General features: G+C 43.1%; 2 protein-coding genes and 1 long non-coding RNA gene across 3 annotated transcripts; 1 reads left to right on the forward strand and 2 right to left on the reverse strand.

Moving 5' to 3' along the window:
- The first annotated feature begins 3,182 nt into the window (after positions 1-3,182).
- On the forward strand, positions 3,183-76,994 carry PGBD5 (piggyBac transposable element derived 5). The gene is made up of 7 exons (XM_055714493.1): positions 3,183-3,860; positions 33,134-33,561; positions 42,493-42,627; positions 54,320-54,500; positions 61,328-61,525; positions 67,373-67,478; positions 68,953-76,994. The coding sequence occupies exons 1-7, from the start codon at positions 3,194-3,196 to the stop codon at positions 69,146-69,148; spliced, it is 1,911 nt and encodes a 636-aa protein (XP_055570468.1). The 5' UTR covers positions 3,183-3,193; the 3' UTR covers positions 69,149-76,994.
- On the reverse strand, positions 76,612-80,725 carry LOC114015198 (uncharacterized). Its single transcript, XR_003558986.2, has 3 exons — positions 79,043-80,725; positions 77,698-77,801; positions 76,612-77,546 (listed from the first exon to the last, which is right to left on the reverse strand). It is a non-coding gene; the product is annotated as an uncharacterized LOC114015198 (long non-coding RNA).
- A 9,938-nt stretch (positions 80,726-90,663) lies between these two features.
- GALNT2 (polypeptide N-acetylgalactosaminyltransferase 2) lies at positions 90,664-189,265 on the reverse strand. The gene is made up of 16 exons (XM_055714029.1): positions 189,068-189,265; positions 136,664-136,754; positions 130,739-130,892; positions 125,516-125,614; positions 124,883-124,950; positions 123,909-123,974; positions 121,357-121,478; positions 114,490-114,577; positions 110,643-110,730; positions 109,979-110,082; positions 104,952-105,078; positions 100,868-100,960; positions 100,590-100,673; positions 98,702-98,828; positions 94,822-94,941; positions 90,664-93,578 (listed from the first exon to the last, which is right to left on the reverse strand). The coding sequence occupies exons 1-16, from the start codon at positions 189,179-189,181 to the stop codon at positions 93,423-93,425; spliced, it is 1,701 nt and encodes a 566-aa protein (XP_055570004.1). The 5' UTR covers positions 189,182-189,265; the 3' UTR covers positions 90,664-93,422.
- Positions 189,266-276,849: the final 87,584 nt, after the last annotated feature.

A 276,849-nucleotide genomic window follows, 5' to 3' on the forward strand; every position in this document is an offset into this window, starting at 1 on the left:
TATTGTAATATAATAAACTGCATTTATTCTTATATTTGATTTGGAATTCATTTTTGTTTGGCATCCAGTCAATCAGCAAAACAAGAAGGCACCATTGCTATTGCAATAAAACCAGAAAACTTCAAGGAAAAATAACCCCAAACATTTTATCTGTAGGCAAATTAAAAGTGGATCCACAGATTGCCATGGATACAAAAGTCTGTTTACTCTAGTAGTGTTTTCTAGCAGCTAAACACAAGTATAAGTGATTAAGGAGAAAAACCATCTATGTTTACCTTCTTCCATTAGGTTTATATAATTAGTTCTTTAAGCTGCAAACCACCACTGGTGACCTTTTTCTCAACTGTTCATAAAACCCCAGTGGGCTGATGAGACCATTTTTAGAACCACTTGTTCTGTCTCTGCCTCTCCACAATCATTTGGGATCAAATGACTGCTAGCATGTCATACAGGGCAATTTTCACAACCCAGAACCCTCATTTTGGGTTACAGTAATCCAACCGGTAGTTTGTATGGCTGGTCTGAGAGGAACACATGAACAGCTACATCTTAGACCATAAGGCAAGCCAAAACTGTTGGCACACAGCCCTGTGTGGGACCCTCTATGGTCTTGTCTCAGAAAAGTGATCTTATCTTCCCATGCACGCATGAGAGACTAAAGCAGCCTCTCTGCTTGTGGGACAGGCAGAAGAGCAACTTGTCTTTGATTAGACTAGGCTGAAAGAGGTGAAATTCCATCAACAAAAGGTGTATGGCAGGAGACTCCATCTATAAAATGTCACATTGGATTGGTAACTGCAAGCGTCAGTCCTGCCTCTCTCTCAGTGTAGTGGTGTCTTCCCAGAGCTCTTGTGTCCAACATTCTCTTCCAAAAAGGAAAGCTGAAGCTCTGACATCTGGCATGCCATTAGGAAGGAAGGTCCTGGCAGTGTGCCTTGGCCAGCTGTGATGGGAGCCTGTTTCTGGAGCGAAGCACGCAAGTGTGGGGAGAAAATGTTCTTGATGCAACCAGCAGTAGAGAGGGCTGTATGGGTTTCTTCAGACTCTGAGCTGTTCCCATTTTTACCAGGCACCCATTCTGATAAACCTTTTTCTGTCCTGGACTTCAGAGAAGTCCTTCCTGCTGTGGGTTTTATTGAAAATTAGCAAATTTAAAGACATCTGAGTGTCCATGGACACTTTCATAGAACCTGGATGCTGAGGTGAATTCTGTATCACCTGGACAGACACCTCCATTCATCCACAAATCAAGTTTATTTCAATGTTTCTAGTACAAAGAACCTGTCAACATCTTTAAAGTTTTGGGGTTTTTTTTCAGTCTTAAAAATCATTGTGTGAGAAAGTTGTCACAGAGCATGGCTATTTTTTGTTTCATGGGAACAGCATATAAAACAGACAACATTTGAGAAGAATAATCTGTGGGTTTCTACATGCCAATCCAGCAAACAGGACTCACGAAGTTCAAGCTGGTTGCTCATCGTTACCAGCAAGAAAAATTCTGCAACTCCAGTTATGTCTTCCTGTCAGAATATTCTGAAGACACAGGGTGGCATGGATGTGATTAAAGGGATAGCTTGGCATACAGAGCTATGATTTCTGGTGACCAGTGAGGTGAAATGAACTTAGTGTGATGCCCAAGTTACAGGCTACGTTGGCAGAGCTTGCAGTAAAAAATAAAATAAATTTGTACATAAACAGTAATTTTTTAATATAATCAATAAGACACTTAAAAGATTTTTCAAAGTAGAAATACAGCCTAGATCTCACCCCTCAAATTATGCTGAGCTTTTCTGTTTGCTTAAGGATGCACAGGAGATGGATCCTTTTCTCTGGAGCTGGCTGTATGCACTACACAGAACTTGAAAGTTTTAAGGAAGCCATTGCAATTTGAAAATATCTGAATAGAACATAAGATTGGTCTTTTAAATACCTACACGGTCTAGCCTTTATCATATTCCAAGCTGTGGAGTCTTTGAGAATCATCAGAAGGACGTTAATCTTGATTTTTCAAAGACAGAAACATTCAGTATTATAAGATTTGTAAAATCTGTAGCACTAACAAATCTTCAGATCGACCTACACTGAAAGTTTGCATCAAAAAATGCAAATAATATGCCCCCACACCATTGCAATCGAAATTACCGTTTACTTTGAAAGCAGCGCTGTGAAAGGGTAGGCTCGATAGCTGGTATCACTGTCAGCAAGGAGGGAGGCAGGGACTGTCTCCCTAATGAGTGTTTGTACAGTAACCAGCACAGCGGGATGCCAATAGCAATATTAATAAACCTTGATCAGAGATTTCAAACATTCCTGTAACATCAGACAGACCATTCTGACGGCAGCACAATCAGGGGCTTCCGCTGCTCTATGAAATCCTTAGATTACTCCCGGGACACTTCTGAATCACGTTTAACTAACCCAGTCAGGGCACCGCTATTTTCACTTCCCTCATTTTCCTTGTGCCACCATATTGCTTTTAAACCAGCGGCGATTTTGCAGGAACAGTTACTTCACACCACCCTCACCCGAGAAACCCACACACGGCAGGAACTCAGCCCCACAAGCTGCAGGGAGCTCAGCACCGGGTCCAGCGGTGGGACTGAGCCCCACAAGCTGCAGGGCGCTCAGCACCGGGTCCAGCGACGGGCAGGGGCACCACGTCACCCCAGGCCCACGCAAAGCCTCCTTGAAACCCGAGCCTTTGCTTCGGGGGCCGCCCCAGCGCTGGAGCTCGGTGTCCCGCTTTGGGGCAGCGACACCCGGGCTCGCACTGCCGTGCCCCTGCTCACGCTCCCCCACCAGCCGCACGCCACCACGGGCTGCGGTGGCCCTGGCCGCGCCGTCGAGGCGCTGATCCACCCGGCCCCTGCCCCGGCGCTTCTCCTCCCTGGGGAGGCTCGGGGCGGGGGGGCTGCAGCGGGAGCCTGTCCCCCCGTGCTCGGGCGCTGCCGGCGGGCTCGCAAGCACCGAGGTCAGCGCTCCAGCCGCTGCCGCGCTCCAGCGCCGCGGGCGGGGGACCGGGACCCCCCTTCCAGCAGCGGCGCGCAGCGCGCCCCCGCCGCAGCCGGCCGCTGTGGTTTTAAATGGGCGGGGCGGCGGCGGGCGGCGGCGGGCGGCGGGGCGGGCGGTGGGCGGCCCGCGCTGCCCATATAACCCCACCTCCCGGGCGCGGGCCGCCGCCGTAATTGGCTGGATGTGGTACTTGGAGATGTTGAGCTGGCTCCTTCCCCCCATGTCCCTGCACACACACAGGGGCGGGTGGTGCGGGCGGGAGCGGGAGGCAGGGTTCAGCCCCGGCGCTGGCGGGGGTCCCCCCGCTGCCTGCCTGCCCGCCGCCGTGCCCGAGCCGCTCCTGCTGCTGGGCTGCTGCCTGCGGCCGCAGGACCCGGCCGAGCCGGCCCGAGGGGAGCGCGGGCGGCTGCTGGCGGCGGCCGAGATGATGGCGGAGGGCGGCGGCGGGCCGGCGCGGAGGAAGGCGCTGTCGCTGCTGGAGGCGGCCCGCTCCCGCTACGAGAGCCTGCAGATCTCCGACGACGTCTTCGGGGAGTCGGGCCAGGACAGCAGCGGGAACCCCTTCTACAGCACCTCGGCCGACTCCCGCTCCGCCGCCTCTTCCCAGGACGAGGAGGACGACGAGGAGGACGAGGGGCCGGGCCCGCGGGGCAGGGCGGCCCGGCGCCGCGCCCCCAGGGCGGCGGCCACCCCGGCGGAGCGGCGGCGGCAGCGGCAGGGCAGCGGCGGCGGCAGCGCCGTCCCGGGCGGCCCCGGCCCTATGGAGGAGGAGGAGGAGGAAGCGGAGAAGGGGGGCTGGACCCGGTCGCTGCGAGACGTCCCACCCCCTCACTTCAAGGATGGCAGCGGTACGCGGCGGGCGGGCTGCCGGGGCAGGGGCGGCGGGGCCGGCCGGCCCCCGGGAGCGGGGGTGCCCGGAGCGCGGCGCCGAGGCCTGGGTCGCGGCGTGGCCGTGCCCAGCGGCGCCAGGGTGGGCAGCCGCTGCGGGCCCGGCTTCGGGCTGGGCTGGCGCCCGGCCCCTGGCCTCGGGGCGGGAGGCACCACCCGCCCGGCGCCCTCCCGGGGCGGCCCTGCTGTCGGGCCGCCGGTGCCCAGGGCCGGGCGCGCCGGGGCGGTGAGCGGAGGGCGAGGGGAGGCCGCGCCTGCTTAGTCACAGGCGTCCCCTCCCCGGCGCCGCAGCCGTGCCCCGAGCGCCCGCGGCTACGGGCATCCCTGCGGGAAGCGGGCAGGCGCGCCCCGGAGCGGGGGGTGCTGCTCGGGCCCCCTCTCTGGCTGAGCTCAGGTGTGGTGGGGGGCTCCTCTTCCCTGCTCACAGGTGGGGAAACCCGCCGGACCTGGGCCGTGCGGGTGACCTGCCTGCACTGTGCTGGAGAGCCCTGGGATTCCCTCTGGCTGCAAGGCTTGCAGTGCAGCTGTCCCGAACCTTAACCCTTCTTGCGCGGCTTTTGGCCAGGGTGAATGCCAAGAGCGGTGAGATGCTGTGATGTGACGTACAGCAGCACTGAGACATCCGTGGACTGGCTTGTGTAGCCAGGTGCACCTCTGGTTTGCCTAGGGAGCCATTACACCGTATCTGTCTGCAGGCCTCCGCAACCAAGTTGACTGTACAGCAGGCAAGGCTTTGCAAAAAAAATTAAAAAAAAATAATTAATAGTTATGAAGAGCTGGGATGTGAAATAAAACACTTGCATCGCAGAACAGGGTGTGATGACTGCTGTCATCCTCAACTGAGCTGACAGCTTGCCTGTCATAAGGTTGCTTGTCTTCACTGTTTTGTTCTGGTTTTTGTTAGTGTTTAATTACTTCGTTTTGCTGTTAAAATGTAAATGTAGAAGAGTGCTGCTACACTTGGTGTAGTGTGCTGAAATCTGTACAGTGGGACAGGCAGAAACCTATCTAAGGAAGCAGCTTGGGATTGAGGGAATAAAGGTGGAGCTAGCACTGGAGCCCAGAGAAAGTTCTGTCATGCCTTTGACAGATGTGCAAATAGAACTTGCATCTATCTCTAGAAATAGCTAGACGCTGTAAAATGTTTAAATATCAAGCTGATGTGCCTCTTTAAAGGACTCTTAAGTTTTATTCATGATTCTTATTCATAAGCATATCTAAGATCAGTTTCTGGATCATAGGCTTCATGATGTGATGCTATTTCGGCATCAATTATCACTTAATTTCTCTGCTGACTTATTTCTTCGTGTCATTACTTTATAGTAATATCCATTTTAATGTCGACAGAGCTGGGATTAGTGTTTTAATTCTGGTTTGGAAAAGAATTAAGTTGATGACCTATTAATTCAGGGAATTCATATTTCTTTTGAAATAAAGGAGTCTCTTTAATGGTTGTCAGTCATAGATGCAGGTGTCTCATGAGGAAGGTATATGGGTATTCTTGTGAATATTTCCCCCTAGTAATAGATGGGGAAGAGGCTGCTGCTGCCCTTTCGTTCTGTTGATCATGATAATAGATGCTGCATGCTGTTCATAGCATGCTGATTTGGCTTGGCGGAGGTTCAGTTGGTATCATGATTTGATATGTGTGAAACGTGTACCCTCTGTGATATTTTTATTTTCATGACTCAAATTCCAAGCTATGGAAACTACTGCACTGTATATAACTAAGCTCTTATAATTCTAGTTTGTAGAATCAACTGGTTTTAGACCATGCATATACTGTACAAGTATACTTGTACAGGCACCATTGTCACTTCATTGGATGCTGTTCTGACCCAAGAGTTTGATCCATACCTGCTAAGTACCTTCACTGAGGTGAAGACAGCTGTCCCTTGCAGTGACAGCACATGTCTCAGTCACTAATGGAGCACAAGCAAGAGATGCAGGGTCAGACACAGAGCACTAACAAAACTGTATTCTCTGTTCCAGTGTCTTGGATGTAGGGATCCTTTCTTCCTAGGTTCTGAGCTTAACATGAAGAGGTTTTCATGAGACTGAGATGAAACTTATCTCTGGTTAGCATCAAAACTTCAGAGTTCAGCCTTTTGCTCAAAATCTCAAGAGAAGAATCCTAGTGGCAAGTACTTGACATCATCTGATGCCAGAAGACAAATGTCCTTGTGGACTGAGTCTCATGAGACGTCAATGCTAGAAATACATTCTTGAGTCAGACTGGGATCAAACCTAGTGTCAGGCGGTTTGGTCTGGGAGACTGCCCCTTTATGAAAAGGAAGGTGAGGAGGAGGAAAAGGTTTAGGTCAGTTAATGAGCTAAAGCTCCCAAAAAGGGAATGAAGAGCCACTTAAACTCTTGTGGTCTTTTTAACTACAAGTAGAAAATACTATGTCTTCCTTTTTTATTTTTTTTTTAGTAGATTACTTAATACTGCCTTTCCCTCCCCAGCCTCAATATTCAACTGATGTCTTCAAGTACTGTATCCATCCCTAACTGAAGCTAACTGATACTTCATCTCAAAAAAACACACTGGAGGCCCAGATATGCTGGGAGCTGCTGGCAGTGTTGGATGGTTCAGTATGTCCTCAATCTGCAGTCAGTCACTGTGTGTGTTTGTGGTGACACCTGCCTTGCATGTACGGCAGGTTCTGACAAACTGGGAAAGATCTGGATTGAATTCTGTGTCAGGAGAGAAGTGACAGGATGGCATCACTATGCAACACTGCTGTTTGTGTCACTGCTTTTTATTTTCTGCCCCATCTTCAGGGATCTCCAGTTACTGTTGTTCTTATTCCGTTTAATAAAAATAGTGGGTGCTTAGATTCCCTGGGGGAAAAAAACCCAGGTTAATAGCTTTAGCTAACTTCCTTTGTGAAAATCCAAAATAGGTGTTAACTTTAACACAGAGGTTAGAACATACGGCTTGCTGGCACTTCGTGTTATTTCCAGTTAAGCTACCCTGCAAAATCATTCTCTTTAGTTGCTGAGAAAAATCCCACCCACATTGTGATGCCCTGATTTTTAAGCTGCTAACTAATGGTGCTGTGTAGTTCTGATTAAAACAGGTTGAGGAAACGAGTGACTGTTGCAAATATCAAAGCAGTAACGCGAGTTCTGAGGTACTGGGATATAAGTAGTGGATGGGAGGTTTTGAAGGCAGTTGCTGAAATGCCTTCCCTTCACAAACCGTGCCTGGCTACAGCAGGTCCATGGGTAGGTCAACATGCATGTTTAAAAGGATGATGGCATCCATGATCAAATGTTGGATCCAGGCATGTTTTGGCATCTCTCTTCTCATGCTCCCCAAACCTCACTGTGAAGGTGAAGCACAACTCATTTGTTGGGAAGTGAACTTACAAATAGATAGGCTTTCTAGGAAAGGGGGTCTGACCTCTGCCCAAACAGTACTTTAATTCTGAAAGGAGGGACAGCTGGGGCTCCTCTGGCTTCCCTTCCTCTGAGGGCAGGACAGAGCTAGCTTTGGAAGTGCAGAAAGAATAGGAGAACACACTGCTGCTAGGGTAGGGAAAGCATAACTGAAATGGAGAGAGAGAGTGAGCAACTATTATTAATTCAGTGACAAGATAGTTACGAGTCATAACTCAATGTAAAGCCTTCATTTCTGGTGGCTCCTGCCTCAGACTTAATTGGTATGCTTTTCTTCCATCAAGAGTGGGGTGGCTCTTTCCCTCGTTAGGTCAGCAATTTGGCCAGGAAATGTTCTGTAACAGAAGCCCTGTTGGTTCTGGTCTTTCTTCATGGAGGATCTTAGAAGGTGCAAATACCCTGGTATCGCTGCAGCTTGATGTTCCTGAACTGGGGTAGCTGGTGTTCCCTTCCTAGAGTTCAGTGCTTCCTGTGCCCATACAGTTTAGTGACCAGAAAATTGGATCTTGGATGTAAGATCACTTCTTATTGTTAGGGATAATGTTTTAGGGTGGCAGCAATAGCAGGGAAGCCTGAACAAAAGTAATGCTGAAGTTCTCAAAGTTACAGACAGTCGGTGCTACTGTTGTCTCTATTTTCTGTGCCCTCCAAACCCTGTTCTTCAGCCTAGACACAAGGACAAGATGTTGAGTGTTCTTTGCTTGAAAGAGCATAGCAGCTCTTAAAGTTGCATTTAGAGAGTGTAACTAGCTTTTTATGGATTTCCAGAGTATTTCTCTGAAACACTAAATGTGCTGTAAGTTACCATCTTTGAAGGTAGAACAGCATGCTCTCAGGGAGAAGTTGCATGACCATGTCTAGCAATCAGGCTCTCCTTGTCACCTTGAAAAGGTTTAAATGAATATTTAAATAGGGTTTTTTGGGTGGTTTTCTTTTTAATGAGAATGTTCTTTTCCAGAAAGATGAGGTTATGGGAAACAGTCATTTCTTCTGTCATGACTGCCACATGAGAGATGGTCTGCACAAGGCAGGGTATGTTATGAGAGATGAAATGAGCCTGCATGTTCCAGCTAAAGTCAAGGAAGCAAGGCACAGCTTTTTACATTCCAGGTTGTGACCACCCTCACAGTAAAAAAGGTTTTTCTTATATTTCATCAGAAGTGTCTGTTTGCATGTCATCTGATAAGACTTCACTCTTGACTGGATTTTTTTCAGTAGTATTGTTTTGTTTGTGAATGTTAAATAAGGAAAATGAGTTAATTCCTTCAAATTCGTATGTAGTGAATCATACAATACAATATATATTGATAAAACATGGAGTTGTTCATTTGACCAGTGTTCTAAATAGTTTTAGCAGAGCTAAACAATGCAGTTAAATAGTCAAAGGAGAGGAAAGTGATAAAGATAAGGGGAGAAAGGCTTTTAGCTGTTATTTGAATGGCTGTAATTGTAACTGGGCAGAAAGTTTTGGAAAGTCTTTGCAGGTTGTAGGGGGAGATCCAATGCACATACTGTTCCCAAGAGTGTGGACAGGCAGGTGTGAAGGCAGCATCCCAGCAGCAAGGACCCTGAGGAAGAGCTCTTGGGTTGGCCTGGGCCATGAGAGAGGGCCATAAACATGCCACCATCTAACAGCAGTGGTGATCTTGGTTCAGGTCCTGAACAGAATCTGAAGGCATTAATCATATTACATTGAGATAAGTACTTAAAGATTCCAGAGGTGGAAGAAAAGCTATGAAAGCTACTGAATTGCTTATGGCAGATTCTGCTTCAGAAATATGTTGGCCGAGTTCACTGACTCTGATCAGTGCCACTGATGTGAGTTGTTCTTTCTTAGTTACGTCATCAAAGAACTTAGCTGCTTTTGACTTGCATAACCATGGAAAATACTGGAGGGTGGGGGAGGGAATGCGTATCTATATAATCTGTTCTTGCATTCCAAGCAGACATTACTTACAATGACAGTATCGCTACACTTCTAAGATAGATAAATACATCACAAATGTGTACACTACTACTTTGCAGAGCCTTTATAGGATGACTTTAAGGTTCGAAGCTTTGCTAAATAAGTGAATTATGCAAAGGCTTAATATCTCATACATATTACGAAATCTAAATGTGCTTTTCAGGTGGTCTTACTGGGTTTAGAGCACACTGTCCTGCTTCCGTCATCACTGCAGTGGCTCAAGTGCATCACATGACAACCTTATTGTTTCTAACATGTAGTGCAACTTGGCTATCTTCTTTCTTCGGTTGCCCATACCTCTGCTATTAAACATGTGTTTGGGGAATAACCTAGTGTTAATAAGCCTCATGGAAAAAGCTGTTCTTTGCTTTTATACAGAGAACCAGTTTTGGTCAGTACTGGGGACACGGAAGTCTGTAAGCACTGCAGATCAAGGTCTTCTCCATAGACGCTATCTAACCTTTTCAGAGAAAAAGCATACTTGCTCCTAGGTCTGTTGCTCCATAAAATTAGTCTTTTCCTCTTGCTTTGATGGGTTATTTAAAAGAAGTAGATTAGCTCCTACAGCTACTCATGTCCTTTTTGTCAACATCACAGAAAGAGTACAGCAGTTTCTATGTCTGCACACCTTTAAGTCAACCTGGAGAGGAAATTAATCTCTCAGCTGAGTCTAATGAGGATGCTAATAGTGGAGTTGACTTGCTGATTCTCTATAGACTTCTAGGTCACAGGAAACTGTCCTGGATGCCATAGACTTAAATTGGAAATTTCTCTTAGGTGTGCTTGTTCATGCAGGTGTTTTGTTTTCCTCCCATGCTCAAGCTTCCCAAATTTTGGAGTAGATGGATTTAGCAGTTTGGAAGTGCAAGGTGCTTCCCAAAGGGAAGGTAGTCATGGATACAGCTAGACATTTTATCTAGAGATCAGTGGAATATAATCCCTAAAATACCTTATTCTTCTGAATACTGCCAGAATTTGGCCATGTTATTAGAAAACAGGACAGATGGATTCAAAAGGAATGCATGGCTAAGACAAATGCATGAGAATACTAGCATTTGACATTACATTTCCTTATGGCAAGGCATCCTTCCTAGGAGCTTATCCAAGCTCCCACTTCATATTCCTTAAAGAACAGGGTGTTAATTGGTCCCTGGTTCCGTCTGAAAATGAATGGACATGTAACTGAATAGGTCTTCTAAAAATGAAACCAGAGCTCCTTGATTGAGGAAGTGCAGGGAAGTAGGCTAGGAAGGCTCCTTAGCTTATTTTGACTTTTTATAAATTACTGCTAGATTATCTCGTGATTTTCTGTAATGACAACTGGTATTAATGGCACATAATAGAAAACATGCTTTCGATTCTGCTTTCTTGGACAGCATGAGGGATTTATATGGCCTGTATTGACAAACTATAATTGCCATTAAGAAGGACAAAGAACAAAACCAAGCAGCTTCTATTCAGCAAGCAACACAAAGCTGTAGCTGCTTAGTTGAAAACTGGGCAAACTGAAGTGTAGTTGATGAGGCACACTGTAAGGATGCAAAAATATGTCAGAGGGATACAGAGGAGAGACAGAAGCAAAGAATATCGTGTATGTCTGTATGGATGGGGGGAATTAGCTGTGCATTGGACAGGAAGATTACCTAACTGAGATAAAAGCAAGTCCATCAGTAGGCACAAATGGAAGTGTTATTTCTAGTGAAGAAAAAGCAGCAGAAAGATTTAAAGCAGCTGCTGCTATAACTAAATCATTTCTGATTACGTATGGCAGAGAGGTGGGTGTGTATGAAAGATGAAACTGGAGCAAAAAATGAGAGTATCTTTCTTTTTTTAAGCTACTTATGAAATTCACTGTTGTGGAAAGTCTGACTATCCAGTGTGTATAGTCATCTCTCCTTTTTTGAAAGGTAGATACTGGCTAACTTCCCAGTGGGTAGCACTTGTAGGTGTGCAGTCTGGGGTCAGCATGTAGCTGTGGGCATGTGGCTGTTCCCATTGATGTCATGGTGCTGTCTGCTGCTGGATGTACCCTGCTAATACATGGCTTGGGCAGTGGTCATCTTGTCAGTTCATGCCCAGAAAAACTACTTTGAAGAGGTTATATGTGTTAAAACTCATCCATGTATGCACTTAATGCTTATGGCTTTTGGGAGGGGGATCTAGTTTTACTTTGCTCCAGTAGAGGGAAAACAGTTCAACTGGACTGCAAGGCAAGAGGTGGCCAGCCTTCCCCAGAGGGCAGTGGGGGAGTTCATAAACCTTCACGTGCTGCGGTGGCCTAGCAAAAACCAAGGACCTTTGGTTTGGGATGAGAGATTCCCAGGATGATCTTGAAAAATGTTAAGATGCTCTTATATTTGCCATGCTGTATATATTGCATTATGGATATTAATACATATGTGCATATACATTCTTATCTGGCCTTTCAAAGGGCTTCTTGCTTGCTGGACTGTGTTCCTGAATGGGATCACTACATGAGAAGACCTCCTAAACCCGAAGACTTTTCCTTATCTCTTAGCCATCATAGTTATTCCACACTTAGAAACTTGTCCTCTTATGTAGTTATTGGTTGGTTTGAGATGAAATAAAATACAGTGTCTGAAGGTTTATACCTGTGAGATCTGCATTAATTTCTTCTTGTCTTTGGCTTTGAGATTAAAAGAACTTAAGCACTAAGACCTGGAGTGCATCTGAGTGATCTGTAGCTATTTGTATGGTGCTAACACTGCTGCAGCCGGTCTCAGCCCCTTCTTTTAACGGTAGGGAAAGGAGGCAGCTTTGAGCATGTCACGAATCTCCCCCATTGAGAAATGAAGAATGATGGATTTTGGAGTAAATGACATCCTGCTTTTTCCACTTGACAGGGTTGTGCTTGGTAAATAAGGAATGACCTTCTCAAAAAAGACCTTTCTTCATCTGCTTCTGTACTACTGGGTAATGACTCACACTTAAACTGACATCAGAGATGGTCTAAAGCAGCTTGTCAAACCTGTGCCCTGTGGGGTCCGGGGCTCCCTGTGGGCTGGGTGTCATGGGGACTCCCCGTGGGGGTCTGTCAGAGCCAGGCTTGGCAGCCAGGGCCTGTCCAACCACCAGAGCCAGGACAGTTGTGGCCGAGGGTGGTGAGGCAACCCTGGTCACCGCACACCTCCTGAGGGACAGGCTGAGGCCAGGTCAGGATGCGGCCCGCAGCTGGGCAGGGCCTGGCAGTCAGCTAGCCAGCCATGGTGGTGCCCCTGGGGCACTGGCAGCAGGTCCTTGACACAAACTCTCTGGCAAAGGCCATGACTTTCTGTAATGTCTTTTCCACAAAAAAAAAAAAGGTGTTGAGAAGGAATTTGGCAGTGCTCAATGGGGCTGCTTTTCGGGCCCACTTCCCAGTGGCTCTTGTCTCTCTTTACCCTGTCCCTACAGCCTGGGCTGTTGGTAGCCAGCCCTCTCGTCAGCCATGGAGAGCCTGACTGCCTCCGGGAGTGACTGGGAGAGGGTGCTGTCATCTTGATACCTTTCTTTCTCTAGTACCTAAAGGAGGCCTGCAAGAAGGCTGGAGAGGTGCTTTTTGCAATGGTGTGTAGCGATGGGACAAAGGGTAATGTCTTTAAACTGTAAGAGGGTAGATTAAGATTGGGCATTAGGAAGAAGTTCTTCACTGTGAGGGTGGTGAGGCGCTGGAACAGGCTGCCCAGAGCAGCTGTGGATGATGCCCCATCCCTGGAAGTGTCCAAAGCCAGGTTGGACAGGGCTTTGAGCAACCTGCTGGAGTTGCCATGGGAGGGTAGTTGGAAGTAGATGGTCTTTAAGGTACCTTCCAACCCGAACCATTCTATGATCCTATTTCATAGGTGCCCTGCAAGTTCTTTTCGGTTCAAATTACTTTGGCTGTTTATTTCGTGTGTATGAAACAAGGTACCAGCTTGTGGTGGTTTTGGTCCCTGGAGTGGTTATGCATAGTAAGGAGCTATCTGAGCCTTGCGGCAGCCAGCCATGGTCCAGGTGTTGCCTGTCAGGCTTATCTCATTGCTTTCTATTCTGAATTGGAAACAAATTCTTGAGGCAGGAACCATCCCTGCATTACTAGCTCTGAGTTTCACGTGCTTTGCATTACACTACTTTTGCAACAAACAATGCAGAGGTTAAAATATATAGGGGGGAGAAGCAGCCAGATGCAGAAACATCTGACTGAATAAATGCCATCTAGTCCCTGTCAGGTATTATCACTAAAATCATCATTATGGCAAATGTCTATTTCTGGTCTCTGTTTGAATTCAATAAAACCTGGCCCAGTATCTCCAAAAACATGTTGCATAAAGATCTGGCAAAAGCTTAAATGTTCTGATGGAAGAATTTTACTTTTTTTTAATTTAATGAGAATTTGAAACCGCCTTCCTAAATGGAGGTGGACTTACTGAATTTGTTTAAGTTTTAGATAACATCAAGTTCAGAGTGACTTTATGTACACTGGAGGACAGCTGAGAATTTGCAAGGTTCTTGACAGCCTGAAATAGCCCAAGGCAGAAAAACAGCATGGTGCAAGAGAAATGCTTAGTGTGAAGGCAGCAGTGACTAACAGCAGAAGTGGAAAATGGAGGGGAAAGGGAAGAACTTGTTTAGGTGGAAAGGGAACTGGAGGTTGAAGCTGAACACCAGACAAATGTGACTCAGTACCGTGTTCTTCTGAAAAGGCAAATATCCTCTGCAGATATTTAAACAGAGTGTACTAGACTTGCAATGAGACTGGCTCACCATTTAGGAGAGAGACTCTGGGTCACCAATCCAGGTGAGAAGCAAATAGTCAAATGTGAAGAGAAAGACTGAGAAACAGAAAACCTACTAGTTGGACCACCTTTCAGTACTCTGTTTTTAAGCTAAGTGGCCATATGAATGTGTGGGCTATTACAGGCAAGTGTATTGTCTGCCGTACCTGCTCTGAAAACTGAATATAAGAAATAGCAGGTATACATTGATGGCTAATTAAATCAAACAGAAAAAAAAAAGAAACTCAGTGCAGTGCTACAGAAGACATGAGGTATGTTACTGGAAACCTAAGAACAAGTGGCACTAACCTATTGTAATGGACTGACACGCAGTATGCATGCTGAATGGGGGGGGATAGAGGCCTGGACTAAAGGACTTCCTGAGGTCCCTTCCAGCACTTTTCTCCTCTGTTTTAGATTGGTTAAGATAAACGCTAGGGAAGCTGCTTAGTGGCAAGTTGTGTATTGGAGCGTTATGCAAAAGACTGGCTACTTGCATCTCCTGGGTTGGTTTTGGGAGCAGGGAGAAAGCTGTGTTAGCTTGTGGGGAAGAGCTGTGTGCTTGTAGAAGGCCTCTTAATCCATTAAGGTGAAGCTCCCTGCTTCCCTTTGCCCCATTAAAGTGGCCTAGGCACACCTGACAGTCACTTAGGGTATCCTTCTCACCCTCACTTCTATGATAATGAGTTGTGTGTCCATGAATCTTGTATCTCTACTGAAACAACTCATTCTGAGGCTTCTTCTGTATGTTAAAAATCTTATGCCAGGGATGCCTGATACAATGCTGCCCAAATACTTGTGAGATTAGCAATGCCACACTTTGGAGGCACTTAGTTACTGCATCATCCAGTGGTGCCTAGGGTCATACTTGCCTTTGTCCATGATTCTTTTTGAGGTATGAAGAGCCTCCTTGCAGCTGAATCTCAACACAAATATCTGTAGACCATGAGGATAGATACATGGAGGAAGACCAGTGCAGGTCTGGAATAGGCCCAGCTAAGTCATAGTCCAGGCTATCTCCACTAAAGATAACTAAACCCCATCCTAATGCTACCTAGAAAACCACTGGCTTAGAGGTCTGTTGTGTGTCACTGTTCTGCAGAATAAAGAGACTGTCTCTGATTTGAGCAGATAATTGGAGGAAAAAAACTTCTGTTATTGATCTGTAAGATTTATTTTGGCCAACAAATCCAGCTACTATCTAGTAGGATGATCAGTCCAGCATTGCCCAGTGTCTTGATAATACACTCAGTTCTAGTCAAAAATGAAACAATCTCTTCCCTAAAGTCTCCTACTTTCATCCAGACAACTCCTCTCTCAGTCAAGGATCTGGCTAAAGAGGAGACATTAGTACTCTTACTCATCCCTGTTGCTACCAATTAACAAGTACCTAGCTAGAAAAATAACAGATAAATTCAGTGAGCCTGCAAGTAGTATCTTAGAAGCTTACCCAGTAAAAATGATTCTAAGGTCACCTGTCTGTGATACAAATGCTCTACATTTGTCTTGATGTCCTTGGTTAGTCCTTTCTCCAAAATCTGTTCAGTCTTTGAGGAGTGCTGAGATCAGAGTAACAAGTTTAAAGTTGCCAAGCCTGTTATTTCTCTTTGAAAGTCTTTGTTTTCTCAGCTTAACATGTTACCTTGAACTTGGATTCACATAGATTCTTGTTATGGGACTCCTAGTATACGAGGATTAGAAATGGAAATATAAACCGCAAGATTTGAAGTTTTTGTTGTCTTTGCCACAGGTATTGCAGCTTCTGGTGTTCTGCCCTCAGACTCATGAAACTTATTCCCGTATGAATCCCACTAGTGGCCTTGAAAATGAAGGCAAAATCCTTGCCCTGGCAGCTGAAGCGTGCCTAGGTCATGAGTCTGTGTCCTGAAAATTTCACTTGCCTCGCTTCCTTCTCCTTCCCCTTCATCCCCGTTGTATTTGCTTAAAGAGCATTTTGGGTGTTTCTGGACAAGGCGCAGCTGTTTCTGGTTAAGAGGAGTGGGAGTATAGCCAGAAGTACCCAATCCTACAGTCCCACTAGACTGGGGTATATACAAACCGTGCTGAGCTCTATTAAGTGCAAATTATAATCCAAGCACCTACTTTCTTTTTGGGACAGATGGTGGGTGTAAAATATTCAGCTATGGGTATTTTTGAATTGATACTGTCAAAGTGGGTACTGAATATGAAATTGTTCTGGGAATTTGAAATGGACTTGACACTGTTCATGTGTTGTTGAGATTGTACCAGTTCTTTTCTTTTTGGCTGTTGGCTATCACTCTCTGAATCAATGAAAAGATACTAAGTGAGCATTAGTTTCTTTGTAAAAGCACCCATTTGTATGCTGAAGCAGAAACATTTGATGGGCAGATACTGCAGTTGAGTGAGTGAAATGTTAAAATACAAACTGTGTCTTTTCAGGTCTTTTGCGGAAAGGTTGACTCAAAAAGGGGTCTGAATATTGACCTGGAGCGGCTTGACATTGAGCAGCACACTACCAATTGTTCTAATGTCAGCTTTCTTCCTTAAGATAAAAGGGAGATGGGATTCTTTCTTTTTAAGTTGAAATGGGCAGCTAAAGGGAGAATGCTTCAGCAGAATACTTTCATCAGGAAAGGAGCAAGAAACAAGTATAACAAAAGCTGTTCAAAACTACTTTGAAGCTTTCCATTTCTGCTGAATCCTTTTAATCTGTACTATAACCTTTTCCTAACCTGCTCTTCTCTGCTTCAGCATTTAGTTTCTCTAATTGTATTTTGCTTCCTAGAATTCTTTGCTGTTATAAAAATGAATGTTTCTCTAATGTCTTAATATAGATCCTACCGATACTTCACATTTTAACGTCATGTTCTCAGTCATTATGAAACTTCCTTTTTTGATTCTTCTGGGCTCTGCTGGACACCATGTATCCACTGTCCTGTTAAAATTGCAGGTAGTCTCGGGCAGGGGTTCATTGTTCAAATGTTGCTGCTTAGTAAGCCAGGCTTTTTACAATTTTGCTCTGCCCCGTGTGCTCAGGTTTGTTCCTGTGGGAGGAGAAGGTAAAGGTCTTACAGGTATTGAGTTCTCACCTACCTTATGCAAAAATAGCTGGTGGGGGTGACAGCTTTTTGAATTGCCCTTGCTGAAACATGGTTTGCTTGAGTTCAGTCCTTTTTAGACAGCACACTTGTAGTGAGAAGAGCCTGCAGGCTCTAACAGCACCTCCTGCAATGAAAAAGCTAGTTGATTTTGAAAGGCAGGATCACATGAAGCCATAATCTGCCTGTTGTTGCATTCGTGGTGTCACATAAAGATGACAGCTGGTACTTCCAACATACCAAAATGATGGCCAGATGCCCCTGACCATGCTGCTCACCCACACCCGCTACGGTTGATGTTCCAGATCTGCTTGTGTGGGAGATGCAATATGTGAACACCTGTCACACCCGCCACAACATCAAACTTGGCATTAAAAAGGTGGAAGGAATGCAGTGTGCAGCTCAACAAAATTTGTTTCAGATCTAATAGGAGTGGTGCGTATCTATGGGTTTGGTTGCCCATGGTTAATCAACCTTCTGTTTGGATGAAGGTTGCACTTCAGGGGTATCAGCTGCGCCTGCATAGAGTTTTGAGGTTTTTACTTAATTTTTACCATTTTATGGGACTGAGGTGTGAATGCATCTGTGGTCCTGTTGCCTAGTAGAAGAGAGCAGTGGAAGTTTAGAGGCTAATGGACTGAGTAATCGGCCCAATTATTTGTGGCAAGCATTTAAGGAATATTGTCCCTTCTCCTCCCCGACCTTTATTGATGGAGGTAGGGATTTGGTCTCCTATGTCTGGTTCTTCCCTCAATTGCAGAGTGTACCCTGGAGCCCCATATTCCCCAGACATTGGTTCTAGAGGCAGAAATCTGGCCAAAATCGGGTGATGGTCTCTATTAAAGAAAACAAAATGTTACATTTGTTTAGGCAGTTTTGGTCTGGCTGTTGCTTTTCTTTGAGAATAGCTGAACTCTGTTCTTCATACAGGTGGAGCTTGAATGCTTCCTAAAGCAAGGAGACACATACACAGATTTCAAGTATTGCTTTCTGTGACTGTTGCTGTAGACAGCCACTGTAAATTGCCTTGTCTGTAATTTAGAATGTGGAAAAGGAAATAAGCAAGATTTTAAACTTTTTAAATGTTTCTTTTTTATTTATTTAACTTTACTTCTAAAAAGTAAGAAAAGTTAGGGTTTTTTTCTAAGCAGAGTATTTAAGCACCTCTTTTGCTGTGTCTATACTTTTCCCTACTCATTCTTTTCCAGTTATTCCTGTATTTTTTACAGCCTGCATCACTTGACCACAAAGTCATTTGTTTGGAGCAGCCCTGGACTATAAGAAACATGCGTAATGTCGCTTCAGAAGCACTCATTTCAGCGTAGTGTTGCACTGGTACCTAAGAATAATTTGATCACTGTAGCTTAAGATTAAGCATCTGTCTCATGCTTTCTGTTGGACTGGAGCCTAAGATACCCTAAGAAGAGATTACTGTTGTCAGCTAACTCCTAGACTGTAGCCTCAAAAATTTCTTAAGAGATCCCTTTTGATGTTTATTGAAAGCACAACCTGTTTGCTTTGACTATACAAGTAACTTAAATACCTGACATTGTTAAATACCTAAAATTCAATGGCAAGTTCTGGACTGGATTGCTTCCTAAAACATTTTATATACTTACATCTGTTGGAAGTTTGGTATCAGGTCTGATTATAAGTGGTAGAAACTAACATTAAGACCTGTGATGAAAAGGAAAAACCTATGTTCCCCGAAGAACCCACTGGTTTCAATTTGCTTGCCAAGTTTTGAGAAGAGCAACCAGATCTATGGAGCAGTGGTCATAAGGCCCTGGAGGGAGGACAGCAGGGCTGCAGGATAGACTGTAGAGCATTTTTATAGTAAAAAGACATTTTCATCCTTTCCTGCCCCTATGCATATTGCAGTCCCAGTCTTTCTTATAGAATTAATGATTTGCATGGCTGACTGCACAATGAGTGTGCACTCTGGAAACTTCCACTAGAGAACACAAGGCTGTTAAACCACCTTTTGATTTGTGAGTGATGCAAATTAAAATTCAAAGGTGAATGTCGAGGCATGTTAATATAGTACATTATCCTTTGAATCTAGAGAAGCATATAAGCACATAATTAAACAAATGCATATGTGGTACTACTTTAATGCTACAGTATAGCAATATGCTAAAAGCAGAGTGACATGAAAACTGTTATACCAATGCCAAAATACCTCTGATTGATACCACCACTCCTCTGTTCTTACAAGAACAGTTTTCTAAGGGAGCAAAGAAATGACAGCTTTTCAAAGCAAACTGTTTATACTGGTATAAAACCTGTACAGATAGATCAGCTGAATCTTACAGGATTTGAGTGTGTACTCGGCTCTCTGCTAAAGTGAGGGTGAACTGTCTGTTGAGCTGCTTTAGTCCTGAATGCAATTACTGAAAAACTTTAGGGCAGCCTTCTCCAAACATTTTTGGTCATGCACACCTAACAATAGTTGTTTGAGCAGCTACCCCTATCTGTGTATATTTATTTATAAATTATATACATGCACTACTGTATTAATATGCTACATACATTATAAAGCATACACAAAAATAGAAATTAAACCAGGATGACATAAAGATGAAATAAACACTATTTAAGTTTTTTATATTTGTTAACAATCAAATATTTTCTTCCAGCACTGCAATGGTTTGTCTTGTACATTCCCCTGGCAGCCCGTGTTGGAAACCACTGTGCTAAGGCCTGTGAAAGTATCTTGCTATGCAGCTCCTATATGGGCAAGCAGGCAGTGCCGGGCAAGCAGGAACTGTGGTCATTTGTATCCAGCTCTGCTAGACTGCATCAGTCCAGGCCCAGAGATAGAATTTCTGTAAAGTGCCTTGGCTTTTTCTGCCAGGAGTACTACCAGACCCTGATCAAATATTTAGCTATGATGAAAAGCAGTATGTTCACCTGCTTTCTCAGTCTTCTCTTTCCTCCCCAAATAAATAACATTCTAGCTTGCCTGGCAGGCTTGAGGTTTTGATCACACAAGGTTATAAAAACTCCAGGCCCAGCCTTGCTAATGATCTGAAGGTTGCTTTTTTTTCCTCCCACTAAAACATCGATGGAGGTTATAGCGCTTAGGACCTAGTAGAATCTGGCCCTAAGGGAGGAATCTTATCAATTCTTGATGTGGAAGGGAAAATGCTACCTATTCAGGTCCATTCACAGTTAGTGAGGAGGAAAGGAGCTGCATCAGAGATGATGGAAGAAGCTGATGGTGTTGAATGAGACTCAGTAGGTCTCTTTTCTTAATTTTATTTTATGAGGCAGTCAACATAAATAAAGAATGAATGGAGAGAAATGTTGCTTAAATAAGACCTTTGTGAACATAGCAACAAGCAGCTGAGGAAGTGGAAGGGCAATGCAAGAGAGCAAATCCGTCTACAATATAAAACCAGCTTTAGAAGTTAAGTCTGGAAGGCTTAGGAAGCAGGAGGCTCCCTGTGGAGATATATCTTCTTCTGTATTTGCCTTGCTGTTTCCACACACAGAGCCAAGAGAGGTGGGGGGAGGCTTACCAATCAGAACTTGAGGTTCTCGGATAATCCTTTTCCTGGGGGATTCTGTATTCAAAAAGCACTTAAAAAACAAGTTGGAAAATGAAAGAAGGTTTGGAAACAGATGAGCATTCTTGACGCCAGAGCTGCGGTACTTTATCCTGACTGGAGCAGTAGCATAGGTTGATCTTTCCTGGAGAGCAAGTTGACACTGGGCTTTCTGATAAATGAACACTGACTGATGCAGTGGCTCAGTGAGGGCACGAAGAGAGAGATGTCTCAGCTTCCTAGAAGACACAGTGGTAAAGAGGCAGAGATGCTTTGATGTCAATAGCAATAAAAGGCAGAAGAGTTTTGTCATGTGAGAGTAGTGGCTTACTTAAATAACCCTCAAATGTTATTTAAGTGGAGGCTATGAGGCATCTAGAGAATTGAGTTTTTCTTGTGGAAAATATGGTGCTAGATAAACACTGATGTGCTCAACACAGATGTTGGGCACTTGCTTGCCAGCAGGGACTGGCCAAGGCAAGAAAGGGACTCGCAACAGCAGCTCTATGTGAGTTGTTTCACATCTGCTATGAAATTAGATTGATTTTGGTGGGCTGGCTGGGCTCTACAGAAGAATACATTTCTGCCTTTGCTCACTTGCAGAAATATGTATGTCACCTTTTTGGTGTTTTAAGCCCCCAAGAATCTGAATCCACACTTGAAGGTTTTTAACTCGTCTTCCTTTATGCTGAGAATGATTGACGAGGGTGTAGATGTGGCACGCTCATACCTGTGGATTGTAGGAAAAGAGGCAGAGAATACAATTTTCAACACTTTCAAGTAACATTACACTTGTCTTTGAAACAAAAGAGAAAAGTCTTCAGTAGCAGACCTCTTTCACCAGTAATTATGGTGTTTGGTCTGTGCTTACTGGCTAATTAGATATTCCTTGCCAGAAAGAGTTTAATGGAAAAATGGTGTATGAAAGTATGACTTCAGACATCAATACTGTGTTAATTCACATGGGCCAGTGCTTGGGAGCAAGGGAGAGAAGTGGAACAGGAACCAGAGAGGGTCGGGACATCTGAGCAGCCACAGACTGGTCAGGCCCAGATGCAGATCTTTATTCTATGGCTTATGACTGAATACCGTCCAGTTGGACGTGCCCCTAACCGGTGCTGACCCAGCTGACCACCTTTAACACCTGACAGCAAATCCTTGTCTCAAAGCAGGTAACCTTAGAAACAGCAGTTTTAGACTTGAAGAATTCATAAGCCTCGTCTCATCGCTGAAGTGAAATACCAAGAGAACGGGAAAGTTGGAGATATGGCAGCATCTCAGAAACGCAGGAGGAAGGGTGGGCAGAACAGCAGAGAAGTGGAGCCTGGGGAAGCTCAGGGTCAGATAACAGCAAGCAACCAGGGAAGGCTGAGAATGTGCGGAGTGGAGCAAAGGAAAACAGGACATAGGTCCCAGTGCCAGCCTGAGACATGGATAAGCTAGAAGCACAGATGGTGTGATTCACCTAAGAGAGCAGAGCATAGCAGTCATGGAGTAGAACATGCAGGGAGGCTGACTCCTGGTTCCTGAACTCAGGAAATATTTGCTCTTGCTCAATGGGCAGGCACTTTGGAAGGGAAGCACCACTTCAGTCCTTGAGCAGCCGTCAAAATTCACAGTCTTTATTTAAATGGGAACTTTTCCAGTTATTTGCCACTGAGTAAATATATTTATTCATCATATCATGAACTCATAAGCCAGCCTGATATGAAAACAGTAGCTTACATATTTCCCCTTTAAGAAAACTGATCTGTGAGTAGATAAGAGCATGCAGGACAGGGCATGGGGCCAGCCCATGTTTACAGCGCAAAAACATACTGAGAAGCATCCTTATTACTATTAGTTAAAACATTACCTTAAGCATGCTATTGACTCTGCTTATAGCCTCTAATCAGTCACAGGCTGATTATCCTGGCCAGATTTTTGCAGATCGTGGAGGATTTAGCTCTGGCATAGTAATCCGAAGATCTGTTATGAACCCTAATATGAAGACTGCAGCTTCTATAAGAGGAAGAATATAACTAGGAAACGTGAAGCTGCAGTCACTGAGGTCTTGAGCTATAAATGTCCTAATCTGTGGTTACAGAATGGGAAGCTATTATTTCTGTTGTGATAATGCCCAGAAGCCTCTGTTGGAATCCTTAATGTTGAAGTGCTTGGCGCTTTGCAAATGGGACACACTTTGCAGTGGTTACTAATGTGAATTTACCTTGCAGGTGCATCCTGTATAAATTATACCTGCAGATTCAAGGAACTGTTGTTTGGGCCTGGGTTTTATATAGCAGAAATATTTATTTGCTTTGCCTTCCATTCCATTACTTAATATGACCCAGATTTCATCAGCAACAACTTTTTTTTATATTTTATTTTTAGTGAGCACACTATGAAATTCTTTGAAAATCTCTGCTGAATGAAATCTGTGTTGAATCTCTGTTGCTGCTAGGTCCAAAATGAGAAGTACAAGGTACTTTCTCCTTTTTTAAGCTGAGGGTATGTTCTTACAGTGATTAAATCCCATGAGGTCTTTCAGCTTTTATTGGTTCATCTGTTAGCAACCCCCAAGAAGCATGAAGATGATGACCTCCAGGTGTAGCTGTGATCTGGTGTGATGGATGGCTACCAGTAAGCAGCGCCTGTCTAGTCACCTTAAATCTTTTACCTGCCAGATCTCAGACTACAGTATACTAAGACTGTGAGGAGGTGGACTTTGGCTCCAAAGTAACAAAGCGTCTCTCCCGAAAGGCCATGGGGGAAGACATATGATGGTGTTCTTTGCAAACTTAGTTCCCTGGCCCAGTCCCCGCTCTGCTTGCGCCCCGGCAGCGGTGCAGCATGGTGCAGTTGTGAGGGCAATTGGGCATGGAGCTGGGCAGAGGCTGCAGGGTCAGTGCTGTGTTGCTGAGGGATTCCTGAGGGGCTGCTATTGCTGAGGATGAGCGGTGCTGTGTTGCTGAGGATCCTGCTTATGCACTGTTTAGCTCCAAGTTGTGCTTCTGGCTCGCTCTGCAGATACAACTCCCCGAAAGCCTTCCCTGGGGGTACAGAGGTTTGGAAACACATCTGCATCACTCTGGAGTTAACCCAGGTGGTACAAGTAATAAATCCACCTTTTTGCACAGATGACTGCTTTTTTTTTTTTACACTTCATTGTTGAAGGAAGGCTGTGGTTTCTTAAAACTGAGTAGTTGTGGGTTTATAAGTTATTAGGAAGCCTAAGCTGTTGAAGTGCTGTGGAATGTGTCATGTATCCTGCATGTGGCAAGAGGATTAGGGATGTTGTTCGTGGTATATAGAAGTAATTTATTGAACTTTCCAGTCACTTGACTATTTTGAATTCAGATGTTCATACAGCCTGTGGCACTGGTCATTTCCAAGGGCAGGCAGAACAAGGATGGAAAAAGGCAGTCTAACAACAGGGGCAGGCATAAAAGAGGAAAAATCAAACTGTGCACAAAGTGATAGTGTGCTTGTGTAAAGGAGCCCAGGCCCTAGCAAGGATTGCAAATACATGACCCACACTTGCATCTCAGGTGTCCTAAGAAAATGTTTAGACTTTCATCTGCCTCTAAGCCTAATGCACCAACGAGGAATGTGTGGCTTGTAACTGCTTGTCCCAAGGTTTTTGAGGATTTTGGGGAGGAACATGGAGAATATAAAGTAGGGAAATTACAAGTTTAAAAGCAGCTGTGTAAATGCAGATGCATCATGAGCTTCTCTGATAGAGGTGGTGTAACTTTCAAACAAGGGTATCTGTGCCTGAAGTGTTGATATATTTTATTATTACAATCTCTAAAGTGATGAGAGCTCCTTTGCCTCCCAGTCTGGGGTGATCACAGCAGAGAAACTTTTGTCTTACTGGGCAGTTTGTGAAGCTCACCTGAAAGCATATGTGCATGCTTTCCTACAGAGAGCAGTAAAAGTCAAAGGGGGCTGATACAACCCAAAGGAAGGATATTTGGAAAAAGAGCCTGAATATCATCCCATGGAGCACCCGGTACCAACCTTCTTGGGCAGATTCTGTTTTTTGAGCTCTGCTAGCTGGCCTGCAGCAAGAGCACCCTGCTCATCACCCTCTCCCAAGTGGGTGCAGCAGTAGGTGCTTAGTTATGTTCACGGGAAGTAGCATCAAATGTTTCGGGGACTATGTGCTTATCCTAACAACTATTCTCTGCCTTCTTCAGGAAGAGGCGGTAGCTCTTGGGAAGCAATTGTAGAGACCAGTACTGTAGCAATGTTAGCTCATGTGGGATGGAGATGAATCATGAGGAGGTTCTGTACTGAAATGAATGTACTTGTATGAAAAGGTTGTCTCTAATGCTTTACTGAACTGTCTGGATTTCCAGTTGATGTATTCTTTCTTTTTTTTAATAATTTTTGAACAAAGCGGAAAACCATTTCCTCATGAGACTTGCTCAAAACAAAGAGGTTCATTTTTCAGTGGCATATGTGTGTTGCATGTAAATGCAGAAGTTGGTGTGAAGGCTTTCAGCATCTCATTAGTTGGGTCACTTGCTTATTGACTTTTATTTACAAAAGATAAATTAAATGTCATGATGATTTGCCTGGAAAACATACTAGGCTATTTTCCCTTCTTCAAATGCAGAATCCCTCCTTTTGGAGGCAGGTTCCTGTCATCAAATATTGCTATTGCTTGTACAGATGAATTTTTATTTTAAATTGCTGGAAAGGAGCAAGTTGCATGCAGGTCATGGTATTTGTGAACAGTGTGCACTAGAACAGACCAGGGACCCGGGAGAGAAAGATGTGATGGTGGATTGCATCTGCAAGAGTTGCCGGTGCAGCGGGGTGTCCTCCCATGGGTACATCCCAAAGCAGCCTTCTGGGATTTAGTTATCAGGGTCACCTTGCCTAGTAATGGAAGTTGTGCTGACATAAAACTGTCCATGCTGCTTCATAGGGTTATTTCATAAATGTGCACAGCTGTGCCTACAGCCAGATGTGTAACTGCTCTGTGATCTACAAAAAGCTGTATTACTGATGATATATGAAGTCAGAATGTTGATGGTTGTCTCTAACCTGCTAGATATGCTCAGTGTCAGCTGGGCTGCCAGGAACAGCCAATCTGCTCTGATGGTTGAGTGCAGTAAAATGTTAATAGAAAACTGCAGTGGCAAAAGAAAGTGCAGTTGACTATTGCTGTGGAAGCTGCTGCAGCAGGAATTCCTCCAAAGAGGGACAAGTGTATTCAGTCCCACAGCCAGATGAGTAATATGCAAAGGATTATGTAAACTGACACAATATGGTACTGTTCCAGCATTGACTCTGCTGTTTTAAGGTGTTTGGCTTTTTAAAATTATTTTAACCATAAGACCTTGCACCAGTGTTCGGGAGGTTCCTTTGGATTGGGAGGATCTCTTGGATGTTGATAACGGTGATCGGTAGGTTGTAAGATCTCACCACAGAAATGAAGTAAGTATATAATTAAAGGTGTAAACATTATCCGCAGTGGGCTTTTCATTCTTTCTACTTCACTTGTCGCAGCTTGAAGGCTTTGTAGCTTTAAACATGATGGTAAACACAAAGAATTACTCTCTTAATTAAATGGTTTTTTGACTGTGGCTTAAATCTACAAGCTGCACTTCAACAGAAGGCTGCCACAGCGTCGCTCCTGTGCTCATTCCCAGACCAGTGCTGTTGGTGGCAGAGCGTACATTTGGTCAGTGGGAAAGGCATAAGACCTGCCTGCTTGGTCCTCTGAAAATGGCCAGAAATTTAACTATTTTTCATACAGTGTCTTGTCACACATAGTAACCTGCTGAGTGACAGCAGCACGGGGCAGGACGCATGGGCAGGGCGCCTTGGTTATCACCCAGGGCCTCTCGTCACACTGGGTGGGAAGGCTGTCTGGTGTTGGGTGGGAATGGGTGCATTACTCGTCTCTGACCTATGCCAGGTTGATGTGCTAGACCTGACTCTCAAGGGTTTTGCTATAACGCTGAAGAAAATGAGATGAGAATCTGTATCCAATGCAGAGCAGTGAAAAAAGCTGAATTGCAGGAAGTTCCTTAGTTTACTAGATACTTTACTAAATTTTACCATTTAATATAAATTTTACTGTTTGGTTCACTAAATAAGTTCTTTATTTAACTTGTCATAACTCAGCGCTGTCTGGTGTGGAGGCCAGGGACTCTTGACCAGGCAGCAAGGAGTGGATGTGCACTGGGTTTTAGTCCTTTTTAATTTGTCCTTGGATTGCTTTTAGACCCAGCTCTTAATCTCTCTATGGATAGAAGTCAGACTGCAATGTGTGGATCACTTTATTGCTGACACTGTGAGAAAAACAATCCTTTTTAGTGCTGGGGAGGGAAGAGAAAGTACCCTTTCATGGAAAGTGAAACAATTTTTGTGACTACAGTTATGTGCAATCCTGGAGGCATTGTCAAAGGCATGCTTATAGAGGTTGGAAAAGTGCAGTCAAATCACACTTTGCTAAATAGCTCAGAATAAACTTAACGGAAACCAAATGTAGAGCAGAAATGTGTGCAACTGAGTGCCCAGGCAAGGGTGCAAAGTAAGTTTCTGGGGGAAGGGTCCTGTTAAATCCTACCCAGAAGCCTGGACTGCTGAGAGCGCCCTTGTGCTCTAAGAAAAGAACCATCTTTGGAAGAAGGACAATATCTAGTTTCTTCTTTCTCACTTAAGAAAGCCAATATAGTGTCTGTTCGGGAGTTGTTGGGGTTTTTTATTGCATCCTCGTAGGTTGCCTCTGAGCTCCCAGCAACTCCACGGTACAGATCATGTTTTGATCATTTATATATAGAATTCTTGTGTCGGGCAGTCCTAAGGGAAACCAGAATTCATCTGTCAGAATAACAAATGCTAACATCTACTTGCCCTCAAATATTGGTCAGAACCACAGCTGGTATAAATTAGGATGACTCCTTTAATTTAAAGTAGACTTGTCCCTGAAACTTTGGTTGCTTTTTTTAATGAAGGTGAGCGAAATACATGCAGCGTAATATCCTGCATTAAAGACCTGGATACTTGCTGCCCAGTTGCTACAGGAGAGCAGTATCTGAAATAAACTGGAATAAAACTCGGAAGAGAACTGTTACATGCACTTACTTCAAGCTGTCTTGACAGGCTGCTCATAAGGCTGTCAAACTGGCTATGGTTTGAGAGTGGTCTGATGGACATTTCTTCCAGACCATTAAGAATAGGGCCGATATGAAAACTGATTTTCTGGCAAGCCAGATAAGGTCCAGTGCTTCCAAAGCTTTACATGCGGGAACTTTATGTGAAATGGAAGTTCTGAAAAATCTCACTTGGGAAATATTAAAACATCGGTTTTTATTTTGTTGCTGTTTTGTCAGCTCTTAGTATTGGTCTCTACTCATTGAGAAAGATGAATTGTTTAAACTGTCTGTCATATTTTATCAGTTGACACTTTCCACGAAAACATCATGATTTTTTTGATGAATCTATGTTTTCTGACAGAAATCTTCTGTCAGCATTTTTTTTATGTTCTCTGAATAAGACCCCAAAATCATGTTGTGTACTTTTGGAAAGTGTATAATTGCTTACACTTAAGAAGAAGGAATTAATTGTCTTTTCAAACCCTAGTCTTTGAAAGCTGTGCCATATGTCAGAGGAGAAAATACTTGCAAATTGACCAAAAATAACAGGTTCTGCATAGACTTTTCTTAGGTATGTATCTGTGTATAATACACCTAAATGTGCTATCGTCATGCATGACTATAAATTGTTAGATTTTTGCTCAAAGAGGACAATGAAATGGCCTCTAAATTCTTAAACAGATGCTTCTATCACTCCTGTATCTGATTCAGGAGTATTTGGGTCTGCCCAGTTGCCAGTAAAGTTAAATTAATTTCAAAGTCAACCCTGGCTTAGCTTTGCACAAGGTTTGGTTCCAGCCCGTGCAATTTGGATTGGCATACATATGGTAATACCTGGGCCTATTAATGTAATGACATGTTTTATCATGAACCTCAGTTAAACTTTGAATGAGAGCACTAGGTCTTTTGCACAGCAGAGCAAAAGGAGAATTTTCTTCTTCTTACATCTTGCATTTTCTTCTTACACATCTGATTTATCCTGCCCATAATGACAATGCTTTTGACCTCATTAAGATTTGTATGTTATGTGCGAGCACTGATAGATTACAGTAGGCTTTTAAACTTTCCATCTTTTAGTCTGAGTCTGTGAAGGTTGGTAATTGGAACTGGAAAAATGGAAAAGGGTAAATTAACTTATAAAAATGTGCTCAGATTACTTAGTTCTGCAAACCAGTGAAGTAAGGAAAAAGCAGTTAATTCACTTGGAGTTCTTACTTTTTTCTGAATGTGCTGCTCAGTAAGGAAGACTAGAAACACTGGTGGGATCAAAGCAGGGGGAAGAATGACTGGTTGGGACCCAGCGACAGAGAATACCGGAGATTGCAGGAGGATGCACAGGGGCTGCCAGAGGGATGGTGACATAGAAGTTTCACATGACCTTTTTCTTAAATCTTTCTGTTTTTTCTGTAATGTTTGTATTTGCTGAGAAGTTGAGCGTGCAGCCTGCTCTCTAGCTAGGCGTTGGACCTAGTGAGGCTGCTGCAGTTTGCTCTGAGCTGAGTTGAGCCAAAACAGGCTCTGCAATGTGCGCAGTCTGAGGGCGAGGTGCCAGCCTCCTCTGCACAGTCATATATCCAGTATGGAAACACAAATGGCTTTCCCTGCTTATCTTCTTCATTTATTTTGAATCTATTCTTATAGAATCTATACCTATAGCTCTGGGGGAGATATTCCTTCTGAGTGCAAAACAGAAAATAGAACCAACCTGGTCAAAATAGGATCTAGTCGCAGTAATGACTTGCAAGGTGATTGCTGCTAATTGCACATGCAAATTTTTGCTGGTAGACAAGGCAAGAAGGAAGAAGAGTTTGCGTGTGCATGTTGTGTGATAACAGAGAAAGTTTATGTTCATTTCCATGTTCTGCAAAGTCACTTAAAGCAAGCCCCAAATGCTTGTGCTGGTGCATGTGCTGCCCAGCCAGAGGTTACTCCTTAGAGCCCTGTCCCTGCCACGGGTGTGCAGAGAACACTGGGTCTAGCTGCATGTTTGGGAACTCCTAGAGTGCTTTTGTTCTCTGACTCTAACTTATATTGGAAATCCTGATTGGTTCTTAAAGCAAAAAACCCTATGTAAATAAATACATTCTCCATGCACACGCTTCAGCGCAGAGGAGAGAGATAATTGTGTATTCATTTTGAGAACGGAAGACTAGGCAAATCCAGTATTTTATTTGACTGAGTAAAGCTTTGAAAGGTAAATGGTGCGTGTATGGAACACTGAACTCTTTTCATATCAGTATTTTCTGGGTAAGTGCTATTTAAGTCAATGTAAAAATCTTTAAAGAGCACAAATTCACTATTTAAGTCTTATGCAGTTGGCTTTATATACGGGATATATTTGTGTACTTGGAAAGTCATATTTAAATAATGTATTTTAGACCAGTAATTAACTATGCAAAACCCAATTCATGTTAAAAATTCAGTTTTCTACCTACAGAAATTCAGTATCATTCTTGTTTTATTGCATATCAGTGAATTATGAATCAGTTGTACTCACTGCCAATAAAGGCTGTTTTTTAAGAAAATGAGATTATACAGGGCTTTTCAGAATTATATTTAGTCAACAATTAGGTTGATGTTTGAGTCAGAAAGTGATTCAGTTCACTTTTTTTAGAGCTGTGTGGGTTCTGCATAGCCAATGGGATATAAATCTTGGAATATTTATTTCAGGAAGGAGAGCAAATAGGAGATTCTGTGCAGCTGGTGCAGGACTGCTGGGTAAAAAGGAATTGTCTTATCCAGTATACCTGGCAGTCTTCCATATTCGCTTTTCAAGTTAAACTTGTGCAGCTACTGAAAACTTATTTATACATCAAAGGTACCTTTTTGTGCTTCTTACTGCTCTTGACTTCCTAAAGATGGAGTCCAGCACATACCTATTGTCCATACCCACCTGTCTCAAGACGAATATTTTTCACTTCATAAGACTTAATGCGTTATGAATGCATCTTGTTTGCTGTAGGCAAGATTTAAAAAATTACCCCCACTCCCAGCATCTGCTTCTAAAGGCAAGAGTTTAAAAAATATCTCTATGCTGTACCTGGGAGGTTGCCTGGGCACTGGAGTTCAATAGCTACTTAAGACTTCGTGTATAACTAGGAATACACTCTGTGCAGTGTGTTTTTATAATGAAGCCATATCTACTGTAGAATGTAAAAACTTAAGATTAAGTTGTGGGGAAGAAGAAAGTGATGTACTCTAAGTCATTCGTACAGAATCATTTGTAGAGCGTTTTATGTCAGCTATAACAGTCTAGCGGGTGCTACTAGAATATAAATCTCCTGATCAAAAGAAGAGACTTCTTTGTTAAGAGGCTTTATTATTGCAATAGCAGCTAAGGTTAAGTAAGTATATCTCTTCTAGCCCCATAGTTTTCACTTGATAATGAAAATCTTTTATCGTTTAAGCTGCAATGTTCTGCTCTGTTCTTACCAGAACATGGTCTGTGTGGAGCTCTTTGCTCTGGTCTTGCTGTATAGAGGAATGTGCTTTCAACTGAACTGTTTCACTTCCAGTTTCTCAGTCTCACAAATTAAAATTGGAAAGTAATCTTCAAATATATGTTTATTTCCCCATGACACTTGGGAAAAGAAATACTCACTTTTGCTTGCTTTTTTTGGCATTCTTTGCAGTCTGAAGGTTCACTGGTTCAGTGTCTTGGTGCTGTTTTTACTGTCCTTCTAATTGCCCGAGTGCACCCAAACGTTAAGGCTGAAGTCCAGTCACAGTATTTGTGTAGTTCCTCATAGCACTGTTTCATGCAAAATTCCTGCAAGCTATAGTTGTTGCTGTAACTAAGGATGTGAGCTGAGATACAGGGGTACTGGAGAACGTCACCTGACCAGCATGGTAGTGGATCTTTGCAGAGCCAGATTGTAGAAGGGCAGATCTCGTGCTCAGATTCAGCTGTGAGAGCCGATGCTGAGACCCCCAGCAGCCACGTAGTGCAAGGAAGACTCATTCTTGTTAGGCAGAACTTCAAATGAGCAGCTGTGTGCTGCCTGCTTTTGTTCAGGAAGTTTCCAACAGTCCCAAGGCTGAAGGCTGTTAAACTAAGGTGCAGTATTTATTGGATCCAACTCTGAGTTTGGGGTTATAAGCATGACACTATTTTTGCCCAGGGATGTAGAACTACTCTTAAGCACTGCCCTGTCCACTGGCTTTGTCCATGCTGCTCCTCTCAGGTGTATTGATTTTCACGGCTTCTGTAGGAGAATAGAGAATGTCCCTGGCTCCATAGCCTTTACCTGGTGGCTAAAGCACTGCCATGGGGTGGGAGCATGAAAAGCACTACTTTTAAAATGGATCTTAATCAGCTTATGGAAGGGATCAGAGGAGAAAGGGCTGTATGCATCCCTGGTATTGCAGGCTTGATGTTCCTAATTCGGCTTAATGTAATCTGGTGTCTGACTGGATAACCTTGTTATACTGATACAGTGCTGCCAACCCTTAGAGCTTCCTTCCCCGCCCCCCCCCCCCCCCCTCCTTCCCCTCTGCTTCTTATGGAATAGTTGAAATGGGCAGAGAAGGTGCAGGAACAGTGAAAAGCTGGAGTAATGACAGCATGGGACTGTAAGGCTTATTACATTTTGGGAGGAAGACCACCAACGTATGCCTTGTAATGCTAAAAATATTTGCTGTGACATAGGACCGCAACACTAGCTACGTGGTGTCTTTGACTTGTTCTGGTAACCTGCTCTCTTGGGGATGTCACAGTGCAGGATAAGGCTCCAATGTGGCGGCAGAGGCACATAGCTCGGTAGTGTGTGGACATGATCTACATGGCTCTATGTGTGGAGCAGAGGCAGATTTGAAAGTCACAGGATTAATGACAATGAACTGGGCAGGAATTTGAGGTGCAAAAGGAAAGGTAGGATTGGGTTCTAGTGCCCAGGAGTCATGTCATCTGGGATGGGGACAGTGTGCAGTCTCTGGAGGGCTTGGACACCTTCCTGCTGGGCTGTTCTGAGGAAGGCACTGCTTTGACACGCGTATGGACAAATCAAAGATTATCCAGAAAAAGGCCAAAACAGCTGCTGAGGGTAAAAGTTACAGATAGTCTGTAGATGGAAAAAATAGATGCATGCTGCTTCACAGACCTGCATGCTACAACCTAATGACTGTGCAGACCAGAGGAAGAGACTGTTCAGAGTGTGTTGTATTCATATCATATAGGAGGAAGACAGAGAGTATAGGGGGGAAGTTTCCTGATGAGATCTGTCAGACAGCAGGTCTGTTTTCAAAGGAATTAACTGACGTGCCATCACTTTGGCCCTGTTTTCCTGCTATAGGAAAGTTAACCTTGCTTTAGATTGCTGGCGTTGGACATACCTTGTGATGATCAGGGATGAGCTTATCTTCCCTCTTGCTTTTGCCCTAGGTCCAACACGAAAAATGCCCCTGACTGCCAGTGCCATGGACTTTTTTCAGCTCTTTGTCCCTGACAATGTACTAAAGAATATGGTGGTCCAAACCAACATGTATGCCAAGAAGTACCAGGAGAGGTTCGGTAGTGATGATGCCTGGATTGACGTCACCCTGACGGAAATGAAGGCCTTCTTAGGCTACATGATATCAACCAGCATCCACCACTGTGAGTCCGTTCTCAGCATCTGGAGCAGCGGCTTCTACAGCAACAAGAGCATTGCACTTATCATGACACAATCACGGTTTGAGAAGATCCTGAAGTACTTCCACATTGTGGCCTTCCGCTCGAGCCAGACAACGCATGGCCTCTACAAAATCCAGCCTTTTCTGGACTCTCTGCAGAATGGCTTTGACTCTGCTTTTAAACCTTCACAAGCCCAGGTAAGAGTTAACCTGTTGGCAGGGAACATCTAACCTATGTGCTCCAGGTTGTCCCACTGTGACGGAAAGTGCAGAGCACAGCTACCTGAAGAAAGAGCTGGGGCTTCACAGTGTGAAGCCACGCTGCGATGCCTCCATGAAACATGAGAGAAAGCAGCACTGTCCTGTACAACTTCTCAGCAATGTCTGACTTGGAGCTCTGCAGTGCAGGTATCTGGCATGTTTCAATAGGAATGATGCTCTCTGAGCTGGGGCTGTCCGCTCTTGTGGTTGAAACAAGCCAGGAGACTTCTCAGTGAGGTTGGCACTGGTAGGTTTTGCTATCCTGATGATGAGAGGTTGCAGGCCGCTCCTGTGAGGGGGAGCGGAGAGAGCAGATCTGGTACAGCTGGGCTGGAGGGAAAACCTTTAGCTGCCTCTGCTACAGCAGTAGGAGCTTGCTGTATGGTCCAGCAGCACAGCTGCCTCCTCATGACTGAGCAAAGGGAAAATAGGCAGGGGGACAGGTGCCTTTGCTTGCTGTGCGGTTGTCAGCTGCCCTCAACAGCACCGCCTGTGCCTTGTGCCAGTCCTGGTTTTTAATGATGGGTGATGCGCCTATGGAAAAATATATTGATGTGTGGATTTGCAACCAAAGTGAACTTGAAATAGTTCTAGACTACCAGGAATAAAAGTAAACAGGATCCAATGAATTTTCATTTCCAGATACAATTATGGGTAGAGCAGAATGCCATTCTGTAGGGAAACTGCTCTGTAGACTGGGACAGACACTGGAAGCAACTAAATATAGAAACTTATGTAGCTGATGGTTGTCTGACTACAGCTGTACATGTGAACTTTTTTTTAAAGTGCAAAGAAATCTTTTCTTAATATTCATCATGCACTGTTTAAACTTTGTTCCAGTGTAAGTGATCTCCTTTTGGACCTGTTTCTATCAGAAATCGGGAAAGAAAAAAAAAAAAAGCATGAAATATGTTACTGCTTGAAATGACTTCTCAATCAACTCTGTGTTTTCAGAGTATAAAGATTTCACCTATACATTTGGAAAGGGTGTTGTGTCCATCGTCCTCTTTTTCTTCCTGTTTCCCCTCTGAAGTATCACATTTTTGCCCACTGCACAAAATTAGTGGAAGTCATAGATGCATCACATCCATTGAAGTGTGCCTACAATACATTGGGAGTGATTACAGGGTTTTTCTATTTTATAGACAACAAAAATCATACCTGTATAATTCAGGACAACACTGCTGTCTAACAAGCTGTTGCGGTAGAAGAGGGAGGAGTGTTCTCCCTAAGCCATGCCAGCAAGGTGCATTTCCATCAGGAGAAAAGAGGCAGTGAGAGACATGGTATTGTTGGGACCGAGCTCTCATTAAGATATGAAATCTAATCCTTATGACCACTGACTTAAATGGGCAGAAGATAAAGGCTTCAGAAATGTGATCACTGTGTCTAATGTAAAATGCTTATAATGGTGTGCTGTGGGACATGCTGTGAGTGCAAATGCATTAAAAGATAAAATTTGATTTGCATGTATATCCCTTCTCCCTGCCCCCCTCCCGAGCAAGGTTTGAGAACTGAACTGGCAAAATCACAGCATCCTGTCTGCAGTGGCAAAACATTTAAACTCCACAAGCAAAGTCTAGGCTTGTGCTGAGCTTGGTAAAGGACATGCTACTTGGAAAAAAAATACAGAGGGGAAGAAGCAGTGAAAGCCCAGTTCCATTCCTTCTCCCTCCTCTTCTCTGCTTCCTCGTCTGTGTTTGTCAGTGATTTCTATACAGCATGTTTCAGTGGTATTGAGTGGAACAAAAACCATTAAATACAGCTTCAGAAATAACTCCGTGAGAAAGAAAAAGGTTTTGAATCTGTTGTTTAAAATATGCTAGTGTAGTGCTGGTAGCCTACTGGGGGATGTTCCAGGCCTCCTCCTGAAAGGAGCCTTCTGCCTAATGTCCTCCTGGGTGCCATCAGGCAGGGCTGCACACTATGTGTCTCAAGAGACGTGAACCCCATCTGCTCAAAACAGCAGGAAAGACCTCTCCTTGGAAATTGCCTTGAGTGCAGATTAGCAGACTGCAATAATCATCAAACGCAGAATGTCAGGCCCAGTGAGAAATAATAGGAATAATTAAAAATAATGACCCAGTTGCACAGAAACAAGGGAAAAATCAAGGGGAAAGATCCATTCAGATGGGTTTGGGGACGTGCTGCCTCATGAAAATGTTTTGGGAAGAAAGGCCCAAGTTTCTGCTATCAGTGATATCTGGTGCTATTTCTGTGATCAGTGATAAGTTCAAAATGGATTTTTTTGCTTAAGGTACACCTCAAGGTGCATCTTAAACGTGAGATTTGTGGTATTGGGGTGGCTTGTGCCTGAGCAGCAATCTATGCTCAAGCTTTAGGCTAACATTTTGTAAGTGGCATCAAGCAGAGGAATGACTTGCTTGGGCTCCTTGCTGTTGAGTGCAGCAGCGCCGCTGGGGCTTGTAGGTAGACTTCTGACTGACTTTCTTCCTCTGGCAGGTGGACTTACAGAACATGGGTTAGAAAGATGACATATTTAACTCAACCCTATAGACAGAGCAGGCAGTCTGCATCCAGCAGGCAGTGCAACATCTGCTTTCACTGTTACTACTTCTATAGACTTGATCTTTTCTTTTTGGAGAGCTAGAGAATATTCTTCAAATGGAATTTCTGACAGAAGATATTTAGAGGTTTTTTTTCTCATGCGTAACTCCCCCCAAAAATGTGCATGCAACACATGACAACATGCAACACCACAGTTTCTATGAAAGGCAACAGAGGGAGAGAGAGAGAACTATGCCAATATACTGAAACGAAGAAAACAATCTGGTGAATTATAATTATTTTGCTAAATATACTGAGCAAACAAAAGGAAATAATTACTCTCCAGCTTATGAAGGTATTGAAAGCCCAGAACATTATAATTGTGATCAGCATTGCTAGCTTCTATTTCCGAAGTAAAAATAAAATGGTGTTCTGACCTTGATTGGGTAGGAATGACAGGAATATTCTCTGTGTTCTATCCCTCCCAAAGATCTTCTGCATAAATAACTGCTGCCTCTGCCTGAGCAACAAGAGGTGGAGTTTTGGGTCTGTTCCTGGACTCAGTGTTGTCTGTTTGCTGCTTAGCTTTGTAGCTGTGCTACTGTCTACAAGTGGAAGCCTGAAGACAGGGGGGATGCCCTGCCTGAGCTCAGAAGGTACACTGCAACAAATTCAAGGGTACTTACCTGCCAAGGATATAACGCTGAATTCCAGAAACCAGAGGAGCTCAGGAAAATAACATCACTGCTCAAATATCCTTCTGTGCCTGCTGTGTGTTTATATGCTTATCAGCAGGATGCGGCTAGACAGGATTGCTGTCTTTGGCTGCCCCTGACTAGCATGGCAGAGGTCAGGAGCACAACTCCAGGCACTCTCCTCTTCCATTTCCCTCCAAAGTACCTTCTCTTTGGCATCTTGGAACCAAACAGTTCTGTGTCTGCCCAGTGAAATGTCAGCTGGGAACAGTCAGATTAAGTCCATAGCTCAGGCAGGAGTGAACTCCCTGTCAAAAAAGAGAGACCTAACTCCAACCTCTTGCTTCAAGGGCGGGGTGCTAAAGTTTGGCCAGTTAATAGGAGGTTTGTGTTTGTTTTGATCTTGGTGGTATCACAGGGTGCAGCTAAGTGGTTTCAGAATAGTTCTTCCAAACCGACTCACAGCATCAGACAACAGCTTCTCTGACAGTACAGAGGGGCAAAACCAGGCTGATCAACTCATAGCTCTTTTGAGTCCTCATAATTAAATGTTGATTTGATATTGGGCATTTCCAAATTATAAGATGTTGCTCAAGTCACACCTCTATATCTCAGTTTTCCTGTTTTCAGAGTGATTCTGTGTGAGTAAGGGTGCTGATCCTAACCAGGACCGTTCTGTCTTAGGGCTTCTATGAGTGTAATGCAAAGACATAAGTATTCAGAGGATGTTGGCCAACTATAAGACACAGAGCAAGAGAAAGACAAGAGGAGCGGTAAGGATGTTGAATAGCAAGGTAAATTTCTGATGTCCTGTAGCTCTTGGCCAGTTGATCCTCTGGTGAAGCCAGATTTTAGGGAGAGTTTGACAGCGGAAAATGATGAACCTTTATGGCTACTTTTAAGTTACCTCATGGTAATGCAGCGCTGTAAGAGCTGACAGGATTTATTCTTTAACGAGTCAATTGAAGACTGAACAAATGGGCAGAGGAGCATGAAATCATGGTTCCATCGGAGGTGGGAGTTGACCTTTGAATGATGGCAGAGAGGATCAGTAAAACGTGGTTAGGCCAAATAGGACTTTGAAAGTGAAGGAATCTGTCTGATATATTGGAGAAGAGCAGCTATCAGAGAGAAATGATGTGGCCAGTGTGATGGACTAAGAGTTTTCCAGCAGCAATTGCATGATTGCCTTATGCTGAGGCCAAAAAGAAAACTGTTGCAGTATGACTGTGGGCTTGCATGAAAACTTGACTGGGTGGGTTGTTACTCTAAAATGAGTAACATTTTAGAGCTCTTTACTCAGAAAGCATGGAAAATGCAGACAGTGCCTGGCTCAGAAGTCCTTGCAAAGAGTTGGTGAAGACTGATGTTCAGATTTACTGGCCAGTGAGGAGGAGCAACAGGAGGAGACTGATGTCTGCAGTTACCAAAAAGGGAGAGAGTAAGATGTTATCTTAAGGGAAGGGAGATGCTCTCAGATGCAGCGTAACAAAATTGGAACCGACAACTAGATATTCAAGCAGAGATGTCAGACACTAGCAGAGAATTTAATTTAGACAGGAGGAGTTTTGGAGCAAAGAAGCAGAAGCACAAGCTACTGTTGCAGAAGCTATGGCTGAATCCGTCCATACAGCTGAAGTTAACCAAGCAACTCTGCAACTGGATGGTACCCAGCAAAAGCCAGAGACAAGGTGAGATGAGGCAGTTTCTGCAGGAGACAGCCTGTCTTGGGAATGACTATAGAGCTAAGAGAAAATGAGCTGTCTCAAGGACATGTTAGTTCACTGTCTAAGTCAACAGAGTCCAGGAAGTCCCAAGTACAAAAACATTAGTGGCTCTGGGCTTTTCCTACAAGCCTGTTTGGGCTGTGGTGAAAGCAGGATGGGTGGAACTGTGGAATGGAAAGAGCTTTGGAAAGAAGCTAAAATGGAGAAGAAAGAAGGGCACTTCTGAGAGTAGCTAGCTGTTTTGTTCAGTGAATGAAAGATGTTGTGAGATGGAGCAATTGCTGGAGTCCTGTTTTGCAGTCTTGCCTCTGCAACACTTGGAGTACAGGTACATATTGAGGGGGAAACAAAGTGAAAGCTTGGCAAGAAGATCTAGCAGGGATGAGGATGGCTATAAAGAAGGGGGGGGGGGGGCGGGAACCCCCACCAACTAATGGAATAGCTGTGAGTGAAGCAACTAGATAAGATGCTTCTTAGACCTGAAAAAAACCTGAGGATTTGAGAGAAGAAAATAAGGACAATTTCTATGAAGAAATCCAAGATGCCTTGCATCAAAGGAAGTCAGAATAGGAAGAAGGGAGGAATTGGGGAGTGAGTCAAAGATGGTGAAGAGGCGGCCAAGAATATGTGTAGGAGTCAATTAAGCCTGAAAGTAGAGTTTTCTCTAGGAAGATGAGAAGCAGGAAAGAATATTCTATGGGGGCAGGAAGCTCACTCCTGGAAAAGCGGGTATTGCAGCGACAGCAAGAATGGGGAATGGGGAAGGAGCGAATACCACTTTGCATGGGGATTTGGCAAAGAGATGGATTACAGGAAGAGCAAAGGGACTGACAATGGAGGAGGGTGAACAAACTAATAGGACTGGCCAGTGACAATGGGGCTAACTTTTGTCATAAGAAAGCCATGTCAGTGCCAGAAGCAACAGATTGCCCACTTTGAAAATCGGATGGGGATCAGCTGTTCTAGCAGCAGGCAGAGCCCGTACAGTGCCTTGCTTACAAAGTCCTTTACAGTTGTTGAAGCAGTGGTTGCATATGGAGAGGTGACAACACTTGTCTCCCCACCCTCTCTGAAGGAAGCAAGAAGAGCAAGCTCCAGGGTTTTAATTTCAGCCTCCCTGCCTGTCCACGTTCCCTCTTTGCAACAACAGCAGATCTTGCCCTACTCGTTTCCACTTTTGTTCCCACTTCCCAGCAGTGCAGCAGGGACTACAGTGGAGCCATAGTCGTCTTATGGAGAAATGGGAATGATTTAAACATTCTGGATCAGGGAGAGGGGAAGCTCTGGATCCTAGGGGAAGGCAGGGCTGAGCATGGACCAGGAGAAGAGGAAGATGATGAGAGGTTTTCAAAATTCAGATTTGCTTTCTAAATTTAAGGCTGACAGGCCTTGCTGTGTCTTAGAAGGCAGAAAGAGCACAAAGGATAAGCAGGACGTAGGAGAGCTGATGCTGTGCTGCAGAAGAGGGATCTAAGCTAATATCCAAGGGTAAAAAAGTGTCCTGAAGTGATGCTTAATACAACCTTTTCTTTCTGCTGCTCTCCATCCTACAATGCGGCAGTTGAACCACGCCACTCAGTGGGATCTGGCAGGTAAAGAAGGCCTTTCCAGAAGCTGAGGAATTCTTAATGGTGTATCCAACCCCATCCCAAGGGATGTGGTGCTCCCCTCTGCATGGAGGAGGCAGAAAGGCAAAAGCAAATGAGAGCACATTTAATATTTGCAAAAAGCTGTCAGAATTCCCCGAGATGGAAGTGTGAAATGCCCCAGGTGGCCTTAGGAAAGGAAGAGTGCTGTTTCATGTAGATCTTGAGAGAAGAGGAGGATTTGGCTCCAGCAGGGAAATGGGACAGCTGCAGCTTTAAGAACAAATAGCTTTGTGTACAGCTCTCCTTGCTCGCATCTGCATTTTGGTGTATAATTTGAACATTTCACAAGAGTGCTTTCAGATGGTCCTGTGAATGTTTTATGAGCCGTTAAGAAGTGGAGTGCCTATAAATGAAAGTGTGCAGCCGCCACTATGTGGGGAGGGCATGGGTGCCTATTTTGGGCTGACAGAGTGATGTTCAACAAACATCTTGTATTCAGGAGGCCAGCAGCTGCTCATCACTGGCGCTTAACTGCTTACCCACCACATGTCTCCTATGAGCATCGCTCCCAGGTTTAATGCAGTTTTGTTCTCCTTTCCACCACTGGCTGTATGCAGAAGTGCACAAAAGTAGCACGCATGCAGATGTGGAAAGGCTGGTCTGAGGGTGAGAGCCTCTGCATTGTGGATACCTGTGTCTAAGTCTGTCTCCTGGGGTGACAGTCATTTGAAAATAACAGCCTGCTTTAGGTCATAACCCATCTGACATATTTTACACATCTTCAAAAGGTTTTGTAGGCTGCTGGGACTGTTTTCCCCTTGTGTACTTAGGAGGGGAACCTGCAGTGACTTGCTCTGATTTAGATGCAGATGTCAGAATTTGGTCAGCATTCATCAGCTGAGACCTTTCAGCAGTTTCCAAGTATTTGTGCTCCCACAAGTGACTTGCTAGCCAACTCACACCCCATGTGATCAGGGATGTGTATATTGGGCACAGCTACCTATGAGCTTGTCATGGTTTGACCCTGGCTGGTAATTAAGCACCACACAACCGCTCCCTCACTCCTCCCTCACCCAGAAGCGTGGGGAGGAGAGTTAAAAAGGAATGTAAAACTCAGAAGTTGAGATAAGAACAACTTATTAGTTGAAATAGAATAAAAATGAAAGAACAATAGTCACAATGATGACCATAAGTAATAATGAAAAGAGGGAAGGGAAAGAATAACATCCAGAGGGAAAGGAAGAAAGGAAGACGAGGTGCACAGGGTAACTGCTCACCACCCACTGACTGATGCCCAGCTAGTCCCTGAGCGACAACCTGCCCACCCAGCCAACCCCCCAGGTGTATATACCAGGCATGAAATCCCATGGTATGGAATACCACTCTGGCTAGTTTGGGTCAGCTGCCCTGGATGTGTCCTGGCTTGTGCCCCTCCAGCCTTTTTGCTAGCAAGGCCTGAGGAACTGAAAAGTCTCACATAGCCAAAACACAGCACTGTACTCGCTCCTAAGAAGATAATTAACTCCATCCCAGCTGACACCAGAACAGAGCTGCAAGGTGGTAGTAGTGCTTTTCTATAGGTGGGTTCTGTAGTATAAAACCTAACAACTTTGCTGCAGAATCAGTGGAGACACGTGTAACAAAACAGCTGTAAGGAACAGGAAAACACTTACATCATCTGGATGAGGAATGCAGAAATTTCTTCACTTGCACAGATTTTCATTACTTGCTCCAGTCTGCCTTGTCTTTTTCTATTTCTGCCTCTGGTCATGTATCTTTCTGTTTCCTTTTGTCAAATTTTTCAGCTCCTGAGGCAGGAGAGTCTTCCCTGAAGCTGCTGCCACCACGAAAAATGCTTTCTGTCTCCTCACCACCTCCTGAAGTGGCAGCATTGTGCTGCCTTCTCTCCTTCTTTCCTGTCTGTTTTCCTTTGCTGTGACCAAGGAGTGTACCTTGCAGCATATCGTAGGGGATGTTTACATGGAAAGCATTCTGCCAAACAATGAAGGTGTTGATGACGCTTGGAGAAGCATGCTGCTAACAATCCCCACCACCCCCATCCCCACCTCATTTTGGAGGGATGTTGAACTGTAGCTGAGAGTGAGAAGTGAAAGCCGTGCCTTGCAACATTTGCAAACCACATGTAGATGGAATGTGCTTGGCCAGGCTTCTTTTTTTGTTGGATGATAGCATTGAACAAAAGTGGGTTTGCTCCTTTGTGTGAAGGGATGCACACAAGCACAATGCAAGGATTGTATTTCCTTGGAAGAAGTTAAAGCACCAGTTTTTTCAGCGATCATATACTCTTCTGTTTCTTACCTGCACCCCCTCTTTTCTGGCCAACTGCAGGTACTACATGAGCCCCTGATTGACGAGGATCCTGTTTTCATTGCCACATGCACAGAGAGGGAGCTGCGCAAGAGGAAAAAGAGGAAATTCAGTCTCTGGGTTCGGCAGTGCTCATCCACTGGTTTCATCTGCCAGGTGGGTTTTACTTCTTCAGATGTCTTGATTCAGTTCCAGCGGGCCCTTAAACGTATTGCAGGACCAAAGGTGACAGTTACTTCTCTTCATTGCCTTGCTGGGAGCTACAATCTGAATGTAGCAGGCCTCTGACTCCCACATACTAGATCTGATGGGCAGTGATGACGAGTTCCTGATGCTCTGTTTGCTGTATGATTTAATCAAGGGTGTCTGTCTCTGATACTGTCTATCTGGCTGCCAGCCCAAAGCTAATTAAATTGAAACGGAGTTAAAAGTCTGTCTGTTTGTACATGCTAAGTTTATCTGTATGTCTAGGTATTGTGACTTCTGTAATTTTTAACGAATCAGCTTCTCTCCCTTAAATATAACACTGCATCTGTGATAGCTAGCGTTGTCCAGTAGACTAAATCAATACGGTATCAAGATGTCCATTTTTCTGTGAGAAATGTATCAACGGGGTTTCCTATTACATCTCTTTTCACACCTCTACTTCTCTACCAAAGAAATAAAATCTGATGTGACTTCAAGGTGAGATATGAGCTTCAGTGGGAGATGTGTTAAAGGGTTTGTTTTTACTGCTGTAAAGCATTAGGGACGACTTTTCAAATTCTCTGATTCCCCAATTGCTGATGTATTTTGAGAGCTCTTGAAAAATCTGGCCATTTATTTTGATACCTAGAGGTGAGGGGGCAGATATTTTCTGGCATTCCTTTTTCCCAAGAGCTTCTGTGAAAATGTGGTGTCCTGCATGTTCCAGAGCAGTGGTTCAGAGGTGCAGGTAGGACGTGCACACTGCCTGCTCAGGCTGAATGTATATCAAAACCACAGGGCAGGAACTGCTGCAGTTGAACATTTGTTCACAGTAAAATTTGATCCGTGAATCACTACAGATGTTTGAGTAGCTATGCAAGAAAAGAGGCTTCACTGCAAACAGCGGTTTGCGTTTTCAGCAATGCTGTTCACTCCAAGAAGAAAATTAGGATCATATATCTTCCATCCAGGTTTTAAAGCAGTTATTTTGTCTGATACAAAATAGATTCACCTTGTGAAGCATCCTTGGAAGTTTCTGCTCTCAAGGCTTTTGGAAAGTCATTTGCTACACAGAGGCAGTGTCCTTAATCTCCAAGGTGAATTCCACCAGCCCCGCACACAGCTTATTACTGAAGTGTAATGGGTACAATGAGCACAAAGTCTGCTGATCTCTCGTGCCGTGCTCCCCCCCGCCAACTGCTGCCAAACTAATATGTCTTCAGACATGCCAGAGGTTTCAGATTCTGAGCTATAATTAGTTGCACCTCCTGTCCTGTCCATTGAGAGAGTAAATTAATGGAATGTCAAATTAAACAGAATAGATGCTCAGTACCACCCTAATCCTCCTGCTCCCTTAATGAAGATACTCATGCTTCACTTGCATCCAGATGACGTCCAGGATCATCTTACCAGATCTTACCAGCTGCCTTCTATTTTCATTCCATGACTTGGCTGCAATTATCATCATGCTAAAATGACTGGGTAAGAGGGACCTTAGGGAAGGGTGAAAAAGAATATACAGGAACATGAACATTTATACTAAAATGGAAAAACCTAGTCTGGGGATGATGGGGATCTTCAACTGTGGTATGCTTGAAATGCTACATTCAGTTATGTGTCACACTTAGGAGGAATCTTGCAGCATCTAAAACAATTAGTTGGTGGCTGTCTGGTTATTACTATAGAATATATTAGAGGGGCTTTTTTTCCTGTGTTTAACATATAGAGATAATTGATCTAAACAAGAAGGAAATCTTTTCCCCCTTCATATGCACACCTTCCCCTCCATCTCTGCCATCATTAAGGAAAAACGTACTGCCTGATAGTTAAGGGCTGACTGGTCTTTCACCTGTCTGCTGTCCGAAAAACCTTACAGCACCCACTCAGAAATATGTAGAAATTCTGTAATCCTGCCTGGATGAATTCCCTCACTCTTTCCACATGTTGACACTTAAGGTCACTTTATTCAGGATAAAATATGACTATAAACACTCCATAAACCAGGATAATTCAGTTTCAAAAGTCTGAATAACTTATGTCTATAAAAAGGTGAGGCAGCCCAGGCAGAAGAGGGAAGCGAGCAATGTGTCTCTGGTTCTCAGGAGTGGAAGGAACATCAAGAGGTCTGTGATGCTCCTGGCCAAAAGGAAGGTCCTCTAATGAATTATGAGCCTGGTATTAAAAAACATGCATTTGAGGACATCCCAGTTTTCCCAGTGATCTGCTTTTTCAGCAATGAAAAAGGGTTGGTTGGTTTGTTTTCCTAATGTAAAACTGGTATCAGTGTTTTGAAGCCACATGCTGAGCTGCTCTGTGAACAGTTCCTGGCTGGCAGCTCACAGGGCAGTTAACGTTAGGAGTTTTAGCTGTTTGACTCCCCAGATTTCTCTTGCTGCTTGTTCTCATAAACAAAATTGAATCCTGTTTTTTGGGTGTGAGTAAATACTTCTGTTTGATGTCTCATTGTCAGCTTTTTTAAGCAAATGGAGTTTGGTTAAAAATCCAACCCAATAAGCCATTCATGGAACAGAAATGGCACAAAACCTAAATGTTGCTTGTGGATGTAAGAAGGTACATAGGCTTGTTAGTACCTGATACAATGTCTATATATTAGACTACTTTTCTGTCTTCTGTAATTTAGATAATCTGACTCCGCCCTGACAGTTAAATCTGTGTTTTAAGATGGATGCACAATATCAGCTCATATGTCTGCCTCAGAATTTCTCAAGTAAAACACTTTGTTGCAGTGAATATCTTTTCATGGTCAGCTGGCCAAGTGGGAACATGCAGGAAGGACACGCATCATTCAAACAAAGTAAATACACATCTACAGCAGCTGGGATCACGAACAGAACCTTTCAGAGGGTTAGAAGGGCTCCAGGAGAGCTGACTTTTTGCCAAAGTAGGTGGCAAAACTGCCTTGATACTCTTGCCTTTTTCACCCATCCTTGATGCTGGACATCAAGGAGGCAGTAGCTGCTGCTGCAGGAGAGGGCTTGGGCTTTCTTGTTTCTTTCTGTCTAATTCAGTGAGAACAGCAAACTCAGCTTGCAGGACCTCAGGTGTCCTCTCTACTCCATCTTCACTAGACACTTTTCAAAGCAGTATTTTAATATCTTGATTGTGGTTAAAATAATCACAGTAGCTTAGAAGTGTTTCTTAGAATATTTGCTGAGTAAGTCAGCCCATTTAAATCAAAACTCTAGTTGTGTCTATTTATTTCTCTTTCTTTCTCAAAAAGCCTGGAACACTTGTAAAAGATGTTCATACATACGATTGGTATGACTCTTCATTTTAGATACAGCAGTAGAGCTCATGAAAAACTGCTGAGAGTTCCCAAATATCTGATCAAGGCTGGTTATTTTGTCCTGGTATGACACTCATGCTCTCTCTTTTCTTTTCTTGTGTGGCTCATAAGGAATGAACGTGGTCATGAGTAACTGTTACTAAGTGATGCATGTTCCTTGCATAGCTCCTCCTCCATAAGAAGGTTTTCTGGTCATTTTTCAGAAGAAGGAAGCCCAGGAAGCTGATGCCATGCACTAAACCCCAGGCAGGATGAGCTTATTCCCATAGTGCCTTGTCCTGGACCACAGGCCCATGGCACAAACATAACCCTAAAGACAGTCCCTGATCCAAAGAGCCATCAATCAACAAAATGGAAGGCAGTAGATGTAGATGGTAGAGGGTCCTGCAAAGGGACGGTCAGGCAGTATTAATCATTATGATAGGTGGTAATGGAATTAGCTCATCAGCCTAATTATTCGCTTAAAAACCCTGTGATATCATGGTGGAGAAGAGATGGTTTTTATGGATGTGTGTATCGTTTTGTATTCCTTGGGATTATATTTGTTCTCTGAGGCTATTCTAGACACTCTTCCCTTCCCACACACCCTCCCCGCCCCCAACTATGAGCTCTGCACTTGCTTTTATTCACTGGCAGAAAGTTCTTGCAATAAAGCACTTCATTTTCACTAATATCCCTGTGAAATGTGTTGCTCAGATTTATGAAGCTCTTCAGATCCTTGTGCTGGGACTGACTTTGAATTTCCACCTTCCACTGCTTACCCTGAAGAAGTGATGAGTCAGAACAGATTAAGGAAAAGGACTGTGTCTCTGCAGCTTGAGTCTTCCCACACTGAGTGGTCAATGACTTGCACTAGAGCAGCATTCAGAGTGCAACCTGGATCAGGGTGGCTGCTGCATGGGAGGGTAAGAAATGGCTCTCTCCCCGTAGAGCAACAGTCTCGGTGAAGGGAGGGATGTCTGAGTCGCTTCAGAGATCAGTGACAGAGCTCTCAGTTGCAGCAAAAACCCCCAAACAATTTATAAACAATACGCTTTCATAGTAAATGCTGTAGTTCATTCTTGATTTCAAATGTAAGTACACTCAGCTGCAACACTTCATAACCCTGTTGGTTTTGCAGAGTAAGAACTTACTTCCAGAATTTAGGGAAACTGAGATGGTGCCCCAAAGAATTTATAATCTCACAACACACCACATAAGTGCATTTGGTCACTGGGAAAGGGAGGGGTAAATAAGCCTGGAGTGAGTTTTGTTTTCAAGGTCAGAGTTGCAGGAGAGTTTGCCATCTGTGCATTTGTTTAATAAAGCTGCTTGGAAATGTTGGTGTTTCAGCCGGTTTTAAGTTCTGTTTAGAGATTAGTTTGAGCCCTTGGGTTTCTTTAACCAGTGCCCTGATAATTTCTCAGTTGCTGGAACAGTTGCATCTGGAATGCACAGATGTAGCGGCTGCTTTGAGGAGGTTCTCAAGGTCAGGCTTTGGCTGGGAGGGGATCCCAGGAAATCTGATCCCCTTCATTTCTCAGTCACTGGCAGCTGGAAAATCCTATCTGCTTTCTTCCTCTGGCTCCCACCAGGCTCTGGCTTCTTAATGCATGCAGTTCTGTACTGTCAGCATCTGAGAACCTCAGATCTCAATTAAAAGTCAATTATCCTCTTGCTCACTGGTATTAAGTGGGAAGGTAGTTTTGCAGATGTGCGATGGGCCAGCCGCATTCATTTCTATGGAGTTTACTGTCTTACCGTGTTTCTAGATGAATGGGGAAAGCAAACATGTAAATGTGGCCTAATGCAGAGATGTCTCCTAGAGTTTACATGCAGTCCTAGTGTCTATTTTTGGGTGGGAATTAAGGTTATTTTTTAGTTCTTGTCTGCAGTGTTCAGAGTTTCTGATGATAAAACTACCAGTGTAGTGGTGTCCTTTCTGCAGCTGTTCTCGCTCAGTGCAGCGCTGCCTGGGGAAGGAGGCTAAAAGCACCAGAGGCTCCTCTCTTCCTCACTTTATAGTTTTGCTATGGCAAGGGAATCTCTGCTCCAGCACCTCCTGCCCCTCTTTCTCCACTGACCTTGGTGTCTACACAGTTGTTGCTGTCACATATTCTCACTCCTCTCTTCTGCTGGCACAGAAGCTTTTTTTCCTCACTTCTTAATATGTTATCCCAGAGGCGCTGCCACTGTCACTGATTAGCTTGGCCTTGGCCAGCAGCGGTTCCATCTTGGTGGTGGTTGGCTCCATCGGACATGGGAGAAGCTTCTGACATCTTACAGAAGCCACCCCTGTATACTGCCCCCCCCCCCCCCCCCCCAAACCTTGCCATGCAATCCCACTACGCAGTTACACAGAGGGAGCCTGGCGAAGCAGCATTGAGAGGCAGCAGCACCAATGTATAGATTAGAGTTGCATTATGGGGGTTGTATCCTTTCTAAGAAAGGTATTGAAGAGCAAAATGAAAGAGCTTTGCAGAGGTTAGCAGTGGTTTCCAATCAGGCAGGAGAAGGGCAACGTGGAAAGAAGCAAATGTGGCCTTGTTTTGACTTCAGTGGTTAGATACCTGGCTTCTCAGGGCAAACACAGGCAGGAATCAGTATACTGAAAAAGTATGGGAAGAACTCAATAGGGAAGGCTAAACTACAAAGGTCTGTCTCCGTTTTCCAGCCCTACTTCCATTTGGTGCTGCAAAGAAGAGGGAACTGGCAGAAGGCTGACACGGTCAAAGCAAAGGGTTAGGCAAGCGATCTCTGGGGCAGAGCACTGTCTGGCTGTCAAGATACATTTAAGTAAGGCCAAAGGAAAGAAGGATGATAGCAGTAATTGGGAGCAGAGCCAGGAAGTTCTTAGGTATTTGGAAGAATAAGAAATTCTTTATCATGGAGGTGTTACAGGTAATGAATCTGTGGCTGGCCTGGAAGAAGCTACAGAGAGAGATCTGCATTTGGCAATCCACAGGTTGTTGGTCTGCCATAGAGTTAAGATGTCGTAGTGCCCTCAGTGATAAAAAAGTCACATGGGGGAGGGATATCATGGAAAGGAAAACAAAGAGCTTTATTTTAGGCCATATGGGCTTGCATTGTCAACTTTACCAGCATCTTTCGGCCAGTCTCACAAAGATCTTGTTAGAAACTTTGAAGAACATACGCAGGCAAAACAGGCATTTACCAGTGTTTAGCACAAAGATATTGGCTGCATCTGTATGTTAATGCAGATTGAAATCACTCAGAATAGGAGGCAGAAGAAAAAGAGAGGGGGACCAAGGAAAGAGCTTTGTAGAGAACCCCAAGAGCTAGCTGGCAACAGATTGGGAAAGCTGCATGTCCCTTGCATGCTATTTTGAAAGTAGCCTTTAAAGGACTAGGAGGAGAATGAAGAAAGGCTTAGACAAATGAAAAGATCTGGCCTTGGTAGGAGCACCATCAGTGATGCCAACAGCTGCTGAGGAAGAGCTAGACCTAAGAACTGGCTGGAAAGAGGGCATTAAAGAAGGGGGGAATATAAGCTGCAGCAGGTTTAGGGTGAGACTGGAGGTGGATCTCTCAACAGCATTGGTAATGACAGGAGCTAGAGATGAGGTTTAGGATGAGAAGGGAAGACAGAGTGAGGCAGGATCTAGCAAGTGGTGCTAGGATGAGCACTTGGGTATATGACTGTGAAGCCTATAGAAAAATTAAGTTATTTTTTCAATAGCTATTTAGGATCCAAAAAGTATGACAGTACCTTTCTTTGTTCTTTTGCTTTTATAACTGTGTCATCTAAAAACTTGGTTTCTGTTTTGTGGTTGTTTAGGGTCTGCCCTTTGTGAGATATTTTGCACAATGTAGCTCTCAAAATCTTCCTCCTGTTTATTACTACCTCCCCCTTTACTACTTTATTTTTTTCCTTCCAAATGTCATCTGTTTCATTTAAATTTGCACCCTGGGGTGCTTCAATTATGTATGAATGTGGAGTATTTGGGATGTGCTATTCACAGGCACTTTCAGTTTGCCATCTGAGCTTTGAATATGAGCAGAATCACCAATATTTTAGTTTCTAGGACACTCTTCAATGTGCAGTCAAGATGCAGGTTTTGTTCTGAAGAGCTCAGGTTTTTTACTCAGTTTCTAGGGAGACATTATGAACCTTCCATTTTCCATAGAATAATTTGCCACCATAGAGCAAGGAAAAAAAATTCTGTTGGCTTGTAGCATAGACATCTACTTGGAGACCTTCCTTCCTCTGGTAGCACTCTCTTCAGCAGTCTGCCTCTGTAGCCAAACATACTTGGTTTGAGTTTCTGAACAACGGGTGATTGACTTACCTCTCATCTGTCAACACGTGAAATCTCCCACTCAGAAATGTGATGTCTTTTCTGATTGCTTCTGTGCAGGCGAACAGTCCTTCCAGAACAGTTTTCACTCTTGTTGATTTGGAAGAGCTCAGCACAGTCTTCACCCATACCTTGTCGCTCAGGCATTCAGGTATTTTGATTGATACCTACTTCTGCCTTTGTGATGGGAGCAGGCAGAAGCGGTTGTAGGTGGAAGGAAAGATAAGCCAGAGGCTGTGAAGGTCTTTTCTTACTGTCAGACTTCTAAAGGGAAGGGACTGTTAGCAAGCTGCATGGAGACTGAAGGCAGAAGAGAGGAGGGTTTGAGGGATGAGTCAAACAGTGTGAGAAGAGAGAGCTGGTGTTGTGCACCAGGATTAAGGCATGTTGGATTGAAAGTATCTGGTGCAGTAGGGCTGCAGTAGATAGAGAGATGGTGGAACTGAATGTATTTCTGATAAGAAACAAATAATTGAGGGATGATTAGAGAAAGCTCCATTTCTGTCCCAGCACTGCAGGATAAAGAGCCTCAGCCCGTAGTTGCCTCCCAAGGCATGGTATCTGCTAAGATGGTGTCACATCTGTAGAAGTTATCCCATTTGGTTCTGTAGGTCGAATGGATCAGTAGCCACTAGAAAAAGATACACAGCAGATGTGATGTCTGCAGATATTCAAGAAGCATTGCTTTTTCTGTCACCTGCAGAAGCAGAGGATGTTGCTGTCAACATCTCCATCTGTTGTCCAGCAACAGTTGTCGAGCCTGTACTTCAGGTGACAGTTTACTGTTGGAGCACATGGAAGGGACACAAAGCTTTGAAGCTGTCACAGGGCAACCCAGCAGCTCTGGTGAATGGTTTAACAAGTGTTTTGGGTGGCTCTGCTTCTGACTATGCCTGTGAAGGTCTTGCAGCCAGTTTCTGACAGTTCTGTTCTTTTTCTACAGACTGCTAACTGTTAAATACCACTTCTAACGCATTACAGAATGGGAGGGAATGCTCTGGGCTTCAGTAGGGCAGGATCTTAATGATTTGAGGTAGAATGAAATAAGCTGGATGAGAGGATGTGGAGCAGGAAAATAAAGTCCATATGGGATCCTAGGCACCTGAAAGATATTTGAAGCTATGCCTTTGCCTGTTGTCTGTACCAGCCACTGTTTCACAGCAGCCTTTATGCCTTCTAACATTATGCTGCCATCACCCATCTTCCCAACAGAGCTGAGCATGCTAAAGCTTTGAATGTTGCTTTTCCAAAACAAGAAAAATTGCGCCAAGAACAAAGGCTGTGCTTGGATAGGCAAGGAAATGCCCCAGGAGAAAAAAGGGGGATAAATTTGACATTGGAGGAGGAGGAAAAGTTCAGCAGTGGGTATGGATGTTTGATTAAAGGGCGCTGCGGAGGTGAACAGAGCAAGGGGGGGTGAGAATCACAAGGTGGCCATTACAAAGACCCTCAAAATAGGGGAGGGTGCAAAGGAAGGCTGCCAGGTGCACAGGGAACTCTGCTAACAAAACCTATAGAATATGTAGCATCCCAGCGTGAAAATAGTGGTACCTCAGTGGACAGTTGCATGGTGGGCCTGCTCTTCAAAGTAACTGCTTGCAGACCCAAACCAACCCACAGTGAGGGATCAATTTGCACACCAGCAGTGACCCCAGACTGTCTCATCCCTTGGAAGGTTGGTACTCTACAAGGAACACGAAATGAGCATGGGGCAGGAGAGACTTGGTTGGCTAAGGCTTACCGCAATAGGGGAGGGAAGGTGTGGGACATTTGTATAGACGTAGAGATTCCTGCTCTGTTTTCATCTCAACTGTTAATCCAAGGTCAAAACTAATCTGTCTGCATCTTCTGTCTCCACTGCTTTGTCTGTAGATTTTAAGAGCTTGATGTGTGGTCTCTGTGCTGGCATACTAGTAACCTAATCTTAATTTTGATGCCAATAATCATAAAATGGCTTTACTGTAAATTTGGAACAGTCTGCCCTTTGTAGGCATTTCACTGTTAAGCTGTTCTCTGGAGCCCTGATTAATAACCTAAATGACTTATCTTAATTAGCTAGTCCTCAGCCTTAGCATTGGGGAAAGCACAAATCTGACAGCTTTTAGAAGTGAGTGGAGCATGATCAGGGAGTCTGCAAACATTCCTGCCTTTGTTCTCATTTAGAAACTGTTTCTACCAAAAGAGGGATTTATTTATTTTTTAAAAAAACTTAAATAATGGATATTGAAGACTGCCTTTTAATATATGCTGTGCTTCTTGTTGAAATTAGTGTGCATTTGTCCTTGCGCCAGCTTTGTGCTTTAGCACGTCAATTACTTCAAAATACAAATTAAGTCTCATTTCTCAGAGATTTTATACATAACACACTCCTCTGGGGGCTGTTCCACGGTGCATGAATTGCTAGGGAATATTACGTCAGTATGTCTAGAATACCAGTGCTGGGAGATACGCCATCTAAAATAGGGAGAAGCGGTTTAATCGAATTTTGTTCCTTTCTAAGATCATTGAGATATAAGCTACTGGGAGCACTACTGCAAGCGTGATCATTTTTGTTCTCTGAGCATTGTAATGAATTTTCCTTCATGAAGGAGTGTGGTGGTAAGAGAAACAGATGCATATACAGGAAAGCAATGCTGCGTGTTCTGGATGGTTGAAGTCTCAAGCAAGTTTAACAAAAGCTTGTTGTGGATACATCACTCCAATAAAGAAGGCAAAATTCCTTTTCCCTGCCCCTAAATACTGAGCAGTTTTCAGCTTTTTCCCTAATGGGTAAATTTTTCTGGAATTCCAACAAGATTTGAGTATTCCAGAACCAAAGTCACAAAGACAGGCCTGGGCAAATTTTTCAGAAAATTTGCATTTGTGTGTGCTTCTAAATCTTTGCAAGCTCCGTGGTGTTACAGTACTGTTTGAGTGACTGAGCACAGTGTCTGCTGCTTCTCATTTCTCTTTCCAGCAGGTTATTTCTGCTGACTTTTAGAACAAGATGAAGGTCAGATGCCTAGTTGGTTTTAAGAGGTGTTCAACTGTGGTGGAAGTTATGCTTGTAACATACTGTCAGTGAAATAAAATCGAAGGCTTGTGTACAAAAGGAAGGGTTATGTGTTTTGCCTTCTGCGTGACAATGCAGAAGACTCCTTTTCTAGAGGGATCACTTGTAGGAAGGAAGCAGTAGCTTTACTTCAGTGCTCTTTCAGTTGGTGGGACTGTGTTCTGTTAATTATAGTCACCTTACTAAGGGATAAAAGTTCCTGCACTCTTAACACAAACATGTATGTACACCTACAGATGATGGTGACAGCTCTCTTGAAATGCATAGCGATGTGGACTGCACTGTAGCAAGATAATACGCTAAAGCTACTGCAGCCTGCTACAAATGCGCCAGGCATTTCCCCGTTTGCAGCAGCATGTTCCTGGGTCGGTCTGTTTTGTTGGGTTGTCTCCAATTCATGATCTAAGTAAAGGATCTAAGAATTAGTGCTGTGCCTGGGGAGTTTGATGAGGATGTTCTGACTGGTTGGGTGTGTGTATTGCTGGCTCCTCTCATTTATGGGGGTGCACGCACACTTGCATTGCAGCCTAATGGTTGCTGCCAGCAGAAATAAATCAGAATGTTGCTGCAGTGAAGCTACTGGGCCGTTTCCTTCTGGTCGTCTTGTAGTAGCCTTTCTTGAAACTGAAGTTCCCATGCTCTCCTTTTGCTGGCAGCACTGAAGCCTATGCAGATTCAGTAGGACACGCAATCTCAGTTATGACTAGAGTCTTTTCCTGCCAAGCAAACAATCTTCAAACTGCACAACAGTGACAAGAACCTCAGGAAGCCCTTAAGCTGAGGCAAAGGACGCTGTATTTATCAGTAGCTGTGCCAGCTAACCTGAGGTGGTTTTAAAGCAACAGCCTCTTGAAAGGGACTTGAGATTAATTAGCAGTTTATAAAAGGTATCTGCTGCCTTGATTCTCAGCTTGTCTCCAGTTGAGCTGAGCAGGTATGTTAGCAATTGCATCTGCTCCCGCTGGATTCCTTATAACCTGACTTTCTTACCATTTCTCATTTAAGATTTATGTCCATCTCAAAGAAGGGAGTGGTGCTGACGGGCTGGATGCTTTGAAGAACAAACCGCAGCTTCACAGTATGGTGGCCAAAAGCCTTTGTCAGAACGCTTCTGGGAAGAACTACATCATCTTCACTGGCCCAAGCATTACCAGCCTGAATCTCTTTGAAGAATTTGAGAAGCAAGGTCTGTATTGGGTGACTCACTGGGTTTTAATGATGACCTAGGGGCCTTCTGTCACTGAATTTAAAAAAAAAACTCCCAAAAGGCTACACTGATATTTCAGTTCCTTGTATAGATAAGTTGGTCATCTCTAAGAAAAGTTCTTATTCATTAAAAGGTACTATACGGAGAGGACTTTCTAAGTTGCTCTTTAAATCTTCCTCTTTAAATCTTCTTAAAGTTCAAAATAAGGATGTAAAAGCATCATAAATAAGGTCATTTAAAGCCCTTGCTTGTGTTCTTTGCCTTAGAAATGTGAGGACTACTCTCCTATATGGCCTGGGGACTTACCAAGGGATTTCCTAGCTGCCTGTGGTTTTTCTGTTCCTGTTATGAAAGACCAGAAAGGGGATGATTCCTTAAAAGTGTGCCTTGGAAGTCCTTGCAGGTTTAATATCTGTTAAAGATGAGACTTCTCTAGATGACTTTTTATGACATTGCAAAAGCCCTAGCACAGTTTCAGGGGTTTTCGCTGGTATCAACGTGCCTTGGCAGGACAGTTCTTACTTTTGAAAGCATAATCAACTCTACATTAGCAAAAGCACTCCTGCCAGCAGAATGTCTGTCAGTATGGCTCTCCCAGCCAGTTTCTTGCTAGTGCAGAGGGTAATCCCAGGTCGTCCTCTCTCTCAAACTCCCCCTCACGTTGGGTGTGGAAAAGCCACGTGTTACGTTGCTTTCAGAAATGCTGGAGGCTTGTGACTCCCCGTAACTTACAGGCTCCTGCACTCCTGACAGCCAGTTTTAAGTCATCTCAATGTAACTCTTGGCTCATCCTTCAGTCAGCCTGGCCTTTCAGAGTCGGGGTGGTGCACAGAATGGATCCTTCCCATTAATAAGGCTGGAGGCTGCCACTGTGCGTCACGTATGGGGAGGCTATAGGGCCGTTTCCCTTTTCAGCACACCACCGATGACTGAGTTTTGCTTTTGGCATGTTTTCTGGCATTGCAGAAAATTAAACCCGCTTAGAGCTTTATATTGATGAAACTTGACCCAAAGCAGGGGGAAAACCTGGGAATTGAGACAATGTGTTGATTCTCATTTAAAATGAGAATGCCAGTGAGCTGTAGCTGGGTGCTTCAGACTGCGCTGGCACTGAGGGCTGTCTCTGTTGAGCTCCGTGCAGGACTTTGCTCCTGCATTATTCCAGGTAAGCTGGAAGCTCACAGAGCACAGTGCAATAGCAGCATATTCTCACAAAAGAGTCATGGTTTCCCAAACACTGCGAATAACCAAATGGGAAAGAAGTCAAGCATATTTATAGTGCACTGGAATTTTTCCTCTGAGCAGACTGGTCTTTAGTGAATTCACAGCTGATTATAAGCATTACATTTTTAAGACTTCCAAAGCAATGAGGAAAATGTGGGTTCAAAAAAAAATGTAGAGAACTCACATGTATTTGAGTTAAAAAAAAAAAAGTAGAGAACAGTACCTGAGGTGTGTTAGGTTTAAATGTGTCCACTGACAGACAAAAGCTTGACTGCTGAGTCATACCCTTTATGCTCTACTAGGGAAGGATAAAGACAATATGGCATGACACAGCTGGTCCGTAACCCTGGTGAAAAAAATGCATGGCTACTAAACCAGTTGAGTGTTTATTGCTTAAAGATAATTCAGATTGTTCACAGGGGTGAATTATTCATGGGCTTTACACTGAAGAGATCATTTAAATTAAGAGTTTCTAGCAGGTAGCAAATTCGCTAATGTCTTTTTAAAGCATGTAATTTTGACTTACTATCTGATCAAATATGCTAATGCTATACTGAGATTTCAGTTTGTTTCGTGATTTGTTATTTGGCTTCATGAGACATTTTATGATATTTGACAGCTGCTTCCAGAATTAAATTTCAGATCTGGTACATGCTGTCAGCTTCCTAGGGGTGAAGCTGTGGGGTGGGTGGGTGGGGTGGACACTAAGATAGCAGGTTTATTGGCTTTGCAAAATAGTGTGCCATCCTGTATAGAGAAGATCATGGGGAGAATGTGAAAATATTTCTGTTTAGTAAGGTCATGGCATTGTCTGCATTTGCCATGAGTTACTAGGGGCTAGCTTAAAGGTTTTTCAGGGGGATGTTGAACTGGAAGGACTGTGAGAGACTGGCAGAGGTAAGATTCTAGAGGTGTCAAGCAGTGGTGAAGTCAGTAGGAGCCCGGGAGGAGGTGGTGTTTACTGACTCTACTGCAAAGCAGCTAATGTATTGCCAGCACCTGCTGGGATCCTACTGCATCAGCAGTACATTTGGGGAGAGGCAGGCAGAGGAGCCTGAACTCAGCAGAGACATCTCTCCTAATGTATCACACAATCACCCTCAGCAATGACCTTAATGCTTTTTGTGGTATGTGGCTTAGCCAGCTAAATCCAAACAGGCCCACACCATGACCAAGAAGTGTCATGAGAGCCTGCTGAAAAGCATCTATACTTTGATGCTTATGACAGTTCAAGACCCGTTCTTAAACTGATGAATTTATTTTTCTTGTTCAAGACAACTGAGTTTCTGAGCTAGAGCAGGATCAGTGGTAGAAAGATCCCACTGAGAACTGAAAATAAAAAATTGGTACTGATCTTAACTGCTTTACATTGGTTGGGGGGGGGGGGGGCGGCTGGTGTGTGACTATCAACAGAGAAATGGGGAAGATTTCAATAAGCTGATGTTTAGAAACTAAACATTTTGGGAACCTAAACTGGCATTTAAGGGAACTAAAGAGATTTCTGGAAAATCTAGAAAGAGGCACCCAGTAAAAATGTATTATTTCCTTTCAAAATTCTTGATGAAAAGCACCTGGGGTCTTGGTAGCCCAGTGAGTTGGGCATGAGTCAGCACCATGCCCTGGCTGAGCAAAGGTGGTCAGCACTATCCCAGGTGGCGTTAACAGGAGTGTAGCCTGAGGGAGGTGATTGTTGCCTCCTACTCAGTGCAGTTTTGGGCAGCATGCCCCCCAGTACAAGAAGGGCATTGCTAAACGGGAGTAAGTTCATCAGAGGGCCACCAACCTGAACAGAGCTGGACCACATGCTTCGCTATGGTGAGGCAGCTGTGCTTGTTCAGCCTGAGAAGAGAAGGCTTCGGGGGGAGGACCCAACAGTAGCCTTATGCTACCCTAAGGAGGTTATTGAGAGAATGGAGCTGGCTTTTCATAGTGGTGCATCGTGGAAGGATGAAAAACAACAGACACAAGCTGAAACAAAAGAAGTAGTTCAGACTAGAGGTAAGGTTTTTCCTGAGGGCAGTGGAGCAGGATGCCCAGACAGGTTGTGCAGTCTCTGTCCTTGGAGGTTTTCAAGCCCAAACAAGATAAAGCCCTGAGCAGTGCTGTCTGATCTCAGTGCTGACCCTGCTCTGAGCAGGGGATGGATGGGACTAGAGACCTCCCAAGTTGCCTTCCAACCTGAATTATCCTTTAATCCATAGGACCCCGTGATCCTATGAAGATCCTTAACAGTCATTTGCTTTTCCTAACCCAAACCCACACATGCATCACTGCAAAACCGACAGTGTTTATTGAAAGCCTGCTGTGTAGCGCTTTCACTGTATCACAGTAGATATGTGACTAGTAATATAAAGGGATGCCGGCAAACATAATTCTAAGATCTATGAAGATACCAGGAGCTGAGAAAACTTCAGAAAATAACACAGGGCACTTTGATCTTCTGCAAAATCAAAACCCTGAATAGACCTCTTTTTTTATTTTTCAGGGGACATGCAAAGCATTTCTTTCTCTGGCCTCTGAATAAAGGTGGAAACCCTGCACTGAAATGCCCCAAATTCTCTGTTCTGCGAGCAGACAGCTGTCATTATTTGCTGTGACATTCATTCATAGTGCACATCCCTTTGTCCCCCTCTAAGCATTAGTGTTATCCGTTGCAGAGGACAGCATCTCCTAAAGCCCTTTGTCCCACAATTCCCTTAAACGTATGATCCCTGAAGGTCTCTTTTGCCCTTTGTGAACCAGCAGGAGCAGCTGGCTCTGCCCCACAGAGTGGCTGGGGTTGGCAAAGCTGCAGGAGTTGCCAGCCTGGGTGACCATGGCACTCCCACAAGCTTTGCAGGATCCTGCAGCTCCAGCACATGGACTAAAGCAAGCTCTCAGCTCCTTCCCACAACAGGCCCCCCAGCTGCTCTAGCTCTGATTTGACCCAGCATTGCGTGCAAGGATAAATGATTACAGAATGTGTATTTTTACCTGAACTAGCTTGAGCCTGGCTGCCTTTGCAAATGATACTAATGAAGGTTGTGGTGAAACAGGCTTCAGCACGAGCTCTCCAGGGCCTGGAGACCCTGGGAATAAATCTTGGGTGACTACATCACATTTCCTCCTCTTCGCTAAGCTAGCTTAGGTATATGCATTTATCTTGCAGTTACAGTTTAAGATGACCAGGGGAGGACGGCCTGTCTCCACTGACTCCCGTGTATGTGGCAAACACTTGTGATTCTGATTTAATTATACACAAAAACTTCATTGAGCCAGATGGGCATAATTTTTATTGCTTCTATTGCTATAGTAACTGGGCGGTTTTAAAAAACTCTACAGATTAAAGGTGTCATCCATGATGAGAGATGCTAGTAAATCTGCAGAAGTGCTGCACTTTTCTTAGGCTACGTCGCAGGAAGGTTACACAGCGTGTTCCTGAGAGAAGAAATGGTTCCCATTATTCTGTGTAAGGAATGAAACATCTGCTGGAAGCTTTCTGCAGGCTTACTGCCTGAGCTGAAGAAAAGGCTGCAATTAATTATTATGGGAACTCAGAGATGGCTGTTGCTATTTTGAAGCTCTAGCAGAATAATGTAGTTATTAGCTTGGTTTTACACCGTTGCAGTCTCCTGGAGAGAGTATCACCCTTCAGTGAGTCATAAACTTTTGGCAGCTAAGGAAATTCTTCTCAGGCTTGTTTGTTATCAGGGCAGAAAGATCTTAATATTGGCTAGAAGAAAGAAGAAAGCTTTCTAAAAGTTTCCTACGTTAATGTCAGTTTGCAGGTACATGACTTGTGTACCTCTTAGCAAGACAAGAAATTAAAAAAAAATAAATAAAGCCTTCCACTGGAGGTGCAGTTCCTCCTATATTGTTTGTAAGCCTGTTGCCACCAGGCTTTTCTTGTTGTCTTTTGTGGAAGGAACTTACAGATTTCCAGGGACTGATTTACTTGTTAGGAATAATCAATGGAGCGCAGGTTTCCACTTTTAGAATGAAGTTGCCCTGTTGCTGTGTTGGTTGACTTTCTTCTGACATGAGTGCCTTACATTTCTGATGGAAGAGCCTTCGCTCCTTGTAGACCTGCCCACAGCAACCGAACCAATTCATGAGTATTACCAATTATTATATTAGTGTTCCTATAGTATCTGGGAGCTGTCGAGGGAATGCTCAGCACGCTGGGCACTATATGAACCATGGACAAAGGCTGCACCTGCACTCAGGGGTTAGGTCATTCCAGACAGAGGCAGAAAGGCCACATAAATGGAAGCCCAGGAACAGAGGAAACGTGCTCAGGGGAAGCCAGGCGCTGTAGTTCTGACTTAGCATTTCCCCTGTAAGAGTAGCCAGTTATCCAACTTGCAAAATTCAGCACAATGAAAACTTTGATCAAGCAGACTTAGCTGACAGATGAGCTTTAAACTACTACAAGCCTCTGCTGCCATATGAAAGATGTGCGCAGACGTCACCTGCTTCCATGCCCGTTGTTTTTTTTCCACTGAGGTGGGTTAATAGAAAACCTAGGGACGCTGAGGAAATTTCCATCCAAGTTTTCCTTGGATTCAATTAATTTGATCAAGAAGATCTGCTTCTCTTGGAGTAATAGAAACAAACTGTTATTATTTCACAGCCTTATGACATATTCAAGCATTGTTATTAATGTTGTTTCCAAATCTTGTTTGTGGCTGCATTGAGATGTGTTTTGTGGTGTTCGATTTTAGTCACTGCTTCTTTCACATCTCAAAAGGCCAAGAGGCTGTGAGCAGCAGAATGTCACCTGTGGAGCGTCTGATGTCTGTGCAGGACAAGATCAGTGCTTACTCAGCTGGGGCACTCTTTGCTTTATCTCCTTACTCTAAATGCAGTTTTCATTGAACTTGTATTTCCATCTTCTCCATTCTTCTGGCACATGCATTTTTATAAATCAACCAGTGATTTCAGTGGTTCTTAATTGCTTAAGCAGCATTTCCTTAATAAGCCAGATGATGCATATGCAAAGAGTAGTCAGCTAAAAATGAAGAACTGGGCAGCACAGTGAAGTAGTAGATTAAGCCAGTTTGTCAGCTATGTATATTGTGATTAAAAGTGTGTTGGGAGTCAAGTAGGAGAATTTATTTCAGTTAACATCTAAGATGCTATGGCTTTCCCTATCTCCCTGCTCCCTCCACAATTTATTCTCTTACTTAAACATCAAAGACTATCTTGGATCGTAAATTCTGATTTTTTTTCCATAATGCATATCACCACTGGGGCTTTTTTCAGTCCAATTTTAAACGTGTTGTGAAGACTATTGCACAGATTATAGATGTTATTGTGGGGAAGATACCCTGAATTCTTCTCCTTGTCATTTCATCATGCCTGTGCAGGAGGCGTCAATACATTTCATCAGACTTTCTGCACTTGCCTCAGTTTCCAGAGACACGTACAACACAAATCTTTAGTATTACAGGAGAAAGCCAGTTGGCTAACAGATCTGTTGGACTAAAAAGTTCTAGGACACGCTTTTTCTCTAGTCAGGTCATTCAGACTTACTCCACTGCTCTTGCTTTTTGGGTTCATGCAATGGTTTGCTGATAAGAAGTGGTTTTGTTCACATGCAGAGATTTACTGCTGTGGGTTGCTGAGCACGAGGAAGAGTGACTGCACAGGCCTACCTCCGTCCATGCTGAACAACCCTGAAACTCCCCAGTCCAGAGGACAGTACAGAATAAGAATGAAGGGAAATATGTCCTTGATCTGCTGGTACAATAAAGGGCACTTTCGTTTTTTGACCAACGCCTATTCACCGGTTCAACAAGGTAAGCAATATTCCTACTGCTCTTCTCAAAACTTCACATGCTTTATGTGACAAGGCAAAGTGAGTCACTGAGTTTGATAATAAGCCTAGACGAAGAGCTTGATCATCATAACATCCCAGATAAACGGTAGCAGTCATGATTATTTCCCTTCTGCGTCTTGCTACAGCTATTCTTTTTCCCGAAAGGTTAAAAACCTACTGCTAATGTAGCCTCCTTTGCCTGAGCTGGTGGAGGCAGTATCCTTTTAGACATAAAGATTGTATCTTTGCTGATGGTCAGAGAAGGGAAGATGTTTGTTTCATAGCACTATACTAGCCCCATTTGCAAAGCATCTTGTAGGATTGCTACTACAGAAAAAATAATAAATGTCATAATGTACTTAGATCTCTGAGCATATCCTACAATTGATTTATTTTATCCAGTAAAAACTTAGTCATAAACAAATGTCTTTTTGCCAGAAGTAAATATGATTAAGACTTCCTGTTGTATGTTGAATTGATTTTAGCAGTTGATGAAAAGACACCAAACCAGATAACTTGGATAGTTCAAATAATTGCAAAGGGTTTCTTGATACTGAAATGTTGGGGGGGGTTTGTAAGTATACAGATGGTTTTAAGAAGGTTTGGAAACTTCTGTAAGATGCAATATGATACCAACTTTTGAAATCTGTCTTTGAGTGAAAATATTGTTTCAGTTTCTTTTCATTTTTATTATTCAGGTTTATGTATAACTGCCTAAGACAAATAAGAATAACATAAACCTTTAAATGTAAAGCCACCAAATCGAAGGCATCTTGTATACTCATGTTCTGAATCCTGAGTGACTCTCATGTGTGTACAGGCTACAGAAGCAAAGTTAAGGCCCTGAGCTACTGTATGGTATGCTGAGAAGTTGACTTAGTGTGTTGGTCAGTGCCTTGCCAGAGGACTCATTACCTTAGCAAAGCACGGCTGATGCCAAGGAATTCTGCTGGGCACCCCTGCAGAGGACTTGGTGACTCAAATGGACTGTTGTCTCAGCACAGATGCTGAAAATATGTACATGAAGGAAATAATACGGTTTGGGGACCCTGCTGAAGTGCAGTGTTGATCCTCACGAGGGGCTTTCACCATTAGGATTTGTGCTGTTTCTCTTGTGCGCTTTGCTGTCTGGAGATTATTCAGCTGCACTAACCTGACAAGAGTTATCACTGCGTGTCACCTGGTTTTCACAGGCTAGCACAGAGCATTTGGTTATAATTCATAAATATTACTAGAAAAATACCCTGTTTGTAAACATCAGTGTTAACCGCCTTATTAAAAGAGGGAGCAAAAGCAGACTCTACGCTGGCAGCATCCTTTAGAAGCAGCACATGGGAGTGCGAGCTGTTGTGCTTGTGACTGACCTTGGGTCTGTTTTGGCAAAGATGGGATTGTAGGTTGTGTGTGTGAGGTAGTTTAACATCCACTGGTTCGGACTTGCACGTGTGATGGGCAAGACCTACCCGGCACATTGCTCACCAAATGCTGGCTGGGACAGTTGACATAGTTCACAGTGAATCAGAGCAGAAAACAAAGGCTGGCTTTTTAAAGAGTGGTGCTGGGAGGAAGAGAGTCTCTAGTGCAGAGCTGGGAACAGATGGAGACTCGGTAGGAAGGCAGGAGACCAGATTGCCTGCCTCTAATTTGGCATCTCTCAAGTCAGTGCAGCAAAGCTAGTTTAAACCAACTTGGAGCCCGACCACCGAAGTCTCCTCTAAGGCGTGTAAATATAGAGGAGGAGGAAGAAGAGGAATCCATGCTCCTTGAGGCAAACCTGTAGCACAGACCTGCTGAGCACATGTGTTCGACGGGAGAGGAAGTAAGGACAAAAGGAAATAAAACCTACGCAGGGTAGTTGGACAGAGACTGATGCCAGTGGGATTGCCGGCCACATGGTGCGTGTTTGCGCTTGGTTGAGTGTAAATGTTGGCAGGGGTGGAGGAGGCCCTGAAGAGAACCTTAAAAACAGAAGGCAAGAGATGGTCAAAACAAAATTTAGGATGAAAAAAGAGGTGGGTGTAGCTAATAATGAGCTATTTATTGCAATTTAAAGGCAAGTCGAGAAGGTAAATCTTGCCTGTACTTGGAATGGAAATCCCAACCAAGCCAGAGGCACCAGGAGGGCAGTACACTTGTCAGAGCTGATCTATGAATACTATTCTTAGATGCAGCAGGTTATTTCTTATGGATGTTTTGAACCAATGTGTCATAATACATCATCTCAGATGTAAAGGATGAGTCCTCTTCCTTTAGTCTTGCAAAAATTATTCTGCTTACTCTTACTATCAAGTATGAAGCTTCTGCCTAGAACAAACTTCAGTGGGGTTTTTAATTTCTGTTAAGCTTTAACTTAAGTTTAATTTTTCCTTGTGCCTGTATTACAGAAAAACTGAGATGCCAAAAGAGATTGAGACCCCCAGAGACTAAAGTAACCTTTATTCTGAAGCAGATGAAGTATGTGCTGGCCCAGACCTCCCCGTCTGTGGGACAAGGCTGCATTTTTGTTTTTTCCACTCTAGATCTGGTGCCCAGTTTTTCCCAGCATCTCCGTTACTGTATTCTAGAAATAACTACAATGTTTTCTGTGTTTCATATGAAGCAGAATGGAGCAGGCAGCAACCTCACTTGCTGCACAGCAGGGTGACTAGAATGACATCTTTAGCAAAAGCTTGTTGAACCCAAGATGAATTAGCTTTTTTTCAAGAAGAGCTTTCACAGCTGCTCTTCACCAACCAGCTCTACTTAAAAGCTAAACAGATAATAGCTAAGGATAGAAAACAAAGCTCAGGACACATACACAAGGACTAAAGAGCTGCAAATGTCATGCTGACATCTCACAAGTGACTTGTGAGAAGTGGAAGATGGTGTGGTGGCATTGCAATTGCATGAAGCAGTTGTGTAAGACCCTGTGTGGCTCTTAGCTCAGGAGAAGCTGGAGTGAGGAATCTGGTGACTATCTAGTTTCCTGAAATTCCTGAATCCTGAGAAAAAGCTTGCAAGACCTCATTCAGGGACTTGTGTTCGAGTATGGTGAGAGTGAGGATGGGACCAGAGGACTCCAATGGGAAGACCTTGAACATTAGACCTTGTAGAATGCTGAGTGCCTGCAGTTCTCATTAAAACTGTAACCAATCTAAGTCCTGATAAAAGACCATATAGCACCCGGTACATGCAGTGCACCCTCTGTTACGTTATGCCATCTCAGTGTTTGCCAGGGTGGGTGCAAGTGGTAGTATTACTGAGCCTCTGTTTTTTATGAACATGGTTCTAGCTCCTAAAATCACAGGCTGACTGAGAATAAGTGCTTTGAGGAAGCAACATATGTACACCTTTGTCTTTCTGCTTGTTTCGTTTGGGGCAGTATTTTCCAGGCTTCGCTTGATGAGCTTACAGCTTAAAAACTTTAAATTAAAAATAAAAAAAAGATTAAAAAAAAAAAACCCCAAACCCGTAAGCTGATGCCTGTCTGCGGTAGCAGCCGGGAGCCCGGCAGCCTGCACCCCATCCAGCACGCTGGCAAAGGCAGGCTGCGGCTGCAGCGCAGGTGGTGTGTTCCCTGGAGGGATGGGAACACGGCGCTGCTGGGGGAGGACCAGGAGGGGAAATATCTCATCAGATGCGCGGGTGAGTCAGCTGGCTTGGGACCGCTTGCCACGGAGACCTGCAGCTAGGAGCAACCAAGCTCCGGCGGTTGTCTTCCCTGGAGAGGTGGCCTGTGGCTATGAAACGAACCGAGGAAAGGCTATAAAAGTAATGTGCCTATGAAGCTATTTATATTCTCAAAACAGAAACGTTACATGGAACATAATAAAAAAGTGAGAGGGTGTATATGGTACCCCTATAGCTGCCACGGCAATGCATTTGTTTAAGAATTGTGAATACGAAGCAAATTACAAAGGAAATATAAATCATCCAAACTAAGAGAGGGAGAGGAAAGCGAAGAGGCGAGCAAGAGGAGAAAGGAGAGGGGGTTTTGTAAAACACTGGCACCAGGAACATACTAACCTTTCCTGACCTGCCTAGATGGGATGGCAAGTGACTCTGCAGCACTGATGGCTCATGCTGGTGGTATATCCTCCCTTTTACCTCACACTGGCCAGATTTTTGTAGGACTCCATAAAAGGACCAAAAAAAGCAGCATAATAAATATGTGAATGTAACAAAGGATTTATTTATTAGATTGTGGGGTTTTGTCCTCTCTTTGGGGTAATTTTACGCCCAGCTTGGTGGGGCAGAGGTGAAAGGAGAGGGTGTTGAACAATTTAGAGGTGATATCATTTTGGATTCTTGAAAAATCAGACTTTAAAGACACCAAATAAATTGCTGCATGGCTCAGCTGTAACATGACATTTAGTATGTGTCATAAGTCTTGCTTCAAAATAGAGTGTGCCAGCTAGGACAGCACAGGGGGCTTGACAGAGATAATGGATGGAGTGAGACTTCCAGCTGAAGGAATGGAATGGTGAAGTCTGTAATGAAAACGTGAGGAGCATTTTAGGGATGATTGTAAAAGAGTTGATAGAAGGAAAGCAATGTGAGTTTGAAGGCTTGAGAAATGAGAAAACCCAGGATTGCACCTGTACTGAAACAATGCTGCGAAGGGATGCAACCAAGCCTGTGCTTCTCTAGACCTGGAGAAATAGTGTTGTGCCTGGGAAAGAGAAGGGGTGTCTGCCACAGACATGGAGCAGGAGGTGGTCTGTACCCTGGAAAGGTGACCTTCACACTCTGTGGGGACATAAAGTCTCCAAGTTAGGGAACATACTCCTGTACTGTAAGTTTATTTTACTCATTCTTCCCTCCTAGAAGGAGCTTCCCATAGACAGGGAAAACACTGAGGACAGGAGAAATAAATCAAAGAAGAGCTGGAGGAGTTTCTTGGAAGAGCGTTTGACTCATAAATACACCTTAGTGGTGGAGAAGGCCAGGTCAAAGATGCACCATGTGAGGGAACAGGGCCTGTTGGTGGAGTAACCTGCTCTAGGCACCACATCTTTGTCTAAGCGCAGCGGCTGGCAGGTAGCTGTAGGGGCCCAGGACTCGTCGCCTTGCCACAGGTCTGTGCAATGGGCAGGATAATCCTCCCTGTGATGAGCTGAATTGCCTAGTCAGCTGACCAGGCAGCGCAGGAAGCATTGCTCGCAGGCAGAGTAACGTGTGCTTAGCTCCACCGAGCAACCTAAGCGTATGCCTGAGCTCTGGCTCCCCACAGCAGCGTATCGGGCTGCTTCTCATTTCAGTTCCTGTGGTTGTGGCTCCTTCAACTCACCCATCAGCATCACCTCTTACGTGGACTGAGTTTAGCCCCTTGGCTCCTTCTTACTGTATTTTCTTTTGTCAGTTAGCACCCAGTGGAGTGGAGATAATGTTGTTCTTGGGCCCCAGGGCTGGAGATAAGCAAAGGATTTATCAAATGACTCATCTGGGTCCTTCAGAACTCAAAGCACAAAATAGCAAGTCACAGCTCTGGAGGTGACCACAACTAATTGTGACCCAACAGAAGAGGGACTAATACTGTCTGTAGGGGGCTGCTGTGGGACTATGGCAATGTGTGTTTTTCCCTGAGCATATGTTAAAAGTGTTTGTGTCTAACATCTTTTGATTTCCGACTGAAAACTGATCCCTTTTCTTCCCCTTTCACTCACTCGGTGTGCTTCCAATGGAAAAAAGAATTCAAATTAGCATCTCTGTTACAGATAACTTTCCAGTTTTAGGGCAGAAACTGTCAATAAGGTTTATTTGACAATAAACTGTATAAGAAACCATATCTTTTAATTGCTAGACCTGTGATACGGATTTAAAATGGTTATGTTTCTAATTGATGCAGGAGTTATAATCAAGAGAAAAAGCGGAGAAATTCCATGCCCGTTGGCAGTTGAAGCCTTTGCTGCTCACCTTAGCTATATCTGCAAATATGACGACAAATACAGCAAGTAAGAATATGTGCATGTGTGTGTTTTTATGTCTTTCACTCCTTTTCTGTTGCTGCAATGTTTGAGCTGCAGCTGGGGGTTCGATTCTGCTTTCATGGAATTAATCTCTGACAAAACTCCGGTCAGAAGCTGGCTCTGCCCAAGGGCAAGAGCTGCATTGCTAGTGTTGTTTTGGCTCTATCTACCCATCCACTAGTCAAAAAAAAATTGGAGACTTACATTCTTAGCATCTTGTAAATGACTTTTAAGAAGTGCTATGAGCCAGCAGGCTGATGATTTTTGCCACATCAAATTGAAAGCTAAATAGAGAATTCAATCAGGGTCTACCAGCCCTACAAGTGTCTCTGGCTACCTCAGCTCTCCACCGCTATCAGCAGATGGTGTTTAGGTGATTATCTGGTGATAATTTGTGTCACCTGGAGCCAGAAGAAAAGGATGTTCAGTTGTGGCTGTAAAGGTGATCTAGATGATCTGGGAAAGCAGAATGCAGATGTTTTGGCTTCTAGATTTGGGCTCCTCAGTGTTAGCTCTTAATGTAGCAGGGAGAAACAGAGATGAGTAAGAATAGCAGTGGTGAAGCTTGGCTGTGGGAATAGCGATGAGGTGCAGAAGATTTCAAGAGCTAAAAATTGAGGAGAGTGAAAAAGCAGCAGGGGTTTTCCAAACCAGTTCTGGGCAAGGCAGCAAGAATTCAGCAGAGGAGATAAGAGGAGAGGAGGTGGTTGCTGGAGACCGATGCTGTGATCGGATCTCTGGAAATCAATACAAAAAAGAGGTGTATTAGTAGATTTAAATGGTTAATGAAAAAATGAAGGTAGGAAAGTGGGAAATCTTATGACCAAAGAGTGAATATTCTGGCAGTCCTAGAATTAGTCAGAACCTAAATATAAGGATGTCAGTCTTTTCTAGTTCTGCCTTATGGAGAGGTGTTCCACATACCAGCACTGCATGCTCCGGCTCTACCCCCACATCCTCCCACCTACTGTTGACAGCAGCAGCAATCACTCTTTGCTAGCAATAGAGATAAACAAGAGGAGAAGCACCAGTAGTCTTCCCTACACTGTAATGTAATGTGCCTGAGGCTTTTTTTCTTCTTAGTATCAAATTAAAGGGATTCAGACCCACAGCTCCCATCACATGGGTGTTTGTCACGGTAAGGTCGAGGAGTCCGTATCTGTACTTTTGCTTACACGGAGTGGTGCAGAGGTGAGTGTTGCTGAGGTTTGGCTTCTGAGAGCGAGGAAGTCTGTTTGTTTAAAGACCACTAGATATTTCCAAAATTGTGCAACTTAACTGTAAATGACTGTCAAATACATTGTACAAAATTTCTTTAGATGATACTTGCACTAGGTGTTAAGTCCTGGGCCTGGTTCCCCTTTGGGACTGCAGAGTTGTGGGGGTTATTTCTTGCATCCCAGCTGCAAGTGTTTGGCTGAACGGTGTTTTTCCCTCCCCTTCTCTCTTGGCTTTTTAGGTATTTCATTTCCCACAAACCAAACAAGACCTGGCAACAAGTATTCTGGTTTGCCATCAGCATCGCTATAAACAATGCCTACATCCTCTACAAAATGTCGGAGGCCTACCATGTGTCAAGGTATAGCCGCGCACAGTTTGGTGAGAGACTTGTAAAGGAGCTTCTGGGCTTGGAAGACACCTCACCGTCCCATTGATGCATTGTTCTTGGTGGCACAGGCAGGGGGTGGAGGGTAAGCAGAAGAAGATACCACACCTGGAACGGCAAAGCAAGGAACTTGTGACACCACCAGTGCTGTCATCCAAAAATGCCAAGGGATGCCACTAGAGAGGTGGAAACTTTGTTCCTAGTAGCAGCTGGATGTAAACATGTCCCGCAGAAAGTGCCACTGGAAAAGCTGAAACAAAATTGCGTATGTGAATGCCCTGTGGGAATCTGTACACCAGAAACAGACTTATATTAGTCGTCATCTCCGTACTATTTGTTGAACAGGGTCATCTTGTAAAGTTCCTCTTGGGCTAAGAGCTTGTCATAAGCTGACACAGCTCAGCAGTCCTAGGCGGGTATTACAGAAAACTCTGTACCTTACTTGGAGTTACTCAATTCTGGGACAAGCAACGTGAGTCTGCACCATGGGCTGTGGCTGGGAGTGCCTGCCATCCTGTACGGCATCGCTGCTGTCCTCCCGGTGTGCTAAATGAAGCAGTTCAGATACACAAACACTGAAGCAAATGTATTGACAAACAAAACCTTCACAGGCACGCAGCCAGGGATCGAGGACCAGTTCAGACTTTTTCTTTCTGTCCTTTTTTTTTTTCTTTTTCTTTCTTTGTTTTTATTAATGTAAGGCAATTTGATTTCAGTTAGTACACAGCAAAATTAGGAGAAACCAAATATGCTAGTGAATTTAAAATGGAAATACATTACATTGATTTTCTTTTTTAACGAGGATGAAACATTTTATACACAAACAAACAGTGAGTAATACTGTGAGTATTAACAGTGAGTAAACCAGTAAGTATACTGCCTCACATCTTAACTGCCACGGTTGGTGTATAGGTGAGAAGTCAGAATATAACAATTCTAGTTTTTTCTTGATTTCAACTGTATCTTAAATGTTGCTTAAAAATCTAGTGTAATGGACTGTTAAGTTTTTAGGAACAACAGTATCTTTCTTTTCTTTTTGTAACTGTCAAGACTTTTTTGGCACACGGTTGGCAGGAAAAAAATAAGTCACTAATAGCAGTGTGTTTCCCATTATCACTGCAGGGTGTTCGGTAGGAATTCTTCTTGTTGGAATTCAGGGCTTGTCACAGTAGTTGTAGTTAAGCAGATTACATGTTTAGCAAAATAACATAGCGTTGTGTTTTACAAAAGGAAAGAAGTCCAGTTGCAACCAGACCTTAAACCTCACTAAAATAGAGCAAGCCCAAAGCGTTCTGTTCTGAGTAACACTGTAGAGGACAAGCATTGTCATGAATTGGTGTCCAAGGCTGAAATGCCACATTTTGGTGCTCGTGGAATCTGAAGGCTGCTGAAGCTTTGGAAAACAGTGCTGAGAGAGAGAGGAGTCTGATTGAAATGGGAAGAATTGATGCTGAGGTGAAATACTGCCCTGTCCTCTACACATTATTGATTTCAGCCCACAACTCAATCAGCAAAAAACTCTGTATTCTAAAGGTTAGCAGTGATGGACACAAAGAGAATTGCATTAACTTACAGGGCAGAAACATGTTGCTCAGAGGACCAGCTGGTTTTAGGTCCCCGAGCCTGAAAACTTTTACCAAAGAGTGACTTGGGTTGATTCAAGAGGGATGGAGTGAGTGGGTGAGTTACTTCTTTATCAGTGTAAACTTCACCAGGTTCTGGTGTATCTATCTGGCGAGAGACGGTAGAAGGGTAGGTAGCTAACATGAATTTGAGGACTCCCCAAGTTTCATCATTATGTGATGTGCAAACGCATAGCATGTAAATTGTAACAGAAGAAGGATCCAGCAGGGGTTAGTAAATTACTGACTAGCCCAAGGAGCATCCTCGCACTGACATCTTTCTATTTCCACCAAAGTCTTATTTTTTTGGAGTAGACTTAGAGGCAGATCTCACCTGGTTGCAGGGAGAGCAAGGGGTGGTGACCTCCATGGTGGTTCTGCTTGCAATACAGCCTGGCTGCTGTCCCACCCGTCCTGCTCTGCCTGCCAGCTGCACGATGTACAGCAGTGGGCTTCCCAAGCATCCCTTGTCACTTCTCAGTCCACAAGGTCTCCACCCAGGAAATGTGGGAGAAAGGACAAAGCCTTGTGCACCGAGGCCTCCTAGCCTCAAAAGGAAGGGAGGAGGTTTGTGCCACTCCAGTCCTTGGCAATGCAAAGCTGTGTAGGAGCCCAAAAATGAGGTCAAAACTTCTTGGCCCTGCAGAGAACTGAGACCACCCCTCTTCAGATGGAGTGTGTGTGGTAGCTGGTTCTTGTTAGTCTTGTAAGTATTCAAAGGGGAGAGGAGCTAGTGTGAGTCAGGAAAAACAAATGCTCAGCAATATAAGCCCACAGTGTCCTTTTATTTGAGAATTCCACAGGGGTACCTAAAGGCAAATGGTGTTCTCGTTGCTCCCTGTCTCAGGCAATGCCAGCCTCTATTGCAACAGGAAGAGCAGCTACAAGTTCATGATGTCCTGTAAATTTATGCGGCAGTCAAAATTGAGGCAGCAAGGAAACGTCTAGGCTGGAACTTTGCTGATGGGACAGCTCGAATGAACAGTAGCTCCTGGGAGCCCGGGTTCCTGGCAGTCCCCTGCAATGTCAGAGCACTGGCAAGGTGCGCAGGCCCTGAGCAGAGACGGGGAGGTTTGCAGGACTGCCTGGGACTCACCTGGCACGTCTGAGGAGCAAGCACAGCGCTCTCCAGCTCTGTCAGAGCACCCTGAGATAGATCTGGAGCCCTTGGCCAATTGTTACGTTACTCTACGTATGCTTAAAGGCTTAGATCTAGGCCATCCCATACAGAAAATGCCTTTTCTTTTTTCAGGTGACAGTCCAAGAACTTGGAATGTTTAATTTTCCACTGATATATGCTGTTAATGATATAGATTACTTGAGCTAAAATGATGAGGTCCTAGCTTTTTGCCTCAGGGACTGGGTCCTGAGTAGTTTTCCCTAGAATTGGTGTTGATGGGGGATTACGCAGTGGCTGACTATTACAGGGAAGATGCTTTAGTCTCCTACTTGTAGAGGAGAAAAATGAAGAGAAAATTATAGCTTTGCAATTAATTTCATTTTCTTAGCCTTAACCATCCCTCATCATTTTGAACTGGTGCCCTAAACATGCACAAACATTCCATAAATAAGCAAAAATATTTATATATATTTATATGTACGAAATGCCTGAATTTTGGCTCTTGAAGCCAACAAGCAAAAGCCACCAAAGCATAGTCTATATCCACAGATGACTATTCCACCTCACCTTCTCCATTTATTGGCTGGGAGGGGATAGGGTTGGGGAAAGTTAAGATTTCTCCTTGTTGGAAAAGCATCTTGCACTTTCTCTATGTTAGTACAAATGAGGCAAAGTAACTAAGGAAGAAACTGAATCGTTTTTAAAAAGGCAAAAGTTTTTTAACTGCAGCTCAGCTTCTGTAGCGTTTCCTTTACTGCAGACTGGCTTACTCAGATTTGGTTCCCCACCTGCTTGTAACATTAAAACTTCTCCCTAGTTAAAGGGGGGGGAAAAAAGAGGGGGTTAATCTCAAAGTAGTGCAAGGATGCTAGTTTTAGTGTGCATGTGTGTGTTAATTGTGCAATGGCTTGTGAAATGATAGCAAGTTTGGGTTGTTTGGGGTGGGGTGTAGCCTTGAGACAATCTGGTAAGAGATCCTAAAGCTTAGCAGTAGCTAAGATGCAGTGGAAGTGCTCATGTCACAGAGGACCGTCTCTAAATTTTTCCAGGGATAAAAAAAGTTTGAAGCTGAAGTAGACAAGGGAGCAGCAGGGCACCTTTCTTTTCTGCTGAATTGAGTTTTCATTCACATGTACTTCTGAAAACTGAAAATTACTTACTTATGGTATGCAAACATTTTTTCAAAGAACTGAGACCATCAGTAAGACATATTGACCACCTTCTATGCACAATACTTCTTTCAAGAAATACCTGCTATGCCACAATCCTTTCTTGGAAAACACTTCCCAGTGTGTAATGTAACACTGACTGCGAAGTGGTTTCCACTGCTGTTATCTCCGTTGAAAAACGCTTCAAGGGCTTGCAGAAACTCTGCCACTTTTTTACTTCAGCCCGTTTGTGCACTTGATACTAGTGCGCAATGTAAAGGAATCTCATCTCCCTTTTCCATTTCTGTTCTCTAGCCCCAGCCCTTCTGCATTTACAAGGTGGTCCGGGAATCCCCACTTAGAGCAGTCTCAGTGTCCCTAATAGGTACAACTTTATTTTTTCTCTAGGAACTGTCTGAAGAAAACAATTTAGCTGCTTCCAGACTTACATTAAGGACGACAACTCAAAACAGCATTCCCATTCTTTACCTCCAGCTACACTTCTGTGGCTTTATTTTTATGTCTGTCTTTATTGGCTGAAGAGGTTTGTTTCCTTCTAACATTCATTTAGTAGTGTGTCTTGAGCTGGTGAATAGTGAAAGAGGCCTCCAGCATCTCCATTCTCAGTCTTACATGTCTTAGTTCCCTAGTCCTGGAACTGATTTTAGTAATGAGCAGGGAATTACGCTGCAGTGATAATTCTGCGCATCTGTGCTACCTTCCACACAAGGATTGCAAAGTGCTATAACAACCTCAGCACTCATGAGACATCATTAGCTTCTCAAACACGAGCTTACCCTTCCCTGATCAGACACTGAGGCACAGCACAGGTAAGGGGGTGATGAAACTATAGTGGAGTTCACACTCCTGCTGAGTAAAGTCCATGTTCTGCATTTTCAGTGACTTGGTTCTTGTTCAAATGCTCTTTTCCAAATTAGAAACAAGAGCATGTGGAACATCACTCAACCCTAAAGTAAGGACCGTGGGGCTTTGTCAGCACAGAGTCCTTACACCATATAGGCCAGTATGAGTCAAAACCAAGTTGGCACTGAAGGTAAGAGAGAACTGAACAAAACATAGCAGCCCAGCCTGCCTTGAGGAGCTTAGAGGAGATAAATGAAGAATCTGAAGCCCTGCTATAGTCCCGTAATCAATGTGAAATGCAGACAAACAGTTACTAAGACTGACTTGAGAAAAGTCACTGAGGTTTAAATGGAATATGAAGTCTTCCATCCATCTCTGTTGTGGAGTTTGCCTTGGCGCTTTCTTGTTGCTATGACTGATGTAAGATCAGTTGTTTGTAAAAAAAGAGCTCATCTCAATCTGGTTGAGAAAACCATTCACGTGTCAAAGGACTGTTAGCAACATTTTACAAAGGCGAGGAACTCCTGAGCTCAAAACATGTATATATTTGGCCTGTCATTAACTAGGATATCTTGCACAGATAGATCACGTCATTGTCTGCCCAAATGCAAGCCTGTCACCAGTGCTGCTTGACATATATTCCTTCTTGTAACTGTTCTTCCCTAACCTACCTTTGTTTCCAGAAGCATTATGAACTGGAACTGGAAAAGCCCCTGCGTCATCATCTCACTGCTGGGGAGCAGTTGAGAATGTCTGTGCTTTGTATAAAAAGATTCTCTTCCTCTTTTTTTTGAGAGACAGCTCTGTGTCTTCAGAAATCTAGCCCTGGAGAAGTTTCCTGCCCTACGCTTTCCTTTGCTTCCCTTGTTCCATGCATTTAGCGCACATCCAAATCATCCCACGGGTTCTTGATCAGTCTTGGAAGAGGTGACAACACAGAGTTGGCCTTTCAGCTTACCTTTATCCTATGATTTTGCTGGTCCTTTCTGCTATTTTGCAGCTCTCCAATGAAACAGGGTATTGTTTCTGAAGCCCATACTGATTGCAATCACTGTGAAGGTGTTGCCTGTTTGCCGCAGTAGTGCTGTCCTGTCAGGTTCGGAGGGACCCAAACCAGGGATCAGCATCACCACGCTCACTGTTCTGCTCCCATTGGAATGGCTGTGACATTCCTCAGCTCGAGCTTGCTGTCAAAGAGGGGCCTTTGACATGGTCTGGGGAGTTCTTTGGTGTGTTTGGGGGATTATTTTTGTTTGTTTGTTTGTTTTTGAACTCTTCCACACTGATGGGTCTGGTGAACAGGTGTTAGGTATCACAAAAAGGCCTTAAGTGGTGAATCCCTTTTGTATCGCTCTTCTGAAGTAATAATTGCTTGCATTAGATGTCAAGGTGGTCCACATGATGTGTAGTGCAAAAATCTTACCCATGAAAACATCACTCTGCAAAAGTGCTCGTTTGATTTAACTGCAACATCCCTCGAATGCATGGGGGACCTGGATGGAGAACCTAGTGGGAAAGGACTGTAATGCCATGTTTTAGGCCCGATTGGGTAAACAAAGAGGGGAGAGACGAGGGCAATTTGGGATCCAGGCTCTTTGGGTCAAGCTAGTCTTGTATGTTTTGCTAGGGAAGGGAAAATGCCAGGCCCATACAGTTTGCTCCCAGCCCTGGCGACTCAATCTCTAAAATAAAGCAGCTGGCAAATGCTTTCACTCTTCAAGTATTCACAGTGAGATTTGGATTTCAAAGAGAGCATTTTGTCCCAGTTTCACTAGTTACCAAAAAAACCCCCACCATTTTTGCACCAAAAAGCAAGGCCAAATACACTAGGTTCATCTGTCCAGAACCCCAACCCACTTGGTGTCAAACTGACTTTGTGGTCTTGTTCTCCGGTTAATCTGTGTATGCAAAACATGAGTGCTGAACGACTCGCACCTCTCTATGAAACAGTTACTCATTTGATGGAAAAAAAATTGCAGGTCTCTTGGACTTACTTTTGCCACCGGGATTTTTGTAATAGTTATAAGCCAAATTTTTGCCTGGCATTTCAGTACTGAAATTAAAAATAACTTGACCCCCGCGGTCTGGGGTGAGATTAGAGATAGCAAAACTCACGTTTATGCCAGAGATTAATCTGATCCGTGTAGGTGAGGCTAATCGGCTCAGTCTGACACAAGGAGGAGTTTAAGGAGAACAGCAGGTTTGAGGAGGCAGAGGGGAGCTCAGAGGTTGGGCATGCAGAGGGAGAGGAGCCAGGTGCTCCCTTCCAACTTTCATCTTTCCAGCATGTGGACACCCCCATCCCCTGATGCCTTTGTATTAAAAAGGCTGACGTTTAATACAACCAGTCCACATAGCTGCTTTAGCAACATAACCCCTGCTTTAGCTGCATGGCTGGCCTCACTCCATGCCTTTCCTTATGCTCTACGCGTTCAGTAGTCGCCAACCTTGGAGTCAAAGCACTGCTGCCTGTCCGCACGGTGGGGGAGCGACAGTCAGGGGAAGCGCCACAGTAGAAACGGGAATTATGGGAATTCTCGAGAAGGAATCTCCCCCTCTACGTCTCATTTTCATTTCAGTATGTGCAACATGCATTCCATCAAATGCAGTGACGGTTCCAAACACGAAGATGGGCTTTAGCTGGCTCAGTACTTTCAAGACGACTCCATCGGGCTGTGCTCACAGCATCAGCGACTGCAGTTCTGTTGCAAAGTTCCATATTCTTTAGAATTAAAAAAAAATTTCCATTGAAAGTGTAAATTCCAGAGGTAAAGCATACACTGCAATTGCTTTTTTTTTTTTTTTTTTAACTTCTCAGAGCAATTTTGTAACAGCCAAGTCTTTCAAGAAACGCAGGTGTGTGACCCTCTTTGTGGCAAGAGATACACAACTGTGTTTCTGCATGGGACAGGGAACTACTTTTGTGACACCGGTTTTGTTCTACACAAAGGCACGCTTGCAATAAATTTTTACAAGTTTTGTACACCATGAGCTAAATTCTGAGTTCCAAAAAATGTGAAGTGTGGCAACAATAACAAAATGGATTTATAGTATCACTCTGATATCTTGTCATGTGATTTTATTTCTTCAACAAAGTTTGTTTACAATCAACAACTTTGAAATACAGTCAGATATATTACCGATTGCTTTTCTGTCTCGTTCTTTTCTGGAATAAGCGGGGAAGATGTTTGGTAGTCCCCTGGGTGTGTAGCTGAAAGGATATGGAGGAAATACTGCTAGAGAAATTACAGGTGCTCACTGTAATACCATTAGAGGCAAAAGCCTGACATCTTAATCTAGCCATTGAGCACAAAGGCATTTTCTTTAGGAAGAACTGAGTTTATAAAAAGCGTTTCAACATGGTCAACACAGTTATAGGAAGGGGGACTGCTCCCCTCCCTTGCCCTCCCAACACCCAAAGTGATGCTTCCCAGCCACCTCAGGGCAGTGTGGGGTGGACACAGGCAGCTGCAAAGGGTACCAGCCCTGTGTCCTTAATGCTCTGACCCTTCCTGGCAAGGTTCGTCTGTACCACCAGCGGTACCCACCAAACCCGTGCCCTGCGCGCCAAGTAAACAGCATTTGCAGGCAAAACCAGACATGCGTCATCTGTGGGCAACCGCTGTTTCGCAGCTCCGAGTCAACAACGACTACGACCTGGTTTAAACCTTGATCCACAAAGGGAGCAGAAACCTTGCAAAAGAACACGTAAGTGGGGTTACAGTGGGTCTTTGCCAACAACCACAATGAAGATGCTCCACACACCTTGCGGCCACAGGGCCACCTCCGAGGACCAGGCTGCAGAGCATCCTCCAGGTAGGTGCTCGTGTGGCTCAACACTGACCTCGTGCTGTGATCTGCCAAGTGGCTGCCGTGTCTAATGTGCTCAGGATCTTTCTTCACAGTAACTTGTGTTTTCCACAGGAAGAAATTGAGTTGGCATCTTAGCTGTCCAAAGAAAAAACATTCAGATTTTCAGGGAAAATCAAACATTAACAGAAGCAACCAGCGGTGAGCCCCTTGACCTATTTAATATCTCTATGGACCCAGTCTCTAAGGGGGTGACTTTTTCTTGGAGGGCAGGAGCCACTGGCATGTTTGACAAAGCCAAGCTCTCAAAAATCTTTTCAACATACAGGTGGCTGAATTGACAACCCTTAATGTGCTGGTCTGAAAGGCAGCCTGGACCTTTCACACAACTTGCTCCTCCAACAAACAGGTTCCTTTTCTCCCTTGCCTTGTATTTTTTGCACCACAATGGTCACTGCCGAGTAACTGGGGAGGAACCCACAGGTTTCTACTTTGAGACATCACGTGCAAGATGAAGGAATTAACTGCACCATGCGTGCCTGCAGCATGCAGTGGGGGCTGGAAACATGCAGGTGCATCATCAGCATGATGGATTGGCACAAACACAGCCCGACGGGTGGCAGGGCTCCCCGAGGTGCAAACAGCCATGCACAGCATGGCACCTGCACCCACAGGTGGTTCCGTACACCGCTCCATAGGCATGCAGCGGCAGGAGGGACCTAAGGAGACTGATGATGAGCCCTTGCAGTGAGACCAGCCACGCACCAGTCAGGATGCTCAGCTGTGTGATAAACCGAATGAGAATTTCTCTGAGTTCACTGTCACGGTCGGGGGGCCACCCCCAGCAGCACATCGCTTTGCTCTCTGCTCCCTGGACGTGCCACGAGCAGAGCTAATGCTGTGTGTAATCAGGCTGTATGATCAGAGTTGCGAGAAGCAATGTGATTCATCTTTAACACACTAATTGAATAAAACAAGGGATTTAATTTGTGAAATTATGAAATCCAGGATCTGATCAACACAGAGACATACACACACACGCATAACCTCAGCGCTGTCATTTAAAACAATGCCAGCCTTTCAGATCAGGCCAGGCCTGCAGTAACTCAATCTCCCATGAAATTATTCTCCAGAAAATTTGCAACTAATAATTCTAACAACGTAGTCTTTCTTAAGCAAGCCAAACTTAACGATCCGTTTTGCAGTGCTTTCTAATATCCTCTTCCACTTGCCCCTCCGTCCCCAGAGAGGAGCAGAGAGGAAAGTACCAGGTCAGAGATGCGGAGGAGGAGGAGGAGGAGGACACCCGCAGCCATCGCTAAGTCAAAGCACAGGCACTCTTAAAGCACCTTCATCCAAGACTCAAAAAAGTGCTTTACATGCAGTAACGAACGGCATCTCATTAGATCCCAGCAAAGCAAAGCCACCTCAACACTCTCCAGAAAGTCTCCCCACACTCCAGTTTCCTTAGATGACAGCACAGGTCAGATGCGCAGCCAGCCACTGTTCTGTCTGGGAACGAGAGTTTAGGAAAACAAAAGGCAGAAGCTGATGAGAACCGAGGAGCCAGAGACCTTCCCTCTTCTGCTGTTCCCACTTCCCCAGGCGAGGGCTTGGACCCGATTCCCCCCAGCAACACCTGCACCAGGGATACTAGCACAGGATTTGGGTACTTTATCAGCTTGATTTTTTTTTTGGTTTTTTTTTCAGAAGCTGTTTTCCATTACAGGTTTTGCCTGTGAACCTGCAGTCCTCCCCTCATCCAAGAAGCAAGAGCAGCAGCAAAGCAGGTTCTCAGGCTCACGGGGAATTCGCGATCCACAAACCTGGATGAGAATAACCTCCCCCAGCAGCCAGGCTCGCCCACCGCAGCGCAGCCCGGACCCCGCACTGGCCCGGGGGCAGCGGGTACCAACCACGACGTGACCATGACAAGATGCAACAAGCCAAAACATGCTCTTTCTTCTGTGACTCAGGGCTGGATTGCAATCTTAAAATAAGGGTTAGCTATCCCTTCTGCCAGATCCAGACACGCCAGGAACAAGGCGGGATTTAAGATCGCAGCACTGTCTCGTGCCCTTTGGGGAAAGAGCAAAGCAAACCACTTCAATCTCTCCTGGACAGACACAAAATTTAAAAACAAGCAGCCAGGTACAATGATGCCAAATAATAATCTACAAAAATGGAAGGTTGTGAGGGGAAGGGGGGGATGGGAGAGATTTCTTTAATTTGCTGTGAATAAGATTAGCATCTGCAGCCAGCCACACCAGAATGAATTGCAAATCACTCCCAGGAACCGGAAAAGTTCATTGCCTGTTAGTCTATCTGTATCCCAAAGCCTTTTAACATTTAAGCTAAAGACACATATATGAATTAATGTACATGTGTATCTCTTGAACATTTGAAAAATGAAAAAGCTGGTCTCCAAATATAAGCAACTCTATCTCCACCCAGCCACAGCAGAAAGTCCCCATACAACACTCACAAAGAAAAAAAATGTAATTCAGTACCTGTCAGCTTTCCTGCAGTTCGTGTATCCTGTCCTTCTTCTTGTCGTCTCTCCAATTCATCTTTTTTTCAGTCCTCCCCATTACTGTCCCCAATAACCCACGACCACCTGGTACAGAGCTGCTTCTGTTTGTGTTCAGATAATCACTCTTTTTTTTTTGTTCCCATCCCACGATTAATACAGAGCGAGTAGAGCACTCCTCTGTTCAGAAAAACTCTGCCACTGCGGAGTTCCACCGTTTCTATCTTTTCAGACACCAGACAACATCAAGTATTCACTAACGTGAGCACAGCTGATGGCCCGTGCAGCCTGCAGCCAGGCCGAGCAATGGGTGCTGTTACATCCTGCAGGTAAGGTTTGGGGAGATACCAGCACTCTTCATGTAAGAAAAAATTGTCACTGCAGCCAGGAGCTTGGGGTGTGTGACCCCAGACTAGAGGAGCTCTGATGTGTCTGAAAGGTACTTCAGTAAGACTCAGACCAGCTGCTGAGCATCTGTATTCCTTACAGGGGTCTTAGCCAATGCAATAAACAGACATTAGATGGTTTTAAACAAATCATCCATAGTCAACAGCACCCTTGCTGGGGATGACAGCAGCCAATTTCAAGGCTTGTGCGCTACAGTGATTTCAGAAGCTGCTTTTACATTGCATAAAATATATCTGCCTTCTGCCTGGCCTGGGGCGGGTGCACACACCCCAAGTGCAGGCACTCGAGTGGATTCCGTGGGTGCCAGTAACAGCTTTCTGTTGCTCACGCAATAAGCAAAAGAGGTTCCTGAGCTTTTGTCCCCACAGGCCACCACAAACAATTTGTTTCCTAGGATTTTTCTAGTAACATCACCAAATTTCAGCGGAAACATGTACAGAGGCAGGGTGGATCAGCAGACCGGTTGTAAATCACACCTCATGAGCAGCTTGCAAGGCACTGGGATGAACGTTTCTCCCATTACTTCCCAGAAGAGCAGCCTGCAGGCGTGATGGCCGGGCACCCTCTGAGCCAGGGGGACCAGGTACCTGACAAAACCGGGCTGCAAGGAGCTTCCCGCTGCAGCCTGACTCAGTGGCGCTGGAAATCCCGTCCCCATGCCGTGTAGGTGAGCACCCAACCTCACGCCTGTGCGTCAGGTTTAACCACCAGCTACACCAGTCCCTGCTCCCCCTCCACGTGCTCGCCCTACCTGCTGTCTCCCTGCTCGCCACCGGCTCTGCTTTCACAATCGCTTTGACGCTACCCAAAAGGGATAAAACTAGAACAGAAAGAGAGAAGGAAAGGTTTGCCTCTTACTGTTTCTTTCGGAGCAACGGAGAGTTATTTATAACACGGTTAGGTTCCTCGTTGCACGGCAGCAGCGCCCTTTCCCAGCGGACAGAGCCTCGCAGCAGCCTGCAGGATTTTTTTGCCTGAGGTAGCTTAACCCAGTTTCTCATGTGGTTAATGAAGATCAGCACTGGATGATGAGACTTGCTGTTGCTGCTCTTCTTCGGGACTCTACGCAAAGGCTGAAGCACCCGCTAACGCATGAGCAGCTCTCTCTTCTCAAGACAGATTTACTTTAAAATGGGTGGCTGCCAAGTTATCTTCCCCTGTCGAAAACACAGCGTAACACCTCAGCTGGAGCCTGGGGGATTTACAGTCCACTTCAAAAGTTGCTGTTCCCTCCTGCCAGCACCTCAGGGCTGTGTGACAGAGGTGCCCAGCACCCGGCACACCCCTCCCTAGGCAGGGGACCTAAATCCTGCATCGCCCATCGATGCTGCAGGGCAGTGAAGGGGGTTGTGTGCTGCCTCCCACCCCTCCCCCACTGTTAGATGCTCTGGGATGCTTTCACCCCTGGCAGGTGCCACAGGACAACCTGGGGGCATCCTCTCAGTCTGGACCAACACAACCGCCCCATAGTCCTCAGGGCTGAGAAGTGTCCCCCGCAGAGGGACAGCCTTCAGAGGTACCGGGGCCAGCATCACCCAGGCCAGCCCTTATCCACACGGGTGCAGGTCAGCACAGCACGGCACGCATCCAGCAGGAGCAACTCTGGCCGAACAGCACTTGGGCGTCCCAAAAAAGTGGCAAGAACAGCAGATTTGTAGGTCTCTGAGCTGTTCAGAGCGGTGGAGAGAAAACAGAGCAGGAGGATTTTAGGAAAGGTGATAAAGGGTCACTATCATGGGTTGTTCTGGACCTTTGGCACCTTCACACAGGCCTTTGAGTTTCAGCAGGTGCTCCCTGGGTGGACCCCGGCTTCCTGAGTAGAGCTATGGCCACCAAAGAGCTTCGTTGCAATTTTGCAGCAGCGGTTGGAAAAAGGCGCGGGATTTGTGCTTGGCATGACTGCCAAAAGTTAATTAAAACAACAGAAACAAACTCAAGAGAGGGCTCTGCATATGACAGGGTTCATCAGGCAAATCAGGTAGAGCTTGTGCTTATCACACGTACCAGACCAACTCCCCGCAGCGAGCTTTCTCTGCCTTCCCACCTCCCCAGGGCTAATTTAAGAGCTGTTCTTCGCAGCCCATAATAACAGTGAGGGGAAAAAAAAAATCAAATTCTCTTCTGCTAAAAGGAGGAAACTGGAACACGGGCACCAGCAGGAAAGTTGTGTTCCAGGGCAGCCAGCTGAAGAGAACAGAGCTGCCAGTGGGATGCAGGGGCTCAAGCCCTCCCCACAACAGATGCCGGGCTCAGCCGCTGGGAAAGGGAAGGCTGCGTCCCACAGGTAAAGAAGCAGGGGCTGCCATGTATAGGGGAACACAGAAACAGCCATACTGTACAGAGCAGCAGACAATCGTTCTCTCTGCGGATACTTTACGCTCAGACAGCCCCTTTTGTACACACACCCCCCCCCCCAGTTTTTTCCTGTGAGGGGCAAGAGTGGTAAGCCCCTTGCCCTGAAAGGCAGTCCCTGCTGAAACAGAAAACACCATCTCACTAACAGAGCTCTTCCCACACAACAACCCCACCTCAACAAAATGCTTAAAACATGTTTGTGGCTACTCTTGCTCCAGCCTTTGCAGGTGCAAGGAATGAGGCTGACGTGGCTGCCACCTCCAGCACAAATATTCAGGCACAGCCAGCATGGAGTGAGCAGGCTCGAATGTCACGTTCAGCTTTTCCTTTCAATGGTAAAGTGAATGTTTGGGGGTTGGGGTTTTTTTTGGTTGGTTGGTTTGGTGTTTGGGTTTTTTTGTTGTTTGGTTGGTTGGGTTGGGTTTGGGTTTTTTGTGTGGTTTGGGGTAGGGGGTGAGGTTTTTGTTTGTTCTTTTTTTCCTCAGTCTTTTCGGAAAGTCACTCCCAGATCCTTGCTTCAAGAGCATCGCTCACTCCTGCCAGGTTCCATTCTGCTCCACACGGGCTGGACGTGTCTTCAGCCTCATTGCCAGAAGTTGTTTTCATCCATATGAAATGGATCTCAAAAGTATCGTACTGGTGCTAAGAAAAACAGGGGGGCTGGTTCCCACCAATGGATCCCACAGCACGGGAGTTCCCAGCTGCAAAAGCCACTTGGCCTTTTTGTCATCATTTCTCAAGCAACGGAGCCCAGGGTGCCCCGTCTTGGACCAGGACCCCCATCGTGCCAACTGAGGATATTCAGAAGCTCACACAAGCCCTTCTCCAAGCACTGCTAATAAAGGTCCAAATTCAGATGCAGCACCAAGGACCTTGCATCCAGGCTAACTGAAAATCCTATGGCGCGTTTTCAGGAGTCTGTAAAAACTTCTTTTCTTCAGAAGCTTTCAAAGGCTGTCCTTGGGGACTGCGATAGAGAGACACCAGAATATCAGAGATGCCATCTTCTACCTAAGAGGCTATTGATAATGCTGATTCTTATGGGTTTATATCTGTAGCAGATTTGGATTTAAAGGAAATTCTTAAAAATGGCACGTAGACTTTGATCCCTGAAGGTGCTAGACTTCTGCTATTCACAATAAAGTAAAAAAAATAATTTCCCGATCTCTTCTCATTTTTTCATAAGTGAAAGTCTGAAATTTAAAACTTTGTGCAGCCGTTTGCCATTGTAATATCAAAATCAACCAAAAACCTTTTTGCATGTTATGCAAGAGGTTAAGGAGGCCACTTTGTAAGTAAGCTGTAGCAAAAAGAACAGGTAGTTTGAAATGACAGCTGGAGATGGGATTCTCCACCTAGCATATTAAATATCAGCTGCCTGGTCATTGCTCCTGGGTGTGCTCAGTCGGCAGCGCCGCCTCGCGCACTCCTGGCGATGCCGGGGTGCTCACCCAGCCTGCTGCTCTCCGAGATGCTCTGTGCATCGCACGCTTGTCCGGCCTCAGGTATCAGCTACCAGGGGCACTTCAGCTGGAAACTGTTAGCCAACATGGACCAAGGGACAAGATAACCCGGTAGCCAAGTGCCTAAGAGACGATCAAAGGAATGAGATTAACACCGAGTAATATTTCCTCCACCTGCCCTCCAAGCTCCCCTCAATCTCTGACTTAGAGACTTCCTACATTTCACATGTTTTCACATTTTACAGCCCTTTTTTTCACTAAAAGGGATTTCACATCCATGGAGTATTTTTTAACAGTGTTAAGTACTTTTGTCTTAAACTTGGTACCTGAAAACCTCCTTTTTTGCCTTCTCACTCGTTGTTTGTGAAGAACAACCAAGAGTTAACTCCCTATCCATATTCTCCTTACTGTTCATGATTTAACCTCTTCTTGTACCGTCACTGTGCCTTTCCAGCTCAAAGCAGATGGAGCAAGACAATTCCTACTCCTTGCTGATAAAGGACTTCAAATTACAGGGGAAGAAAGTGGGCCACAGCATGTGCTCCATGCTGCTCAGCTTGTAGTTGAGTTATGTCTGCTTCCCTTACTCCACTTTCCCTGTGTGTCTCAAGACTTTCCAGCATGCTGCGTGAACACTCTGATCTATTCCAGCATATAACCCTGTCCTGAGAAATCAGAACCACAGCAGGTCAGGGATCCCATGTGGACAACCAATTTTTGGGGTGTTCCCTGAGCAAATCAACAGACCGTCAAGCGTATCAGTTCAGATCAGCAGCCTGCACCGCCCGTGGACGTGTGGCAACGTTTTGTTTATTGTTTTCATAAAAAAACCCCAAATCCTGTCTTATAACCTGCAAGTGACATATCAAATAATCAAACCCATTGATTTATCTCGGTATGCTGGGTTTGCTGGATGCCAGGGAGGATGCACCACCCCTCGGAGCACTGCCTAAGAGCTGGCTGGCTGTATTACTGTCCTGGTTTAACCCCGGCCGGGGGCCCAGCCCCACGCAGCCACTCGCTCACTCCCCCTCACCCAGAGGGATGGGGAGAAGAATCAGAAAAGAATGTGAAACTCAAGGGGGAGATCAGAACAATTTAATAGGTAAAGCAAAACCCACACACGCAAGCAAAGCAAAGCAAGGGATTCATTCACCACTTCCCATGGGCAGGCTGGTGCTTGGCCATCCCCGGGGAAGCCGGGCTCCATCACGCATAACGCTTACTCATAAAGACGAACACCATAATGCCAAATGTCCCCCCTTTGTTCTTCTTCCCCCAGCTTATATACTCAGCATGACGTCCCATGGTATGGAATACCTCTTTGGCTAGCTTGGGTCACCTGTCCTGGCTGTGTCCCTTCCCCATTTCAAGTGCCCCTCCAGCCCTCTCCCTGGCAGGGCCCAGGAAACCCAGAAGTCCTTGATTTAGCATCAACATCACCCAGCAACAGCTAAAAACATCAGCATCCTGTCAACATTGTTCTCACATCAGAGCCAAAACACAGCACTGCACCAACTGCTAAGAAGAAAATTAACTCCATCCCAGCTGAAACCAGGACAAATACAAAGCCCAAAGTACGACGTGAACGGTAAGCGCCAGTGGGAATCTTACACCAGGAACAGCCCTAAGGGCCCCATCCATTGTTTCACTGGAGTTGGGAAGAGGACCTTCACCCCTCACCATCCCTCTGCCTGGAGAGCTGCTCACAGAGCGGCTGGAGCAAAGGGTGGTCTGAGAAAAAATCCTGCTTCTCAGCCAGGTTAAGAGGCACAGTCCGTAAGGGCAAAAGTTGAGACGACAGAATCTCTGTATCGGCAGCTCTGATATGAAGAAGCATGTTTTGAGGAACGAAACTTAACAGAGCCAACGGCTGGGAGTCGGAGCTGGACATTCAGCCTGGAACCACTTAATAAAACGAAAGCTTACATTGGAATAGCTGACACGAAGAGGATTAGATCAGCTGAAGATTTCCAAATTCTCAAACTCATACGTTTCCCGAGATGTTTAACTGCCTAAATTTTACTTTTAAAAACACTGTCCTAAACGCTTCTGCACATTGTATCCAGTCTGAACGCTCTCGTCAGAGGTCACATCCAGACAGAAAGCTGAGGGCTTGGCCCAGGCAGCGCTGGTGAAGATGTTGCAGCTTGTGCTGTGAGCACAGGACAGCCAGATCCTGTTTTACCTGAAACTATGAATTTACTGACTTCAACGTACATTCTAAGCTGCAGCTCTGCAGCTGCTTCTCCACTGTCCTCTCACTCGGTGCCTCTTTCTCTTCGATTTCACTTTTTTTTTGCCCCCCCCTTCCATCTTTTCTACCTAGACATCAAGATATGAGTAAGTGTGCCATCTTCTTTTGTAGCTCCTACCATGACAGAAGCCCTGACCCTCACCAGCGACCTGAAGATGCCACCCTCTCTCAAATAACTTGTTCAACAAGGAAAGTAAAAGCAAAGGCTTCGTATGTGCCTGGAACCAGCCGGCAGAGCCCAACATCAGCACCGTCTGCACCGCACCAAGCACAGCCTGCGCGCGAGCTGGAGCGCTTTCCTTCCCAAGGTTGTCTAAACCGAAGCGTTACGTCCCTTCCAAGTAGGAAGGTCCCCATCAAACATTAGCTTGATATTGAAACCAAGATCTTGATGCAGCTTCAAAATTTTTTCTGTCTCACTCCTCCTTCCTCCTCTTTTGCCACTACAGGTGTTGCTGGCTTGAGACTCAGATAGCAGGAAGGCTGTTTTGGTATAATAATAATTACTTTTATTTTTACTACAGGAAACTGGAAAAGCAGAACAGAACACCCCTCAGCTCAGGCTCTCTCATGAAAACAAGGTTTGATTTTACAGTCTAGTTAAGCCAAGCTTGAACGGCTTTTGGCTACCGAAAACAACTTTTTCCATATTTTTTTTTTTTTTTTTCTCCCAGCCTTCCTTACGCCCCACACTGGCTCACCCCCAGGCATTCCTAATGCTCCTTTCAACGGCTGCTAGCTCACAGATCAGCCCAGGGCAGTGACAACACTACCCAAAGTCTCACGCCGAGGAGCAGAGAACAGCAATACCTTACGCAAGCACTGGGTCCCACCGCTCCCCAGGCGGGGCAAGCTGCTTTTGTGTTTCGCTGATGCTGGAAGGGTAGGGAAGTTCCACATCTTCCCCCCTCGCTTGCCCCTGGTTATGACCCCTTCGTGCCAACTCCAGCTCTCTAGAGCCTTCTGGAGGCCAACTCAACTCTCCCAAGATAGACAGAAAAAACTAAGAAAAACCAAGTTAACCTTGTTTTATTCACTTACTTGTCCCATGGAAGGGCACCACGGCTAGCACACAGGAGGGGAGGCAGGACCAGCATCCCTCTCCCCCTCAGCAGCAACCGGCTGGCTCAGCTGAGCATGGAGCTGCTACCTGGGAATCCACCTCACGCTCACTTCAAAACCAACTTGCTGGACAGGAGGAAAGGTGGCACCAAAGCCAAGAGAAAAGTGTTCTGCAGAAGCGGCGCTCACCACGCAACCAGCAGACAACTAACTTGGTGGTAATTTTCTAACCCTCTTTTTACCACGATGGCCAGGTCACCAGAAGGCGAGGGTTATTTGACACAAGTATGGCAGAAAACGTATCTATTTGCTACTTCCAGACCCTTTTTAATTAAAAAAAAAAAAAAAACCACCCACCAAACCCCCCCCCCCCCCAAAAAAATCTTTGATTAAAAACATCTGCTGCGTAGAAATAGAGACTTGAAATCCAACAGGTCGCTCTTCCTGCACACAGAGCAACAACACGCTGCTGTGCTGCAAGAAATCAAGTCAAATCAAAAGGGTATTTTGCACCCATTCAGACAGCCTCTTGGAGGGCTGTACAGAGAGAACATCTGTGGACCGACGTTATTCCCAGTTTTTAAGCCTGATTACTAGCAAATCTTAATATAGCTACTGGATGTGAAGTTGTAAATAAAGTGTGTGGTCTAACAAAAGATGGAACCCTGACATTTGTGCTCATTCTGCAATCACAGCTTATTATACTAGACTATTTTTTCAGCGGTTTCTGTTAATTTGAAATCATTCTGTACAGGAACAAGCCTCTTGCTAGAGTGTTCTATAACAAGTTATTGCTATGAAATCATTCATTGTATGTCAGGTGGAAGGAGGACCCAGGTGCTGGATGCATGCCTGCAACTGAGGACCACACAAATTTTATAGACCATCTATGTTTAATATGCATCTAAGTAAGGCAAAGTAGACACTGGTATTTGTATACAAAAATATAACATTTTGAAATAATTAAGGTTGTGCAGTAACACCCCAGACAGAAACTGGACAATGCTCCATAGGACCCATGTTAAACAAGACCCCAGCCCTTACCTCAAGCGGATCACAGCCTTTTAATCTCTCCTAATATTCACCCTCCTTTCCAAACGCACGCAGGCATCTTCTTGAAAATTCAAGATTTAAAATATGTTTGTTAGTCCACAAAGAGGAAAGACTAACTATTCCCTTACAAAGAGGTTAAAATATATCTGGTTTTATGCAGTGACAGGCAAGCAGAGTAAAACCAGGCACAGAAACTGGCTAAAAAGCATGGCCTGAAAATTAATGACTCTGAATAAGAACATTTTTTTCCATATATATACACTTGGGTATAAGGCAATGGAAACAATGGAGTTCTGGTCAGAAGTAGCGCAAAATTTGCTGGATGGTTCATTCCAGCAGAACACACTTAGACTAAGAAGTTTACTGAGAACAGTTACGCGCAGAAGACGTAAGAGACTCTAGACAGAGACATAGGAGAGAATTCTACATTTAGCATTAGATTACATTAAAGGCCACTGCCAGAAGCCTGTTGCAATTGTCTTTTAGTATCTCCGAGCAGCTCACAGGTGTCAAAGGGCATTTAAGGCAGAGAATCCTCACCCGAGTTCTCAGACATAATCTGCAAATGCAAGGCTGTTTCTTTTGCTCATTGCAGTTTGACAGGGCCTTTTGATTTTCAGCAACCATAAATATTAAATTTAGATCTATTTCCTTCATTCAACTTAGACTTTTTTGAAAGGTGCCAACTAGTCGCTGATTTCTGGCACGGAGGGCAAGTAAGTCTGTACCCAAAAACTCTCCTTTCCTGCAGCCTGACAGGTAAAAACCTTCCTGTCAGTACAATTAAAAGAGTGGAATTGTTTAAACCTTTCCTATAAATGCCTCTGCAGGCTGTGCCAGCTGATCGAGTCCTTGGGGCTAACTAGCACAGCTGAGTTTCTCAGACCAGGACCAGAGATCCTAGCCCTGGATGCAACAAAGTTAAGAAAGAACGATGTGCCCAGAGAACTGACTTGAAGCTGGACAAAGCATCACAGATGAGATTATTTTTTTTTATTTATTTCATTCTCCAGCTTCCCATTTACCCTCCCAGAGCAAATCATACAGTCCCCTAACCCACGTGGCTTGCAGCCCAGCTCTGCCAAGGTGATGCTGTGATGGAGCACCATGCCCTGACTGCAGCCCCACGTTAACTCTGACAGCAGTAGGAGAACCTCACACTTCCACAGCTGTCCATCACCTACCAGAGGGTTTGTTCCCTCCCCAGCTGTGCTAGTGCAAGTTCATTTGCGAGCTCTGTAAACTACACTTGTGACACGTTTGTGTCCCCCCACTAAAAAGCCTTTCATTTAAAAAGTGTCCTTTTTTGTTTTAAACATGAAGTATCCAATCATTGATGAATCTGATCTACCTTCAGGTGCACCACAAATATCTTGAGTTACTACCCTACACAACAGAGAGCAAGCAGAAAGACCACAGGAGCAGATGAGGAGAGGTACCCCAACCCGCTGTGAGAGCTGCTGCTGCGGCCACCCTGCAGGCTGCAGGAGGTCCTGCCATGCCTGGCACGGAGACGTCCCTGGCAGCAAAGAGAGGGACCAGTGGAAGTCTTGAGAAGATAAGGCCAAATGGGGCAGGACGGCCAGTGCCTTAACAATATATTTTCAGGCGACTACAGTCACTCCTCAATGTGAAGCACCCTGAACTCCCTGCTCAAGGTAAAGCAGCTTCTGTGATAAGACAATTTCCTCAACGCTATCATATTGGTTTAAATACAAACACATTCTCTTTTCATAAATGCAAATATAAACCCACATATACACACTTTAAGAACAGGAATGACCAAGTGAACCAAAGCATTTGGAAACTACTTCAATCTACAAGCTCCAGGCAGACTTCCTGGGTTTACTCAGTTATATTAACCATCACACATTTATCTATAAAGCATTCTTCTTTATTTAAGTTAAACAATTTTTCAAGGATGGTTTCCATCTATAAAATGAACAAAGTACAAGCTCTGTACAGCAGACTTTTCAAACCAACTGAAAAAACAGTTTCCAAACTATGTTTTGAAAATCTGCAAAACAAACATTATCACCATTCTTGCTCTGAAGACAGTAAGAAGAGTTCTCAGGAGACTCCATCGCAATTTGCTTCAAGGGCTCTTAACTTACCTTTCAAATGGGCAAATTTCTTCAACATTAAAAACCCCTAAAATCACAGTAAGTAACTTTGGCACACTGTCATGTAAACATAACGAAAGGATACCACTTCTTGTCCGTTCTCTCAAAGAAAAGTGACATACAGCTCCTATATTAAAACCCCTATGCACAGCATCCATGGGGAATTAGTGAAAACATTCCTATTTTATGATAGCAGTTGAGATTAGATTTAAGAGGTGGAATACAGATTTTTTTACTAGCAATTCTGATTTAGATATAAGTGGCAGGTCAATATTCAGAGTTGCAACTGCTGATTTCAGTTAGTACTACCCTTGCTATGATTGTAGTTGCAAATGGAAACACCTCCACGGTAGAAGCTAAGTGGTTGGGGTTGCTGGTTTTTTTTCTTTTCAAGTCTGTTTTTCAAAACCTCAAACAATTTATTTGCTACTGAGCCCATGTTTCAGCATTTATTTTTCCAGAACATGAAGAAAACTACTGCTATGTTTATGAATCATGTTCTTCAAGTTCTCAGCTAGGTTAAAAGGCTACAGATAGGGAGAAACTAAAAGCTGAAAAACAGTTTATCCACCGTATAGCCTCTAAAACAGGCAAGTTCTGGAGAAAGTGGATTGTGAAGAAGCAAGAAGTATTATTCATTAAACAAAAAGATGATGGATGGAAGAAGCTGGATTTAACGTCCCCATCCAAAAAGGTACACAGGTACTTGCAAGTCAACTTCAGACACACAAGGTATTTATGGGCACAGACTAGCACAGTTAAAGCCACCTTGCCCAGGAAAGTACCACCCCTGCACCTCCTGTATAGGTGCAGCCAAAGAAAATGGGGGGTGGGGTCAGGAATAAGTTGGGAACTACTCTACTTCCAGGAACAAAGAAAGAGGGGAACTGTACCAGCATACTACAGTACAGCAGATGTTTTTTATCTCCTTATATCAACCATTATATTTCTCTGAGATCCATCACCTTACTAAAACCACTTCCTGGCACCACACGTCTTCATGAATTTTTGTCAGTGCTGACTTGCTTACTAGTACTTATTTACCTTTGCTTCTCAGTTTAAAAGCTCATTGAAGCATTTGCTTTTAATAAAAAAAAGGATATAGTCTATGCAAACATAAGAAAGGACAGGTCAAAGTTGGGGTTAACTTTGACATTATTTTAATATAAAAATGACATCAGCTGGACTGAAGCTGCAAAAAACGCACAGGTTCTATGGTTAAAAACACATAGGATCTGCTGGTATCCAGGCTGATTCCCAGAGCCAAGCCTGAATCCATTCAAAAAGCTCCATTTACAGAAACAAAACAGAAGAAAATTCCCCAGTAGTAGGTCTATAAATTAAGCAAGTGCAATTCAGAGATATTACATAGCTGCTCATCATTGCAAATTAAAATTCAGATCTTGTGCTGTCAACAGTGACGTTACTATTCTATCTTATTTCTACAACTCAAAAGGGGAGCTTGAGAGAAAGAAATTTCTCATTAGGGCCCAGAATAAAACTGTGCTGAACCCACATGGCTGCATGATAGATCTGCACTGTTTATATAATTTTTTTTTAACAAAGGAAGAAGTATTGTAAAGACAAAGTACTACAGAAATGATCAACACAAATATCAAGTACAAGTTTAACGTTATCCAGAGCACATGTAATGAATTTCCAAGTAGGAATAAACAATCCGAGCAATCATCTGTGCCGATGCATTGGCTTATTTTGCTATTTTCTTTCTCCTCCTGAGTTTCGTGATCTCCAGTGAGGGCGAAGTGTTAAGAAGTAGATCCAGTTTGCAAAGCAAAAGCATCCAGTGTTAGCACGGACATCACACTCAGCAGCACAAAATCTGCACCTTCATAAAGTTTCACTCTCATAGCATTCCAATCTGATTTCTGGTTATACGTATGTCAATCACTTTGTTGATAATTATAGGATGATGAAAACTGATATAAATCATTGGGAACTGACAATATATATACTTTTTTATATTTATATTTAGAGTCCATCATAGAAAAGTTCATATTCAAATTACCAAGTACACACAGGAGAAAAAAAACCCCTTCAAAATGACACTTCTGTTTCTGGAAACGACAAACCATGATTTCTATGCAAATGGAGTTTTAAAATGACCTTTTCCTAGTAATTTTCCCCACCCTCCCTCCCACACCCTGTTCCCCACAGGTGTTTCTTCAGATCCTTTTTTAAAATCATACATCAGTTGTTCCTAGAGTTAATTATCTGCTGTGCACGTACATAACTGAAGACAGAAAGGAATCATTGAAGTCTTCACACCAAGAAGGAATTCTGCTGCAGTCATATCCAGTGACATCTTTGCAGTGCTCCAAGTCCCCTGGATCCCTGGTGTCTGCTTCAGCACTCTCCTACTTTCAGATAAAGGTGGAATACTGAGGTATATAAGTTCCGTGGAAAGTTTTAAGAAATACATCAGTAATTCAATCAAAACTTTGCCCAACGTCTATGAATCAAAACAGCGTTTTGCTCGTAAGTCCTTCTCTACTGCTGCAGATTAAGTGTGAATTTCCACTGTTGTGACAAAGAAGGACTGCAGATCTCAACGGTGAGACCACCATTTTTGGCATTTCGGCTGTCTAGACAGAGGTTGCTGCCAACGTGCCTCAGTTTAGAATTGCTTTCAATTTGTTCCCATTTCTGGAAGAGAAAATACAGTTATTGAGTTATTGAGTGGAAAAAGCAGGAAAAAGATGAGTCCTACATCCTGTCCTTTGAAGTCTTCATAAGCTTCCCTGGCTCATGCTTGGGAAAGCTGTGAAAACTGCAACAACAGTATGTAGTTTAGATGAACCTTGGAAAAGGGTAAGTTATGGCAAGCCTTGCCAAAACAACTGTTCACTCAGCTAATACACTGCAATAGATGCAGAAAACACCAAATCATTTTCCTGTACTTTCACATGTCTCAAATATAGTCAACACCACATTCCCTGTGTGAAACCTTTGGCCTGAAGGGAAAAATAAAAATCAGAGCCACATAACACTGCGGCTCTGAACATAGAGAAGTAAGAAGCACAATCACCAAAGACAACTTTACAGAAATCTGTTAAGACACCCTTCAGTTTTACAGAAGAAAACCAATCTAGAGTAAACCCCAAATACAGGCTGTTAAAAAAAAAAAGTTTTCTGTTGCATTTCTAACATACTGTGCTTTTAAACCTTATTAAGAAAATCTTGCTTCCTTAGTTTTCTTTTCTGAAAAGTGGCAAGAATATTCTTCCTTTATCAAGTAATAGCATTTCAGTTTTCTGACTGCAAAAACTGAGATACAGAAGCAAAGCAGGCAGACAATCAGAACTGATGACTTAGCAGAAAGAGATGAATTGTTACACAACCAGATCAAAAAGATGGTATGACTCTGCAAATGCGATTTTCCTCAGGCATGGGAAATAGATGAAGTTACAATGCCGCATTAATAAAAATAAAGGAGTCTAGTGCTGTTATAAACAGCTCATAGCTGAAAAGAAGAAAGGAAAGCCAAACCACACTGAGACACAGACTACATACCCTTCAAACTTCACTGAACGATAGCTTTCAAAAATACACTGTAGAATATATATTCTATTTCAGAAAATGGACATGGCAGTTTGAAGACTGTTACCCATCAGTGCTGTTGGGTGAAACCTTTATATAAGGCCACCGTTGGGATAAAACCTCTACGTGTCCATAAAAAGATTGTCACTGGCCTACGAAAAGCACAGTACACAAGCTTATTCTGGCTGCTCTGCCAAGGTGTCAACTCATCCCAACTTCACACACACAGCAGTGAGACAGAGAGGAGTAGAATGGACAGAAGATATGATTACCAGTGCGTGTTCTTGCATTCTCATTCACAACCCTTGTTTTCTCCACTGTCTGCAGAGTGTCTTCACGACATACTAACCTGTCTGCTGTCATTTTCCCTACAGCCCTGAAGTTTTATTAGTGAACCAGGTGCTCTGTCCACAACAGTAAGGCACAAATCCATATGTTTCACTGACTTGTCCTTTGTTAAGGCCCATTCCTAGAAAAAGAAAGAAAGAAAAAAAAAAAGTGTACCAAATTGTCTATACTAACATTTACACATAAGGTGCTTGTGCTATCTCTGCATATATAGCACAGGTTAAAATCCTGTAAATAGCATGAGCGTTAAATAGTATGAGCATTAGAACGATGTATTGCTTCCCATAGAGCAGGAGAGGGAAAAAAGGTGGGTTTCAAGCACAGTAATTCCAGTTGCTTCACTGTCCCCAGGTCTGCTCAGGGCTGGCCTGGTGGTTTGCTCCCTCTCCTGGGTTTACAGCAGTACAACAGCCAAGCACACACCACGGATTTAAAATACTTGCCCAAATATTTGTCCAGCTATATTTGTATCCATATCTCTCTCTGCATAACACCCCCCCCCCCCCCATCATCTTTGTAGGGGAGATTTGTATATACATAATTATATATATATATGAAACCCCTACCAGCTTGGTCTGCAGCATCACCGGCCATCCTACCCACACACCAGAAGCATGTGTACCACACTGAGCAAACAGTTCTTAATCGGATAGAGACCACCAGAAGGCAATACACAAGAGGGCCACACCAAAGGGCAGAGGGAGAACGTCACTTCCTATCCAAGGCACGACGTACAACAGAATTTCTCTCAAATGCATTTAAATACACAACTCGGAGCAAAGAAAAGCTATTCTGTATGTACTGTTGCCCAGCTTGGTTGATCACAGCATCCTCCTGTGCAGGGCCTGCTGATCAGACTCTCTCCATGCCTTTCTCCCCAGTGTTTGGTCTCGGGGTTCCAGACTGGTCTTCACATGTCAAATTATCCTTTGAGGAAAGAAGCTGATCTATCAACAGAAGACATGCTAATTACCCAAATCATGCTCACTGCTACTTAAAAGTGGCACGATTAGCTTTTCTCCAGCAACTAAAGAGGATTCAGTGTTGTATAATACAAAACCCTAGATACACAGGGCCAAGCCTGGCTACATATAAATGTTATTTTGCAAGCAATCAGCATTTCAGCAAAGAATTAAATGACTAGTCCCATTCCATATTTTTTACTAATTTTCTGATACCATAACTGATTTTTTGGCTTGCGTAACCACTTTTAAACTCAGCAGATTTAACAACGATTAAATTCCTTTGAGAACAGATGCTCAGGAAACAATCAGAACCTCTAACCAATGTCACAAGTAACTGCCACTGTACAGGTAGCAAGCAGTTAGAAGGGTACCCCATTATGTAAGCACCAAAATAATGACAACTATGCAAAATAAAGCAAAGCTAGGAGAACTCTGTGTGTCCCTTTTTCTTCCAAACCCGGAAGCTAAAAACTTTTCCTTTTGTTCTCAACATGTTAATCTCGGATGACGGCAAAATTACTTGTCTTCTCAGTTCTGTTAAATTCATAAGATATCAACAAGAATCATTAACAGCCACTTTTAACTTAAGGAATTAAGCAAATTATTTTTCAGAGCTTATCAGGAATCACAAATGCCCCTGAAATAGATGGCTCCCTTATAAGATGTATACTGATTAATGACAGTTGAAAATACTATCAGGAAGTGGTAGAACTTATGTTTGAGAACCCTGCAAGAAAAGAAAATCAGAGCCTCAAAAATACTGTTTTATACATCTTCACTCTTCCATCAAAAGGCTGAAAGTGCCCCAGACACGACAGAAATCATGCAAGAAACTAACACATTTAAAAGCCAAAGATACTGCTCTGCAAAAGCTCCAAGCTCTGCTCCTGGAGACATCTACGTGATGGTCCTTCATGGTACAAAACACAGCGTAGAGAAGCCTTCCTCCAGCAATCAGGAGCTATGATTAGCTATAATGGAGATTAGATTCAGCAAATTCCACTACATCAGAAAAGAAAAATTGCAAGAAGCGTATGTGCTCAGGGCACAGGCTGGAAACAGGATAGCTCTAGGTAAAAATTTGAAAGTCAGGACATTTGGAAAAACCTGTGTCATAAATCACAAATATAAAATTAGTAGACCACCACTAACCTGAGAACTTCCCCTTGTGCCTAAGCGCATTCAGCTTTACATTTAGTTCTTTACCATAACCCTACATATTTGTACATAATTGTCAAACATCACAGTTTCTTCAGCCCTTTAGGAGGCGTGCATCTGCCTTTTTAATCACCAAATTCTACCAACCTGTTGGGGGAGGGCAATTCCCATTTTCACTTACATCTTGCATTTTAAGTTGTGTTGAGCATAAGCCAGAGCAGCCTCTTCAAATTACAGGAGGAGGTCTCCACAGTCTTTAATATCTGAGTGCTCTTAATCCCAGCCCTGCTCCCCAAACGCTCTCGACAAGAACAGGTACAACACCGCATAGTACAGATCTAAAGGCTGGTTTATTCCCTATCCTCTTCTCCCATGCTGTTCATTCCCTCCAATCCAGTACGAATTCTCTTTTAACATACAACCTGGTTTTGACCCATTCTGTCCCTTAACCTGTCTGAACGTCCTCTCACAGGGACGTGTTCAGAGCAAGTGTATATTGGTTTGTCAAGGTCAACTTCAGAGAAGAAACTGTACATAAAGGGGGGTCAGGTTCAGGGGAGGGGAGTCTGAAAGAAGAAAACAACTGTGTTTCTACAGAGAACACACAACATCACCAGAAACTCGAAGAGTTCTGCACCAATTCTGATACATTCATCCTTTCTCCTAAAAAAACCCCAAACCACTGTGGTGTTCTGAAAAGATGAGTGTACTTTCATAAAGGTAAAAGAAAAAGCTTCCCCAGATATATCCTCTTTAATGATGGGGAAGAGGCATATCTCAGATATATGATGGCAATGCGTTCAAATCAACACAACGTATCTTCCAGGAAATAACTTCTTTCAGGATTCATCTGATTTTAGGGGTTTCCCCTTTAATTTAAATCATTTAATTTAAATACTGATATTCACTCCATAGTAAATTACAAAAAAATTGTAATTGGTCAGCCTTCTATTTTAACAGATGTACTTGAAGTATTAATCTTACCTTTTACTTATGATCAGCTTGATTACAAAAAGAATTAACGACAAAAGCAGCACACAAAACAGTGAGCACAAATGTATTTCATGAACGGTAACCAAGTCACAACTGCATAAATAGTCTTTGAAATAATTAGTACTCTCATTTACAAATTTGACACATTTGCAATTAGTTTAAGAGTAGGATTAGAAAGGATTTGTTGAAACACTCCCTTTTACTGTGGGTGAACGAGATATGACATTTAGGCACCTCTGTTTTCTAGAAGAGCCAAATGGGGATCTAAGACAGATTTCTTTTTTATGCCCTGCTACAGCAAATTGGAAATGACTAATAGGGCACCACAGTAAAGCATTCTTCTATTTTGCTGACCTTAGGCCATATGCTTAACACAACCCAAATCTTCTCTTAAGCAAAAATCCCCCCTAAAAAAAGCAAACACCAATACGCTGAAAAAAGCTTTATATACAAGCATAAAACTCCTGGGAAAGAAATTATTGGCCTCTAGTGTAAAAGCAAGTATTTATAAAGGCAAAGGAAAGGGATAATCTGATGCACACTTAATGAATCTCTGGGCTCAGGTTCTAATCCTGAAAATGCAAAATTATATTTTAAGAAGTTATTTAGCTAATCTGTTATAACAAGTGATCTGCTGATTTGGGTTCATCTTCCTATCACCAGCACATAGTACCTGCTTGAGTTGAAAAGTTTCATTTTCTTTTTTTTTTTTTTTTTAAAGATCGCATATTGTGAGGGGAAAAAAAAAATGAATGGCATACAGACCTGGTTTCCCCCGGCGTTATGACATTCATAAACTCCAACAACACCATCTGCAAAATGGCCCAAAGTGTCAAGGCAATTGGTACCCTGCTGCAAAGCCCCAAAAGCTATATCTTGATGATCAGGTACCCTAAAATAAAACCAGAAATATCTGCTTAATTCAGTTTCTTTAATTATTTTTTCAACTCCTTGTCTTCACTCAGAATATTTTTAAGATGACAGGTTAAAGATGAGTGATTATTACTATCTGGAAATCTCAATCATCTTCTGAGGAGGGAAGGCAACTACCTGATCATGAACCGATCAAACATGAATAAAGTTGCAAGCTTAGGACAGAATACAAAGAGACTTAGACCAGAGAATGAGGATGAACATAGAAACTCAGCACAAAAAGCAAGCTGAAGATGACTTAACATCATCATGTAAGGTCACTCAAGCTATCAGTTAAGGTCATCAAGCCCTCTTTTTTTTTTTCCCCAGCCAAGCTAGTTTGTGGCAAAAATATGACATTCTATATTCTTCCCAGACTATTTTTACTGAAGTGTTAGAAAAGGGGTTAAGAATTAAAGAAGCAACCCAAACCAATCAATGTTTTGCTAATATCTGTTTTCTAATGGTTGCACATGAAGTGCACTCATTTAGGATGGAAATATCTAGGCAAAGCCATTCAACAAAGTTCAGTTGTGGAGTAGAGTCTGTGAGTTCATGTCAAGCAGTAAAGCAAGGGCGTATTTGCTCCTTTTAAGATTTCAGATGTACTATACTATGTAGTTTATATACTATATACATATATATGTGTGTGTGTATATACACTATATACAAATATACTATACTATGAGTATAGTTATTCAGGCCAGCAGAATGAGCACAAGAGATGACACAGAGTAAGACAACGTTACACTTAAGGAATGCTTATGGCAGCACATTTTCCAGGACAGCTCGCAAGACACTTTTCCTAACAAATTAAACAAAAGTAACTTACTTCCTCAGCATCATCCTGGTTTACGAGACACTTCAGTAAGCGTGGCTGTGTACATGGTTCACTAGGGCTGTAATGGCTGGTGCTTTTGCATTCCAAGCCTGTATGCCACTAGCAGTTACCTGACTCCACCGACATGAAGTGCCCCCAGGAAAAAACAACAAGTATTCTTATAAACCACACACAGCATCTTGCCGTTACACTACCAGCGTTAGGCTGACAGCAGACAAAATAGTTTATAGACTCAGATCTGACTGATGCACTTACTAATGGGTTACTGAACATGAAACATTTTATTCTTTCAAAAGTGCTCCTCCTCAAGGATTTTTCATGAGTTAGGATTAATTCATGTTACAGAAATTGTTAGCAGCGTGACCCCTCATTCCCCTCTTCTCATCTCGCCCCTGCTCTGCTGAGTTAATGGTTATGCAGTGACAGAGAACACGCGGCAGGAAGAGCAGAAAACAGCTAGAGTCTGCCAAGCATCCCCGGCCCTCTTGCCTGCTGACTCCCATTACTGAGAACGTCTCCTCGCTCAGCCGGGTCTGCGCTTAGGCAAAGGCAAAAGCTTTAAAGGGATGGCAACAGGATACAGAACAGTGCACTCCTGAGCAAACGGCTCCTGTAGGAGACTAACTTCAGGCACTGCTCTCTAACACACCTGTTAGTGCAACCGTAGTTGCAGTAAGTAGAAAAAGCACCTTACTAGGGAAAAACGGCTCTTTAGGAATGGAACTAAGAAAAATCAAAAGCAAAAAAGCCCACGTGAGGCATTACTTTCACAAATAAATTAAAAACCAACCACCCTCGACAACCAAGGAAGGAGAAACTGATGATTTCTGGGGAAAGGGGCGGGGGGAGCAGGGGGAAGAGAGAGCATTCCATACTATCTCTGATTCAGCCAAAACTTACCGTAACTCAGGATAAACATTTTCAAGATACCACTTGAAGGGTTTGCAGCTAAGTCTCTTTCTGAGTTCCGTTCGGCTTTGAATACTAGAGGGGGAAAAAAGGAGCAGTTTTCAAAGTCAGGCTGCTGTCTTTATGTACATTAAAGAATAGAGAACACTCAAGAACAGTAGAACTGTATCTTAAGGAGATAATACATGACAGCTAGCACTGCTTTCACCTCAGAAGGTGCTGTCTCCTGAAGAGTAAACGAACAGGGCACAGAAGTACTTGTGACTTACTTGCCATAAGGTACATTCCTGGCTGAAGGCACTGCTGCATAATAGAAATTTTTATACTCATCCATCCAGACTTCTGCTGCCCTGCGTGTATTTCTAGGGACAATCATATGAAACACATAGGTTATATTTTCTTCAGCTGTAATTAAATCATGTCATTTATCTTTGGGTTCATTTTAATTCTTCCTAGTACTACATATTCAGCTGCCTCAAGCCAGGCAGAAGATTCCCTATTAAAGACCCAAGTAATAGAAAAACCATTAGAGTGTAACATAACTGAAATCAATGCATTCAGAATTAAATTTATGTCTTTTCCACACTCATCACTGCTTCAGGTTTTCATGCAGAATATACATCTTGGAGTTCTTTCTGCAAACTTAATGGAAGAAGTTGGTAAGTGGTGGTTTGGTTTTTGGTTTTTTCCTTTTTATAAGAATAACTTGACAGAAAGCAAATTCAGTGAGTGTTCACCTGGATAAGCAAGCTAATTGAAAACTTAAACTCAACAACTGGCAATATTCAATAATTTCTAAAACCAGATGTGCTAACACGGGCAAGACATTTTCAGTCTTCATCCTATTCCTACCACCAGAGCACTCAAAGTTCCAAAAAGATATAATCTGTCATGACCAAGCAAGTCTGCTGTAGCCGAGGTAACAGAGGAGAACCAGTAATTAGAAAATATTTTTAATGCTTTAAAATTCAAGAGAGATTAATTACTGCAATAAATGTGAAAAACAGTAATCCAAGTTCTTTACTTCTAATCAAACACATCTCTAACTAAAATTCCTGTATTTATGTAACTAGTGTCTTTAAATCTCCTTTTGGGTTGCAAAGGGTAATGCCTTTTTCCATTCCCTGGCTTCCATATAAAACTCATTTACTTCCATTGTTCATAACTTTATACTTAGAAAATTAAGCATTATTTCACTTGCAACTGCCATGCTCTGAAGCTTATTTTACATTTGGCAGTAAGTTCATCTAAAGCAACTGGAGTAAACTCAGTCAGCCAATAACTTCTTTAATATGATTTTCCAATCCAAAAGACAAAAAATAGTCAGTGAGCTCTTCTTGCGGGTTGCTAAGAAGGAAGGACATGGGGAAGAAAAGAAAGGTCACACAAAAGACTTCAATCAATTTTTTGAGGACTGTTTTTTTCCTTGCAAAGCTTCCTTTAATTTTTTTTGTGAGCAAAATCCTATTCAATCCAGATTAGAGAGCTATTTCAGTTTACCTTCACTCGCAGTCTCTCAGGCCTGTGTGAGCATCACCCAGTCACTCAGCACCTGCCCCTGTTGCTTGCTCAGCAATCGGCTTGGCTGCCCACAGGCCAAACGGATTTTGGTGGTGGGAGAGGAATTGTTCAGTTTGCCAGGGTTTAACAACTCCAAAGACACATTCAAAGCCAGAACACATGCCTGCGTCACACGTCCCCATACCTGGGGACAAACAGCTCAGGCTTAGTGTGCCACGAATACAGGAACTGCGTAGATCCTGAGAAGTGCCTAAACTAGTGAGAGCCCAAAGGCGGCAGGGTACCAAGGAACACAGCACAGGGAGCACCCAGCACTGCTGGGTTAGGTTAATAAGTGGTAGGTTAATACAACCTAGCACCGAGCAATCAGAGGTAGCTTTGTATGGAGCAGACTGGGGTCTGCAAGGTTTATGAGCTCATCTGAAGTGGTGCAGAAGTGTCCACTGGCCTAAATCCTGCCAGACGCAAGCTGTATCTGCCCACACCACAAAGCCAGGATGTGGGCTTCCTCCTTGTGAAACAGGACTCCCAGCCTCTCGTCCAGAATCACCAGTTTTGGCCACCAAAAGGCAGCGCATACTGACTAGTCCACTAAAAATAGGATGCTTACTAAACGCATCCAGAATAAACTGACCACAGTCAAGGGACAGATGATGGTTTAAGCTAACAAGTCCCAACTGCAGGACCAACACAGACTCCATGCGCCGAGTTCCTTGGCACCATGGTCCTACACATACCTGATAATACCTGTATTACAAGGGTATCCCATTACCTTAGGTTTCTCATTCTCTCATCACTAAAATTGATTTTAAGGCATTCTGTTGCATTGGTTTGACACCCAAGAAAGCTGAAAGGAAACCTTCAAATATGGAGCAAACTGTCAACCCTGCTTTTAAGTGATATACAACTTTTCTACGTCAATTCAAAAATAATCCCAATAAAACAAGGAATTTTAACAGCATTTCAGAATTTGAAACAGCTGGACAGCTAAGGACACAGGTAATAGAACACCTGCAGAGAAATACAGATCTGAAAAGGGGTGTAAGCTTCCAAGACACTGATTTGCAAGCTTCAGCTGTCCTCACCATTCAGGTACATGTGGGAGCTCTTTTCAAACTCATTTGGAACACAACAACTGGAAAACACAATGAGACTTCAGAAAACCCCGTCATAGTAATTGTCAGGACATTCAAGTGATCAAATCACAATGATTTGACTCCATAACAAAATCTAAAAGCTTTAATCCCAGTATGAACGCAGAGTCTTCAACCCTTGCTAACATGATGCATTTCTGCTGTCTGCTGTATCCTTGCACGCATACAGCCACACCTTCTTCCTACTTTTCATGAGGTATCTTTAAATACCTCCTCATATCACAAGGAAAGCAGCATCTTGGCAACAGCCCAAAGATGGAAAAGCTACAGAGGAGCAGGAATACTGCACAATTTATGTGCTACTAACTATGCTCCTTGTTACGACACTGTCATTTTAAAACCTACTGTGAAACTTAAACATTTACATCCTAAGCCTATGTAACACAGTTTAATTGGTAGATATTTCTACCCTCTGGATGCACACTATAAATCCTGGAATAGAGATGTGATGTATTAAGCGAGGATAATTCATTGCTAGATTTTGTTTTCCCCTAGGTATATTATTCATTTTTCACTGCGGCATAAAATACAGATCTCAAAGAACAGGGGGCCAGAAAAATCCCTGCTATAACTACTGGAAGAAATAGGACAGTGACTTTATTGTAGCAGACTTTTAAATTCATTAGAATCATCTTGGTGGCATAACCAGCATGGAAGTGAAGAATTACACCCTAAGGAGGTTCCTCAGTTTAGGTGAAAAATGAGTCCAAATACACCAGCAGCTTAGAACGTTCTTATGAATTTAAATGTGTCCATGATTACTGTGTTTCTTCACATTAAACAGTTTGGGCTCCGTACCCCTTCAAGGATAAACAAAATTTTAATTTCTAGCTTTTAACCCACAGAATCTTCAGCTGAGACTTGTACTTCCTCAGTCCTCTGTGCATCAGTCCAATTCTCTAAACCAGAACCTACAGTGATTTTTCAGCTACAACTGAGAGCGCCTTGGTCAAAACAGCCAACATATGCTCACACAATACATTTCATCCACATTAAACTCTGTGAACCTGAATCAGAATTGCTATTCTCATTCTATAGAGGAGAAACTGAGGAAATAGCTCGGTATTTCAGCTACTACTGTACACTATCAATTACAATCAAAGCAAAATTAACAGGCATATTAATCTAAACCCTTAATACTGAATTTTCTTAGCTCTGTAGAAAAATAATTTTTAAACACTAGAAAGGAAAATATGGCATAGAATGAAGCTGCCAACAGACTGGCACCAATGCCAGGATCAGTCTACATGATCATTTGCATATCACATACTGATCATTTATTGACAAAAAGCAAGGAAAACATACCCGTAACAGTGTATTCTGGCTTTTAGTGAATGATGAAACTGTTTCTATAAAATGAAGATTTACGAGACAGTTCTGAATCTTCTTTAAAGCCAAATAAACAAAGTTCTCATAACTGATAGAATACCAAGCTAAGCATTTCCTTCTTTTCCAGCTCAGGCTGTGCCTAATAGAAGTTTTCCCTTTTTTAACTCTCAGGCTCTTCTCTCGTTTGTGTAGTTGCCTTAAAGTCTTTAACTTCCTTTTAATTAGTATTTTCCCAAGCTAGGTAATATTGCAAGTATTTCTAAAGATCCTTAAAATGAAATTGCTGCCATCTGCTGATCATCTGAAGAAATTCAAAACATTGCTATTTAGCCGAAGACTGAACAGCTACCTTGCAAACACAGTACCACTCCCACCGGGAAACGTGTAAGGATGCTGTTTGCGGAATACGTGACCCACTCTGCTGCAAGGGATGATTTCTAGGCTCCCACCACATTGCCAAACTCTGAATGAGATCTCTGAAAAACATGAAAGACCAATATCACAAAGTACTGTAATTTCGTAGTATACTATTTACAGAGAAGGCTTTCAGTGATTAATGCCGAGGAGATCAATAAGATAGTTTTCTGAGAAATTCTAAGATAAACAAAGGCATATCTGAGCATTTCTTATTCTCCAAGCTCAGGAGAAATAATCATATTAACCCGGAAGCAAACCTGTATGTCTTCTCTTACCTGAGGTTACCAGCATTCCCCAAATTCATAAACCACGCTGTGATTTGTCAAAGTTAGGTCTATATGTGCTATTACTGTGCTTTATCTAAAGGGTAAGCAACAGCAGATACACTTAACAGATAAATTAATGATCTAGGTTATAATACATTTTTTTTCAGCTAAAGATGGAATAACACTGTGGACAAAAGTCAAGGCATGATAAAACAATAGATGCAAGCTGCTGATTTATTATAGCAGACAACAAAACACTCCCAAATACTGGCCATGGAAGAAGCCGTATCAAGTCAATCTTGATTTGAAGACAGACTGAATAAAGATGCAACTTCTGTAAACTGAAGTTTGTGGACAGTACACTTCTAAGCCAATCTAGTGAGCTAACCCAACTAGGGGGGACAAGAAGGTCTAGAAATATTTACACACCTTTCTCAGCTTAGACCTTTCATAGCAGAAGTCACCTAGTGCTGACTGAGAATTTTCCCTCATTCATTTCAAATAAGCACAGTAAGACAGGTGCTGCCAGGAGTGCTCTTCCCGTTTTGATGATGACCCCTTTAGTCCAGCACCTGCAATGAGTTACTGAGCGCCACCCTTACTTTCAAGCCTCTTCATAATCATTCAGTATCTTTCCACAGATTAAAAAGAAAATAAATAAGCTGCTCCAAGGTTAGCATCTACCTTTTATGACGTGCAGTAAGTGCCACTCCTTCCCCCAGAAGGCTTCTTCCCACACACAAAAATAAGTCATAAAAATAGCATTACTTAAAAAATTAAATTGGGGTGGGGTGAGGGGGTGTGTGTGATGGACCCCAACCAAAACCAAACTAAACAACCCCAAATAAACAAGAAACCATACCAAAAGAACACCAAACAAAAAAACCCAAAGGTTAGAGAGCATGTCATTTTGATGGTCTATCCAGGAGGAAGAGAAAAGAAATGCTGTGATTTCAGCTTTGACAGTGCAAGTTAACCGTGTTTCTGCTGAGTGCTCTTTGCTTTTACAAGGTTATTTTCCTATTTGTTCTCCTTCAGTGATAAATTCCATTGCAACAGGGCCAATTAGGCATATTCATGAATCCTAGACAGTCAACAGCCCAATCTATAGGCAGATCATCCTCCAAAAATATTAATGGCAATATTGTCTTTGCCAGTAACTTAGGTCTTGATTTTCCAGTCGACTTAACATGGGACAACAAACAAAAGTGATTTTTAAGTCAACTGAACATGACATTCTCCCTGTACATTTTTCATGGCACTGACTTCAGTCTTACACCTCTTATTTTGAGCTTATAATGAAAAAAAAATTGAGAATCACAGTAAATGACTGGTCACTGCTATTAAACAGGTTAGTAACAAAAGCACTTCTGTGTTTCTACCACAGTAAATTACACACAGATGACTTCAGGCTTTCCCATATATAGCTCAAATCTGGTCCCATACTGCTCAAATTGTTGAAGCACAAGAGCAATAGTCTTCTTGTACCACTCTGAAACATTATTTATGTAGCTTTGCTATGAAGATCATACAGATACTAGCCCAGCATGAGGGGATGCTGCACTCAGTACGGACAGCCTGGTGAAAGACAACTGGGAGATCTGATCAAAGATAAAGGCTCTTGCATTAGGCAGGCAAATGCAAACTAAATGCTTGAAAACTCGTATTAGATTTATTTAAGTGTTAGGAAATACATGCCTCATGAGGTAAAGTGAGATTCTGGTTAAAAATAAAGGCCAATGTAGTATGGCTAAAGCTCTTTTTTTAAAAAAAAATAATTCATTTGAAGGTTTAATCCATTTTAATGGTTTAATCCATCTATTGAATGTATGCAGGCATTGAAAAAGTATTTTTGTTTTAGAAGTAATTTAGAAATATTGTGTCAACTTTTTTCATTATTCACAGCTGCCTTAGTGTGTACATCAACTTAATTCTCCCTCCATAAATTCCCAGAAATGTAAAACTACATGTATACTTCCCAGCACCTTAGATTCTGAAGAATCTTAAAAAAAAAAAAAAAAAAAAGTGGAAATGATGAAAAATAGCTCTATGGGAAAGAACATAGGACTACTGAATAGGAAGAAGCAAACTAATACTTATTTGCACCAACATGGCTTCTAAAGCCTGCACGGAATTTTAAAGAAAAGGGAATGTACAGCAACAAAAACAAACAAAAAACCTCACTCCAAGAACATCCTTAAGGCATCTTTTTTGTTATACCTGAACAGTGTGAGACATAATGTTACTATTTTTTTACAATTTCAATGGACACAGTTCTTCATTAAAAAGGCATGAACAGCATGTTGAACTTTCTTGCATGAGATTATTTTACACCTCTCGATAACAGATTTGCCCTTTTTATTGTAGTGTGCCATCAATATAGAAGACGGGGAATGTCTTACTCCCTGATTTTAGCAAAATTAAGACAAATCTAGGTTTTCAAATTTGACCCAAACCTTTCAACGGCCTATCCAGTTCTTCAGCACACTCCAATCCTCCCATGCTTATCAAAAAGCATGGTAAAGATTCTAAGAATTAGAGTTTATGAATTCAAGACAAGACTGAGCAAACCTTGTTCCATGTTTTGTACAGCAAGCTCATGTTATCCGTGACATTTAGCAACAATCTGAAAATGCACTGCATCTTCACGGTAAGAGCTGCCTCTTTGCATATGTAGGCAAAACACTGCAGGCCCATCTTGAAATTTGTAAAGTTGAGTCTATACTAATATGTGAACAAAATCTCACGTAACAGCTGCTCTGTACATGCTTGAAGCAAAAATGCTAGGTTTCATAAAGGATAAATATAATGTATACAACTATTTTGCAAGTCCATCTAACAGGTTATCTGCATGTAACATCATCCACTGATCCAGAGAAATGCTCGAGAGCAAAGAGGCCTGACGAGCGTGCATGTTGAATTTTAAACTGCACATCACAGATTTCTGATATCTGGTGCACGTGCCATTTACTGCCCATTAAATCATATGCCATATGACTTCTACTTGTCTGCAGGTAGTCTGGCAGCTATGAACAAATCATGAACTGTTGGATGTACTGACAGACCTTGCCTGTTCAGGGAGCAGAGAAAAGGCACCCCAAAGTCTCCACCTCCTCCTTCCCATGGAGGAGGGGGAACAGAATGCAGCAGGAGCAACATAAACAGCTTTTCGTCTGCAGTCTTCTCACCTTGAGTGAGGAGCTGTTTCTTGTGCTCTTTCTTGCTATCAAGACCTCAATTATCAAAGCATAAAAGCAGCTGCTAAGTTTTCAGAAAAAAATTGGTCGCTCAAGTACATGCTTGCAGCTAATCACATACTTAAGTGCTCTAGTGGCAAAAGAGGTTTTCAGAGCAAATGCAAGTATTGCTATAGTAAATCTATACAACGAATTTCCAGGACATTAAAAAATGAAAAATTACGATATTTATATGAATACAATTCAGCAATTTACAGCCAAAATAGTGAGAAAGCAGAAACACAGAAAGGAATTGTTCAAAATACCAAAGAGGTTTCTTTGAGTATTGCATGGGAAGGTCAGAGACTGGACTGTAAGAATGCCTCTTCAAGCCTTCAAGTTTCTTACAGGACTGGTAAATACTTGGTTACCATGTCTCCATCCTTAGTGCGCTGTATACAGCAGACATTTCCTTGTAGGCCAAGCATATGCTCAAATGCATATTTCAATAACTCAAAATACTTATGGGTTTTCACAAGTCCAAGGTATTTTAGGATTTTCAGCTAGCATGTGCAGTAGTAGAGAAGTTTCTATCCCTAGAGCTGGTCCCAAAACACACTACTTAGGGTAGAGATGCATCTCAGATATTCTAAAAAACTAAATAAATGACAGACTGCAAGTCTTCAGAAGTTGTAGAGTTCTGCTCCTCCCAAATCTTTCTTTGTTTTAATACAAGTACACCAGTCTTAACTGGAAAAAAAACTTTGTACAATATGGTAATGCCAAAGAGAGCCAAAAAATACCTACCAAAGCCAGATCTAACCACCAGGTCAAAAGAGAAATGGCTAAAGCACAAGTTCTCTCAGCCCCTCCTCCTTCTTCCCTAAATCCCACTCAAACACCTGAAAATGAGTAATTACAGCAAAAATGCCTTCTCACCAATAATTATCTCATAGGGCTAAAGTAGGGGTATAAAGTTCAAAAACTCACTAAGTATAGATGCCGTATTATTGATGTTAAGAAACAGATTACTCTTCAGTCAGCTAAGATAACTGATTTCTTAAGGTATATGTAAGAGTATTAAACTCATGAACTCCTGTGCTCTACTTTTCATGATTACATTTTAGCAACATCTTAACACATGTCTTTTATTGCCAGCATTTAAACAATTTAATCAGTAACTTTAGATGAGGATGTGACTTTCAAACAAGACAGCATTTCTGAAAGTAATTGCCTATCTATATCCTGTCATTTTTTTATCAGCCAACTTCCATTACAAAAAAATATCACTGCTTAATGAAATACTTTTATTCTCTCCTAACTAGCATATAATTCCTACCTTGTTTTAATTCCTTCATTGTAATAAACCTTTTGGATTTTGCCAACAATGCATATGAAATTTTAACGCTGGTTTTAACCCTCTTTGCAGAAAATCAGGAAGACCATGACTGACAACAAAGGCAATGATGAAACCTGCTTTCTTTCAAGACTGATCCGAAGGTAAGTAATATACATACCTAAGTTTTCTCCACCCCAAACATCCATCATCATGTCATACTTCCCTAGTTCTTCAAAATAGGATTTGTCCATCACAAATAACCCACCAGCTATCATGGGTGTCCTAAACAGAGGAGAAAAATGAAATTAAATACAGAACCATGAAGTGGGAGGTAAGTATTATTTGCACCTCAAGGTTAATACCTCCTTGAAAAAATCTGCAATGCTTTCGAATGCAACTTATTTTGCAGCTATCACTTCAAATGCTGTCTCCATACATTTCTATGACATATATAGTGCTGTGACCACCCTCTAAAGCAGTTGCCAAATCTCCAGCTGGCCTACATGTTCCTTAAAGGGTGGCAATCTGTGCCAGCAAGAAAACATTAAAACCGATTTATTTTTATCCCTCAAAACATACCAACTTTAAACAAAGTGACATCTACATTTTGTTAAGGGTAAAGCATCTACTGGTGTGCTTTAAAGTATTCTTTTAAATACTATTAATTTCTGAGAGTCTCATAATGTGTCCTGATCACTATATGCTACATAAACACAAATGAAATCTCAATTCTAATGAAAGCTATAGCAAAGATGCCCTTTCAGACTCAGAAAAGATGATTTCTAAGTTGTTTAGTTGCAAATTACAATCTATTAAAGGGAGAAGTGGTGGTACAGACATACTTTATGGGAGCAACTGGATTTCCTTGCCGTGCTCTTCTTTGCTCTGGTGTCATGTAATCCCACTTGAACACCAGGTTCCAATCAAAGCCTTCAAGAAGAAGATATTAGAGTAGGATGTTAAAAAAAGGCTGTGATCATCATTCAACTTGTAGTAACTGAAATCACTGGGAACTAATTTAAATTAAAAATGTAAACTTGTTCAAACTTCTGGGTAAAAAACAAAGTAGGAGTCCAGATGACAGGTAAAGAAGTTGACAAGATGGTAAAAAAAACCCTGAAATACAAAATAACTTTTATTTCTTTTGTTGTCATCTATTACTCCAGGAAACCCAGTCAAGAACTGACAAAGCAAAAGCCTTCTATATGAATCCAGCATCTTGTATCCTTACATTAAATAAAACATTATATGAAGATCTTCCAGCCATTACAAATGCTCCCAACGGTCCTTTCAGTACAATTGCATTTCAGTTCTTATCAAAAAATCACATATTTATGTTTACACAGGCTTTATGCAGTACACTCACTACTCTGTCAACAGGAGCTATCATAAAGGTCACAACAGGTTAGCTGTAATAAAATAGGCTGCCACTTACTTTATTAACATTCATTTAGCTTCCTGCTTTCCCACTGCATGCTTCTAAGTGCATCACTTTTTAAACTTAAGGCAAGCACTAGAGCACCAACATCTTACTTCCCATATACATAATGTACATAAATGTGCATACACACAGCAACAGCTGGTCTGGTCCTTTCTTGAATTAAAGACAGAAGAACATAAAGATCACTAGAATAGACAAGACCAGTAGGTCACCTACAGCAGTTTTCTACCTGACAATCATTTGAATTACCGCCTTTAGGCAATGATACACAGCTGCTAAGACAAACTTCCTACAGGAAACACTTTCATTACAGTTTTTGAGCATGAACGTCTATTAAAAAAACTACACAAGGTCCATAACCCTCTCCCAGTACACCTAAGCAAATCCTCCTTGTACAGCCTGCCTGCTGCCAAACACATTTAGATCCTATGAGGTCATGTAATGAATGATTTCCAGACTTCTGGTCCACAGATGTCAATAGTTTTCTTCCTCCAGCATAAAGATAAAGCAACTGCTTTGTGGGGAAATGGGGAAAAAGCTAAGGTAAACGGACATCCGTAAATGTGCGTAGTAATGATTGATGCAGAAAGTTAAAAACGAAACAGTTTTCGTTTTAACTCACAAGTTATTTATCTCACACACCCACTACAGAAATTATCCTGAACAGTCTTTACAGCATGCATGCCAACTCTTTCTCTCCGTGTTTGAGTATTTCATGAAGTGTTGCACTGTAAAAATGAAAGACTGTCTAACTACTCCCAAACTCCAAGTAGCAACACAGTGAAATGGCTACAATCTATAGTACTGCAAAGCCTCCAGCATGAAAAATAAAATGAGCTCCAATATTTCCATGCAGTTAAAAAGTCGCATTTCATCACACATAGCCAGCAAAATTACTAGCATCTGGGAGAACTTGAAAAGCCCTACTGTTCCCCGGCAGAAGCGATAGAGTTACATACACTGCAGTGAACACAAGGGGTCTCTTTTGGAACGCAACACACTGCTACAAAAGACGAACAAGTGCATAAATTGTTTACCCATAAAAACTGGTTTTCCATCTCCATTTTCACTGACTCTGGGAAAAATCTGCACTCAGTGAGATAATATCAGTAACTCTGTAAAAGGAGTATTTTTAAATACAAGTGCATATCCAATATGAAATTCTATGCAGTGTAAACTGCATCATAGGCATACTCTAAATTATTAGATCTCAGTTAACTACAGTTTATTCCAGTAATTAAAGTGTTTGTCAGGGCCCCTTAAGCACTTCTGCACCCCCCACCCCCCACCCCCCCCCCGCAAAAAAAAAAAAAAACCAAACCCCACCATTTGTAACCTGAAGTGCTTGGATTTAGTATTGGCCAAACTTGGGAATTGTTTCAGCCCTGTCCACTTTAAAAAGTTTGTAGCCCTTGCTAAATTGCTTGTCTTGGGTTACTAAATCCTTTCAAAACACACCAAGCACAAATGCTGTCCCAGCTGTCTCAGCCACACAGATATTGTATCTAACATTGAAAGCATAGTTTTGGTTTCCATGTTTAGACTTGGCCCCAGTGAAAATGTCCCGTGATGCCAAATGCTGTAGTGCCTCTAACATGGTAATCTGTCCTCTGGGAACTGAGAAGAAATATATTATTCATGTTTCAACAGATCTCCAAATAGCTTTAAACATTGGTATGTGCAAAATTCCTATTATTATTAAAAAAAGACAGCTTCTCACTCAATCCAGAAGTACAGAGGCTTCATGCACTTCAAAGATAGTAATAAAGAAATACCTATTTCTATTGTGCACAGGGGGAGAAAATTAGCATTAAAAAGTAAAAAAAAATATAAAAAATTGGGAAACGTAATTCCAAAGATGAAGCATGAAAAGCAGTAATAAGCGAAAAGATCTCTCAATCTTTTCCCACTTCACTTGGGAAGAATTAAAGAGCATGAACCCTGCAGGAACCAATCAAGGGTTTCAATGAAAGAATTTCTCCTCCTACTGCAGACAACAATAAAAGCCACATAATGGTATGGGGATTTTCATACTTGAGATATAATGAACAGATTGGGTAAAAGCCTTAAGGTTTTAATAAAGCTGGCACACAGATAATAGCACAGAACCATACATTAGCATACTGTGAATATACGCCCTGTAGGTGTTATTTCGAAACATTAATTGAAAGGATATAGAACCTCTCACCTCCAGATCACTGACAAACTTGAAGCAAATAAAAGCAATATTTGCATAATGTTGTATTTTAGTTTACCCGAACAATGCTTGGTGGCCAGTTAAAGACTAGTAACTGAAAAGACAGACTTGAAATTGTTTTTTCCTTCCTCACTCAAGAAAGTCCATTCAGAAAAAGCTGGAACACTGTGGGAACAGCACTGAGTAATTTCTATATCATGGCTCATATGTTTGTGCAGACATTTCAGTTTCCAGGGTTATAGGAACAACTATTAAAAAAGGGGGGGAAGGGGGCACAGAGAACAGCTCTTTTAAATGTTAGATTCTTGCTAACAGCGAAAGTTTTAAAAATTCGTAATGAGTAAGAATTCTAGTGTGTGGTTGCCCTCCCCCTCTGGTAAAGGAGAAGGGAGGATTTTTATTTTTATTGAGGGCTTCACAAGTCTTTTTGCTGTTTGCTGCCAACAGTTTACACCAGCTAGATATAGTGAGACTGTAGTACTTCTAAACTCAATTTAACAGCAAATTTTGTAACAGAAAAGGTATAAACACAACAACTTTTCATGGTCACATGTTACTCGTCACAATTACAGATCATGGCTAACAAAAACATTTATTTTTTAAAGACATTCCAAAGCTTTCTGCTTATTAAGTAGTGTAATTTTTTAAGCAAACCAGCATCTTGAAAAAAACTCATAGGCACTGCATTGCTGATGGGCTTCTAAGCTAGCAATTAAAGTCTGTCTTATCTATAAAGAGAATCATAAGCTCTGGCCATAAGCCGCTTCTGACATTTACACAATCCTACAAACATTGGAGTGAGTCTTGCATATTGGTGAAAGGCAGCATAAACTTAAAAGAATTAGTATAATAAAGATTAACTGTTTTAAAGCAGAGGACAATAAGGCCAATTCAAATCCAAGCCTAAGAAACAAGTGACCTACAGAACTTAAAACCAGAATGAAAGAAGAACAGTATGTTAACTGCCCAATTCCACAATTGCAGTGATTATGAGCTTTGATTCTTGATACTTTTGGTTTTTTAAAATCTGTATTCCAGTACAGGTACATACCGCCTTTTAAATCAGCTGACGCCCCAACGTACTGGAAGTTGTCCATATTAATTACATCAATAATAGGAGACACAACTCTGGTCTTGTCCTAGAATAAATATTAGAAAGTAATATTGAAATAATGAGATCAATATATAAAGATTCAGGCAGGATGAGATGTTGAACAGTTCAGAGGGATTTCATTAGCACATCTCCCCCAGCTCTCCCCCTACTCCAACGTGTGGCTCTGAACAGCCAGTGCTGTGAACAGCATTGCTCAGCACTGCTTCAGAAAGCAAAAAACCACATGATACAGCTGGGAATCCTCTTTCTATTCTAGGCTACTTATATTCAAGCAATCCCCCTCTTCTGACTGGCTCTTGAAGGCGGCAGCAAACTTGCAGTTCTGAAGACAGTTGAGCAAACAACGCTTCCATCCTTACTTTTAAACCCAGCTCAAAGAAAAGAAGCATCCAGGTAATTCCTATTTTCCACGGCAAATCTCTAGCCACACAAGGGTACTAGTGTCTTATTTCAACCTTTAAGGAACACTTAGGCCTTTCTGCAATCAGAAAAGTCTTAGGTTAATGCTAACCCATTTCACACTAGAAGAATCACGCTTCACAATCAGATAGAAAAGAGATTCTAACACCACTTCAAACTAATGAATGCTATTAATCTCTAGCAGCCAGGATTCCAGTGGTACAGATACCACATTCCTCTGTCCAGCCACAGTCTCGTATACTGCTCTGAGCAATCTTAATTACTTTAGCTGATGTTTTTATCAAAATAGTTTATGAAAAAAACCATAAATCTTTCCAACAACCCCACACACATCAGCCAGTAGGATCACAAGATATCAGTAACAAAAAAAAAAAAAAAAAAGACTAATCTAATATTAGAAATGCAGTATCACTGTTAAGCCAGTTTATGTCCATGGCTTAGGGGGGGGGCAGGGCGCGCGGGGAGTTACGTTTACACAGTGAAGTGTAACTTCTATGGTAGCTTGATGGAACATTTTGCTTGAGTTCAAAATAATAGTTTGAGTTCCACAATTTAACACCATGCAGAGAGCACAGATAACTTCGGAAGATTTTATCACCAAATCTGTGAATATAAGAAAAATGTATTTTGAAAGAACAGGAGGTAGCTTGGTAACTGTTACAGACAAACTGTTCTCATCGTTTAGAAAGAATTTATCAACCTAAATCCTTAAAATGGAGATGTTTATTTCATAAGTATGCCTTCAAACAACAATACATATATTCTATATAGTGATTCAGCAATACACCCCCCTTGATAATTAGTATTATACAGAACAAATTGGAACCAAACTAGTACAAGAATAGCTTGAGCTCATAACAAGAGACTTAAAAGCAACTCTTAGTCAAATGCTTTGCTTGGTCCAATAAAGGCATTAAACACCCATTTTCATTTACTGAATTGTAACTATTCAATCTGTGCTGATTTTAATAAGCCTGATTTTAATAAGCCCTAATTACACAGTTGGCATTTACTAGGGTCATTTTGCCTGAGTGAGCAAAAGGCCACTAACTTCTGTCTCAGCCAAAAGGAGAATCCAAGCGAACCCAAGGGAATCCAAGCTGAAGACTAAGCTAAAAACTGAAGACTCACTGACTTCTACGTTCCTTTTAAGTATCACTGCAGCTATACCACCCAGGCCAAATACCTGCTTTTATGAGGGATGTAATATAACATCTAATCAGGTCTGCTACTATGTAGCAAGTAGCTTGGTGTAAAGCAAAACAAGAAAAGACCAACCACACATCAGTCACATCTTTAGCTGCCGTTTCTGGTAGCTGTCGTGCCAAGTCCATGCTTACAGCAGCAAGCATACAGTCTTGCTAACTGTGTTGCACTTGGAATTGTGATTTACTGCACCTTCATAGCAAACATTAAAGCACTTCAGGTGCACCCATGACCTTATTTTAGGCATTCTATAAATAGTGATAGAATTAGGGAACTCCTTTATTTAAAGGCTGATGGGACAGAAGACATCCAGCTTATCTGCTTATTCACAATACACCCAGAAGCATGAAATACAAAAATGAAACCACCTTTCCTTAGCTGAAACTGAGACAGTTTATACATCTATGTCCACTTCTCAACAACTTTTCTGACAACAATTTGCATTCTCTTAATGTTTCTACACAGCACAGTTAACCTGGTGGTAAAAGTTGCTCAAGCTATCAGGTATTGCATTAGTCAGAGCTTCAATCAGGCTTCAACTTTTCTCCACTGTGCTGAGTAAGCAGGTACCACACCATCTCTACGCATTTGGTTTTCCCCAGGCTAAATTTTACTGCTGGCCTGATTAGTTTTATCAGTATCAGTGCAACACCACGCTAAAACCACTTGCTACACTTAACTTGTTATTTAAACAACTTACAGCTGTTTCTCCAACAAACAAATACCCAGATTGTGAGCATCCAGTTTGATGTACAACCCCCACTTTGTTGGCTTGGAAAGATGCTGCTCCTTCCAGGATTTGAAATTATAGATTTGCTCAGCAGCAAAGCAGACAAGAGATTCATGTTCTTAAAGTGATGCTTTGCAGGGCACTACAAAGTTGTTGATGCAGAGGCTGCAAAAAGAACTTGCGGGTCTCCAAAGTCCAGGGAGTTCATCCACTTAAAAACACTACGAAGCAGCTGCTCCCTTTAAATTACCCTAAAGCACGATAGATACTTTATCCATAGCGTGATTTAAGCAGAAATCTTTCTGAAGGGTTGACACCATAACTTATAATGGAACACACAATTGGAAAACCATGTGCTTTTTGGTGAGGATAATGGAAAGAAATAGCTTGTGAATACTGCAAATCTCTAGTGCCTGGAAATCTGAAGCAGACTATTTCATCTTAATATTTCATAAGGAAGTTATGTATGCTCTAGAGAATTAGACTATTATATATTATTCTCTTAAACCATCAGAAATTACCCTCAAGATTCTACATACATTGCCTCCCCCCCTCCAAAAAAAACAAATCTCAAGACACTTCAAAGATTAAGCTTCACGACACACTGAAGAGAAAATACAAATATTTTCCTTTTAGCACTGTGCCACTCAAAAGTTGACTCGTTCAAGGTCACAAAAATCTGAGACAGATATGAAAAAGGAATCCGTATCTCATTTCTTAATCTTAGTTCTTTCTTCCTTTTAGAGATCTTCCTTGTTTAAAAATACCTTCCTAAAAGCGATGTAAGATTTACAGCTATGCTAAGAAAACAGGTTAGCTCAGTTCTGCACCAGAAACTTTCAATTTTTATTTTTCTCTGCTAACTGATGTATTATAAGAATAGAATGTCAAAGTGATTAGAAATTTGAAATGGAAAAAGCCAAGTAGACAAGTATTCATGAAATAGCTAGTAGTTATCAGTCTTTAAGACCGTGTATACTTATTACTATGTTCACATTTTGGGGAAATCAAAAGGTTAATCTCCACTGTCTCCTCCTTCAATCTCCCCGAAAGGCACACAGAAAAAAAATCTAGAGGGCATAAAAGGGAGCCTTAGGTAGCCAGGAGGGAGCAAAGGGGAAGAAGACACACTAGCTCCAGGTTACACTAGTGTCTGTATGCGTTCTGTACTCCAAAATATTCATCTTTTATGTACATTGCTTCTGCTTTAAGCCTTTGCTCAAATTGCTGAAGAAAAATCCCTAGCAGCGTCAGACCCCTCTAAGAATGCTAAAGCAGCACAGTAATAGACAAAGATACTCTAATCCAGAAACCATCTCAAAGAAGAAAACTGTGGGATGGATCATCCTTCAATTGAAGAGGAGAGCTTGATGTCTCAGCTGCTCCTAACACAAGCAAGACGTCAGAGACAGCTTTCTAAACTGGTTACAGCACATGGGATAGAGTATTGTAGAACTGATCCAATTCAGAATGTTTCTTGGAAGCTATAAATTTTTAAATTCTAACACACACAACTAATCCTCCAAAACTGACAGAATGAAATGCTGGTGGGCAATTCTGGAACAAAAAGGGGGAAAAAAAATCCGACCCCCTGCTTTGCAGCAGATACAGAATAGATGTAACAGTACATCAGAAAATACTGTATTAATGCATAATAGCCCTGACCTGAAAAAGTTACCTTTGAGGCCAGAGCAGAAATGAGTTCACGTCTATTCAGCTTCTTGTCACAGAGACTATCAAGAAAATGCTGCCAATTAACATCAAGTAACATACTGTGTGCACTGTGAGCAAACTCAATCGATTTAAAATAACAAAGAACTATCATACACTATATGTAAACACTATCCATACCTTAATTATTTGAACAAGCAGAAAGCTTAGAAGCTACTTTATGAATACACATGCCTGTTGGTTGGGAATCTTCCCACATGAAAATAAACTGGAAATACACATCAATTATTTAACAGTACATCAAGTTTTTAAGAATGGAAAACTGTATTCATACAGCTGCAAACTATTCAATGGCACACACGATTAGTGCGTATCACGGTGACAATTGTGGGGAGCACATTTCGAATTCATGAGCTGCTAAATAGTAGCTGCTGCACAAAGCAAAATATGCACCAGTTCCTCCCACCAAATACACTGCATGTGATGCTGGATCGTCACAAAATTGTCAGCAATTTAGTAAGAGGTTTACATTCCATTATGATTAAAAAGTAACGTTCATATTCCGTATCAGTTTCAGAAATTTAAATGAGTATGCCCTGAAAAAAGTCATAGACAAGAAAAACTGTAAATGGCAAAATACCTGCCTTACTAAAAGCAGAGTTTTGTTGACCAAAGCTACCATTTCTCTTCTAATTTCATGAATAGGTAGATGTTTCAAACCATTTACACTAAAAGGTCTGAAAGCAGTTCCCATGTCCCAGAATCTATTCATGCTTTAGCCACAAGCATTCTCCACTTCCTTTTGAGATATACTTAACGTCTTCAAGGTTATTCTCCTAGTTAATCATTGTAGAAAAATTCTGCCAATCCTTCTAAGCCTGCAACACTTTAAACGGGCATAAAAAAAAACCAGAAGGAAGTGCTATGTCAGTCATGCTCAAAGGCTCTGTAGGCTCTAGGTACATTAATAGTGTCCAGGTTTAGACTGATTACAATTATTTCTACTCCAGGACGGGATTTTAATGGCCGATACGCTTAGGCAATTTACAGCATTTCTGGACTACACAGTAAATACAATGGGCCGAGGCCAACTGTATGAGAGGTTCAACAAGGCTCAGTGCCAGGTCCTGCACTTGGGCCACAGCAACCCCAGGCAGCGCTACAGGCTGGGGCAGAGCGGCTGGGAAGCTGCCTGGTGCGAAAGGGCCTGGGGGTGCTGGTTGACGGACATCTGAACAGGAGCCAGCAGTGTGCCCAGGTGGCCAAGGCGGCCAGCAGCATCCTGGCTTGTAGCAGACACAGCGTGGCCATCAGGAGCAGGGCAGTGCCCGTCCCCCTGCGCTGGGCACCGGTGAGGCCGCCCCTGGACCTCTGTGTTCAGCTTTGGGCCCCCCACTGCAGGGGGACGTGGAGGGGCTGGAGCGTGTCCAGAGCCGGGCAGGGGGCTGGGGCAGGGGCTGGGGCACCAGCCTTGTGAGGGGCGGCTGAGGGACCTGGGGGGGTTGGCCTGGAGAGGAGGGGGCTCAGGGGGGACCTGATCGCTCTCCGCAGCCACCTGACAGGGGCCGTAGGCAGCGGGGGTCGGTCTCTTCTCCCGGATAACGAGCGACAGGACGAGAGGAAACGGCCTCACGTTGCGCCGGGGGAGGTTTAGGTTGGGTATCGGGAAAATTTCTTCACCAAAAGCTTTGTCAAGCATTGGAGCAGGCTGCCCAGGGAAGTGGTTGAGTCCCCATCCCTGAGGGTATTTAAAATATGTGTAGACATGGTGCTGAGGGACATGGTTTAGTGATGGACTTGGAAGTACTGGGTTAACAGTTGGACCTGATGATCTTAAAGGTCCTTTCCAGCCAAAATGATTCTACGATTCTAAAAGGTATCACAGAACTAAACAGAATAATGAAAAAAAATCAGTCATGAGTTGATAGCTTCTCCACTGGCATTTTGAATATATGGGGTTTACTCCCACCGCTGCCCCCCTCCCCCTTTTGGGAGGAGATGCAAAGAAAAGCATAGGGAGGATAAGCAAAGAACTGGGCATTAACAAGACAGAGCAGCTTAACAAAACCATTTTGACCAGAAGCATTTTAAAAGAAAGCCTTTCCAGAAAAGGGAGTTTAACCGAAAGGGAATGCAATTAAGAAAGATGAAAAACCCTGCTGTCTTGAGTGTTTCCCAGTGCTTTTTGGGATCACACTTGATTCACATTCCAATTCCACCGAGTTCCTCCAGAGCAAGTTAACAAGTATAACAAACCCCTGGAGAAAATATTATACTTTCACTCTCAATCCTCTCAATTGCTTTTCCAGGACACAGACTAAACATCATTTTCATCGAAGCTGAGAGCCCATAGTCCCTGCTAATTTCTGCAGGAATTTTGTTTCACAGCTTAACCTCTCTCCTATTATCACACTGAATCTTAATGAGGCATAAATACTCAGGTAAACTGAATTACATTGATATGATACTGGTTGAGGAGAATGATAGTTTGCCCTAAAGATTTTCAACACTTACTGAGGATGTCTCTAAAGAACCAAAGAAGCATATATTTGAATTGCTTGTAAAAATAATAATAAATATTCAGATTTTATGTAGTTGTGTTCAGATTAAATGAACAAAAAGCATGTTTTAATCACAGAACACTCCGATCATCTCCATCTCATTTCAGAGAAAAAGCTTCCTTAGAAAAATGCATAAAATTAATGTAGTATAAAACAGATGGCTTTAAAATTTAAAGGCTACTCCTTTGGGAAATTACTTTAGAACTCTCTACTAACCTCAGCTACTCTTTCCAAAAGTGGTTCCAGCCAGTGCTCATTGCATTCACAGTGACTATCCAGAAAGGTCAGCACTTTTGCTTGTGCTGCATCTGCCCCTCTGACACGGGAGCGCATCAAGCCTGAAAAAGTAAAGATAAAAAGTTTTAAGTACTTACCAAGGAAGACAATCAACAGTAGTGAGAAACTGTTGCATTCCAAGTTAGCCATGAATTAAATTACTCTACAGGACAAACACACAAGTTCCATTAGCAAAATGAGATGCTAGTTAACAAGTCAGTGAAACGACCTTATATCAAACAGCCTGCAAGCTTCCAACCTACTGCACTCTGGTCTACAGGTTTCAATCTGATTTAAGTTGAAGAATTAAAACATCTTTTTTTTAAAAAAGTGATATGCAAGTACAGCTGGATCTGCATTACAGCAAGTGTTATATATACTGATAAAGTTACTCAAGACCAGTCCTGAAAACACACTTTTCCTATAGTTTCACAATGGGCTTGATGAAAGCACCATCATTAACTTATCCTTCCCACCTTTTTGCCAACTCCTGATCTCACGACAGTCTGTCCATTCTTCTATCAGCTTCTTCCAGAAATAACCATGCTTCATTAATTCACATCTGAGAGCCTTCCCCCAACCCCCTTCAATTGTCTTTCCCCTGTGTTTCTTGCAATTCTTTTATTTTGTAGGTTTTTCTTTTAATCTTATTTTAATTTTTTTCTTTAGGAAGAAACTTCTGGTAAAGCCAAAAGATTCTTCTCTACACCTCAATTACACAGATCCTCTCACTGTGTTCCTCTCCTTCCTTTTTAATATTTGTTCATTGAACGACCTCACCATTCCTTAAAGTCCCAAAGTCCCTTGCTATATATACATACATACCCCAGAACATCCCATAACATACTTCAATACAGAAAAATAGCAAGCTTCCACCCATTCCTTTGCAAATTTCCTCCCTACTTTTCTTTACTACTATTCAAAATTCATTGATTTCATTGTCACTCAAGACCAAAGCCAAGTAATTACTTTTTTCATTTTTCTTTCTGTATTGTCTCCCACCAAATCTGGTGTTTTTGTTTTAATTTGTATGTGTCTGAGATAACAGCATCAGCCTACACTTGAAAATTAAAAGCAAAGTGAGTATCAAACTCAAGCATAGCAAGCCAGCAATCAAATTTTACAGTATTTTAATTTAAAAAATTATCACCTGATTGCACATATGGATGCCTAGGCAAAATTTCATGAACAGTACAGTAGATCCCATGGGTAATAAACTTAGTCTCACAAAAATACCAAGTAAACTAGTACTGTGCCTTCCATCTGCAAATAGTTGTTCTTTTCTGACATAGCAAAAGATTTGTCAAATCGTATTTCATTTTCAGATATAAATATTAACTTTGTACTACATTTACAGATTTGTACTTAAAAATATGCATCAGTGTATATATAATTACTAAAAAATAAAAATAGTGTTAATTCATTCTTTTTTCCATTATTATTATTATCTCCATCTTTAAGTGCTGTACTGATGAGAAAAATGATATTAACTTATTCAGAACCCTGCAACCACAGCAAGTTATAAAAGGCCTGTTTTCCTAACAAGCCTTTGTTCACAAGTATATTCCAAACAAAAATATTTAAATACTAAGGACCCGTCAGTTTGCAGTAACTTTAATTACAGGACAACACAGGTTTTGTGCATGTCATTTCCAGTTTCTGGCAATCTAATGATTCTAGCTGCTCCTCAGGCCAGACTAGCAGCCTCGAAGATACAGTGCTTATAAAAACAAACAAGTACATATCTGCTAATTCAGTCAACTATTTCAACTGTCAACTCTCAGTTACCATTTCAAAGAGCTGGAGAATAACAGTTGCCTATATCTAATACTTTAAGATCCATAGCCAGGAAACAGCTGACTGAAGGTCTCAGTGATATGAGACCGTAATTTACAAAGCAACAAAGAAGAACACAAAAGTGTAAGACAAGTCTGTTACATGGCACACTGGCTTCAGCAAAACTGGCATAACCAGCCCGCCTGGCTGCTCAAACCTTCTCAAGCCTGCCAAAACAAACTGTTTGCTGGCTGTCCATCAACTAGATCCTTAACATGATCCCTAGTAAGGGATGGGGGGGGGGGGGGGGGGAAGAAAGGGGGGGCACTATTTTTTAAAAGCTGGATCATTTCAAACATTCATACAGTTTACAGTGAGACCTTACGCACAATGGCAGCAGCTTAACTAACAATTCAGTACAGTAAGAGAAAGAGAGGCTGAGGGTAAAATGCAATTTCTCAAGTCAGCTTTCACTGTGAAAGCCAGCAATGGGCAATTGTGCACACAGCAATACAGAATTAATCACAGTTACTGTTTTCACTTGCACAAGTACATTTGGTTTTATTCCTTCCACTAATAAATTGATTTATAAAGCGAAAATCCCCCCTCCAATACAGAACGTATAGCAGAATGTTCCTTCAAATGGCTTGATGAATGTTAACAGATAAGGCAGCAACAGTGGAATTTTTATCTTCCTTCCCCCAGATTACGCCTACCTTCTCGGCGATCATTTCGAAGAACCCGCACTTTTTCAATTTTTCCCAAGAGAGCACCATCCTCAGCTTTAAAAAGAATTAAAAAATAAGTTAATAAATAAATCAAGTGATGAGAACCAGTTTGACATGCAACACTGTATACCTTAAGAGAGGCTGCCTTCAAACAAATACTTTATTTCTGGTGAGATAAGTAATCAATTTTTTTAAGAATATCTCTTATATTTAACTATTTATGACCATAAACATTTTCTACTATGAAGCTAAGTTACCAGCTAAGAAATTACTACCCTCATGTTATTTAAAGCCATTTTAATTTTACGCCCTTGAAATATTTTTATTTAATGATATTCACTTCGCTTACTTCAGACAGATTCTACACCGCATAAGAAAAAAAAAAAAAGGGATTAAATAAACTCTTTTCTTTGCATATAAGAAACCTCACATTTTAACCAACATGAAGGCTTAAACCTTTCTTAAACTAGCTGTAAACTAGCAATGCAAGTATGGACATTAGCATCCTTTAAGAAATGTTACTCAGAGGTCCATTTCAGTTGTTCAAGTTTGTGTCATAATACCCTTGCACTTATAAAACCTTGACGTATTTTAGATTCAGTAAGAATTTTTTTGAAGAGAATGATTGAGACCAGCATTCATTTAAAGCAGTACTACAAAAATTTGATGCAAGCACCATGGGCTTTATTTTTACATCAGACAACATCCTATGCAAAGGTTGTTTTCAACTATACACTCTGCTCCTTCAGCTAACAGGAATTAATAAAATATACCTGAAGTAGTTATCAGAACCCTTCACACTTCCACAGTGACAGATATGGAAGAATTAAGCCCTGGTTTTGGATCAGTCTCTGCAAACTCCTAATCACGTGACACATCCTCAAACAAGTCACCTGCTAGCATCTACAGAAAGTCTTACCAGTAGAAACAAAATAAAGCTAGGACCCTGTAAAAGTACTTACAATCATTACTATAATCATCCACCAGTATGATTTCCTTAATAAGATGCGATGGGCTTTTTTTAAGGACACTGAAACAGATAGTAAAAAATGTTCAATACTAAGCAGTCTTAATTTTCCATAATAATGTCATAAAAGCAGTTACTTTGTTAAGCCACAGTAGAATCTAGCACAGGATGCCATCTTCAACAACAGCTATTGGCTTATTCTTCCAGAAAGCATCTTCTGGAAAAGGCACATGTAGAATTCTGCCCCCCGTCCAAAATTCCAGCCTCCCAAAATCAGTCCCTCAGACAACTTGCAACACAGAAGTTTTGCAGATGTCTTTAGGTCAAATATCCCCTGACAACCCATCTTCCCTGACTTTTTCTTGAAACCAGTTTTACAGCCAACCTTCAAACATCATCTGGTAATCAGTTCCATACTTTCACGCATTTGTAGTTAAAGGGAGCAATTTTGTTTAACATCACTATTTCAGAATGTAAGAACTGGAGGCATCAATGAGATTAAGACTCATCTTTCCCTCTGCAAATTCTTCCAAAAATCATAACAGATTGTTACTTTTCTTCCTTATCATAAGCCATTATCTGACACAAATAAATGGTCTTTAGGGAAAAATCAAGGTCTCGGGTATACCTGACGACAGTTCGTAGCAAAGCAGATCTTGCCTCATTATGAAAGGTGATCACCACGCTAGTGGCTGGCAAATCTATCCGCCATTGTTTCCGCTGACACCTGAAAGACACAATGCCCCGTATTTGAACATAGCATTTACATCCCAGGTTTAGCCGATGGTCTCCATCGTGAAGCGGTTATCTATAAAACTCACGTACACACTACATCTACCTAGAAAGAATGAAATACTTCATTTTCAGGTGAGATTTCAATCAATTCCTCTTTTGCCACTCTTGGTAGTTGTCTTAGTATGCAACAGACTAAGAAAGAACTCAGTGTCAGATATAAGCAGGCTCAGAAAAGTCACCGGACTATCACCACTGTAGTACACCATACACACCTCTCATGCAACCCGGTATGAAACCAGAGTGCTTATTTTACATTAAAAGCGTTCAATAAATCTTGGGTAAATGAGAATATTTTCCAAAGAAAGTGCACAGGTTCACAGGCTGCCATATGCCTCTTCTTTAGAGTGGCATGTGTCCACTTCTCCCTTTATTTTTAAAGCTCCTGCAACACCCTGGTCTTGCTCACAGATAAAAACCAGATTTCTGTTCTAATGTGGAAAGTTGTAAGGATTGTAACATTAAGAATTCGAAAAACAAAGCTAGCTGTGACTATGCTGTACCAACTAGACACAGAACCACATACTTCCAAACCATAAAAATAATCAAATATTCTATCTATGTCAAATCATTTTTCATCACATCTAGTAGCCTGAAATTAATACAATAAGCAAAAAAGCAAATCCCAAAATGCTTCCTGCAGGACTACATCAAGTTAAGCTGTTGAAATCCACCGACAATAAACCTAAAAAGACACTGCTCTCATTGGACTGAAACTAGCAGTGCTAGAAAACACTGAAGGCATTACAGTATGACAGGTCACATTCATGCTGGAACATACACACATCATGTATGTCTTCACATATCCTTTATTTAATATTAGGGGTAGAGTTTTAAACAAGCCTTGTTGTCTTCAGAGGGGATAAAGCTAGCTAGCGTACACCTGTAGCAAATTCAGCAAGCAATCCTCTGCTCGGTATTAACCAAACAAGCTTTTAAGGGAAGGGAGGCAATTTACATTGCTACCTAAACTTTTAAAACTAGGCTGCTGACTACATAAAAGGCCTCTCCACAGCCGATTAGACACCTGCAACATGCACCATAAGCCACAGAACCTTCAGCTTCTTGGAATCAGAGAAGAGGCACCGCACTTCTTGCCCTTGTCCGCCAAAACCCCAGGGACCTGCAACGCTTTGAACGCAACACACCCACAGCGTCACACATCAGTTGGAGCCCTCACTTGCTCCGATGCTAAACAAAGCCCATGCCAACCCTAGGATCGCTGTGTCAGATCAGCAAGGCCTTGCCCAACTTCGTTTCTTACACTGTGAGCGTACGAGATGGCTTCATCGCTAGTGCCCAGCGCTGAAGCAATAAATCAGACCTGTATGTGTCCTGGAAAGTAAAGAATTAAGACCTTCTCTATTGTGAACTTCTGGCTATTCATCCAGACCGCTACAAAACATTCAGGTATTATATGCCAAAGCCTATGGTGCCTAAAAAAAAATAAAAAATATTCTTTTTTCTGTTAACTTTCAAATTGCCCACAGAGAACAAGCCTGCTGTGCATGCAATTATCACACGAAGCACTCGCATTAGAGTAATTAAAGTCACCTTAAACTTATACTGATCTCTGCAGAAGGAGAGCACTTGAGCCAGAGTACATCTTAGGGTGGAATTACTCAAGGCAATGAAGCCTCTCAATTTTAAGAAAACTCAAGAGAAGAGCACTAACCTGTATTTCTGTAGGAGAAATTAAGATTTTCAGACTTCCACATAAAATTGGAGGAATGTTTCACTGAGTGTTTCTGCTCTCAGCTTTTCAAAAATCCCTGCTTTAACTTGACTTGGTAGCGGTCCTCCTCCTATTCTGCTGTGTCAGTAGTGCCACAGTTAAAACTCAAACCAAAGAAACAATGTCATTGCTTTTAGCATGGAGATTAGACTTTCTTTACTCAAGTTACAGCACTTATTTTACATACAGAACGAGGAATTACATTTGCATAAAATAGAATTTGAAACAAGAGCTTCTAGACCTTCCATGCTTATTGTAGGTCATTAAAATCAGTTAAAACATAAGAACTACATTCTTTCCCCCAGAAATCTGAGTCATTGGACTAGTTCATGTCATTAACAAGTTTTCTGAAACTTCTGTGGTTTGTTGGAACTGGTTTTTGACAGAAATATTCACTTCAACCAGTGCAGGGAGAACATTCCCCTCGACAGATATCTGGGTACCAAAGAGACAGGAAAGTTTGTTTCTTCTCTACTTAAGAAAAAACCTTGTGTGAGGTCAGAAACTTCTAATAGTTGCTGAATGAGAAAGTAAACACAGCTCAGTCCAGCTAAAGTACTTAACAGTAATTCTCAAGAATCAAGCCAACACATCAGGCAAGAGGCGTGATCAGAAAACACTGGTCCAAACTAAGCATGGTGGACACTGGCTCACAAAAACCATCAAGTATTTCACCCTTCATCCCACTTGGGAGACTGTTTTACACTGACAGGGGGACCACTCTAAGTTTCCTATTACAGCTCTGACACTTGCCTTCTGGATCTCCAAAATCAACCACGACAGGAATAGCACTCAGTCACACGTTGTAAACAGACTGCAACAGAAGGAAACCCAGAGGTTTCTCAAAGCTGCTGGAAGTGGCAGTCGTGAGCATCAGCTGCAGTAAGAATCTTCATTCCCACTCAGACCTCCTCTCTGCTTCCTTTCTTATGTTGTATCTGCCTGTTTCTCACTTCTCCCTTTTGCTTAAAATAAAGGCAAGCAACTTAAACAGGAGAATCAAAGTGTTTCTTACTACTGCTGGCAGGCTTTCACAAAAAGCAAATAGAAAACTTTTGTCTTAACCTGACACTTGTAAAAGTTTTAGTCTTTTCTGCATCAGAAAATGTAGTATTGAAAGAGATGCATAACTACAAACACATTTACATATCTAATGTAGGATTCTGATAAATTGCTTCTAAACAGACTAGACAATTTCAGCAATTAAACGTATTATTATGTAAAGTCAAACAGCCTCTTAGACACATCAGCACAATTAATAAAAAGTTGCTTAAGCAGAAACAAGTATTTCCTCATCCAGGTTTCTTTCCCTAAAAAAAAAAAAAAAAAAGATAAGATTGTACTAGCTCCATAAGAGATCTTAACCTAAACCCAGTTGCCTCCGGTTTTATTGAAAATAACATGCTTTCAAGTGTCACGTGCTCAAATCTGTAACATATTCTTCTTCCTATGACTACTGCTCTTTCTCTTTCCATTGGACAATTGCCAAACATATTTTACACCACTTTTTCAGCTTCTGCAGTGAACGCCCTTGCCAAAAAGGAAGGAAAATTAATGGTAGCATGGCAAGGGAAGCATCGTGGACAATTTGCAGGAATGGTTGCTTTGGTTTGGGAAAGGTCAGGTTGGCTGGGTTTTTTTCCTTTAAAGAGATGGCCACTTACAGACTGAATGAACTTAGATCTGCTCCATCTAAGAGAGATGAGAAAGATGGAAAGGCAAAGTCTAAGTAATAATCAAAACAGATACAGCCTTTCCTCAGAAGCATGTCTCTCTCTCTTCACTGCAGGGTTCTTTTCCAGCTCCATTTAGTTAAAAAAAACCAAGCAGGTCAGCATATAATCACAACACTGACAGTTGAAACAAACATAGCCACTGTAATACAGTTTGTCTCCTGTCATCTCTCTCAGTTAAGTTCTTCCCAAAAGACAGCATTTGCCTGTTAGACCCCCCCTCAGAAGTTATTTAATATCTAGAAAAAAAAAATCCAGATTCAGCATATCTGAATCACAGAAGCTTCTAGAAGTTGGTGGCTGAGCTTTTATCTTGTGGGAAAAGAACATCTGGTCTGAAAAGTTAGAATGTATTTCTTGTGAAAAAGAAGTTACATGATGAAGAAAATTCAAAAGCCATTTTACTCCTCATTATACCATGGGCACTGAGCTTTTCACCGCTTTCATGGCAACAAGTGAAACACCAGATTCTTCCTACTTTTCTGTTCAATTAATAGCAAATTATACAAGACTTGCTTTAGTCTATATACAGATCATCTGCTTAAAGGCACCTAAAACCATGCCATTATACGAGGGATTTAAAAATGACAGTAAGTGTCTGAGTTTTTATACAGATCTCCTTCGCTACGTCATTCTTGATTAAAGAGCTTTATGGACTAAAAACAGGCACTTTTCTCTCTCCCTCTGGTGTCTCCTCAGGCTTGTTCCACCTATAAAGCTGTGAATTCATCCTTACTGCAGAATTAGGCAAATTAGCTATACACAGTTAGCTAATTTTATGCTTTGAGGCTATCTTGCCTAGTTTTTCAGTTGAACCTACTTTTGTTATTTTTAAGTTATGGAAGTCATAATGAGCAATTGTTGGGTTTTTTTTTTTTCATATTAATCACTTCTGCTTAAACAAGATTAGTGCAAGTCATTCAAAGCCTTTAAGTGAAAGTCTTTCTTACCCACAAGAAAATAGTATTTTTCCTTACTTTGAAGTATACTATTTCCTGAATCTGTACAAGCAGCTGACATAGCAGAAGTTCTTAAGTGTCTGAAGTGTAACTCTGTCTTATGTTCACCAGGGTGTGCATAAATGGATTCCTTACATCTGGAGTTGACAATCATCACATACTTAGAATCTCAGAGCAACTGAGATCAAAAGGGGCCCCTGAAAAACTTTTAGTCCGAACTCGCTGCTCAAAGCAGGGCCAGCTACAGCAGGCTATGCATCAGGCTTTGACTATCCCTAAGCCTGGGGACTTCACACCCTCTCTGGGCAACCTGCTCTACTGATCATTCTCCCAGTGAGAGACTTTCAAACGTAAAAACCAAGAAAAGCCATCAGATAAACAGGAACAAAAAGAGACTGAAATGCAGCACCAGTTTGGATATAGAATACACACCAATGGAAGTCATGGAAACAGAAAAACTTGAATAAGATGCACTGTTCTTTAACTCGCTGCTCAAGGATCACACCAGAGTTTACTGTTCCTGCCATTTCAAAAGCTGGAGAGCTCCTGCTTTAGAAAAACCACCTGCTGCTCAAAAGCCATAAATACAGAAAGGTGAACCCAAGTCAAATATGGCTCAGTTTGGCACTTACTGATCATGCCTCGTGTCAGGAATGCTTCGGTCCATTCGCAGTTTGTCACTCTCTACCTGATTGAACTTATTGCGGGCATATGGGTCCTGACCAGATCGCACCATGGTAGCGCCAACATAAGCATCTTGATCAAAGTCTTGCCACCGAACTTTTCCTACAATAGAAGAACAGGAAAATGCCCAGTTTAGCCTTTGCAATTTAACAAACAGCATTCTGCAATCCAGACACAACTGATTAAATAGCTTGGTTTTCAATTTTGCAACAAATTAAACCTCCACAGTATTGTTAACAGTGTAATATCAGTAACTTTCGCATATTAAATTCCTCTAGAACATCTTGTGAATTAATATGAAATTGAACAAGTCTCACTTTATGCGACTAACCACCATCTTGTCCTTTTTCTCTGTTGGTTTCTTAACCCCAACTACCAAAATTTCCATTTTTAAAAAAACATCTCCACATATTAACAGGCAGTAATACGGCAGATGATCTGGCTATAAAGTTACCCAGGAAACATTTGCCTTTTATGATCCAGTCCAGACTCCAAAGACATCGTAATTTAATTTACTGTCTCATTACGTAATTAAAATCACAGTCAGTTGTAATCAAGCCATCTGAGGAAAAGGCCTTTTAGAAGTACAAGACAACATTATTCTCAAAACCCAGCATTTCACCGGGAATGAAATTTCAGGACTTTCACTATCTTCAGGCATAAACCAACGGTATGATACTTATACTAAAGGTCTTAAAACTATCAGTTCTTACCTCTGGTTCAACATTTGCTTTTTCGCCTATTGACAATCAAACCTATGCTACCTACAGCAAATTTATACCACCTTTAATTCAAAATCAGAGCTCACATTCTAATGCAATACAGACATTCTTGTTTTAACATGGATGTGTATGAGAAATCTGCAACCATATTGTGGTGAACACAGCTTGCCTTTGGCATATAGAAGAGACTTACAAAGCAAAAGATGTCTTTTGGGGTCACTTTCCATTAAGTTCAGTAAGTAGCAGGTTGCAAGGGCATCATTCAAGCTCAGCTTTTAAATAAATAATATACCTCAGGCATATCCTAAACTAAGCTGATACACATGCATAGAGGGAATACTACTCCAATAGCCATTGACAGGAGTGAGAGGTTGCTCAGATGTTTCAGGGTTTGCCTTTGCTCCACCTCTTGACCTGCACAGCATGGAAACTAAGGCAGGTGTCCTTCACAGCTTTCTACCTGTAAGCCATGCCCCAGCTATGGTGCGTTAACTCCTGTTAGAAGACTCTGATATTGAAAGAACAATTTCCATAATTAAACAAAGTAATTGTTAAGCAACAACAAAAAAAAGTTGTTTAACCAGACAAATACCACCTACTATTACAAAGTCTCTATGATCTCAGGATCATCTGAGAAGCACATCTACAAAAGCAACTTGGACCCAAGGTATGACTTGGTTATCAGATGGTAGTGGAGGTTTTAAGGCAAAAATGTCAGAGTTGGAGGGAAGGTGGTTTTGGGTTGATTGGTTTATTTTTAAGGAACTGCCAACATCCAAGTGAAGTCACGGAGTAAATGTGCTCATACTTTTAGATTACTCTGTCATGAGCTAGCCAGTTACATACTAAGCAACTATTTTTACATCTGAATTATCATCCTCAGGAAGTTAACATGCACAGACACACGCGCAGAAGAAAATGAAGAGTTAAACAAAACCAGACTGCAAAGCATTTATTAAAAGCTTGGTGAAGCAGCCCAGAGGGGAAACTATAGGAAAACAACCGGAGGGAGAACTACAGATTTTCAAATTCCAGTTACTGAAAGAACTGTAGAAAGGAAACTTTCCAGCTGTTTTTGGTAGCCCACAGACTGCCAAGAGTTTTTCTTAGCCTTTCAAATTCTTTCTTCAAAATATTTCCAAAAATCTTACTTTGAAAACAGGTTCACACATCAGCCAGCTACTACACTACAAACAACCTAATACAGAATTACCAAAAATTACACCAAACCTCACTGTCAACACAACTACATACAATGCAAGAGTGGCATGATTCAAGGAAGTGGAAGAAACAACTAAGATCACAAGACCATCTCCCCATACAACTCTCTCCCTTTGCACTTCCCAAAGCTTTTGCGACCTCCTTGGCAACTAAACTATACTATCTGCCTTGCTTTTAATTTATGACGTAACTTCAGTCTGGAACATATGTTAAGTATTTCCTGAAATACAGGACATGTCATGTCATGTCACTGCTTTTCCGGTCTAAAAATAAAGATTTTAGTGCATTTTACAAAATATAACCTACACCTAAAATGTACTTATACAGAACTTTCAACTTCCAGACACTCCAGCTTCCAACAGTTTTTAATGCTATGCCTGCTTCAGGACTGCCTCCCCCATCCACTCTTCCAGTGGAACGAGTAGCTAAAGCACAAGAGGTCATGAGGGAATGACACCAGTGATAAGGGTGACACCATCACAAGCCGCCTTCTTAAACAGGCTGTGTTTTTCAGGAACAACACGCTATGCAGGCTGCCCACATGGTTAGAAGGGCTAACCGCTCAAGTTAACTGCTGGAAAATGAAAGGTTGATCCAAAGCAAAGTATACTGTCCAACCTTACTTTTGCTGAAAGGTTTGCTTTTCTGACAATTCATCATCAACTACATTTTGAAGTTAGAAGTGCTTTAACAAACTTTTCCTGTTAATAGGTACTGTTTCGTTGTATGCTTCCCGGGGCACCCAAATAGAAGCATGTTTGGTTTCGTTTCTCCTGGGCAGTTCAGCTGGCTCTGTAGTTTCCTGAGTTTCAATGACTTTGACAGGTGGCACAAGTACCAGAAAATGCAGCTACATAATTTAAAACTTAAACACGTTTGTAACTTCAAATTCAAGCAAATCTGTGTTTACCCATACCAAGACCTAACATGACAATGAATCTTTCAAACTCAACAGTAAGTGAACTGCAGTTTGCTACCAGATTCAAATATAGAAGAGAGAATAAAAATACATAAATACATCGCCAAACCTGCTAAGAACCTGGAACCAGGGTATGCTGCAGCATTAAACTTGGTTTTGCTACGACATGCTTATTTTACAGACTGTTTTAAGTCTGAGAAGCTGAGTAGAAACAAGAAAAAGGTGAAATGCAGTGACGTTGCTTCTTTCTGACCCTGGCATTTCCCAACTCTGAAGTCTTCGAGAAGACAATCAACAAGAATAGTGCAATTCACTGCAATTACTTTTAATAAGCTCATTGATTTTAAGTAAGAAGCACATTTTGATTTTTTTGCTCTGTAATAAGTAGCTGTATTTAAAAAATAGTGCTAGACGGTACATTTTATTCCATTTCAGTTTCAATCCAAGTCAAGTTTGATATAAATCATTTAAAATGTATCATTTACCATTTTCCAAGACTTTAAAACCAGGGAATGCAACACTAGTCCAGAAAACAGAGTAAATTTGAGAAGAAAGGTGACCACTTCATAGAGCTTAATTTACCGAAAAGAAGTGACAGCCCACAGAATATAAGAACAAGTTAATTTGGCTTCAGGAGCCAAAGAAAAGGCAAAGCATGGCTCTGCCTCCAGCAGAAAGCCCTGTCAACCATGTGCAGTATGAATCAGATCTACTAGGGAAAGTCAGGTAACAGTAAGAGCAGCTCCAAATAAGATAGAAGAGAAAAATCATAGCAGAAAAAGCTGCATGCAACCAAGCGGCAGGCAACAAAGAGTAGGAATAGATGGATACAAAATCCCATGAATAGCTTACGCTCCCCCTCTTACTGACTCAATAGAGCTTAAAAGCAATAGGCTACTTCATAGAAATATGATTATTTTGATTGACAGGCATAAAGAGATTCCAGATCTTCATTAAAAAAAAAAAAAAGCTCTTTGAGTAACTGCTGAAACTCCTACCATTCAAGAGAACTGGTTATCCGGTTTTGCTTTAGTTATCCATGCAGACAATTCAGGGTTGGTCTTTCTAACTACTATCAGCTATCATCAGTATATTCACAAAACAAGAAATAGATTTTTGCAGCATATGAAGAGTCACCAAATTACAAAGGATAGATACACTCTGATGTACAGAGGTAAAAAAGCCCAACAGTTTAATCATTACATAAAACTGTTTTAAAGATAACAAACAATTCCTTAATTCCGAGAAATTCTGAAAGACACTATGCTGCGTAATGCTGAAACCTAAACTACAGGTCTCTTAACCTTAGTGGAAAAGCAAGCATGTTTTAAACAAAAGCCCTCCTAAAATTTTATCGCTTTGCTTTAAAACAGCTCAAAGAATCTGTAGAAACATGAATTCCAAGCTTCATTGCCATAAGGATTCAAAAGTTTGCCTACACGAATTGAAAATAATCAAAGTAGTGATTTAAGAGAACATAATTCTGTCTGATCAAAATTGACATTTGATTCGAGACTCTCGTACTACTTTGCAGTAATGATTCTCCTGCCTGTTAAATCAAGCCATAAGAGATTACTAATCAACAGATGAAATGAAAAAAGCCCTGACCTGTTCTACTTTATTCTTAATTTTACTTCTAGCTTCAACCCTTCCAGCTTCTGATACCTCTCCCTTTCAACCTGTGACACTTCCCACTTCTTTTAATAGTCAAATGGCTACTTAAGGTCACTGGGAAAGGAAGGTCTTAGAGGAAATCTATAAGGTTTGGCCCAGAATATATAAAAATTCAAAGCAGGGAAATAAGAATAGTAGCTGGAAGGTACAAAGTTGGCCAACGTATAACCCCACCAACAATATTTGCAGAAAGTTCTGTTCAGGGAAAAAAAAAAATACTTGAAAAGATCTGCCAGCAACCCAGTTAAATAAGCCAGACTCTTCAACTTTTTATGATTTATTTCCCAATTCATACACAAAGTAAAGATATGTCTTGTTCCCCTCTCCAGAAAGCAGCCAAGACAAAGTAGGCCAACGGCTACAGGAAAAAAAAGCCATGAATGTCAAACAGCTTATATTGTACCAGGAGCCTAAGATTGTAAACCAAAAAAATCATACCTCACATATTATTGGGGGTAGAAGTTTCCAGGTGCTTAAAGGAAAGTTTACCTTGGTTAGATCTTTCTTCAAGACCCCATAGTATTTCAAACGTCTAGCTAAGAAATTTGTAAGGCAAACATTAGGATTAATAGAAGAGTAAAATGTGTTGTGAACCTATCTGATCAGAAGTTGTCCTCCTATGGCAAACTTTTTCAATACAGTGTAAAATATTCAAATCCATTTTACTATTTCTGTATTGCTTAGTACATCAATTCAGCTATATATTTAAAATCATTGATGTGAAACAGTTAAGCAGCAAAAGAAGTTTAAGGAAGCAGTCACACAAAATGAAAATTCCTGAACACTTAATTTTCCTAGCTCATCCTCAAGGCATAAGACCATTTCACTCAATAAAACAAAAATCACATTGCTCTATTACTTGCCAGCATGTGACAAATACAGAGCAAGTATGAGAAAAATAGAAGTACATCATCAGCACTGTCAGGAAAATCTGCCACATCAAAAGCTAGACAGACTAAAAAAGTATGAACCTTGGCTGAATCTCCAGTCGGAAGCACAGTCCCAAGGTGACTTGTCTGTTGCCTGCCAGCATTATCCATTGAAAGAAATTAACTACTGCACCAGAGGCTTTTACAGCACCTCAAACCTACTGCAGGACAACAGACACACCAGCAGAGTCACGTTCTCTTTGGTTTTAAACCCAAAGGAGTAGTGAAGCAGGTAAGATTTAAGTAAGCTGAAGCTTTAAGAATAGAGAAGTACATATTGCTAAAGTAATCCTAGCACTTCCAAACTACAAAGAATTATTAGAATCAGAACGACTGCTGTGTTTTACAGTTTTCAAGGATAAATGTCTTATGGCTATGGATCTTTCATAACAAATGTTACTGCAATACCTGGAGGTAGAGTCTCCACACTTTGTGCTTTGTCCTCCCCATCACTGCCACGCACGTCTTTCCTTTTGGGGTCGATATCATTTGGGTCCTCCTGAAAAAAGTACATAATCTTTAAAATAATCTCCTTAATTGATTTGTGTTTTCAGAGCAAACACCAATAACTAAGTTTCACAGATTTTAAACTCATGAAGTGGTGCAAGAGAGCTAACTTCAGATTTTTAAGAGACAGGATCATAATTTCCTCCATTACTTAAAAAAAAACAGACCAAAAGTTTAAGACAGGCTTTTACATTTAATTTATGCAGCAATTTTTATTTGGGGAAAAGAGAAACGTTTAAGAAGGAAATGTATTAGGAAAGATGGAATAGTTTTGTTTTGGTTTTATTTGGCAATATTCAAGTTCGCAATGAAGGCAAAAAAAAATTAAACTAAACCTGAAGAAATCCCTACTCTAGCAAGAAACAGCCCAAATAGGAGAGTTATCTGAAAAAGAGAAGTCAGGTTATCTAGCAGTTATATCTGGAGTGGCAGCCTTACTATTGGAAAAAAAATTCCAAAATATGTTCAAGTTGCTATTTTCATGTGTTCATTTCAGAGGAGCTTATTCTGGGCTTCACAGGCTACTACTGTGCTGGATTTGTGATTCCAGTAACATTGACAATGCCAATGCTTTTTTATTATTGTTAATCATTTTCAGAGAAAATGAGTTTTCTAAACACTAAACCATTTAAAATGAAATGCTACAAATGTATGTTTTTCATAGTATCATGTATTGAGCATACCAGAAAGAAGGAATTTCTCCTCGTTCTTCTACTACATTTCACCATGTTGGCCCAGTTGCCCAACGCGTTTACCTTGTAGATGTCATTAACTTTGCTTAAAGAAAGATTCAACAAAAAACCCACCCCAAAAACACCCACCCACAAAAAAAACCACACACAGCAAACCCACACTCCCAAAAATATGCAACACATTTGAAGAAAATTATTAGCGCTCACGCTGGTGAGGGAAATTACCCCTCACTGTGTGCTGAATCCCACCAACACATTGAAACAGAAGCTTGCATGTTTCTAGAAAGTTGCATTTTACCAGTTACTTGGCTTTGTGCACCATTTTAAAGATAGCAACTATGGAAACATTTAGTAAGTGCAAGTATCAACTGTAGCTGGAAGAAAAACCTTCCCAATAAGAATGTCGTTTCACAAAAATCCATGAAGCTCTTCGCTATCCCAAATTAATGTAACAACTCTAAAAAATACTGAAGTTGAAAAATAAATGCAAAACATCTACTAAGCAATCAAATTGCAGAGATTTTTCCTGAAATTAAACAATAATTACCAAGTGCTTCCTTATTCTCTTCCTCCTCTCCCCTTCAAGTCTTTAGGGAAAAACTCTGCCTTCCCATCAGTCCTTCTACCTGAGCACGTTCCACTAAGCATATTTACCAAGTTTTGCTGTTGTGTTTTGTGGTTTATTTATTTTTAATTAACTACCAAAGACAAAGTTGGATTTAGAGATCTTATAGCTAAATGCCATTTTGAATAATCAATTTGTCTTCCAGGGAACTGCTTGGGTACAGCCTTCAGACACTGAGAGGTGAGCCAAGGTACCAGGATGACAGTTCCCACTGCAGACTGCTGGATCTTCAGCTTGCCTCCTAGGACTCGCTATAAATAATATAGGGATGGGAGAGTACAGGATATTAACCTTGAACCTTTGTGCCCTAGATTAGAGCTTTGTAGTATTTTTCTTCTCCAGAACATGTCTACTTTAATTATTTTTGAAATAGACTACTCTGCTAAAGGTGATGTTCTGTTGTAAGCATTCATTTTCACCCAATAAAGCATTGGGAAAGTACATGTGGGAAACCCGTGGCTTTTAGGGCCAGACAGCATGTTATGTCCTTTACACAGAGCTCAAGTGCAAAAAGGAGAAGAAAGCAGACATTAAAGCCATAGACAGAAATACAACCAGTTTCTTTACATCTCTGACTAGATTGCTTCAACATGTTAATATGCTGCAATACACAAATGAATCATATGGTCAAATGACATTCCTATGTTGTCATCATCACAGGACAGAGTTGCTTTTTCAGCTTGCTTGGAATGAAACAAAATCCCAACTTTTAATGCGATCTTAAAAAGTCACTTGCGTACGATGAGTAATCTTCTTGGTAGAAGATAACAATTCTTGCACTGATAAAAGGCGTTCATACAAAAAGCTAAGCCTAAGGCAAGATTGAAAGCAACTGAGACAGTTTAAGAAGCACAGCTCTTTAATCATGAGAGCACAAGAGGGAGATTTAATGAACAGAAATTAAAAGAAAAAGCTAATGCCTTTTTCTATATTAAAATACTATCAACACTATTAGTATTTAATACTTTTAAATACGATTTTCCTGACATACTAAAAAAGCTGGCTATATCTAGTTACAACCTAAATACGGAAATGCTATAAATACATCTGGAAAAGTATTTTGAGCTTATTAAAAAACTAAGAAGGTAGCTAGCCAGCTAGCAGAGACACTAACTAAACATTAGATGCATGTGGAACACCACTAGAGTAATATATTTGTGGTCATTATTCATGCAGTTATTTTCTCAGGCCAAGACACATATGGCAACGTCAAAGTAAGTACATGCCAGCTATAATGCACATGTTGCTGGGATTTGGCACGCATTAATTTTATACACCATGTCACTATTTCCCATTAATTCCTGATTCAGTACCAGATGACACAAAGACACAGAGCCACAACCTTTCGACTCCATTCAGTGGGAAATCTTACAAAAGTATTTGTAGTCATATTTTAGATACCAAATAAACCTAAATTTAGTGTAATTTTAATATTAAATCATTTAAATATCTATTTAAAAGCTCAGAAGTTAAGGTGAGGTGTATTTATTTACCAATTTGTTAAAATATTCCTTGCAAACCATAACCACAATTCATTAAGGCTAAATTGAATATATTTGGGGTTGGCTTTTTTAAGGATTTTTTGATTAATCACTGAAGTGAAATTGCTTTTCCCTTCATGATACAGTAAACTCTCTATGCCTCAGAAAGCCTACATCAGTTTCCAAACCTTGCTATTACCACTTTTCTTTTCCTGCTCAACTTGCCCACTCATTAGGACTACCCTGTAGATTGAATTTGAGATATGACAAAGATACAATAAGAAACTCCAGGTTAGAGAACCAGACTCAAAAGAATTGTTTCATGATGTGATTAGTTACACATTTGTAGCTGCTCTGACTGGTGTGAGGAAAGGGAGGATGAAGTAGTACAAATGTAAAGCAAGATTCAAACACATTTTTACAGCATTTCTACACATCTACAAGACACCATCATATTCAACAAGAAATGCAAGACTAGTGTCATTTGAGTTTAGAAAGCTGTAATTATACACAGATATGCGTTACTGGATAATTTCATTGCTATCACTTAGATCTTCCAGACCACTTACCCTTCTGGTTTGGGTATATTTATATGCATTGAACACTACAGTCCCTACAATCATTGCAAAGCAATCAGCGTTTTGCGAATTTTTTTTTTTTTTTTTGTGCAAGGTAGAATAACCTTGCACAAAAAAACCCACACACAAACCACACAAAACCAAAAAAAAAAAAAAAAGTGTTATGTAGGAGAAATACCCAGGGACTTGGATCAGTTAAGTATCTCTTAAAACCACTACCGTTTTTCCTATTTCTACCTTCCAATATTTTTTTTATTTTAAGGTTCAAATATCACAGATTTGACACTAACTGCTATTTATTCAATCTCATTATAGCAGAGATTTCCATCCTACCCTGGCTTCCTATCACAAAAGAACAACCTCTCAATGTGTAACATCACTAGGTATGTTAAGATATCACACACCTTACAAGTGACAAGTCGACGTGGACTTCAGCAAAGCTCTTATGGTTGGAAACAACTTAAGTGGGAGGTAAGTGTGCCTCTAATGCCAGCCATCCCTCTCACAGACAACCCAGATACTGAACAACATGTGACATTCAGGTACAGGAGATTGTTGGGAGCTATGACTGCACCACAGGCTACCTGGAAAGCTCTTTAGTGGCTCTTCCACAGAAAGGGCAGCAAGGCAGATGAAAACATCTCGCAGGCTAATACACAGCACTACCCAAGGGCTTAAGCCATCCAGCTATCCTAGACACACATCAAACCAGCTGCTTTGCTCATCACCACATACCAGCACAACTTTTCAAAAGAAGTTCATGCAGAATACACAGGAGGAAGTCACACAGAAGAAAACAAAGTTCTACTTGCACTGGTAGCATACACTCAGATAAAATAATTGAGAAAACTGGCTTCACGGGCCAATACATGTTAAGGCTTAATATCTGTTTTGATACTTGCTTTGCAGTTGGCCCTTGGCCAACATCTTAAGACAGATTTTCTTCTGCTGATGATTTTCTAACAGGAAACTGAATACTGGCAGCATCTTCAGCGAGCATCATTTGATCCAGCTGGCCTAATGCAAGGCTTCACTGCATCATGCAGTACAGATCAGTCAAATCAATTGATGATTTTGGAAGGGGTGCTCTCGCTGCAGACTACACTCCTCTTGGCACTTCATATACTTCTGTTCTGATCACGTACTTGGGGCCAGACACACAGAAGCGCTTTGATACCATGTAAAGCAGCACTTGGCGTTGCAACAGTTTAACGCCTGCTTTAATTCAGATCCCCAAACCAAGCATGAAGGCTCCTTACAGAGCTTAGCTACCTAAGAAAAGGACTCAAAGCCAAGCAGTCAGACAGCTGCCTAAGCCACAGACACAGTCAAAGCCCAATCATCTTTGCTACTGCTAGCACTTAGTATCTGCCTCTTTCCCCACCCCCAGTTCAGTTTACAGTCTTTTAATTAGACATCACATTAGATGCCTATAAGAACAGACAAGCAGCTGAAACACTAGCTCCTCCTAACCCAGGAGGACCTTCAGCAGAGGACAGAGTTCAGTGTGTTGGATTGCTTTCTGACCCACCTCACCTGCTGTCTTCCAAGAGGTCTTCAGAAACACGACTTCAAGTCTCTCTTGCTGTAGTAAATGAATCCAGCTTTCGCGCATGCCGGGGAAGCGCTTTGGCAATTTAATGTAATTACATTACGGGGCACCCATGTCTACCCTTGTCAACAAAAGTGTTTTGTACAAAACAGATAAAGCTGCTCTGCAAACGCCTGGAATGCTGCTTCTTACAGGCAGGAAATATCCCATAAGCAAATGCTGACTTCCTTTGATTGCCAACTTGCTTAGCATTAGTAACAGACATTTCCAAGTATACCAAGAAGCAAAGCATAAATATACAGAAAAAACACTGAATATATATTTATACTTTACAATGTTTGATTCCCACTGTTACACATGATGTCAGAAATTAGTACAGCAGCAATCATTTAATTTTCATTCTTACTCCTTTACTCAGTGTAAGTAAATTGGTGCCAAAATACTCAGAGCAAAAATAGAAGCTTCCAGCGGGGAGAAACAAACATACACACCCCTCATGCATACAAGGCGGCAATTTTAAAAACTCTCTCTCAAAAAAAAAAAAAGGGAGAAGTGATGAAGATTATACTTTGATGACTCCACATACAGGAAATATGTTTAGATTCACACTCAGTGAATAAACCCAAAACACTTTGAAAATGCCAATTACTATAAGCTGTAGTCTCCAGACAAGATCAAATGCCTTAGTGTCCTACCTTCTCTGTACATTTTAACTTTTACTTAGGGCAAAGTACATGTTTTAGAGTTTACAAATGCTATTTCAAGTACCAAAACAACTATAAAACCTGACATTTTATAAACTCGCGATGGATTAGACAAAAATAACGTTTTCTCTGAAGTTCCTGGTATACATGTATACATATTCTCTGAGGAAGGTCTGATCCAGTTTTGCAGCAGAAGACTTATTTGTACACCAAATGGGATCAACTGGTTCTGGTTCAACTTCATTTAAGATTTCTGGGCAAAATGAACTTATTCAACTGACAAGAGCCATCGAGCAACAGAAACACCCAGACAGGGCTATTCAGGCAGAAATAAGCATAAGGTAGTAAGAAGATTTGCATTTCAGTATATTTTAGGGAACTAATTGAAATTTGAAAATAACATAGGAGTAACAGCATGACTTATCCCCCAAAAGCCTACACTGGCTTAACATATGCTGGGTTAACTGATTAGCCTACAAATGCCATGCAGTTTTAGATTGTATTTTACAACAAATTATAAAATCTTCTGTAAGCATCTAACATCACATAACATGATCCTAAAGGTATAAAAACCCCACAACTCACAGCTCTGTGAGAATTCAGGTATCCAGCTCCAGGTGACCTCGAACAAACCACGTTCCCTGCTGCCTAGATTTCATCCACTTTAGTAAGAAGTGCGTAAACTAGGGGGTCAATTTTATCACCTACCAAGCAAGCAGAAAACTGAACATTACTTACCTTACAAAATTGGCAAGCTAGTATACCAACAGAAAGGGGAAACAAAAACCCCACAAACCCAAGATAACAACACACCCTTCATTTTCTTCAGCTGTACAGTGAAAAAAAGCAGTTGGAGCTGAAGTGGTCGTCAAACTGAGACGACAGTCAAGACAGTGCAGTAACACACACCCACACTCAGATAAAGTGTACATGGGTAAAAATGCATTTTCTTGCCAGAGACTACTTCTAACATCAGCTATCTCAAGTCTCCCATACCTAAAGAAGTCCTACCAACCAAGCAAAAGTCTCTGTAGAGGCTGCCATAGACAGGAGGAGCACCAGCACCCACTGTGAAGTGCCCAAGGACCAGAAAGCAAAACAGAATCTTGCCCCAACACACGGGACACTGTCACCTCTCCACAGAAATGGCAGAAGCAAAAGGAAAGTCTCATACACCAGGAAGAACACAAATGCAACAGAAACACTGCAAAGGAGCCCTTTTTGCTTTTTTTTTTTTTTCTAAGACTACTCAATCCTCATGGCTCATGAAGCTGCCTAAATGTATAAGGGTAGATCACAGGTGACGGGGAAGATTAAAAACGTTTAAGGGTACAGGGACTGATGGAAGGGTACGCTCTCAAGTGCACCAGTAACTTTGAAAGCTAGGAATAACCATCTCCAAGGATGGCAGCAGGGAGTCAGAAACAGTATCCAGAACTTCCTGTTAAATTTATCATGTCTTAAACAAAACAAAAAAAAATCTCACTTGTCTGCACTACCCGCCAAAGAGTACGGAAATAAAACTATCACAAAACATTTGCAATGATTATTTAAATTCAAGATAATGCCTAAGTCTACTAACGCTCAGTTTTAATTCCCAAAAGGAAAGATTAATGGAGACCAAATAATATATTTATTTCAATAGTTAATTCATGGGTTTATTTAAATAACATTTAAAGCAGCTTTCTATTCTGAAATTGTCAGTGCAGACACAGTTCCATGATTTACACAGTAAATGCACACTCAGCAGTGGTGATGTTTACATTGCTCTTTTAGTCGTGCCAGATTAGCAAACAAAAAATCCAAGAATAAATCAATCATAAAGGAGCTGAGTGATCTGATCTGTTATACATATGCCAGGAAAAAACTTCAGCAGCAAGAGTCAGGAAGACATCACATAACTTTACCATTTGCAACTTGTTAGAAGCATCTTGTTGGTATGTCCACCTCCAGGGAGCATTTTGTCATCATATTTCACGGGTTAAAAAGTGTTTTAAGTTACATAGGCAGCAGCATTAGTTCTAGCATGCCTATCTCATACCTATTGCTTTTCCCACACTTAATAGTATTTGCAAAGAATATTTTAAATTTGTTTGATTGTTTTCATTCATCAGTTTCTGGAATGGAACAAGGCCGAAAAAGTGATGACAGGTCCCAGAGAAGTAATGCATGTCTTGATGCACAAACAGTATCTGCCCACTGTGCTTCTTTCAGAGTCTGTACTTCTTGTTTGAGAAGTACTGTACATAATTCATTTTCTCGCTGCGTGCTCTTCAAGGTGTGAAGTCTGAAGATTCAGGTAGCTTAACACAAGCACGTAGGCCCTAATTCAGATCCAAGAGAGACAGTGGGCATGTTAGTCATTCAAAAAAATTAACAAGATTAGACTAAACCCCTGTTCAACAATCCTGGTTGATTTTACTCACAGCAGATGAAAGGTCCCACAGAACACCTAGATCAGCAAGGGGAGGAAACCAGAAGGACCATGTAGTTTTTAACTGCTGCGACAGTTTGCAAAGCAAGCGTGCAGCTGGTACTGCTTACCCTGACAAGTCAGCTGCTTGAAAGGCCAGCTGCTGGCTCAGAGGGGCTGTTCCCTCCTCACCACATCTCCATCTCAAGCTGCTGGACTGTCCCCACTTCTCCCCTTACAGACACTGGTGTGGGGATCTGATTCATTCAGCTGACCTGACAGTGAGGTGCAGGGGGTCTGGATGAATGAATTTATTATTTCACTGGTTGGGCTTTTTTTAAACCACAAGATCAACCACTAAAATATCAGTTCTCTCAGGTATTTGATGCAAGGGAAGCAGCAGCCAGGGTAGCAGGGAAAAAGAGTGCTGAAAGGGGTGTTCCTATTACAAGTAGAGGATTACAAGTTTAGTTACAACATTAAACCAACCATCACTCAAAACCACTACATATTTTTCTGCTTGAAAGAAGGCAATTACTCCCAACAAATGCTCAGGCATGATTTAATGCCATCTCTTGTTAATTCTACAATATCAGAAGTGTCTGATGAATCAGCCTGCATTTCAAAGCCCTGTCCCTAATCCTCTCTGAATTCAACTCATCACTGCTTGCTTTTAGCTCGAAGACTGACTCTCTAAAGAAAAAAAAAAAAAAAAAGCTTTTCCACAGCAGAAGGCAGGGGGGAAAGGCACAGAAAGCAAAGGGTGTGGGACTTCGTTTTAATATTTACACACATGAAAAAGTCTTATAAATTCTGCAAGTCCAGGAAACTGTAGTTAAACAATTGAAAGAAAAGCAAAGGATTGAATAAATAAGTAGAACACAAAATGTATGCATCTAATAACTTAAGTATAGTGAAGTATTCCAATAACCCAGACATTTCCACATCTTGCATCTATGTATTTCTGAAGGAAGCAGTAGGCAATCCTTCAGCTGCAATACAAGAACTAGCTGGGGCAGAAGGGAAGAACGGAAAAAACAAAACCAAAAAACAATCTCCCATGCCTTCACACATATCTTGAAGCACTGTGAACAGAAAGGGAAAACAATTAGCACTAAACCGTTTTCAGCTTGATTTCATTTTATAAATACTTAAACCTGCAAATGTAACTGAGCTCAAAAGGATATACATTTATCAGAAATGCAAGTGTATGTAAAAGCAAAACTGCTGTGGCAGTCACATCCACAGTTTAAGTAAAGGGAACAAGGTGACTATTATAATAAAAACAATACAGAAATAAGATCCAAGAGAGCTATCTTGAATGAAGAAGAAAAAGAAAAACAAGATGCAATTAACAGGTTGAGTGTTTTGCTGGACCAGATCTGCAGGGTTAGGACACGATGAAGGAACACAACACCACACCATTTTCTCAGCCCTAACAGAAGGTTATTGCAGGCACATAAGGAAACTGAAGACAGGTTGAGACAAGGGAATGAAAGTTGCTGTGTCTTGGATCTTTTCTGTAGCATGCAAAAGCATCACTTTGTTCTCTAAGAAAACAATAGGAAAACAAAAAGCAAGACTGATTTAACATCTTAACCTTTTCATAAAGGGGAAAAGGTTAATCTTCAGATTCAGAAGATGAGCCACTGCAAAAAAAGGGAACTATTTCCTTCTACCTCTTTCAAGGAGGACATCTTTGAACACAGATGGAACAAGTCCCAGAAGTCTGAAAAATTACTTGGTAACTCATTTAATTAAATAACCTTATGACAAGCTTGCATTTGACAGATGACTTCTGCCTTCAATAACTCTGCATATTTTCCCTTTCGTTCCAACATGAGGATTTATGGACAAGTCTCTGCAGCTCTGGGCACATGACAGTACACATAGCATCAAAATTTAGCAGCAGTGTTCAACCGCAGATACTTATTTTTAAAAAATCAAAATGGAAAACACTGTCCAAAGCAAGTGTAAAGTTTTATTACAGTCCAAAAATTCTGACAGTAAGTGATATCTACTAATGCATTCAAACATTAAAGGTTTCACAGTACGAAATTCACACAGGTAATTGCCAATAACATCTTTCAGTTTTGCCAGACCTAGACAGCATCATTCATTCAAAATACTCTGGACTACTAAATGAAGCTCAATCCCATAATGAAATGAATGCCTATCACAAACTAGAGAAGTATGAAAGGCAGACCCCTGCATCAGGAAGAAGAAATGCTCATCACTGCAGAGATAAGGGGCATCTGTACTTGCTTTAAATTCTTTCTGCCAAACTTTAGAACTAAGATTTGTATCTGAAATAGGCAATGCAGACCTTTGTCTCTCTGCTCCACACAGTACAAAACCATACAACATTACACCTTTGAAAGACACCGTTCTGCAACAAGGTACTAACTGGGGGTGGGAAAAAAAAGCTTGCCTCTTTTTTTTTTTTTTTTTTGGTGTGTGTGTGTCTACTGAAGTTAACACCCAAACTAAAACTACCACAGGAAACCAGTGTCAGAGCACTCTACTAGTACAATTTCAACCCCACGCAGACCCACAGCTTCAAGGCAGGAAATCAGGCGTTTCACCTTGCTGCTAATGCATTCTGCTCCCAGCACACAGCACCGCTCTTCCTCCGAACCGCGCTTCGTTAGCTTGTCTGTGCTTTCTGAGAACGTACAGTCCTTCAAGTTGGAATCCCAGTCGTTCAGTCCAAAGCAAAAGGAGACAGTGAGGCACAGAAAGGAGCAGCGGCTTTATGCAGCTAGATTTCATATCAAGTGTCTAAAAAGAGCCCTTCAGATACAATTTTTGTCCTTCAAGGTTTCCATTGTGCATATCCATGAGACCTTGGAGAACATGCAAGACAAGGCTGACAATATACAAACCTGCATATAGGAAAACAAGTTTTTCAGGACTGAGGGGAAGATATTTAAAAAGGACTGGGCAATTTACTGAAGCATCCCAGGAATTCTGCACACTTGGGAGCAGCAAGCTGGAAGGCAATTTCACACTATACAGACACACTGGAGTTAATCTCATTCTAAAAAGAGGTGGGAAACCTCCTCCTGGATGTCAAGGCCTAGAAAGAAGAGGACAGGGGCTAAAATCTGCTGAAGTTATGATCTATTCATCGGCAATCCCTCAGAGGAGAGGTCGCCAACTGTGCGCCCTTCAAGGAGATCTCACATAACCTCCACAAAGAGCCCTTATCATAGAAACTGAGCTAAGAGGGGGAAAGCCAGAACTAAAGGCTGATCCAAGCATGACGGCTAAGCCAGGTGCAGCGCAGCAAGCTTTTGTGCTTCTTTCAAATCCACCAATAAGGAAAACTAGTGGAATTAACAACTCTAGAGACTCCGACAGGAAAGATGACTCCCAACTCCGATTCCACTTTAAAGCTGCTTAACTCAAACTGTTAGAAACTTCTCAAAATCAGAATTTAAACTGTTCTGCAGGGTTTTATGAGCTACCGTTTTCTAGAATTCATTAGCTCAAAGAAGGTTTTTTACTACCAGCTTGGAAACTGAATATTAGCCTTAATGTTGGAAAATGCCAAAAGATGAGGTAAATGCCATCATCTATTTTGGAAGTCATGAATGGTATATAAAAGATAAGAGCAAAACGTCACTCCTATCATCTACTGTTTCCACAATCCGTATCACCCCGCTATTTTCAACAGTGAGCACTCTGCCTCCTCTCACTAGATACACCCACATACTGGCATTTAAGTCAGAAGTCATTGCAAAATAAGCAAGAAAAAAAATGTTTTTGAGGAGAAAGACTCCTTAAATCCTTGTGCATGCATACATATATATGCACACACATAAATACATACATACATGCAAACACACACACAGAGGTACTCTTTCACTTTAGCAGCCAGAAGTGAACTCAAATTGCAGATCGAGTTTGTGGTAGAAAAATGGGGACAGGCACAGGGTGGGAGACCAAGTGTACTTTACTTTCAGAAGTGGAACAGAAATCCTAATAAGCAATTTGAGCTACCACTAGAAGATGGGGAAGAGAACGTAGTTGCTTTCTGGCAGTGAAAACAGTTGATATCCTGATCACAGCACAACAGTAAATAACAAAATTATGAGATACATTACCCAAAAGAAGAAAAAAACCGAAGAAAAAGTAAAAACATTTCAGAAAAACTAAGGAAAAAAATAAAAGGTAGTAATATCACTATCTCGAACCCAAGCCACAGCAGCATTCTCAAATTTAGCTTCTAGAAGGGTGGGTTCAGCTTCCTGAAAAATACATTGTTACAAGGATTAGAGAAGTCCTTAAAGATGAGAAAGTAAGGACTACCCTACACTCAGGAAAGACAGTGTTTGTCTATGCAATAGAAGGCAGCTCCAAATAAAAAAAAAAATAAAAAAAAAAAAATCAGCTCCAGTAAGAATATGGTTATCAGATTGATGCTCATACTGACCAGCAGGCTTCATAGATCAAGATAGATCACTGCAGCGCTACAAATATTTTAATTACTTTATGTGAACATACTAACTCATTCATATGTTGGTGGTCAATCAAGCAAGACAGTCAGGTAGCACAGTAAGCATCTAACACTAAAGTATTTTTTTTTAAATAGCACTACTTGTGATCATAAAGAATTTGATAAGATAATACTTCTCACTTCTCATTTTTCATTTCATTTTCTGTTAACAGTCAAAACAGTAGCAGAACTGACAGAATGAAATAGCTGATGTGGTAGGAAAGGAATGAGGATTATTTTAGTATTGGCTAGTCCACAAAATAGAATTTGAGACAGCGACATTTTCTTTTCTTGCACCGTCTTTGTATTGGGTCTGGCTGAGCCCTGTGGAAGCCCTCGTAGTGCTGTGCTTGTACTGGTAGCTAGAAAGGTGGTGATAACACAGCAGTGCTCTGGCTGCTGCTGAGCAGTGATCGCTCAGGATGGAGGCTCTCTCCAACCTTCACCTGCCCCACCACCCAGTAGCCTGGGGGTGGGCAAGATCTTGGGAGAGGACAGAGCCAGGGCAGCTGACCCAAAGTGACCAAAGGGATATTCCAGACCATATGACACCTGCTCAGATAGAAAAGCTAAGAGAAAGCAGGAGGAAAGGCTGGGGGGGGGGGGGGGGGGGCGGCACTTATTATTTACATTTGTCTTCCAGAGCAACCTCTATGTGTCCTGAATCCCTGTTTCCTGGGAAGTAGCTAAACATCACCTGCTGATGGGAAGTAGAGAATAACACCTTTTGTTTTCTTTTGCTTCTGCATGTGTGACTTGCTATTGCTTCATTAAACTGCCTTTATCTTTCGACCCACAAGGGTTTTCTTCCATCTTACTTTCTCCCCCATCTGTTCTGCTGAGGAGAGGAGTGATAGAGCGGCTTGGTGGGCACCTGGTGTCCAGCCAAGGCCAACCCACCACAGCCTGAAAACACAGGTTTCATTCATGCCCTCGCATACACTGCAGATGCAGTCCTCTGTTTTGCACAGCAGTAACATCACTTCACACCTGAAATCTGACTTTACTCTCTTCCAGTTGTTACCCAACTAGATCATCATCTCTACAGGACAGCAACTTTCTTCCTAGCTAAAAAGGTGATACCTGTCTTTAAATCGGTCTCACATGCCATTATGAGGTGCCACTGTGGTGACTAAATTTATCAGAGACGTCTCATCACACACAAATTTTCAACACTGGACTGTGCAATCAGATTGCTACAGCACTATTTTCCACTTTTACTGATTGTAAAGACTGTTTAATCTCTCTTTTATACAGAGTCCCATTTTATGCAGAGCTTTAAAGCGGGCTCATCCTTTACAAACACGTAAAACAGCTGTCCAGCCACAACAGTTAAAACAACAGCGGGATGAAGGGAACAAGTAGTAATGTGAGATACCACATGCAGATATCAAGACAGTGGCATCACTGGCTTTTTAAACTACCTTTTCCATTGTTGTTCTTCCGAATCATCCGTAAGTCCTCACCACAATGAGGCATTAGAAGTGTCAAGTTCCATCAGCCAGCCCTTTCACTTCAAGGCTGAATGGTATTTCTGAGAGCAACAGTTTATAGCTGTAGACATCCAGTATGCCAGACAGCCTGAAAGCTAGATGCTCTAAGGCAAAGCAAAAGAATTACACCCAAACCAAAACAACTTTTCTGGATATTTCTTAAGTCCTAGAAGTCTTTGTTTCACCTAAAAGATTTAGAAGAGAGCATAAGAAACAAGTTGTTCAAACTTGGAGGAATTCAAACTACACGAGTCAGAAGTTTTTGGATACTGTCTTATCTTCCTAATGACTTGTTTTGAATAAGTGGATAAATAAATCATGTATAGCCAACTAGTCACACTGTCCAAAAGTTAGAGCCAGCAGATTTTTACAAACTCAGACACTGCTCTGATTTCTTACCCTATTTTGTTTGTATTTTGGAAAAAAAAGCACCAGAATATTGAGCCACGGCATACAAGTGAAACTGAGCTTTAGAGAGGTAGTACTTAGCACAGCCAGACCCCTTCGTTACACAGACTAATAATTCAAAAGCTGTTTCTGGACTAATAAGTAAATATGATCCGTCAAAATTCCTTAAATTCTGACTCACATAGCCAGATTAATAGATAAGTTGCAGCCCAAAGGCAGCTTTGCCATAATTTCTAAGACTTCAGTAAGACTAGATAACAGAACTATGCAAGCAGCAGCATTTATAAGCTAAGACCATGAGAAATGAGGCTTTGTAATCTTAACCCACAAGAAGTTATAAATATTTCAATTCACATTACACCTGCTCTTTCCGGGAAGTCACAATCTGATCTGTCCTCAACTACTACGTTGTCTAGTTTCAAAGAACTCAAAGATGAAAAATTAAAGTTTATTTTGAATTGAACAACAGATCCAAAAGCTGGAGGAGGAAGAAGAATAAAGAAGGAAGGAAGGGAGACAGTCCATCAAAACAGTTTTGTGGGTTGGGAGGAAAGCAAAAAAACAAAAAAAAAACCCCCACACACCACTGACACACACAGATACAAAAGAAACCACCCGCTACTAGAGAAAATGAAGAAAAACTTCAAAACCACCAAGCAACAATTCAAAGCAAGTATTTCTTTGACATTTAATTCTCAGTACTGGGATACATATGTTTCAGATAACAGCAACTTTAAAAGGTTTATTATTAAAAACACAGAACACTTAAAAACTCATTTATTTTGCACTCTCAGGAAAACACAGATAAAGCCAGAGACATAGATTAGGTCACCTGCTCTTAAAGTGTGTGCTGTTCTGTTGATGGATATTACTCACTTCTCCAGCTACTGAATACTACTTTCCAGAAGCCAAATACATGGCACTTTTTGCCAGCCCCAAGCACTATTTCTTGGTGACTCCAGCCTTCTTCCTTTCTTTCCTTTTCACTCGTGCACTCACACTTCTTTCTTCTAAGAGGATGAATCAGTCCTTAAAACCAGAGTTGAATTCTTTGATGCTCAAACTGATCAGGCACCACTGAATCAAGCTGCAACACAAGCAGGAGCAAGTTACAGCTGTGGTTTCTTACACTGCTCTTGAAAGCCACCAGATCTACTTCCTCAACCCAACAATCAAAACCTGTTCTGATCCTGTATTTCACAAGGCTGTCCCTTTCCCTTTCTCTAAACATTTTTGACTGCCAGCATTGTAAAATGGCCTTGCTTACTGCCAGCATTAGCTGCACCTTAAAAACCTATATATTATAACATGGGATGGTCATACTTTGTTCTAAAGCAGTGCTACACACCTTTTCCATATTTTCTGCTACTGCTTCAAAGCCCTATGCCCAGTGACCACCAATTTTACAATTTCTCACACTTGTGACTCCTTCACCATCAGCACTTATGGCAGAACACTCAAAAAACAATTATCAGCTACATATCCAGTGCTAGCCATTTGTTGCAATGGCACTTATAAATAATGGCATTTATAAATAATGCCGAGATTATATAAAGGTAGTTTCCAAACATTCTTACACAAGGAGAAAAGACCACGATAAAAGCAACTGAGCAAGAGTTTCCCTTCATAAGCACAAGAAAGTAAAAAGGTGGTTTGGAATACTTGTTGCATATAATTATTACTGGGTTTATTCCTGTATCAGCTGCTTTCATTACTACCAAGGGAATTCTCTTTTTTTGGCCAGAGTTATGAGAACAATACCTGGTCCATTGCTAAAGATCATAGGTGATTTGTCAGACATAAGCAGGAACTTAGATTTTTAAAATCATATTTCGGTAGGTGAAAAACAATACAATATTGAATATTTGTTCAAATTCATGACCTACAATGGGAGCAATAGGTTTTCTGTTAAGGAACACCTTTATAAGTAAACTGGTTTTTAATTAGGCTATTAGTTTAAATGCTTTTCAGATACAATAGTAAAAACATCTTATTAAATGCATGACTACGAACAACAGCTTTGAGAATAATCTTTGTTCACTGCTTGGTTACAGTAAGCCTGAAGCAGTTCACAGTGACAAGTTTATTGATTAGTTTTGGACACAGGAAGATCTTGCATTTATGATATCAACATACTCGAGGCAAAAAGACTTGCACAGAAAATCCTACACTGTAGTTTACACTTGACTTTAATGGAAGATATTGATTCTCTCAAGCATCAGTTTATTCCACTGACTACAAACCACTGCTGCTAGCATCACACACAAGAGAAACAATGCAATTCAATTTTTAGATTTTTCAAATATCCTCCTGTGTTGTTTTCCAGAAGTGTTTTAATTAATGGTAAAATTGTATTTACAGAATAATGAGATACCCTTGACACCACTGCAAGTCAAAAGGCTTAAAAAATCTGCTCTGCTAAGATACAAAGTTTTATAACAATTATTCAAGACTCGCTACTGGATAGAGTATTTCAAAATAGTTTGCTGGCAACCACACTTTAAACCTTGTGAAAAGCAAGCAGCACCTTGCATTTCTTAGTGTCACTTTACACAGAGCTGAACTATGCCTGTATCTTCTCACTTTCAAGTTGAAGTAGTACAGTTTTTTCTCTCCTGTTTAGATTTCTTAGCCCAATTTTCCTACATGTTAATGATTTTCACTACCATCTTGCACTCCGCTAGGTTTCTGGATTAAAAAGGTTATTATTTTTTTATCCACTTTCTATATAGAGAGTGATTTAAAATAAAAGAGATTGCTCCCATAACAGTTTTTATTTTGTATGCTTATTCTTCCTTACCCCAAAGGAAAATACACAGTACCTCTCAAACAGTTTACATACTCGATGGCACTTCTCAAGGATAATTTGGGGAAAATCCTACCACCACCGCTGAAAACAACAACCTCACTGAAGATATCAAGGATATCAAGGAGGGTGAGCATATGGGGCAGGTGATCTGGAGAACATGAATCTATCAGCCCTCAAATGTGACACCACAAGAGGGCTCTGCTCAGAACAAAAGATAATGCTTCTCACTTTTAACCAGGTTAATCCTTTGTACCTACTTGGATCAGTCCAGGTTAGATTCCAGGAAACTCTGTAATAAGAGCAGAGATAAAAGAATTTGAAGAAAAATGCAGAACCTGCAGAACTCACAGAAGCAGATTCAAGAGATTTTTCAGAAGAAAGAGGCCCATCTGGAAATCTCTAGAGGGGGGAGAAGGGGGGCGGGGGGAAGATAATATAACATAATATACTATTTACTTGTAAAACCTGAACACGCATCTAAGGACCAAAAAAAAAGAAAAAAAAAAAGCTGCATACTCAGGTTTGATTACAGAAAAGAAAAGCATCTTGGGATTATTTCTACCACAAACTCTTCCTTGGAAGACACAGAGACCCTAAGGAATAGTTCTCCAAAATGAAAAGAAACCTAGAGCTCCGCACCCAACTAAATCAAGAACACACAAAGCTGCTTTGAAGTCCAAAATTAATCTTAATCATTAATATCTACAAACTATATAACAGCATGAATAATACATATTCCAAATCAGAAAAAGTATTTGTTCTCTTAATAAAATAATTCTTTTGAAGAGGAAATGAAATAAAATACTGATTATTTTTACTTAACTTTGAGTTGTCACATTTTCATCCCCTTAAAAGAGGAAAAGATGACAATAGATTTTCTTGGAGATCTTTAAGAGCTGCAGGGCTCTGAACTCTCTAGAAATTATACTGAAATCTTGTAACTTTGATGAAAATAACATCTTTATTGCCAGTCAAACACTAAAAGCATGAATTTCTGTAGCTAGGGTAAAAAAAAAACAAACAGTGTAGGAAGCAGAAAATACACCAAGTGTCAGGGAACCCAAATGATCGCGCTGCTGGAAGAACAATACCACCTTCCTCCTCCACACTACTGAGAAACTGGAAATGCCTGGCTTTCAATAAAGGACTAGATTAAAATTATTTTTTTCCTGCTTTTGCACCAGATTTTTGCAGTTTGCATTCTTAATCCACTTCTGCATCGGTTCAGCACACAGAAGGATGTTACACACGCACACTGGCAATGTTTAGTTACAGCTGAAAAGCAGTTCTAAAACCCTTATTTCTAATGAGCTTTGGATATCTAGTTCTGAATATAGATAATAGCAAACCTGGTTTTGTCATACACACAATGCCACCAAAAGATTAGCCTGGTCAAATAGTGATTGACTCAACTTTTAAGAGCTAAGGACAGACATGAGATAAAGGAGCAGAGCTAGCAGACACAGACGAGCACACCTGTCCAGGAGCTCTTCATCAGGGCTCTGCAGAATAGAGAATGAATGCGAGTTCTGCTTTGATGGATAGAGCTCTTCTAGTAGCAACTCAAAACTATTAAATAATACTTTCAACCGGAGTTACTCATGCCTCACATCTAGATACTTATTAATCTCTTAATAAATGACAATAGAGCACAGCACCACTTTTCAGCTTTCAGTTTCATCTTCCACTGAAGGTGTGCTCAGTCATCTCCAAGCAACCATTACGTTACACTTTGGAATCCAACCTGCACAGCTACATTAGCTATGACCCAGGTAAAAGCTGCGAAGCCCGAGAGCGTGCAAGAAGTGACACATGTGCGAACCCAGACACTCAGAAAGTCTGTTCTGCTAGACCACTTACACCAGTCAGTCCTCTTCATGTGGCAGGGCTAGCACACACTACAGCAAAAACATTAAACTGTATATGGATAACATATTGAGAGGACATGGTCCAGACAAAGTAGCAGGCTTGAATCATCAAAAGGAGAATCTGGTCATGAGGACAGCCCTCTTGATGGCTCAGAGAGCTTAGAAGTAAAGGAATTTGTGCCCCGTGAAGTTTTGCTCTTTCTCCCTAGCCATTGGAAGAACTACTAAATCTCATCTATTAAGCCGATCCAGAAGATGAATGTGCAAGACATTTTTAAAAGTACATAAGTAAATGCAATGCAATTCGCTTCTAGTATATTCATTTGCATTTTAGTGATTCCTAGTAACCCAAAGGAGGGATGTATTTTCTCAACAGAATGTTATCTTCTGGGCAAAAATTGCCCCGAATTTAATTTAAAACATAAAAAGCTTTCATGCACACAAGAACAATGGAAACTGAACAGGTGGGCAAAAGCCAAACCACAGTATGTGTTTAACACTTACAAAAAGTATTAACCTTTGAAATACGTCAGTTGTCCCATTTATTTTCCAGGTGCTTACCTGCTTACAGGTAAAGTTTCAAACAGGTCTTTCTTCCTTTTAAGAGCAGTAAATAGTGAACTTTTGTAACAAAACAAGAATCTGCTGGAAACCAACAAGGCGTCCATCATAAAATTTCTACTTAAAAGTAAAAACAGCCTCTACATCAGAAGCCTACCCTTCCAGAAGCTCACACAGGCTATGAGAAATCATTCTTCATTGTCCTACAGCACCTTACACAGCAACATTGACTAATATGACAAAAAAGATACTCTGCTTTTTTCCACTGGCCCCTCACAGTATTTTGATAAAGCCAAATACCACAGCAGATGCATAAAAAGTCCCCAGCCAACAAAAAAAATTAGATGAACAGATTTTTTTGTTGCACAACCAGCAAACTATGGAAACCTATTCCTGTCTTCGGAAATAGAGTTAGAAGGGAGAGAACAGAAAATGAAATAGCTGTTCTGGCAATCAATACTTCTCTTATCCTAGAAAAACATACTGCATGTCATCCACCATAAGAAATGTATTAATAAAAGAAATGAAAAGTCTAGAATCCTCAGGCTGCCAAGTTTCACTGCAGCACAAGAAAACCAAGCTTGGCTTCCTCTTACTCCTACTCATGATCTTATAAAGTTCTTGTATTAGTCTTCCAATGACTCTCATCCAAACAAAATATTCATCTTTTAAATGATTTTTAACGAAGTTACTACTGGTAACATTTATATAGATGTAAACAAAAAGGAGTGCTTTATCAAAATAAGACAGGGAAAATGCAAGAAAAGCTAACTCTGCAGTTTCTGTGTGAATGCTTATCTGTGGGTTGAGAACACTGCCCTTCTGAATAATACTCTGTTTATTAGAAGTACGCTAGATATACTTCTTGGTCTACCAATTAAGGCATTGCTTGCTAAGACAATTCTGCTATACAGATGATTGAAGAATAACTTGGCAAATCTGTCAGAGTTATCTTGTTTACTACATAAAAATATAACCTAGTAACATGCCTTTATTTTGAGGAAGGTGACTGTAAATAAAAAGATTTTCACTATATTTTTTTTAAACCCTTGGAGAAGTGCATACTGTAGACATTGCTCCAACTACCTGAAAGATAAAGCTAATAGAATATTACAGAATTGTCAGATATGCAGCAGTTAGCTTCTCCATGAAGTTTATACATTTTAGTCTATCTACTTTCTCAGCACTGCATCAAGGATTTAAGTATTTCTTCATAAAATGTTCCCAACATTGAAGTCTGCAGACACACACTTCAATATTACATTCAGAATTTTCCCTTTCTTGGAGAGGAAAAAAAAAAAAAAAAAAGAAGAAGAAGAACTGATACTCCTGACAATTCTCCGCAAGAGAATTTTGAGACTTCAGAACAAAGGCACGACAGCCACATACTACAACGTGATTCGTGCACTTCCTATGTATTAACTGAAGGGCGAGAGCTGAATTAAACTGTTAGGCCAATCTGCCAGCACAAACAAGAACTTGAGTAAACCGTAGTTTTCCTGTTCATTCAAAAGGCTGTGTTTTAGGCAGAATTCACTTCGGTGCCTCCACAATGACCTGCAGAAGCACTATCCCTGGAGTTCACTGCTCGCTGCCTGGCCGCAGGCCATCCCCTGCCGAAGCTGGCAGTGCCTGCCTGCTCAGAGCTGCCAGCTCAGCCCCACGCTCTGCCAGGAAGCCTTGACTCTAGATTTATACAAGCCCATGGGAGCGAGCAACTGATAACCAATTATTCCTTAAAAACAACTTTAAAAGCAACAAGCAGTGGGCTACATTGCTCTTCTGCAGCCATATTTTCTACCGTTAATTTACTGCAGTCATGAGGAGCCTCAGTTTTAGCTCCACTGCTACCCTTACCCTGCTCAAATCATTTATGTGCAGCTCTGATGACATTTAACGGTTTCAAAAACTAAAGTGCCTGGACATGCCTGCCCCACTTGTGTTTGCTGTCCACCTAGTCCCCCTCTTGTGAGGCTATTCATGACTAATACAACTTTAGCCTGATCTCTGATCAGCGCATCAGTCGTATCAGCAATAGATAATTTGTTAGAAGATACACTCCTTCATTGCAATTAATGCAACTGGATAAACATGCCTCAAAACCAAGCAACCCTTCACTTCCCTAGTAATGGCCTACATTGCATGGCCTACAGGCTTGCTTGTTGGGATGCAGGACATTAAAAATATCTAACTAAATAGCATAAAAAGCAGAAGACAGACTAACAGCCAACCTTGCCATCCATCTCACACAGTACAGCATGGGTTCTTCCACAGGGTTGTGGCTCTACCGCAAATAAGCAGTGAAATACCACGGCAAAAGATGTAGTACTAGATTTTTCTGAACTCTTAACAGATTCTAGGACTTCTAAGGACATAAATGGGCTCTCACTCCTCTGAAGACTTAAATACATAGCTGCTTCGCTAGTTTTCTTTTTAGATTCACAGGCAGCCTTATTTTCATTTTTAACAGGGAAACCCTTCCAGAATGAGTGTGTGATAATAAAGGCAAGCCCATGTGTCAAGCATGAAAAACTATTATTTTGGAAACAGACAGACATGTGCAATTTAATTTGATTTCACTTAGCAAGTGCTAAAAGCCAAACAATGTGACACTAATTAGTTCATGCTGACAAAATTAATCTCCCAATTATTCCAAGGGTGACTTTTGTGAAGCTAACCTTTCCTAATAAAGGCAAAACTTTTATGTTTATACAAAAATACTTGATCAAAACTCTACAGAATTAAGATTCTGCAAATCTAGAGAAAGGTACTGAAAGATAAAATTTGCATTACAGTATTTTATTTACTACTTTAATAGCTGTACAGCACTTTTAGAAGACAAGTTACTGCTTCACGCGACTATTAGTTCTCTGCAATAACTAATGATTTGGGGAGGCAGGAAGGAAGCTTAGTTTTCAGATACCTTGATTACAAGAAAGGCTACAGCTTTAAAAGACAGAGCACTATGCTACAAATATATATATATGCAATACTTTCAAGGAAAGAACTCAAGATAACCAGTCAAGATAACAGGCAGGTTCCCAGAGAAGAGAAAGACAAAATTCAAAAGTCAGTTAATTTCTTCAACATTACACACATGGAGACAAAAATGAGTTAAACAGAGGTCAATTAAGACAGCTCCTCTTTCATCTTAAACAAGCAATCTCTCCCAAACCCCTACCTTCCTTCCCTCCCCACCAACAGTTTATCTGTACAAATCTAAGAGTCCTAATCAAACTTTTTTTGACTGTGATTCAGTGGTAAGTTTGGAGCCTGAAAAGATTAACTATTTGGCTTACTGTATCATAGAAAAAAACCATATCAAATTAGATGAAATTTAATAAAGAAGCCTAAGGAATAAAGCTTTACAGATTTGCTGCAGCTGGGCTCTTGAGGACAAATCATCATTCAGGAAGGAAGTATAAGTAAAGGTAGAACTGTAACAATTATTCCACTTTAAAACTAAAACGCAATACTGAAAACAACTGGGGCAGTGGAGGAGAGGGGAGAAATCAAAGCAACGTTTATAGTTATACAAACACACATAAGAAGTCAGTGAATGATGCTCATCAGTGCCAAAAACAGTAAAATACATAAACCTTGATAGATGGGGGGGGGGGGGGGGGGGGGGGGGAAGAGGTGGATGGACACCTCTCTTGTACCCTGAATATTAGGCCTATTTAGTCTAAGTTTGAGACAAAAGTTTTATACAAGGGCACTCCAAACCGTACTCTGCAAGCAGACTGGAAGTAATTTATCATGTCAAAGCAGATCCTTTGCATAAAACTCCTTTCAGAGATGCATGTTGTTAAAACTCTGTCATCATTAATTGGGACAGGGATTTTGACCACTTAAGATCCACCTAATTGCTGAATCAATATTAAAGATTAGTACTATGACATTTCTAATAACTTTCAGTTCTGCAGAGTTGCTTTAGGGAAAATCTGATCTCTCTGTGGGGTGCCTTCAGAGTAATTCAAAATCATCATGACTGAGGAACACAAGAAAATCAGACAATGCCATGGATTCTTAGAAGGCACAATCTCAGTATAAATACTTTGTAGGTTAACCATGGATACTTAAAAGCACACATGTAAGTCAGATATAAGTCTCCACTCCAGAAATGCTGAGCAGCAGTTTCAGAAACTGTTTTAACTCCAGAAAGATGTTTAAAGCATCCAGCATCTAAAAAGGTACAAATATCTCTCGAATAATAATCGTGCTTCTACAAAGGAACTCTAGAGAGCCGTTGGAATATTACAGTCCTTGCCATAGGTTTCAGTGCAAATCAAAAATACACTCCCAAAGCATAACTTCTTTCCTCCTGCAGGCACAAGCGAAAAAAGTGGCAAGTGAAAGGGTATTTCCTTCTCTACATCCATTTCAAGAAACATCCTTGCAAGAAGCTAACTAGAATTCCCAGAGAGACACCAGCTATACCTAGCCCTCCTGAGTCTTCAAAAGTAACCATGCTTCTTTCCCATTTCAGCTAAGGAAGGAAGCTTTGTCTTGATTTATCAGTCTTGCTCTGAACAAATGTTTTCATAACCAGGAATCCAAAGTACTGCAGATTTCACAGCTTCAAAAGATACAAACTTCAAAGATATCTTTAACCTAACAACTTTCAATAAAAAAAAAAAAATCAGCAAGAAGTGAGATACAATATTTTTCCAAGCAAAGTCTTGCTCAACTGAAAATTTTTTTGTTGAACCAAAAAAGGATTGGTTGCAAGATGCCTCTCTGCCCTCAGTTTTCCTTAAGTTTTTAAAATGAAAGAACAAAGTAAAACATCAAGTTCTGTTGGTCTCAGATTTGTCAATGGCAGAAAGCATAGGTGAAATAAAGAACAAAACTCTTAAAAATAGTGCCTTCATATTAAGGAACAGAAAACATTTTTCTTTACTGAACTGTAAAGGAAGAAGTCATTTCTCCCCTCACTGAACTGATGAGCTGTTTGCATCTTTTCCCCTAATTATCTGATAACCTGAACTGTTAAGCTTTGTGTTAAACATCCAGGGTCTGCTTAGCCTGGAACACTATTTATAGTTACATAGATACATTAGGAAAAGGCTCATATTTCTCACACATTTAATTTGTGAAGATTTTTTTTCCATCCAGATAATGCGATGCTCTTTAGAAGTCACATCTTTCATTATTCAGCTTGCCTAAGTTTACTTCAGAAACATCATTTTGCACTGACAGCCTTAAAAAAACCCGTAACTTATTTAGAGCATCGTGGAAGTGGCATCCACACTAGTACAAAGACAAGCATATTCATACAAAGTTGTGATCAGAAAGACCTGCATATAATTTGTGGGAAATAAAGTATGAAAGTGTAACAACATAAATATTAAGCACTACAGGCATTTGCATTTTTATCTTTAATAATCTTCAACAGGTATATCATTTCTGTGGCAGTTTTCAAGTACTCAGACAAATTAAGGACAGACAAAAGATGATGTAATAACTGAATTATAGCCAAAGGGTCACATATAAAGAAAAAGATATTTCAATTTCTGCTGATTTTTCATATTCATTTGCACTGTCGACCATTTTCCTCTGCCTATTATTATTCTCAAAAAACTTCAAATAACTCCAGAAATTTATTTCTTACAGACCTTATTCTTCAAAGAAATTTAGAAGGTACAGAACAAGCCTTTAGCAACAAGCCTTTAAATAGGTGAGCATATCTCTGCCTATTTTAGAGTAATTTTCAGCCAGGGCTACTGCCTAGATAATATAGTATTTCCTCTAAACTTCTTTCTAAAATAGCAGCAGAGCGCCAGGAACAGAAGTATCACCTCAAGCGAAGGCAGAGAGTCTCAGGGCATCTCTCAAATTTCTTTATGAGCATCAGACATTATATTTGTCCTTTCCTAAGGATAAAACTTTGAGAAGTTAATAAGAAAGCAAATTTACAGTGAAGCATCCCTGTTCAAGTCCCAATATTCTTGCTCAAAACTTTCCCAAACACTACAGAAATATGAACTTCAGTATTCAGAAGGTGTTATTAGTCACCTGGGAAACTACAATCTACAGAAGTCTGTAGCTGCAAAACAGTTGTAAAAACAAGTGACAGTGTTAGATTAGACACCTTTTTCCAGTACCCCTGAAAAAAATACTCACCTCTACTGTTCAGATGCAGTAAAAGCTCAGATGGACGCTACACCTGCTACCAGAGCCTAGAGAAACTGGGGTGACTGGGCAGCCTTCTGGAGGCCCAGCAGGCAGAAGGTGACAGTAAAACCCATTTTCTTCCCAGAACAACTGTCCAGGATCAGAACCACTAAGCCTTCGTTTAGGACTGTGACTACTAACAGACTCTTCAAAAACATTAAGAACTGTGAAAGATCCACTGGAGCTGGGGAGGCAGTTATCAGGGAACTGACTGAACACTGACACTTTTACACCCAATATGCTAAGCAACAGCGTAACCCATCAGTCAGGGGGAGCGAGGTCTATATACATCTATAAGGCTTCTTTCCTGCAGTAAAAGAACAGAGATTAAGTGACTGAGGAGATGAGTTAAGGTGCCACAGCAGACAAAGTAGAATAAGGCGGTTGGAATATCAACTGAAAGGCAAATTGCAGTACACGGCACCAACTGTAACCTCCCAGTTAAAAATCACCAAATTCAGAGGTCCCAAACAAAACCAGCCAAAAAGGCTCAGCTACATTTCCACTCCTGACTATCAGGTCCTAACTCTTCACTGACAATCAAGTTTCAAAAGCTCATCACTCAAGGGAGATTAGTGCAGAGGGGAAAAAGCAGCATTTTACTTCAGCAACAAATCAAATTGTAATCATCAAAACCATTTTGAGAAAGTGGCAGATCTGTGCCTGACTGGCTCTACTGTTTGTTAGCTGGAGACAAAGAAGGGCAGTTCTGAAACTGCAGAAACAAGATATAACTTCGCATGCATAACTAATCTGCCTAGTACAACCTTAGACCAAGAAAGTGTTATTGATACAGTTTTACAAGCAAGCCATTAAGGAATATGGAAGCATTCATACTTGCAGCAAGATACTTTCTATGTCTAATGCAGGCTCTTTAAAAGCTGCTTTGAAAATTACCACTGACAAGTTCTGGGGAGTTATAGCAAAGCTTCAGAGGGCACAGTAGCACTGCTCATCTCCTCGGCAATGTGCACACAATAATGCTGATAGCAGGGGTTGGGAGGCTATTTATAATACAAATACTAAAAAAAAAAAGTTTTAGAACAGACCTACAGATTTTTATATAGTCATCAGAGAGGCATGCAGCAAGCTGCATCTCTAAATCAATTTTGAGAATAATCAATACTTCTCTTAACACACCAGGCAGGCTAGATAAGTAAAGTTTTATTTTCACAATTGCTTGTGAATGAGCCTTAGAGCAAAACAATAAAAAAGCAAAAGCCAAGATCTGTTTCAGTACCAAGAATAATTTTTCTGTGGTCACTCTGCCATGAAATCACTGCAATCTCTCCATTTTCCGAGTCAACTAAATAAGTATTGTCGCAAGAAGTGCCAAGAATATTTTGTTTTATCTAAAATTATAACCCTGTAAGTGAAGAAGCATTTCAAGTCTGTAAGACTATACAGGATACTGTTTTATAAACTGTTTAAGAAATACTATGGGATACTGAATTTGTACTTCTTAAAAAAAAATATTAGTATGGTAATTCATCACATTGCACATACAAAATGATGACTGCATTTTGATAAAACCTTTTAGTTTAGGAGAATGAAAAGATGCATCTTAAGCAGTTTATATCTTCACTCTAGAAAACGTGTGCCAGCTTAGCAAAGAGAAAATCATAGGAGTGCACTAACAAAAGCAGTATCAACTTTTATCCTCTACTCCTCCAGAGACTCACTTCAGATATGCAAGTTAGTTATGCCAACTGGCATACCAAAAAGCAAGTCTTATACTGTAAATGCTGAAAAACATCAATATAACTTCCTCCTCTTCTAGATCTCTGGAAGATAGCATTTTATTGTGGGAAGCAGCTACCAATGGAAATTGCAGGAAACTGATTTAGCATTTGAGGCTATGTTACTTATCTAACTCACAACTAGGTATCTCCTACCTAGCTGCTCCATATTCCAGCTTTGCACAGCACAAATTCATAGCCTGCTTTGTGAAATGTAACTGAACTTCCCATACTTGAATTCAGTTAGTTAAGTACTCTACAGAAAATATCGATCTGTAGCAAAAAAAAAAAAGTAAATCTATAGTTTCAAGAGCGGTGGTAGGAAAGGTAGGAAAGGCTTGCCCACTATTCTAGGATGGCAGGGAACAAACAATAGCACTCTCAAACAAATGGAAGGAAACACTATTACGTAGCCACATAATTCTCAAAGAGTGTGCTCTAGATCCCACTGCTGGAAATTAAGATCCACTTGCCCTGGCACAACCCTTTGCTTCTATGGACTTCAGCAGAAGTGCAGAAGTGGCCAATAGGTATAAAAAGAACTGCTGTAAGGAAAGATGTGCCCAATAAGTACCATCATTTCAAGGCAGCTAATTGTACTGTAGTTCAGGGCAGCCAATGACACTGCAGTTCAGACTGCTTTCATTTTTGCTTAGACCGCCTCCAAGTGATATTTTTATGCATTAAAAATATAGGTTGGAAGACAACAACTATAACTAGAACAGGAATTTGCACTTTCAAAAGCAGGTTTTTGTCAGCAAAAATCTAAAGCACTGTAATTAGTCAACATTTAATTACCCCTGACATGCAAGAAATGAAGATGTAATCAAGAATGATTAGAAAAATTGCAACTTCAAGTTGTGTAGCTTAATGCTAGCAGTACCTTATAGAAATCTTAGAGTTCTAATTTCATAGAAATTAGCACAACAACTTAGTGCTAGGAGTTTCTGAAGACTCAAACATCAAATAATAAAACCAAAACTTCTCTCTTCATGTAAATTTGTAATGCTTATGTATACTCTGACGGCTGACAGAAAACCAGACGCACACAGAAAAACCATCACTGACAACCTGCAGGGCCTACACTCAGGGAACGTGTTAATCACTGAGTTTCCATTTTAATTTCTTTCTGATTTGACCCCAGAAGCATTTTTGTTTTCAACAAATGGAGCAGTTTAGAGTTACTGAACACACATGAGTTCAGACTGGACTCACATTCTCAACTATGCCCTTTAATCCTTGTCAGGGACCAAATAAAAACACATTTCCTGGGACCTGAATAAACTTATGTCATACCATTTCCTTTCTAACACAATATGAAGTAACACTATTTTGGGAGATGCAGTGACATTATAAATTAAGACAGATTTCCAGCATGGTCAACATTAAACACTGGACTTGAATGCCTATATTGTCATAGCACAGAAGCAACTAAGCCCAACCAGCAACACTGTTATGGCACCAATTTTTTTGCTGACAAAGAACATTGGCAGTTTCCTGGCTACCTGCACCCCATTTGAACTTCAAAAGGAGATATGCCAAACCTGACCCTGTCAAGTACAAATCAGCATCACAACAGTTTCTAAACTTCTAAAGTGCTCCCTGTCCTCCTGCTTCACTTACCTGAGACATACATGGCTGTTGTCTACCTGGACTTTAGTAAAGCTTTTGACACTGTTTGCTACAGCATTCCACTGGAGAAACTGGCTGCTCATGACTTGGGCAGGCGTACACTGGAAAGGCTGGATAAAAAAAACCAGCTGGATGGCTGAGCCCAAAGAGTGGTAGCAAATGGAGTTACATCCAGCTGGCAGCCAGTCACAAGTGGTACTCCCCAGGGCTCAGCACTGGGGCCAGTTCAGCTGATAAAGACATTAAATAATCTGGACAAGGAGATCAAGTGCACCCTCAGTAAGTTTGCAGACAACACCAAGCTGGGGGGGAAGTGATGGTCTCCTTGAGGGCGGGAGAGCCCTACAGAGGGATCCGGGCAGGCTGGGCTGAGGCCAATTGTATGAGGTTCAACAAGAAGTGCCAGGTCCTGCACCTGGGTCACAACAGCCCCACAGAACCCTACAGGCTTGGGGAAAGGTGTCTGGGAAGCTGCCCGGTGGGAAAAGACCTGGGGGTGCTGGTCAACGGATGGCTGAACAGGAGCCAGCAGTGTGCCCAGGTGGCCAAGGCGGCCAACAGCATCCTGGCTTGTAGCAGACACAGCGTGGCCAGCAGGACCAGGGCAGTGCCCGTCCCCCTGCGCTGGGCACCGGTGAGGCCGCCCCTGGACCCCTGTGTTCAGCTTTGGGCCCCTCACTGCAGGGGGACGTGGAGGGGCTGGAGGGTGTCCAGAGCCAGGCAGGGGGCTGGGGCAGGGGCTGGGGCACCAGCCTTGTGAGGGGCGGCTGAGGGACCTGGGGGGGTTGGCCTGGAGAGGAGGGGGCTCAGGGGGGGCCTGATCGCTCTCCGCAGCCACCTGACAGGGGCCGTAGGCAGCGGGGGTCGGTCTCTTCTCCCGGATAACGAGCGACAGGACGAGAGGGAACGGCCTCACGTTGCGCCAGGGGAGGTTTAGACTGGATATTAGGCAAAATTTCTTCACCAAAAGCTTTGTCAAGCATTGGAGCAGGCTGCCCAGGGAAGTGGTTGAGTCCCCATCCCTGAGGGTATTTAAAATGCGTAGATGTGGCGCCTAGAGATATGGTTTATATACAGACTTGGCAGTGCTAGGCTAACAGTTGGACTTTGTGATCTTAAAGGTCTTTTCAAACCTAAAGGATTCTATGATTCTATAAATTAACCATTCAGTAAGCAGACTGCAGGTAGCTGAAAACAATAACAGTGAAGCACCAGATGTGGCTCACACCAGCTGCACTTACAATAGTAATATAGCATGCCAAAGAGGTACTCCTTGGTGCAAGTTCTCATTGTGTCTATATCTGGAGTTCTGCAGCATTTAAGGCACAACCCAAGCATGCTCAAAGCACCCCCCCTCCTGATGAAACCACAGCTGAAGTCCTACCCCTGGACTCTACCCATATTTCCCTACTCTTAACAAAGATGCAAGATCCTCTGACAGTTTGTTCTCCCAGGCAAGTACAGTGCACTCCAAGGACTGACAGCTAATGCAGATTTCCTGACAGGATAAATGCAAAGTGAATATGAAGTCCTAGAACCACAATGGAATGTAGCAGGCAGTCTCTCTCCACCACACAGATCAGCTACAGCGATGCACCCAGCCAGTTTCTTGTATCAGTACTACCTACATACCAATACCAAAATACCCCATCTGTGTATGGAGCAAACACCACAGCAAATATTTTGGAAGCAAGCTGAGGTAACATTAGGTGAAGTTTTAGAAGTGAATTAACATTTAGGCTTATTTACATTTCCTAAAAAGTGATGATAAAGAACAGGTGTTTTGTCTACCCACTGTCACTTTAAAGGCACAAGATCAAAAATAACATGCTTAAATTCATTCTACGATCTACCTTCTTTTCACCAAGACCCATCTGCTCCTTCAGCTCTGTAGTGCCCACTCCCTGTCCTCTGCCAACTCTTTTCTCCTAAAGCAGAACAACTATTCCTACTGTGCTGTGTTGATGATACCCCTTTGGTATATGTCCTTTCATATTTCCTTCTTCTGCCCTTCAACCCAAACTGTGTTTTTTGAGCTTCTTTCCCGCTCCCATCCCCATCTCTGCTTTCCTCACCATTTGCTTCACAGGTTGCAGAATAGCTGGGTCTAGCAAAGACTCTTTTACTAGCCCAGTAATACTGCCCACTAAATTATCTGTTCTTGCTAAGTACTGATACACAGTAATTGAGATCACAAACCTGTTAATGTTAATCAGCTGATTAAAAGAAGGTTCCTGCAAAAGCTCGGAGCAGTCAGCTCACACAGAGCTAGACTGCTTTTAGTTAGACTGAAGTCACGAGGTAAACAGAAAATTGTTTCCTCGTCACTATTGCTTTGCTTCCAAATGATGCCTTGTCTTATCAGACTTTATGGACAAAAATAAAGGGCAGTGGCTCAAAACCCTTAGAAAACCACATAAGTGCTAGTGACATGCTGTAAGGCAACGAAATTTTAACAGCATGGCAAGGCAGACATGGTCACCTACCACATTCTCTTGCTGTTGTCTAACACCACAGTTAATTAGATGACAAGCCTCACACACATGCTTACTGAGCCTCTAGCAAGACTTACAACTATTTTATATCAACAGTGCTATCCTGTGCACTTTTATTTCCTCAAAATCTAAGGGTGAACATATCTGTTTAGGTTTTTCACACTTTTTTCCCCCCAGACAGACACACTTACTGCTCTGATTACCAATGCTGTTTCACTCGGGAACCCACATCTTTTAATGCATGTGCCAATACCATCTGTGATAAAAATGTACAAAGTTGTCAGAAATTCAAGGTCATGCTATTAATGATACAGAAGCCCCCTATCCCCAGTCATAGTTCCCATGTTTAAGACAAGCTCGCACACTTTACTGCACCGTAAATGTGCATATAAACTGCACCGGAACTGTTGACTACTCTCTTGCTTTACTACCTTTCACATTTTTAAGTTACATCATGAGTTTCTAGTCACTTAACAGCTGGACAAGCAGAACACTGAAAAACAACTGAGTTTTACAGTACTCTTATATGACAGAAGGAAGGGAGGAGGTAGAAAAGTCAGGAGTGAAGTTGAGTCTAGGGAGGGAGGGGTGAGGGAAAGTGGGTTTAGTTTTTGTTCTAACTTCTCACCACCCTACTCTATTAATGGCAATAAATGCATTTCCTTGAGTCTCTTTTGCCAATGGCAGTAATTGCTGAGTGATCTTCCTGTCATTATCTCAACCCATAAGCTTTTGATTGTATTTTCTCCCCCTGCCCTGTTGAGGATGGGGTGACAGAGCAGCTCAGTCAGCACCTCGTGGCCAGCCAAGGTTAACCCACCACACTGAGCACAGCTGGAGGAGCAGCTACAGTCATTCGCTTGACTTGAAAATAAATAGCGCTCAAATATCCTAGTTGCTTCCAAAATCTCCTTTCTACCCTCTTCTGCTATGTATCTTTTCTACAATACTCTCACACAAGTGAAGTCTCTTATCACCGACTAGAGTCAAATCTTCCTGCCAGTGTATGCCACATACCAAAAACCTTGTAATCCACCCTAATACGGTGGAGAACAGCAAAATACATCCAACTTGCCTCAGAGAGCCAAGGCTGACAGTACTCAGTCATTCATAAGCACAGGAAGAGCTGGTCTAACCTCCACTGCAATATGGGCATGCTGTTGTGTTACCAAGGTGCTAGCTCAGTCTGCTGCAGCAGTGCTGTGGGCTTGCACTCTACTATAGTTGTGGATTCACCCCACGGTCCTTTCGGCAATAAAATCTCACAGAAAGCACAGCCAAACTTGCAAGCAACCGCAATTATTTTGACTTATTTCCATCTAGAACAGCCTTTCTCAATGGCACTCACTAAGACATTTGCAGCTATGAGGAAGAGGGAGTTCATATCCCAGCATAGATATGAGAATGGAAAATTGTCACCTTACTAGAAAAAGGATCTTCACAGCCAGCAGGAGCTAAGAAAACAACAAAATGCTTTTTATAGGCTGTGCATATTACCGTACAATACAGCAAAACCAAAGAAGAAAGGGTATTTGTATGCCTAGCTGTGAAGCATTCTTCACTACTTGCCTTTTTAGATTCAAGGCAAAAGAGCTTCCAACATAATACAAAAATCACAGTATTTGTGCAGTTGTTCATAGGTTTGCTCTTTGGAGACTAACCAGACAAACTGAAACATGAGGTACAATACGCTACCCATCACACCGCCTACCCCCAAAGCAGGGAGGAAATGGAAATACAGATGGCCCAGAAGGAAAGTCATTGTTCTTGTAGAGGTACAGAAATTCAGTATAAGTTGCATAGATTCAGCCCTTGAATTTCGAAATTCATTACTTGGATTTAGTAAAATAATAATACTATTGTGCTAGTAAGAATATCTGCAACCACGCAGCCTCTTCCACCCTGCAAAGAAGGGAACTTCATAGATGCTTGTAAAGACATACTCTGTCATGCACAGCCATCTGAGCAAGACACACTAGGAAAATTATATAGTCCCATCCCAGACTTCCCTTTGAATTCAGTAACACCATTCTCCTGACTCTCTCTTCTCCTTATGTTCTCCCTCCTCCACAGGAAAAAGCCACAAGCTTTAGAGCTAAAAATCTGATAAAAAGAAATCAATCTACCTCAATTAAGAGAGGAAGGAGGTGTGGGGGAATAACAATACCAGGGGCTAGACATGGGCACTCAAACATTCAGAGAAATGCTTATACTGGCTTCACTGAAGTACAACAAATGTATACCTTACAGTCAACAAATAAGATTTTAAAATCCAGAAGCCACTCTCAACTACTCATAATAACCAAGTAATGTTTCAACTTCTGAATCTAGCCATTGACATATAGCTTCAGCATCAGAGGCTAAATTTGAGGGGGTTTCTGCATTGAGGTAACTTCTACCCATACATCTGTGTTGATAATCTGCACCAACAGAGCATATTTCACTGCAGCTCACATATTGTACTCTCGTCACCAGTACCTGCTATGGACAAATCTCAGATGTGAAAAGCAGAAATGTTAAGTTTTCTATCCCTCCCAGTAAATACAAACTCCTGTGTCTGAAAACCAGTTCTTCAACTCAAGCAACTGAAAATGTCACAAAGGCAAGGGAAGCTTCAAGGGAAAATATTGAGGGTTATATCTGTTTTATGGAATGAATATATTAGAATAAGCAGAACAAAGATGGTTGATTTTGTATGCAATGAGAACAAAGAAATAGCTGCATCACCACTCTTCAAAAACAAATTCCCAAGCCTTTGGAGATCTGCCATACCACACAAACACAGACTCCAAGACTGCTACCAGAGCAGATTTCTTTGGAAAAAGAAAACCTACAATGACAACAAATTGAGGTCTGGCAGAAAGTGTTTTTCAAGATGTCCTTGTGAAGCCATCTTTAAGTTAACCTTCATTCAAAATGTTTGATAGAATTTCATATCCAAGTTCATTTTGAATCATCAAATTGCCTGACGTGGTAAACTGAAGTTTTGCCATCCACCCTCCCACCACCCAACACACATACTCCCACTCTGAAGAACTGCTTTTGTTCTAAGATGATTATATTCCTCAGGCTCCGGTTACCATCAGCGCAGCAGTGTGTCACACATTCCCTCCAGCAGGAAAACCACCATGTTATATTTCTTTGTTTCTGAACTTACCCCTTTTACACTAATTTGAGGATTCTCTAAGGCAGAGGGTAAAAATATTATTCTTGTTTTATGACAGTGTTTTACATAATTTCCTCCCCAAAAGGGTGCTGGTCTGTACTGGTGGCCAAAAAACCTCAACAGGTAAGGACTCTATTTTCTTTTAATTCAGTGCCTACATGTACGACTTGCATCAGAGAAGCACTACTGTAAAATACATAACCCAGTATAATCCTACTGGCAGCCAAATTCTTTAAAACCTGGAACAACAAAATAGCATATTTTGTAGAAAGATACTCAGAAAAAACTATTTGCCAGGACCAGAACTACATGGCTACTTATTTGCAGCTATCAAGTATTGGCCGGAAAGGAGAAAAACAGAAAAATCAGAGGGACAATACAGTTACCAGATGCAAAGAAAGCCAGTCAGCACAGTAGGAGAACCTACTCAGTGATCTTTAAAAATGAAATCAAAGATTCCTTCCTGGGGCAGAGCTGACTACACTCTTTGGCAGAGCAGTGAAACTAATCTCCTGAATATAGAGCTCATTTTTTTCAGTATCATCTTGCAAATGAACATCAATTTTAACTTGTAAGTTTGGTAGCCTCTGTACTACTTCTGTATAAAGATTCAAAGAAAGTCTACTAAACCTTACTTGAATTTCAAGCATTGGTCACACACCAAGTTTGGTGTTTTTTATTATTACAACTATTGTATGCGGAAGATGCTCTTCAGACTCTGCAGAAGAAAAGTTTTGTTATAAAGGACAACATATTTCTTCAAGGACTGCCGGGAGCTATTTGGTCTCCCAAAGCTTATCACTTTCTGTAACTCTCTAGGAGGAAAGTAATTGCATGTATTAAAGATTGCATTCCTATCAGTTAACAATATACAAGGGGGGGGGCGGGGGGGAGGCGCAGGGGGCAACAGACAGCTATCAAATTGTTATTTAAGCATTCTTATGCATTACTCATGAGTATATGGCCATATTACCAAACGATGACATAGTTCAGTAACAGTGCATCTCTTCCTACAGACAAAAATAAAGTACAAATGACCTGTCCACGTGGATTTTCCTGTACTTCATCAGTCCTTTATAAAGGAAATTATTACAATGTCCTTATCGCTGTGACATTTCAAGTCAACATTTCTGTGGTTTGGAAAACATGTTCAACTACAATTGTCTAGTAACCCGAGATCTAGAAAATAAAGTGTTGGTCTGCAGCCTTATGTAGAAAACTGAAGGCTCCAACATCCCTGTTGCTTCAAACTGTAGCACAGAGAAAATGGTCATGTGAAAGAGGGAATCGGAGGCATTTTGCCATTGTCAAAAAGAAAAAAGATCCAACACAGTTAAGAAGTCTTAAAGATTGTAAACAGTACAATGGCAAAAATATCACAAGCAGATTAAATTAGCTTTTATTTATAAGACACAATACTTTCCACTTGCACTCAATGCAGACAGTTTATAAAGTAAAATATCAAGCTTACATTAAATGGTAAAAATATTTTGGAAAAAACAGTGCTTGTTATTTCTCACTGCAATAGTAGAAATCTCCATTCCAACTTCTTTTACAGCAACATGACAAGACAGGTTTTGTTTTAAGTAACAAAGGTGGATGGACAGGGATGCTGAACATGCAACACATTCAGAATTAGTGCGTATCTAAGGTGGCAGCTACAAAACAGAGCCTTGGCATACAAATGTTATGAAATATACAGCTTCTCTCTATGAACAGCCCAAGCCTACCACTGCAGCAGATTTTGAAAACCACATCGTAAAATAGCAAATTAGTTAAAATTTGTAGATACCCAACCACAGGAAAAAAGTTGGCAATTTCACCTCCCTTTCACAATCGCAGACCTCCTCTCAAAACACCTTCTGATCAATTCTGAAATAAGCTGAAGTCGTGCAACATTAAGATAGGCATTGACATTTCTAGTGCCAGTGCCACTTACCAACAGGAGCGATCGCCCAAGAAGAAAGGAAGACTGAAAAACAAGTTCAGCGCCAACTGTTTGTACCATGGAGAGGCACTGAATGCAGTGGGAGCCAGCATCCCATGCTTGCCAGAACCTAACTCACTACCTACCAAAAGGTTACTGTGAATTCCCAAACACCAATAAAGGAGGGGGGGGGGAAAAGCAGCTTCATTTTAGCTTTCAGACATGTATTCTAGCTTTAAAGATAACCTAAACCCTGTATTTCAATGGTTAGTCACACTGATTGTTACCGAGTAAACTGACGGTTTCTTAGAAGATTTTCAGTACCCTAGTTTTGCCACAGCTGTGGGTTCTCCTACCCAGCTCAATCATTCCAGCTATTTTTGAAGCGTGGTTTGCGGCAACACAAAACTCTTGATTTTTATAGATTGCTGTGACTTAAAAGTTTTTGAAACGTACGCACCAAAAGTGGGCAAACTCCAAATCACCTGTCATCCTAGGATGAAGCACCATGACTGTTTCATATCCTTTTTCTTAGTTTTGTATGCCCCTATACCACGTATTTAGTTTCTCTATATATACACCATACTTTATAGCTGCCAAAAAAAAGACACTGTAGTATCACAACTGATGTGGTTTCCATTTCTAGAAGTCTCCTTCTCTGCTAATGCAAACTGGAAGGCAGCTGACAGTCTATGAAAAAAAACAATTTTCATGATTGAAATCCAAACGTGACTGAAAAATAAATAAATCAGTAGAGTTGTCAAGAAGCAACCAAATGAAGTAGAGGGATACAGTAGCCCAAACAACAAAACATACATGAAGAGAACAGCTTTCCACTCATATTTGCTCCTAATGGGAAATAATTGGTTTTGTCTACAAGTAAATTTGGTGAACAGGTATACTGAACAGCTCAATCTAAAAATGCATCATTAATGCTCAGCACAGAGATTATTTATTGTTTTCTAAACCTCAAAGCTAAGTGAATTTAATAGGATAACTAAAATTATACATTGTTGCCATTAGTATAAAATGCTGCCTCTGCTACCTGGTCTCTGCCTGAAAGTCAAATCCAGCTGAACTGAAGGAAATCTGGGGAGAATGCCACGCTCCAGATATGTTCTTTGGTTGATGCTCATTTGTACTGACGCTAAGATTAGTAAAACCCACACTTGTTCTTAGGGCTTGTGATGATTTTCTGAGATAAGGCTATGCTTCCTTAGTGTGCCTTTCTTAATTTTTTGACCTACAGCTTACCTCTGCTGTGTTTCTTCCTTTTCTTATACAGGATGCTTTGTTGGTGACTGATGAAAAATACGTACAGCAGACACTATACCTTTTAAAACAAAGTAGCAGCCTATATAATTACCTCTCCTTTTTCTGCTGCAGAACACAAGTAAAATGTGCGTTGGTGCATGCCAGCTACTATGAAAATTATTAGATTATTGCAGCTCTTCTTCCTCCACAAAAACACTGGCTTTGGGCATCAGAAATGGAAAGAGTCAGTTCCTAGTTTAAGGTACTAAAACAGAAATATTGAGCTCTTTTTTTATTATTTTACCAGTATGCAGTTATTTAATGCTTAAATCCAGGATCACAGAAGTTTTAGTTAATGGAAAATAACCAAGTAACCATCTAAGCTCCTGGTTAGACAGCAGATTTCCCAGGAAGTATTTACCATACATTCTTTATTCCACGGCAGGAATACCATCATGTCAATACCAGTAGCTTTTCATACTTGCAGGGAAAAGAGAACATGCAATTTATTTACACAGTTGTTTTTTTTCAACTAAGATGAAGAGTGCAGCCACTAGAGATTCAAATACAAACCCAAGGGTGCAGCACAGAACTAACACAACTTCTGCTGTACATCTTCAACCCTCAAGGGACTAAAAGGGCAGTGTATGTTACAAGTTGCCTGTATTACTGGAATGGGTGTAAGAGGTAGAACTGCGCCTCCAGAAAAAACAGGCAGAATCAAGTTAACAGTTGAAAAACTACATGGTGCCACACGTAAGATAGATTATACTGTGATAAGTAAACATAAAAACTGAATATTAATATCGTGGTAGAGACTAATTACTCCCACTATAAAACACTAAAAGGCATCTGCATCTTTACTAGACATGAGCCAGTAATTACCGTTTTCTTCAACGGCAAACAAGGCTACTCTTAGCTAGAGTATTTAGGGAATTAATCTTAAAGTTAACATGGACAAATTAATACCACATGCTTCAGCACGCTAGCACTCAAAGGAACAGTAATAACACAGCCCATACCATGTTATCCACCTATTCAAGCAGTACAATTGGAGTAATTCCCATCTCAACAGTAGTTCTATCAATACTAACATCATTGCAATAACTGGCAAGCACTGCTGTTTACTGGCAAAACTGGGATAAGCTTTGTTTTTCTGGCAAAACCCAGAATTCAGGAGAAGAGGAAAGAAGAGATCGACTACTTGATCATTGAACTATGGGCAAAAAATAGCATTCAGGCATGCAATAACCACTGTAACTTCCGAAACCAGAAGAAAAGCCAGTACTAGCACTTCCTATCATTTCACTGACATTTTCTTCACTATTTGTATAATGGCAAAAGGCCATTCAAATACAAGGGGGAAAAAATTACTACAAAATTACTGTCTTAAACTAATAAGCCTGAAAGAGAAGACTAAACCATGTCACAAGAAAGCAAACATGCTGACATCCCAGCTGCTACAGCCCACTGCCAGTAAGAGCATGAGAACAGTCTAAATGAAAACACTGCGCAGTTGCCAGAAGAACAGTTATACTGACATACTTCCAAAAAAACTCTCCCATTGGAGACTCTTCTTCCTTCAGCTGACAAAAGAGCCAGCTAAACAAATTCAGACCAGAAAACAGCTATCTGCAAGCACTAGCTGTTCCCAAAAAGCTAGAAAAAAATCTTTTTAATTATTCTGATAAGACACTTATATGAAAGTACATTTTCTGGGATCATTTAATGCTCCCTCTCTATCGCCTCCATCCAGGAAAAGGAACACGTTATTTTAACCTACAGAAGACAAAAGCAAATGTCTTCAAGTCATTTGAAACTGCAGATAGCAATCTGCGTCACTGCAAAGTTCACACTTCTTGGCAAAAAGCAGAAAGTCAGATTTGTTCAAATATCGTACAAGAAACAGCAGCAAACAAAGTATCAGTATCTACAAAAAGGTCACAAAAAAAAAAAACCCAAAACAAAAAAACTGCCAAGACCGGTTTTACATTTACCCTCACTTGTATAATAAAGCAGAATCTCCACTTAAAAGCCTGTCTTACCCAAGAAATTTATGTTTTAAAAAAATCCACCATGTGCCATGATGTTCTGACAAAGTATTATGACAGTACAAGAGGAAACTGACACAAACATATAGCTAAGGGGAATTACGATTAAACTCAAACTAAGATGGTATATAACACTCAAACAGAAAAGCATAAATAATCCAAGAAAAGTGCAGACACTTACTGGTTGCTCTGCACACATAAACAAGTGCTTAGGGTCTTTTTTGCCATAATTTCAGTGCTCCTATGGGTTATTTTAATAGAAATTGCCATCTTAAGTACAGGGTTCCTCCTTAAGTTCCACTAGTCACATCTTTTAAAAAAGGAAGATAACATCTTGAAAGACAAGTACATACACCCACTAACATCCAACACATTGCTTATTCATCATTATGAACTGGCTTTCATCACAAACTGGGTACACGAAAACCGATGTTTCTTAACATAGTTTTAGAAGTCTTCACAAGACTTTACCACATCACTTGCACAGCAGTCCCATCCTGTCCCCCCCCAAAAAAAAAAATCTTCAAAGCAATTTACAACTGAAAACCAGTAAGTTCACTTATCGTACGGTATTCAAAGGAAGTAACATCCAAAGTACTCCTATACCCCAAGACTCAGTGAACAACATCCCTAAACTGTTTTAATACACTTCTTGGAACACCAAGGACATTTCTGTAATTTAAAAAAAAAAAGTGGTAGAAGGCGACCTTACATCAATTTTCTTGCATGCTTCTCCAGATCCATCACTGGAAACTTCTCAGTAACTGGGAAAACGACATAATGAGATAACAGCCACAATCACAGTTAATCTGAACAAATGCCATTATATTTCCAAACCATTGCCTGCATGTGAGCTGCAGCCACTCTTGGAAATAAACATTAGAATACCACAATTCTAAACAAAACTGTACATGTGTGAACTGGAGATTTCAGAAGCGGTCAACATCAGCTGCACTAAGATTACACACTAGATGTGGTTCAAATAGCTTAACTGCTGTGTCAAATTCAGACCCACATTCTAGTAAGTTTAGCACCATGAGGTCCACCACACTTCAATGCTGAAGGCTGAAAAGCTTGAGCTATCCTTTCCATATGATGTATAACTTGAGACATTATCATTTCTTAAAGTCCATTCAGTTACTGACTTTTAATCCATAAAAGCCAGTTGTCTAATAGAGCTTGCCGAGATTCATGTAGACAAAAAGGTTTGTTTATCAGCAAAAGGCCACACTAAGAGATGACCACATGAGAATTTCTACCGTAAGACCACAGCTAACATTTACACGGAGATACCTAAATCCTTCTAGGAAGAAGCCCTTTTCTAAGTTCGTGGTGTAAAAGTAACCTGTTAAGACCATTCAGCCTTTTGCACAATAGAACTGGGACTCTAGACAGTGCTACAATGCAAATAGTCAAAAGCATCCTTAACAGAATATTTTCACCAGACTTTCCAATACTGTCAGACAGTGTTTACAATGGCCAAGTTTATCAAGAAAAGGATTATTTATACACAAACAACCTAGCAAGTATAGTACTTGAAATGGTAAAAAAAATTTTTATATATGCTTAAGAAAAAAACCACACAAACCACAGCACTACTTTGGCATATCACTAAAATAAGACACAATCATGGCCAAATTTGAAACATTTGCAACCTTAAGGAATAATGGCAATTTAAAAAAAAATATTCTGAAAAGTCACACTCCAAGACCACCTATGTGTATAAAGCCAGTTTTTACCCAAGTTTCTGGCTCTTGGGTTTGCAAGCACACAAGAGAGAACATTAAATGACTACAGGCTGATCTTACCATCTTGATGTTCTAACTATTGTTCCCAGGATATAAGAAGTATTATTCCTAGACCACTATGATCTGTATTAGTTATCTCAGTAGGTAACTGAAATAGATTTTTTAGCAAATAGCTTTTGCTGTGTATAAAGCCAGGTACTTTAGGTCTAGGCTGAAGTGAACATCAAGAATAATTTCTTGCTTATTTTTGCTAGAGAATATTAGGAAAGTATTGTGCATAACTGAACAACTGCACCTTAATGAGGCATACTGCATCCTCATCAAGTGTGTCACAAACCTGACAATCACTGCAGACAAGTTCTTCAAGAATTCTTTCTCCTCTGATCAGTGTAAGTTTTGTCCTAACATACTTCTAATTCTTGTGATACCTCAGTGGTGGTACCAACAATCTTCTGCTGAGTTCAATCTTCCCACTAAGAATCTACCAGGCTAAACAACATTGGCACTTAGATTTCTATAATAATTTTTTTTTAAAAAAAAAAAAAAAAAAAAAAGGACTTTTCCTCCAAAAGTGTTCAGCCACACTTTCAGCAAAGTCTCTCCTCCTTTGCTTTTTTGCACATTAAATATGAAACCTAAGGATGCAAAGAAGTGCTGCTGTTTGCTAGGCCACTGCCCACTACGTGTAGTTTAAGTATTTCTTTCAGGCTCCAAATGCCTTTTTATTTAACTATCAAGATCTGCAAGTTCTTAAGAAGTGCTTATTAAAAGAAAGCACACTTCGCAAATGGGGTGGGGGCATTGTCATTGATAGACATTATTAGTTTAAGAGGTATTAAGAATGGTCCTTAAAAGCGCACAAGTGACAGAGTAAAGCTCCAGTTCTCTCACTGAGTCCTTATGGCACTTGCTACAATTACTGTTCACCATCAGCACCTACAGAGAACACCAAAAGAAAGCTAGATGCTGTGCCAGTGGAATGAAAAGGAACATTTCCCTAATTACAGCTTCAAAAAGTATTCACTAACTGAGTGTCTATGGGTAATAACTATTCCACATGGTAGAACAGTCGGTTCACCATTTGCTGAGGCTAAATGACACGGTACATCTTCATGTCAGTAGCTGTTGGCAACGCAACACGTGTTGTGAGAGCACAAGTCAGAGGTCTAACAAACACGCACTATTTGCTCCAAATAGATAACACAAGAGAAAATGAGCAAGGTTGCTGTTGATGGATGGTCTGCTGTGGTAACTAGTGTGTTCCACTGCAGCAGAAGACACGCCACCACCCTTCACAAGAACTGATTATGCTGTCTGGACAACATACACTAACCCAATTTTGTGAAACACTCCAGCAGATATATACTGTAATCCAACTGCCCCCACATTTTTGGCAGGTCCACCTACCACAGTAGTGGTTTTGTGAAAGGAACACACTTCCCAATGGTAGAACAACCACCTGTAAGTATGCAGGCTGGCCCACCATTAGTCAGTAGCAGTTTTCTACCAAATGAAGTAATTTATGAGAAGGAAAAGGAACTCTTCCTTACCAAGACCTTGGTAACCAAAGAAAACCTACAAGTTTTTTTCTTCTTGCTTCTCTTAAGTGACATGGAAAAGCCAAGCTATGTAAAGACCTTAACCTTTCATCTCACTAAAGCATATATCCATATAGACATTCATATATTTATTGACCATCCTTAAACAGACAAGCCAGCTAGAACAAATTTATTTTAGTAACCAAAAATAATTTCAGCTGTGCTGATTATTTCCAGGGTGGCTAAACATTTGGAACTTCATACAAGGAGAAAACATTTTCTCCTCATCAAGTCATAGCTCTTTGAGAATTTGTACACAATAGCATTAACTCTGTGCCAGTTCTTTGTATAATCTTTCCTTGGGTAGAGCCTTTTTGTTTCAAGCAGATCCGTTACTCAGTAGACAAGTCTATTGCACTTTGCTAATGCCTAATAAACTCAGCATATTCTCTCATTATTCTTTGCTTTCCTTAAAAAAAGCAGCCAGGTTTTATGATAAATAATTTTACAACTTCAGAAAAGTTAACAACTGAACCTGCAACCTTTCCAATAGGCTCTTTTTTTTTTTTCCATAAGAGACCACAGTTATAAAGACAAAAAATCTAAATTATTGCCTTTGATGTGCACTAAATAGCAGATTTGGGGGATATATGGAATGCTCTAAAATATAGACTTTCTGTTCTTTTACTATCTCATTCCTTTCCCATTTGAATTTCATAAGCTGAGCTCAAAACCAACATCTGCCTGGATAGTCCCTTTACACAGATGTGCTTTGTCAGATGGTGGAGCTATTTGAACTAGCATATTTTAACTTGTTTAAATGACAATAAAGATACCCTGGGCAATTAACAAAACCAGCATATAAAAAAGGGATAGTGGGAAAATAAACAGTTTAGACAGAGGAGAAGGCAACTGGGGGGGGGAAAAAAAAAAGTGCTGATAGTAATTTGCACAGGCTACACTGGAAGGCTATCATATGAACAAGTTCCTTTGTTTCTCAGAAGAAAAACAACTTTAACATGTAAGTTGATATACACCAAGGGAAAAAAAAAAAAGCCTACCTTAAAGCCATACTGGAAGTTTAAAACATGCTATATTTGAACAGGGGACGTAGGGATGTATCAGTCACAGTTTTTAGAAAAAAAACAGATGCTGATTTTTTCCACTTTCTCAATCATTAATGCCTGCCACATGACACAATAAATAGTCCAGGACAGCTTGATTCATGCTAACATTACTTGGCAAACGAACACTCAGAGAACGACAGGCAAGCACGTATGTGGTACGCATCAGTAACACACAGGTTTTATAAAATAATTCATTCTGCACATAATGGAGAAAAACCACACCACACATTTAAATACCTTCACTTTCACTTCCGCTTCACAGGAGCGGTCTACCATATGAAGCTTTCTATGAAAGAGCCTTATGGAACCAGAGAGACCATGAAATGGTTCAACTTCTATTGTATCTAGAACATCTTACGCTATGTCTTTAAATTCAAACACGCATAAACCAAACATTTTGATGTGGACATTTCACTTCCCCCCGCCCCCCAATCTTCCCTCCTCAATCCATCCTTTACCCTTTTGAAAGCTTACATGAAAGGGAAAAGCAGGAGAAAAGATGAGCATCTACTAATTTAAAAGTAAACAGCATTAAAGGATGCAGCCAGGTTTTAAAATTTATATGGCTTAAGACACCACTACTTTGCATTACACAATGGCAATAAAACAACCTGCTTAGTGTTTCCTTCTGTAACACCCACTCTGATACTCCGTTTCCACACTATCCCAATATATTCGGGCAATGACATTCAGCCCCACATTCTTGCAAAAAAAAAAAAAAAACCAAAAAAAAACGTAAGTGTCTCACTGCTTCCTGCAGATTCATTATTAAAATTCAGCTGTATTGCCAACATATAAGCAATACACAGCTTCTTCACCAAGTCCTAATAAAAATCACATTTATTAACAAGTCATCAATAGCCAGGGAGTTGAAAAACTGTACAACACCTGGCTGTACACTGCTACAGCTAAACTACTGCTGAGAGTAGGTTATTTAAGAACAGATTCAAGTGGACCAAGTCAACTTAAACAGAAGCACAAGTTAATATTTACCAACTGCATTTACTTCATCTGGGCAGTTCACATTCATCACCCGAGTTTCACAGGATCAACCCTGTCCCAATGTTTTCTTTTCAAACAGACCTGACTTAACCAGAAGTACTGTATTTTAAATTTATATGCAGCTACCAAAAAGTCAACGAAAAACATTTTCTAGACTATCTGCTGGAACTAATATTTTTAAACAGTTTCTAGGCATGCAACAAAGTGACACCCAGTACCAATATAAAGGTGTCTTTTCTATTCTGTAGCAGAGTACTGTTGTGAGCCGCTTTCTAGCCGACAATACCACATTTCTCATTCGATCTACCACCATCTTAACAAAACAGTATCAGTTATACACAAGCACTTGGATACCACACAACACTGGAAATGGAAAAGGACCAAGAGAAAGAGGAAATCTAAGGAAAGTGTGGAATTATCACGTCATTTTGAAGGCCAAGATTGAGGTTCTCTAATATACGTTTAAATGGTTTGTATTTTTTTCCCCAGATTGGTCTAAAGACCAAGTGATGACAATTTCATTATGGTAATCGCCACTGAGAAGGATCTTTAATATTATTTTACTTTATATGAAGTACTATTGTGTCTTTTCTAAATTAGAAAAAAAGTGCTATTATATCACTCTTCATGTTGTACTTTTGGAAGGATCTAGAACACATGGAAAGAATGACCGACACTTATTTGTAATACACCTTGAAACACCAAGATGGACAAGACAAGAACAAGTAAGGTACGTGGCACACTTCATTAGTGCACTAAATTTTTAAACTACATCTATCAAAGGACATCACTACGATTTATAAACTTTGTACACAGAGATCACAGTAAGCAGCAAACCACAGCAGCAATGGAATAACAGGGAGAAGCACAGCAAACTACTACAATACCCACATGAAAGGGAAAAACTAAGAGAAAAGCTGGTTAACCAACCTGTTTTGTATGAAACTACTAAAAGTCACTCTTGTTTCCCCAACTCCTTCTGCCACCACTACAGCCCTGCTCTACTTCTCCATTTATGAAGCAAAACAGCTATCAGTAATCCAAGAGCAATAGCATCTGTACCAGAGCCAGAGTCATCAGCTTCTAACCTGGCAGGTTGCAGGGGACAACACAACAATCTTGCAGCTAAGAATTAATTTCTCACTGACACTCCATCAACTGGAGAAAAACCCCACTGAAGCATTTCAAATATCAGGGGAGAAAAAGGGAAGAGCCCAACGCAACCACAGACTGCACAAAATTTGCATCTGTCTTTTCATTACACTCAATGTTAAATTTTATGAAGTAATCCACAAAAATAAGTGACTGAATTGCCAAGACAGTCATTTTGTCCAGTGACATGTTAAATTAAGAAAACATACATGTACAACAAACTTCAGAGACTCATTTTTACGTTCTAGTCAGAGAAGGATAGCTTCACTGAAGTGCCTGGGCATTTCACTTCTTCCCCATTTATTACAGACTAGTATAGATGAAAAATATCCATTAGCAGAAACTTAACCTGTTTTACAGAAGAACATCTTTTTCTATCTCCTTGTACCCTGTAGAAAGTGAATGCCACAGAAAGGACACAATTTGACTTTTGTAACCTTTGATATCTTCACTTGTCTAAAGATCAAAATATCAGAAATCATGTCCAATGTCATATTATATAAGGGACTGAAGTTACATTTGAAAATTATGCAGCAAACTAAAATTAGCATTCAGCAATTAAAACTGGCAATGCCTTCCTCAAACGAAAGAAAACAGAATTGGAAAGGTTACTTTTAACCCCCTTCCAAAAAAAAAAAAGCTCTGCTGCCTTCAAGAACCTTGAGAGAGACAGTCAAAAAGTTAATACTCCGCAGTTTCATTCTCTGACAAAATCAGGTTAATGCATCTAAAGTTTAAACACATTTCCTTTTTCCTCCACTTAAATCTTAAGAAAAAACCTCAGGTACACTAAATCTGTAGTATATCTAGCACTCTTGCTCTACTATGTACATTGTTCTCTATAATGGCAATAAAAGCCTCATTTAACAGTAACTGAAATAGTTCAGGGGTTCCAAAAATGAGAAAATAAAGAGGAAAGGAAAAGTTTGCATATGCTGAAAGGAGTTAAAGTTTTATCCTTGTAGAACAAGAACTTAAAGCTTCTTTTTCCTCCTGCTTTCCCCAAAGGATCAAGTCACTTTCAACTAGTGACGTACTCAAGGCAAAGCATCACCTTTTTACCTTTGCATTTATTTCATATCAGCTAGTTCCATGGTACAGCCACCCATCAAAAGTCTGCTCCAAAATAAAATTTCAAAATAAAACCACCACCCAGCACAAAACCAAAACATAGAAAGGAAAAATAAACTAGGTACAGGGTAATAACCAGTTCTACAGGGGAAGCCTGCCTCCCTGTGGCTGAACTAACCATAAATTCCATTTCTCCAATTCGTTCCATTACACCCAGTAAATCTGATGAGCCAACAGTTACAAGCTTCTAGTTCAAGGCAGGCTGGGGTTTGGGTTTGTTTGGGTTTTGGAGTTTGGGGTTTTTTGGCTGGCTGGAATTAATGAAAAAATAAAGATATTTCTAATTTTAAGAAACACTGGCAAAAGTTAGCCATCTCTCCTTACTGAAAGATTGCTTTTAGCCTCCTCCTCTAGATAGCAAAGGTGGGGTGGGATGGGAGAGAGGTCCAACTTAAAAAACAACCGACACTCTTTACACGGCAACAAAAGCAAAAGCTTGTCAGCACTCTTGTCACCTAAATCCAGAAGGCTCCAAACCTTGGCTCAGCTGCAGCTTAACCTAGCAGGCCTCTCTTGGTGCCTTAGCTTTCAGCAGTAAATCCCCTTTCTGCCTACAGGTCTCCTTCAGGGTATGCCTAGGAGGATTTCACTCTTGGCAGCAGCCAGGAAGCTTTTGGTGCTTTCAACAAGATGCAGACATTCCCCTGTCCTGTCTGAAGGGCTCAATTACATGGGGCTACTTTCTTAATGCCTAGCACAGTAAGTTCTTTAGAAAACAGCTGGGGGTTTTGGCTGTTTTGTTTGTTTGGGGGGGGGGGGGGCATGGGGTCCCCTCAATCCAGTCACTCTATTGTGCAAGAGCTTAGTGGTTAAAGAAATCAAAACCTGTGTGACAAATACTCAAATTCACAGCAGCCTTAGGAGGGGATCACATCATCAAGATGACTTTGGCTTCAGAGAGTATGAGCAGCTTTCTAACCATCTTACAGAAGCTGCTCCATTTTGTGCAAGTCTAAGGCACAGAGCATAAGCCACTTCTGCTACGGGTTAGGAAATTCATCCACAATAGGAAGGGAAGTTCCAGTCTCTGCTCCAAAGGCTTTTTAATATAAAACATATTAAGTGAACACAAAAGTAGCCCACATTTTTCTCAATCTCACAACTGTTGGGCTTGCAGCTTGCTTTCTTCTGTGTCACAGCCTCTGTTTGGGGAACTGTTTCTCTAACCTTTAAACAAGTGAATCAGACTCACTCTTTCCAATCTACAATCCAGTGATCTGGCTGGAAAAGGAGTGAACTGAAGCCATGGCATTCTCATGCTTACTATCATTTTAATTGGAGATTCACTGGAGGGGAGAAGAAAAAAAAAACCAAACAAAAAACAACAAACCACATTTCTGCCCCCTCCAAGAACATGTTGAGTGAAAGGCTTCGACTCTACCCTTTTCTTCCTTTCAAGAAAAAAGGAAAAGGTTGTCACACCCTAAATTCCAGACATAAAAGACATTATTTCTTTCTACTCTAGTTTTTATGTCTAGGTCCAGAATGAGAAGCATTGCACCTTCCTTTTTTATTATTATTATTTACATATTTAACAATGAAACAGCTTCTACTTTGTGTGCTTTAGACCCTTCCATGCTTGCTTCCCTCCCACCAAGCCACAGCACAGGGGCCAAAAACTTAGGCAAGGCTGTACCGCACACTGCAACAGCCAAACAGCTTTGCAGATCTTACTAGAAAGGTTGTAAATGGAGAACCAAAATAATTAGAAGCTGACATTAATCCTGACACTATCCTAATAAGAAAAAAAAAGAAAATCACTCTTTTCTCACACTCAAGTGCAATCCTGGCAAAGGGCAAACAACTTCAAACTCTCCTGAAGAGAAAAGAAATTGGTGATGTTCATCGCATCACAGGACTGGTGACTGTGCCAGACAAGTCCAGTATGTCTGGGTAACACACTATATCTGCGTACGGAAAAAAAAACCCCTCATCATCCTTGTGGAAAAAAACATCCTGTTTGTATAACCAGATCTGTAATTAACATGCAAATTGCTTACACAAATGAAGTACTATCCCCTCCCGGCTTTTGTAATTTTATAGACTGAACACGGCAGAGACTTCAATTTATTAAAAGTGATGTTCTTCTGCAAGCAACTGTTTCCATTATATTGAAATAGTGGGCAAGTAATAGGACTACATGAAGTCATACACACCAAGAAATTTACTACAGCAGGGTTTCTGTTTGTAAGTTTAAGACAGTTTGTGTTTTTGTTTTATGCCAGGGTCTGACACTAAGTTAATAAGCCTTTTATTGAGATTCAAAAGCCATTACATTACACACATCTTCCCCTACTTACATTTGCTAACCTACACTGAGGCCCAGGATTAAATTTTACGCTTCACTGACAGAAAATAGAATCCTAAATCACCAATCCACACATAATTGTTAATTTCCCCACTTGTTTCTTGTGGTCACAGTACCTACTTTCTTCCTTACCACAACCTACTTTAAACTTTCACATTTGTAAACCTAGCACTGAGCTTCAGCTCAGGCCTATGAAATGTCTCTTTTTCTTCAGATTATCTTCACTAAACTGTCCCAATTACCCAGACCAGTAAAGTTTACTAGATTTTGGGCAGAGTGATAATGAATTACACTACCAAAGCAAGTATTAGTATCACAGATCTCTTAAAACCATAATAAAACCTCCTACTAATATCAATAATAAACAGCAGCAGGTTCTAGCGATAAAGTACCAGACTCTTAGTTAGAAAAACTGGTTTCTTTTCTATTTCATTCTCACCTAGTCTTCTGGGTGACCTTGGGCAAATCACTATCCCCACACTGCAGGTTCCCCAGCAGTAAAAATGAATTGAACAGACTTGCAAATCCGTCTGGTAACATCAAATGAAACACAACGCAAGAGTTAAAAATATACTTCCCTATCTGCAGATATATTTTCCTTGATAGCTCCTCTTTATCCCATTATACAGCAGCAGCCTAAGATTGCTTTTACTTTCCAAATACACTCCGGCGGTTCTTCAAGAAAGGCTTTAGGCTATTGCCTTACTTTTTATCACATGCTTGATCTATTTCTCCTATTGTATCTACTTTGAAGGACTCAGAACTTGTATTTAGCAATACACACTTAACACTTACTTTATTATATCAAAAGTTGCTGTTGAACGCATTCCTAAGCTATGGGGAGAAAATAAAACAGGACACATCAGAAGAGAGAGCCAATTATCAGCGAGCAGCGACTCATTCTCTAGACACTTTCTCACACAAGTAATCACGCAAGTATTTGCTTCCACGACCTGCCACAGGAACCAATCGGCAGATTTTTACCAGGAATACATGCACCGATGAACTGAACCGCAGCCGAGCAACATAAAGACCCCTCTTATACAGTGCTAGACTTTAAAAATGCTACTTTTCATTTAACAGGAGACTGCCATTTATTAGCAAATAACGCTGCTGAACTGCAGTGCACCGCTCACTTGCCCTCTTCGCATTTCTGGGTTTGTGTGAGATTTTTTTGAAAAACTGACGCAGTGATGAGATGCTTTTTCACTTTTCCTGTTCCAAAATATAAGGCTTAAACCATTTCCAAAAGCTCTTGGCTTTACTAGTCTTTGGGAGTAAAAAAGGCCATACACAAAAAAAACCTTAATTTTTTCTAGAGTTAGTGGATAAAGTTGCTGCCTCCCACATCATGCCACAAAAGCCTGTTTTGCTTGATACAGACTATGACATGCTTCCAGCTATTCTCACGATCAAGGAATTACCACAACACATGGGAAAATTTCCTTAACAAGTTGACAGAGGGAATAATGAAAAAAAAAAAAAAAAAAAATCACTCCAGCACTGTCAACAGACAACTTCTTGAACATTAGTAACCGAGCCATTTAAAAAAAAAAAAAAAAAAGAAGAGCCAGACCTTCCACACCACAGGCACGAAATGTGACAAATCCGGCTATTCCCTGAAATACTGCAAAACCGATCGGAAAACGGCAGCTTTTCGGTGCAGCGCTAAGGAAAGAAGAAATCGCTGTACATGGGGAGAAAAGGCATTTGCGGCTGGGATCCTCGGTTCTCTCCAGGGGGAACCGGAGCCCAGGGGACCCCGGTGCCGGCGGGGAAGGAAGGGGCCGACGTTACCTGCCCGGAGCGGAGAGGGGCCGAGGCGGGGCCCCCCCGGCCCGTAGCGCGGCCCCGGCCCCCCCGGCCGCCCGCCCCGCTCTCCCCTCCCACACCGACTTCCCCCGGCCCGGGACGTGGCCAGCCGCAGTTGGACGGGGAGCGACGTGACGGGGTTGAAACCGGTCTGAAGTCCACAAAGAAGCCATCTGCCTCCGGGAAACGGGCTGGGGAGCGGCGGGGGCGGAAAGCCCAGGGGAACTTGCGCCCCGCCTGAAAGCGAGCGGCCCCCCCGCCCCGCGGGGCTGAGCGGATCCCCCCGCCCCGAGCCGCGCCGCCTCCAGCCCGGCCCCGGCCGCCCCGCTCCCCCCGCCGGAGCTCCGGGATGGGCTCTCACCTTCCTCCCGCCGCCGCCGGCCAGCGCGGCGCTGCCGCCCGAGTACATGTAGTAGGCGATGCCCAGCACCCAGAGGAAGGCGAAGCAGAGCAGCAGCCGAGACCTGCGCCGCATCCTCCCTCCCGCGCCGCCACCAGGAAACGGCCAGCAGCAGCCGCCGCCTCCGCTCCTGCCGCCGCCGCCGCCGCGCAGGGTCAGGGGGCAGAGGGCGAACGCCCGCCCCCCGACCAATCCCGCGCCGCACGGCCCCGCGGGGGGCGGGGCGGGACGGGGCGGGGCTACCGGCGTCGCCATGGTTGCAGCACGCCGGGCCGCCGCGCCGCCGCCTCCTCGCTCAGGGGCCGGGGCCGCGCGTACCCCGCGGCGGCAGCACCGGAACGGCCCCGCTCGTCCCCCCCGCCCCCAGCCGGCCGGGCCTGGCCCGGCCCCTCCCCGCCGGCGGCCGCGGGTCTGAGGGGCGCACGCTGCCAACAGCCGGGCGGCGCGGGGAACCGTCCCCCCTCCCTGCGGCGGCGGGACCGCCCCGGCTGCGCCTTCCTCGGGTGGCCGGGCGGGGAGAGCGGCCGGCGGGTGCCGGAACGCGGCTTCGGAGCCGCCGCGGGGGCCTGACCCCCGCCCTCCCCAGGCCGAGCGCGGCGGAGTGCCCGTGCCCGCGCCCCGTGGCTCGGCCGGCGGGGCTGGGGCCTGAGGGGGGCGACCCGGCCGGCCGGGTTTGCCGGCGGCGGCACCCGCGGCCGGGGCGGCTCGGGGCGGCGGAGCGCAGCGCTGCCGTGCTGGTCGCTCCGCTCTGGGATGTCGCTCCCACCCGCGCTGGCCGATTGGAGACTCCCAGGTCCACGGAAGGCCCAGGCTGGCCACCTCATGCCGTGTCTCTGCCGCTCTCCCCGCTGTTCCCACCGAACGGCGGGGAACGACGAGCGTGCTGTATGAAGGTGGTGTCCTGGAAGTCACTTGAGGCTGGTGGTGACACGGGTCTTCATTAAACCTCAAAGGTGAGAAAGCAAAGTCACGCTGGGTGATGTCCAGTGTCCTCTGTGTGACAGGTGCCTGCATCTCATTTGGTAAGTCTCTGCCTTACGTTATTTGAGAGATCTTTCCATGGCCTTATGGGAGACACCAAGGTCCTGACAAGCCCACCGTCCCACCAAGGCCACACACCTGCTCCCCCTGCGCTTCTGGGGTCACCGCATTACAGCAGTGCCCGAGCTGGAAGCGTGGTCTCCCCTATGCTGGCCTAAAGGGAGCTCTGGGGGACTGCCTGGATCATCCCGGGAGGCTAACCCACACGGGGCCTCACTCTTAGAGGCTGGTCTGTTGGTGTGGGGTCATCACCTGGTAAAATTACCTTTCTTTCTGCTCACCCATTTCCACCCTTAAACACCTCAGGACAGACGCTACACTGCTGCTGGCTCTCACTGTGGTTCACTGACTTGTGTGTGTGCAGCTCATGCTGCTGTTTTTCCACACCACTGAGTTTTCTGTTGTTCGGCATTTGCTGCTCTCTTATCCCACTGTGAAACATGAAGAAATGAGAACACAAAACTAAGAAAGGAAGAGACACATTCCCTAACAATTAAAAAGCACCTCTATTTCAGAGCCATGGTACCCACACAAAACAGAACATTCCTGGTTTTTAAAGGTTTTCTCTGTCCTCTCACCATGTTTTACCAATACACTTACTGCCACCCATTCCGCCTGTACCCCGCATCTCTGTCATCCTATCTATACTGACGTCAGACTTCTGCCAGTCCAGCCACGCCAGTGGCTATGCAGCCTCTGTGGAATAGTCCTCACCAAGCCATGCCAGGATGTGGCAGGGCTCTGGCAGCAATTCTGTTGCATGAGCAGGCAAAGATCCAGCAGCCAAAAGAAATGGCATCAAAAACTCACCTGCTCACCAGCACAGTCACTCTGCTGACACTCTTGTCCAAGAAGATGATTCATGTCAATGCTGGCACTGTCTGGGCAGAAGTTGACTGGCATGCAAAGATTTCAGTGGATGACTGCGTATCTGCCCACCTGCCAGAGCCCTGATGGAGCAACAGGATGGGTGAAAAGACAAAGGAAGAAATCCCAAGTAACTGTTCATTCAGGGAGTGTAAAATAAAGAGAGATCTCTCTTCAGAGCAAATGACTTTCAATACACTCAGCGACTCTTGGTTTTGGAAGGAGTTGGAGAGAGACACCCAATTTGTGCAAAATACAAGTTTTGGAATCAAATAACTGGCATCCATTGAAGTGAGGTACTCTGGAGAGTATGGGCTGCCAGGAGACACGCAGATGTTCTGGATGAGAGTTTTTGATTTATCCCGAGTATGTTTGATGCAAGTGAGAACAGTTCCTGCAAAAGCACTGATTGTGCTTGCATGTAAAAAGAAACACACACACCACCCCAAAGGCTAGATTTTAATGAGTAAGATTTTCTATATAGTTCAGAGCACTGTCAGTAGCCCAAGATTGTGAACATTCTGACAAACTCCTGCCGCTTAAGCTCTACGATCAGCTGGACATGAGGTGAAGAAACAGCTCCCTTGCTGCTGGGGGATTCCCTCAGCAGGCAGATCTGCTGAGGGAGAGGGTGCTGTGCATGACATCCTTCCCCGCAGAAAATATCATATATTTATATATGTGAAGTGCCCAATTCTGGAGCCATAATCCCATCTCACCTTACAAAATCTTCAGTCCACTTACTCTTTAAACACCTTGCAAAGCCTACAGAATCTTTTCTTGCCCTTTTCACAATCTAAAAGATCTTGGGACAGTCTTCAAAGGTCTCCATGCAGCCCCAGGTATGTTCACTGATTTTAGCAATGTGCTTACATAGATTTTTCCCTTTCCAGCAAAATTAGCCAGCCATGCATGTACAGAAAATCTTTCTGTAGCTGCACACTTCATAAGCTTACTGAAATAACCCACTGCACATGCTCAATCACAGTTTTCAAAGGTTTATAACTCAGTCAAATCAAAACAATTTCTTCTTGAACAAGTAAATACATGTCTATTTCAAGGAAGGCTACTTCCACGTCAGAGTTCATTTTTCAGCCTTCTGCTGATAAATTTACAGAAATGCTCAAAAAAATAGGCTGTAAGAACCTATTTAGCTTGAGAAATGTGCTTTTTTTTTTTTTCTTTTTTTCCATTCTGCTGATATTCTGAACTGGCTGAACCAGTTTTGTTCAAATCTTTCTAAAATACTCGCACTTGGACAAAGTCCCAATCTGGCAGATTTCATCCTGAATCATTTATATTTCACAGACCACAGAAAACACAGAGGTTTAGAATGGAAAATGTTACATGGCTTTAACTCTAGGAAAAGCTGCCTGTTCCATTACAATTCATTCACATGCACATACCTCTCTGCCTCAAAAGTCCTAACGTGTTTAGTCAGCAAAGCAAAACTGAAAAAAAAAAAGGCACTTCAATCAAAGCAAAGAATTCAAGAAAAATTTAAGATATTTTTTAATGATTTTTCCAGTGCATTTCAAAAGAAAATATTAGCATATTTTAAGAGCAGCATTGCTGGAATGATTCACAGAATATAACTGCTTCTTTATCAACCACAGCCCTTAAAACAAAAGAGAGAAGTTAAGCATGCGAGAGTACAAATAGGAAATTTGCAGAAGGAATCATCAAAACTGTGCCTTTGATCTGTCATGCAGACACCTAGATTCAATGGGCCAAATTCTGATCTAATTACCTAGGGTGTAAACCAGAGGGAATTTCACTGAATTTATTTGAGAGCAGGTATAAAACCAGATACAACCACAACCAGAGTCTAATTCAGAGTGTTAGTGTTCATATGATCTTCTTGTATCTAAAGACCACAAAAGTTGCTCATCATTTTCTGGACTTAAATGACGTAGTCAGAGGTGAGCGAATCCTCCGACAGTGCAAATGGAAAACAGTTCTCACCTTGAGGAATAAGTGAGTCAATCCCTTACTCATGCAAGCAATCTTGTCCTTGCAAAGAGAGGAAGGAGGATTTTCATATCAGGTCTAAAACACAGAAAGTAAGTTTTAAAAGCTATGAAAGGCCAAAAATCCCATCATGATGTCTGAACCTCTTTGACACACAGAAGCTAATGTGTTGCTGATCCAGTTCAGATTACGTTCTTTTAAACCTATGCAGTTATGTCAGAAAGTGTGTCATTCTTCCTCTCTCATGAGAAAGGTTACTCATTAGCCTAATGTAAGATGTTTCATAACACAGAAATCACACATTAACCTGAAATTTAAAATATATCTGTGGAGGATATAGGTCTATTAATGCCTTGAGAACTTGAGCTGAGTACTCAGGCCAAGCCGAGTTTGTGTTTGTAGTGCAAGAATTGTGTTTGTAGTGAAAGATCCTGATCCTGCAAACGTTTATGCAAATGTTTAACTTCATTCAGTGTGTATTCCCACTGGAGTCAGTCAGACTACTCAGACGTTTAAAATTATATGCTCATGGCTGAGTACTTGCAGGATTAAAGGTTAAGTGCAGCTAGCAGGTCTGAAAATCTATGTGGGTGTTTTGCAATTCCTCACTGCACAGTGGTAACAATGAGAAACAAACTACCTCCTCAGCTAAAGACTTGGGAGTCAACATGTCCTTTCCCATCTGTTTAGATGCCAAGAACTATGTTTGTTTAATTTTTCAGCACAGTTTCTGATGCTACCCAGAGTAGGCAGACGTGCTGGCAATAGCATTGAGAAGTGGCTCACTTCCAGAAAATCTTGTTACCCTCCAAGAATGTTTTTTGAGCTGTTAAAACCCCACATAGCAAATATTGTATCACGTACATTTTACCTTGAAAACAGCATGTCACCCTGCCTGACCACAGGGTTTACCATGCAAGGTCCAATTACATTCAGGCTTTTTAGAACTAAACCTCTCTTATCCTAAACTTCGATATCGAGAAGGTAGCATCTTCTCTTTTAAAGCATAAAGCAATGGTTATTTCCTCTGATAGCAGGTTTTTAATGCTGTTTCTCCATTAGAGATTGATCAACACATTACCTCATGCAATGCAGATACTGTAAATGCTGCATTTTCTCACAGAGTTTTGAGTATCAGCTTAAGCCCTCATGCTTCCAAGGCAAATGATCCAAATCTGGAAGCCCTTCCTCTCTATTAAATAAAGTTTAAGGTTCAACATTCCTTGGAGCTGTTCAGTTCTACAAAGAGAGGAAACAGATTCTTTTCCTTTGGGTGGTGAAGACAGGGAAAGAATAACTCAGCCTCTGGTAGGCCTCCCGCTAAAGATGGCAGAAGCCAGTACAAACTGCAGTCCCATTGCCAACTATTCTTCCTGAGCTGAGTCACTTAACATGTTGGGCTGAACTTCAGCAGCACAAAACAAACCTCTTGTGGCATTCTGTAGGCTGATGATCGGATATCAAAATGTGATACAGCTCCAAAGCATCTCCCATAGGAGAGTGGTGACAGATGAAAAAGAGAGTCGGCCGTGGAGGGAGACTTGCTGAAACAGTGACCTCACCTTTGGTGGAGGTAATTTGATCGCCCTTCATTGCATTTATCTGAATTCTGGGGTCATGCTGGATTCTTCATGGCTGCCCAAAGTGTAAAGACCGATGATCTATGGTCTGAGACAGGGCAGGAAATTCCATCCTTTCCTCTTGAGCAGGACTACGCTGCAGTGGTGTGCAGCTGTAGTACTGTAAGTCATTTGAGGCTAGGGGTAAACACTGTGTGCTAATGCATAATACAAAAGTCTATTTTTGAGCAACAAAGAAAAATGTGAACACATCACACAATGGTGCTGTAATCTCAACCGATACTTTGTCTATTCAAACTCATAATCCAGATCAGTAAGGCTACAGCCAAGTAATTTGAGGCTATCTATCTATGATACAGCTTTGCTGCAATGAAGTATAGAAAATGCAGCTAAATTACCCTACAATAAGATTCCTGGGGATGAAGAAAAATGTTTCCCCCAGTCAGTGTTCTACCTGAAGCAGGTTTTCCTTATCTCTTTAAATAAAGTCTTTCCTAGGTAATTGCACCATCATCAGCTCACCACGGGGAATGTGAGAGAATAAGGGGAAAAGAAAGAAAAAAATGTGAAGAGGACTGAAGGAGGTGTGGTAGGAGGGGAGGGCAGAGTACAAGGAAGCAACATAGGCCTTTCCCTTCCAAAGTTACTGCACCCTGTTCAGACTCTCCCTGCAGCGTCTGAATTGAAACGACTGAAGTGATTGAGATCACCAGCTCCCCAGGATGTCAGACCTTGGCTTCTTACACAGACAGCAGGGAGAATCTGACGCTTAGTGAGTGCTCAACCTAGTCTGTGTATCATTCAGAGCGACGGAGAGAGAAAACTGCTTGCTATACAATATTTTAGCTTCAGCTGGATAGTGGAAAGCATCTCCTTACTTCTTCCCCACTTCGCTTATGGTAGGAGCTAAAGTGCTTTCAGTCTGAGGCATGGAAAGCAGGTCTCCAGTTTTCTGGAGAAGCATCCTAATCACTGACAATGACAAGTTACTTCCAGAGGTGCCATTGTGGACAGGCTGAACACAGCTCAGATGTCTTTGATTAATCTTTTTATGTTTAAATATCTTTCTCCATGTTGGCTCCCACTCAGATGCACAGAGTGGAGCCCATGCCTCCGAAGCAGTATGCTGCCCATAGCAACCTACTCCCATAGTTCCTGCTGGATACAGTTTGGTCTGACAAAGTGAGCAGTGCTGTACATCCCCAGAGACTCCTCTGCACCAGGTGAAGGACACCACTCCCCACACACCTGCCCTAGCACCGTGTCTGCTTTGTGCATTACAACTGTGGCTGAACAAACAAACCCCAGTGATAGATTCTTATCAACGCGATAGATGGTACTCCCAGATATTTTACGAATATTTTGCGCTGTGCAATTAAAAGTAGTCTTTTCACACAGATCATGTCATCAGTAAATATGCTGCTTTATCGTGTTCATTTGCGCATTTGCCAGTTTGCAAAGTTTGGTGTTTGGATCCCACAATCATGGTAACAAATTGCACAGCGCTTTTGTATCATTTTCAAGAGCATATTTCATCTAAGAGGGAAAAAAGATCCTCACAGCTATTTCAGTTCACATACCCTCTAGAAGTCATATATTGATTTCTCCCAAATTTAGTTTTTCAGTACTTTGGAGCAGACAGTGAATAGGCTCACTTACCACAGGGGTTGGAAATTGACCTTGTTTGTAGCCTTCACAACCCTTTTGGCCTCAAACCTTTATCATCATCAGTGGAAATCATGAAAGATGTTCTTTCTGGAAACAGGGCCAAAACCAGCAAACCTGGAGAAATTAGTTTTACACTGTTCCTCTTCCAACAGAGGTAACCAGATCCACCCTCTGTGTAACACAACTGAACCACAATGAACCTGGCCCTGGTGCCTATCATACAAACAAAATAAATTGAAAGAGAAACTGGAACTGCCCTGCAGAGACCACGTATCTTCCATCCCCTTTGTTCTTTCAAGAGTTTCAGGTAGAGGAACAAGTGGTTTCTTCCAAGAAGTCAAACAGCAAATAAAAGAACTTTCTGCCCTAGTTCAGTAAGCTGAAGATCTGTGGGTTTGTTAACTGAGGTTAAGATCCTTTTTCCTTTCTCATCCTACCAGAGTATCTCTCAGTCTTTTCTCTAGCTTTCAAAACTGTTTCTGAACGGAGAGAGACATGCACCTTGTGGAGATACACTCAAATAATGATTTTCCTTTTATTGGTAAATTAGATTATTCCAGCACATACAGGTGTAAACAAAGCCTTCCCTACTGAAATAACATTTTTGGCCTCAGGAATTCCCCAGCAAGATCATTCCTTCCCTAAGTCCCACAGAGAGATAGTTTGGCTGTCATCTCACATGCACTGGTTTAAATTGGAAGTAAATCTGTAGAAGGCCACGTCACTACAACAGGCTAAAACTGATGTAAGTCGAGAAAAAGTCAAATTTCCCATATAGTTCCTTCTCTTGCTGAAAAGTAGTAACATAACTGGAGAAAAAGAGGTATTTGCACAGAGTACTGCACTTCTGTGTATACTTTGCACAGAACAGTCCTAAAAACTGGCACTGCTTAGTGCATGGAAGTGCTCACAGGGCCCCTGTCAGCTCCAAAGGCTTGTGTGCAGGGACGGGGGTGGCAAGGGAGGAAAGGGTAAGGAAGGCATGGGAAGAGGAAGAGGAAGAGGAAAAAGAGGGCAGAATCAGAAAAGAGAGAAGAACCTCTGCTTGGTCACATACAGGCATATACTGGTTGTGCCAGGAAGCCCAGCATGAAGGACCGGCCTTTGCACTTTAGCCTCTCACATATCACTTGTTAAGGAGGGAAAAACCCCACATTTTAGGAAATGTTCCCTGCTGTGATGCTGTGAATAGAAAACTCTTGTGTTGCTGAACAAGAAAAACACTGTTTCTGGTATCACATCTTTGTAAGAGGCACTTCTGTGTCCTTACTTTTCTTTTGTAGTCTGAGTAACCCCCTCTAGATGGATGTCCCAGGACAATCTTACAGGAACAAACATCCTTGGCAGTACCGCACAGTATAAAACATTTACGAGATATTCTCTGTGTGTTCTTGTTACAGAAGAGCTCACTAAATACTTGCCTAGGGACACAGATGTACCCGCAGAGGTACAGCGTGACAATGGCGAGACAAATGTGCATACGCTATATTGACCTTGGCGGTTGTACACCATGTGGAGTACCAGAGAAATCCTAGCAGTCCATGAGCAGAAATCCTGCTTTTAGCCAGCACAGCCTGGCAGTGCCTCACCTAAACCATTATTTATCTGAGTCATCTGCCCTTTCAGGATCCTGCATGCTACGTGCCCTGGAGCAGCTGAGCCCTAGAGCCCTTGCTGGCAGAGCACAAGGCGAGTGGCAGCTGGAAGCTATAGTCACCGCTGTTAGCCAGGCACACACCTACACACTGTACAGAAACCTTGTACTTAAGAAATATCGCCTTGTGCTCCCGCACTTACCCAGGGCTCTGTCAAGCCACTGGTACAGGATTTCAACCAGAACAGCCACCCTGTGCTTGGGTGTCATGGCTTTCCCTGCTTTCTGATGGGACCCTGCTAGAGGCTGGCTGCAGTGGGAAGCCTCGACTGCTGCAGGTTCATTGTTAGCTTTTAGATTTATCTTTCCTGCTTTTATTTCAGTTTATCAGCTTCACAGACTTTCTCTTTCTTCCTGGCAGGCAGACTTCCTTTAAATTCGACAAAGGGGCGTGCATTTTCTTGCTGCAATTAATCACATGTTTTCTGGCACGTGATTAAATAACAATAATTAACCCCCCAGCTGGAGTTTCCTTGGGTTAGATCATGATGCTCTGTGCTGGCTTTCCATAGTGTCTGCTTGCTTTCTACACTGCTTTCTTGGCTAGGTTACCTTCAGGCATACCATGTGCTTGAGTAACAGTAATAAACAGAAAAAATGAGGTGGTTCATAAGACTATTATTTTAGTTAGATTTTCTTTTCTAAAAGCCAAAAAAACATCAGCAGGCCCAATACACCCAGGAGAGCTGTTTTTTCCCTCTGCTCACTAAAACATTGAGTTGCATAGCTGTATCAAAGAATTTGATGGGACACCAAATTAGTTCAGGATCCCACAGGTACTTTAGCTGCTGAATTTGATCAGCCATGAGTTCATATCATCACTTATGAAGAGAGAGAGAGGAAAGACAGGGAGTTCGTGTTTGAAGGACCTGAACAGAATCAGATCTCGAGTGCTTTGTCAGGGTCAGTCTGCACATGTCATTTTTTAGTTCTTGAAAAATTGTACTGTGCTGCCCCACAGGAAAAAAGACTTGAAATAAAGGGCCTCCAAGAGTCAGAAGAGGCCTTGACAGGATTCCCACACCCCACCCCTCCAGGCAAAGAAGCAGTGTCCTGGTGGGAACTTGGAGCAGTGGCTGATACATGTCTGAGAGGAGACAATGCCCTTCTGACATCCCGAGAAATACACAACCAAAGGGCTCGCACCTACAAACACAACAGAGGTCTGCATTTGTGAATTACCAGGTGGAGAAGTGTCTCCTCCCAGGAAGAATAAAGCCTTCAGAGGGGAACCTTTTCAATGTGGGAAACCCTGCCCGAGCTGTGCTTTTATTCTGCACGCCCCATGGTGGGTGACGTTACCTAGAGCTGAGAAAAGTGTGAATAAATAAATCAGCTGAGCCAAGGCCTCTTTATGGTGTGTAACCAGTTACCCCCTTCCCATGTAAATCTCCCTGCCACGATTTCCCTCTGCTTCCCTGAGAAAAGCCCAGAAGCATTCAGACTGATCCTGCCACGAGCAGGCTTTCCATGCATCTGCTGGGGGAGCTGACAGCCTCAGGCAGGTGGTAACAGCACGCAGAGCTCCCAGTCTCCACCAGAGAGAACTGTCCAAGCTGTTCAGTCCCCTGAAGCCACTAATAGCTGTCTGTGAAATGACCTGGTCTCAGGCCACTCATAGGGGATCAGAGCCCACAGCACAGGTTATGATCAACGTTTGCACTTGCAATAGGTACCTGTGTTGCGGGTTGTTGCGGGGACCACAACCAAGCAACTACACTGCTCTCAGTCCTACTGGGCTGAGATACAGCCCAGCAAGGAAGCCTCAGTGCAGCCAACACGGATCCTGTACCTGCTGTATGGAAAATAAAGGGAACATCAGTACAGAGGTTGTTGATCCAGAGCCATTCAGAACCATTACATTTGCTAAAACAAGCCAAACAGAAAGAACAGATACAATTGGAATTCACTGTGTTTTCAGCTCATTGTTCCCATTGGATCTGCAGGCAGGAAAACAACCCCACATAGAAAAAAAATGGCTTCAAGTGAAGGCAGGATGAATGCCTTCTGGAAGAAAAAAGATGTATTTTGTCAATTGATTACACAGATGGGAAAATCATACAAGCAGTGGCAAGGTTGACAGCAATTTGGGAGAACTGGCAACATCCTAAAGGCTAAGAAAAGTATCCTCTTCATCCAATGCTTCTTGACATTTCCTCAGAGAGCAAGTTCACAAATTGTGCATTTCTGAGTTCAGACAAAACTTCTCAGGCTTGTCAAGAGTATAGATGCTCAAGTGCCAACCAACCCAGGGCTGTAAGACTTCTGTAGGTGTTGCCATTTCTTTTTTTTTTTTTTTTTTTTTTTGTTAGAGATGGCTCTTGTAACATCTTGACTCCTGAGCAAGACGAATTCTGTCACTGTGCCAATTCTTAGCACTAGGCAATGCAGGGCAAAGATAAGGCTTCAGATGTGTCCCACTTATATGTCAAAATACTGCAACATTGACAAGTATTTTAGTGCTGTACATTCCCTGAATACTAAACTGCTTTGTGGTACTATCTCGTGCTATACACTTCAGTTTACCAGCATCCTCTTTCATTTGCAGTTAGGCTGGTAGAGGAAGAAAACTCCTTGCAAAAATTAGGATTGTGTTTTTCCAATCTTTACTCAAGTATGTAGCACATGTGAACTATTCACACAAACTGGGATTAGAAATCCTACTGCTAAGATATATTCACACCTTTTTCATTCTAAAGTGTTCTTTATCAGAGTTTAACTCACTATTTATCTTCGCAAGGTTTAAAAAGAATGTTTTATTACCTAGCTCAGTATCTTCTTGCCATCCTCAGAGATGATGGAGTGGAGAGTGCACTTATAAAATTTGCGGATGACACCAAGGTGGGAGTGGAGGGAAACACTTCAGAGGATGGGATCAGAATTCAAAATCATTTCAATACATTGGAAAAATAGTCTAAAACTATCAAGACAGAATTTAGTAACAACGCATCCAAAGCACTACATGAAGAAATTAAAGATCAAATGCACAAATACAAAATGAGGAATCACAGAAGAGGTGGAAGGATTGAAAAAAAAAGATGTGAGAGCTACAGTATGACTCAAAGCAAATATGAGCAAAGCAGGTAAATCTCCTGAAAGGCAAATCTCATACTGAGATGTATTATTACAGGAGTGTGATATGCAACAGGAAATTATCAGGTCTACAAGGTACCAGTGAAAACCCAGCTGGCGTACTGGGTCTACTTCTGGGTGGCTTTTTAAAAGACCAAGGAGTCATTTAGAGAATGTGGCCTATCAGAAACAGCTCAGATAATTCAGCTGGTCACTCTAGAAATTCCAGAGGTAGATTTGATATTAGTTTTCCAGTATGTGAAAGACTGTCCAAGAAAGGACAACAGTCATTTATTCCCTTTGTCCTGTTTTCAGGAAAGAATCCATTAGATCCTGCAGAATGGCACTTAGATATTGAAGGAAAATCCAAGGCTGGCTAATAATCCTTAGCTAAGCTTGGGACTCTATGATAGCAGAGGATTTTAGGAATAGATCTGGCAGTGCTACAGGTATATTTGATCCCACTTTGAGCAGGGAAATTATCTCAGTGGTTTCATATAACTTCTCTACATTCTCAATCCTATTTCATCAACAGCTCCATCCAGTTCCTTTTTGTTTGCAACAGCACCAAGTTGAAGCTGAGCTGCAGGTGCTTTTCAGTTGCTTCAGCACTTTGGCAGTTACAAATTCAGGATCAGACACCTTTCCTTTCTGATATTTTTGTTGGACAAGCAGGAACCATTCTGTTCAAACTCTGCTCCCTGCTCGCACAGGTTTTCCAGTAGTGAGAGTCCCGAGGGGGTTGCATTTCCCCTTCTCTCCCCAGCTCACTGTGTATGTTCCCAGCTATGTGACATGGGTAGACTCGAGTGGTCACACATACCCACTTTCCAGTGCCTCCTAGATGTTGTTCTGATGTGGGAATCTACTCATAATATTTTCTAGGTCACCCTGAATTTTTTGTCCTCACTGCAGCTGAAAGCAAAGAAGGTTTATTCGGGGTTCAGATGTCCATGAAGACACTCGGGCTCCAATCTCTACCCCAGGATCAACCCCGCTGAAGGCAAAGCCTGAGCTCTGGGATGCTGCAGCCCCCCAGCTTGATCCATAGGCTGCTGTGCAGGTGCTGTGTGAGCCCTGAACTGCTGTCAGTCCTGCATCCCTGCCCACTGGGGCCCAGAAAATGAGACATCCACAGCATTGTCCCATTTACCCCCTGCATACTGCTTCACAAGGAGCCCCATAAAACAAAGGTCTCTGCCAAAGCCTGAAAGCCCAGTATCCCTCGCAAATCCTCCCTCTCCCACTGCACTGCAGACCTGCAACAGCTTTATGATCCAGGGACCTGCAAGAAAGAATCAGACTCTCTTCTCCATGCAGGTTTGTGTCAGAGCACAAGGGAATGCCTGTGCAGCAAGAAAACGAAGTTACCACCACCACCACCTCACCTGATCCCTGTCGTAGTGGCAGGCAATACCATGGGCAATGTGTTGTCTGGGTCTGTGCTCTGTTGTGTGCTGCAGACTGTGGTGCAGTATCAACGTGTGTGTGAGATAACTTCAAATTAAAAGAAACGATTTAACTGCAGGAGGATGGAGCACCACGCAGGCTGATTTGCCCTGCTTCACGGTGGCTCTTACAAATGATTTTGTTCACAGCCTGAAAACCTCAGCAATGCAATTAGCGCAGAGAGTAAAGCTGAACGGCAACCTCAGGATTAAGACCTGTGCAGGTAAACAGACTTGAGATCTCCCTTGAATCACCCTTCAGTGCTTTCATTATGGTTGCAGAATATCCTCCTCCAGCTCCAACAGACAACCAAACCTGTGTGAAGAGGTACTAAAGCAAAATGTAGAAGCTTTCATGCAAGTAGTTCTTTTCTTGGAAAGTATAAAAAAGATACAATTGCTTGTATTTTCAGAAGACTTTTTTGATTCAAAAAATATTTTAAGTCAGAGTAAAGGAAGGCTGCTGGTGGAACTTTAACTTGCTCATAACAAGCTGTTGGACTTCTGTTACATCAGTGTGCACCAAGAAATATCACTGCATGGCTGCACTCAGGTGAGTCCTAGCCACCACAGAAAAGCTCAGGAAAACTTCTGAAGAAGGAGATTCACACGTGCACCCAAAATACAGGGGCTCACATGCACGCCATTGAGCCACCACCAGACCTGCCCAGTTCTTCTCCTGCCTCTCACCAGTCCTGCATTGCAGAAAGTGAAAAATCAAAATTTGTCTCCCCAACTTTCTGGCATCAGCCTTTTCACAGTAACATTGATTTTTTTCTTTTTTCTCTTGCACTTTCTCAGCCATCCAATTCTACATCTACCTCACCCTCCTGCCAGATTCTGATCCCTTCTGTCACTCAGACAGGCCCTTTGGTCTGCAGAGCATCCCCCTGGGTTCACTGGCTTACTCACACTGAACAGCAGGATGTTGTACATAAATACAGTGAAGTCTGGTTCTACTTGCTTTTTACTTCCCTTCACAGCCTATGTTTTCCCATCCCATGACCTCAACATGTTATTTTAAACATTTTTTACATACTTCAGTGTCTTCCTTTTTCTCTTTCCTTTCACAGCTCTTAATTTTTCTATTTTTTTTCTTCTCATTCCCCAATTCCTCCTCCCAAATCCCTCTAAGAAAAATGAACACCCAGTAACATTCTCTTCTTTTTTTCCATCTCTCCTACTTTCCTTCTCTTCCGGTCCTTTTCTCTAATTCTATCCTTTCTTCCACTTATTTTCCTTACTACAGCCAGGGATATGTTTCCTCAGCCATTTACTAATGTATTTACTTATATATTTATTGCGCTGGCTATTTTCCTCACAGAAGCCCTCATATTTTTCACATTTCCCATCAGCTCCCAGTTTTGGCTCCTATCCCCTGCAGCTGGGTAAGTTTCTGTACTCCACCCCTCCAGCTATGGGTACACTACAAGCCAAAGTACCAGTTGCAGCTTGATAGAGCACCTAGTTTTATATTACCTCAGTATTAAAAACGGTAGGACTACAGCTATGCAGGGTTTAGTGTGGATTGCAAAGTCTGTCCAAGATCTTAATAAATACATGGGGACTTTGCTGTGGCTCCACTCCATGCTGCAACAGCTACACGAGGCCCAAGCGAGCTGTAAGCACATCTTGCACAGTCAAGTAGCTGTACAAGGCAGAGCAGGGAGCTCACAATCTCCACGATCAGGGCATGGCAGCCTTTAGCCACCTGTAGGTTACCCCATCCCATGTTGCTTCAGAACACTGAGTAATGCAGAAACTCTGCTGGAGTCCAAAGGAGGGTGTTCCCAGGTCTTTCCCAGGAGAAATGGTCCTGTCTAGAAATGGCATAGGAGAGAGCTTACCCCCTTTTTTTACACACCCCTTTCCCACAACTCATGACACCCCGGCACATCTCTGCCCAGAGTTTGCCAAATGCCCAGGAATATAGCCTTTTGGCTGCTCCCAGCAGAGCTCACAAGGAAATGGTGTTCCCCTGGAAGAGTGAGACCTGTGTAGCCCCTCGGTGAGCAACATTTAGGGGTCCAAGCAGGGAAGAAGGTACTGCAGGTTAACTTTTTGGTTGCGTAACACCTCATACCGCCAAGTGCTCTGATTGTGTGCTATTCACGTCCAGGAGAATTTTGCTTTTGTGTTCAAAGGAATAAAAGAAGCCTTGTGGCATTGGCTTCTGATAAGATATAGCACTTTTTCAGCATGCAAGAAGAGGGATAAAAGAAATAAGAGAGAGAAAATAAAAGAAAAAGCAGACCTGTGTGATTTAGGAATGAGGTACTGGAATTCCCACTGCAGCTGATTTAAGTCTCCGTTTCTCAACAAGACCAGGTCCCCAAAGGTGTTTGAATGTACAGCTAGCAACCAAGACAAAGGGCTTGGTGCCGAAAGCACCCGTGAGAAACCCTTTGATGGTAAGCCCTGAAGATAAGGGAGTGGAAGCCAGACTCACCAGAGCACAACACGCCGGTTTAACCTGGCTGAGAGTCAGGCTCTGTGTGCTTTTCCTACACAGTGTACAAAACTAAGCTCATTGTCAATGCTCAATAAATAAATAGCAATAACAAAATCTGAAGAATAACCAAAAGGATACACAGAAATTACTCCTGTGTGGAATTCCCTTAGATATGGCATGTTCTCTTGAGTACAGGGAAATACACTTCCACTGGAAGCTTATGGTAAAGTAACTGTTACTTTTCACCAGCTATTCCAGGGTGATAAAAACAATAATCTGAGACTGCGGTAGGTCAAATAGTGTATAAATTATCAGGTAGATTATATCACAGGTCCATAAACCAAAAGGATGGTGTTCTGGGAATAATGACTGAAGTTTAATTTAGATATCTGAATTCTTCTCTTAATGTACGGTCCAACCTTCGCATCTTGATGACCTGCCAGACTTGTCTATGGTGCATCATTTGTTATTTGTGAGAGAGGACTGGGGAAAATAAAAAGCCTGGATGAGTGCAGAAGGCACAAAAGTGTGTGCTGATGGAACAATATCTGTCTCAGAAATTGTCCTTTCTTCTCATGTTGTTCAAAACCGCTGCAGTGAAACCAGGGATTTCTAGTCACAGGATACTGATGTGGGAGATTTTTCTGCGGATCTGTACTATTCTTTTGAGAATGAGTGCAAGGCAAAAAAGAGTAAGATGCAGCAATAAAATGCTGTGCAGTGGGTAGCAGATAAATAATTCAGGGCTATGGACAAGCAGATGAACACCAGCTGGTTCCAGCTAGTGTAAACTGCATCTCATATTGCAAATCAGTGTCTAGGATTGGAAGCTCCTTGCTGTCAATAGGCATCTCAGCTATTTGCGTTCGGGCACTTCAGGCAAACATTTAAGAGCCACTGCCTGACCTAGTGCAATCAGAAGCATCGCCACACTGGAGCAAGCAACCAGCCATCCCTCTAGCTCAGCTTCTGGTGTCCAGCTGTGACTAAAGCAGCACAAATCACAAGACATCGCGGAAAATTCATCCAGGCAGCTGAGCTCTGCCCTGAGCTAGCAGGACCTCGAGCCCCTTGGTATCTACCTTGAAGGGTGGTACTGATGACTTGCAAATGTAATGGACTCAGGCTTGCTCCTGCCGTAGATGAGGGTGATTTCCCACAGAATTCATTTGGGAGCAGGATAAAACCAAAGGATCATATTATCCCTGCTGTGATGATAAGAAAATATTATGTAATTATTATTAATACTATAGCTAGACAAGAATCATGCTGTCATACAAGTACATGGGGAAAAAGTCTCTGAATCAAACACATTTAAATCAGATTTAAGGCATATCATCAAGTGCCAGAAGAAAACCCATAAGGAAGGAATGGAGAAATGAAGAGAAGGATTAGAAATTATAAGATACTTGTGTTCTCGGCACAAGTAGCACAGTTTTGTTCTTTAGAAGATACAATTTGGAAATACTGATCCATATTATTAGCATCTAATAAATATTTACTCAGAACAGTTGACTCTGCAGTTCACAACTGAAGTGAGATTTGCAGAGGATGAGGTTGTATTTTAATGAATGAGTTAGAGAAGTTTATTCTGTGTATAGGAGAGAGCAAAAAGAAACTGCAAAAGCCATCTGCTGAGATGGAAAATCACTTATTACCCAGCCTTGTTTTCCATCACTCTATAGGGAGGAATGTTTACCCCCTACATCTTACAATGCAGATCTCCTTTAAGTGATTTCTGACCTGTTCAACTTGCTCGCATAAAAGCCACTGGCTACAACATATTGCTTGGTCTGGACCAGATGACATGAATCTCAAAAAGCGAGTTCCACATCACCAGGTGTCAACAGCCTCTTGGCCAACATCTGGCAGAGGGAGTCAACCTGGGATCTTCTGTATGAAAACCACTAGCTTTTTCCAAAAAACCCAGGCACCAGTGGAGAGGGTCTCTTACAAAACCCACTCATCAGAGGTGCGTCCTTCCACTTGTGGGGTTTGCCATGACTGGAAAGCAGGGCATACCCAACTTGTGGCATGGATTCATCCTTCCAGGCCAAGAGGACTGTGTAGGAGAAACACAGAGCTGAAAGAAAGTTGGATCTAGGGCTTGTGATCCTTGGATTTCAGGGTGGTGTGCAGCTGGGGGTGAGGGAGAATGAAAACAGCTCCAGGTTCAGGTAAAAGTGAATCAGAACAAATTAGAGGTTTTGTGGAACAAATAACAGCCCACCCAAAATTAATTTTCTTGAAATATTTTAATTGAAATGAAATAGTTTGTTTCCATCTCAAATTATGTTGAATAACAACATATGATGATGATGATGATGATAATAATAATTCATTCTTCCCAGGATTTCCCCAAACAAAACATTCAACTTTAAAACCATGAACACAAACTATTTTAAAATTTTTGATTTGACAATTGTATTGAAGTTCATGAATGCCATGGTTCTTTTCCACATATTCCATGATTTCCTGAGTGAGAATTTAGTGTTTCTCAAAGAACTGCATCTTTTCATATTTGCGACCACTCTTAACCTCTGTGCATTGCATAGAGGCTTGCAACACATACTTAGTGTTGGCTGAAAAGATGGTTGCCAAATGTCCCCGTCCTGACCTGTGATGAGCAGTTACCGACTTCTGAGGGGGCGGCATTCAAACAGCACTCTCAAACAAACATTTAATTTATCAGTACTTAAAATATGACACAGGTCCCCTGCTGTGATGTTCTAGATATATAGTTTCCAACAGCAAAACTGACATTCTTTTTTACCACCCTTCTAACACTCTGCAGCGCTTTCTTCTGCCTGAATTGCCTGGGTTTGACCCTTATAAAAAGCAACATGGCAGTAATAAACACTGTATTCTCAGTGTCATTCTATCTCAAAAAACCAAACACGAGCTTGTCAGCTGTACATTAGTATTGATATACATCTATATTTCAGCCATTTCTGCACTTTCTTTCTTTCAGAACCAAATTTGAGGACTTTTCTATGCTTCCAAGTCACTATTTCTCCACTGGGGTTCATCAAAGCGCTGACGGTCTGCCACACAGTAGTTGTAAAATATTCTAATCCAGAGGTTTAAGTACTGCTTACAAACTGAAACCTGCAAAAAGAAGCAAAAAAAGTAAACTTTTCTCGTTAAACAGTACCTGGTTTTTCTTAAAATTTGCTGCAGCTGAAAACAACGTGGGCAGAATGTGGGTTTGTTCATGGTGTTGCCTTCAGCCGGAGGAACGCGCGGCAGGAGTGTGAAGCGATGGAGCTGAGCATGACCCAGCACCAGTATCTGTGGGCTTCTGCCTCTCGCCCCCCTGCAGAAGCCACCAGACGCCTCCGCTGCCACGGACTCAGGGGGTTTCACAGGGAAGTCTTCACCGAGTTTTCAGGAAGTAGTTTACCACCATGCCTCACACCTGCCTCGGGTTGTCAGGTGCTCCAAGCATCCTTAAACTTGGTATCTCGCCAGCCACCTGGGGCATGGAAGATAGGTTTCATCAGTCGTGTTCAGGGCTTGCTGATACGGGGACATTCAGGAGAATTAAATTGATTTATCTTTGGAAGTGGATTAGGTGCTGACACATAATCAGCAGCAGATTAAACACTCTCGTTCAGAAATAGAGAGCCCTTAATTCAGTTTATCTTCATTCACTCTGGAAGTGAATTAGGGCTGTGACTGATGCGTGGGGAAGGCAGTCTGGGGCACAGCACCCGCTGTGCTGCCCTAGCTGTCCCCCAGCTACTGGTGGGGAGAAAGGTGGGAGAAAGCGAGTCTCCGCTCCTTCCTCGCTGCCATAGCTCACAGCCTACATTTTGGGGCACTGGGTCCTGAGTAGGGTGGTTTGGGGTCTCAGCGGTCCCCCCAGCACGGCACACCGTGCTCGGGTCTGGTTGATGAGTCCCCAGACTTTCCTCCCTTCTCCATCTTTTTTAGAAATTTCAAGAACTGAGATTCTGACAAGGTCAAAGAAAAGTCCAACTACCAGATTAGTCTGATGCTGAGAATGAAATACAGATTTGGCATGAAGGCACTAAGGTTTTTGAAAGTTTGCCAGTAAAAAACTGGTACCAAAATAGGGCTGCAAAACCTGCAACCTGTTTAGGCACCAGCTAACACTGCTGCGTGAGTCCTCCTGGTCACCTTTAACTGTGCCTGTCTCCCAGGAATGATGAGCATTTGTTATTAAAACCCAGGCTGTTGTGTTTCATTTACTTCATGCTACGTAGAGAAAAACAAGACAAGCGGGAGGGAGCTGGCTCTCTTCATCAGGCCCGGCTATAGCGCACACATGGCTTTCTCCTGAGTGGAGGCAGGCAGGGATGCAGGAGGGGAGATGCCCCTTGGGACCTACCCTGTCACCCATAACAGCATGCTCTTCAGCTTGAGAAACCTCAGCACTCTGCACTAAAGCAGTTTTTCTTTTCCGTCTGAAATTCTGTGTCCTGCCTCTTTAGCCCAGCCGATGCAAAAGAAGTGTCAAAGTGTTGGGTCGTGCGGAAAGAGTCTTACAGTCTGGCACACGCTGTCTCACAAAACAGCATTTTGCTTTCATTTAAGGTCCCCATATCAGGTCTGTCTTGCCCCAGCCAAAAAGCAGCTGCTCCGCTTTCAGACGCCTGCCTGTGCTCCCAGTGCATGAGCAGCTCACCACCCTGCCTGGCCTTTTCCAGATGCTCACAGCAGTGCATTACGCTAAATAATGGCAACTTTAAAAAAAAAATTGGAATCTCTTCAGAATTGAATTGACCTTAAATATAGGTTCTGTTTCTAAAATCTCTTCCTCAGCAAAAGTGGATGTCTGGGAGAACGGGTAATGGAATATAGAGGATTGCTGCCTCTCACTGTGCTTGGCAATTACCAAAAATTGTTACTGTTTGACGGCAACTTCTGTGTGATTGTACACCCGGAGCAGTGACGGTGTTGAGCCTATTCTGTGCTTTCTACTAACATGCCATTAGTTAACTGGTAATACTCCATGCTCTTTCACTGCAGCTCACCCACGCAAAACAGCAGTTGAGTGCAGATCCAGTTAAAAGTATTTTACAGTCTGGGAATTCACAGTTTATTACTAGGCAAATTTTTATTTGTACAGGTCCCATCCTCAGTCACGCATGGAAATACCACCCATAACCATTTGCAGAATATTACTGTGACATGAATTTGCGTGTTTGCTAACAGTAAAATTACTCGCAGGAAGGTGGAGAATGAACAGGTGACTTAGGACCATCCGCTAGACACTCAGGCTGTGACAGTCATGCTGGCAATATTTGCTCATTTGGGGTGATCTTACTGCTTTTATATTCTGAAGCTGTCTCTCACCTGAGTGCAACCTTTGTATGGCTCCTATTATGCACATGCACTCACATACACTAACACACACACCCTTTTCCATGGATGAATTCAGGAGTTCTCATATACAACCTATTTGTTTGATTTGGTAAATCTGAAAATAATAAATTTATGTCTGAAGTGCGGTAAGACACATAATAGTATACCAGCCTATTAGACAATACTCGATACTCTGTCTAAATGTATATAGAATGCTTAGACAGAAAAATGTAGACATATATATGCATAGAGACAGACAGGAAAATGTGTATATACACATATGTACATACACATATAGACTATTTCAAAACTTAAAAGGAGATTTAGTCACACAGCCTCTTGATGCTAACTGATACTGTATGTCTATCTGCATACACACATGTGTACATGCTGCTGGTACTGTAAAAACCATCTGCGCTTGCACCGCATAGCAATTTTAGTCACATTTCCCATGGAAATAATGATTTATGAACTCATTCTCCTTCTGCCTGCTTGCTCTCCTTGCAATCCCAAACATTCTTAGCAGCTCCAAGCCTACCTGGAGACAGCTAATTTCTTACCGAATCAATGAAAATATCATCCAGACAGAGAAGAAAGCCTTGATCTGTATCGTGACTGAGGTAGGCTATAATATGAACTTTCCCTCACTTTAAGACAAAGAATCTGCAAGAGACAGCAAATTTGAAAGTCTAGTAACCCCAGGAAAATTTAAATGGGAACTTTAATTCAACCACCAGACCCAGGCTGATGGGAAGGGTGGCTTCATTAGTTCCAGTGTTCATGGCACTACTTTATTTCTCTTGATCTGAAGAAGGGCGTTCCTCTGCCCATTTCCAGATCAGACTTTCAGCAAATAAACTCATTCTGTACAATTTTACTTCTACCCAGCATTTTCCTGTTTTTTAAGGGGCTGAATGACTCATTCCCAGAGATATGATTTAATATTTCAGGTGAGCGACGTGTCAGAAGGAATTAGACCAGGACTTGACTGATGGGGGAAAAGGGTACAAGTATAATGATGATTTTTGGGTCTGGCAGCTGCAGAGGAATTAAACGTTAAAAGAATTTCCAAGTCTGTTTTTTCTTGTTCCAAATCCTGAACCTTATTCCCCTCCCAAAGACATTGGGCAGGTTGAAAATGCTGCACACCTTAGCAAAATTTGCCCACCACGAATGGAAAGGGCAGTTTAAAGCCCACACAAAATAGTGGGAGAAGTCTCAGCTGAACCAGAGATTTATGCATCCTAGAGGTTGTTCCAGATGACGATGGGAAAACGGTGGTTTCACGTTACCAGGCCCTTTTTGGACTCCTGACCAAAACCCGTGCCAAGCTGGGACAGCAAAGTATGAATTGGCTCCTGCACAGCAGTTTCCACACCCTGTGCTCCTGGAGATGCAGAGGCAGGAGCCCAGGGACTTAATATAACAAGTGGCTCTAATTGTGGATCTCTAAACTCACTAACAGTTAAGATACCTGGGCTTCCTAAGACCCCTCCTGGTGAAGGAAATCATGCACTTCCACACTGCATAAAGATACTCATGTTGTGGGTTTTGCGTGTGATGGCGAGATAGAGCTCATTGGGATTCAAGTCACCTCATTCCCATTAATCATGTTAATAATTGAAAACATATGTTCAGCTTCAAAGCACAGCAAGAGAGTTAGGCAACCCTACATGGAAGTGCTTTGTTACCCAATTCTAATGATACTCATTAACATACCCTTGCCAACCCCAGACAGAAAATCCTCCCAACAAAACCAGGTGCAGTATTTGCTCTTAACTTCTTGTATTCCAGCCTGACAAAGCCCTTCCCTGGACACTTGTTTCACGTCCAAAACTGCTTTTCAGTTAAGTCTGACCCTTCTCCCGCAGTGCGGGCACAGTGTTAGTGGTCAGCTCTTCTGTACTGGTTTGTAAACTGCTTGCACAGGAAAGCATCTGCGTGGGGCTACGGACTTTGCAGGGCTTGTTCGGGCCATGGTCTGCGCCTCCCTCTCCAGCAGCTGTGTCGCAGGGACAGGGGCCACCCGCAGCCTGGCCACCACGCTTCAGCCTGAGGCTGAGCTGTGGCTCCCAAGGAAGGCTTTCAGATTTCCAATACCAAAATAGCTCAAACAAGCTTAAATAACCACAGGCACTGATATTGCCCTGTCATTGCTCCCGCTGAAGTGAAGCCAGTGTTTCCATTATAAACTCCTTTTGCCAGAGCTTGCCCGATGTAATCATTAAAACGAATTCCAGGTGAAATCCTGCAACACAAATACTTACCGGAGCAATGAATTTCAGACCAACCTCACTGCCCGTTGGCAGGCAATGCTCTTAGCTCAGCATTGCAGCCTTGCACAGCTCCTGAAATAAAACCAGGGACCTTTTGCTTTGAACATGGCAAAGCTGGGCTCTTCCTGGGCCTGGACATGCTATCAGGTTGCCACGGCAGCTCCAGAAAGGGGACTAACTTCATCCTGTGTCTGAGCCCTGAGGGAAGAATGAAGAAAAGAGAGGAAGTTTGGATACAGGTGGAAGAAAGCATGGCCGGTTTTTCTTTTCTGATACACTTCTTCCCCCAATGTGCATATAAATCATTCTTGCTGCTATTAGTAACAGGAAAGAAATAAGCTTGTTTGGAAATGAGTTTTGCAATCCTGTAACAGGAAGATGGGGCGGGGGGGTGGGGAGGAAAAAAAAAAAAAAAAAGCAAGCCTTGTTTAGGTATTAATAATATGGCTTACACAGACTTTGAAATCCTGACAAACAATCTGGTTTAGATTGCGTACTGTGTTCTCATCAGCACTTCTCTCCTCCTACATCCTTTCTCCATTGATCCATAAAGGCAGCAGGAGTAAATTCCTCCTACCTGGATAGCAATCCTCAGTTGCTACCCACATTTGTGCTGGCCCTTACCTCAAAGGAACACAGCACCCTGTGAGGAAGCTCTGGGCAAGGAGACCCAGGGTCATGAAGGTCACGCGCATGACGCCCACCTCGGGCCACTGCTGGAAGCGGGAGCCTGGGCAAGATGAAGCCTGCGGCTGACCTGCTGGGGCTGTTCACGTATGGAGATGGGTCTGAGGCTCCAGCAGTGCAAAGGGCATCTCCTGACCTCTCTGGTCATGCCTGCTCTCCTTCTTCGCTCCTCCTGCCAAACGGCTCCCCCCAGTAGGCCCTGGCAAGGGCAGTGCCCTTTTTCTGAGCTGTACAGCAGCAGGAACATGCAGAATAAGTCAAGACCCGGCTGTTACTTCATCTTACTTGAGGAATGGGGTTTTGCAGGCTCTAATGCACTGTCAGCTCATTTCTGCTCCTCCCAGAGCTGAATTTAGGCAAAAGAAGGAGCCTGTCTCTGGGGTACGGTCTGGGGCTGAAGGAGTTAATCAGTTTCAAGACTTTTAAACCTTAAGCTCTGAGAGGGGAGCCCCACAGCTTTTAAAAGTGGGAGCTGAGCGCATCACAGTCTTCCAGAGGGGGTGGGAGCCAGCAGATAAACCCTCCACATCCCGATGCCCTACAGACTTCATCCCGCACCCCGCAGCCCAGGGCTCCCCGGGGGAGGCTGGGGAGAGGGGCTGTGGTAACCCAACCCTCTGCTGATTAGACCACTCTGGTATTTTTCATTAGGAAATTTTGGAAAATCCTTTGGAAAATAAAGGCCAAGGCCTCGAGCAGTGTAAATCAGTAATTCCCCTGAAATGTATCACCGGGGATCTATCACGTGAAGTGCTCGGGATTACTATTGTATAAACAAAGTGTAAAGTTTTGGGCCAGGCCCAAGGAGCTGGAATCCCAGACAACTCCATCATCCTTTCCCCAGCATTCCTGAGTCCCAGTGTGCTCAGATATTGCTCCATGTGGTTTGCTCAAGCTGCCTGTGCTGCTCAGCTCCCAGCAAAGCTTTAGTGGCGTGCCCTGCACAGAGGCTTCATTCTGCTTTGAAAGTAGAGTTGTGCATTGACAGTGAGTCAGAAGATATTCCAGCTGTCAAAATGAATCGACAAACCATACGCTGCATATGTGTCCACCTTATCCCCTTGCTGGGATAACATTTACTTGCCAACACACCAGCAGCTACTGCTTGTAATGGGTCTCCCTCTCCACGGTGCAGATGCCAGCTGGGTTTTAGAGACATGGTGTGGGAAGGGACCACCTTGGGGCTGCTGACCCCAGGGGACAGCATCACAGGCAATGTGGGGTGGGACCTAGGGCAGAAGGATCATCTGTCTCGATGTACGATACTTCCCAATGTCCTGTTATAAGCTCAAGCCTTGTAGTAAAAGACCAAAAGCTATTCCCAGGAGGAGGGCTGGCAGACCATCCCAAGTGGTCTTGGGGAGCAGACAGTGCCTCTCCCCACAGAGGAGGGTGAAATCAAGTCAGCAGAGCTGACCTGAGGGAGAAATCCATTTTAGCCCCAAAATTGGCGACGGGTTTATCTGAGCATGTGAGCAAGGCATACAAGCCAGACACTTCTGTTATCAGCTTGGAGAAAAGCCATGCTAATGAGCTCATGCAGGGGGGGTGGTATTTTGCCAAAGGAGCAGAATTAGACCCAAACTATTGTTTCCTTTCTGCTTCCCAAAACTCCTTTCCCTGATTAAAACCAAACGTTTATAGTATCTTTTTCTTCAAGACTCAACTTTCTGGCTACACCTTTTCTTTTCCATGTCTGGTGAAGGCCAGAACTGCAAGTGCCAAAATGCTGAGTGAAAGTTTATTTTTTTCCCTGAGAAACTCTCTCCCCACTACAGCTTATCCCAAAGCTACAAGCAGTTGAGTAGAGTTAAACAGTCGAGAGAGAGGTGGTGACTGAGCCAGAGGCACAGTTCTGGAACATTTTTCCCTCTAACCCTGGCCATGCTGCAATGTCGTCCACCTCCTGAAGACTCCCTCAGCCCCGAGCCAGCCAAGCATGTGAGTTTCCTCAGGAAAGTCACAGGACTACACACACCAAAAGCGAAGCACGTGTGTAACTGCGTTGCGGAGGCCAAAGACCCCTCTTAGCAGAATTCTTAAGTATAAATCAATGGGGTCGCTCACATGCTTGAAATAAGGGCGTTTGTCCAAACACCTTGCTGAATCTAGGACTTAACCCCTCTTTCTCACAGCTGAGAAAGTTTTTAAAAGGTTTTGAATATGATTATAATCTTCCCCCCCCCCCCCCCCCCCCCCCCGGAATTATTTGGAGCATCAAGACTAACTTAAAGCAGTATATATGAAGGACAACTCTAATGTGAATGCCACAAGCCTAAGGGTGTAAGTGGGATGAATGGATAATAACTGCATTTACTAAACCCCGTGGCTTTCTCCATTCCATTTCTCTTGTTAGGGGACCTTAAAATCTTCTCTTTTAATCTGATTTCTCCAACATCCTTGCATGGGCATCTCAGGAAAACAAGAAAGACTCAAATCACAGCTGAATCACGTGTGTTTTGTCCCCAGTGTTGATCTGCTCTTCCCAGAAGTAAGCCCGATCCTGTTTCCCCTGAAGGCCATATTAAATTCCCCACTGGCATCAATGGGAGTGGGAGCAGGAAACTTATACATATTAATTCAATTATTCCAGCTCTCGGGATCCTTTCTTGCCTGACTGGCTTTCTACCTGTCTCCTCTCGCAACCCTGCCCCAGCTGTCTGCTCCTAGTCCAGAAGCTGATGGCATTTGCACAGGGCACGGAGGGAGCCGGTTCCAGGTGACCGCTGCCACAGCTCGATGTGCTTAGCGCTGAAGACAGATTACAGGTTGCAAGCCACAAAACCTTCTCTCTGGATTCCTTCCAGATGAAGGCATTTTCAAGAAATCCCATATTCAAGTGATATTCAGATTGGTGTGCGTTGCACTGCAAGACACCCCACGTGTTGGGGAGGAGGCTTGATGGGGTTTGCTCTGGGTACAAGTCTCAGAGGCCTGAAAACCCCACTGGATTCTATCCCAATTTGCGGTCCCACTCTCCCCTAACATTTCCCAAAAAACCATTTCCACGGTTGCTACAATATTTCACGGGGACCGGGACAGAGCCACCAGGCTCAGCCGGCACCAGCTTTTTTGTGTCAGCTGGAGCAAACCACACTTGGGTGAGATCCTGCTGTGGGATGGGGAAAGTCTTGGCTGAGCCAGGCCTGGCTGCTCACTGCAGTCCTGCTTGTGCAGGTAGAAGTGGTGGAGAACTTTATTTTCTGGTGTCTTTCTCTGTCCTGTCTCCATTTTATTCCACCCAATAAGTCACTCTACAGCATGTCTTGGGATAAGACTAGTCTTGTGTTCCCCTAATACATGGTGGCACACGTGGCACAAATAAGGTTTCCTATATGAGAGCTGAGGAGCCTTATGGATTAAATTATTTCTCTTTGCAGATACCCTTGAGGATTTGCTGCTTTTCCTTTTGTCCCTTTTTCATTTGCTTGATTTCTTTTCTTTATGCTGCGTCTGTGACATTTTGTTCAGGGTTGCAGTGAGTGAACAACAATTTAGGATGATGAATTATGGATTAAAAGAAAAGGCTGGGCTATTTTGGAATCACTATTCAGTGCCTTTTGCAGGGACAAAGGAATTCCAGAATGACAGTTTTTCAATTATCTGTGTTGAAGAAGGAGAAAGAAGAGAAGGAAGAGAAAGCAAGCCAGGGAGGATGGGAAGGCAGGAGGGAAGGAAGGAAATGGAGGAATGAACGAACAAAAGGAAAACAACTTCCTCTGTCTGGAGCACTGAGAAAGCACTCCATTCTGATGAGTTTTCCCTACAAGAGTTTCCAGGGAAAATTCCGAAATTCACATGAATTTTTAGTGTTGCTTACAAAAGTAGTCCCTTGAATCTCCCAGGAGCTACAGACAGGAGCATCAGCTGCCCAGCACTCGTGAGGGCTGCAGAAGGCTGTGCTGTGCCCGTGGCCGAGTTCCTAAGCACAGGATTGTGAAATAACCTGGGGCTGGGGGGGGGGGCTCTGCTGGAAATTTGCAGTCCTTTACTTAAAGCCACAAACAAACATGTTCTTGGGTACTCTGAGCAATATCTGTGTAAATATTCCCTCCCTTAGCTGGAAGATTAGGAAAAAAAAAAATTGCAATTTTGTTGACTTAACTTCAACATTTGAAAACTATTAATAATGAGGCATGGGGGAGCTTCTGTCGTGGAATAGAAATTGCCTTCTAAATCCATTGCAATTTATTGAACTACAGGCATTTTTGAGAAATGCTGCACAGAAATGCCAACCCTTGTCCAAAATGAAAGGACATCATTGAATAGGGGGTGCTTTAAAGCAGATGATTTGTTGCCCACTTGGCAAGTGAGGCAGCGTGGCCTCTGAGTTACAGCACTGAACTAGCACTCAAAAATCCTGCTGAAGGCCCAGCTTTGCCCCCAGGTTGTGGACACAGGCAGCGGGCAATTGAACCTTGCCGTCCTTGAGCTCCTGACTCCCATCTGCAAACTGAGAATGCTCAGCCCAGGACGTGCTTCAAGATCGTGGAGCGAAAAGTGCTTTGTAGGAATACGGGGGTGGCGTTGCAATAGCTGGCTTTTGGAGTGGAATCATAATGTCTCTGTTAGACAGCTTAATATCAATTTGTTTTGTTTAATAAATTATCAGCAATGTACTCATTTCACGCTCCACTCTGCCTGTTTCTGTGACCCTGGCAATACAAGTGTCAGGAAGACACAGTTGTGACTAACCAATTCCCCACTGCCTGCCCCTACAGCTTTCCTCTAATCTCGGCTGAATAGTTTCATTACATGACATGTTAACGCACCAACAGAGCTGGAAAGGCTGAGTGCTCCTCTAGGTGTACACAATGTAAAATCATTAGGCTGTTTAAGAAGCTTCCCAAACGCTTTCTGTCAGCAGTTAGACGGCAATTACAGAATTAACTGGAACAGACCACATCTCCCCCTCACTGACCTGCAGCCTGCCAACGAGAGGATACCGTTTCAATGGAAAAAAGGTATCACCTCTCAGAAGAACAATGCAAACGTGAATAGCACATGGAAACCATTTACCGGCTACCATAGTACATGCTTACCAAGAACCCTGCAAATGTGAGTACCGCTTGACTAGGCTGGGGTCAACAGACCTGCTGACGATACTTGTGTTGCCCTTTCCCTGCAAACTATTTGAGTGAATAAAACTGTGAAGGGACCAAGACTTTCAGCCACTTGTGCTGATGGGGCAAGGGTATTAATGACTAAGGCAGGTGGGATGGGGTAGGGTGGTGTGGGGCACCCTGCCTGCCCACCCTCCCCGCTGCCTGCGGCTGTGTTGATGCTGCAATGCTGGAGGCAGGAAGAGTCTCCCCGCCGCTCCTGTGGTCCATGCAGAGCAGGGAGGTCCTACAAAGTGCTGCTTGGAAGTCCTGAGGGAGGACCCCACTTCAAGTTATTCATTTCAGTCACTGTCGCTGCCTCTCCCTGAGTGCTGGCCACTGCCAGCCCCCTGGCTTGCCTGCTCTGAAGGGGTGGCTAATGGAGCTGCTCTGGCCATGGACATGCTAATCCTAGCCAGATGTTTCTTAGAGTGATTAAAAACCACAGACAGAGCTTGCAATTTTATACTGGGCCACACACTTGCTGGACTGTTACTGTTACTTCGTCCTCATCCCCACAGAGTAACCATAATCCTCCCCCGAGCCATCACACATATAAGGCAGTATGATGGACAACCTCCTTTCCTAGCTTTTTAGCCTCTCCTTGTCCTCTCCAGGCCTGGACCTTTTGCACCACCTTTCTTTGTTTCCTGTATTGCATCCCAAAGCTCCTTGTGGTTCCCGTCGGCTCTGCTTTTCCTTTTAACTCTGCCCCATTCCTGCTCAACGCTTTCCCTTGCTGCTTTTCCAGAAGCACACTTGGGATGATGATGCTCAATCCACCTTGGTGCCATCTGTCAGTCTCCTCCTGCCTCTGGAGCGGATTTCTCACTACCTACTTATTCAGCTAACTCCTTAGGGTAATAGCAAGAAAATCCCAACATCCACCAGCAAAGCTGTCTTCCTCCACGTGGCTCACTGTTGTGCGTCTTTTCCACTCTTATTATCCTGTGTTGCTTTGACTTGCATGTTAGTGTGTCGTGTCACCTGGAGAGGTCCTGAGGCATCTGCATCTGGCGTACCAAACTCACAGCTCATATATGGACCAAGCACAGACCACCAGGACTATTTACCCCATCTACAGACTACTCCCCGCACCTTTTCTCTTGGGAATGACCAAAGGAGATGTTGTCCCAGGGCAGCTACAGCACATGTACACTGCTGCCTGCCCGCTCTGAAGGCGCTTTGCAAAAAGAGGGTGGTGGGGACCTGGTAGCGTTCATTGTCCTCCTGATGGCCACCTCCTGGGGCATCCCCAGGAATAACAGGAACATCACAGATAGCATGCACAACCATGCTGTTGAACGGACTCTGTGAGCCATCAAGCCCCATCATATGCTAAATCTACAGGCCTCCTGACAGATGTTCATCTAATCTGCTCTTACAGACTGTTGGGGCTGGGGACTGCGCCCTGTCCCCAAGCAGCACACACTGCAAACGACCTGTACTTGTACTACACATTGACAAGGGGTTGGGATTTACAGATAGACAGTACAGAGCATGGGGAGGAGAACCAGTCAGATAGAAGATAAATGGTTCTGGCATCCAGCCCACCCTGACACCAGAATAGAATAACAGCAAGACCCACCCAGCTGGAAAGTTTGGGCTCACTGCTTTCTATTTGTCTAGGCAAGAGCCTGTTAAGTGTTTTTACACTCTTTGCTTATTGTAAAGAGCCCTGTGAGTCAGGGGAATTGGTTAAAAATGCCTAGCCCTTGTTTGTTCCATGAGGGAATATACATCATTTTACATTTTCACATCTTTTCTTCCACATGTTTTTTCTCCAAAAGGCAGGGGGTGTGGGGGGAAGACTACCAGTGGAAGGGCATTCAAATAAAGCAGAATTATATTTTTAAAATCAAAAATGAAAACAAAAAAAAAATTTAGAAATTAAAAAAAAAATCTCTTACTGCGTCTTGTTTGCCAAAGCACACTTATTTGTCTCTGTGTGACATTCATAATAACTACAGATGCTGCTTCATGGTAGCCACAGACTTGTGCATCAGCCAGATCTTCTGGGTAGATGCACCAACCTCACAAGAGGCAGCTTTTCACTGGCACAGACATGACAGAGCAGAGTCTATGGGCTAGACCTGGGAAGAGGGGCAGAAAGTGCTCAAGGAGGACTCTGTAAGGTGCACAGCTACTTCTGCCAGCATGCATCCGTCTTGCAAATATGAAAACAAACTGTTCAATACTTCAATTTTTATTCTCACATATGGAAAAAAGTAAAGGAAAACCAACAATGAAGCTGCTAAAAGGGCCGCTGTGAAGGAAGATAGGGTTTAAACAACTCAGGGCACCTAAAATAATGAGCAGCTTAGGCAAATATAACCAGCAAGAAAGCAGACAAAACAGCTGTCTGGGCTGCAGCTGGGTCCTGTCTGCAGGAAAGCAGTGGGTGTCAAGTTCACTTTGCAGCCCTCTCCATCATCGTTCCCTGTGTTAACAAAGTGGCCTGGGAGGGAAAGCAGTGCCAGAGGAAAGCCTGACCCCCCTGGCCAGCCCCAACCATCACCTGCCCCAGGCACCTCAAACCCGTGTGGGCATCCGAAACCTCAGAGCTCACCAGGAGCTCAAGGGCCACTCAGCAAGACTTCAAAAGCCACCAGGGGACCAGGTCCTCCCAGTGCTGCCCAAGCTGCCCTCCAGTTCCCAAGATGTGGGCAAGCTGCAGGCAGGTGCAGCAGTGCCTTGGGACCACAGATCCCTCTGGGCCACCAGCTGCAGCCCCAGCAGGTTCTTCAAGGACATCTCAGCTGGCTTTAAACATCCATTTGGGGCTTACTGGGTCAAGCCCAGAGGTTTCCCAGTCCCTCCAGCAGCACAGGCAGGTTATGTTGAGTGCATATGTAAATCAATGCAGAGCTGGGGCTTGAGCTATTTAGCTCCCACTGTGAGCTAAATTTTCTTACTTCATATGTAAAGTGCCCTACACATTTTTGCTAATACACAGACAATAATTTTAAAAGCCAATGAACCTCCTCACCCCACCTCAGGTACCACCTTCTAATCACCACACAAAATTTCATCCTCTGTATATAAAAAATGTACAGCAACAGACTTGCCCACTGTGGTATCTATCCCTGCAGAGATAATTAAATGTCGATGCCAGAAAATATGAAGCTGGAGGTTGGCAAAATTTCTCTATGCCTTTTCATCCCTGGCTTTTGAGTTCATGGAGAAGGAAAATGGGAGTTTGGCAATGACAAGAGATTTAAGGGAGTCTGTGAGAACCATTTTTTCTGTAAGCAGAGCAGGAAGATTTCATTAATCTTTTTCTCTGTCAAGATACTGCACTAACTTATGCATAGCCATGAATTTCGCTGGGTATGTGATACTATACTACACGACTGCCGATATTTATTTTTTTTTGTAAAATATGTTTTGGCTTATTGAGTTGCTGTACCAAATCATTCACTCCTCTGTTTTCTCCCTCTTTTTTTAATAAACATCGCCTGCCATATATTATGTAAAGGCTCTCCCCACCTCACACACCACAAAGCAGCGGTGTAAATCCAAATGTGAAGAAACAGAGAAAAGAAACAAAACTGGATATAAATGCCACCAGGCCTGTGTCACTAGCCATCAGTAGGATGTAGGTTATCATCATGTAGGATGAGGTTAAAAAAGCCCAATGGCTAAAAAATAGCCTGTTTGGGGTATGGGGCAGAGTTGGGTGATGAGCAGAGGGAGGAGATCCCAGCAGGAACAAGCCTTTGGCTGGACACCAGCCCTGCAGCTTCTGGCCCCAGTCAACACTTTTGCCCAGGTCTGCTGTGACCACCTCCTTGGAGAAGACAGTGAAGTGATATTGTTCTCAGCACGGAAACCAGGGGCCACTGTCCACACACGCACAGGAACGTGCTGGGATGATCCTGCTCTTTATCTTTTCTTTTTCCATTTTCTCTCCCTCTTTGTCCTGACGTTCTTGATGTCTTGGTGGATTTCAGCAGCTCCCTCGCCAATGATATTATGGGCATCTCAATTGTTTTCCTCATGCTTCTTCCATGTGCTTTTGGTGACCTCAGCATCACATGTGGACTCTCACCACTTCCTCTTTCAACTCCTGCTGCTGCTCTTGGCTTCTGGGAAAGCTCCCCGCAGCTCCCTCCTTCCTGCACTGGGCAGCTGGGAATAACCTGCTTCCCATCCCTCCTCCTCCTCTTTCCTGCACAGGCACAGGCACAGGCACAGCTCTCAGTCAGGGATGCTGCTTTCCCTGCAGATGCCTGCCTATTCTACCTGGCCTTTTCTGTTTCACACATGGGAACTGAGGACATGGAATTTACATATATATTCAGTGTTCGGATATCACTAGGGACGGGACTTGGCAAGGGATTTACAGGCAAGTCCTTAATGATCTGTTCTAAACCAGACTGCAGGACTCCACGCTCCTTCACCTCCTTTGCCTTGGCCTGCCCATCCCTCTCAGTGCAGGCAACCACAATCTTTTTGTCTTCTCGAGCGTGTTTCCTTCCCACCTCTTCAACTGGAAGGTCTTCTGTGTCCTTCCTTCAGCTTTTGGGTCTGCAAGGCTCTGCCCTTGGCTCCACCACCCTCTTTCTGCATCATTTGTTTTACAAAGCATGATGCAGTCACCCAGTGAGAATCTTACCCTGTTCCTCATTGTCTCATGTCTCTGTAGGGGCAACATCCATTTCTCTGGTTTTTATTTGGCTAAAGCAATCCTGCCCTCATCCTTTTGTAAGGCTACTGCTGCAGAGACCCACATCCCTAGCCCATAACGCCAAAGCGTCACTATTGCTCTGACGACTATTGTTCCTTTATCTCATTATGCTCTCTGGATGGAGGTTTATCCTGAAAAAGTAAATTATTCAGGGCAAGGACTATCTTTTTGTTTTGTCCTTGCACTGCACATAGCGCAGCGGGGCTCCGGTCCACAGTGAGAGTCTCAAAGCACTGTCACTAATCAAAGTGATAAAATGATAAATACACCACAACCTGCAGTAGGTGTAACTAGCCTGATCTAGTTTGTCTCTCCTGTTCTCACACAGGTGGTCAAAACTGACTGACAATGCTGGTGTCAGTGTGTAGATTGCAGACGTAGAAGCCATAGTTACCAGCAGTGGGGACAGCAAGGTGCTGGATAATTGTGTACCCAGCCAGCCACCAGCTCGGGTATCTCTGCACTTACCTGCATAATAAACACATTAAAAAACGCACCAGGTACCTCTCCAACAGTTATATTCAACAGGCTGCAGGCAGCTGGGTTCATATCATCTCAAATGTCTTCCTAAAGTTGCTGCTACTGAGAAAGCCTACCCTTACTTTGGCCATAGGCTATACTTTTCCATGATGAATTTTTTCTCCCATCTCTTCCTGCATACTTGCTAGAAATTATGAAAACCGGAGGTACTGTTTTACAAAATAGAGCAGTCATGTTCATTTGACCGGGTTTGAAATGGAGCTCTTCTCCTTTTTCCTCATATACTTCATTTTCATTTACCACTTTTATTAACCAACCCCCTTTCCCCATTAAATCATGTATTTGTAAGATTTTCACTGAGATGCTAGAAGACGGGGGGAAAAAAAAATAAAAAGGAAAAAAGAAGGCAAAGCTGTAGCATAAGCATTTTCCAGAAGCAGAAAATGTATTGCTTGCCTTTTGCAAAGCCAAACAGGTCCGTGCCTGGTCCTTTCTCTTTTTCCTCTCCCTGTCCAGCGGTGGCTCGAGGGGAAGGCAGCAGTCCTTCACGCTCTGCATCAACCATCAGCACGAGTGCCAGATGTGTGAGGAGCAAGGGGGCAGCGGGAATCACACATGATGCTGCCTCATTGCACGTGTCACTGTGCAGGGTGCAGCATGCGGTGATGTATGGTAGGAAAGATACACGGGTGGCAGGAGGGGCAAAAGCGAGGAGGAAGAAGAAAGGTATCTTTTGATGTCAGTAAATATTTGAAGTAAATATAAGATTAATTTTGCAATCTATTCACATATGAAATTGATTCCGGATGTGGCTTGTTTGGTTTTCATCTTTCAAATCCAACAAATACTGTCAGGGTGGAATTTGGCCATACTTACAGTGTTCCAGTAAAGAAACAATGGTCTAACTGTGGGTACGGGAAAAAAACAGTACAGCAATCTGAGGAAGAAACATCAGTAACATTAAGACATGAAGAGCAAAAGGGGAGGGAAAGCAACCAAGAAGAAAGTGTATAAATATTTAAAGAAAGGAAATGTCATCAACATAGTGGAGGAATGAAAACTACAGAGAAATAATGGGTCAATAAATAGACCTCTTGGGGGAAAAAAGTGACAAAGGAACTAAATGTTTCCCTTGCTTCTGAATTAGTTAAGAAAACACATTAACAATAAACCTGCAGAGGACATGTGTGGGTACTAATGAGCGTGAACCAGAGATTACTGAGATTAATGAAAGAATGCAAAACAGCCCTCTCATGGAGGATACAGATGCAAAATGCCAGGGAAGTATGAGTTAATCCACAGTTAATATTAGAGATTAGGGATCAAACAGTTGGACCATAAACTGTACATTCTGAGAGAATTATTTATTAGTCATGAGTCAGGAGAGTTTTTTGAAAGGCAAATCATGTCAGGCAGATGTGGGTTTTCTCCACAAAATAACTTGCTTTTGGAAAGATGAGGTAAAAATTGAACTGGATTCTCAATAAACTTCAAATCCCATGGATGTGACAGCCGGGAGTGACCTTGAAAAGCCTGTTCTGGCAGAGAGCACCTTGGTTTCCATGAAGGTCGGAGCTCAATACTATCGGTCCTGATTTTCTCAGGGGTAAAGCAGAATAAATGAGAAAGCACCCAAAGTTTACTATAGATGAATTAAAAAAATTAAAGTGTGGTGAATTTTTTGCTTGGCCGCAGAATTAAATTTCAGAGTAAGTGCCCGATCGTTTCTAATAAACAACAAAAAAAAATTGTAGGTAGGTGGATGCTGGGGAGAAATTCAGTTTTCTTGGCAAGAATTGGTAAAGCCAGTTGAAGTCCTCTCTCTGTCAGGAAACAACTACTTTTGGAGCCACATTATTACTGATTTTGACATCTGAATAATGTGCAAAACATTTTTGGAAATGACACTAAAAGAGAGTGGTTAAGAGACATACAGTGCTTTACATCTTAATTAATATAGTAACTTGAGCAACAATAAAAGGTTGTGAATTACGAATGAATAGCCATAATACTGATCTCACTTTTGCTGCCATAAATTGGAAGTGTTTCTAATGAAACACAAAAAATTACGTTGCTCTAAAACATGCAGATATATGTATATGGGGCCTGCTTTTGTATGATTATGCAATTAGAGAACATAGCACCCCCACCCAACGATAAAAAAAGGAAAACTGTAACCTTAAACATGGCATTTTCAAATTCCTTTTTGAAAACTGAATAATTATCTTCTAGTAAGTTTTGTTTTAAGGGAAGGTAATGACAGGAGCTAATGAGTTGCAGACAAGCAAACGCATCTGAAACGGGGCTGGAAGAAAAGCAAGAAGAGACAAGACAAACTGCAACCCTCTCAGTGATGTTGTACGTTTAAGCAAGAATTTGTAATTGAGGTCATTCCGCTCACCAGAATTAGAACACCAGCCGAGGGGAAGGCAGAATATGTATCTAAATAATTTAAGGAGGATTATTTTACAGAGAGAGCAATCAGGAGGTGACACAGATATTCAGCAGAAATGGAGAGGTCAGACAATGCCGATGTGAGCAAAATCCTGCTGTCCGCACGGAGCCTTAAATGATGCACGTCTGAGGTTAGCCAAGAACCCAGAGTACTGCAGGGAGCAAAGAATTTGTCAACCATCACATTTTTCTTGCAGGCTGGCTGTGTGGGGCCATTTGTATTATATTGATCTCTGGGAGTGCTTTTACCCTTCTTTGGCACACGTTTTCCACATTTGCTGGCCATAAAAACCAGATAGAGTCATAAGCTTTGTAAATGTTACTATATAAATTGTGTTGGTTATAAAGGAGGAAAAGAGAATGCAAATTCACATTTTCCAGCCAGTTTTGTGATAAAGAAATGCCAGATCTGTCGTCAAACTCCCTGCAGCAGGAAGAAAACATGGCAAAAACATCTGAAATGGCAGAAAATTTTTTAATTATGAAGACTTCACCTTCCACACCTGGTTCAAGCACTCTGCCCAGAAGGGCTGGTGAGGTTGTATTTCTTCTTACCTGTGTGAAGCCACCACTGAGCAATTATTGCGGAATCTTGTAGGGCTTATGTGAAAGAATAAAAATCAAATCAATTTGGATTAAGTCGTCTCACAGTTGGAGAAAGTCGATCTCAGTTCCCGGTTTATGCAGTCATGAAGCGATATGAAAAGCTAATATCCATCAAAATTCAGGAAAAGGATTTATGAAATTTCATAATGAAACTTAGTACTTGTTTACTTTTCAGCTTTCATCTAGAGCCCTCCAACCACCTTCGACATGTCACGTGTCGTGTTATCCCCACTTGACGGTGATTAAATTTAGGCAAGGGAAGAGTTCACACGGACTGCCTGCCATCCCAGCAAGAGAGCTTGAAACCATGGATGGCATGGAGTGTCCTTCCCTTGGTTTTCCTGCTGTGGTCTCCAGACAGTGCTGCCTCCTGTTAGCTCCGTACACACACGCACACAATGCCCACAGGTGCAAACCCTGAAAAGAAGGGACCCCACTCTCAAAGAACGGCCCATTGAGGCCGACCGACTTGGCTTTTAGGCTTCAGCCTTCTTGGCCTCCACCCAGTGCCTGCTTCCAAAGAGCTGAGAGCCCAAATCAATATTGTCTATAACTTCTCAGCTTGGCAAATGCACACACAACAAACAGGCACTTTGTGTGCCTCCTCAGAAAGGAACGATCCCACACCACTGAAGATCGTTTCTTTCGCCTTTCATTCTTTGACTTAATTGAATTCTGGCTTTGTCCCTTATTGTTGTTATAGAAATAACTGAGACCAAAGTGTCTAGCAGTCCAAGCAGGAAAAGCAAACTAATTACAAAATTGTAATCCCAATCCTAACATAACTCGCTTGGTCAAATCTTAATCCAGCTCCTATTGAAGTCAAAGACTCTCCCTAGGTGGTCAGGAATTAGGCTGTACAATAAAGTTCTCTGCTATCAGTCTGCAAGCTAGCTGCATTTAATACATTTATCTGAAATAAATCATAAAAATCATTAATTACAGTGGTTTTATCTGAGTCTAAAAATAAGGGAGTGTGAAGCAGTGAGGGAGACACCTCATTTATACATACCAGTCTGGGCAGTGTGTAACGCAGGAGCCAGGTCATGTCTGTAGGAACAAAGAACATGGTGACCATTAAAAGCTGGACCACAGGATACTGAAAAGGATGGAGGTGATCAGCTCAGACACACGGCTGAGCATCCCATGCAATCGTACAGCTATGTGGAGGACATGAGGAAATATCAAAGAGGTGAAAGAATCATCTGTGTAAAGCCAGCAAACCTACCACAGTAATAACGCTGCGCCTGTTTCTTTCAGACTTACTTGTAAATGTGTTGGTTAGGCATGCAGAAGGGGTCAGTGGGGCAATTTGGTCTCCTGAGGTGTCCATGGGCTACTTCTAGAAGGTCTGTAAAAGAGCACAAAAAGAGCAGTAGGCATATGGAATTTTGGTAAGTCTGTTCACTGAAAAAGGTGAACATTGATGTTATGGTTTGACCTCCTGTATAAAAGACCTTTATATGCTCTCTCAAACAAAAGACTGACAGTGACAAAGAGTCTGCTAGAAATCTTGGGAAACAGTTAGATGGCTAGGAACTCCCAGTGTTAAAAAGAATGAATCTTTTCTCAAAACTGAGCTTGGTAGCTTCAGCTCCAAACTGTTGGATCCCGTTAATAAGCCCATACGGCGAGGAGCTTTCTAGGACCAGATTCCTGTTCCTATTGTAGATATGTAGGCTTCGATCAAGTCCTTTCTGGGGTTGTTGATACCCAAGGCTTCATCACCCTTTCTGTGGGTGCAGCCTACTTGTTTTCTCCCTGCAAGTACCACATCAGTTTTGGCTGTACTGAAGCCCACAGTGTTTGCAGGCTCCTGTTTTAAGAAGTAATTATAGCTCAGTGGCATGCCTTCTTCACTATTCTTTCCCCAGCCTTCAGCAATATTTGTAGATTGGCTTTTAAGTCACTCATACAAAGGTTAAACAGCACAGGTCAAGAAAGCCAGCAGTTGCCTACTGAAGATGGTCCTATACTTAACAGAAGGGTTTGAGCCCAGTCCGCTAACATGTTTTTAATCCTGTTCAATATGACGTGTTATTTTGAAAAATCCTCAATTAAAAAAAATCATTATTATAACAAATACCTTAGAGAAATCTGAATACATTACCCCCAAAACCTCTGCCATCAAAGAAAAACACGTTGTACCATGCTGGTATTGAACAATTTGTTTCCCTTAAGCCTAAACTGATTGCTGTGAAGTATAGTTCTTTTTTTGACCTGTTGTTAATTAAATTGCATCGTTTTGCTCAGGATCGCTGTCTATGTCAGGCTGATATGCCTATAATTACCAATATCTGTATCTTGTTTCTCCAGGCAAGCAAGTCTTGCTAGTGTTCCCATGATTTACCAGGTTTAATAGCCCACACATCTCCTCATCCAGCTCTTTAAAGCTCTTGCTGCAGCCAGACCTACTGGTTAAAAACAGCCAGCTTATTAGCTCTTGCTTCGCGTACTGCCAAGTTACTGTTGGAAAGGAACAGATTTCATCTTCGCCCTCGGTGAATTCTTCATGCAGACTTTTCATAAAAATGCTTGGAACAACAAGATGTATTGAAACTGTTCACTATTTCTACATTAAAAACATGTTTTTACAAACTAGTATAATTGTTAGGATTTTTTTATGAAGAGACATACTAAAAACTTTGGTTTACTGCCATTTGCTCTCTTGCCTTAGGTTTTTTCCTTGTGTCCTGTCACTTCACTAAGACATTTTCTGGTTTTCCACCCTTCTAATTTATATTCATTACTATCTCTTTTTCCTCTGTGTGTATGCATTTGTATTCAGCTGCATTTGCCTGTTTCAAGCCAGCCTGGTTCTTTTTACCAGCACAACTTTTTTTCTCTTACTTGGGCAGCTGTGTGGCTTTCGGGCATGCAATAAGCGATTGTATAAAATTCCCAATTACACTTCCCATTTTAAGACCATGAGAACATCTGGACAGGGTGAGATCAAAGGCCCATCCAGTGATGCTCCAGCAGTGACCAGCTTGCTTGCAGTACAAAAACCAAGCAGCATGAACACAGCCAGCGCCTGCCTGTCCTGTACCCACCCTCTGACCATCCTGTGCCCTGTGTGTCGCCCAGAGCGGTCTGAACCACCGGTGGGGGCCTTTGCATCCCAGGGACTTATTGGATCTTTCTCCCTTTCCTTTGCTCAGTCGCTTTTGGAATCCCTATAGACCTTTAGCAGCCACACAGCCCATATGACAGGGAACATCCGAGTTTGATTAGAGGATGGATAAAGAAGCGTCCTTTTTTTGTTCACTCCGTCTTTTCACTCGATGCCTCCTCATCATTGCATTCAGTCATTGCCATTCACCTTTTCTGCATCATTTTCAGTTGCATTCTGCCGCCTCACCTCCTCAATCAACTCCTTTCCAAGCTGACAAAGTCTAGTCTATTTAATCACTCCTTGAATGAAATTATTTTCGCTTTATCTGTGATCGCTGGCCTTGCCCTGCTCTGAACCTTTCTACTTCTCCTTTACCCTTCAGAGATGCAGGGAATCAAAACGCTGCATAGTACTATGATGTCTTGCATTTAAAATTCTTTCTGCAGGATGATTCGGCTTTTAAAGGTTTCCAGCTGCATGAAACCGGGCTTTTAAACTACAAAGTTTTGGTGTGTTACTGACTTGGACTTTAGCTGCTTTGATTATAATAGAGACACTCAAGCCACCATCACTGCACTCCAGCAAGCAGCAAGTTTCAGCTCTGTGCCCAATGCACCCTTCTTGCTGAGTTAATGCCTGATTCAGAGCTATGCGAGGCTGGATCCAGTCCCCAGTCAGGGAATTGCCAGCTACGGGTTTTGGCAGTTCTAAGGAAATTTTGTGTCTGTATCATAAAAGGGAAAACCAGAAAAGGTTCGGACAGAAGCTGCAAGAATAACTCAAGATGGGACAGCGTGGCTTTGTAGTAAAAGACTAGCTAATCTTAATGTTTCCAGCTTATTCAAAAGAAGGTAAAAGGTGGCTTGATCCTGACTTAGAAACACCATTATGAAAGGGATTTCTGATGGCAGATGGATCTGTAATCGGGTGGTATAAAGGCATAAGAAGATCCATCCCATGGCTGAAAGCTGAAGCAGGACAAATTCAGATCAGAAACAAGACAAAAACTTTAGCAACGAGGGTAATTATCCAAACAGCTTAAAGGCATGTACCAGATTCCGTAACACATGATGTTTTCAAATCATAATTAGCTGTCTTTTTAAAAGATGTCCTGTTGCTCAAGCAGAAATTATGATCTCCATGCAGAAATAATCAGAAGAGATTTTTTAGCCTGTATTAAGCTAAAGGTCAGCCTAGATGATCTTAATTACCCCCTTGGCCTTAAGATCTGTGAATCTAGAAAAGTGGCAATAATGGCACATATTTAACTATCTTGTGTTCTGAATGAGAAAAATTGGGAGAATTTTTCACAGTGAATAATTGTTTCTACACATTAAGGCCAATTTTTTTCTCATAACATACCTAGGAACAGACCATTAACTCCTCAAATCTATTTTTCAAATATGATGGACAGCTATCTTGCCCAGTATTTTACTTAGAATTTGTGAGCTGTGATGCCTAATTGGCTAGCTAATGGGTAGTATGCCAGTTCACCTCTGTGATTGATTAGCATGAAGGAAAAGCAGACAGGCATATTTAAACATTTCAAATTCAGTTTGAGTGAACATATGTACGAACAAGATTTTGAAATCCATGTTCCTTTAATCAAGCTCCACCATGTCATGGAGGGGTAGGCAGAAAAACTGTGTAAGCATCACTAAAGCAGATTCATTTATTTTAAATGCTAAGGTCTAATCAAGCCCTAGTCACAACATTATTTTGCTCATCAGTCATCCAGGTCTAGGTCTAAGGATGCATTTTGTTTTGAAAATGAACGAATTCCCTAGCCATTTGCTTATACAGTAGGTATACAGTGAGGTCCTTCTAGGGGCTAATATAATTGAAACAGCAAATGCCCAAGATACTGAGTATTAAAAAAATCCCCTGATTCCACTTAATGCAGGTCGATATCCATGGGAGGAAGTATGGCATACTGGGAGACAAAACAAGAGCAGGGGCAACTCACTGGGGTTGCAGTTAAATATTACAAAACCAAGACTGGGATATTAAGATAGGATAACCACAAGGAGGAACAGAATCATGGAAGATCTTGAGTTGGAAGGGACCTGTAAGGATCATCGAACCCAATTCCCTGCCCCTTGCAGGCCCATGTAACACTAACCTAGACATCAGCACGCTCCCTGCCATCCTCAGGCTCAGGTGCTTTGCGCTACAGCTGCCAGTTTGTACTGGGACGGGGCCCAGTGGGACATCTGTTAAAGAAAAAAAATCTCTTTCAAAGCAGATCCTCTTTTGCTAATGAAACCCATTTAAATTATTTTAGGACCATGGAAAGACATCCCTGGTGGTGATGAGGCACATATGTGAGTGGTCCAATGTGGAAAGAAGGTGGCTTCTCTTGGAATACAGAGCCAGCAAGTCATGCCTGTGCCACTGGACCACAAAGAGCAGGCACAGCAAAAGCAAAGAAGTGGCTGTTCTTTAGGAACATGTAACACACAATGCACTTACTGAGCAAGGCTTTTACTACCAAGCTCTGGCAAGCTGTGCTTGTTCCCCATCTGCTTTCCCATCCAGCATGTGCAGCCCACACCTCCATCTGCAGGGCTCATCCTGCAGCTGGGACCCACTGCATCAGCTCCCAGGCAGTGAGGGAAGGCCATGGCAGGCGTGGGAGTGCTCCCTCCTGGCCAGACTCCAAGGGGCCCCGCTAGCAACCCGGACCATCACCGTCAATCCAAAAAACGGTCCCCCTCCAAGCGCTTGCTGTCTCAGACGCATCCGCCCCACTGCCAGGAGGTGTGATTGTGATACATGTAGGCACAACCAAGCTGGTTGTGGTCAATCGTGAAAGCACAGGGAGGTACCCAGACCGCCAGCGAGCTTTGACAGCCCACAGCGAAGCTGTGCTTCTGCAGCATCAGGTTATGATGTATCATACACGTACGATGCTGTATTCCAGCTGCAGCACGGCGATACCCTGCGCAGGAGCCGAACGCCTGCAGATGATTACAGAAGCACAGTTGAGTGCGATTAACAGCTGTTTGGCCTGCAGTGAGCTTGGAAAATGAGCACGGTTTGTATTACACAGAGACATCAGGTAGCAGTGGGGAAGGCTGTGACAGGCAGGAGGGAGTAGCAGCCTGTGTCAGTGGCCACTTGTTTTTTCACCTGTTACATGGCTTTCCTATTACATCTCCAGCCCAGCGTGGAAATTGCACTGGTTCCATGCCTCTGGTTCAAGGCCAAATTGGAGGAAATATATGGCTGCCCTACTTCCATGTGCTTTCTGATGGGAGATGTGAACATCAGTTACAAAACTAGCTGGTACTGCCAGCACCCGGGGGGAGCAGTACCCCCTGATGTTCAGTAAAAATGTAATGCTTTGGACCAGACTAATCTCTGCTTGGTTGGTATCAAGAGCTGTAAGAGCACCTGTGCTCCTGGAGACACACCATGGCATGTAAACAAGAAATAATGCAATAATTTCCCTTCTCCCCACCCATGAAAACAAACTTCTGAGTCATCAAACCTTTGGGGTAACAGAAGTCCATGCAGAAGGCAGCGCACAGCTCAGCTGGTCGAGCACACCTCCTCTCCACTCCCCAGGGACGGTGGCACGCTGGCCGGACATCTCAGCCACTTCCTGGTGTTCTGGAGACACAACATTCAGGTGTCTGACCCATCGCTGTGGGAGCCTATTGCTGCCCTGGCAGAAGGAGGCTGCTGTCACATCTGCAGAAAGCCATTGACCCGCAGAAAGCCAACAAAGTCCCTCGCGTCTTCTCCAGTGACAGCATGAGGGCAGACATGGACCCTGATGAAAGGTCTGGCCTCCAGTTCTTCCCCAGTCAGGAGAACGCTCGCTGCCACGTGTGCAGCCTGCTTACAACCCACGGAGGCTTGCAGGGCTGTGGCTAGCAAACACCTCAGCTGCCAGCCCGTGTGTGGCTTTATGGTGCAGCCTGAGCAGCTGGGACAAAAGCAACTGCCTCCACGGTGCATTTCCAGCCAGCAAAGCTGCTTTGCTGTTTCATTCTGGGTTTGGTGTTCGAATTAAGTGGAAGCCGGGTTAACCCCAGCTCTGGATGCTGAGCCACTAAAAAACTGATTCATCGCCAAGAATAATGGTCAGGGCTTAAAGCGCTTCAAAACCGCCTGTTCTGCCTTCGCCGGTGGCCGAGCGGGGCTAGATTTCTCAGAACAGGTTTAATCCTAGTCGTGACCAGGACTAACCTATGTAATGAGGTCTCTAAGAAAACAATTTCAGTGTTCCCCAGATGTGAGCTAACCTCACAGAGGGCTGCAGATGCAGGTGGGATTTGTGTGATGGGGAGGGAGATGGGGGTGCCTTCATCCTCAGAATTGGGCAGGGGTGCTTACGGCAGGCAGAAATCTGGATTCACCTCTAGGCTAGGTCCTTTACAGCAGCTCCTACCTGCTCTGCCTCTGCCTTCACAAGGTTACTACAGGCCAGAATCGGGCTCTGGAAAAAAGCTGCCCGTTCCTCCCTCCCTTCCCCCGTGCTGACTCAGATCCTCAAAGCCAGCCCCGCTGAGGAGAGCCGCGGTTTGAAAACTTGTGGAAGTTCACAGCCACGGTTTAGGTATTTCGAAGGCTTGCTGCACATCAGTGGGCTGGCAGAGATGCTCAGGTATGGCTTACTTGGGATCTGTTTAGCTGCAAAAGCAATCAAGCTATTCCCATCAGCTGCTGCGTGAAGGCCGAGGAGACAGGAGATACGGCTGTGAGACCTATTCTTTGATTAGTGTGGTTTGTACATCAAGGTTTTATTAGCTTTTACTGCCCTACTGACTGCTGCCTGCAATTGCTTCACGCTGGCCTCTTCTCTAACGGCTCCTCTGCTCTCCTCTGCTTTCCTTCCCACTGCGTTTATGTGAACTTCTTTATTGTCAGCTCCAGTGAGATGATCAAATCCAGCATCTGTTGCAGGACATTTCAGGTTTATTAAATCTGTTAAAAAATCTTTAACTCTGTAGTGAGCGCCGGGCTGGGCGGCAGCGGGGAAGCAGGAGGGGCAGCCCCAGTGCATGCACGGTTTGTGCTGGTTCGATACCAGGGGGCAATTCCCGGGGGGTGAGCAGGAGGAGGGGCAGGGAGGCGATTTACGGGCTGGTGTATGCATACATGCATCCACCTACCTACTCATCTGTACTTGCCATGTCCTTGGTTACAAGTTCCAGATATGCATCCTCACCTCAGAGATTTTTATGCCGTGCTTAACGCCCACGCCTCCTTTTAAGTGTTACTATTCAATGCACTACTCTTACCTTAGCCATTGTCCCAAAGCCTTTGAAAGGCCAAGGTTAATGTGAGGACTAGGTCATCCCTGTGGTTCTCCCTTTCTTCTAACTACAAGCAGCTCTTAGTCCGCTCTTCATGAGCTCTGCGGACTCCAGGAGGTTTCTTGCCTTCTCCTGTTAGTATCACATTGGGTATTTTTTTTATCTACTTTCAGACTTTCCTTCCGCTGGGCTATGGAGCGCTCTCAGCTCTCCTCCACAGGGGTCTGCCTCGCTTCACTGGATGCTCAGGACCTCACCCCCAAACTGAGTTAAATGCTTAAATAATTACCCCCAACATCTGCCTGTTGCAGATCTTGGCGCTTTTTTTTCCACAGCCCCATTCAAAAAGGTGTGCATAAAGCAGGTTTCTAATGAGGGAAATAAACATTTTTTTCCTCCTCCTTTCCTCTCCAGCAACTAAAACCTTGAAGAACTGGGATGTTTCGCTCCAGTGTTCCCAAAAATTTGCTACGGAGCTGAAAAGCTGAGTGAAACTTTTCACATCAGGAAAAGTGTTTGCTCCAAAAAGTCATGAGAATGTGGAAATGAGAGATAATCACAGAAAGTGCTTTAAACTTCACACAGAGTGGTCACTGTTGGCAATTTGCATAATAACCCTGGGAAATAAGCTATTATGCTTCATGACAGCAGCAATAATTAAATGCCAGAGCTGGTCATTACAAGAGTTAACCACTGATTAATTAGTCTGTTTATATTAAAAGACAAGGTTGGCTTCACTAACTAAATAAATTGCCTGTGTACAGCTGTTACCAAAAAGATCACTTGTTAGATAATTGCTTAAGTCATTTTTAAATTGTTTTAATTAAGTTTCAGTAATTGGACTCCCCCTAATTTACTTTCCATGTTTTTGTGGAATGGGGAAGAAATAAAGAGGCGCTCTGTGTGTGTAGGTAATATGTAAGGCAACAAAAGTATGATTGGAAATCTATAGGAAAACAAATACTTGTTGTGATCCTCTTGTCCTCCCAAAGGCTTGCAGAAATCTAGAGAAAATTAGATTTTAATTTTATTTTATTTACTTTGCCTCATGAAGGCTTGGCTCCTACCTCACTCCACTTGGTGAATTCATAATAGAGACAGAGATGCTCAAGTCAGTAAAACTTCGTGTACTCATTCCATTTACCATGCGTGGTATTAGCCAGCCAAGTGGTGGGGGTGGGGGTGGGGTGCTGTTTGTGGCTTGACGATGAAGCCTGACTTACAGCTTCATAGTGCCAGGTCCTCTCTGGAAACTTGCAGTTTGCCCTTCTCTACCTGTCCCCCAAGGAGGGCTCACCCCGCGCTGTCCCCGAGCCTGGCAGGAGGCAAGGGCAGGGGCAGCCGTACCCGGGGCGAGAAGCGGAAGGGGACCAGCGCCCATGGTGACAGCAACAGGGCTGCCTTCCCCGAATCAGCCTCCTGACATTGCCAGTGTGTCAGATCAAACAAGCCTTGGCACAAGAGAAAAAGAAAAGTTCTTTTCTTCCTGGAAATCCAATTATGGGGAGGGGGGCTGTAAAGAGCCTCTTTAATATGTTGCCGTTCTCCGCATTACCAGTCATTACTGTATAGTCTGCTCTTAAAGAAGACTCTTGGGCATCATGGCACAGGGCCTCTGCATTGTCTCCTCTATCCATAAGGTCACTTTGTTAATGACTTCATTGATCCATACCTTTGCGTGGTTCAATATGTTATTTTCTGCCCCGCTATTTCAATGGCGCGGAGCTTAGCTTGGGGACAGTCATCCAGGCATGACACTAAGTTTTGCTGAAATAAGTTGTTTGACAGCGTACTGGCTGAGGTTCAATCTTTAACGTATTTGCAGGCTCCAGGTGCAGAGTAGCAGCAGTTGCAATAAAGGCCAGAAAATCAGAAAAGCAGGAATAATCACATTGTGTTATCACTTAAAGAGTTAACTACCTGCATCACACCTAAAATACAGACATACATTATACCTCCCTCGAGCAGTACACAAACAATACCACCTAACCCATAAATTCACATCAAAAGTTTCCTCCCATACAGAACATTCAATTACATTCAATTTATATCTGTAATCCACCTGTGTGGCTCTGTTAATATTAGTTCTTAGAACCATTTTTCTTTCCTCTTAAGAAAATGCAATTGCTTTTTAATTGAGAAAGTCTCATTGCGGAATGGCAAACGCAGAGCTATATCCCCTGGAGATTTCCAAGCATGCAATACAGTGGCCAGTGGTGTGAGCACTGTAAATGTTGAGAGATCTCCCTGCTAATCCCGTTTTTTTTTGAGCACGTTGGCATACCCACACTTGCACCTCCCAGCTGAAGCGCCCTTGAGCAGAACGACTATGAATATATCAGAAAAGATGTGGTCGGGTTTGGAGGGGGAAGGGATGGACACTTCAGGAGAGGAGCTGAAGGGGTGCTGGTGCACAGGGCCAGGTGCTTGCTCTGCTGCAAGGGGAAAATCTCCACTTGCCCTTTTCAGCCGCACATGGAGATTACCAGCTCTTTATATTCACCCCAGTGATTAGTCCCTGTGAGAAGCCCCTTGTTCTGATGAAGTCCTGAGAAGAGGACTTTTTTTTCTCTTGGACTCAACCCTTACCTCCTGACCTCGGCCACGACTGCCAGCAAGCTGTAGTGTGATGGACCAGGGATGAATTTGATGCAATGTCTCATTAGGAATCTTGCTGCATCACGTGTTAGTTGAAACCTCCCTGTGGGGCGTTCAGCACAACCGCCCCATCAGACGGCTCCTCGTGTCCAGCACACCCTGCCCTAGCAGCAGCCTGGCAGCCTAGCCCTTGGCGGTCGAAGAAGGAGCGCTCGCTGGTAACGTGGTCTTCCTCACCCCACCAGCAGAAGAGAAAAAGATGGGAAGGGGGAGCAGGGGGCTGCCCGGTGCTGCCGTGATGGCATCGATAGGCTCGTGGGGCCAAGGGTGCAGGTCTGCCTGGGTGCCCTGGCTGTCTCGCAGAGTGCTTGGTACCACCACCATGGCCAGCCAAGCTCCTCCTAGGACACCCGCACCCTGTGCCCCTGCTTACCCACTAACACTTTTGCCCTCCCTCAGGATCCTAGTTGTCCTTCTGTTCACAGCACCGTGACTAATCTGTGTCTCGTTTCTCCTTCCTTACCAGGCTGCCTTGCAAATGCTTGTTCTTACCGTTCCCCTTTCCCAGGTCTTTTTCTGACATCCCTGCCTCCAGGCAGCCCTGTAGACCTCACACAGAAGCTGTCTAGACAAAGTCGTGAAAACTTGGGAAGCACTTGGACGCTACCACAAGAGGTTAGGCAGGAAAGTTAATCAGGAAATTGTCGTCCATTTCCTCCACAGCACAGTTTGAATCATGGGTTGTAAATAAGGCATGAGACGCACTCTGAATAATGAGGAGAAATGATGAAACATATGAATTTGCTGATCATGAGATCACAATTTATTTTGGACGGTGAATGTAGGAGAGGTTCCCAGGGAAAAATTAGTATGCAAGTACGTAGGTACAAGATGAAAGATGGTATCATAATACATATGGAAATGGGAATCAAATGAATATTGCCCAGACAATCCTAAGTCTAACCATTCTTATATTCCAAGAGCTTAATTTTGCTGTTTTAAAATCCTCTTACATTCAGAGGATCAAGGCCTTATTCTGTTAATCGCTTGTATAGAAATGCTCCCAATGTGGAAAAGGAACTCAGTGACCATTAAAATAGCATTACATGTTTTTGTCATTTTATTGAAGTTTGTCTTGTCTGTATGTTGAAGTGTGGGGTTTCAGCCATTTCTTTACTTAAGAGAAAAAGAGCTTTGCTGAGCAAGAAAGAAAAAAAATATCCCAGAAAAAAAAACTAGTCACATAAAACCTGTTCTTTACTTTTGGTATATTCAGCACTTTTCCTGAGTAAAGTTCACAGAACACTCACATGAATAAAGCAATTTTTTTTGTTTAATTGGATTGAGCCTGAAGAGAGAGGAAACCAAATAAATCTTTAAGTGAGGGCAGGGAGGGATGGGGGAAAATACTTCAAGGTAAAGTAAGAAATAGGTAACACTCTCAGAGACATTTCCTAAGGCAGAGTATTTTTTAATGCTGGGTTATTTTCCCGGACTCACAGATTTAAAGGCAGAAGGTGCCTGATCTCATTCATAACACAGGTCATAGGATTTCATCTGGCTGGTCCCACTTTAGGACAGTACCCGAGATGCTTTAGGACCATGCCAGAGAGCAGTGAGTTGATCACAGGCAAGCTTTGCTCTAGATGTGCAGAGCAGTGGGATGAGGAGGATCCCAGGGCAAGCGGTAGATTTCTGTGCCGTCCCACCAGCTTGGGTCCATCCGCTGTCACCACCAGAGGTTTCTTACTTGATTTGCTCTTCAGCAGTGAATTTAGCACAGTCACAATCTTTTGGGGGTTTGGAGGCTCTGGGAGCTGATCAAAGACTCGGAGTGTCCCATTAAGGGTACCTGCTGACTTCAGCACTGTGCTGGGAAAGATCTGATGGGTGCTGGGACACAGCTTGACAGACTGCAATTCCTTGGTGCTTCTTCAGAGCTGGAGGCCCCATCCCAGCTGAATACAGGCTAACTACCAGTGTCTTTACACGCACTCAGGACAGCTGCAACAAAGTTGGCTTAGGTATAGATGAGGATGAAACAACAGTGATCCAGGCAGCAGTAAGTGCCATGGTTCCAGGCACATTTTCACCTGGCATCCTGGGCTCTACGCTGCCATGATTTTATTGCTAGAGGTGCACAAATTAGCTGCATCAAGATTAGCTCCACTCTACCTGTGATGGTCACAATCCCAGTCCAGTAGCTTGAGTAGCTTTGCAATGAACCCTTTTGCTCCTTTAGGTTAGCAATGAGAAGGAATAGCTACCAGCTGTGAGTAGCTTTTCTCCATGCTGTCTCACAGCTCAACCTCGTTCAGGTACATTAAGGAGAGCTGGACAATGGCAGCCCAGTGTGTAGTTTGTGGGCTGGATGTTAAGCACCCACACACTCCCAGATTTCTGTTTGCCAGTTCATTTCAGGACTATTGACTTCTGCGGGGACTTAAGCCCAGGGTCAACATGAGAGCTGGTGGAAAGAGATGTTCCCCTTGGTGTGCTCCTTTGCAGGGCTTGGAAAGGAGACAAGACTCTTTAGCGATACCGAGTATGGTGACAGCATTGGCAAACCCCAGCAGTCAGCAGGCAGCTTTTGGCCCCGAACAGAGCAGGGGAGTGAGTGTGACGGTGACACTTGCTTGCACGCTCTGTACCTTTTAGTTACTACCTGCGAACAAGCTGGTAGCTCTTGCAGACTGGTGTCCTCATTACGATGATCAGAAGCTGCCAGTGTGCATATCGTGTTGGCAATCTCAGGGGAGAAATCTGAACCTCAGCTGGAAGGAAAACTGCTCTCCTCCACCAGGGTGGGTCCTCCGGAGCAGGATGGAAATACACCGCCAGCATGCTGTGATTTGACACAGCAAATGCAACTACTGCCCAGCCTGGAGGTGAGCTGTGGTTGAAGAGGAAGTCAGGATGCGGACTTGTTAATCCAAGTCTCAAAAGCACTATAAAAATAGGCTAGGAGTTAGTTTATTTACAAATGAGATGTTATTTTTAACACTGGGGAGAAAGGAAGTGCAGAAGCTGTGACACTGTTCTTCACACTTGTTCATTTACCCAGGCCTCCCCCAGAGAGATCAGCAGCCAACACAGGCTAGTAGAGAAGGTTTGCAGTAGGAGAGCCAGTTTACACGATATGCTTACGGGAAGAAGGCCTTTTGTGGCACTCGCTGCAGCATGAAACATGTTGTTCTTCAGTACGGGGCGAGCTATCATCTCAGGCAAATGCTACCTATTCAACAAGGAGATGAAGAGGACCAGATGGAAAGATGAATTTCCTTTTCTAAGATCCAAGAGAGTGGGCTGATGCTGTTGCAAGCGGAGATGAAGGCTGAGTTGGAGAGTGAGGATCTGGCTGCAGATCTAAAATTTGTTGGGCGGAGGGGGAGAGAAGCACTGGCCCAAATGTTCACAGAGAAACTGTAGGATGAAGAAAACTAAAGGTACTCTCACTGTAGCTCTGACCTTCAGCACAGTAACACCTGCTTTCCATCTGTGTGTTTCTTCAGTCAAGATGCTCATGCTTTAAAAAAACACAGATGGCAACACCCCACTCCATATTACATATTCACTCACTGACCGTGGCAGTCCAGCTGTCAGGACATCTCCCTGACAGCTCTCAGGCCATCCGCTCTGACCAGGTCTGTCCCTCAGGTGAGGAGAGTCACAGCCTACGGCTACACCAGCCTTTCATTTGCCTGTGATGCCCTGTTCCCTGTCATCCCTGTCTCCTCCCAATACCAGATCTTCCATCCCTGTCTGAAACCCTTGTCCCTCCCCACCACTGACTGCTCCTTGCCTTGGCGCTCTCCTAACATGAATGCATCCTCAGAATCTTTCCTCACCATCTCCTGTGTCCAGCTGTGTCCCCACAGCATCATTCCTATCACTCCTCCCCAGCTGAGAGGCATTTCACCCTACCCTCGGTCTGCTCCCTTCCCCCTCTCCCAAGACAGCCGCATTTCAGAGGCAGCTGTATGGCTTTTTATAGATGGGACTTAATGTCACTTGATGGACCACAGCGCTATTTTTGTGCCAAGTTAGCACAGGCTTAGTATTCTGTGCGTGTGAGTGCTTCACCCAAGACTAGTTGCTGAAATATAAATACCACTCAACCAAAGTTATTTAGAACTTCAGTCAGATCGACCTGATCTGAGCCAATTATTTTCCCCGACAGAATTAATTAGACTGCATATAAAGCGAGTGAGATGCGAAAGACAGGTCTGCAGAATTACTTATGCCATTAACAGCTGGTTTGGGGGGAAAAAAAAGAGGTTCTGTCCTTGACTTGGCTTTGCCATGGCCTCGTCAAGAAGAAGAGAATCAGGGTTTTCGCATGGGAAGCTGCTCTGCTGGCAACCACAGTTCACTTGATGTTAGTTTGCATCAACAAGCTCCCTGCTCTCTTATACTCATGATGATAAGGGCTGGCTGTTTAAATGCTGTCGCAGAATCCAGACTCCCTCTCTGCTCAGAACAACTGTTGCTCAGACCTCCTCTGTGGAGCTAATTTATTGCCAAAGAGAGAGAAATGTAAATAGTTTGCAGCAGGTACGAGAGCAGGCATTTCTTCCCTAGTATAACTTGGAGAAGAGCCAGTTGGTGCCTGTACACAGAGCTGGGGGGAGAAGCTTTTCAAGCATGGCAGAAAAGTAGGACTGGCTTCAAAAGCAATGATTATTTTATGGGAATAACTCCAGCAAGGTGGGGAGAGATTGAGAGACTCATTTTTTCAAGCTCAAAACTCATGCTCAAGTTTTCTTGTGACTCCTTTCTCCTCCAGAGCTAAAAAAAAAAAAAAAAAAAAAGAAAGTGAAGCTCTGCAGCTTCAGTCCTACGCAAATACTTGATTTTGGGGTGACATACATCTCAGTGCCTTAGGCCTATTTTTCTTTTAAACACAGACCATAAGAAAAAGGTGCAACTGAGACATAGAGCTCGGGCCAGCTTCCCATCCTCTGCACCATCGCACAGAGCCTCCCTGTGCCCATGCCATGGCTGCTCCAGTGCAACAGCATTCATGCAAGATCAGACATCTGGTGGCACCCAGGTTTGTAGGGACTGGGGAACCATCCCCAGCACCAAGACCTAACAGTTTACATCTCGCGGCCAGTAAACTCTGGCCCTCTGCATTCACCATCCTCTCCGACAAAATCCACCTGGGCTTGCCCTGTGTAAAACACCATCCCTGGTGCTACAGTCAGACGAGGGGATTGTCTCCAGCAGCAGACAAGTCTCTTGTGCCCTCTTCTTTTCCAAGACCAGCTGCTTTCCAGTCTCAGAGCCTAGATGGCCAGCCTTGTGGGAAGGGAGGCTGGGTAGCCGAGACAGTCATCACCTTGTGCCTGCAAACAGCTTCACCTTCGATGCAGTTTCATCCCAGCATGGTTCTTCCTCCACCAGCTCTTTGGATGTAAATCCTCACATAAGGCAGGTTAATATGAACAAAGCAGTGACTTGGAGAACATCTGATGGCTGTAAAAAATATCGTGCATAACCCCACAACACCCACGCCCAGGCTGCAGGGCAGACCCCTTCGCAGCACAGGGCTGCCACTGCCACCTGTGCCAGGCACAGACAGAGCCTGGGACTCTGCTGTGGTACAGAAGAAATGAAAAGTATTGCTTCCTATTTTGTGGGGTTATTTTAAACAGCATTAACTTGTTTTCTGAAATAGGAGAATGCTTTGCAGCTAACTGTGCTTTGGGGAGGAGGGATGGACTATATGGTCTCCCCAAATTCCCCAGTCCCATGGCCTGGCTTGAGATGGATACCAGAGGGATCTTGCGAGCTGTTTGACTCCATCCCTTATAACCTCTCATCTGCTCTGGAAGCTTTCTGTGAGGGCACTTCTGTGATATCCTTCCTCCTCCCACACCCAGGGCTTAAAGCTTTCCTACAGGCTTTTGTTACACCTTATCTAAGGCTGCATTGCTATATATTAAGCCAATTATTTCTCATCTTACCTGTAGGAGACAGGGAGGAAAGTAAAAACCCAATTCCCTATGTATTGAGAGGATTGTGACTCCCCTCAGTCATCTGCTTTCTAGACAAAACCAAAGTCCCACTTATCTCGTGCTTTCCAAAACTTTTCCCTTTTTTGCTGCTTTGCCCACATTGTCTCTGACACAAATCTGGACACGCTGTGCCAGGTGGGATCTCAGCAGCCCTAGTGGAGTGCCGTAAGAAGCTCTCATATTGTCTGCCTGCTAACGCCTCCTGCCTGAAGATTCACCTTTCTCAAAACACCAATGTATTATTGGCTTGCTCAGTTTGTGGTACGCCAAAATCCTAGCCTCTGTTCCTCAGTACTGTTGTCTCAGCATTTCTTGTGCAATCTGTTTTTATGCGTTTGATTTCTCTGTGTGATACTTCCAACTTGTCTCAAAATAATTCCATCTTGCTGGGTCCAGATCATTTCTCCAGCTCCTCGAGATCACTTTTTCTGATTATGTCCTCCAAAGTCATTATAGCTCCTTTTCAGCTCGCTCTCTGCTGCACATGAAGTCTTTTCCATCATCCACCCTGATAATGAAGATGTGAACAGAAATAGTCCCAAGCAAAAAATTCGCCTGTAGAATCCAACTTAAAATGCCTTCTCATTTTGACAAGATACCATTGCAAACCAGTCAGTACATTTTTTCAACCACTTGAACATGACTTCACGGCGATTTCTTTTCTAATGAAGATTCACCCAAAAAAAAGCATTGAATACTTCAAACACCTCTTTGCCGTGCTTTATTTGTTCTCTGTGTCCATTAAGTAATGGAGTTACAGCTCCCTTTGCCTTACTCCTGCTTTTCATACATTCAGGAGAGTTGTTTATGTTGCCTTGTTGCCTTGTTTTTACTCCTTGCAAGACTCCTTTTGGATTTCAAGAAACGAAATGCTCCTGCTGCAGCTATATAGGGTTTACTGTAAACTCTATTGCTCGTTTGCACCGAGACAAGCTGCTGATTTGTTTGTAATACAGCCACCAGCTCTCTGCACTTCTTCGCTTAGAATTTCCTCCCAAGAGACTCTGCCTAACTGCCCCCTGAATTTGCTGAAATCTGCTTTTTTTAAAGTCCAGGTTTTCGTTCTGGCACCATTAGACCCTGAAATAGCCAGTAATTTGTTCCCTGTCCCCCATTTCAGCAGAAGATTAAACAGACACAGAGAATTTCCAACTCTCGTTTCATAAATTGGCCCCCTCCGGGATGGAGACAGGTGGGCAAGATAATCTGAAAACTGCTGATCTCTTTGCTGTACTCGGTCTGTAGGTAAAGGATGTATAAGAGAGTTATGTTTTAATTTGTTTTTTGAAAGATGGACTTGACTAGCAGCAATTTAGATTACTGGCTAACTTGGGCAGCTGCCAGAATAGGCAGAACGTGATTTGGTATATCCAAATCAACTATCAAAAGAAAGGAAGTTGGAATTCATCTAGTGGGATCAGAAATCATCCAGAGACTTTAACATTAAATGAGAAACATTTATTCTAACATAGCATTAAAATCAGGGATGAAAACCATAAAGCAAGCCAGGAAATCCACTGACCAAGTCCCTTCTACTGACTTTTCAGAAGAGCCCTGAGAGGAGAAGGCGTGTAACTTTTGGTGCCTGATAACACATCCCTGTCATTGCAACAGCGAGAGAAGGTCTTGGTTGGGGAGTCCAGGGGAATAAGGGAAATGTTGACTTTTTCGTAACAAAAAAGAGTTAAATCCTGCAAAAATAGGTTTAGAAATATTTCAAAAACTAATTATAGTATTTTATCAACTTATAGAGGAAAAATTACATATGTGACTTTCTCAGGAACACTGGCAATGAGCCACATCACAAAAATACTTCTTTGCACATACATCAAGAAGAGACCAAGTGCATTTATGATACATATATTAATTATTCCTAGATGCCACAGTCACTGCACAAGCCTGACACTGAAAGCTGTTGAGTACCTACCACTAACTCCAACAAACTTCAGGAAGAAATACAGATGGTCAGAGACTTAACTGTGTTACATGGGAATTTCAGCAACCGCTTAGGCACCTGGACACCTTTTATAAACCTAGACCTCTTTCTCCATATCTCTAGCATCGAGCTTTCTTCAGACGAGGGTCTCAAACCTCTGATGAGAGAAGGGTAGTTCCACTTCACAGAGGATTTCAGTAAGTGGAAATGTGGTCTCCTCCAGATTTGGAAATTGCTGCCTCGGTGGTAACAGAGCACCTTTAGCAAAAAAAAAAAACAAAACAAAACCCCCAAAAAAACCCACAAAAAACCAAATCAGCTGAGCTACAGAAAGGTTTGTCAGGTTTTTTCCAAGCAGCTGTACTAATTTCAAGTAAGGAGCAACCTGGTATTCTGGAATAATTGCTTTTCTGTTTTCTCTCCCTACCTCTTTTTTGGGGCCCAGGTTTGCAAGCAGCTTGGCCTGTTTCTCATTTTCATGCCAGATTGCTTCTTCAGGTCCATCCCCTCCTTCAGGATGGAAGAGGAATACATGGAGGAGCCCGTCAGGCTGATGTTTTCTGACAGCCCTACACAGCGCAGAGCTGGGGGCTTATTGACTGCTTTCAAAGGAAGATAAAGCCCATCCAGGCTGCCTTTCAACCCAAAGCCCTGCCTCGAGAGGCTGCCTACCCTTAGGACAGGGTAGAGCAGAACTGGATCTGGCAGCCGTTCCTTAAACGCACAACCAACACGGGAGGGAAGGACCTGCAAAAGCTTAGGGCGGCCCCAAACCGTTTGGTCTGGCAGAGGTTAGGTGGCAGCAAGATGTTCCTTCAGCCCAGCTCCTCAGGCTTGCCCAGAGACAGACGACAAGGGGACAGGAGGAGGCTTCAACTATCAACTAATAGTCCAACTATTATTACACCAGGGCTGGCTTGAGCATGCCCTTGGCTTTGCTTGCAGCTGGCGCATGCTTGGTCACCCCTCCTGCCAAACCCACTGCCGCCATTTAATTTATAATATAGACAAGGCCACATACCCCGTGAATGTACACCGCGAGCTGCAGTTTTATATTTAGACAACATTTGCAGTGGGTTAGTCTGAGGGCATGGACCCGCAGAGACGGTGCTAACCCGTAAGACCAGAAGTGAAGTTACAGCCGTGCGTGTGCTTGCGGGCTGTGGGCAGTGTTACTTACCTCGCCTTCCTTTTGCCCCAGAGTAAGGACGGGAATGTGGACTATGACCATAAAGTAGCTGACAGGGTTTAAGTTGATTCTCCAGCCTGTTCCTGGTAGGATGCCCATTTGCCCTTGTCCTCTGGGTCCTTGGGTTTGATGCTTGCTCATTTTGTAGAGTAATTTGCATTTTGGTATATGTTTCCAAGAAAGAATAATAGCATTTTACACATGTAAATGACCATAAATTGCACTGGGGAAGCGACAATTAGACCCTTATCATTTGAAAGAATATCAAAAAACAGAGGAAGCTTTGAACTTGAGCCAAAGGATATTTCCTCATTTTGAAACTAAAAACTAAAACACTAAGAGAATGGTTTTAAAAAACATAATTATGAAAGCAGAAAGCTTTAGCTAAGCTTGTGTTGCTAAATATTCAAAATCACCTTCTGCACAAAATCTTACCCCTTCAAAAAATCCTCCAAAATTAAGATAATGTATTCATTACAGTACTCAAAAGATTTCTATTTCAATTTATTGTCAAGGTTGAGAGATTCTGAATAGGACTCCTGGGGAAAAGGGCAACTTTACTATTAAAAAGATAGCACTTTACTGCCTGGAAGTGATTTCCAAACACTGACTACTTGATCCACAGAATGACACAGTGGCACAGGACAGCTGTGATTCCCCTTGTAATTCCCATTTCATAGATGGGAAGATGAGGCACAGGTGTTGAGTACTTTCTTCAAAGCAACAGTCAATGACAAGGCAGGACTTGGACAGGATTCGTGTACTCCACTTATGGTTATCAGTGGTTTTCCTAAATGCCTCCCGTGCAGTAAAAACAATTCCAATTCTCCCTTCTGGTAGTAAAGGGTAAATAATTGTCTCAGGAGGGGGAAGAACGGTTTCTTCATGACTCATATGAACCATTTGGACTCAAGTGGTTTTATTTATTTTTTCTCATTAAGGGAAAAAAATAGTCACCCACACAAAAGCTGTAGATGCCCAAAGAATATATTTGACTGGCTGCAGTATCCACTGCTTCCCTTCCGCTCACGGAGAAGACTCAGCCTAGCTCCTGAGCAGTTTTCTGTGCAATAAACTGTGGCTCCTCATGGGTCTTTGAGCTTAGAAGTGCCAATTGAAGGAAGACTGTGGCCCCAAATGCAGTTCTGTGAGGAGAAAAGCTCTGGAAGCTGCTGGCTTAGTCCCTCGTGCATTGAACAATGTGGAGGATGCAATGAACGTCAGCGTTTATCCAAGAATCACGCAATTGCTGAGCTTTGAGAATAAAATCAGCCTACAGACAAGGAAAATGTGATTTCCTTCAAAACAAGACCTGCCATTTTAAGTAAAGACCTTAAGCTGTGGGACATGTCGAGTGTGGCTTGACCACATAACTCTCTAAGTTGAGGTGAGCCATCTTATTGCAGTTCAACTATTATTATGTCAAGCTGAGGAGGTGAAAGGCCCAAGAGACCCTGCACCAATCTTTAATAATAAAGGATTCTTGCTTAAGTGATGGTCACTAAGGAACAGACTCTATGGTAATGGGTTTTCTCCAGGAACAGGGAGGAGTTCTGAATAGAAAGGTCCATGTACAATCTCATTCTTGATGGATCTGGACCCCAAACAGTGGAGGATCTTGATCTGAGCCAAGGGGATGTCTTACATAGTCTTACTTATGGAAAGGAAGAAAGGGGTTTTCCATCAGCTCCTAGACTTCAGGGTTGGAAGGGACTCTTCCAGCTGAACGTCCTGCATATCATGGGTTATGGATTCCACCCAGTTCCCCTCCATTCAACCTGACCATGTTTGCCTGACAGTGTAGGCTGTGTTCAGGTAAGGCTTCAGTTGACTTTTGACATGAAGGAACTATCTGGACAGGTCAGATAAAAGGTGAATTTCTTTCTTTTCAGTTTTCTAGAGGTAAAAGGTCTGGAGAAACACTCATGGCCTAAATCAGCAGAGACTCACTATCCTCTGAGATAAAAGTCTACTAAGAAAAGGTCTATAAATAAACAGGACTGGAACACACTTAATTGTGTTTCCACAGACATTGTTCAGTCAGATACAACCTGACTTAATGAGTCGCCACCACGTTGATTGTGCAAACAAATGGCCAAGTAGAGCTCTTGTAGAAGTGGATGCAATTCCAGTGGCTTCACTGACATGAAACCTACCCGCCCAAAACTTGGATTTGACTAAGTGCATGGAACATTGATGAGTGTCCTACAAAGAAAATGCTCAGCAGTACTAAATTTGTGGATGCCCCATCCCTGGAAGTGTACGAGGACAGGTTGGATGGAGCTTTGAGCAGCCTGGTCTAGTGGAAGGTGTCCCTGCCCATGGCAGGGGGTTTGGAATGAGATGATCTTAAGGTCTCTTCCAAACCAAACCATTCTATGATTCTATGATTTTATGAAATTGTTCTGTCAGATCTATGATGAGCACTCGATCAAAGTTGCGCATAATTAAAAAAATCCATTGAGACAATGTTCCCTAGGAGGTAGATATGCATTAACAAAAGGAAGTATTTTCCTCAAATTATGCCAGAGGAGAAATTAATTACTGGGGGAATGCGGGAAGAAAAGGATCTCCACCTTCTGCAGTGTTAGAGTACTGTGCTATTTTTGCCTCTTGAATCTGATTTCCATGAAACATTTTTGCAGAGCACATATTTTCTGAACATTAATTCCTTAGCAGCCTTGCTAATATAAATGCCGTAATTCCAGAATAAAGAGGCAGTGCCCTGCTCCAAAGGCCTTTGACTGGCAAAGGCTGTATTTCAAAGGGAACCTACGGCTCATGCCATGGCATTGTAAGTAACCACTGCCCAAGTGGGAGTCAGACTGACAGAGCGAGGCTTAAAGTCCCCGAAGGTAGGTGGTGGGGAGCATGTATGTTATCTCCAGCAGCATAGGCTTAATTCATGCCCAGAATATAAATACAAATCCACTTTGATTTTAACGTCCCCTGCCGACTCATGCTGATGCCAGATTCTGCTGTAACATTGTGAACAGCATTTTTTTGTAGCTGGTTTCAGTCGGTGGAGTTTACCATAATAATGACGTAACTTGCAGAGCGCTCCTAGAAGTTTGTGTTTGCTTTGAGCAGTGCTGCTTGAACGCTCCCTGCACCTTCAACCCCTCTTTAATATTCTTTTTATCCCATCTGCACCTCTCTCCCGACCTTCTGCCACCTTGACGGTATGAGAGAAACACTCGTGCTTTTCCCAACCAACTTCATATTCAGAAGAACCAGTGTTTCAGATCAGCACACTCAGACAGGGTCAGCCCTGGGTAAACATTCATCTGAGCACACTGTGAACACTACCCCTGACCCCTGACAGTGGACTGCAGGTGAAATTCTGGCCCTGGGAAGTGGGACCCAGGCTCAGTGTCTGCTCCCAAGGCCACCACAGCGGCATCACCCCCAACAGCTGTGGCTCCTGCTGTGGGAGATGCTGCCTCCCACCCCAGCGCATTGGTGGAGTGGGCTGGCAGACACCCTGGCTTTGCCCCAGGAGGATTGCTGCTAGATAACTGCAGCAAAGAACAAAACTCCCAGGGGTTTTCTCATTGCTGCCTGAAGATGGAGATGCGTGGCAGAACCCTGTTTCTAGCATTTCTTGTGGAAAGACTTGAACTCGTGATCCTGTCCCACGCCATCAGCCTGTGGTGCCATCCCATGCCTTCTGCACTGAGGATGGAGAGGAAGCTAGCACAGGGGGACCGGTGCGTGCTTCAGAAAGCATCTGCTCATCACCCCATTTTCATGCAGCACTCCTGCACCTACATGGGGTTTGGGCCTGTCGGTGTTAGCCAGTCTTCTCCACACAGGTGGAAGCCCTTCCCTGGCATGCATAATACGGCAAGAGGCATGGCAGAGGTACCCACTGCCACAGCGGGCAAGTGAGGCAGCCCCCCCCATGGCTCAGCCTCTGAAGAGCCACTGACCCAAGGGAGGAGGAAGGAAAGCCATCTCCATTGCTGCTGCAGGAGTGAGCAGAAAACAGAACTTGGTGGTGCTCGTTCCCTGAAGTCGGTATTACCCCTGGCATGAGCAACCAGCCAAAGCTCAGGGCCCTGCATGTTGTTTCTGTTCTTAGGAGAAGCTGTGGCAGTCTTCTGTGCCTTTGTTGGATCCCTAATCATTGACCACAGAAATGTCTGGTTTTCCTGAACACCATAAGATTCAAACAACAGGAGACTGTCCTCTGCCCACAGCCTTGACTGAGAAGCGCCCCACCTCTGGCATTTCTTCCAGTGCCAGGCTCCCAGCGCCTTTTCAAATAATGCTGAAGGCTTTCTCTGCTGCCTCTGCTCCCATTTTCTGTGGGTTTTCTGCTCTCCCCTCCCAGGCATGCAAACTCCCCTTGCTCACACTGTGCCCTGAGTGTGCCCTCCCTCTTGGGCAATGAATGACCACTGCTATTTCAACTCTTTGACTGTGAAGAGGCCTTAACCTCTCCATAAAGCTCTAGGAAGAAACATCTTTTGCTCCTTATGCCAGAAGAAAGTATGAAAAATTACATACATTGAATTAAAGCCTCAGAGGCTCATTTACAGCCCTATTGTAACTGCACAGTGCTAACCTGGACATACATAGCAGCACAACTGTCACCACAGGCTATAATGTACTGAACTTTGCAAACACAGCGGTTTTCTTGCTCTCCTTGAAGGATAAACCCCACAGGCTCTGCACAGAACAAACTCGGAGGTAGCATGCGCCGCTGTACCCTGGAGCAATGCCTCTTTCCTCCTCTGGGGTCAGGGGAGGGAAGACATGCAATAAAGGAATTACCTATGCAGATTCATCCGGCCAGTGTGCCACTTCCTCAGAAGCATCCTCCCGCCAGCCTGTGCCAGCAATGTCCTACCTGGTCCCACATCACTTGCATCCAGGATGAGTCACCAGGCCCTTTGCAGGCACGTTTCCACCCTGTCAGCTAGCCACACTCAGGCTTTCGTTGGCACAGAACATTCCTGGGTTCACAGACAACCATCAGCATGTGACACCACTTCCTCTCTTCGGGAACAAATAACTCAGTGCGTGGGTTCAAAGTGGGACATTTGAAGGCTCTTCACTGGCTCCGCACACGGCAGGTCTGAGCCCGGCAGCTCTGATTCACAAGCAGGATGGTGCAGTGGGTTTTGTGCTCGGATGGCTGCCTTGCTGTCTTTGGGAGGTCCCTGGCCCCACTGCAGATATCACAGGTGGCCCTGAGGTGGGTCCTAGACCACCACAGCGTGCACACCAAGGCATGGGGGAGAAATGAAATGGACATCAGAGTGTCAATTGAGTGGGAGCCTCTTTGGGAAGGACAGCAGTGGAAGGTGGAAGAGGGAAGCAGATGTCCCGAGGACACTGCCCTCACTCACAGGTCAGAGCCCTCACTGAGAGCAGGCTCAGAGCGATAGCGAGGCCCCAGTGAAACACTTGACGACAACATTTGCAAAGTTTACACGTTATGCTTTCACAGTTCAGTTTCTTGCAAACGATCCCATTTAGAGGCACAAATTGTAAAGTGCCAGGGGAGGGCTGCTGGAAAATAGGATTTTTGAATTTCAATGGACTTTCAAAGCAGACTTACTGTTCAAGACAAACTCACACCTTTCCTCCACTAAAAGTTGTATTAGAATGAAATCCGGTTGTCAGGCAGGCAAGTTGGGCTGAAAATGTCCTCAAATCCAGAAACCCAGCCCTCAGCCTCAAAACTACCTACGAAAGTACTTTTATTTTTCCTTTCATTATTGTTTATCTCAGCTATTAACATTCTGCTGGTACCTCCATTAACATATGAACTGGCCATGTCCCCTCTTTTAAATCTCTCTGCAGAAACAAAAGAAATACTCTTGCTCTTGGTAAACACAGCAGTGCAGGTGCTCTTTGCAGATAAGGTAAAAAAGCAACTTCAAACACCACTAACAACTTATGAAGGCCACAGCTGAATTTTTAGTAGCTAAGTACCAGAAAGAAGTCCTGGGATGTGAGTACATATTTCATATTTGTCTTTATGTGAGGACAAAAATCCAGGTTCAGAGACAGATTAAATGATGAGATTTCTCTATTGTAAGAAAAGATGGCACTGAGGTTACGTTCAGGTCTATCAGCCATGAGCATCTGGTTTGTTTTGTGTTACGAGATCAAACAATACCAGAGCAGATGCCAATTTGGGGACTAGAGGCTGAATTCCAATGATGGCGAGAGGCCACTAGAGAAAAAGATTTTGAAATCTCATTTCTGAAAAGACATAAAAATGACGGTTCTGAATCACTCAACACCTCGACCGAGACAACGAGCTGTGGCAGGGTACAGACACACCACAGCCATCAGCCAAATCACACCTGTCTGGCATGGAGAATTAGCACCAGACCCACCCTGCTCCTCCGTCCTGCCTCCTCCACACCATATCAGACAAACCGCAGCATCCTCAATCTCACCAGCAGCGCTTCGCCACGTGCCGTGAGTGCTGCCGAGGTCTATTCCCCTTCTGACAGAGGATGCTACAAGGGGGCCAAGCCAGACCCTGGCCCCTCACACCCATGCTCTTCCCAAGGCACCGGCATGGGTCTGCACTTCCCAAATTGTTCAGTGTCCAAGCACAGCAGACCACACACAAAGCTGGCAGCTCACTCAGCCTTATCCGCCCAGGTTGGGACCCAGAGAGAGGCCGGCTTTCCAGAAAGGATGCTGCTGTGGAAACCTGGCTCTCAAACCCCACATCTCTGTTTTCCAGGTCTGGGGAAAGGTGAAGGGCAGAGGTGCTCGTTGGATGGTTTGGGGGATACGAGTGGTTTGTGCAAAGATGTCTGCTTCAAAATGTTTATCTCAGGGTGACCAGGAAAGTTGTCCCATGAACAACTACTGCACTGGTTCCTGGTCTGGCCCCTAAAGGCATGCAACTGGGAATGTTTCATCTAATTAGCTATGATTAAGTGTTTCACATTTGCGTCAGCCCCACACACTGAATTATAGTTTCCCAGATCTTTTATGTGTTGCAGTTGAATTTCTTTTTCAATACCAAAGACTGCATTCTTTTTCTTCGTAATATACTTTTAGGAGTGGCAAGAGATCGATAAAAACATGTAATTTAAGGATCCATAAACCCCATATAATTTAGCTGCATATACCATGCTTTAATAAAAAAAGACACACCAGTCAGTTGGTTCGCATGTGGGTATATACATCTATGTGTCTGGTTTGGTTTATGTTAGGCTTTGTGCTTTTAAGCTCTGACAGCTATTTAACACTTTATTAGGAAAACCAAAATGTAATTAAAATATTGTAATGTAAGTCTCGTTTCCTCAGCTTCAATTAAAAGTAATGGCCTACCCCCATTTTTCGCATGGGAAAGAAAGAGAAGGAAGCGTTAATCACTCCCTATCCCCTGCATTTGCTATGGGCATTTGCTGCAGTTAAACAAACGAGCAGCATTTTTCCAGAGACCTTCCTCTGTAGGCCTGGATGACTGTGACAGACAGTCAGTGACCAGCCTCGAGTAGAAATAACTTTTGGTTACCGAGCGTGACCTTGCCTGGGAAGGGGAAAGCTGCGAAGCAGAGCGCCCTGATGCTCTCCACAGGGACCTCCTTCCCTGAACAAAGGACGGAGCCACCAGCTAGACAGAGAGCTCAGAGCTACCCGGCTGCTCGACAGCGAGTCGGTGTGGAGAATCAACCAGCCACACAAACACGTCCCTCGATTGCAGCCACGGTCACAGCAGGCCAGTGGAAGAAGCCAGGAGAAAACTTTCCTCCTGTAAAAGTGAGTGGCAAGCTGCTGAATCACTCTGGCAGGCAGGAGTCAGCATGTCTAGGGGAAGGGAAAGTCAATGTCTCCTGGAGGGAATATTAATAATAAAAACCAAAGCAAGGACATTCAGGACTCAAAGGATCTTTACATTTAGTAAAAAAACATTCCTAGAATGGCTCCATGCACAAATTAATATTTCAGGAACCGTAAAACAATATTCATTTTATATTTATGATACATTATTCATCCGCTAGGGTTTCAAAGTATTTTACAGCCGTACACTAAGAAAGCATCTCATTTGCTGTGAAATGCAGCCACCTTGTCACGGGAGCACAGCAGTTGACAGGACTGTCTAGGGCACGAGGGAAAAAACGCTGCTGTCAAGGGAATTTGGCAGAGCTCAGCGCTGCTGCTCCTCTTTTTTTTAAGTCTCGGATGGGCCTACGCATCCGCAGGAGCTGGGTTTAGGGAGACAAGACAAGTGGAAAAATTAGGTACAGCGACCACAGTTGAATAGAGAAGTTTTAGACAAGTCCTTGTCAAAATCTGACTAGTCCAATGCAGGTAAAGAAAGATGTAATAACTTATACAAAACAGATTTTATTGACCTTCCTCCCAGCCAGGCTGTAGCAGAAACTAGAGAGGTGTGTCAGGAGCCACTTGTGTTTCGTAACCCAGAGCAAATCCACTGGAGCCACCACCACTGCAGCAAGGAAACCCCTGGGGATCCCCTCCCTGCTGGGGCTCATCCCCGCTTCAGAAACTGGAGGGGGAGCCTCCATTTCTTCTTCTCTCCATCCCTGGCAGCCTTCCCCCAGCAGAGGAAAAGAGATGCAAAGTTAACCCTTTGTTTACTGAGGACATGCAGTATTCACCAGCCCATATGTGTGTCCACCCATTCCATAGACTGAATTTATGTGGACAGTCAATTTAATCAGTAACAACCAGTAATACCCTTCAGAAGAAAAAACGCAGAATGCAACACCTCTGCCACCAAACTAAGTTATCCTGTATGCATAAATATCCCTGAAATACAGAATTTATACAAAAAACAACAGAAGCTGTGATATGGGATGTGCTTTGTTACAGTACAATGTAGGTTAGAAGTCAAATAATGCACTCTCAGATACAGACACAGACCCAAATCCAATTTTCCTCTCAAATAGAAGTACAATAAATAAAACTGGCAGCCAAAACCATCTACATAATTCCAAGCAAACACAAAAAAAGTGTTTGGGGTTTTATGTGTTTAAGTAAACGTATGTACATACACATGTACATACAAATATATACGAATTTATATTTACCCAGAGTTTGCTTTTCATCTTCCTATGAAGATCCAGTATTTCTAAAATAACCACTAGAAATCAAGAGAGGAGGGAAAGGGGGAAAAGCCTTCAATTTTCATTTGGAAAAAGCTTCTGCTTATTGACAGGGCTTCTCTCTGCCACAAAATTTGCTAGGGAAAAAAAAAAAAAAAGAAAGAAAATGTTAGCTGCAGCTTACCTAGTGCAAATGCAAACATAATTTGGCAGAAACATGTATGTTAATGGGCATCAAGGGCTCTTGATTCAGAGCACAGCAAAGAGCACAGAATCTCCTATAGCTCTTTGAAAAAATGACAACAACCAACACAGGCCATTGGAGGGGTTTTGATTGAGGTATGCAGTATTTTGCACAAGCTTTTCTAGCTGTGTATGGTATCTCAGACAGCACTTGTAGCTTCTTGATAAAGACCTCAGAACCTCCTAGGATAGCAAATCAGGTGCTAGGTGCCAGCACTGTTTTACAGGCCAGGGGAAGGAGGCACCACAGAAGGACTTGCCTTGACAAAACCTCTCAGCCAGACCCTACAGGTCTGGGTTTAATAACCTGCTCTGCCAGATCCCTCCTCCTCCAGTCTAAGCACTGCCATGAGCTTGCTACCCGCCTCACGCCTGCAGCTGCCCCCGATTTCATGGAACTGATGCTATCTTTAAACATATATTCAACACACACTTTCCAAAACCGTGTCCCCCTACACCTCTGTGTACACTGGAGCATCAATCACGCAAACGCTATGTAAATGCTTGCAGAGTACAGTGGAGTATTTGGTGTAAAAATATTTAAGAGTCCAAAGGTGAGTTAGAAATATATCAGATGAGCAAGCCAGGGGGACAGATTAATTCAACAGAGCTTAGCTGGGACTGTGCAAGCAGCAGAGAGGGATTCCAGCTGTACCTGAGCTCCCAGCAAGATTATCTACTTAGCGGTATCCTATCATTCTAGAAAATTTCCTTTGGCTACTCATGTCTCAAGGCTTAACTTTTTTCCAGCTTTCTGAGAAAGTAGTAACTTTGATGGGTGACAATCAACACCTACAGTAAAACTTGTGTAGATGAGAAAAAGGATTGCGAGTGGTCTAGCCCGTTATTTTAGCCCCAGTCCCAGCATCTCTGGTAAATAACAGGAACAAGCATTTTCCAGCTCAGCACTGTGATGCTCTGCTACCTGGGTGCTTGCATTTGTCATAACACACACGTGTATCCAGGCACTTTCTGCAAGGTGGGTCTTTCAATTCAAACATGAAAATCTTTTAAAGGCAACCAACCCACTGCCATTCCATTATAATAATGTTCTCTGCTGGTGAATCTAAGCCAAGGACTCTGGGGACAGTGAACACCTTAATGTTCTTGGAAAGTCATTTAACATCTGTCTCTTTCTAGTTAAACCTCATGATCACCCCATGGACTTAATTTTCCCAGCCATAAAATGAGCCAACAATATCTACTTACCTTGTTTGTGGGTAGAGATGTCCGTAGTAAAGGACTTGAAAGAGTGAAGTAGTTAATGAAGAAGACCTTTCTGTCTGCCACAGGGTTCACCATCTGTGTGAGAACATCGTGTGAAAAGCTGTTGAGCAGCTGAGATACCTGTTAGACTGATTTGTACAGACAGCTAAATGGATTGCAGGCATAAGGCTACTGCTGAAAGGCACTGCAGGTCAGCGTGACACCTGCTGTGCTGTGTGGGACAAAAGGATGAGGTGGATGGGATGCGGTGCTGGGAACAGCCCCTCTCTGCAGCACCAGCACAAGGGTTTGGGAGAAGGCTTTAGGTAGAGCAGGATATGCAACAGGGAAGCAGACCTGTAGAGGAACGAAGGCAGTGGGTTGATCAGCATTGATAACATGCAGCTGTGGCCTTGCCCCAGAGGCAGTGGGTTGATTGACATGGACGATGTGCAGCTGTAGCTCGTTCCTGCTAAGTGGTTAAATAGCCCTGAGGAGTGTGGGAGTAGTGTGGTCTGACCTCTGGAGGAAGGTGATCCAGCATAGATAGTAGAATCTGACCAGTGGTATTTGTGCTGCAACAATTGGTGCCCTGTGTGAGGCTGACTGAGTTGGGCTCCCATTACAACAACTGGTGCCCTGTGCAAGGCCCTTCAGATTATGAGACTGAGTGTAATGAGCGGTGACAGCGGTGATGGCTGTGCTGGGGGATGTTTGAGGTTTTGAACAGTGACAGCGGTGCCCAGCTTAGCAGAGACAGGCGGGGATGGCCTGGGATCCAGATCACGTTGGGATAGGCGGGAAGAGCCTGGGGATCTGGGTCAGACACCAGTAAAGGTGAGCAGCTGGGATCAAAGAGAAGGAAGCCTGACTGCCGTGGAGTTACGAGACTGAGGGTAACGGGCAATAGCGGCAGAGTACACGGTCAGATGTGGCAGCAGCCCACAGTGGTGGTGGGTCTGGCCAGATGGCAGTGATGGCTGTGCTGGGGGAAGGCGTGGGAGCAGCGTGGTGCTGTGGGCAGCTCCTGTTGTTGCTGCTGCGTGGCCTGGTGGTATTCTTGCCAGTGTTTACGTGCTTGTTGAAGGTGTCTCCACTTGTAGAAGAAATGTGCGACCACAAGGATGTTAAGTAGTTTTTCAGGACACAGAATGTGTTAGTGCTGTATTCTAGATCTGCTGCTGCTGAAAGCTCACTCAGGTTACTGTCCAGTGTGACCAAAGAGGTCAAAGGACAAGGCACTATAAGTTCATCAGAACCCACCTCTGAAGAAATCAAAATCCCAGATGCTAAGAAAGCAGATAAGAAGAAAGGTGATCAATCTGCAGAAGATGAAAATCCCAAGATGAAAATGAAGAAGGAATAAGAGTATGAGTTCAGGGACAAGTTGTCTGAAAAGTTTGTTTGTAAAAAGGCTGTGATGATTGTTAAAAACATAAGGTATAAAATGTTAAAAAGGAAAAAAGAAAAAAGGGGGGGGGAATTGCAGAGGAATTATAGAGGACTATATGGAAAGTTTATGTGTAAAAAAAGTTTGTGATGATTGGTAAAAACATGAGGTATGAAATCTTAAAAAGAAAAAAGGGGGAATTGTAGAGGAATGAAGCTGGGTTAATTATCATTGATAATATACAGCTGTGGGCTGGCTTCAGGGGTGGCGGGTTGGCCGATGTAGATAAGGTGCAGCTGTGGCTGGTTCTGTTAAGTGGGTGAGAGCCAGTGAAGGGAGAGCAGCCGAGGAAGAGAGCAGGGAAGAAGCACGAGAAGAGGGAGCAGGCCCTGGATGAGGTGAGATGAGGAGAAGGCAGCAGAGGGGCTGGCATGAAGAGTGTATTGGTATGAGATGGTAAAAGACCTTGTTGCAGCTTGATAGTTTGGAGAGTGCTGTGACACAGACCAGAAGTTTGTGTTAAGGATGAGTCACTGCTATCCCACTATTAAAGCTTGCACCAACATGAAAAATGTCTTCATCCCAGACTTCCTGGTCAAGCTGCAACACAAGCACCATAATCCAACCACCATGCATCTCTCTACTTATGGCTGCTTTCAGTGGATGCCTCTCGCAAGACAGGGATGTCTGTCTCCTGCATCTCACAGACTAAGAGCAGGGAAGAGATCTGTGCTGCTCCCCTGAGGATCACAGAGCTAATTAGGGACTGCCTTTCAGTGTCACCACTCAGGCAAAAATCAAGAGGCCACACTTCACTCTAAGTATCTAATTGCCTTTTCCTTCCATGGTGCTTAATCATCAGTGAATACAGGAATAAAACGTTAGAAAGGACAGCTCTCACATATTTAAATAGCTCCCTGCTCTGATGTCTGGTCAGCACGCCAGTCTCTTTGCTCTCCCCTCTACTTGTTCAAGGTATCGCCCCCTCCTTTAGGGCACAGAACCTCACACACCCTTCATTCTCTGCTGCCCAGAGCTGCTCCTGAGCCTGGTAGACATCAACCTGCATCACTGCTGGGCTTACTGAAATCTCCCTTTCAGGCACACGAGTGTGGCTCATCTAACTCATGCCCCTTGCAGAGGTACCCAGTGCTATCCACTGAGTATTTATACACTTGTCAGAGAAGAGAGAAGGCTGTGTAGGGTGGGCTGGGATCACAGGTAGGTTTGGCATGGACTGGTTACAGGCAGGGCCAGATGGCACCGCAGGACTCATTCTAAGCACAGAACTCCACACAGACTTTCTGGTTATCCAACAAAAATTACCATGTCCCTTTAGGATGTGTATAGCATGTGCCAGCCCAGTTACAACACATGGAACAAGAGGGGACAGTGCCATAAAACAGCAGCCAATAATGAAAATTAGCCCCGTGGGGAAGGCAGGGAGGAAGAGAACTTAACTCTTCCTTTTCTTTTTTCCTTTCCCTACGTTTAGTTCCTCTCACTTTTTTTCCCTCAGCTTCTTTTGTTGCTTTTTCAATCATTGCACAATTTTTTCACAGTCAAATATTTTCAGTGTTCTCGTTTCTTGATGGATGCAGGCTTCTCCTTCTGCCAGGCAGGGACAGAAATGCTCAAGGGCAGAAGCGCTGCCCCTTTCAAGCCGGTCATCCGTGAAAGCAGCTCCAGATGACCCGCAAGCTCTGCAAATGCAGCCCCGTCTTGGAGCTCTTGTAAGGCTGCTTATAGTAATAGAAAGTCAGTATTCGCTATGAATAATCACAGATTTTATTTATGGTGACAAAACGAGAGGGCCTTTTATGCAATATTCACTTAGGTTACCTAGGTCAATAGCAGCCTAGTCATAGTGACTCATACTGTGGAATTAAATATTTTAAATGTAGCACAGTTATAGTCTGAGCCTGGCTTGCCTTCAGTAACTGCCTTGATGTCATTTTCCTCTTTCTCTCCCCAAAACAGACAAGAGAATTCAAAGTATCCCATGTGGTACAGAGCCTGGTTCTCCTTGCCCTGCATCAGGCATGAGTCGGTGATCAAAGCCACAGAAAGGGGCACTCACGCTGTCTTTTGGAAGTTTTGCCTGGTGAACTGTAGGAAACAGGGTCATGTGTGTAGGGTAGGGCACCCCAGAGGCTCCCAGCTGCGGTGCCAGGACACCATCATTGCAGGGTCAGATTGCTGCTACTCTTACAGTAAGGTCACTTGAGGACCCAGGTAGCTGATTCATGCAAGGTCATTGAGAAAACCACATAGAAGAACTGGGGATGGAGTTTTAAAGCTCTGAGTGTGAGGCCCCACTGGGAAATTGCCTGCAAGTTTTTATGGTTCAGCAGCTGAAGGGAGAACAATCCTTGCTGAAGCCTTTTACCCTCCCTTGACATGCAGTGAAGGACCTGAGCCTTTGGTCCAGGCACAAGTCCTGCTGTTCTGGTGTGGCTTCAAAGGAGACGCGCTAAAGCATCCCCCACTGAAGGTGCAAGTTGGTACAAGGACTACCCTAAAGCAAAGGCTGAAATGAGAGCATCAGAGAAACAGCACCATTTGGGCTGGAGGTCTTTCCTTACCTGGGGCATGAAAGTTTTGCCGTGAAAAGCTCAGGCTGGTCATCAGAGAGGATTTCAGCTCTTTACAGTCAAACCCCCTAAAAGCAACTGCAGTGAACTGCTGTGCACCCGTGTGTCCCCAGTCCTGGGAAGATCCACCCAGCCTTGCCCACTAGGTTAGGAACAGAGAAGAACTACTGCACAAATCCATCAGAAATGATGGGAAAGAAGGAATGTAATGGGGACACATTTTTCTGTGATTAGATTCTTTACAAGCTTTCACGCAAGGATCAGGTCCCTTATTTTTTACCTTATGGGGTTAACTTCGGCTCTCACTGAATGCATGGGCCAAACTACAGGCCTGGAAGACCTTACAAGTCAGGGAAAATTGGGAACAGTGCTGCTGGAGACCGCAGCACCTCGACTGCTGGAAGGCAGTTCAGGCTCTGGTTGTCTCGCATCACGTTGGCATATCGATCCACCCCTGCGCTGCCAGCACGCCGACTGCACTCCGGCACAACGGGCACTGGGGCAGAAAGTTCAGTGGCTGCGTCAGCCCTGGCAGGCGATGTACGCTCTGCAACTTGTTTTTAAATATGCCATTCAAAAGGCTTCCTGAGCCCACGCAGCATGCAAGCTGCGACCATTTTTCACATAAACATTTTTTCAGGGTGCCTTTTATCCTCCCCCCCCAACCCCAATAAAACTGGCCAGAAGAGAAACTGCACTGAGACAAGGACTAAATTGCTCTGATTCAAGTCTTTCCCAGTTAGAAGGGGGATTGTTGGAACAATGGATATAATAAAGTGATGCTTGTTTACATGACTTTTCCATTAGCAGAGAGGAATTTGTGGGAGGTGTAAACTTTTCCAGACATTCAATTTGAGCTGTTTAATGAAACATTTTAACTAAACCATCAGGGTATAAAAGAGTAATTTACAACAACTTATTGCTTAGTTAAGAGTAGAGGAGAACATTTTAAGTAAGTGTGAGTACAAGGTTGAGCCTACAGTCCTACACATCGCAGTACTTAACAGCACATGCGATCTCTGCGTTATTATCCGGTTACAAACCCAGACCACAGCCACTATTTCCAGGAGGTCCACAACAGCCCCACTAAGTCTGCTCAGGGGAGGAAAGGCTTCACTTAGCAGTTTCTGCTTACAGGGCTGGGTCTTTCAAGGGCAGCAGCGTCTGTGTTGGTGAAGGTATCATTGCTGTGTCACATAGTATCTTTGGCCTGTAGTTCAGAACCTCTTTTACTGAAAAAAACCCAAATGTTCAGCTAAAACCTGAGGCAATCTCTTCCCCTTCCAGCAGAGCCACTTTTCCAGCAGGGAGGTGCAAAAGGACTATCCATTTAGTCTGCTACCAAAATATTGTTTACCTCTGGAGGAGCAACAACTCCCTACAGCTGCCCTAATGTGGTCAAAGTGGCGTGAAAACAAAACTTTGGTGTAAGACTTGAACCACAACTAGTCACCCACCACCCAGGGACTCATCAAAGGGATTTATTGTGCTCTCTTCTATCCAGCCAAACCTGTTTCGCTGCTGAGCAAAGACAGCTCTTTGCATTTTTGGGGTGGATGTGATAGCAGGAAACAGCTCTCTCCCACAGCAACAGCGGTCATCTTACCGGGCATGGCTGGTCTCATTGGAGGGAAAGATGCATAAAGCAGGAGGGAGGAAGCTGTAGCTCACCATATCAATAAACCTGTTGACAAGTCAGCATGCTCTAGAGGAGCCTAGTGCAAACAGAAATGGAGGTCAGAGTTGGTCAGCCTGCTCCCCTAATTGTCTGAGTATCAGAAAGCACTGATGGCCACTGTGCTGCCATGTGGAAGCATCACTTGCTCTAAGTCACTTATTGATCCTTCATATAGCTGCTTCTTGCGTAATTAAGCCTCTAGAGAGGATAGGGGAGAAAAATAACTTAGGAAACAAAAAGTATCAATAGCTGCAGCTGAGGTTCTGAAGAGTTTTACGGATTCAGGTTGCTGGAACGAGCACCGCGAGCTTCCCTAGCAGAGAAATGACATTCTTACACAAAAAAAACCCCAACCACCTGGGAGTCAGATTATGGTAACTACCACTTCACATGGAGTTACAGAAGGGAAGAATTTGTACCCCAGAGTTTAATATCTGGACATATCTTTATAAATAAGAAGTTCTATTGGGGATATACTGGATAGAGCAGCCCATGGCTGGCCCTGCTCTCCCAGGCAGGGCAAAGGTGCTCTGCTCTAGCACTAACACAGGTTTCAGACCCTCTGAGCAAAAGTTCTGGGGCCTCTCAAAGTTTCCCACTACTGTAACTCACTTCTAATAATGAACTTGCACTGCATCATCACCAGGCTGAAAAAGTGTGCATTTCTACCCTAAGAGCCCCTGCTCTTCCACACCAGTAGGCCAGCAGCACTAATAGCTGCCATTAGCTAATAGCACTTGGAGCATCTTTATGGGTCAGCTGTGAGTTTGTGCATGACATCCATACGTGACATGAGGAAAGGAGCTCCCCATACATGAAGAAAAAAAAAAAAAAAAAAAAAGAAGCCATGAAAAAGAAAACAACACTGGAGATAACCCAGATATAAGAAATACAAGTGATTAGATGAAGCTAACATAGCCAACGCAGTTCTCACAATTTTGAAGGACCTAGTGACCCCACAGTTCTTACGTTTGGCATCACAAAACAGAGAAACTCTGCCACAGGAAAAGATCTTAAATGCGGTAAGAAGTCCTTAGCGTAAACGTATGAAGAGCTTGATTTATCCTGATGGATGGATAGACATCATCACAGTTCATTTCATCCATCAGGACTAAAACTCATGCATGGTACAAATTGATTCAGAAGACTGACGCGTGCTATTACTGCTACATTTGATCTTAATAACTATGTACTATAAACAGATTTTGGTGCATGGCTGCTTCAAGGGAAAAAATTAAGGGAAACCCAGCAAGAATCAAAAACTCTTCTGAGCATGCTTGCCTTGACTTTGAAGGGTGGGAAGAATCAAGTTAAATCTTTTGTCTTCTCCATCCACCCCATCTTCACTGCACTTGGTGCTCCTAAAGTATTTGCTAAAGGCAAGGGAAGAAAGGAACTGCATTTGTGCTGTGTGTGGCTTCCTGATGGTGAATCGAAACACTCTTACAGCTGTTAATTCTTCTTCTCCTGCCCTGTTTAAAGGAGAAAATCTGGTTTTGCTTATCCTGCTGCCATGCAAAACCAGCAAGGCTTTAGGATTCCTATAACTACAGCCACTTCTCACAGTTTCCTTGCCTGGACATACATCTCTGAGGAATTTAAAGAAGAGGTATTGCTGAAAAGTAAATGCAAAGCAGTTAACCCTTCACTTGAATAAAATCTTTAAAAAAGGAAAATAGGTGGTGGTAATGTGGAGACCAGGCAACATCCTCCTTTCCCTGCCCTACTGCACAGCACAGCAAAGGCTGGACAAAACATTCCCAAAGGTCTGCAGCCAGTGACACTGACTCACTGCCGGGAGATGCTCCACCAGCTCAGGAGAAGTGTCCAGCCTGGCATGGAGAGCCCTGCCCTGTGTCCAAGGAGAGAGGGCTCTGTCCCCAGCCCTGCCCAGCACTTGCAGTGTAAGGTGATCTTGGAAGCATCGCTGCCTGTCCCTTTGCCAGCAGCACAGCAGCCTCCCATGAGGAATGCAGGGAAAAAAAGACGTATTTGTTTACATGTGATCAGTGACTGAATATATTTGCTTTTTTTTTTTTTTTTTTCTCCCTATGAATAGCTCTTATTTCTTCTTGGACACTTCCTGCCAATGAGAGCAGAGGAGAAGGGAAACAAGATATAATCCGAGTGCTAGCAAAAGTCACCCTTTGCAATCAGAAAAACCCTAAACATCTTCCTTTTACCTTTTTTCTTCCTTTTCTCTCCTAAAGCAAACAATCAAATGCAATCCACCGGGGAGAGTGATTCATCGTAAAATCACTCAGGCTGTCTAATCAGCATGCCCAAAAAGATTTTTCTTTTCTTATAATTACATGGAGCACAGAAGTTTTAAGCAGCACTCCTTCCCGGCGTAAATGAACCAGGTGAGAAATCCCTTGGAGTCCCACAGCCCCTCATCTGATGGGCAGCCTCATTCCCTGGCCACAGAGCAGAAGTTAAAATTGGTTTCATTACTGTCAAGGGCAACCAGTCTGATGCCAGATTATCACACTTCTTCCCACCTCCTTCCCCTCTCCTCATCCCAGTGCTTGTGGGCATAGACACGTGTGTGCTGGCACATGCTTAGTCCGATGTCCTTAAACGCATAGCGTGTCACCAGTGGGTTTTGACAGCTCCACAGGTGGAGGCTGTGAGCTGGGTATTGTTACCCAAAAAAAATATTTAGCTGTAGCACGGCAAGCTAGAAGGGAAAGGAATTGGCAGGCCATAATGGAGAAAGCGTCGGCAAATGAAAAGATGGAGTGGATAAGTAAAGAAGAAAGAGCCTTTAACAAAAATGCACAACAGAGGAACGCGAAAGATTGTTTCTATGGCAATGTAACTAACTGCTGCCAGCAAGCAAATGTATTTAAAACGAAACATGAGGTAACTGAGGTAACAGAGTTGGTGTCACTAATGGCAAAGCCTTTCAGCAGCACCAGGTCCCCATGTCCCCTGCACCTCCACCACCCGCTGCAATGTGAGAGCCCTGCCCTGGCTGCCAGCCACAGGGACCCTCTGCGGGGAGCAGCGTCCCCCCTCAGCGGCCACGGGCACTGCTCACATCGCAGGGCTGTTGCCCCCCGCCAGCGCACAGCCACCCAACACAGGCGGCCCCGGGGAGCAGAGCAGCCGGTCGGTCCTTGCCGGGAAAAGGCTCTCGCTTCCCCCCAGCAGCGCCTGGGCCCCCCCGGCCCCCAGCCACTAGGCCGCAGCCAGGCCCGCTGCCCTCACTCCCCTCCGGCCTCCGAGCGGGACTGGGACTCCTCCCAGGACAGACTGGTGGCCTCCTGGCTGGTGACAGGTTTTCCCTCTGGAAGGTGTAAATGTGGGGAGGGGACCCGGAAAGCGGTCAGCTGAGCCAAGGAGAGGGAAGGAGCTGCCGTATCCCCTGTCAGGAGCCTTTTGAAGCACAGACCTGAAGAGGAGGCAGGGGACAGCGTGGGGATTGCCTGTGCTGAAGCGGGGATGTCATGGGAAGGCAGTGATGCTCGTGCTGGGGTTTCTCAGGTGGAGGAGGCACGGAGGTGGCTGTAGGAATGGGCAAGAGGGAGGGGTGGGCTTGGCTGACAGCGGGTCCTGCACATGTCGTAATGGCACCTGCTCCGTCGACGCCCTCGCTGCAGCCCTGGTCGACAGAGGCAGGCAAGGGAAACGAGTCTCCTCTCACAGAGATCAGGCTCACAGCTTGATCCAGCCACGTTGACTTGAATGCTCCCTTCCTGCACAGTTTTTAGCAATCTTAAAAACTGAGCGTTTTATACACATGTGGAATCCCCAGTTGAGCTGTGTCATGGGGTTTGCTCCTGTTTCTCTTGGTGCCACTTGTCTCAGCCACGCTGCTGCCTGCACCCTGCCTTGGGGGCCAGGGAGCCTTTCTGGAAAGGGGTGGCATGCCAGGGCAGGCAGGGACTGGCACTCAAGCCAGCCCCCTTACAGACACGGGCTCTTCCCCCTCGCGTGACACCAGCGTCATCAGTTCTCCAGCGCCCTGTTGAGCCCTCACCCTTAGTTTGCCTTAGGTTGGTGACAAGAACTCATTTAGACCTTGAAGCATTGTGTGTGTACTGTACTGTAAAATAAAACACATTATGTTGTATGTGGCAAATTAGAATTCATTTTTAGGTCAAATAATCTGAAATAAAAGCTTAAAATAGAGGGGAAATTAACCAAAATACTGTTCCTAATCCACTGCAAGGAAATGAGATTATTAAAAAAGAAATCAGCATTTCCCCCACATGACCCTTCTCAAACACTCTGGCTACTCTCTCCTGAAGACATACAAGATCTTCCTCTCCAAACCAGAACACGAATGAGAAACCAGCCAGGCGCTTACCAGCAGCCCCAGCTCTCCCAGCCTGGGAGACCAGCCCCGCTCGCTCAGCCCCAGCAAGCCACCTGTGTTATACCACCATCAGAAGCAACAGGCCAAAGATGACAGGTACACTTGTCTAAATTAAATGTTGCTGAGTGGTCCTCAAATAAAGGGCTCGCAGCAAAGCGTAAGATGTAAAATGAAGTGCAAAGAGATTGCTTCAACATACATTCTTATCAGTCTTGCTGCTAGATGCCCCTCTTCCAGCTATGTGGCATTTCAGTTCCCAAAACTCTATTATGCCCTATTTATTTCCATTTTCTGAACAGTAAAATCTGTAACCTAGCACCTCAGGCACTGGGCTGAGGCTTTGGGGACTTGGGTCTGGCTTGTCACTGCGCATGCAGCCATGGCAATGCCGTTATTGAAGAAAACAGGGATAATACATCCATGCTGCAACTAAATCCAGGTTATAAGCCTCATATGAGGGCCCATTGAGTGCTGACGGCTTATGCTGCTACATGTATTGCCTTTGAATCAAACTCAGCTTTTTTTTCTTTTTTTTTTTAACGTAAGACAGCTTATTTACTCTCAGTGCTCTTATTTACACTGTGCCACTGCCATTTATCAAAACGCAGTTGATGTCAGCTATAATTCTCCGCTGTCAACCTGAGAAAAACAACAGTGAATGAGGCCCTTTCCCTTTAATTAGCCACCTTTGTTCCCCCAAAAGCTGTGTCTGGATATGGCTTCCACTATATTAAGCAAGTGGTACAGAGCCCTCCCACCGCAGCTCCTCTCTCCAAGGCGTTGCATGGACACCACACAGTTGCTTAATTCTGGCTGTCCCCTTCCTGATAGTTACAGGACTGTGCCGTGCTCGTGACCAGAAACAAATTACATATGGAAGGAAGGGAAGCCAGGCTGGTGCCTGAAACTCTCTCGGGTTGTGACACCTGCTTTTATTTCTCAGAGACCCAGACTTCACTTCACCTGTACTCTTTCCTCCCACCTTAAAAGCCAAAGCTACCCCAGCCTGCTGCTAGGACAGGCTGAAAGACACCTTTCCTGCTTACAACAAACACCACAAATGTTGTCTTTTCCTTTCCCCTTCAAGGGTTTGTTTTGATGGTTGGGGTTTTTTTGTAAAAATGGTCCTTGTGGAAGCAGCCTGCCTGACAGCCCTGCTAGCTAAAATCTGCTGTTTATCCACAGAGTGGGAACGTTTTGTGCCGCCGAAGCTTTCTTATTCTCATCACCTACATGCTGCTAGTTTGCTTTGAAGAAGCACCTCTAGGGGTGAAAGCATACTTCTGTCTCTAAGCTAAATTCAATCCTGATCTCTTTGCAGAGACTAACAACAAGGGAGACATTTGGCATGATTGATGGGAGCCAAATGAATAATTCATGGAAGATCATTTATTTTGATGAATTTTAGCCTCTTTTTCTGTTTGCAAATTGTCTGCAAGTAGCTTATGAACATCTCAAATGTATATGGGATTTGAAATTAACTGCTGGATACTTTCTGCAAATAATGCCTAGCCTGTAGATTGCTCACAAACCAGCAGAAGCATTTGAGATTTCAAATTCTAGCCACGTCGATTAGCTTTGATTGCTCTCATGAGCCAGAAGCTCATCTACGATGCCGGTGTAAACGCAGAAGAACTCTATGAAATGCGCTGGGGCATGACTCCAGGTTGACTTTGGCGTTACCAGGCTCAGAATCTGCCCAGAAAACATTTCTGTTCTCTAAGCAGGTAGGAGACATTTAAAATCAGGTGTCCTCAGTGACCAGGAGAGAAGAAAGTAAAACAAAATAATTTTATGTTTACATTTATTTTCCATGAATCACGAAATGTTTTGTTCCATAACTCTCCCTGCCAGTAAACACCCATACCTTTAACATGCCTGGCTATCAGTCAGAAACCTGTCATTTCTTACCTGATGCATTTCCCATCAGTTACCATGACATTCCTGCTTCTAGAAATCCACTAAATGAGTTTGCGTCAGGCTGTCTCAATTCCGCACCAGCATCGCTCCGCTGAAGTCAGTGGTGTAAAACTGGCAGGATACAACAGAGAAGTGTAACAGGGGGAAGTAAGAGTAAAGCAGACAAAGAGAGGGCTTCAGTTGATGGGATGCTACTTTTGGGAACCAGAAGAAGGATCTCTCGTCGAACTGGGTACATCTGGATATATGCCAGTTTAGTGAACACATAAGCGATCTTCATCTGAGCCTAGAGGTGCTTGTGCTGAATTCCTGCTGGCTTTCCAGGGACCACCACATCTATTTCACACAAGGCCATTATAAATGGCCGAGCAGCCGGTAGAGCCTGTCACGCTATTCGTGTGGAGTACATCTGCACGAACACCCCAGCAGTGAAAGGCCAAGTCAAGTCACCGGCCCAAGACCCCCGGCTGTCAGCTAGGCAGGCAGATAAGAATCTGTCTTAACTTTAAGCTGAAAATCTGACTGCAAATCCTCTCTGACCAGGTTCTCTGGCTTCAGCAAGACCCTAGCTGCTCAAAAGTCAAGACACACTATTGCAAATGTCAAGACACAACCAATCTGAGCTCTGAGTGACAGCTGGATATTGGTTTTTTCCAAACTACTCTGGCTGCAAACAAGCTGCAGCACAGCGAGTGGAATGGGGAACTCTTCATCAACGTGAACGAGCAGCTGATGCTGCTTCTTCTTTTCCTTTCCGCACCTCAGCTGCCGAAATCCCCCAACATCAGACCTGCTGCCAGCCTCCCAGCACTTTTCCATTTACCACAGCCATGCTTCACCAGGCCTGCTGCGTCATACTTGTTTTCCCACTCCGGTCTTATTGCACCAGAAACCCCGGGACGGAGGAGGAGGCAGGATGACAAACACAAGCCCCCTCTGCTGCAACACTGATGCAGGCGGAGGAGGGTGCCATGCCAGGGTGGGGGGTGGCATTTCCTCGGGGCGGAGCGTAACTTGCGTGGCAATCCCAGCCCACCCCACATTTGTATCAGCCTTTTGCTGAAATACTTGTAAGCTTGTCATTGCTGAAGCCTTTTTGGCAGCCAAGTCTTAAATATAGACTAATCACAACTGCACATGTTGTACAATCAGCCTAAAAACTGATTAACTTTTATATAAGCTTATGTTCGAGGGGCAATTCAAGATGTGGGAGCTGGCACCGGCTCAGGGTCTGAGTCTGTGTCTCTGCCACGAATACCATAAAAACAGTGTATGGCATACTTAAAAGAGAACCAAATTATATTTAATGGGAATTTAAGAGAAGAACCATGGGACAACTTTCATAAATTAGGTGGACCATCAGACTACATTACATATAAATATGTATGTGTATATAATCCGATGGAATGAACTGCTGTGAAAACGCTTATTTTCCTGAGGAGTCTTCATGTGTTTTATTATTCAGCGGTTTTATTTCATTAGGGGGTGGGTGGGAGGGTCATTTCATTTTGAGAAAAGTCCAGGAGAGAAAAATAAACTATTCCAGCTCATATGATTTCTGTAGAAGGAAAGGGATGGTGTGGGAGAAGGAGGTATTTGTCAGCGTCCATATCCAAACCCATCACTGATTTACCCTGCGAGTTCAGTTCAAACACATTAGCTGTGCCACAGACATCCACCATAATGTCATTCCGGACAGCCGTCATATCTCAGGACATAAACTGATCTACAGCAAGGTCTGCAGCTGAGGTCCAGCAAGAAAATTCCCCTCTGGAATTGAACTCTAGAGGAGTCTACACCTTTGCTTGAAAGATTCAGCATTCACCATGCTGGGAGGCACAGAGTTTGTCTTGATGGCCCTTTGATCTCTTCTGGTCCTTTAATTGCACACCGTGAGTTTCTAAGCAACTGGACATTATTTTCCATGCAATCCTGCAGACAAAAATAATCTCTTTATTGGTCCATAGTTCCCACTGGTCATATTTCATATCCCAAGTCCCCAGTGCTTCTCGCTGACTCCTGGTGCACCGAAAGCGAGCTGCAAAGCAGCTAGTGTTTGAACAGCTGCCAGGAAGTGCTCCTACTCACAGGGCTACTGGCTTGCTTTCCCAGGCAGTGGGTGCTTCATCTTTAAAATCAATCTGATGCATTGGCACAAGCCCAGGGAGTGTTAGTCCATCTGCTACCTAACTCTCCCGGTTTGTTTGCAGAGGCTTGCCGTCAGCTGTTCAAATCCCTCTTTTTTTTTTCTTTTTTTTTCCCCCTCCAAGGAATTTCCTTCCCCCCCCCCACCCCCCACACTGCTGCTAGCCTCCACCAGGATCCCAATAATCCCCACTTTACTTTCTTTCTCTTAATCAGCCTCCAGAAAGCCATGGAAAGAAGCTTAGGAGCACACAGTGCAATTAACACTACTTCTGATTTAGCTGGCATAGCGAGCACTGTACAAAGGGGTCGATGAGGCAGGAGAAGCTCAGGTTTCTGAGATGGTGTTTGGCACAGTCAATCCCCGAGCTGAACACCATTTCTCTGTGGGGTTAGAGAACAGGATCCTACTTCCCACACTTTCCTCCCGCCTATTGCGGTCAACAGCAGGCTTCACTCCTGGTAAGAGCCCAGTAGAAGACTCCAGCAGCCACCTGCTGCCTGGTGGTGGTCTCAGACAGATTCCCACTGCTTTGGTGCTTGTATTGGAAAGATGGATACTGCAGTGAGCAAGGGGGTCTGGGACTGTGGGGAAGGTAATGCTGCTGGTGGATGCCACAATGTGTTCTGCAGCTGCTAGCCTCCAGCCTGTGGGGATATGCTTTTTGCAGCCCGCTGAGTGCTGGGAGTCCCCTGGGGAAGGGCTTTCCAAGCCGTACCTTCTGCAAAGGCTGTTAAGCTGCATGACAGGTTCAGCGCAGCCCAACAAAGAATGGAGAGGCACCCACCAGGTAACACAACTCTGGTGTCTGCTAGATGGTTGTGCATGACACTTCACACTCCATCTCCATCCCTACCCTCCTTCGCCACCTTTGAAGGCCTCCTCCTGGGAGGAGGCAATCTCCCAGCCAGGTAAGGTTTAGGGCTGTTCAGTCTCTCGTGTGGAGCCCCAGCTAGCTGCAGGAGCAAGATGCACCTTGTGCATGGCCTGCCTTGCTCCTGCCCAACCCGGTAAAATAGTCCTCCAGGAAAAGCAGCATCCAGCTCCTCCTGCTCTTCTTAGTGCAGAGCAGAGGTAATGCCAGCACAGACAGGCACTGACTGTAACTCCACAGGGGAGCTGCTTGAGAATGGCACTGTTTTCCCTTTAGGGTGTCCCAGGGTCACTGAACACCTGCCCTGGGACAAGAGGAGAGATGGGGTAGGCTTTAAAAGCATCCAGTTTCTCTCCCTCTCCCCTCTCATGCTTGTGGCCGTGCTTTACAACACAGTGCTTTGGTCCGCACTTGCAGTGTTGCTCCAGCCCTGAACAAAGACAGCCATTCACTCAGCCTGCGCAGCGGTTTAATGCTACAGATGAACATCCACCATTGTTGCCAGCACTGCAGCCCAGAGAAATTAAATGCAAATTGTCTTTGTTCCCGAGTACAGACCCCCATTTCTTCAGCCCCAGGAGCCTAACAAACACCCTCTGTGCTCCCCATTTGTTGTCTGCATATCACCTGCTTGTCAGCTAATACCAGGCTAGGCTGTGGGATTTAGCCTTGGGCGCAGCCTGCTCGTGTGCAACAGCATACCGATAATCTTCTAGCGCTGTAGCTATACATGCGTCTTGTACGGTGGGATGTGTTCCAAAGTAAGAACATCAAAGATCAGTCACTGGGTCAACAGGCAACACAGGTAAAACGCAGCAGGTTTCCTGCTTGTAAGGGAAAGGCAGCACCGCTTCGAAGCTTGGCCATCCACAGCTCCTCCGCAGCTGGGGCAGCAGCGATAGCATGCCTCCAAACCTCGATGCAAGAAATCCTACTTCTCCTGCCATCATCCCTTGTATCCAGGAATAAGAGGATAAAATTGAGCCAATGAAAGTCAGGCTTGAGATCAAAGGAAAATTTCCATGACATTAATCTTTAAAGGTAGGAAATAACTTCCCGAGGATACTGAGAAAGCTCCATTGTTTGAAATGCTTAATCCTATAACAGAAGAAAACAAATAGTATGAAAAAAACCCAACTTTTTGACAGTACAGGTGGCACACCATATAATTTAATGAGAATTGTTTGCCAAGACACTTCTAACACATCAGAGGCACCCATCCTGTGAGGCCCCTGAACATACAAATCCCTGGACCCCCACGCCCCACCCCCCCCCGAGCTATGATCAGCTATGATCAACTGGATTTCCTGCAAACACAGCCTGAACCCCTGCCTCCTGCTGCTCTGTTTCCTCAGGCTAGATCACAAATACTGCTGAGACAGTTCGGTCTCTTGATAACAAAGATGGGCCCCCTCAGCTCCCAGTTCAGATACTTGATTAGTGGCTACAGCTCAAGAAGGCGCTGCTTATCTGCCGAGCTGAAGTGGCAGGCTGCACACACACTTACCCTATCACAAAAGCGAGATAAAAATATATTTGCTTAAATCTTTTTTTCATTACAGCTTACGCAAACAAGCTTTACCTCATGTTTGGTCACAGTGCGCTTGCCTGCCTGAGCCTCCAGCTCATAGCAGGTTGTGCTTTTAGATCCCAGGTTCAAGCCTAGATGATGATGATGGTGCCCAAGGCCATGATGTTATATCGACACAGGACGCAAGAGCTGCACAGAGCTGACAAGCAAGACTAAGGTTTGTATTTTATATCAGGCGTATCACCATGGCATCAGCTCCATCTACTACCAGCCATCACTTACCTCTACAAAGCAACAACATTCAGGTCACCAGCTTTGCAATTTGTAAGCAATGAGGCAGACAAACCTCTGACTTAGAATAGATGAACCTCCAATTGGTTGAGGCATAAAATGAGAAGCTGGGGAAATCACCAGATAGGGTGTTTCCCCCCACATTTAGAAATCATCTCTGCACATTAGCTTGCTAGCCTCCTCAAACACACACAGATATTTGCTTTCCCAATACAATGAGGGAAAACTCCATTTCCATGAGTATGTTGCTGGTACGAGAGCACAGAAAGCTGGATAGTCTCATGCCAAGAGGAAATGATTAAAGCCACAAATAAGCCAAAAGCATATGGCAACAAAATGTTGGGGGTCCTCTATCTATGTCCATACGGTCCTATCCCCGTAAGGGCAGGGCAGTGTTCTTGCAAATGCTGAGAATCTTTCCTTGGCCCATGAAATACACATCAGCTCATTTGATCAGTTCATAGCTGTGGAAATGCCAAACCCAAAACAGGAGGAGCAAAAGGATCGACATAGTAGCACGGCTTCATGTGGATGGCACGTAAAAGCCAAGCGGTGCTCAGACTGACAAGTGGCAGGGCTTGTAAGTTTTATGCTGTTGCAGAAAGCCCCTGGAAGCTGTTGTCAGCAGGATCAGAGAGAGAAAAGGCATTTCAGAAGATATGCGTTGAAAAAGAGAGTTGGGAAAAGTTGAAGCATTTAGAGCAGGTAAAGATGCCCAGTGGTCTGCTATAGAGGCTGGCTTCCCCTAAGTGGTCTTACACACCATATTCATTTCTCAGACCAGTTTAACATCTCAGAAACCTGAAAGTTATAGACATAGTTACCACGTCTGACTGGGAGAATGTTTCACACTCAGTACTGAGCTGCAGCTTTGCTTTTCTTTTACAATCGCAATAATAGCCTGCCTTTCCAGAACCTAAGGAATGTTGTACAGCAGGCAAAAACTATTTCTGTCTTCACTGTGCAAACACAGGAAGTGCATGGAGGGGTGAGATGCTGCAGAAGCTGGGACACAGCGCTCCGCAAGGAGGTTCAGCAGCCTGAAGGAGATGACCCTGCTCAGCAGCGAGGATTAGAACTTGGGCATCTGAACCTGGGCAAGATGAAGGCTCACCAGCCTGGGTATCCACAAAAGCTGAGCACAAAGCCACCTCAACTTGCAATCAATTAAGAAACAGTGAAAGATCTTACCCTTAATAAAGGCTACACCACAAGGAGCCCACACTTACCACATCCCAGCTTATGCTGCTGTTGCTAACAGGCTAGATACCATTCACATTTAGTACCACAGGGAAGAGTAGCTTGTCCTGTGGGAAGGCAAGGAGAACGGAACCACCCACGCTGTAACACACGCCACACAGTCTTCAAGACCTGCTTTTCAAAGCTCTGGAGAACCACCACTCCAGCTAACATCTGTCAGCTGCAATAAATTAGTCTCATTGTGGCCTTGCTCACCTGCAGTCTGCATTGGCTCCCAAAGGAAAGGAAGAAGGGGCTACCACAGCAGTGCTTTTCTGTCTTAACCTGTCCCATTTCACACTGCGATTCCCATCCCAGCTGTCTCTTGTAATAAAAAAATAAACACATTCTTGAAGTACTATAAATAGAAACAGCAGGGCAGACCTTGCTTTGAACTGAGTTGCACTGGGGATTCCTACTTTGCTGTCTTTCTGTATGCTTTTCATTTGAACATTTCCTACTAGCCCTGAAACAGACTGGCATCTGAACCTGTGAATGTTTCTTTTTAAGATTGTCCCAAAAGGATGGACTCACGAGCTGTTTGGTTCCCAAACAACAGGGTGTCATCGCTGCACCTTAAACTAATGAAGCCTTAGTGGCTCATTTCATTCATTGAACCAGGCTGAAAACTCAGTTCTGGTTGCAGAGAGGAACCTGCATTGCAAGCCCTACAACAATAAACCTCATTTTGCTCCAGTCCAGTTTCACTCCCTCCTTTCTCTCTCTTGCTGCAGAGTCTGAACAACTCCCATGCTGCTGGAAGTAGAAGAAGCCGTTCTTGTGCTGAAGCCCAAGGCAAGGCTTTAAAGCCAAGGCATGTCTACTCTGCCACCAGAGGTACGGCTGCAGCGCTTCTGGCTATGCTTTGGCCAGCTCTAATCCAGGTAGTTGTGATGGCCGTAGCGGTGGTGCCAGGGTAGCAAGGGCTGAAGGCAAGACAGCACCCCCGCCCAAGGCAGTTAGTAGCCAGGACTGAAGCCTGACTTTTGAGCTTTGGCACCTGTGAGAAACCAGCTGAGATCTAGTTCGCCTGCTGGTGCTGCAAGCGCTCCGTCTGCACCACCACCACACCGCTGGGCAGGGTGGGAGGTTGGGGACGGGGCTCTGCAGGACCAGCAGTGCCCTGGGACTTCATGGGCAATTCTGTCTGACTGAGCTGCATCCCTTTCAGGTACTACCTTGAGTTGCACCAGTCACGTTTGCTCTGCCTGTGTGCCACAGACCCATTCCAGCAGGCAGCAGAGAGGGAAGCATGTTAGTTCCTCTGCAACTTGGTATTTTATCTTAAACTGTCCTCTCCAGTGGTCTGGGGTAATGGATCAGGCTCAGAGCTGCAGGCAGTGACCCCTCCACCACCATTCTGACTTCTACTTTTTTCCCCTCCCCTGGGGGATACTTCTTCTGCCTTGTCCTTCCTTTATACCAGGCAAACCCCCAGCACCGCTGCAGCCAGCTGCTGGGATGAACTCAGCCTCCTCTAGTGTATTACACAACAGCTCTGCCCCACTGACGCTGCTGTGGGGAAACTGAACCCCCGCAGGGTGCAGAGGGATTGATAAGACCACACACTGCTTCAAGCAGGTGAAGCTCCTCCATCTGAGGGCTTTAAGAAGTGACTGCCAGTGGTGGCGGTGGGCACTGCTCCCATCGCAGCGAATAAACTCCTGTCCCTTCTCGTCTCCCCGCTCCCTTCGCAGCCTGCAGGCAGTCCACGGCAAACTCTACCCAGCCAAAGGTGCCAAGGGGAAAA

Source organism: Falco cherrug, chromosome 6 (genome assembly GCF_023634085.1).
Source record: "Falco cherrug isolate bFalChe1 chromosome 6, bFalChe1.pri, whole genome shotgun sequence".
NCBI classification, from domain to species: Eukaryota; Metazoa; Chordata; class Aves; order Falconiformes; family Falconidae; genus Falco; species Falco cherrug.

What these genes read in the sequence shown, in the direction of transcription:
- PGBD5 (XM_055714493.1), top strand. Translation starts at nt 3,194, where the DNA reads ATGTGGTACTTGGAGATGTTGAGCTGGCTCCTTCCCCCCATGTCCCTG. An exon ending in CTATTCACCGGTTCAACAAG is followed by an intron (nt 61,526 to 67,372) that starts GTAAGCAATATT and finishes TAATTGATGCAG; the next exon opens with GAGTTATAATCAAGAGAAAA. An exon ending in TATGACGACAAATACAGCAA is followed by an intron (nt 67,479 to 68,952) that starts GTAAGAATATGT and finishes TTGGCTTTTTAG; the next exon opens with GTATTTCATTTCCCACAAAC.
- GALNT2 (XM_055714029.1), bottom strand. Translation starts at nt 189,181, where the DNA reads ATGCGGCGCAGGTCTCGGCTGCTGCTCTGCTTCGCCTTCCTCTGGGTG. An exon ending in GGATGATTATAGTAATGATT is followed by an intron (nt 123,975 to 124,882) that starts GTAAGTACTTTT and finishes TTCTTTTTAAAG; the next exon opens with CTGAGGATGGTGCTCTCTTG. An exon ending in AGTGGTACTGTGTTTGCAAG is followed by an intron (nt 100,961 to 104,951) that starts GTAGCTGTTCAG and finishes GATTGTCCCTAG; the next exon opens with AAATACACGCAGGGCAGCAG.